The sequence below is a fragment of the Camelus bactrianus genome, chromosome 17, assembly GCF_048773025.1.
Source record: "Camelus bactrianus isolate YW-2024 breed Bactrian camel chromosome 17, ASM4877302v1, whole genome shotgun sequence".
NCBI classification, from domain to species: domain Eukaryota; kingdom Metazoa; phylum Chordata; class Mammalia; order Artiodactyla; family Camelidae; genus Camelus; species Camelus bactrianus.
The window spans coordinates 15578710-15867067 of record NC_133555.1 but is presented as its reverse complement, the minus strand read 5'-3'; the positions used below and the strand labels follow the sequence as shown (position 1 = coordinate 15867067).

Here is a 288358-nt window from a genome sequence, read left to right as displayed (position 1 = left end):
GTAATGAAGCTCCTGGAACATTATGTGTTGAGACTGAGCTAAATTCAGCCTCGGAGGTTCACAGACCCTTGCGGTGGAAGTCATGATGAGAAAGGAACGGGGAGTGGGGTGTGGAGTGAGTTCTAGGCCAGGGCTTTTCAAATTCTAAATGCATACGAATCAACCGGGGATCTTGTTAAAATGCAGATTCTGTTTCGATAGGTCTCAGGTTGGATTTGAGATTCTGCATTTTTACAAAGCTCCCAGGTGACACCAACGCTGCTGGCCTACAGATTATATTTTGAGTGGGAACAGTCTAGAATTAGGGACAGGAAAGTGGTCAAGAGATCTGTTCCCCACCCTTACCCCTACTCCAAGCTTTTGCCACAAAGTTACGTGGAAACTTCGGAGAAGTCACTTCAACCCTCAGATTCTTAGGTTGCTCATCCATAAAATGGGGCTGGGAGACTGGTCTCAATCGAAAATGGCAAATACTTAACCCATGTGACTGCTCTCCCAGATGCTGTGGAAAGACAGAAGACACTGGAGGCAGAATGCGCACGGTTTCCAGTCCTACCATCCAGAGAACACAGGTGGTATCTTCAGGAAGCACCCTAGTTAATTCTAAGTTGTCACATATCGCAAACTGTGACCCAGGAAAGCCAAGAGCCCCGTCCACAGAAAGATGCCCAGAGAGAAGGAGTCCAGCAGGAGATTGGCTGGGCACGCACAGGGCACAGGGCACGCACTTAACCCATTTCCTGATGTCCTGAGATGATCACCTGAAACCTTGGTCTTCCTAATATTCCAGCTTTAGCCCTCAAACCTGGCCTCCGACGAGAGAAGAGACCTCTCCAACCCAGCCCAAGCAGAAGAAAGGAGATCCCTATAGGCAGAGCCTATTCAGTTTCTCCCTCAGGACCCAGGTATCTTTTCAAGCCCTGACTGGTCCTGACTAGTGCTAGGAATGTACTTCTGGGACTTAGGTAGCGGAGAGCAGGGCACTCAGTCCCACTGCCTGGGGCTGTGCTCCAGCATCTCCTAATCGCATGAGGAGGTGGTTCTATGTCAATGAATAGAGATGCTGTTTAGCAGAAGCCATTCAGGGGCAAGATTTATCAATGCACTCCTCATGCAAAAGCTTCAGGGGTCATGTGGCTGGCACTGCTTTCAGATTTTCAACGTTAAAGGAGATATTCCCAGAAGGAAAACTATATACTCTCAGATACAGACAATATGCTGAGACACCACACTAGCAACTCTCACTTTTTTTCTCATTTAAGCAGCACAACACTGCAAAGCTAGTGTTCCTGTTCCCATTTCACAGATGAGGAAACTGAGGCTCAGAGAGGTCAACCAAACTCCCACAGCTCACACAGCTGCAATGTACATGACGTGGCATTTGATTTCCAGGTCTTCTGACTCCAAGTCTGGTGCCCATAATGCTGCATCTCACTGCCTCCCAGACACTAACTATACTTGGAGGGAGAAATCTTCAGAAGCTGATACTGAGATTGACGAAATGGAATCATTTTTGTTCCATCTGTCTAGTTGAGGACAGAAGAGGTGCATAATACATTGGAACATTTCCTGCAGTTCTCCAAATTAAAAAATGTAGAGCTGGCTCTTCTGTCTCCAACTGGTAACAACCTGACTTTGGGGGTCTGATGACAAATGGATGACATAGAGAAAGTGCCAGGGACTTTGCCCCCATGAATGAGGTCTCGTTCCTCCTAGATACAAAGTGTGGATGCTCTTAGCAACTCTCTTATGTATACCCCCACACCCTGCAGTCAGTTCGAACGTGTTTGGAGAACAACAGCCTGCGAGGCAGAGTGGCAGGTGCTGGGAGGTAGACGCAGGTGAACAAGGCAGACACAACCCCTTCTCCGGGGCTGACCTTCTGGTTGGGGGTGGGGCAAGGGAGCCGGTCACAAATAAGACAGTTCACGTGTAAGAAAAATGATGAAGCGGGGGCCTTGCAGTGCTCTGGGAGCACACAGGGGCTCGGTCTCTCAGTGGGCAGCAGAGGCCAAATGGATGGAATTAAACTGAATTAACCTTCCCCTGCCTGGAGGAACTTGAACCAAACCAGAGGGTGAGCCACTTGTGCTGCCTGGCGCCATGGCTGTCTTGCCTCTCATTCAAAAAACAAAACAAACAAACAAAAAAAAACTCTCTCTGCTAAGGTTGTAATAAATTCCCCACCAACCTGGCTAATTGCTGATGTGCCAAACCCGTGGTCTGGGCAGAGAAGCACCAGGCGTGTACACAGTGTGCACACAGGCACACACACTCGCACAGCCCACCGCACTCACGAAGCCTTATTTCACATCCTTCCTCCCCTCAGGCAAAGCCGAGTGGATGGGGTTTCCTTTGAGTCTGCCCTTGGAGATGCCGTTAATGTAATGTATTTTAAAACCGTTTCCTTTGTACTTAGGGGAATGCACTAAGATATTAACAGTGGTCGATCTGGGTGGTAGAATTATGGGGGAATGTCTTTTCTTCCTTCCTTCTTTTTTAAAAAAAATCATTCTTATTTCATAGCTTTTCCATAATGAGCATGGACCACCTATGATGTGATAAAAAAAAATTAAAAATAGAAATGAAATTTCTTTCACTCCACTACAACTGCCCTCCAGTTCACCTTTGCCCTGGAAGATAAGGATGCATGTGGTGTCTCCGAGGCTTGGTGGCAGCTGTGTGGTACGGGCACTGGACTAGGAGCTGTAACACACAAGTTCAGTTGCCAGGCTTCCTAACTTTGGGACACTGGGCAACGCAGCTTCTCTGAGCCTTCATTTTCTCATCTGCAGCATGGAGCAGTAATAGCTTCCAGAAGATGACACTCATGCACAAATGTCAAGTGAGATCATCGTCATAACTATTCATGTAACTGAAAATTGGCCAGTTTTACATTCATGTAGAAAGAAGAAACAACCAGTGGTTCTGTGAACGGTACCGCAGTCAGTTTCAGTTGGTCCCCTGGGTGGCCTCCAGTGCTTCTCACTGCCTGGCATTTATGCCCTCGGATACTCCCCACATCTAAGAGGGCCGACCTGCGGCACCAATAGGATATGGCAGCACTGACAAGAGTGTGACTTCTGAGACTAGGTCATAAAAGACATCGTGGCTCTGCCTTACTCCCTCTTGGATCACTCACTCTGGGCAAAGCCAGCTGCCATGTCATGAGGACACTCAAGTGTCTCTGTGGGGAGGTCCTTGGCGTGAGGAACTGAGGCCACCAGGCAGCACCAACTTGCCACCATGGAAGACAGCCATCTTAGAGGCAGATTCTCCCGCCCCCAACCTTCAGATGACTATGATACAGGGTAACATCTTGACTGCAAACTCTTGAGCAACCCCAAGCCACAACCACCCAGTGAAGCCACTCCCTATTTCCTGACCCACAGAAATTGTGTGAGAGAATAAGATTGTTATTCTAAGCTACTAAATTGTGGGTTGATCTGTTAGGCGACAAAAGATAATCAACCCTTCAGCTGGCAGCCATCTAGGAAGGTTAGGGACCCGCATGGCTTTGGGAAGGGCAATTTATTCCAAGTCAATTTAATTTCCTTTCATGATGAAGTGACCTGGCATGTGAACAGGGGAGGGGCGGGAGAGAGTAGTTAAGTGTATCTCTTCGAACTCAGGAGGGCTTTTAATTTGATACCACATGCCACTCTCATCAACATGCCTGGAGGCAGGGGCTTGGCGGTGGTTCATTGATTTGGCCCCAGGAGAATGGATGCAGGAGCTAATGGAGGACTCGAGGGAGGGGAAGGAATAAAGATACTGATGCCAATATCAATACCAATACTAACAGTAATACTCTTCACTGCTACTCATATTAATACTGCCAATACTCGTCATCTGGACACCTCCCCCTTGGAGAGCCCCATGTTCTTTGGAATTCAGTAATCACCATTTCCTTTAATAAATTAGGAAAATGGTTGCAACCTCCATGGTAGTGCTTTGACAAATCTTCAAAAACTCCACAGATTGCCAGAAAGATCAACCTTCTCTGGTCAGTGAGGGCTGCAGCCTTGGTCACTACTGTTCTCTGGTCTTTAGGCATCATCCATTGCTCTTGAGGCTGCCATCCCCCATCCCCCTTCTTTGTTACCCCGGAACCACCTCAATTCCTCCAGGTCCCAAAGCACCGTGAATGCAAGACTGGTACCCGAAAGCTTGTGGATAATGGGGGTTGAGGGCATGACAGTCCTAAACAGCAGATGTCTTTAGCAGCCTGGTCCTCGAGTTCCTTGGCTGTGGGGGTTTCTCTTGCTTTGCAGATACCCTGGCTGATCGCTGCTCTTTTGAGCTGCTTCTATTTCTCTCTGGACCCTCTGCTCTCAATCTTCCCCTTCCTCCCATCCCCAGGTCCCTCTCACTTCCTCTTCACTGGCTTGCATCCCCCAACTCCAAATTCTCATCACCTTCTTGCAGACAAGCTCCTTTTGTCTGTGTGTCACTTTTCCCACCAGGGAAACTGACAAAACTGACTTTCAGGGGAACTAGGTTTTGTTTACAGACCCAGGGTGAACAGGAAGGATCTGGGACAACCCCCAGGTCTCTTCCAGGCAGGAGGAGAACTAGGTTGGAGATTGCTGGTTGGGGGCACCTGCAGAGGCTAAATCGAGCCCGCCTGAAGCTTAGGAGGAAGGAAATGTGTGTAGAGTTGGTTCCTAGAGGACTTATAAATAGGACCATTGCTCATCTGTCCTGAAAAGTTGTGGGGCCGGCTTTCCCGAGGTAAGGGGAGGGGGTGGGGTCACATGTCCTCCTGAGGTCATTTCTTGCTCAATGATTCACAGGGCAAAATCCCAGCGTGGGTTCAGCCCCCCTGAATGTACTTTCATTTTACATTATGATTTGCCATTCAAGCTGATGTGAGCCCAAATTGATGTCATTTCCCTCCTAATAAGCTCTTGACCAGAAAACATCTATTTCTCCATCTAACTTGGGATTTTTTTTTTCACCCAGTTCCTACAAAAATCATGTTGCCGTTTGCCTCAAAATTTTTCTTCTCTTTTAAAGATAGCATTTGTCAGGGCTTCTCCTCTGGTCATAAAAGTAATGTACACACTCATTGCCAAAGAATCTGGAAAGCACAGAAAGCTGAAAGAGGAAAATAAAAATTATATATCATGTCACACCCATAGACAAACATTAAAATGGTAGTATGTTTTCTTTCTGTCTTTCCCCCATGTATATGAGAATTTTTTTTACCATAATTGGATCAAAAGCCTTTTTTAAGACTTCTATTTAGGAGTGGGAGGGAAGGATTATACATTCTGGCGTTAGTGAAAAATGAGTTTTAATAATAGCTACACTTACAGAGTACTGGTACCTTTCCAAGCACGTTACATGCATTGCCTTAATGAACATAAATCCTTTCTATGCATTGTGCTGTTCAATGCTCATCACAACCCATTGAGGAAGATGCTAATATTGTCCGTGCCCATTTTACAGATGAGGAAACTGAAGCTCTGAGAACACCAGTAACTTGCCCAAGGACAGCTAGTTCATAGCATATTTAGGATGGACTTGAATGAAGATCTTTTTGCCTCCACAGGCTAGGCTGAGCTTTATAATATATGTAGAGTCTACCTCTTTAGCAATAACGACCACAACTTGAAATACCTCAGTGGGAATACTGGTGTGCTTCTTGTTTAACTGGGAATGTTTTAATCAAACCATAATATATTCATGGAACAAAGACCTTACTCCATTTTGACCTTCTATTGCACTTCATTTGCAAAAAAAAAAAAAAAAAAAAAAAAAAAAAAAGAGAGAGAGAGAGAGAGAAAGAAAATCCAAGGGAAAGGTCATAAGTTGATTAGCTAGTGCTGCTGCAAGCTTGCACACGCTTTCCTATAAGCTGTTACTATTTTAGTGCTTGCTGGCCATCTAACATGTCCCCAGGCACAGGGGCAGCTGACAGATGCCAGGGGTCAGCGCAGATGCTGTAAAGTGACTGCTCATTCTTCCTTTGGTCATTCATCGAGCACCTACTGCATTTCTCTCAGGCACATTAGTAAGCATGGACTCCAAATGTGATCTGCATAAAGGCAGCACCCATGGGTTCAGCCTAAGTGGTAAAATTGCGAGCAACAGAAACAGACTCTGGCTGATCTAGGCAAAAGGGAGAATTTCTTGGAAGGATACTGGAGAGTACGTTAGAGCAAAGGGAAGGCTAAAGACTCAGGCTCACAGCCATCAGGCACCCAGCATCTCCAGAAGGTTCTTGGCAGCAAAAAATGCTCAAAAATCTCACTCAGCTGCCTTGGCTGGAATGAGAGCACTCCAACTGTTCTCTGTTTTGGACCTGAATCCATGATTCAGATTTCAGAGAGGGAGCCCCCACTGGCCTCGCTGGAGGTCATGTGCTGGGGAGGGGCGGGCCCCTGGCTAACCATTCCATCAGACAATACTGAAGAGCTATTAGCTGAAGAATATGGGCAGCTGACAATGAACATCCTTGCATTTCTCGAAAATGATGAGAGCCAAACACAGAGGCTGTCATAATGCTTATTTAAAAAAACAAACAAAAAAACCCCAACCCTTCCTCTTCTGTCCATTTCTCTCACATGCTGAAGCTGCTCCAAAGAATTTCTCTCTCCAGTTACTTGCAAGCCTCTCTGCCATCCAGTCCTTTGCACCCTTGCTATGAATGTGGTCTGAACACTTATGGCATCTGCGTCACCTGGGAGCTTGTTGGAAATGCAGAGTCTCAGGCTCCAGCCCAGAACGACTAAATCGGAATCTGCAGTTTGAGGAGATCCCTGGGTGGTTCCAATGCCGACGGTTTGAGAATTACTCCCTGATACACTTTCCTTCTCGCCTCCTCTCTCTGCTTCAACCTCAAAGAATCTCTCCTCTTCCGAGAGGGAGGAGATGGGTTGCCAACTACAAGGTTGCCTCTAATGGGGGAGACAGAAGCCATAAGAACATTTGCATGCTAATCATTTCCGTCCTGTAAACAAGGACTAAGTAGACACATTCTGTGACCTTGGAGAGCTCGTGTTCTAGAGGGAGGAGCGGGCCAGCCAGTCCAAATCATACTGAGGGCTTCCAAGGGGCATGGCACGGGTCCTCAGGGCTGAGCTGGCTCTGGCACGCCTGATCTGGTGAGGATCCAAGGGACAAAGGGACAGAATGGGAAATCGTTTTATTGGGCTCCTAGGACACATCTGGAGGGCCAGCGGTCCTTTAAATACCCTCCCGAATATACTCATGGTACAGCCAGGTACTCACGGCTGGTCTGTCCTCCACTCAAAGAGAAAAACAGGGAGCCGGTCCCAGAGGACGGCACAGAGGGGAGCGCAGCGCCTACAAAACGTAAAGTTGTGAATGCAGAGTTTTGAAAGCTTTGGTTCAGGTACACCACTCCGCTGGCCTCTCATCATATGGGTCTTCGCAACGTCCAAATAAAGCTGGCGTGAGATTTCCCCCACAGTTAGAGTCTCCTGTGACTCATTTCTCAGGAACTTGGTGGCAGCCACTTGGCTGAAGGCAGCTGTGAGGAGGAATGTCCAGGCGGGTGGTTTCAGCCAGGGGCGTGACCCGAGCAAGGGACAGTTGGGGGCGTGGTCGCAGCCATAGGCGGGGCTCTAGTGGAGGAGGGGGCGGGCTGTGGGCGTGGCTGTCAGCCTCAGCTCCAGTGGTTACTGACCCGCGGACTGGCCTTAGCTAAGTGACTGCACGGCGGGACTTGGAAATGTGCTCTGGGTCCACCCAAACAGGTAGAACATTCACAGAGTCCGGGTAGAAACTGAGACAATGGCGAAGACAAGCCCTAGGAAGCCTGGGGAAAGATCAGAGAAGCGGTCCCAGTCATAAACCTTGGTGCTTTTTGTCGCTGCTGGTGGCACTGAGGTCCGGAATGAGGGTGACTTGAAATGCCTTGGAACCCTTCTGTCTGGAAGGCCCACCTGGATTCAGGGGGCCCCGGCTGGCAGTGTCTGCTGCAGAGACATAAGAAGAGAGGAGGCCCCTCCCTGGCTCCCCTGGGGCTTGCAGGGGTATTCTGCAACTCGCCTGAACTCTCCTCTCATCATTCAGATCCCTCAGGCCACACGGAGGGACCAGGATCATCCCATCTCTTCCTCATCTTGCGTCCCTCGGGTCTCTCAATCCACCAAATACTGTCCTCCCTTCCACCAGCCAGAAATAAGCAAAGTGCCCCCCGCCCCCTAACCCCAATCCCTCATACCAACATTGTGTGCTTTCACCAGCTCAGTCCTTTCACAAACAGCAATGATCAGAATTCAGTTTGGGCTCAGCTAGAACACTCTGTGGTGGCGTCCAATGAGTTAATGGCTGCGAAAGCTCTTAGGAAAAGATAGACTCTCCAGCTTCTAGAAGAGGATGATTTACATTTCTTTGAAGTTCTCCAGTTTCAAAAGCCACTTGCCAATGCCAGTGCTTCTGAGTTTTACTTCTGATACTTGTACCTCCAATAAAAGGGGCACAAAAGCCTTTTAAACCATGAAGGGAGAACAGAAGATGCAAAAAGTAATGACGATGAAATAAATAAACATGCAGATCAGTGTGTGAAGTAGCCCCAGTTACAAGCCCACACCTTTCCAGCACCTTCTCATCAACAAGGGTGGCTAAGGTTCAGCCAGCACTTACTTGGTGACAGGTACTCTTCCAAGCACCTTACCTGTATCTCACATGATACTTACAGTAACTCTAAGCCAGTGCTATTCGAGCAGGGATTATTTTGCCCTTCCTGCCCCAGGGGATATTTGACAATATCCCGAAACATTTTTGGTTGTTATAGCTTGGTGTGGGGGAGGTAGTGATTGGTGCCTAGTAGGTAGAGGTCAGGGATGCTGCAAAACATCCTATGATGCTCAAGACTGCCCCTACAGTAAAGAGTTTCTGGTCCAAAATGTCAATCAATAGTGCTGAGGTTGAAAAACCCTGCTCTAAGAGATAAAGATTAACTTGCACCCCGTTTTACAGATGAGAAAACAGAAGTTCAGAGAGGTACTTCAAGAATCTTAGGTTTATGATCAAACATAATCAGCAAAAATGAATGCCAACACGAGATTGAGAAAAGTTTGCCAATATCTGAAATGAGCTAAGAGTAAAAGGAACATGGAAACCGTTAGCTCTGTGTCTGCCCTGTGATTCTCTGTGTTAAGATAACATGAATCTGTGGCTTCTACTGAAGTGACACGTTGGAATGGTTCCTGTGCTGGTGGTGCTGCGGAGACAGCACAGTGAGGGCAGAGACACTGTCTTCCAAACTCATTGCTCACTTTCCCTCTTTGCTATCACTCTGTTTTCCAATCTCACAGCCGCACATCTCATTCTGTTCTCAATTTGCAGCCTGTGCTTCCACCTTGTTAGGTCCACTTGTGAGAGCTCAGTCTGGTGGTGATGGAGAGAGGCAGATGCCCTCCAGATCCAGTGCTTCCTCAGTTTAGACAGACAGCCTGCCTCTGTCTGGGGGTGGACCAGGCAGGTGGTCAACTCTCTCCAGCCTCTCTGGGGAAAAACTTCTCAGAAACATCACAAAATGTTAGCTGATGGCTGTAGGAGGAGCGAAGCTAAAAGAAATTAAAAAGAGGCTGAGGCTTTTGCTTGTGGACTATCATGAAAAAATGCTCAGGGTATTTGGAGTGAAACAGCCAAGTACAAAATTGAATGTTCATTGATGACGACTTTTTAAAGACTTTGCACTTTGGCATGTTCTATTTTCTAAATGAACATGTATGATTTTTATCAGAAAACAACAATTATTTTAATAAGAACTTTTTTTTTTTAATCCCACATCAGGAGTGAAATGAGTGAGGTCCACAGAGAGGCATGAACAAAAATGCTCAGAGCAGTCTTTTTGTGCATGAGAACTAACATGGAAATGATCCAGATGAATCTGGAGGGCTAAATTGAGGATATTTTGCTACAACAGAATACTACCTAGCAATGAAACAAACAAACAAACAAACAAACAGATCACTGCCACTCGCAGCCACAGGGATAAGCGCCAGAGACATAATGTTAAGCAAAGGAAATCGGGACAGAACACAAAAAAAGTACATGCTATGTTATTATATTTATGTGAAGCTCAAGAACAGGCAAAATCTATCTATGGGGATGAGTACTGACCACGAAGAGGCACAAGTGAGCCTGGGAGGGATGGGGGTGGGGTGCCTCCCTCCCGTTCCTCACCTGGAGCCTCTCCTTTGGGCTGGCCCCACATTTGCATAAACCAAAACAAAAGCCCTGGAGGCAACAGGAGTCTGCTCCTTTAGAAGGCAGTCTAGCCACAAGGTATTGGGGCTCAAGGGTGCTGCTATGTTCAGGGCTCATCCACCACACCCAAACCCTTGCCCCCAATCCACTGCCAGAGGAGACCCCATCTCATTACAATCCTATCAGGGCTCCTATTTCCAGTGTTATGCCTGTGTGTTTTAGTTACCCACCTGAAACTATTTTCTTGCTGCTGCCCAGATCTAGGGCTGAGCCTGGAGGCTTCCTGCCTCAGGGAAAGAGAAAGATCTTTTCAAATAAAGAGGCCATTAATCAGCACTCGTGTCTAAGCGGAGGTTTTTGACCTCTGTAGGGGGACAGTGGCCTTGAAAGTCCGGCTCTTAGGAGGGGCAGGTATTTCTCTACTACTCAGTTCCTTTCTAGCAAAGTCAGATTGATAGCCCTAAGGAGGGCTTTCCAACCAGACTGCCTCCACATGCCCCTGGACGTTTGGTCCTCTCTGCTCTCCAAAGGGCCTGGAAGGATCTGGGCAGCTGGGGACCCCATTAGTCCTCCAGAGCAGCCATCTGGGGCTCCAGATCCCCTCCAGGACCTAGGGAGCCATACACATGCTATGTTCTATGTGATGTGTGCTGCCACATGGAAAAGGTGGGGAGGTCTCGCTCTTGATCACTGAGTTCTGTCATTCTCAGAGATGCCCTAGACCTGTTTATGCTGCCCTTGAGGGTGGTGGGAAGGAAGGGGAACCTGCAGACCACAGATAAAGTCACATGTCTCTAGGGAGAGGAGGTTTAGAAACATGCAGAAAATTATGGGGGAAGTGTGAGAACATTAAGGTAAATGGATCACACCCAGGGCACAGTGCAAGGAAGCTGGCCAGCCCCTAGGAGTAGGGACCTGCCTCTGGCTTAAAGCCATGTGTTCCTCAGGTGAGCAGGTGGTACCAGGAGGAGTGTGTACAGGGGTCTAAGAAAGATGCCCTGACCTTCTACGGCCTGTACAGGGCATGTAGGGGACCCAGAATCTCCCATGGGCCTAACATGGGACCAAGGAGGTGCCAAAGAACTTGGAACCAGCTCTGACCTCTGATCAGGACCAACAAGCTGCCACAAGCTAAGAATGCAGAGCCAAGAGCAAATAACCTGGACTCTGGGTGTCGGCCAGGGTCTGTACTGGCTGATGGAATGCCTTTGTGCAAACTGGAAAAAGCCTCATTCTTCTGACACACACACAGCCCCACGGGCTCGTGGGGTGCCTAGCAAAGCCCTGGCTAGATTTCAGCCCCTCTGTGGGCACACTTGGGCAAGGCATAATCCCCACACCTATTAGAGATGGCTTTAGTTCCAGAACATTGCTACAAAAAGCAAGATGGACAAAGAGCCTCTCCGTGGTCCCCTAATGCAGGTATAACCTCAGATCAATCATCCTTTCAAGGAGACCCTGATCCTTTTCCACTTGCTACTCATCCCCCATATGCCCAAGTAGTCACCTGAAGAGGAGGGCAGGGAGTCTGCAGGGATGGTGGTGGGGAGATGGGGCTCAGAACTCCAGCTGCCCTTCTCCCTCTCTGCTCAGCCATGTCATGACTGAACAATCACAGAGATTGTTTAAATTGCCAGGCTGGCATAAAATCGCATTTTCCCCCTTCACTATCTAGCTGGGTGGAGATATGCAAGGAAAAAGATCTGATATAGAAAAATAAAGAAGCTACTTTTTTTTTTGGCACATCCAAGCATTGGGTGAGTAAAACTGCAACTCTGCTAAACAATTTTTTCTCTCTTCTTTGCTACGTTTCTGGGGAAATAAGGTGTCTCTGATGGATTGAGTGACTGAATGTTGTTATTTGCCCTACAACTGTCATGGATTTTGCTGATTCCCAGGGTCATTATTAATAGCACACCCTTTAACTCTCAGAAGTGTCTCAGTATAGATGATAAATTATGTGGTCATCTACTAACAAAGACACAACAGATGTCAGACCTGGCTTTAGCTGTCTTTCCTTCTAGCTCTGGTTAATGCCAAATAAGAAGGACAAGCCTGGATCTGGTTTAGAGGAAGGAGAGAGCCCTCTGGGCTGGAGAATCCAGGCAAGAAGAGAGATTCGAATTAAGCCTTGAGGCAAAGAGCATTTGGACAGGAAAGGAGTAAGCCTTCTGGACAGGAGGGTGAATGTATTAATTACATTCTGCAGCAAAACACATTACTACAAACCTAGCAGCTTAAAACAAAAATAAGCACTATCTCACACAGTTTCTGTGGGTCAGGAATTCAAGAGTGGCTTGGCTGGAGGTCCTGGCTCAGGGTGTAATCAAAGTATTGGCTGGGAATGTCATCATCTGCAGACTCGACTGGGGCTAGAAGACTTGTTTCCAGGGCTAGAAGATCTGTTTCCACAATGGTTCACTCACATGCCCGTTGACAGGAATTCCTCACCCTGTGGACCTCTTCACAGATCTGCCTGAGGTTCTCCCAGCATGGCAGCTGACCTCGCTCAGAGCAAGGGATCCAAGAGAAAGCAGAGGAGAAACTGCCATGACTTTCAGGACTTAGCTTTGGAAGTTAGACTCCATCATTTCTACATTATCCTATTGTGATGACATCAGCCAGCCCTACACTGACAAGTGAATATAAGACATGAGGATCACTGGGGACCATCTTGGAGGCTGGCCACCACCCCAAGTGTGCACCAAGGCACAGAGGCAGAAACAGTGAGCACATGCCTGGAAAGCTAGTGACTGGCTGTTGTCTGGAACATTTACTGACTTCCCAGTATGCGCGACACCAAACAGCCCTCTCCAGTCAAAGTCCGGCCACCCAATATTGGAGAATATTGATTTACTGAGCATATTTGAAGAAATGGGGAACTGCAAGCCCTTATCCGATTGCTGAACCTTAGAGCAAAGTGCTAAGAAATATCTTAATTTTGCTAGCCTGAGAAACACACTGTATAGAAAATACATTGCTGCCTTATACAGGAGTTGAAGATGACCACTTTTTTAAAGTACACTCCAGGAAAAAAAATATATACATCATGAAAAAACAATCTTTGAAAATTCATTTCCTTTTTACTTATGGGCATTTTTTTTCTCATTTAAGAAAATGATGCACTGCTTGTGTAATTTTTAGATTAAAAAGCATTACAAAGTACACTCTGCTCAGAGCTAGCATTCTCTTCCAATACCTGACTCCTGTGAAATAAAAGAGGATGAGTTTCCAGGGGTCTGTGCTGAAGAATGAAACACGGCTAAGGTGGGGCCAAGGGGGGTCGCTATGGTTACCTGCAGCCCAGCTTCCGGCAGGGTCAGCATTTTAAGCAGGTTAGGGCAGGGTTTAGGCATTTGGGTTTTGGCGTCACAACTGATCTTTATCTTACTCTGTGACCTTGTAACACTAGCCCTTTTCTAGATTTTTCTCCATCCTCAGCTAATGTGTTATGTGCCTTATATCCTCGTTTTAAAATGTTTTAAAGTGTTACTGCTTGAATGTCCTTTTAGAGAAGAGTCCTTCCTTGGTCCACATTTATTTATTTAACACTTATTTCTTGGTACACGGCAGACACAGCCCTGCCCACGTGGACCTTCCATTCTGATGGGCAGGTAAAGGGAATACTGCTTTGAAATTCCATTTACAGTGGATCGACCTGAGAGAAAGCCTGTTATCTGTCTCTTAGGTGGCTTCAGAGTTAACCTGAAGGAAGACTGGATGAATATAACATTAACACAGAAACACCATAGAAGCGGACCGAGTAACCAAAGAGCCCCCAGAATCATTCAGGTCTTATATCTCTCTGGGATCACCCTTTTTCTTTTCTCCATTTCTGTAGCAAACATATGATGCTAGCTATTTGCACTATTAAGAATATATCATTTTCCATGTTAAAAAAAAAAAAGCCCACGTAGGTAGTGAGTGTCAGGCACAAGGCTGATGGCCTCACTTCTATTATCTCAATTAAATCACATAACAACTCTACCTATGAGGTTGGTCCTCTTTTTTATTCCCATTTCACAGATGAGGAAACTGCAGCTCTGAAAGGTCAGGCACATGTTTAAGGTCACCCCGCTGGTCAGTGGCAGAACAGACTCAAATCTCTGTGAGTTACACTCTGAGCCACCACCATGCTGGTGCCAGCCCTAACTTCTGGCTCTCAGTTCCTGTGGAGTCTGTTGTGACATCAGCCAGAACTGAAATTTAGTGGTGGCTCCCATGAACTGAAATAGCAAACTGAAAAAGAGGCAAGAAAACAGCTTGAAACCTGTTTCAGACCCTGCATGAGGCGAGGAATGGAGTCAGCGGAAATGAGAAGCCAGCTGGATTCTGCGAGTCCGCAAGTTAGGGGGTGCCGTGTGAACCAACTTAATTGGATGATTATTTCAATTATCTAATTAAGAAAGATTACAGCTGAACAAAGACGGAGTGGGCCTCCAAGGTGACAGGGAAAAAAAGAAGTTGATTAGCAAGGTTGGTCCTTGGCCGCACTGGGAGGTGGAAGGGACTTCCCATTGGAGACCGTGGCCCTTGGGACAATTAGCCACCGAGAGGCCCTCCTGCCCCTCCACGCCTGTTGAAAGCTGTCTTCCACCTTACTACTTGAGACTCAAGTTGTCAAGGGGCCAATTTTCTCCTCCCTCCCATCCTTCCTTCTTTCCTTTTTCCTTCCTTCCCACCTTCCCTTTTTTTCTCCCTATTTACTTTTGTGCTAGTTTAGCAAACAAAACCCAAAAGCCAGTGTAGGTTTCCCTCTACAGTTTAGGACAGAGTTTATAATCTGGTTATCACCACCTCCCATCTCTCCCCACCCCCAGGTCTGGCCCATATCCTTAAGAAAAATTATTCACCTTCCATATATATGTGTGTGTGTGTGTATCCATATCTATATCTATATCCATATCTGAATCGCTTTGCTGTACACCTGAAACTAACATTGTAAATCAACTACACTTCAAGAAATAATAAGAATTTTAAAAATTATTCACCAATATTTAAAAGTCAAGGATTCCACATAAAGTCCAGATCTCTGGCTTTATTTGCCAAATCAGACCTGACAACACTGGGTGCACCTTCTCAGAGGTTGGATTCAAAATGTTTAACACCGGGTATGTCTCCAGGTGGTCCCGTTAGGACAGGTGCCAACGCTACATCCATGCACGTGGGCAGGAGGGTGGGGCCTTGGCCCGTTAGGATGGAGCTCCCCAGGGCTCTGTCTGTCCTTTGGTTTCCTTGACGGTGAGGTGAAGGTCACCTGCCATTTATCATCACACGTGCTTGACCCACCAACAGTAAAGAGGGAAGAGATGGTTTTCTCAGGCTGGCCTCTGCTGTGTTAGGGCATCTGCCCTGTTCTGGTTGGCTTTAATCTTATGGTGCTTGTTTTAGAGAGTCCAGGCTTTTACTCTTTAACAAATACTGGTTGGGGGCTTTCATTTTGCAACATGGTGTAGCAGAGCTGCTAAGAACTAGGTTACAGAGCCAACAGTTCTGGATTCAAATCCTGCCTCAATTCCTTACAAGTTGTATGACCTTCCTCCATTTCCTGACTTCTAAATTTTTATTTTGTTTTGTTTTGTTTTTTTTTGGAGGAGGTAAATTAGGTTTATTTATTATTTTTTTTTTTATTTAATGGAGGTACTGAGGATTGAACCCATGACCTCATGCATGCTAAGCATGTGCTCTACCACTGAGCTATATACCCTGCCCCCCATTTCCTGATTTCCAAATGAGAAAACCTAGAAATTGTCTAAATACCTAAATTGTCATAATACCTGTTTCCCTAATAATATAGTTGTGAGTTTTATGGTGAGGATTCAATGAGAAAACATAATAAAGGACCCAGCACAGTGCTTGGTGCATGGTAAGCACTCCAATAAATGACAGTTTAGGGGAAAAGTACCAGCTTTCATTCTTGCACATGTACAATCTAACAGTAATATACACAGTGTAACTGTGCTGTGCACCCATGTGTTTTATTCCATCCAGTCCTCATGAGATCCCTATACAGTGAACAGCACTGTCCCCTTCTTACAAGAGTACACTGTCCCTAAGACATTGGATTCTGTCTTTAAGGACCCAAGTGTGATGGGAAAGATAGGATGTGCACACAAAAATATGTGAGAAGATTAAAAGACAGAAGTACTCTACCAAATGGTGGGAAGGGAGCAATAAACCGACATAAGAGATAAAAAGGAGAGATTACTTTTTTGCTGGGAAATAAGCTATGGTAGAACAGTGCTTCTCAAATTTTAACGGGCATGCAAATCACCTGGAGATCCTGTGAAAATGCAGATTCTGATTCAGAGAGTCTGGAGAGGGCCAAAATTTGGTATTTCAAACAAGCGCCGAGGTGATGCTTTCCTGCTGGTCCGTGGACCACACTTTGAAAAGCAAATTAGTCGTAAGTTAGCCAAGGCACTGGTAGCCAATCACAGTATCCCATTTCCCTCTCCACAGTGATTGGTTCAGGCACAAGTACAGGAACCAAACTTGTCCAATTAGTGTCTTCCTTGGATTTACATATGCATATTGGGGGAGAGAAGCCCTCTGTTTCTTTTAGGGCCATTAAGTGGGGATGAAGAAACCCTGGGTTGCCTCTAGCCAGGCCAACCCATGCTGTATAGAGGAAGTGCCTCTGTGGTAGGAGAGAATGAAGCCACTAGAGAGAAGCCAACAGAGAGATGACAAGACAAAGAATTCTGATGACATCCTTTGACTATCTGGCATCCCGGAAGCTATTCCACCTCAAGTCTTCCTGAAGACAAGAACAATAATAATTCTTTTTTTCCCCTCACTAGTCGAATTGGGTTTTTATCAACTCCAACTCAAAAAGTCCTGAGTCGACATTAGTATATTAAATTAAATATTAGTATTCGTTACCTTAGTGTATTCATTGTCTATCTCTGCTTAACAATTACCCCCAAACTTAGTGGCTTATGACACTAAACATGTCTTCTCTCCCACGGTTTCTGTGAGTCAGGAATTACAGAGCAGCTTAGCGATGGGGTTCTGGCCCAGGCTCCCTCCTGAGGCTGCAGTCAAAGTGTCAGCTAGGGGTACAACCCAGAGGCTCGACTGGGACTAGAAAAGGAGCTCTCACCGTGGCCCAGTCATATGGCAGGCAAGTTGCTACTGTTTGTTGGTGAGACGCCTCTGATCCTCCCGCATAGACCTCCCCCAAAGGCCTCATGAGGATACTCAAAACATGGCGCTTAGACCCAGAGAGAGAGAACCAGGAACAACTGTATTCTTCTTACGAGCCAACCTCAGAAGTTACATGGTGCCTCCTCCTCGCTTCCCATTCACTACAAGTGAGTCACTGAGGTCGGCCCATGTGCAAGGGAAAGGGAGCTACACTCTACCTTCCCAAGGGAGGAATATCAAAGAATCTGTGGACACACTTGCAGACATATTTTAAACCATCACACCTAGCATGTCACACAGCAGGTTAATTGCAGAACCAAGATCTGGATTCCTGTCCTGGCTTTGCTACCAATGGACGCATGGCCCTGGGCAGGTCACTCATATCTCTGAATCTTGGTTCCCTCATTTGCCAAATGAGGAGGCTGGATTTGACCTATTTAGCCTTAAATTTTTACAAATGTTTCTACCAAAAATTTTTAAGGTCACGTACATCAGTGCCCTTGTAGGAGCCTAATCGTCTTTGCCTTCTGCTGGGACTCCAGTCTCCCGAAAAATGACTTTTGGACATGAGGAACCAAGATGTTTTTCAACAGTGAATATATCTTGTCTCATAATGCAACCCACAATCTTATCAAGCAGGACTTGAATAGTCACTTCATTTAACAAATCCGACCATATATGAATCCAGAGGAACACATGTATTTTAACCAGAGCCGTTTGGGAACAACTGCCCCCATGCTGTTGCTCAGTCAAGCTTCAGACGGTGGAGATTTCAGGATGGGACAGAGGTTGAGTAGCCACATGACAACCCCATCAGTGAAATATGTGGACGGAAGGCGCACCTTAAATGTTATTCATCATGATAAAGATAATGCCTTTAATTGAGTGCTTATGGTTTGCGGTTCCTGTGCTAACCGTGTTTTTTATCTCTTTCTCCCCGTAACAATCTCGTAAAGAAGGTAATATTAGCACCATTTTATGGATGAGGAAATAAAGAGTAAGAGGAGCAGGATAAATTGTGCAAATTCAAAAGGTAAAAATGGGATTAAACATGAGTCCACAGGATTTACAAGACTTTACTCTCCATCACTGTACTAAACTGCCTATTTCTTATTTTTTTTAACTTTTTAAAAATGGAGGTACTGGGGATTGAACCCAGAACTTTGTACATGCTAAGCATGTGATCTACCACTGAGCTACACCCACCTCCAACTACACTGCCTATTTCTTGTATGTGGCCGAATAGACTCTCACAGTCCAGATAAGTCTTAAGACTAGATCTGATTTTATTGCCATTTTCAGTTTCCTTTTTATCAGAAATTTTGGCTTTCTATGTTTTAAAGCATGATTAAATTTTAAGAGTTACTCATCGTTATAAAACACTCATGAGGTCCCCACGGTGTGATCCTTTATTCAACAAAGATAATTAAATAGACTCAGCCTCAAGTGCATCTACGTAAAACACTCAATCAAGAGAAGTCCAAGATGGGACCGTGAATTGAGTAGGTGATGCCAAGGCAGTAAGTGGCCTTGGAAGAAGGAGAATTAATCAGAAAAGTCAAGGCCGGGTGGGGAGCCAGGAGGCTTATAGGGAGAGGAGGCACGGGCAAAGGCAATGTTGGCAAATGCCATAAAGTCCTGGATCAGAGCTTACTTGCAGAGTCAAGAGCTGGGTGAGTACCTGGACCCTGTGGTCCCTGAGTCAGCTGGCAACCCAGTAGAAGTCAGAGGATGAACAAGTGCCAGGGATCAGGGCAGGCAGAAATCAGACAGATGGATGGCAATCAGGAGGGCAGTAAGATCGAGAACGAGACAAGGCAGTGAGAAGGCACAGGCAAGTAGACAGGGACCTACCTAAAGAAAAAAGCAAGTGGTAAGGATCCTGGAGACACAGTTGAGGCAGTAGCAGAGAACCCGGTGACAGGACAAAGATAACTTCTGTTTCCGCTAATGGCGGGTTAGGTTAATTGGACCAATCCTCCTTCAGGAGACAGCTAAGCTTGCTGGATAAACGGAGCATCTCACAAGCACACAATAGTTAATTATATAGTAAGACACTATTGAAGGAAAAACAGGAACCGAAAGAGATAAGCAGAGCATGGTAGTCATTTTTGAACCAAGGGTGTTAGCTGATTCCAGCAATTTGAACTTTTGTTTTGATGGTCTTGTGGAGCAAGGGAGGCAGAAATCAAAAGGGCAGTTTAATTGGAGACCATCTCCAGAATAAGAGGGACCCCAAAGGTCTGCCCTCTGAGGGAAAAGGTGAGTCAGAAGTAACCCAGGCTTTGTGTACTGGGTTTGCAGCCAGGATTCACACTGTTGGGTGGTGCAGGCCACCTCAAACCTTGAATCTGGTTTAAGGTCCCCAGACCCCTGGCAAATGCAGGCACACATCTTTTCTGGAGGAAGGTACATCTATTCTATACCTCAAATTACTCCTACAAGTTATTTTTCAGGTACAATAAGCAGCATATAAAGACAACTATGAATAAAAAGAAATAAGGTACAATGAATAAGAACAAGCAGAAACAAAAGCCAGCAGAAAAAGTCCTGCCAAGACTTTAAATAATGGAATTACCAAACACAGGTTATAAACCATGCTCACTACGTTCATGAAAATAAAAGACAAGGTGGATGATATATACATGGACCAGGAAACTCTCAAGTCACCCAGCAGATTTAACAAAGAATCAAACAGAAATTCTAGTAATAAAAAATTCAAAGCAACATCAAAGAAAAAAACTTATTTTAGACACATACGTATATTCCACCAAGGAAACATCTTGGAAACAAGTCTAAGACATAGTAATAGGATGATCTGGGGTTGCAGGAAAAAATGTACCCAACTAAATGTGGCTCAAATGATAAAGACTATTTACTATCTTACATAATATAAACCTTAGTGTATTGGCTTTTGTTTTAGACTTGTCCCATCACGATTGCAAGATGGCTGCAGCAGCTCCAGCCATCATATCTTTATATTATCACATTCAAAGGGAGAAATAAAGGGAGCTTTCTCTTATGTCTCTCTCCTTTGTCAAGAAGGAAAATCTTTCCCAGAAGCCACTTAACAGACTTCCCTTCATGTCTAACTGGCCACAAATAGGTCACATACTCTAGCTGCAAGGCAATCTGGGAAGGTGAGTTGCATTTTCAGCCTCTAGAGTGGGAGCTGGAATCTGCAGCCAGAGAGAAGAGGGAGGGAACGGCTTCAGGGTCAGCAGCCCTGATTCTCCGTAGGAAAACCTGTAACGAGTATATGATAATAGAGGAAAAGGTAGAAAATTCTCAAATTGTAGCAGTCTGCCTTCAGGAGCACTATTTCCTTTTTCCATTTTCCCTCTTTTGGAACCATTGCCACATGTCACCCCGTTTTTTAATCATTTCTCCTAAGATACTGAAGCCCTTTTCTTTCTAATGAAAGAGGGTCTTAAAAGCAATTCATCCAACAGTTTGCGTTAATTGTCTGCATTTCCACTCAGAGAAGTACAAAGAGAACCCAAAGGAATGAATACAAGGGTGGTATTTCAGACATTCTTGGCTTGATGAGGGGCAGGGGGAAAGATAAGAAGAATGTGGGTGCAGTGAGGCTGAGGACATACCATTCAGTGTCTTGGGAATTATACACTTAATAAGCCTGTGAATGACCCGACTAGCCGGACAGAATGCACGTGGACTTGGACTCTGAAGCATGGGTGCCAGTCCCAACTTAGAAGCTGGATTGGCTTGGGAGAAGGCACTGCCTCTCTTGACTCCATTTTATTCATCCAGAAAACAATCAAGGTTGACTTTAAAGTCCCCTCTTGTTCTAAAAGTATAACAAAACTAAAATCAAAATAAAAAGTAATAATAGTTACAAAGGAGAATTCAAAAGAAACCAAAACAGTGCTGTTGGGACTCCCTCCCCCTCTGCTTAGGGTCTGCTTCTCTTTGTGTATTGGCTTTATTTTCTTTCTGCAGCAGGAGAAAGGAGGGAAGGAGAATGGCATGGAGAGGGGTGTGGAAGAAGGATTCGCAGGCATTGCTACCCAGCCCTCTAGACTTTTCGTCATTTTAGTTCTACAAAGGAAAGAAAGGGGGTCTCTTTCCCAGCATTTATATATAAAACCTTAAGATCTCATCTATTTCACATGTCCAGCCGTTATTGGTAAGCCCTGTAGAGGGCATGGCGGTGGTGGCTGGGTGGGTAGTGGCTCTTACTAGGATTGGCATCTCCACAGAGAAGAGGAGATGCTATGAGCGGAAAATGGAGTTTTTCTGGGCAGATAGAAAAAAAAAAAAGATGTCTGCATGGTATAATTTGCCCCATTTATAATGATAAAGAAATTGAGACACAGAGAAGTTAAGCAATTTACCCAAGATATACACAGCAAGTAACTGTCACAGTCAGATTCAATCTTAGGTCCACCTATCTCTGAGGCTCAGGTTCCTTTCACGTGCCTCAGTGCATCCTTGTAATCACAAAACCGCTTTCTTGGCTTTACTTTAAATGGCAATTCTTTGTCATCATTATCTTCTGAACTAGATCAGGAGATAAGTTTTATTCATTTTTAGGTCACCTTCTATTACTGGAAAGCTCTTCTAATGAACCAGTTACTGCTCAACAAGGCATGGGAGCAGGCGTGCACAGAGACAGGGCAGGGCAGTCACCAAGTGGGTATTGCCAACAGCATCACTTCATACCACGATTCTGAGAGGAGACAGGACAGGGAGGGAAATGGGGGCGTCTCCAACAGAGTCATCATGGTCTTCGGTTCCCATAAAGTGCCCCAGTTGTCCAGTAAGCAGAGAAATGTGAGAATGAATGGTGGGTTTTTAATGAAGACACTCCCTAAACCTGATGGATAGGTTGGGGGCACTTAAGTGTAATGAGTAGAAAATTTCTACTAATTGTGCTGAAGATATAGAACTTATCACCATCACAGGCGATGTCAGGAGCAGAGGGTACGTCCTGCCTGCTGCTTGTAACAGCAGTTCACCGGACAAGCACCCAAGTATCACCACCACCCTCATTATTGCTCAGCACCTATTCATCTCCAGTCTTGAAAGTTGCCTCCTGATTGTGTTCAGTGTTCCTGGCCCCCAGTCAGGGCCTCTTGCCTTTGTCAACAAAGCCTCAGCATTGGTCCTTTTTGGTAACAAGGGGCAAAATTTGAGCAAGGAGGAAAGAGCGGTGGCAGCACGGGTCTGGTGCCTGTTCTGGAAGCAGAAAGAGAATAGCCCTGGTTTTAGTCCACAGCGTCCTTTAGTTTGTCCACATTTAGTTGGGAAAAAAAGGGGGGGAGGGGACTGGAAGGGTTTTATTAACTAGATTGCTCCTGCAGCTCTGAGTGGACATGGGAAACTTTATCACATCTTAACCAGGAGTGGGAGGGTAAGACCTCAAGTGGCCTCCGAATTGCTGGTGTAAGCGTGTAGGTATGCATGTGTGGGTGTGCACATACACGTGGGTGGGCACGTGGTAGAGACCAGCATGTGGGCCAGACTTGATTTTTTCAGTAGCAATCAGAGCTATTAATAATTAAGCACCCATCCTAGCCAGATATTTCACAGGCAGTGTCTTACTGTCTCATTGAATCCTGCCTTAGTCTGGATTCCCTCAAAGCAGAGTCTGAGACAAGGACTTGGTTGCTGGGAGTTTCCTGGGGAGGTGATCTCTGGAAGCAAAAGAGAGGAAGTGAGAAGAATAAAATGGGGAAAGGGAGAAATGTCAGCATAAAGTGAGCTACTGGGGTCACCCCTCCTTTGTGGGCAATGGATGGCCGGGTTCCTCCAAGCCCTCCCAGGAAGATGCGGATGCTGCCTAGAACTGTCCTTCCCAAGGTCCAGGGCTGTTGTGGTGTTTATCATCCTGTTCCTGCTGCCTTTGGTTGGAGGTTCCTCCCACGGAGGGGCGCTCAGGGCATCACAGAAGGCCCCGTGCACCGTGCCCTGAGGGTGCCTGAACCTGGCTGCGGGGTATCCCCAGCCTGTCTCGGGGGAACTCAGGGCGCCTATTATGGGTCCTCGCCACAGGACAAGGAGAAATCGACTGTTATTCCCACCTTACACATAAGGAACTGGATCTGCCCAGGATCTCCCAGCTATAAAGTGGCAAAGCCAGAACAGCAATCTAGGTCAGGGCTGTCAGCCCTCCAGCGCTGACATTCCAGGACGCTCAGGATGGATCTCAAAGAACAACATTTCTCCAGACAAAGCAATTCCATTGCCCTCTATGACCCACACCTTGATCAGCCCTGAGGGGACCCCAAAGTGTAAAGGCGGTGGTCCTAACCCAGGGCCTCCAGAGCCATCCCCCATCACCCTTCTTTGTGTCATTCAAAGTCAAGTCCAAAACGCCACGGCTGGAACAGAAACCCAGCAGAGCTTCCAGAGCCTGCCAGGACAAGCCGGGCTGCCAGGACTGACAGGAGCTGTTCACTTCTCAGTCCCCTGTCATCCACCCGGGATCCCATCCACATCCCTGCCCTGTGGGCATCTGGCCTTCGCCGGTATGCTTCTCTCAGCGAGGAGCTCACTACCTCCAACCGATTTCCAGACAACTCCAACTGTATTTCCCTAAAGGGTTTTCTGCGACAAGCTAATCCCCAAAGATACCCTGGGGGCAAGAAATGACTGGTGGATAAATATGTTGGAAAAATCTGCTTGTGATAATATTTGCTTAGAGATTGATACCACAATAGTCACTTCCGGGCTCTAAGAAATACAGCCACTCAGAAACTTGTTTAACTTCACTTAACTGAGATTTATTCAACTACAGACCAAGACTGACCTACGAACCTCCCAAGAACCGTGTGTATCTTGGAAGCGCTGAGTCACCGAGTTTTCCTGGAGGTTGGAATCTCTCTTCCTGAAGGTTCTACTTACTGTCTTCCTTGATAAGACCTGAGGTGCAGAGACCAAGCCTGGCCCCTCCACCCATGGGGACAAGAAGACGTAACCCTTACTGCGCACGTGGGTGGAACCAGGCGCGGAGCGGAGCGCGTTTCTCCAGTTACCCCACGCCCCGGGATTAACAGACGAAGAAACGGAGGCTCCGAGGGGTTAAATGGTGTCACACAGCTCAACAGGGGCAGAGCTGGAAAGCAAACCCAGCTTTAAATGTGATACTTAGAAACGCATTAACGAGAGCATTCGGCACGTGGTACATGTTCAGTAAGTGTTTTCTGTGTTGTGCTGTTGCTGTTAGTGTTATTATCATTATCTGCCTTAAGACTAAGTGCTCTGAACCACTGGAATCTTCTGTTCTCTGGATTCAACATTCTTAACGTTTTCCCACGTTCACGTGACGTCTCTTTCCTCCCCGCTTCTCCACCCCGTACACACCAGGAAGCAGGGCTGCGTACTGGGGATGTCCAGTCTTGTCTAGTGGAAAGCTTTCTTCCATTTGTTGTGTCCACACATTTTCACCCTCTCTCCAAATCCTCAGAAATACGAGGGTAATGAATCTCTCAAAACGATCACTGAGGGAGAGAGGGCAGAGGGGCAGGGGAGAAGCCACGAGGAAGATGGTCCTCTCCCGGACCAGGGGTCAGCACACTACAGGCCACAGGCCAGACCTGGCTAGCCCACTAGTTTTTTTTTTTTTGGTAAATCAGGTTTTATTGGAGCACAGCTATGCTCACTTATACATGTATGACTTGTGGCTGCTTTTTGGATTGTAACAGCAGAGTTGAGCACTTGGGAAAGAGACTTAAAATATTTATTATGTGGCCCATTAGAGAGGTTTGCCAACTTCTCCTCTCGATAGGGGAGAGGAGAAAGGGAGGCTGGGGAGGTTTTGGATGAGACAGGTATGTGTCTTTCATTTTTTATTTATTTATTTATTTATTTATTTTTTGTATACTCTTGGTAAAGGCAGCTGAGAGCTGCTGGGGCCCTGACCAGGATGCCTTCTAAGAACTTGCAAGGAAGGAAGATGCAGCTCTCCGCTGAAGTTAAGCTTCAAATCTACTCAGGATGGTTCAGAGCTGGGATATGTGAAGTCAGCGGAAGGCCACCGCATCATTCATTCCGAGGCCTGGAAAATGTGACTGTCAGCAGATCAAAGTACTGGCCTATCTAAAGACAGACAGTCGGTAGCGTGAGGTTTGGTCAGACTTGTTCCCTTAGAGGAGAGAGGTTACTGTTGGCAAGGCTTCACCCTGGCACCGCTCCAGGTGAGGGGAGAGCTCCCAAGGATGGAGACTCCCACATGACAAGGCCCCTCTCGCCACACTGAAGGCGATCTCAGCCTGATGTCCTCGAACATGCAGTTTGCATAAATGCCCTAGTTGCAACTCCATGATCGCGAAGGCCACCTTCTGGGTGTGACTTGGCTGCTCCTCAGGAGTTCTGCCTACAGAAAGGGAGATTCTGCTCCCCAGATCCTGGATAGGTTTCAGGGTGACCAAGATTCTCCTGTAATAGTGTGCAAGATGTTGTGTGTGGGTGGGAATGCACATTGTTCTGAGGACGGGGACCGTCATGGTCATCAGAGTCTCAAAGGGCTCCATGAAACAGAAAGGGACTTGTTGTCTATCTCTGTGAATGTTTTGATTAGGGTTCCTCGCCCCCACGCCCCTGAATGAGGGCAGGAACTCTGCTGGCCTCACACACCACTGTTCCTCCAGCTCTCGGCCCATGCCTCGTTCATAAAACATGCTCACTAGGTATCTTTCAGAGCAGAAATAGGAGAAAGGGAGGAGGAGAGGCTAGGAAAATGGAGAAGGAGAAGAGGGAGGAAGGTTGGGGTGAGACAGGCAAACATGAGTGTTCTGGTCCCTGTGATAGTCAGCATTTTCACTGTAAATTAATAAACTGACCTTCTAGTTTTATGCAGGAATCTTATGGGCATGGTTAACAGATCTTCCCCGAGGTACAGATCTGTTCCTGGTGTGCTGCCTGAGAAGCTCATGGCCAGAGCCTGGACCTGGGTCACCTAAGTCAATTCACCTCGAGGGGCTCCTTGGAGGCAGACTGCTGGTTTTTCTCCCAAATGGAAGAGGAGGGTTTTAACTTTCCTGTAATTGTGTTTCTACTGCAACAATGGCATTTGCTCTCTTCCCGCTGTGCTAAGGACATTTAAATCCCATATTCCAGTGCCTAGGCCAGTGCTGGCATTCAGAAAGTGTTCAGCGAATACTTGTTAAACAAATGGATGCTGACAGTCTTAAGTAACTGACAAAATGTAGATGGTACAGTTATTTTTGCTATTAAATCTACAAACAAGACTAAATAACCGACAAGGTAAGGAGCTAGAGTCTGCAACTAGAGACTTTCTAAAGTAATAAGGCTAACAAGAATTCCAAAGAACAGTCACAGCTAGTTTTGAAGTACAGGGTCCATTAACATACACAAGAGCCCTGTACGACCTCAACCCACCATCTTGAGGGAGGGGTGTCCCCAGCCTTGCTTGCTGTAGTCTAGGTGGCAGCAGTTTACAGCTTGATAGGCAGCAGCCTCCACCCTTAAAAAACATCAATTTCAACCTCACATTTGGTTAAGGACTTCTAGGACTTTAGTGAAATCTCAGAAAGCTGGAAATTACTGCTCTGTGAGGATTGAAAGGTGGTCATGTCTGTCTTTGGTGACTTAAGTAGATTCCTATCTTATTCTTTCACCCTCCTTTCAACGCACGTGCGTGCGCGCACACACACACACCTTTATTTCTTTCGGAATAAAAAAGTAATACATGTATGGTGGTGTATTAGTTACCTATTGCTGTGTAACAAATTATCCCACAACTTAGCAATTTAAAACAACAAACATTGTCTCACACAGGTGCTGAAGGTCAGGAATCCAACAGCAGCTTAGGTGGGTGGTTCTGACTCTAGTTCTCATGAGGTATTGTGAGGGAGCAAAGTGTCAGCTAAGGATGCAGATTTATGAAGGCTCAACTAGGACTGGAGGGTCCGCTTCCAACCCACACATATAGCTATTGGCTGCCTCAGTTTCTCACTGGCTGTAGCTGGAGGCTCTAGCTCCTTGCTACACGGACTTCTCCATAAGGCTGCTCACACATTGTTGCTTGCTTCTCCAGAGCAAAGGAAATGGGGGCTGGGAGGAGAGAGAGAGAGAGACAGAGAGAGAGAGAGAGAAAGCAAGATAAATTACAGCTGCTTTTTATAACCTAACTTCAAAAGTGACATCCCATCTCTTCTCCATAAGCCATTGGTCACACAAAACAACTTTGATACAGTATAGGAGAGAAATATTGAAGTCATAAAACACCACAATCATAAAGCAGCATTGTGGCATCCACCTTTCTCTCTTGGACAGTCTCTCTGGGGGAAGACAGCCTCCATGTTGTGAAGACACCCAAGCAGCCCTATGGAGCAGCTCGCGTGAAAGGAACTGAGACCTCCTGCCAACAGCCAGCACAACTGGCCAACCACGTGAATAAGCCATCTTGAAAGTGAATCCTCTACCCCGAGTCAAGCCTTCAGATGACTACAGCCTTAGCCAACAACCCGACTGTGACCTCATGAGAGACCTTACTTCAGGATCACCCAGCTAAGCTATTCCCAAATTTTTGACCTACAGATAATGTGAGAAATAATACAATGTTTATTATTGTTTTAAGCTACCAAATTTGGAGGTAATTTATTATGCAGTAATAAATAATATAACATATTTATCAAATTACAGGGTTCTAGTTGCAAACAACAGAATCTACCCTAGTTGGTTTAAACAGAGGAGGAATATTAAAGGAACTGGGTAATTCACTGAATTCCTGGACTAAAGGATGAGGCTTGGAGCTACAAAACCAAGACACCTCTAGTGGGGGTCCTTCTGCTGCTACTGCTGGCCCAGACCCAGTATATTCTAGCAACAGGGTGCTGCCACTAGGACTGCTGCCATTTAGCCTCTGGGAGCTGGATGTCTCCATCACCACCCCTTTTGAAGGGTAGATTCCACATGGTATTTACTTCCAAACCAAAAGCTTGTGTAAAGATTAGGACATAAGTCTATGCCCGTTGTGATGGTTAATTATATGTTTCAACTTGGCTGGGCCACAATGCCCAGATATTTGGTTAACCACTATTCAGGACATTTCTGTGACCATGCTCTTGGATGAGATTAACATTCAAATTCGTGGAGTTTGATTAAACCTGATTGTCCTCCAAAATGTGGGTGGGCCTCATCCAATCAGCTGACGACTTTAACAGAACAAAGACTGACCTCCCTCAGTCATGAAAGAATTCTACCAGAAGATTGCTTTTAGATTTGAATCGTAACATCAACTCCTCCCCTGGGTCTTCATAACTGGGTGAGTCAATTCCTTAAAATAAATCTCCCCCCACCCCCTCACGTCTCTCAATCTCTCTCTCTCTTTCTCTACTATCCTACTGGTTCTGTTTCTCTGGAAAACTCTGATTAATACACCCAGGTATATCAGTCATCTGAGTTGCAAGGGAGGCTCAGGGAGTGAGTTTCTGGCTTAGACATATTCAGACCCGTAAGATGGGAAATTCTATAAATATAGGCAAGGGGTTCTAGTTGCTGGGTGGCCAAGGAGCCTAACCAGTATCCACTGTACTTATTATTTAAATAACCAAACATTACAGCAATCTTTTATATCAAGTTAAACTTATCCCTCAATAACCACATCTCTCCGCAATGCACAGAGAAAAGCCTAGATGATAATTTGGTGTATCTCCCTCAAGCTATTTTTTCCCCAAGTTGTAGACTTTAAATATGTGTTTGGGGCATGCACCTGGTGAGATCCCAGGGAATTCTACTTATATTTAAGCCTTTGCTCTACAGACACTAACATCTTTCTTCTGTATGTACCTCCTTCCTTTAATTATGTACATTTGTAAATAATGAATGACATTTCCCGCAAGAGATTTTCTAATTTTATCTGTTGATCCAAATTGAAGTCTGACCATAAATCCATCTCCAGGGAAGGAGGCTGTGTGCCTGGGAGTAAAGTTATAAGCATCTCAGTCTCCTGGGAGGAGGTGATGGTTCCTTTTTGGCTGGAAAATCCCAGGAAATCTCATTAATTCAGATTCCTTAAAGTTGGAATTGGTGACGATTCAACCTTCCCTAAGTTGGAGTTTGCCTTTTCATTTTCTCTAGACACAGTGATTAAATAAAAAAGCCAAAGAGCAAGAGGGATATTTCAGTAGCTATAGCTTTAGAAGGCTTTCATTCACAATACATTTGGGTTCAAATGTAACCTGCTACATAGAAGTAATTTTTTTTTTTAAGTCAGAAGGAGCATCGATGAAGACTGATTCTACCATCATCCAGAGTTTTCTAACAAGTGCCATAAAATTTTGTTCCTTACTTTAAACAATGGCAAAGCTGGAATCTACGTGGGGCTTTAGACTGTAAGAAGCAGCGTTAACCTAGGATTATAATTCCGGAGCAATCCATGATCTAACGGAAGTATCCAAGAGAAATGCGATCCCAAGGAGACTGCCTAGGTTGTCCTCTGAAAAGGAATCTACTAAATAGAGTGCAAGCAAAATTTAGGAACGATAGAGGAGTATTACGAGTTCCAGGAATATCTGAAAATCAAAATAAACACCTGTTACAATGCTAACCAACTTTCTGAACTTCAAGAGAGAAAGACACTTCCCTTGGCGGGAAGAAGAAATCAGGAATTGTGCATTTTCAATAGAAAGGGCCTCTGTCCTACACCCACGGCCAGCTGTTGCTCAGTGAATGGGTTCTGGGTAAAGAAACTGATCCCCTTGGCTCTTGGGACAACTGGTAGGTTCTGGGGCCGACAGAGTGCCTAGGAAACACATCCTGGCTTTGTGTGACCTCGATTCTTCAGGGAGGCATACAGCTCTTGTCTTCCACGGGAATAGCTGGGAGGCTCTGTGGGAAAGGCGGGGTGCGGGGGGCTTCTCTGTACCATTTTCATGGAAGCTGCTTTGAGTAATGGCCCTCTGATGCCTTACTGTGCGTGCTACAGGCATGTGGTTGAGGACCCAGTCCACGGCCATTCCACAGGCCTCTCTGTCCTCACCTTTCCAGATTTGTAGTTTTTTTAAATATTAAAAGGTCATACACGCTTGTTTTTAAATGCAAACTTTCCAGAAGCTGATAATTAAAAAGTGAAAGCCCCTTCTTCTCATCCCCGACTGTTAACTGTGTGAAGGGTTGGGTGTGTATCCTCCCTATTGTGTTCTCCGTGCGTGGACAAACACTAACTTTGATCTGTTCGATATCAAGCTATCTATCAACTACCTATTTGGTTGGTCATTTGCTTAACTACCTAAAATTTACTCATGCCCGCCAGCAGTGGAGGAGGCTCATATACCAGGCAGTGATTAGACTAAAAGCTGTACAAGGTAGGGTTCTTTCTGGTGCCAATTACATAAAATATGATGAAATTATCTTTTTAAAAAAAGAGAGAATGTATAGGCTCCCTCTGCACAGAAGTTTAGGGGCAGGTGTAATTTCCAGCACAGCATGATTCAGAGGCTCAAAGACATCGTCAGGACCCTATTCCTCCCCTCTCCCCTTCTTTCCCCAGGTTGGCTTCATTCTCAGGCTCCAGGGATGGGCAAGATGGCAGCCAGCAGTGGTCGGGCACACGCTCTTAAGTTCAAAGGCAGATGGAGGTCTGAGGAGACCCAACAGAAGTCCCTGTGCCTCTCTTTGGCTCTGGACAACCTCTAAAAAACCAGTCTATAGCCTGCCCCTTGTTGTTACTCTTATATCTCCCCTCCTCTGTTATATTTTTTTAAACACGTATTGCCAATGGAAATTATGCTTGTTTATTACCTGCCTGCCTCCACAGGAGAATAAGCTCCACCAGAGCATCATCCTCATCTGTCTTGAGGCCCGCTGAACATCCCAGCCCCTCTCGATAAATACGTGTTGAATGAGTGAAAGAGTGAGCCCCTGTTGCCAGGGAAAGAACTTGCACTGACTGGCCAGGCTCGAGTCACATGACCCCTCCAGCACCTGGAATGAGAGCTGGGGAGAAGATGGTACCCCAGAGGAAACAGGGTACCGTTAGCAGAAGAAAGGTGACTGGAATGGATGTGCTGAGCGGCAAAAACCACAGAGGTCCACTCCATCAGCTAAGCGTAGACGTGGATTTCCCAAATGTTAAGACCAATTACCATGGTGCTATATTTGAATATGGGGTTTGCCGCTTACTAGCTAAATGACTTTTTGCAAGTCACTTTGCTTCTCTCGGGCTTGGCTTCCCTCATGAGTAAAATAAACAGATCTAACTCTATTTATTTTACTTTTTTTTTTTCAGCGGAGGTACTAGGGTGAATGCAGGACGGCGTGCGTGCTAAGCATGCGCTTCACCACTGAGCTATGCAACCTCCCAGAGCCTCCCAAACAGACCTAACTCTTCATGTGACACTTGGAAGTAATATACCTAAAGTGGCCAATAGACAGTAGAGTCAGTAAATAGTAGCTTTTACTATTTTTGTGATGCTGGTTATCCATTCCTAGCGATCTTCTCCTTTTGATATTTTAAACAAAATCCTTTGCAGATACATTTCAAAAGCCCCAAATGTGAGGAAATTAGGGGTTAGTTAAATAGCTTCTCCACTCTTTTTTTTTTTTAAAGCAAAGCTATCAGACAATTTAACCCTAGTGTGGTGTGCTCTCTGACACTGGAGGCTGCCGGCAAACAATGATTTGAAGGAGATCCCTGGCCTGGGTGATTTTTAAAAATATCTAACACCTGGCCCAGCTGGATATTATGCAATCAGAATAATCAGCTGCATCAGTTACAATGGATGCTGGACTTAAATAACATGTCCAGTTATCCTAGGAGGCACGAGTTGGAGGCAGGTCTAGCCAGGAGTCACTTTTGGTCAAATCAGTCACCAGCACCTGGTCACAGAGCTTCGCATCAAGAATGCTCATGGCTGTGTTCATCCCCATCAGGTAAGATCGTTTCCACTCCGATTTGCAGCCGAGGGACAACTTGGCATTTGCGATGCTACAGATGACAGCGTCCAGCCCCTCCCCCTGCTTTCCCACAGTAAACCGGATATTTGGCTTTCCAACACGCCTGCCTAGCTAATCTCACCATCTCATCATTCACAGAGGAGCGTGCGCGTGCTTGGTGGCTTGGAGGAGCTGAGAACTGCCCACCAGTTCGGGTCAACACTGAGTCCTTAAACGCCGTGGGCAATGGCCACAATCCTGGTGGGTTATTGGAAACTGAGTGGATTTCACTGAAGTTGGGGTTGTAGACGCAGCATGTAATGAAAAGTCCGATCACTGGTAATGCCACTAATGACCGCTTCAACTTTTCCTTTAGCTCCTTTTCTTGGCATTGTTATAAAGTCACCCAGCTGGAAGTACCAAGCCTGATTTCCCCAGCAGACCTCTTCCTGAACCTTCAAACACAGAAAGCAAACTCTTAGCGCAGAAACGCCACATCGGGCCTTCATCACTAACCACTTTTAAGCACTATTAATCATACAGCCCAAAGACGTCTTTCAGTTACTTGAACTTTTTCCTGCTTTCCTGCAATCCATTTTAGCTTCTTTGCTTAAGATACATCCTTACTATTGCCAAATTTCATCCACTTGAAATTTAAGTCAGTCTTTAAAAAATTGTGGTCACATATACACAACATAAAATTTTACCGTTTAAACTATATTCAAGTTCAGCGGCATTACGTACATTCACATTGTGGTGGAACCATCACCATCACCCTCTAGAACTTTCTTCATCTTCTCAAACTGAAACTCTGGACCCATGAAACAGTAACTCCCTACTGCCCCCTCCCCTGGCAATGATCAATCTACTTTTTGTCTTCATGAATCTGATTACTCTAGGTCCCTCATATAAGTAAAATCTTACAGTATTTGCCCTTTGGTGACTGGCTTATTTCACTTAACACAATGCCCTCAAGGCTCATCCGGGCTGTAACACGTATTGGAGTTTCTTTTTAGTGCTAAATAATACCCCACTGCCACATTTTGTTTATCCATCCATTGACAGACATTTGGGTTGCTTCTCCCTTTTGCCAAAAATGCTGGAACGATCAGGGGTTAAGTCAGGGTTTAAGGTGGTTGTTTTTTTCCCCCAGAAACTTGTTAACCAGTTCCCATCCTGAATATCAGCGCTTGTATCTATGTTAAGTGGTTCTTACAATGCCCTCCTACCAGGGTTTAGTATCCCTGAGTTTGGACACGCTGTGTCAGGTGTCTTGCACAATGTAAGCCAAGTAAGATCCTAGGTGGCCTCTTTCAAACCCTTTCATACCGTCTGCCCATCACAGCCGGTGTTTGCTCGTGGTTCTTGTCTAGTCGGCGCTGGAAAGACAATCCTCACTTTTACCTGAAATTGGAACAGGTTTCATTTTGTCTGCAGTTGGTCGATAAGAGGGAAGATTTTAGAAACGGGTACCCAGTGGCCGGTATTCATTTTTGTTTTTTATACTCTTTGGTATACTCTACATTGTCTACGAGGGCCTTATATTACTTTCCTAGTTAAGAAAGAAAACAATTTTCTTTTTCTTTGTATTGGTTTTTAAAACAAAGTTGGGCATGACTAAGTCTCTTTCTGAAATAGAGGTCAGCACCCTTTTTCTGTCAAGAGCCAAACAGTAAATGTATTAGGTTTTGTGGTCCAAAACGTCTGTCTTTGTAATGAAAGCCATCACAGGCAAGATGTAAACAAATGGGTGTGGCTCTGGCCCAATAAAGCGTCACTGACACTAAAATTTGAATTTCTGCAATGGGCACTTTTTCAATCATTAGTAAAAACTATTCACAGCTTGAAAGCTGTACAAAAACATTTGTACCATTGCTCATAGCTTGCCAACGCCCCTCGAAAAATAGCATAGACGAGATAAAAAAATCCTCTTTAAATTTTGCACCAATTCCAGTCTTTTCCATGCTTTCTCTTGTTGATTGTTTGTTTATTACATTTTATTATGGAAAGTTTCAGATATACACAAAGGCAGAGAGAATAGCATAAGAATCCTCATTTACCCATCACCCAAGCCTCAACGATGATCAAATCGTGTCTAATCACCTGTTACCTATAGTGCCACTGACCCGCTCTGTGCTCCCTCTCATTATCTGAAGCAAATCTCAGACATATTTTATCCATAAATATTTTACACTTCTAAAGGATAATATTTCATCTTAAAAATATCATTATCACACCTAAAATAAATAACAATTTTAACTTTAGCTAAAGCAGAATTTCAAAAACCCCTCTAAGTAACAAAATATCATCAGTGACGTTCAGAAGTTCATTATAGTGCAGTGGTTTAAAGTCTGGGTTTTAAACCCGGACACCACTTAGGAGTGATGCGGTGTGAGAAAGGCATTCACCCTCTCTCTGCCATAGTTTCCTCATCTGTAATGGTGAGGATGTTAAAAGTAAATACCACCTAATGTTGCTGGGAGAATGAGCTGAGTTACGATGCAGAAAGTGCTTAGGACAGTGCCTGGCACGTAGCAAATGTTAGCTGGTGTTAACAGTGCTATTAACTTCTTGCTCCTGTTTATATTTTATTCTTGTTAGGGCTCTTACTGGAAACTATAGAAGCAGCCTGGACTCAAGGAAAAGGTGTGTTTAGGAGTTAGCATTAGTCTACAGGGATCTTCTAGGAGCTGAAAACAGAAATCCAAGGCCAGCCAGCCCAGTGGGGATGAACTGGAAAGTCGGGGCTAGCTGGGGGCTACACCTCCTTTCTCAGCCTTCTTCTCTCTCCTTTGTTCTCCTCCACCGGCCACTCCCTCATACCACTTGTCTGTCTGGTATTTTCCTTGTTCTTGGCCCAACATGGCCCACAGTCCCAACCTTCCCTTTGATCCTCTTTGTTGTGGCTTCTCCCATGGACTGCCATTTGTCTCTGTATCTCTCTTAGGTGTTCAAATTCTTGAGAAAGAATGGATGGGCTGGTCTTTTATCCAAGGTGAAGTGTGTGCTCTTTCCTTAGAGTTAGGTTAAGGGGCCAAGGTCATAAAGCATATCAAGTGACCATTTTCAGAGACCCTGGTGAGCAGCTTAATCATTCAGGGTAGGCTAGGCTATGCTGTGGCAACAAATAATCCCCAAATCTCAGTGGCTTGAAGCAATAGTGGTTTATTTCTTGTTCACAAACATGTCCATGAAGGGTTAGCTTGGGGTCTTACTCTGTCTGGAAGCCAGGCTGTTGAAGAAGCCACAACCTGAAACCATGGCAGAGGGGGAAGTAAATGTTTGGAGAGAAATCACCGGCTCTGAAAGCTTCTGTTTTAAAGCATCACTTCTGCTCACATGTCATTGGCCAAAGCAAGTCACATGGCTGTGCATATCTTCAAGCAGGCAGGGAAGTGCAGTCCTACCGAGTGCCCAGAGGAAAGAGAGAGCTGGCGTGTTTGTGGACACCGTCATGGGTACTACAGAGGTGATGACAGAAGGTTACATCTATGTCCCCTTCCTACCAGTCCAATCATGTATATAAAAGCATTCGGAGAGCGCTATGCCTCGTATCACTGCGAAAGTGTACCATCACCTTCTTCCTGGACCAAAATACCCATTCTGAGGGTAGTCAAGTCTTTTGGTAAAGCAAAAACAGCCCTAACTCTGTTAACTTTTTCACCTGGGACTCATTTTTCATCTTTTAAGTCACCGAGATTATTTTATTTGAGAACCTGTGTAGGTGCCTCCCATTTCTCTTAAGGTAAACAAGTGGAAATTAGTCAGAGTAGTTGGAACAGCCTTCGACCACTGCAGGGTGACTAATTGTGCACCTTTCTGAATTAGGCTGGTGTTTTCTCTGACAACTGTTGTGCTGCAGACTCCAATTCTGTCTGAGGCCTCTGGGAGCCCAGTGCTGCTCCCCCATTAGAAATGTCCACTCAGATTTTCCACGTCTTCTGAGTATTTTCCCCTACAACTCATCCTGTTTTTGATGTACCACCTCTTTAGTGTATGTCTTTTAAGCTGTTAGTATTTTAATACTAAGGCAACAACTGGTCTACCCCCTGAAAAAGCCTAAAAGCAGCCCTGAATCCTATTCTTCTTATTAGAAAGTCATAGGAGCAGGGTTAAAACTACACTCTTCAACTTAGATGTGCAAAGAATATGATTTTTAAAAACACCTTCCATTAACTGATCTCATTTAGCTCTAGAGTCCCCCTTGTCTCTGCAGACGGAGAGAATGTCAACTTGACAACTGGAGGTCGTTCTGGTTTTCTAGCTTAAAATGGTCTCTTTCAGGTTCAAATTCCCCGAGGGAACTGTTTCTTTCACCTCAGGAGGTTTCCATCCTTTGTCCTCTTTGTCCAGATGGCATCTACCAACCACTCAAGTGTCCTTCCACAGGAGGATGGCTAAATACATTATGACATCATCCTACAGTGGAATACCACCTTGCAATGGGGAAAAGTTGGACAGTTACTTGCAACAGCATGGATGAATTTCAGAGGCACACTACTGAACGAAGAAGGCCAGACAACAAAAACTATGCACAGTCTCATTCTATGTATGTCAGGTTCAAAAAAGTTAAAAGGTGGTTATCTTTGGCAGCAGGTACTGACTGGGAGGGACCTTCTAGGATGCAGACACCGCCTGTATCCCCCTGTGGGCTGTGGGTACCCAGGTGTGTGCAACCATCCGGCTGTATCCTTTGTATCCTTCTCTCTGAGTGTGTTATATCTCAATAAAACAAAAACAACCAAGATGGCATCTGGATATGGGGGAAAACTTAACTAGCTGTGGGTGGTGGGGAAGGACCAGCTCATCTATGAAAACTCACTGGCTTCCTGAAGAGGGTCTTTCCTCTCTGGTCGGGGAATGTCCTTCACCCCATCTGCGGAGGGGTGTTTGATTCCACCTGTCCTAGGAGACCCACTGCTCAGGTGTCCTCTGCCTCAGTCTCCTGTCAGGAGCACCTCATTTCAACCCCAGACCTCCCTCTCTGGCTCACTGTTCTCGGTGCAGTTCAGCCCCTTCTCCCCTCCAGGTAGGAAACCCCGAGGCCCTAAGGAAAGGGGCCCGACCGCAGGCCCACAGCCCTGGACGCCTGGCTCAGTTTTTCACTCCACTGGCTTGGCACCCACCCAAGTCGGAGCCTTCTAGAAGAGGGGCTGTGTCCCCGCTTCTACCCTTCCTGCCTGACAGCAACGGCCTGTGACATTTCCTCTCCGGGGCCAACTCCCTCCTGCTTCCTGGGATGATCATGGGAGGTGGGCAAGAGGTACGGAAACTGTACTGACACTCACAAAATTAAGGCACATTGGGAGGCGTTTAAAAACATATTATATACATTTACTCCCGATTTCTTTCACGCAGAGTCTGATTTCTTTTCATCGCATGATTTGGATGATTCAAATCAGTGTGGCTAGAGTAGAATCACAGTGTTTTAGCAATGAAGCGGTTCTTAATTATCATTCCAGACCCTAAGTGGGACAGTTTCTCATTGTGTGGTCCTAAGCATTGAATACATTTAGCATCTCTACTCTGCCCCCTGCAACACGTACATAAATGCGACTCATTAAGCAGTATGACCACCAAAAATACCACTCCCTGCCCCTGCCCCTGCCCCAACACACCCATAGTTCTGAATGCCCAAAGGAGGGTTTTAGTCTAAAACGTTTATTTCAAAGATAAGGAAATTGAAGCCTAAAGCAGAAAAATGACTTATCCAAGCCAGTGGCCAAACAGGGATTAGACCCTGATCTCCTGATCTCCAGTTCAGTGAGATTTTTATCACACCCCACTGGATTTCAGTTTAGGTTTGAGGAACTAAAACAAGGCATTGCCAGGGAACTTCTGTTTCTTACTGAATTTCTGCTTTCCCTTCTTGCAGTGGAAGCTGCCCCTTCATTTCCTACTCCCCCCGACCCCTGCCTTGAGAGTTAGCAGACACTGATTCCAGAGTTCGCTTCCCTCAGCCAGAGCAGCAAGGGGGACACGTCTGAGAACTTGCTGGCAGATACACCCAGAGGGACCTGCTCTGTTTATCTATACCCTCCACCATGACCAGTTTATACAGACAGGAAATACACAGCCATCCCTTCATCGCCCTCCACTTCCCACCAAAAATGGATTTTAAAAAAAAATGTGAACACACCGAAGTCTAATTTATTCTGCTACATAAGAGAGTGTTCGATCCTAACGCCTTGTGTCATTCAGCTACAAAGAGCATGAGGCTGACAGTGTGCAGAGCAAAGCAAGGAGGAGATTCAGCAGGGTTGCGGAGATTAGAGTTGGATTCTTCCTTTCATTCATTCATTCTTCATTCCAGTATTTACTGAACATTTACAATGACGGGGTCCATTCTGAGCACCAGGTAACACCCTGGCAAACCCAACTTTTCCCACCCTTGTGGATCTAACAGTCTATAGTGTCAGTCCAAAAGCTGGCCCGGCTGCTCACCAGCTGTGTGAGCTCGGGTGAGTTGCTTAATCTCTCTGAACTTCTACCTCTTTGTCAATAAGATGGAAGAGTGGAAATAGAGTTGTATGATTAAGTGTCAAAAAGGATGGGAAGGGACTAGCCTCGTTCCTGGCACACCCTAAGTGCTATGTAAGTGGCAGCTACTTGTATGACTAAAAAATTTAACTTCCATAAGAAGAAATCCCTAATTCCCCATATAGATAATCTGTACATAAAGTTGTGGCTAAGAACTCACCATTTTCCCCCAAATTGTGCATAAGAAACCTACTTTTTCCAAAGTTGTGTAGTTGCATATCGTAAACCAAAAATGTATAAATGCCATATCTATTTATATTTAAATGTCTGTATTCTAAGGTGAGGGCAGCAATGATTTTTATTTGTAGCACACTTTTAAAAGAGCCCTGGTAAGTAAAACATGATATGAAGCACGAGTTTTTAAATATTCTATTCTCTTCCGTGGGCCTCCACTCTTGACAAGACACGTTACCTTATTTAGCCTCTGCCGCCTTGTTTTGATACCTCTAAGTAGATTGGTTATTTCAAGCTGGCCAAACCCTCGAAATTATTTGCCAGCAGCCTTTCGGAAACATATCCCCTTACTAGGAGTAAGAGCAGCCAAAGAGATTTGCTCCCAGTCTCTTCCCTCTAAGCCTCTGCGTCAACTGCCCAGCCTGCACGAGGAACTAAGGGCCAAGGGAGGAGCCTGGCTTCAAAGTCATTGCCAAGTGTGTGACCCTCGGCAAGGGACAAAGATTTGAGAGTCTCAGTTTCTCCACTGGTGAAGCGGGGGAGGGCATTCATTTAACCGGAGAGTTATTGGGATAATTGACTAAGGTAATGATTACGAGAGTCACTCAGAAATGACAGATAACAATAGATAGAATTTCTCATTACAAGTCAGGGATTAGCCTAAAAAGCAAACTTCCTGGGAGGGGCGCTGGGCTTTACTGTCCCATGGTGGTGTGAGCACGTGACATCCCTGGGCATTTCTATGTGCCCTTCACATGGTGGGAAGGAGGCGAGAGAGGGCTTTTGCAACCTCTTGGGTGCGGGAAGGGCCCAGGACGGAGGGAACACGTGACCAGAACTGGCCAGAGCACCAAGGAATTGGTTAGAGCACTTCCACCACGGCAGGCCTGTCTCCCTCTGAGACTGGCAGGGTTCCTTAAAGCTCATCACAAATCAGCAGGGTTGGGTACCAGTCTAAAAAGATGCTTCTCTCAGCAAAGTTAAACATCTAGGTGCATCAGCTTGCTGACTTCAGCCAGCAGGCCTTTCACGTTGTTTCCCAGAAGGCCCAGAAACTGCCCGCACACACTCAGGGCTCTGTATACTTTGAAAAGACTTTCTTAGCATGTTCCTTTGAACAGTGTTCACTGAGTGTTTATTATGTTCCAGGCGCCATCTTTGGAGCTGGGATCCCAGCAGTGAACAGACTAGAATTATCCCTGCTAACCTGAGCTTGAACTCTTGGGAGGGGACGGGGGAGACAGCCCAGGGCACACGTATGGTAGATGGGAGGTCATGGTAAGCTCTGTAAAAGAATTCAAGCAGGGGTCTTGCTGAGTGTCGGGGGAGGCTCTCTGAGGAGGTGGCAAGTGAGCAGGGATCTGAATGAAGCAAGGGGGCAGACCATGCAGAGCCCTGGCAGGAGTATCTGGGCAGAGGGAATGGCAGTGCAAAGGCCCAGAGGCAGCAGTAGGTTATGATGCCCACTCTACATGTTAGGACACCGAGCTCCAGAAAATTAAGTGACTTGCCCAAGGCCATCCATCAGGTAAAAAGAAGACCTTGATCTTGAAACCCGTTGCTCACCAGTTATTTCTGAGCTCATACCACTCGTGTAACTGAATTACATTAACCCTTAGTTTCAGCTTTCCCCCAAACCAAGGGCTATCATTATTTGGATAATCATTATTATTAATGGCTAATATTTATCTAGTGCTTACCGCACACCAGGTGCTGCAATGAGAGTTTTACGAGCCTTATGTCATTTCAGCCTATCAAGAAACCCATGAGCAAGTACTATTAATATTCTCACTTTACAGACGAGGACACCGAGGCTTAGACAGGTTAAATTATTTGTCCAGGGACACACTGCTAGTGAGCAGTAGTGCAGGGGTATAAAGCCAAGCATCTGACCCTCAAATCACTAAATTTTTTTTTTTTAATTTAATGCTCAACAGAAAAAAGTTCTAGCCATAAATGAAGATATGGTTTCTCTAAACTGGCTCCTTGGAGGAGCACAGGCCTGGGCTCCAAGAAACCTTTGTGATGGCACCCAGGGTTGGGGCCAAAGTTGGCAGCAAGAGAGATGGGAAAGGATAATGTCCAGAAGGAGTACTGGGTGACCCTGGTGAGCTCACCAAGGCCAACTCAGAGAGTTGGGCAGGGAAGTAACACTGGGCATAAGGCTTTGGAAAGGTACTAGGGACCCAAGGATGGAGCAAGCCGTGGGGATGCAAAAACACACTGGGAGGCTGGGAGAGATCAGACTGCTGAGGGATCAGAGTGAGGCTTTGAGAGGATATGCAGCCTTACCTGGGGCCATGGAGAGTCGTGGCGGGGGGGATGCTGAGTCACCTGCCATTTATGGACATTTCCCATTTACCACAGGCTTTCCCTACGTGGTCGCCTCTGCTCTCTCCTTCCACCCTCAGAGGAAAGTTATCCTAAACACCAGCCTCCTTGGGAAGCAGGCTTTCAGAGGGACAGAGGGGAAAGTGATCTTTACTTACAAGGAGTCCAAGAAGCTAAGACAGTGAGACACGTTTTAAGTTTTGGTGAAACTTTTGGGCTCTGAGAGCTTGATAGAGCAGTAAAGGATGGGGCGTTGGAGTGACACAGATCCGGGTTTGAATTCCAGTTCTCCATGGAAGTCGCGGGGCCCTGAGCAAGACACTATTCTCTTAAAGCCTCCAGTTACTCTCCTGTAAAGTGGATGTTAAAAGCATCTACTTTACAGGATTATTAGGATTAAAGCAAGAAAGTTATTGTATGGGAAATTCTTGGTCCAGAGCAATTACTCAATAAATGAAAGGTATTACTGTGATAATGGAGGATGATGATGATGCAAATTTAAAAAGCATCTTCAGCAGTTTAGCAATTTTTTCAAAACTGAACACACTGTTACTATATAATCCAGCTATCATGTCCTTTGAGATTTCCTCAAATGAGTTGAAAACGTATGTCTACTCAAAAACCTGCATGCAAATGTTTAGGGCAGCTTTATTCATAATTGTCAAGACTTGGAAGCAATCAAGATATCCTTCCAAGGGTGAATGGATAAATAAATTGTGGTACATCCAGACAACGGAATATTATTTAGCACTGCAAAGAAATGAGCTAGCAAGCAATGAAAAGGCATGAAGGAAACTTAAATGTATGTTACTAAATGAAAGAAGCCAATCTGAAAAGGCTCCATACTGTATAATTCCAACTACACGACATTCTGGAAAAAACAAAACTATGGAGACAGTAAAAAGACCAGTGGATGCCAGGGGGTGGGGGTAGGGAGATCATAGGTGGAACACAGAGGAATTTTAGGGCAGTGAAAACACTCTTCTGATACTATGGTGATGGATACATGTCCTTATGCTTTTATTCAAACCCAAATGATGTAAAACACCAAGAGTGAACCCTAAAGTCAACTGTGGACTTTGGGTGATTATGATGTGTCAGTGTAGGTTCAGCAGCTGTAACACATGTGCCACTTTGGTGGGGGATGCTGATGGTGGGGGAGGCTGTGCACGTGTGGGGGCAGTGGTTATCTGAGAACTCTGCAATACAGTTTCCACCCAATTTTGGTGTGAATGTAAAACTGCTCCAAAAAATAAAGGTCTTATTTTGAAAAAAAAAAAACAAAAAAAACCCTCCAAAATAAAATTAAAAACAAGATAAAATAAAATAACCAAGGCCATGGTTCCAAATAATTTTTTAAAGTATCTTTTTTATGTCATCTTCTCCATGAATCCACTTCCAACCACCGTAACCAGATTATTAGAATATTATTTCCTTCTTTGGAATTCTCACTACACTGCAATTTGTCTAGCAATTACCATCTTGGTTACATTAAAATTATTGGAGGATTTATCTTACTTCCTTTACTGTAATATTTTGGGAAGTTCTTGCAGGAATGACAGTGTATTACTCAGTTCTCTGTCTTGCGGTGCCTCCACCATGCCTTGCATGGCTTAAAAAAGCGTAGCTGTGGAATTTAGATTCTGGATTTCCTGCGCTGTCTGATAAGGCATTTACTAGCCACATCTGACTATTTATATTCAAAATTAAATGAGTTTTAAAACATAAATTGAAAAATCAGTTCATCAGCTACAAAACAGAAACAGACTCACAGACACAGGAAACAATCTTATGGTTACCGGGGAAAGGCGGTGGGAAGGGATAAATTTGGGAGTTTGAGATTTATAAATGTTAGCCACTAAATATAAAATAGATTAAAAAAAAGTTTCTGCTGTATAGCACAGGGAACTATGTTCAATATCTTGCAAAAACCTTGAATGAAAAAGAATATGAAAACAAATATATGTATGTATATGCATGACTGGGACATTGTACTGTACACGAGAGATTCACACATTGTAACAGATGGTACTTCAGTATGAAAAAAAAAAAGAACTCATGATATTATATAAATAAATAATGAATAAATCAGAAAAAATAAATAAAATCAGTTCTTCCACTGCAATGGCCACATTCCAAACTCTGGTGTAGCTAGCGGCTACCGTAACAGGTAGCTCAGAGAAAGGATTATGGCCATCATCCCAGAAAGTTCTATTAGACAGTGCTATTCTGGAACATTCTTGTGCAAATTTTTCTTTTAGTCCTGCAATTAAAATTGTGTTTGCAGTGCTTCCACTTTATTTCCAAGTTAAAAACTGTTTGAATTGCCTAGATTCTGTTTTCTAAATACCATTTACCACTAAGAGAAATCAGGTGCTTTAGGGAAATTACTGATTCCAGGTCTAGGGCAAGAAATGTATAAGATAAGCCTGACCATCTAGTCATACGAGAAAGCAAGGAAGCTATCAGACACTGCCGGGGTCATGTCAACAGGATTCCGGAGTCAACTTACAGACGCTCTCACTGGCCAACAATAGGGTGTCTAGAGCTTTATCAGTAAGAAGAAGCACAGAGGACTGGATCACATCGTATATGTAAAAATTCATGAGTTCATAAACAGAAAAAGAAAAACAAATGAAAACTCTCACTCCTTTTGGAAGATGATGAGGAAATAATGCATTACTCTGAAAACTGGCCAATAAAGGGGAAAAGTCAAGCATTTATCCTGTGCTTCCAGTAGAACTCTTCCTCAGGGTAATAATCATAGAGCTGAGGAGGGAACACTGCCGTCTACAGAATGATTCCAGCTAGTAAATAAAGAATAAAAGAATTCGGAGAGCACGTTTTCAAGCTCCTATTGAAATCATGGATGGAGCAAATGATATGGTCCACGTCTGCTAATGTCACAGACAGACAATCAGGCATGATGTACCCCTGCTGTAAAAATGTACACTGGTGAAGCCAAATCTAACCTGAATGAGCCATGAGACCAAGCCTCAGGATCTAGCCCCGAGTCATCAGGAAATTCAGGGACCGAGGAACATGTGAAGTGATACTACTGGGATGAAGCCAGTGAATCCAGACTTTGGGAAACTTTACATTTTAAATGGGGGAAAAAGAGACGAAGTGGGAACCTGCAGATTAAAGGAAACTTAGAGACATCTAGACATATAGCAACCAATGCAGCAAGCAGCCCTTGTTTGGGTCCCGATGCAAACAAATAAATTGTAAACAGGGATGGAGAGGGGAGGAATTAAAGTTAACCACTGATGGCATATTTGCTTATGAAGGAATTATTGATTTTAAAGTGTGATTATGTATATGGTTATGTCTTTTGTAAAAGAGTTCTTATCTTTGAGAGATATGCACTGAAATATATAGATGAAATGATACAGTGCTGGGATTTACTCAGAATTATCCAGGGCTAAGTCAGGGAGTGGGTGAGATGTGCAGGTAAGATCGGCCAGGCATTGGTGATCGCTGCAGCTTGGTCTCTTGTTTACGTGTTAAAATGTTCATAGTAAGAAAGTTCATTTCTCTGATTCAGTCTCTGTCGTCCCCAGCTCCATCCTATGATCTTTTAAAATAAATTCTCCACTTCGGCAGTTTTCTGGTCTAATTTTGACAAGTAGAGGGGCTTAGGCATGAATGTTTTGAGGGGAAAACCAGGCTTTGAAAATATCCCAGGGCTGTTTCGTTAGAAATCTTAGCAGCAAGTTTTCCCCAAATGGCAACAGTTTAATAAAGCTTTACTATCTGCTGAGGTTTTTCTCCTTCTCAGGGTATTCTAATCCACTAGCCAGATTGTCATTCAAGTAATATGCAAATTGCATTACTCCAGAAATCTGCAGATCAGCCTAGAGGGGTTTTGAAGTGCAGGCAGAAGTGTCTCCCAGTCTCCCCCTTTTCCTCCCCCATTTCCTCCCCCTGCTCCCCGCTCCCCCCACCCTGCCCCTCTTCCTTCTTTTGCAAAAAATAGACAAACTCCTCTTTCAGTGAATGAACAACTGAAGCTACCCTCTGGGACAGTTACTTCTGGCCTCCCCCTCCTTCACCTTCGATGATAAGTCAGGAGCAGGAGCTGGAAGCTCAAACCTCCAGCAGGAAAGAAGCTGCTCAAATTGGTCAAACTCCCGGGTACAAGTGAGCACTGCTTTCTAAGGACGAATCTTTCAAAGGGGTTAAAAGTTCTCCGTGGAGCGGGGCGAGTTTCTATCTCCACGTTTTCTTCCAGGGAGCCTGAGCACCTCTTTTGATTCCTACTCAGTAAATTATCCTCACATCCCACACCTGCTCTGATTGCTCCCAGTGAGCCGGCTGGGGTTTCGGACATTCCGGCCCTCTCCAATTTCACATTTGCGGCCGGTCTCGTGATCTCTCTCAAAAATGGGGTGGTAGACGGCTTGTTGTCCCCTCCTAATCTAGCCTCTCCTCCTCTCAGTGTAAAGACTGCCCAGGGAAAGGCTACCCTTCCCAGCCTCCCTTGTAATTATTCTCTGTGGCCATGAGACTATGCAATGGGCTGCAAAGTGATGCTAGTACCCATTCTGAATCTTTAGAAAACAACAGGGGTGTGTTTCTGGTCCCTTTCCCTCTTCCTACTGGTTGGGAAGATGAGAAGTAGACTCACAAGCAGAAGCCATGTGGTGGGAACAGAGTGATCCAACTGGGCCCTGAATTGCCACCTCAGGACTGTGACAGGAGAGAGCCACCACAACTTGGGATCTCTGTTCAGTCGCTTACCCTGTTTCTTAACTAATGTAGACGGCTAACTATAACCACTGGGGACAAGTTTTACTTGGGCAACTCTAAGCACAGCTTCATTTCTAAGAACCTGAGGCAGCCTCTCCCCATCACTTTCTTGTCCCTACTTGATGTCCACAAATCCATGCAATGCAGTCACTCTGAGGATGTGTCTGTCCACAGCTATAGACGCAAGAATCAGGTTGTTGGGCAGAAACGTCTCAGTTGAGAAAAATCCTTTCTTAAAAGTCAAATGACATGAAGGGTTTGGAAACACCTAAGAGCATTGGGCTCTATTCCTGTTTTCCCAGGTCCCTAGAGTTTGCATCTTTATTCTTCCTTGGAAAGAGCATTTCCCACCAAGAGCCAACAGCTCGGCCCACAGCGGCAGACGTATTCCATTACCGCTAATGACAGGACTCAAGCACTTCAGAAGCTTTTACTAATTGAGCTGCTAAATATCCCTATGAAGTAGATAACTATTATCAGCCCCAATTACTGTCAAGGAGCTGAGCTGCAGAGACATTAAGCGGCTTGCCAGAACTGTGCAGTGGAGTCACAGGCAGAGTAAGTCCTCCAGCGGAGGCTGGAATTTCAGTCCCAAACGAGGAAACAAAAATTGGCCTGGAAGTCAGGAGACCTGTGTTCTGTCATTAACCACCAAGCAGAAGTCATTTCCTCTTTCTGTGCTCTGTGTGTGTGTGTGTGTGTGTGTGTGTGTGTGTGTGTGTGTGTTCTGAATAATCCGCCCACTCTCTGGGGTTTTTCCCACTGAGGGCGGAAGTGGAGTTTCCCCTGACAGAGTAAACATCCCACTGCTGATTCTCCCAGGAAGAAGTTCATCCTGAGACTAGCAATGAAGACTTAAGAGAAAATATTCTCTTTTCAGGGCCAAGACTTGTGTTAGGATAAAGTATGGTCCCCAGGGTGTCCAGGGGAATGGGAGATGGTCTGGGACACAGGTTGCGGTGGGCAGGGAATTCAGGGCTCCTCCCCCGGCCTGAAAAAGGTGACAATTGGAAGACCGCCCAGCCTGGCAGTGACTGCCTGATGCCAAGTTTATGGAGTGACAGGGCAAGGCCAGCAGCCTGGAGAGGGAAAGGTGGGGGACTGTGCCCAGGGAGGGGCAAAGCAGCGCCATGGGAAATGCTCACAGTCCACAGGAAACCGGGAGGAACAAATTTCCCTCCATGAACCCAGTGCGGGCTGTGCTGTAATAATTTGGGAACAAACAGAAGCTGCAGGCTGTGTGGCCTGGGACATACAGGTGCCTGTGAAAGGAGACAGTTTCAGGTGGCTCCCCTCTTAGATGCCTCCTCGCTGAGATGCATGAGCCAGGGTCCAGGGAATCCAGCCCCAAGAACCCTGGGCAAGTGTGACTGAGGATTTCATCCCCTACCATCCTGGGCATTGTCTACACTGGCCCCAGGTTGCAGGCGATTGACTAACGTTGGGCTTAGGGCAGAGGGCCATCGTTGTGGAGGGTCTGGCTAATTTCCAGATAGAGAAAATGAGGTGGGGGGGGTGGTCCTGTGATCTCTCCCTTCTATTCCCCATTTCTGTTTTAAATGAATTAAAATGAATTAAATTTTAGCTAATTCATTGCAAGGTATATGTCGATGCATATTTGACAGCTATCACCGCCATGCCAGTTGAGATCTAGAACGTTGCCATTCCCCTGGAAAGTTCCCTCAAGCCCCTTTCCAGTCAATCCCCCCCACCCTCCCACAAGCAAGCAATATTCTGATTTGTATCACCTCCGTTTAGTTTTGTCTGTTGTAGAACTTGCTATAAATAGAACCATACTGTATGTACTCTGTCTAGATCCATTTCTAACACGCAAATGATGTTTTCAACTACTCGCCATGAGTAAACATGTCACACCAAGTAGATCCAGTGCATTGATCTAGTGCCCATGCCTGGCCCCCAGCACAGAAAAGCGCACAGGCGTGAGTTTGCAGAGCTGAAACATGAACATCTGTCATTTGCTTAGCAGCGACCAGGCTCACCTCTCCCTTCCCCAGCTCTGAAGTCCTGAAACCTCAGGGCTTACATCCCCTTCTTTCCCCTCCACCAGCCCTAGCACAAGTGATCACTGTACCCTGAGGGTCCTGGCATCCTGAGAGGTTCTATTTTGGGCTAGAATAACAATCCCTCACGCAGGAATAGAGCTGTTACAGCTTAATAGCTAATAATATTAGCTACCATTTATTGAAGGCTCTCCAAGGCAGGCTTATGTTTGCATGCATTATCTCATGTAATTTTTACAGCCCCCTCCCTACCCCAGGCATTATCTGTATTTTACAAACCAGGAAGTTGAGGCTCAGAGATCTTAGAATGGGGCTTCCAAGATGGCAATGTGCAAACAATTCACCTAGAGTTCTGAGTAAAATGCAGATCCTTATTCAGGATGTTTGGGGCTGGCCTGAGAGTCTGCATCTTATAGTAAGCTCCCAATTGATGCTGACAGCCCTGGTTCATGGACCACATCTGGAGTAGCAAGAGGTGAGATTATCCTTCTAAGGTCAACCACCAGCAAAGGGAAAATCCAAGGTAAGAACTCAGAACACCTACTTCCAAAGCTGGTGCTCTTAACCGTTCAGCCTCTGTAGTAGGGAGAAGGGAAGAACTGGCTGAATTCCTTTTCCAGGAGACAAGTGTTTTTGTTCAGCAAAACTTCCTGATGAAACATTTAGATTGTAGAAAGCTATCCCTCTGGGCAAGGCAAGGTTGGGATAGGAATGAAACCAAGAGACCGCTAAAGAACACTGCAGGTGAATGAACAAGTGAGGCTGGAGGCTGGAAGCTGGGGAGGGGAGGGGAGGGATGGGGTAGCGAGAGGGTGGGCAGCCGGAGCCCAAATGGAGAAGAAAAACAGCGACCAGCCCCTGGAGGTAGGAATGATGTAAAGACTCTTACTAACGGTTTAAAGGTGTTTGCTCTGGCGTCCTGTAAGCCCTGATGTTGTCCTGATCCTTCAGCAGAGTCTGTCCTACACAGAGCCTTAAGCCTGAGTTGGTGGAAGTTTGGGGAGAGGAGGATTGGGGTGCGGCAGAGAGGGACAGGAGACAAAGATGATGTAAATCTAAACTGAAAGTCACAGCCAGAGGTGGTTACGGGAAAGAGTCCCCACCTCCGACACTGCCCCCAAATCTCCTGAGAGAAATGCTGTCTATGGTATTTTGTTAGGACAGCCTGAACAGACTAATACACATGTGTGTACAGATGACATAAAACAATGTCCCCAGGGATTTTCTCTGTGAGGAGGGTTACGGATGACTTCAATTTCTTCATATTATTTTTCTATGCTTTCCAGACTTTGTTATAACGAAAAAGTATTATTTTTATAAGCACATGAAGTCAATGCCATTTATATATGTCAATAATGATAACTGACAGATATTACGAAACTAATACATGTTCAGTGAAAAACTTGGTGGCTTAATATTCTTTTTGCTAATCTGTACTTTCTAAAATTTCTATAATGAATGTATATTAACTTCATTTTTAAAAATTTATTTTCAAAAAGATTTTTTCCCTTTCCACATTAAGTCATCCATAAGGGGTACCTGAGGCTTATTTGTGTGTGTGTGTGTGTGAGAGAGAGAGAGAGAGAGAGGAAAATCTCATATCTTAGGGTTCTTTCAACAAACTTCAGCTGACAACCCACTGCAGATCTGGTGCTGGACTGCATTTTTTTTTTCCTTTGGTGCCATAATATTTTTCTATTATTGTGCACCAATATTACCACAAATTTAGCAGCTTAAAACAACCCACATTTATTTGCTCCCAGTTATCTCGTGTCAGGAGTACTGGTGGGACTTAGCTGGGTCCTCCATCTAGGTCTCACCAGGGTGCAATCAAGATGTCAGCCAAGGCTACAGTCTCTTTAGAGGCTTGACTGGGGAAGGATCTGCTTTCAAGCTCCTTCAGGTTCTTGGCAGAAATCAGTTTCTTGTGGCTTAAGATTGATGGTTTCAGTTTCTTGCTAACTGTTGGCCAGAGGCCACTGGCAGCCCCTAGAGGACACCACATGGGGTGTCGTGGGGTGTCATTCCCACACTTGGTTCCCCAACCTGGATTCTTGCTTCCTCCAAGCCAATAAAGGATGCAGAGTCTGCAGCAACGTACATCTACATACTGGAATCATGTACCTGTCATCATGTGCATCCAGTCACCCTTCTGTGTTCTCCTGGTTCGAAGCCAGTCACAAGTTCTGCCCCCACTCAAGGGAGGGCATCACATAGGACAAAACCACAGGTGGATCACAGGGCATCTTAAGTGTCTGTCACAAATGCTGTATTTAATTTTGTCACATGTGCCATATTTAAAAAATGAAACAATGGACGATTGTTTTCATAGTCAATCCTAGAGACTCATCTCCACAGGGCTTTCATTCTCTCTCCTTTTTGTACTTTTTGAGAATCTCACACATATCCTATTTGTCTTACTATGTAAAATTTTTAATAAAATAGAAGCATACCTACAGAAAAGGGAACAAATCATAAATGTACACTGTTTGATGACTTTTCATAGAGTGATGGTACCCACATAACCAGCACCCAGATCAAGAATCAGCAGATTCCCAGCTGGGAAGCCCCTCCTGCTTCCTGGCAGCCACTGAGCTCCCCACTCCCTGAAGGTGCCCCCTCTCCCGGGAGGGTTGCAGTCACTTCCTCCTCTAACTGTTTCATGCCTGTCGACCCCACTTATGAAGTCATCCCAGAATAGGGCTTTTCAGGCTTAGGAACAAGACCCACTCGGCCAACCAGAACTAAAAAGAACCTCTGCTACAGACCCGATGCAGACAGGAATGACGCTCTGGCTCAAGCAGGACTGAGCTGCTGGAATTGGCAGGTTGATGGCATCCTCCCCACCAGAGAAAATGGAAGGGAAAAAACCCGTGTTGAAGGGACTCAAAGGCCGAGAGAGGAAAAGCTCCTGTCAGGTGCTCCTGTGCTCCTTGAAATGAATCTCTGCTTCCGGACTCAAGTGAATTACTCCCCAGGGAAGTGAAGACAACTTGCAGATGTGATTGGGAAGCTAAGAACCCTCCAAGGCAGCACTGTCCAACAGTAATACAATGCAGGCCACATCGTGTAATTTAAAATTTTCTGGTAGCTGCCTTATCCAAAGTAGGAGGAGATAAGCTTTAATCATTTTAATAATTAAATATTAAACAATAATTTAATTTAAATAATATTCTTCTTAAATATCATTATAACCTATAATCAATATAAAATTATGAATGAGATATGAATGAGATATTTAAATACAATGAGATAGCTTACACTTTTTCTTCATGCTAAGTCTCTGAAGTCTAGTGCTTGAAGTCTAGTGTTTTACATGTCAGTTCCGAGTAGCCACAGTCCCACTGCTCAGTAGCATGTGTGGCTGGTGGCTACCACGTTGGAAAGTGCAGTTCTAAGGAATCAGAAAGAGATGCCAAACAACAAGAATGTACTGTGTGGCACAGGGAACTATTTTCAATATCTTGTCATAAACTATAATGGAAAAGAATTGAAAAAAGGAATATAGATATATATGTATATATGTATAAATGAATCACTTCGCTGTATACCTGAAATATACAATATTGTAAATCAACTATAAAAAACAAAGAAAGAGAGCAAGAAGGAAAAAGAGAAAGACAGCAAGACAGCAAGCAAGCAAGCAAGCAAGCAAGAAATGCCAGTAAATAAGAAAAAAAAAAAAAAAGCCGACTTAAAAAAATGCTCCAAGAGTGAGTTGCAGTGAGACGCAGGAAACAAACATGCATTCATTCATTAAACCTTTTTGCATGCAGAGGAAAGAAAGAAGACCTCAAAGCTTCTGCCCTCAAGGACCTCATCATCCAGCAAAGGAGACAGAGCTGAATAGACTATTATAACATCAGGTGGCAGGTGCAGTGCCAGAGACAAGCACGAGGGAGCAGAGAGACGGGCCGTCCATGGAGGAGGGTGGCTGGAGGACGGCGCCCTAATAATACCATCCATTACAACTGGTTAAGGTCCCTGAAGTCCTCTTCATTCACGAAATTCTCATCCTTTCAGGAGTTCTGCATCATGCAAACAACCTGGTCAAAATGCAAATACCTGCTCAGGCAGGGAGAACTCCTAAACTCATGCATGCCCATTTACATGCATTATTTTTTGAAACCAGATTTATTTGTGTTATTTAGCAGAAAACAAAGCTGAGGGTAGGAGAGAAAGATCAAAGGCTTGACTGTGGAGCCCTCGGGCCCTAGAAGGATTCTAAGATGAAATAGCAAAAGAAGACAGGGAACAGCACAAGTGAAGATATAGGGGTCAGGCAGAGAGGCAAGGAAACTGCCCAACTCTGCACACTGAGAAACTAGTCCAGACCAATGTCTTTATCATAACATGTGACAGCCCTCAAAGTGTGGCCCTCAAACCTCCTGCAACAGATTCACCTGCATGTACTATTAAAAATGCATAGTCCTGGGCCCCAGTCAAGACGACGTGTGGTAGAAAGTATTACTGTTCCCAGTCATTTGCTCTTCTTTCCTGTAAGATGATTATTCACCTTTGATACAAGAGTGGCATGTCCCCTCTAGAGACTGTTCCTTCAGTCTATGTCCTTAAGTGAAGAAAGTATGGCAGACTGACTGATACAATAAAAATGTTATTGTTTCACATCACAGTCAATATGTAATGTGAGTGAGAAACAAACCTTTTCTTGTTATGAGCCACTGAGATGTGCGGAGTTATTTGTTACTGCAGCATAAACAAGCAAATGCTGACTGATACACCTACTGAATCAAAATTCCCAGAGGAGAGGGTGGGAATCTCATGAATCTGCACTTTAACTCACCCCCTGGGTGACCCTCATTCTCACTAATAACACCAGAGCAAAGAATCCTCTTTGAGAAATGAGCCTCCATCAGCCAGAGAGTTGAATGTTGGCCACAAATCACAAAGACACTTAGAGCTTTAAGTGTCAGTTGTGTAGTGTATGTACGAGTCTGACTTTCTCGGTCCATTGCAGACCTAGAGATTAAGGAAAAGTAAAGCAAGGTGGGGGCAGCCTCAGAAGCTCAACAAGCATTGTTTGAGTTCCTGCCTCATGCAAGGCACCCGGCCAGGTGCTGTAGGGGAGCTCCTGGCAGCAATCCTGAGAGTCCCCGACCCTCTGAGACTTGGAATCCATGGTGCCCTGACTGTGGGAGCTCTGCCTTTCAGAGCTGGGCAGAAATGGGCTTCCGTGATCCCTTGACCAAACGAGAGGCCTTGCTAGGAGGGTGAGGGCAATTCTACTGAGAAGGTCAGCTCCTGTTCCAGAGTGGGAGGCTGGCTTTGCCTGCCCAGAGCAACCGTCTACTTATAGACACGACAGCCCCCACGCTTCTTCTGAAATGCAAACCTGACAATGAAACCCCCTCAGCTCGACACCCTCCAGACTCCTCACTAGGGCAGAGAAGGCCCTTTGTGAAGTAAGCTTGGTTGACCTTTCTGGTCTCCTCCCCTCCATAACAGTGCCCAACCCTACCAAAGGTACTCCAGCCACTCAAACATTTTCACAGTGTCTCCCAGGCAGCCCCCTCTCTTTCACACCTCTGGGATTTTGCATATTGCTTCCCTGGCCTGCAATATGCTAGACCAGGTAGCTCTAGGGCTCAGCTTATGGGTCACGTCTTTCAGGAAGACTTCTCTACGACCCCCTGCCCCCCAAATGAAAACAAAACACAAAAAACTAGGCGAGGTGACCCTTTTACAGGCTCAGCCAGCATTCTGTACTCCCTCCCCCCTCCACTCGTCACAATGGGTGGAATCTGCCCACGTAAATGCACATCTCTGCTAGTCTGGAAGCACCAAGAGGAGGGCTTCTCTCTTGTCCATGACAGCGTCCCCTTTAGTGGTCACCTGGCCTGTCACATGGCAGGTACTCAGGAAATATGTGTAGAACTAACGGGGAATATGAAACACAACTTAACAGCTCCTTTTTGAAACTGCTTTGGGTTGGGATGCAGATGATCCTTAAGAAATTTCTCACCATCTTATGAATTTGTTGGTAACTTATCTCTTCTTTGCCCCACCCCTACCCCCTTTTCTCTTTCGTGGGCTCCTCAGGGTTCTGGGCCTGACCACCTGCTGAGCTCTCCCTCGGCTGAATGATGACCAGGGAAAGTCACTGGACTCATCCCCTGCTCACTGGGCACCTACTGTGTGCCAGGGCACCATACGCACATCTCAAAGAGTGCTCCCACGATCCTGGGAGGCCAATTTCATTACTTTTTAATCCTTTAATTTAATTTCTTAAGTTTTAAAAATTTTTATTTTTTCACCTTCATTGAGCCACTAGGGCTGCCATAACAAATCACTACAAACTTGGTGGCTTAAAACGACATTTATGCTCTCACGGTTTTGGAGGCTGGAAGTCTGAAATCAAGGTGTTCCCAGGGTTGGTTCCTTCTGGAGATTCTGAAGGAGAATTAGTTCCTGCTTTTCTCTCACTTTCTGGTGGCCATTGGCCATCCTGGGTGTTCTTTTAGAATGTGTTTTGGCTGCTAAACACATCTCTCCAATCCCTGCCCTGTCTTCACATGGCCTTTCCCTCTGGGTGCCAAATCTCCCTCCCCTTTCATTTATAAGGACACCAGCCATTGGACTGAGAGCCCACCCTAATCCCAGGATCATCTCATCTTTAGATCCTTAACTTAAATATGTCTGCAAAAATCATTTTTCCAAAAAAGATCCCATTTTGAGGTTCTGGGTGAGTATATATCTTTAACCCATTAAACTCTGTCTCCTTTTTCTACTTGCTTGTTTTCTTATTTCTACCCCCCCTTTCCCCTCCCCCTCCTTCCTTGGCCATCCCCCTCCTCTCTCTCTCCTCTGTACTGACCATAATCTCATGTGAATTTACAGAGCTGGCACCCAGCAACAGCTAGTCTAGAATTTTTAATTAAAAATTCTGGGAAGAAAGGATTTGACAGGGTCCAATCAGCTGTGGGCTGAGGGGCAAGGTTCCTTCCCCGGTGCCTAGTTACCAACTTAGTTACCAGGTGCGGGTGGGATGGCCTGGCCCCGTGGGAGGTTGTGATGCCCTGAACGGACCCACCTCTAAATGGATCCACTGTGTGTGTAATCAGGACTTGCTGCCCAGCGCCTGCAGGTCACGGGGAACCAGCAGAACTTCAGGGTCTCTTTCTCTTGCTTAGATTTAGTAAATCTGCTCTGCCTGGAAATCCACTCTTTCTGGGCCCGTATTCAGTGCCAGGAGGTAGTGCTTTTCTAACTTGCTTGATTGTGAGACTCATACGGGGGAGGAAGATGTTTTGCTAAAACGGTTGATTATCAGGCCCCTTCTGCAGAATCTGCATCTTAACACACACTCTAGAAGATTCTTACAGTCAGAAAAATGTGGAAAATATCACCATAGGTTACATTGTTTCTCCAACGTCAGAAATTCTATCTCTTGTTCCCGGTCTGTCCCCCAATCACAAATTTCTTTGAAGTTCAACCAACCTAGAGAGAAAACCCAGTGACATCGTGCAAAACCAGACCTAGGGGTGCAGCATCAGTGCGGCTAAGAACGTAGGCTCTCCGCACAGACCTCAGCCTTCTGGCCAGTGACCCGGGGCTCCGTGATTCTCTAAGCCTTGCAATCATCATAAAGTGGGGATGCTAATATTCTCATTGGCTTGTTGTAAAAATGAAAGACAGAGAGAGTGAACATAAGAGAGATTTTATGAGCCTTTCCTCTGTTGAATGTCCTCCCCGGGCCATCCCATGAAGCAGCCACTGAAGAAAATGAAGGGCTTCCTTCACTCCTGGGACTGGAGCCGCTGCCACACCTGGCCAGGTAGCCCGGTGAGCTCTGCTTGCACAGAACTGAGATTCTTTGAGGAAAGAGAGAGTCACAGGGGACGAATCCTGGGTTAGAAACAACCATGTCTGCCACATCTTCTTAGGGGCATTCTCAGCAATATTTTTGTTTAATTTTTATTATGGAACTTCTTTGAGGGGAAAACACAGAGATTTCTCTATAACTCCTACTCCTGCACACACAGCCTCCCCACCATCAACATGCCCCACCAACGTGGGGTACAATCAATGTGGGTACATGTGTACAATCGATGAAGCTACCTGAACACATCTTTATGACCCAGAGGCCAAAGTTCACATTAGGGTTCACTCTTTTGGGAGGAGGTAGTAATTAGGTTTATTTATGTATTTATTTAATTTTTTTAATGGAGGTACTGGGGATTGAACCCAGGACCTCGTACATGCTAAGCACATGCCCTACCACTGAGCTATACCCTCCCTGCAGGGTTCACTCTTAGCGTTGTACACTCTGTGGGTTTGAACAAATGTCTAATGACATATAACTAGTCCCCTTTTAAATGGCACAGGGTGTATTTCTGATGGATACCACCCACCATTACATTACGAGCCTCCTGACAGGGTGCAGGGGAAAGGACTGGGCATCGCCTACAAAGGAGTGTAGCCACAGATGACGGATAGGAACTGAGTCAAGTTCTGGAGTTTACAGGAACTCCAGGGAACGGCGGGGCATGTTCAAAATCACCGCGTGGAAACAATCAGTTAAATCTGTAAGGTGGCACGTTCTACAGGCCAGATAACCCAAGTTTTCTTTTTTAAACTAATGACTAGCATAAAAAAGGGAAGAAAAACTGTTAGAGATGAAAACAGACTAAAGAGACCTATTAACTGAATGCAGCGTGGGGATCGGGAGAGAAGTTTAGTTCTCGCCTGGAACAGTCCAACCATAAAAAGAGAGGGATGGGCGTTCAATGGGAATAGAGGATTACTGTCAGTTTGGTGGGTATTATAATGGCCTTATTGTCATTTAAGTTCTCATCAGCATTTCTTCTGACATCAACACGCAAGGGGGAGACTTGGGAGTGACTGCTCCGAGACCTTGAGCCCAGTATGGGGTCCATCAGTAAATCACTGGTTGTTGGGTGACTCACTCAGCATTGCTGGGCCTCAGTGTTCTCATCTGCAGAATGTGCATGTTGGAAGGGATTTCATCTGGAGCCCCCCACCTCCCATCCCCCCCACCATGATAATTTCCATTCCAGGGACATCTCTACCCTTCTCTATGCTGACACCCTCCTCAGATCCGAGAGGTCCAGTCCGATGATCTCACTGTTTTAGACAGACCAGGCTTCTATTTGTGTATCAGACTAACTTCATTGTTTCCAGAGACAACATTATTGATTCCCATTTAGCTTGTGGGCCACTCTGAGATTCTTATCTTCCCTCGCCTTAAGAGCCTGCCTCGGCTCAGCTTTGATCCACGGAACGACACTTCTATTAAATGCCTTTCTGGTTCCCGTCTCCTTACTTTTCTACTTTGTCAAGGTTATTGTAACTAATAAGCCCCATTTATTATTTATTATTCAAATAGCTGTGGACACTCTAACTCGAGAAGCGTAGATCCCAGACTGGCTCCGGTAACCACAGACTCACAATGATAAAAATGCCTTCCAAGTTCATAGACTGCTCAACCTTTTACAGCACATTTGGGTGGATTATGGTCTCCTATACTCATAGTCACCCTAGATTAGAGTTGACAAAAGAAGCATTCTTATTCCCATTTCACAGACTGAGTAATTGAGATTATGAGGAAGTGATATGAGAACTCAGTTAAGAGCCTGGCAACATCGCTAATTGTTAGAGAAATGCAAGTTAAAACTACAGTGAGGTATCAGCTCACACCAGTCAGAACGGCCATCATCAAAAAGTCTACAAATAATAAATGCTGGAGAGGATGTGGAGAAAAGGGAGCCCTCCTACACTGTTGGTGGGAATGTAAATTGGTGCAGCCACTATGGAGAACAGCATGTTGGTTCCTTAAAAAGCTAAAATTAGAGTTACCATCTGATCCAGCAATCCCACTCCTGAGCATACATCTTGAAAAGATAAGAACTCTAATTCGAAAAGATACACACACCCCAATGTTCATAGCAGCACTATTTACAATAGTAAAGAATGGAAGCAATCTAAATGTCCATCAGTAGGAAAAAGAATGAAATAATGCCATTTGCAGCAACATGGATGGACCTAGAGATTATCATACTAAATGAAGTAAGTCAAAGACAAATATCATAAGATGCCACTTGTAAGTGGAATCTACAGAAATGATACAAATGAACTTATTTACAAAACAGAAATAGACTCACAGTCATAGAAAACAAACTTATGGTTAAAAGGGGAAAAGGGGTCAGGCGGAGAGCTAAATTAGGAGTTTGGGATTAGCAGATACACATTACTATATATAAAATAGATAACCAACAAGGATCTACTGTACAGCACAGGGAACTATATTCAATATCTTGCAATAAGCTATAATGGAAAAGAATCTGAAAAAGAATATATGTAGGTATGTATATATACGTACAAATGAATCACTTTGCTGTACACTTGGAACTAACACAACATAAATCAACTATACTTCGATTTTAAAAAAGAGTCAGGAACCCGGATTCCAAGCCCACGATCTATCACTAATCACCTATGTGACCTTGGGCAGGGCTGGGTCCCACCACGCTACAGCTAAATTGACTACACATCGGATTTCCTTAGGATAACCCAAGTTTACATCTGCTGAACATGTGTCATTATCATCTGTGACCCTTTTCACTCTAAAATGTGTTCCAGCTTGGATGATAAATTATATAGTTCCCTGCCGAAAGCCCTAGAAGGTGAGGAGCATGGACTAAACCATTGGTTTTCAATTCTGGTTGTATAACCGAATCACTGGGGAAGATTATTTAAACTTGAAACCTCAGCTCCTGCCAGAACCAATTCAATCAGAATATTTGTGGGGAAGGGGATGGTGGGGGACCAGACACTGTATTTGGTGGGAGCGTCTCGGTGATTCTAACATGCAGCCAGGCTGAGACCAACCATGGACGCTCTCATCTCTCCACAGCGTCAGCATCGCCTGGGAGCTCGTTCCAGCGAAGATGCTCTGGTCCCATCTGAGACCTACCGACTTAATCAGAACCTGCATTTGGCCAAGATCCCCTGGAGATCCACCTGAACATTCGAGTTTGAGAAGCTGACTGTTTCTAAATAACTTGGCCAGTGAGAGCCTCAGCAGGGCAACTGGCTCTCAGCCTTGTGTCACCTCAGTAGGTCCCCATGGTGGATGTCTTTGCTAACAGTGAGGGCTAAAGCCTGGAGATACCATAATGGGGGTTGGAAGGGGGACCCAAGTGAAAAGGCTGTTTAACTCACTCTCCAGAAGGCACATGAAAAGAAGAGCAACGATGATCAACTTAACTGGTCTGACCATCTCTGGCAGCGTAGGGTGCAAATAATGTCACATCCATTCTTAATATTCACATCATTGGTTCCAAGCTCCAACCTCTCTAACTAGCAGCATGCCCATGGCTTCTTTATCTCTTTTGCCCTCCCTGTTCCCTGTTTTCCAAATCCCCAGGACCTTACCTCTTCAAAGAGATCAAGTCTGTGCCCAAGGATGGAGAAACTGATGGGTCTATGCAGCGTCCAGTCTGGGGTTGTTTTCTCTCGTAGGATTGATGTAGAAAGTCGGTCCTGCCCCATATGCTGCATCTCTGGCTGCTGCCATGGAGCTCTTGGCGAACCAGGTGCCCAGTCCAGCCTTCCAGACTCTTGAGCGGGATATCGCAGCCGCTAAGCAGGCACCCTTGGCCAGAGTGCCCCAAGCAGGGGTTCTGTGTTTACAGAGATGAACCTTAAACTCAGAGTGGCTGAAAAGAGAGCTCTTATCCCAAGGTGAGATCCCCTTGAGGGTCTTTGGTGTCTGTCCTGGTAGCTGACCTCAGGTGACACTGCTGCCATCGCATAGCAATCACTACTGCTCAGCCTCCAGAGGGTTCTCTGGTTCTGCCAAGAGGCTCCGTGGTCCTCATGCAAATTTGCCTACCCTGTCCCGGAGCTGAGTACACCGGGAAGCACTGAGGGGGGACACATGGACGTACTAGCCACACAAAGGCCTGGCACCTCTGGCGCGGCCAGGGGGCCCACACCTTCCATTTCTCAGAGGGCCCTTATTGTCTCCTTCTAGAATGATGCATTGCTGGCAACTTGAAAAATCACCCCCCGCTCCAAAACTAACTACGGAGCACTGATTCCGCACGCCAGCATCCTGCTGGTCCAACTGTGGGCTTTCTCTCTCTTCCCACAGCCTCCTGGACTGCTCATTTCATTCATAGGCCTATGGGTCCCCAAGCAAGCTATGGCCCCTTCCTCTCTACCTGCCTCTCCTGGGGCTCTCCCCCCAACGCCTGGCCCCACTCCACACCAGACACATGAGCTCCTCCAACACACCACACACATTCCAGTCTCAGGGTCTTTGCCCTGCCTGTTCCCCTGCCTGGGTGTTTTTTCCCCAGATACTTGCAAGGCTAACTCCCCACTGTGTAAAGGCTTACCTCAAGTATCATCTTCTCCTTAAGACCTATGGTAACAATTCTGTTTAAAATTGCAACCAGGACCCATGCTGTTATTATCCTGTTCTAATTTTTGCAACTGAATTTGCCTTCTACCACACCACGTACTTTTCCTCTTTATTCTCTCTGTTCTTTATGGTCTGTCTCCCTTTGGTAGAATGTCAGCTTCGTCATAAAACAGAGAATTTCCCCTGCATTGGCTCGCGGAGAGATCCCCAGTGCCTAGAACAACGCCTGGCCCACGGAGGCCCTCAGTAAATATGCACAAAATGAATGAATTTTCAAGATCCCTGGAGGTAGGTAGAATTATAATGCCCATTCTACCGACAAGAAAATTGATACACAGAGAGGTCAAGTGACTTGTAGGAGGTCATGGAGGAGCCAGTTACTAGCACCAGACCACACAGACTCCAGAGCCAGTCACTGGGCTTGTTCAAAGGATCCCCGTGCAAGCAAAATGTGGGTCCAGGGTAGAATAATCAAACTTTGTTTTATTTTTAGGAGAAAAAGTTGGAAGGAGTAGAGATGAAAAGGATGTAAGAGGACTTTGGTCACCTAAAAATTTGGGTACACTTTGCAATTCTGTCCTTAAACACAGATTTGGAGTCTTCACCCTAAACCATTGGAGAAGAAGGCCAGACGGACCCTCACCCTCTGGAGACTTCAAAGTATTAACCTATGTGTTGGATGGAGATAGTGTCACTTGAGGTCAGCTACCAGGAAAAATTCCAAGATGTACTGTAAGAAACCACCTTAACACATGGGGGTTTAAAACAATAAGCCTTTGTTACTGTTCTCCAGGCTGTTTGTCAAACTAGGTGTGTCCTCTGATCTGGGCCAGGCTCAGCTGATCTCCACCGGGCTCACGCAGGCGGCCACCGTCCATGGTGTTGCCGGGGGCTGACTAGTCTATGGCGGCCTCACTCACGTACCTGTGGAAGGGGCTGGGGTGTTGTCTCTCTCATCGTCCAGCAGGCTAGCTCCGGCTTGTTCACACGGCTGCAGCACAATTCCAGGAGAGGAGCCGAAGCACGCCGGGCTGCCCGAACTGATGCAAAGCCAGCCGAACTGGATCAGCTGCAGATTATCAGTCAGGAGGCCAGCACAGATTCAAAGGGTGGAGAACAAGATCCCACTCCTCGAGAGGATTTACTGCAAGGATGTAGCATGAGGAAAGGGAGATGGTGGTCATTTTTGGGAAACAATCTACTGCAGGTGAACTTAGGGTAACAGAGGCGCATGATATAAAGCAATAGAGTCAAGTAATAGATAAATAATGAGGCTTAGGGAGAGGGATTGGCAGAAGGAAGCATTTCTATGCAAGGAAACTAATTTATTTTTTCTTTTAACACATTGTCAGTGAGCATCTACTGCAGGCCAGGCGGTGTGCTGGTCCTGGGGATGGTATAAGTGATAGACCTGGAGACGATCCCCCTGGGGCTTGCATTTTGGAGCAGGAGACAGATAAGGACGCCTGCCTTTCCATTCACCATGGTCAGTGCTGTGTCAGGGGACCTGTGGACTGCTGTGGAAACTCACAGGAGGGGCACCTAATCAGTCTGTAGGGGAGAATGAACCTGGGATGCCTCAGGGAATAAACTTAGAGGCGAGATGCATGGTACTAACTATGCCATAGAGGGGCAGGGAAGAGAGAAGAGCACCAGAGACAGGAGAATTGTATGTGCAGAATCCCGGAGACAAGAGAGGACAAGACTTGTGGATTCAGTACAGCTGGAGGGAAGGAAGATGGGCATTGAGAGGGGCAGACGGAGATGGATGCAAGGGAAGCTGAGCAGCTGAAACTTAACGTGGAAAGATTTCTAAGTAGATTTGTAAGTAACAAGATCCAACTGGCGTTTACAAAGACCACTTGCCCTACTAGCATGAAAAGGGGACCTTTGTTTTTTGGTTGGGGGTGCAGTGAAGCAATAGGGTAAGACCAGATTCAGGAAGTCCAGTTGGGCGATTTGAGAAATCCAAGCCCGAAATAAGAGATGGACAGAGAGAGAGATTTCAAAAGGAAAAACCTTCAGGATGGGTAATTGCCACAAGGAAACAGAAAATTGGAGAATGTTGTCTGGGATTTCTGGCTTCAGCCAGATAGATGGATGGTGGTACTATTCAACAAGATAGAAAAACTTGGCTAAAGGAAGTCCCCTTAATTGAGCACAAAATTGGATTCTAAGCTTCCCAGCAGCAAAGGCAAAGAGAAACCAAGATAAATGAGCTCATCTCACCCTCCCCTGGTAGAAGCGAACCTGTGCAGAAGACCAAACTTCTTCATGAAGTGCACAAGGGGAATCTACTGAGGGAAACTCCATGGAAAGGACCATGAACCAAATACGAGAGAGGCAGAAATGTTCTTTGCAGGCCTGTTTTGTATCTTGACCGCTGCTAAGAGCCGGGAGTAAGCTATTAAGTCAGAGCTGCGTAGAGCCATTTGTGCGGGGAAGTCCATACGGTGGCCCCTGAGTATCTCACTTGCCGAAGAGGAAGGATTGGATGCAAACTTGCACTGATGAATACATTTTATTTTATAAACTTGAAATTAAGAGTTCATGACCTTACTGTGCAAATCAGGGCCTCAGGATAATTTTATAGGAGAAATACAATTTTATAGGAGAAAATTTGCCAGTTCCGGCAAATACCGTTAACAACACAATCATGTAACTTAGAGCTTCGTTTTTCAATGTTGAAGCAATTAGACTCCTTTGTGGGGTTTCTTTTAATTACATTCTCCTCCTGATTATTAAAGTAACTCAGATTTATAATAGAAAATTGAAAAAATTCAGAGAAGTAGGAACAAAAAACCAAAAATCAGCTCTAACCCCAGCAAAGATGACCAACCACTATTAATATTGTGGTGTATTTTTCTTTTCAGCTGTTTTTCTAGACCTATATATAAGTAAATATTTTTCTCTTAAAAAAGTTGGAATGAGGCTGAATCAATTGTTTATTATCCTGCTTTTTTTTCCACTCACATTTGCCAATGACAAATAGAAGCCTTTGTTTGAGAGGAATTTAGTGTTCCGATGCCCTGTCTTAATTTCTCAAAATGTGTATGTCTTTTGTCACTTGTGCAGACTTTGTGTAGCTGCTCTGCTTGTACTCAGTAGCTTCCTGAAAAAGAGAAGAGAGGTGGGTGAACTTGACTTTCTCTTGCCAAGGACTTAATTGTGTCATTTATAATAGACATCTTGGGGCTTGGCATTTGCGCACAGGGAGAAAGAAATATGCTTAACGCACTGTGCTTCTCAGAGAGAATAATTAGCTACCCCAAGGCCACTCCCATACAGGTAGTGGCCTTGCTGCCTCCTTTCCTGGGGAACTTTCCAAGGGGAAATTCTCCTTCGGTAACTACTCCACAGCAACGCAGCCTCCAACCTGCCTTTCTCTTTCCTGCAGTGTCACGATGGTGGATGGTAAAAATGGCCACAATACTTCATCGCTTCTCCCATCAAGAGATAAAATCAACTTTCTGACCCCTGGAATCAGGGTTTGTGATTTACTTTGATCAATGGAAGTGACAGGTGTGACACTATACCAGTTCTGAGCCTAGGACTTAAGAGGCCTTGCAGCTTCTACTCTTCTGTTCCCTTCAGTCAACATGCACGCAAGCCCGAGCGAGCCTGCTGGAAGATGAAAAACCACGTGGAGAGAGGCCCCATGCATTCCAACCAAGACCATTATAAACCAGCAGCTCCAGTAGACCGCAGTGAGCCTGGCTGAAATCAGCCCAGTCCAGCCCAGACTGGAAGAACTGAAATTGATGATGTAAAATTGAGAGCTAAATAAATAGTTTTTTCGAGTTAGAAAGCTTTGGGTTTGTTACAAAGAAAAAGCCAACTGATAAAGTCACTGAGCGTATCTGAAATAGATTTCAGCCCATGATTGTGTATAAGAATCTGAGAGTTCAGATGCCGTACTGATGAAACTGGATAAGCCCCACAACGGCAGGTACCACATCTGTTTCGATCACCATGGCAATGCCACATCTAGCACATGCTGGGCACATGAAAGGTGGTGCCTACATGATAATAATGGCATTTACTGAATGCTCACTAGGTACCCAGCACTATGCAACATGCTTTTTATGTTGATGATTTTGTGATAAAAAAAAAGATGACATCCCCTCAACACCCTCACCAAAAAGATGTCTGCATCCTAAACTTCAGAACCCATGGCTGTGTTACCTTACATGGCAAAAGGGACTTTGAAGGTATGATTGAGTTAAGGGTCTAGAGATGGAGGGATTATCCTGGATTATCTGGGTGGGTCCAGTGTAATCACAAGGACCTTAAAGTAAGAAAGCAAGTGGGTCAAAATCCAAGAAAGGAGGCATAACTATGGAACTAGAAGTTGGAGTGAAGCCCTCTGAAGATGAAGGAAGGGGTATGAACCAAGGCATGCAGGCAGCTTTTAGCAACTGGAAAAGGTGAGTAAATAGATTCTCCCCTGAAGCGTCCAGAAGGGATGGCAGCCCTGCAGAGACCTTCATCTCAGACTTCAGACCTCTAGAACTCTAAGAGAATGTGTGTTGTTTTAAGCCACTCATTTCGTGGTCATTTGTCCCAGCAGCAATAGGGAATTCATATAGATTTAATCCTTACAATGCCTTATAAAACAAGCGCTGTTGTCATCATTTTCATTTGACATGTGACAAAACTGAGGCTCAGATAGGTTAAGTAATTTGCCCAGCTACTAAGTGGCAGAACTGGATCAAACCTGGGCTCCCAAAATTGACCCCGTAGAGCCTCCCAGTGGGTCAGGGAAAGAGCACTGAATGTGGAGTCCGGATGGGAAACAGCTCTTTAAATGATGGGGATGAGTTGGATCAGATGACTTCAAACCACCCCCTGATTTTGTATGACTTTTAAATATTAAATTGTCATATTTCAGTACCAGGTTCACAAATCACAAGGGGACAGGGCAGGTGGAACTTGGAGGGGCTCATTTGTGCCTAGAGAAGGAATCAGAAGGAATCTCTGGAAATACGAGGACTTTTGAGTATTTCTGACATTCTCAAATATAAGGTTGTCAGAATTCTATTAGTAGACAGCGCCATAGCTCCCTTAAGTCCACAGAATGAGCACTGTGGCCTCCTCCCTAAACCACCATCCATCCACCCAGCCATGTGTTGTGGCAGCTTATGGATGTGATTGGCCCAACCCTTCAGGGTAATCTCATCTCCCCTGCCATGGTGATTGAGTGACTAATGTATGGAAGAAGGATAACTGAGACTTTTGTTAAGTGACTGGAGAAAGAAAATCTCTTTCTTATACTTGAGACTATAGTACACGGGCATGAGGCCTGGGACTGCTGTAGCCAATTTGCTACAATGATGAAGCCAGTCTGAGGACAAAGGCAACACCCAAAGAAAGGCAGAGCTGAGAAAAATGACAGAGAAACTGAGCAATGCCCTTGATTAAACTGTTCCTGAAGCTTAACCTACCTCTGGACTTTTAAGTTATAAAAGCCTAATAAACTCTCTTTATGGTTTAAGATAATTTTGAATGTCTTCTTTGTATTTTTGTGTGTTTTAAAGCAAAACTCTCCTAATAGATACCAATCAGTCACTTCCAAGATCACTGTGCAAAAAAGCAGTAACATCCAACTTGTATATAATTTAGCTTCCTAAGAGAATTATTTGGCTCCTGGTCATCTCTTTCCTCAAGCCTCTCACTACCCTATACTAACCAGGCCCAGCTCCCTGTGTCCTTAATACCTGGTTTGAGTCTAGTAAGTTCATTCTGGAGACAATTTTCCTACTTTATAACAGCACAAATTTCTTTGCTCTCTGATCTACCACTGATGTCCATTTTGTCTTGAATTTGTTCACCATGAATCCCAGGTGGCCTACCATGCCAATCTCAGCTCAGCCTCAAGCCTCACCTGAAACTTACATTTGTGGTCAGAACCTCCAGGTCCAACCTTTTCCTTGAAGGAGGTCTGGGAAGGCCTGAGATTCCCGCTATTTGAACCTTCTGAGAGAGGAAATGCCCCTAGAATTGAGGATACTGCTCAACTGTCCAAATTTGGATGAAGTGTCAAGCAGGCCAGCGTTGTGAGGTGAGGATTCTGCTTCCCTGGACATCACCAAGCAGAGACGAGACTGGCACAGATTCAAGATGCTTACGGGAGGCAGTCTGACCTAGGGAGGGAAGCAGGGATAGAACAGTAAAGAGATCTGGGTCCTAATCCCAGCTCTTCCGCCAAGGGCTGTGAGATCTTGGCCAGTTTGCTTAATGTCTCTGTTCCTCATTTGCCTCATCTATAAAATGGGTTTAAATTAGGTTAGGGATTTTGAAACTGGAATTCACAAAGGAATTTCAGGGGGCCAAAGTTTTCTAATGAGGATATCCATAGTTTTCATTTTTTATCAAAGGAGTATGTAACATCAAAAAATGTAAGAACTACAGGCCTAAATATCTTGAAGGTTCTTTCTAGCATTTGGCAATCTGTGATTCTAGATGAGTTAATACAGTGTAATCCCTCTTAAAATCACATTCAAATGCAAGTGCATAATATGCAAATCGAGGAAGTCAAAATCATCCCAAGCTCTTCAATAGTATATAAAATTGAGTTGTATGTAAATTCAGATTGCATATATTACCCCATACTAACATTGAGAACCACTGAGTTAGGCTTGAAAAGAAACAAAGAGAGATTCTATATGCAGGCACTGGGGTGCTCAAACTACTCTCCTTTAAAACAACTATTACCCAGACCCCCAAATCAAAACTTACACTGTAAAATAAAGTTTACATCACTTTTGGGGTGTACATACAAGATGCTGGTGGAGCAGAGGAGAAGCCCTGGGACCGTGTAGAAGGGACTCAGGGTAGCAGGGAAGGCTCCGGAGGAGGTGATATGAGGGCGAGGAAGGGTGTTCGAGGCGGAGGGGAGAGTGAGCAGAGACATACTGACATGGACGTTTGGGGTGCTGGAGGGACTGGGGAAGTCCACGTGGGAAGAGAGGCGACATGCTGGGGGTGAGAGTGGGGCTGAATGTTCAGGCTCTGTGAGCTTTGTTAAGGGCTTTACACCCACAATGGGAGGCGGGACACACAGTGTATCTACACAGGTGGGATGTCAATCAAAGCTCCTCTGGGCAAACAGCACAGGCCTCCTGGAGGGACCACAGCCTGGCTTGGTCTTAGGTGGGCTGGGGACAACCTGACTGCAGAGTCCCTCTGACTCTGCCCAGAGGAATGGCCGGAGGGAAATAAAGGCTTCCTCTTGGAGAAGTGAAGTTCACTCAGCCAGGAGTGGCTTACTGGCCTAATGGTGCAGCCCTGTGAGAAATCAATGGAAACGGTCTTTTTACTTACGCATTGGTTATCTATTGCTGCATAACAAATAACCCCTCAATTTAGAAGTTTCCAACAACAAATACTTGTTATCTCACAGTTTCTGTGGGTCAGGAACTTGGGAGCCGCTTAGCAGAGAGCTTCTGGTTCGGGTCTCTCAGGAGGTGGCAGTCAAGATGCTAACTGGGGTTGCATCCTCTGAAGGCTGGACGGGAGCCCCCTGATGGCTCAGTCATGTGGCTGTTGACAGGAGGCCTCGGTTCCTCACCCCATGGGCCTCTCCATGTAGGGCCACTTGAGTGACCTCACAACACTGCTGGCTCCTCTCAGAGCAGAGAACCATGGCTCCTAAATCCTAATCTTGTATGTCACATACTTTCACATCTGCCACATTCTGTCCACTGTAAGTGAGTCTCTATATTCAGCTCACACTTAGGGGCGGGGAATTAGGCTCCATCTTTTGAAGGGAGGGATATTAAAGCTTATTAGACATACTTTAAAACCACCATAATCAGATCTAGAATAGTGATTTTAGGGATTTTTTAGGTGGGACAGTCTAGGTAGGAACTATATCTCTAGGTTAATGATTCTCAGGTTTTGCTGTGAATATCATCTGGGGATTCCTTGTTAAGAGTAAAGATCCCTGTATCCACCTCCACGAGAGTCCACATTGGGAGCTGGGGACCAGAAATTGGCGTTTTTGAATAAGTCCCTCAGGATATTCTAATGCAGGTTATTGGGGTCCAGGAATCTGCATTTGACAAGTCCCCGAAGTTATTCTGATGCTGGTAATCTGTAAAAATAATGCTACTGGAATTGGCATAAATGCTAACTGGAACGGCAGTGTTGGAAATTTCAGTAACTGAGAGTAAACATGTGGACAGATGGGTCAGAGGCTGGAGGGGCACCTGGGCCCAACTCACCATGCATACACTCCCAACAGAGTGTCACAATCTGTTTCCCACTCTCCCAGACAGAGTCCCAGGAAGCTTCCCAACCCAGCAGTCCAGACGGCCACCTCCAGTCATACAGAGTTGGCCTGAGACTTGAAATCTACTTGCCATCCCTGATTCAAAGCCACAGGTCCAGGAATCTGCCTTGTTGAGAAAATCCTGGCAAGAAAGCGATTTGTCTAGCATGCCCAGAGAGGAGCAGAGCAGAGCTGTCACGTGTTGTGCAAATGAATGGGGACGATGGGTGGGAGGGGGATGGGACCTCCGTGGGCACTCAGCCCTGGGAACCTGTGGTCTGAGTCACACACTGGGCCACTCGGCACAGAGGCGATGCTCCCCTGATGAGGAGCAGGGTTCACGGGGTGGCCCAGGAGGTGGCCCTTTGTCTAACGCTGTCTGGTTCTTCATCCGTGCTGTCAGGAAACTTGCCGGGAGCCCCTGTGAGTTTCCAGCCATTGTCTGGGCCCCTCTTGCCCTCTTTTTATGGGATGGTTTATGTCTGCTCCTCGGCCCTGGGAGTTGCTAAGCAGCAGCTGGAGCCTTTCTGTTTTAAGCAGGGACACTATTGTCTCTCTCTTTCTCTCCCATAAGGAGCCATGACCCAGGTGGTTACAAAACTGCTGCCTGAGTCTGTAGCGTTATTGGTCCGTAAAAGGGCAAAGAACACACAGAGCCACCATACAGCATGAGGGGCAGGTGAGGGTGTCAGAGCCCCATCATTTACACAGAGGCAAAGCCTCCTGCAAGTTCACCTCCGCCCCTCTGGGATCTGACCGCCCTCGGGGTGGGCGTGGCTTCCCGGGCAAGAAGTCTGGCCTCAGACACATTTGCCCACAGGGTTTTGTGGTTTTCACGTGCTGGGTTTTACCCAAGCTTCAGAAGCAGGGAAACTGTTCCCAAAGAGGCCCAGCTTGACATGGCATTGGCTTGAACCCCTGGAAGGTCTTCTCTCCAAAACCTTCTTCCCTTCTGCCACTTTCCTTCAACCAAACAAACCATTTCTAAGACAACTGTAACTGTAATTTCCTCCACCTCTCACCCCACACTTAATCATGCTCTTTGTTTAAAAAAAAAAAAAGGTTAGAAAACAGAAGTATGGAGAAAAATTCACCCAAAGATAATGAATGTTACCATCTTGAAATATTCCTTCTCAACGCTTGCGTTCTCTGTGTGTGTGTGTGCGTGTGTGTGTGTACAGTTGACCCTTGAACAACACAGGGGTTAGGGACGCTGACCTCCTATGCAGGTGAAAATCCTCATACTGGTATCTCTGTCTCAGAAACAAAGGCATTGATAAATGACTCACCCAAGGGCAGACAGTTGAAACAGTTTGGACAGAATCAGAACTCAAACCCCAGTTCCTTTGATTCCACATATGGTGACCTCTAATCGAACATAAACTTTTCTCCACACTCAGTTCATTTAAAGATCTGAAAATGAAAGTACAGGTACTGTACTTATGACCCAAAAAATCCATGTATAGATGAACCCTCGTGTAAGTGGATTTTCGAAGTTCAAACATGTTATTCAAGGGTGAACTGCATATATTAAACTGTTGATACTTTGGGTAGGATGATTCTTTGTTGTGGGGCTGTCTTGTGCATTGTAAGATGTTTAGCAGCGTCCCTGGCCTCTACATTTGTGACAACCAAATATGTTTGTTGGCTTTGCCAAATGTCCCCTGAGGGGCAAAATCACCCTTAGTTTAAAATCACCCATTATACATACATGCACAAACACACACATTTACAAAATGGAATCCTATTGCAAATACAGTCTTATCTTTTTCTTTTTTTTTTTAATTTACTGTGGCATGAACTCGTCCCACGTCAGCTGTTAGAAATCTACTGTATTATCTGCAATGGCCACAGAGCTGTCCATCATCTGGACTCACATGTGAAGTAACCTAAAGCACCAATCTGTCACTACTGGACCTTGTGTGTAAAACTGAAATTATGCTGCACACACTGCATTATAAGCTGCTTTTAAAATTTCAGATGTCATGAACGTCCTTCCACGTCCATGTCTCTAAACCGCGCTTCCTCATCTGTACAATGGGGGTGCACTGTGAGTGAATGAATGACCAGAATGGGGGCCCATGCCCAGCACAGAGAACGCCCTCAACAGAGGACGAGGGCTGTATAGCTCAGGTCCTCGCTGTGATCACCACGTCCTGGCTGTTCACTGGCTTTTAGTGGCCATCTCTCCCACGGAGGCACCATGCATTCGTAAATTGCCCACAATGACGGACTTTTGGGTGGTTTCCGAATTTTCATGCTCATAAATGACCCTACCGTTAATATAATCATAGACAGTTTCTTCTGATGTTTTGAGAAACCGGTGAAAGAGAAGCAGCTAACCCACATGGGCTAACTCAGAACCAGTGAAGCAAAAGACTGATGGTTTATTTCACGGCCCAGTTCTAGAAGTGTCAGTCAATGTTAGGCCCCACCCACCCTGCCCCCTCAGGCCCTGCTAGTTCGTCTGGTCCTGAGTCAAGATGCTGACCCTGGGGCTCGGCTCCTGGGCTAAACGCTGGATTTTTTTTCTGCTTTAATGTCAAGCCCAAGCCCTCTTCGTCCTGCCTTGAGACCACCCCAGGGTGGTATTCAAACACTGCCAGATTCCCCCTCTATTCTTTTCTATTTGTTTTTAAGTTACAGGTGCGCAATATTTGATGTACACAAAGCTTGTGTGTGCGTGTGTGCGCGCGCGCGCGCAAGTGTACATGTGGGGGAAGTGAATTTGTACAGTTTAAAGAGCGATAACAAGATAAATATCCCTGTACCTACCACCCAGATCAAGAAACACAGACCCAGCCTCTCCTGCAGGGAGCTTGCCTAGGGGGTGTGGAGTGGATGGACAGGAGCCTCTGGGAACAGTGGAGTCAGCAAAACAGACCCCACCCGGGTTCTGGCCACTTGTCCCTGCGGCTCTGTGGCCCTGGGGGTTAGTTAACTCTGAGAGCTTCAGTCCCTCAACTTTGAAATGGAAGATTGTTTCATTGAATAAATGAGCTGCTCTTTCTGATAAACCCTGAGTCATGTCTGGTGTCTGAGGAGGTGCCCAAGCACAGAAGCTGTTGTATTTACCATGGTGGAGCGTTTCTGGATGGGGAATTCAGAAATGCAGTGCTGGCCTGGCCCCGCCAGTCCTGACTGTGTGACTCCAGGCACGCCAAGTCCTGCACATCGGTTTCCCCAGGTCGGGGAGTCGGGGGAAAGAGGGCAGCCTCTCCAGGAAGTGTCAAACCTCCTTTCTCTCCAGCCCTGGCCCTTTTGGAATTATGCTAATTATTAAGCCAAGGGAAATGGGTTAGAATGAAGCAAGAACTTCCTACGAGGGTCAGTAGGCAGTGCCCTTAGCTACATCCTAGAAAAAGAGAATGCGACTGGCCCAAGGTTACTGATGATGGCATTTTCAGCCCTTATGCTGGGGGCTCTGTGCTTGAGAAGCACGCTGACCCTGATGAATGGGGCGAGGACACTTGTGGGAGTCCTCGAGCTAAAGCCTGGGCATTGGGTAACTTTGAGTGATATCCCTGCCTCCTGCTCTTCTGCCCCCTTCCCTTCTGCTCACACCCTGGTCCTTGGTACCCCCGGGTCTTCCCAGGGCTGTCTGGTCTCTCAGAGTCAGAATTCGATGGTGAGTGTGACTCTTCTTCCTTAGGAGGGACTAGCTTCCTGCCGGGGCTCTGAGCTTGTCAAGCCTCTCGTGTGGTCACCGTGCGCTCACTCACTCATCAGCTCTGAACATATCTGCTTCCTCGCTCCTCTGGGCCTAACTACCCACCTTTCCTACAGTGCACTGGCTTTCAGAGGCAAACAACTCTGCCAGTGGCCAGAAAACAACACTGGTAAGACAGAGGCTCCAAAGGAAAAGACTCTGGGCCTGATAAGGTCTTTCTGTGGATCCAGTGATAACATCTGTTTATCCCCAGGCCTCTTTCTTCTGCAAACCCCTGAAGGCCTCCTCTTCTCTGTTCCAGACACAAATTCCTTCCAGTCTTGGGGAGAAGGACAACACATCAAAAATCTCCTGGCAAGAGGCAACAACCACAACACATCCCTGCAAAATCCCAGCTTGGCCCTGATTGCTGCTCTGAATAGTGGTGCTAATGCAGAGAGGAGGAGTGATTTTACACCCGAAGAAGGGCTATTTTTATTACCTCCCATGAAAAGAAGAACGAGGGCTCCACTCGCTGCTTCTGACAGTGTCTGGATCCGACAGACCAAAAAGGAAATGTTTCCTGTTGACAAGAATTTTCGAGTTACTCCCATTGGCCATGTTTACTTTTTTCTGACTTTTGTTGAAATCTCTGCTCTGGATCTCTCCCTGAGGAGAACAGGAGCTACGTGAACTCATGGTTACACCTCCGTGAGGCCACCAACCCTCCACAGGTGTGCTGTCAGACTCCGATTTGGCCATCATGTTTATTTTGGCTACCACCAAGGGTCTCTGCTTCATCCTCTTAGTTACACCCATAAGCCTGGGGTAGGGGTGGGGTTAATAAAGGCTGTAACAAGAAAGGAAGTCTTACTTAGCTGTGTCCATGTAGAGTCAGAGGAAGAGCAAAATGTTATTTATTTTTCCCAGCAAGTCATCCTTTGGCACTGGGAACCTCCTAGTGCTCTGGTCTCCCTGGCTCCCCACCTCCCACCGCCCTCCGTTCCCAGTCCTGCCAAGGTCTCCACACCACCCTCCCCCTGCTCTGCTCTTCTGGGAACTGTATCCGTGTGGAGAAGAAGAGAGTGGGGTGGGGGCAGAGAACCTTGTCTTCCCCCAATACTGCAGGTGCTGCTTCTGCGATGTTCCACGCAGCGTGCAGCTGAGAGTGGGGCATCACGGCAGGGGACAGGATGCAGCTTGCCCCGAAGACTGGGGAAGAGGAATGGTCTTACACCAAACCAGCACTAACAGCAGAGGCGGGTGACAATATTTAGGAGAGTTTTTGTCTGATAGGTATGAAAACGAGCAAGGTTAACGGTGGGAAATACGTGTCAGGCCTGTGTGTGCCATGAGGCGGCAGAGGGAGTGTGTGACAACGGCTGATGCGTTTATGAGAACTGTGGATGCTACGGGGACAGTCATGGCCGCCCAGCTGGGCGCTGAATTAAGCCATTTGGGTTTAATCCCACAAGATGTTCAAGCCTTTGGTCAATATTCACTACTTTTGGTGTAAACCTTCAAGCTCAAGAGTGCCTGCGCTTGGTTTAATGCTCTGTTGTCGCTGTCTGACATGCACAGTGATTTTTGAACAAGGGGCCTACATTTTCATTTTGTACTGGGCCCCGCAACTTCTGCAGCTGGTCCTGGACACCAGGGATAGTCACTGGATTTCCCAGACCTGGATTTGGGGTTACACTTTCTTTTCCTTCCAATTAAGACAAAACTTAAGAACTAGACTGACAGGGGCACACTTGGTGGACCCAGAGGGAGGAGTCCACCCTCCTGCTCCACTGCAGGGCTCTCAGGGAAAGGGGTCTGAAGGATAGGGGGCGCGGGGGGGGGGCAGCTGTGCACCTTCAGCTGTTTTACCCGGGAGCCCTCCAGCGCCCCGTACTCTGGTCACAATACTTATCCCTCTGCTAGAAGCACATGATGGAAACTTCCTCACCTCCTAGTCCTAAGGAGTCTATTCCATTGTGTTCATTCGGCATGAATTTAATGGCTATTCACTGTGTCCACAGGGCACTGTGGGCAGGGACCAGCAGGAGGGTGCAAAGACACACTGTCCTACACCTATAGAGGACATTACTGGGACAACTGGGGAAATGTGAGTCTAGACTGTAGAGTAGATAGCATTGTATCAGTGTTACTTCCCGGAGTGTGATCATGGAATTGCTGGTTACGTAGGAGAGGATCCCTTATTCTGGCAGACACGTGCTGAAGGATGTGAGGTGACATTTCATCAAGTCTGCAACTTACTTTCAGATGCGTCAGTAAAAAAATACATATGTAAATACATATTCACATAAAATGTATCAGAGCTTTCTAAGAGAAATGCATGTTTGCCTTATAAATGTCTCCTACTGAAGGGTCTAAATATACACCTATTTGTCCTGAATAGATTATAAAATATAATAAAGCAAAAAATATAGTTAAGTAATATACATTAGATTATATATATATTTTATAATTATAATATTTATAAAAATGCAAATGTATATATATTAAGAGAGATTTGAGAGAGAGGGAGAAGAAGAGATAAAGCAATTGTGGAAAAATGATATAGATTGGTGAAACTGGCTGAAAGGGTATATATTATTTCAATGTCTCTTTGGTTTGAAATTTTTCTAAATAATACGTTGCAAGGGGAAGTACACTGTCTCTCCCAGTGAGGTTATCATCACGGGGAGGCAAGATATCCATCTGTCATAGTTTGGGTTTCCCCAGAAACAGACCCTGAGATAAAGATCAAGTGTAATCGTTTATTTGGGGTGTGATCCTGGGAAACACCACTGGGGAAGTGAGACCAGGGGACGATGCCAATACAGAGAACACTTCCTGGCCAGCTTAAAGGGAGCTTCATCCCACCAGGGAACTCTGGAGTCGTGTAGAACATCCCGGAAGAGAGCTGGGGGATTTCTACACCAGTGCAGTCACAGGCTGGGAGCTACTCCCATGGGTGTTGGCGGGGAGGGCTGGGGCCGCCCGAGAAAGGCTCCCAGAGGCTCGGCAGTGGACTGGGCTCGGCCATGGTCAGCCTGGCTCCCCCTCCTCCGTCATCCATCCATTCACTCATCCACCCAATTCCTACCTAGTGTCCACCAGGGGCCAGGTCCTGCGTTAGGCTCTGGGGAATTATTCACATGTATTAAGACACATACAACCCCTGCAACCACAAGGGAATGAAAACAAGTGGGGGAAACAGAAAGCCAGGATATAGGAATTGACAAGAGTAGGGGAATTACAACCATCCATTCAGCTACTCCTCAAATGTTTACTAAGCACCTACCACGTGTTGGTCACAATTCTCGACATGGGGCACCCGTAGAGGAAACAAGAATTGTAGGTTCTCCAGCAATTGATTTTTTTTTAAAGAAAAATCTAATCAAAATCCTACTGCTGCAGATGAGTGATGAAGCACTGAAGTCCAATGGCAGAGACGTGGAATGGCCCCATCACTCGCATGTAGTTAGAGAAGGCTCCCTTCTCCCCTCCCACTACCCCACTGTGCCCAGAGCACTAACCCTGCCTGTGAAATGACCCAGAGGAATGTCCTTCCAAGAACTGAATTTGCTCCTGAAGCAGCTGCTGCAGAAGGGAGCATTCTGCCTTGGTTCTCAGGACCCGGCTCTTCTGGGTGGTGTGACACCTGTAAGGGCCCTGATGCACCCCAGGGGGAGGACAGGGGCCCGGGGTCCACCTCTAGACATCACACCACCTCCGTGCCTGCCCGGCAACCTCTGGTACTCCCAAATGTTGCCCCCAATCACATGGAAATAGAGACAAAACCAAAGCTGGTTCCATTCCCTTCTAAACGCCAGTTGAAATATTAGTACAAGATTCGTCATTTAACTGATGTCAGCAGAATGTTGTGTGATTTCAGCATCAAACACATCGCTCTTTGGTCACAGCGTCCCTCCGTCCATCAGAAAACAAAGACAGAGATAAGTGTATGGCACGAGCTGCAGACATCAAACCTGAGGATTTGGGGATTTGGGAGTTGCAGCTGTTGTTACGGGGAAAAAAAAGAGACAGGAGGTGCAGCTTTGAGGATTGCAAACCTATTGTTCTGAGTTGTTTTTTCCCAACGTGGTGTGGAATGAATCCTTTTCTTTCTGTCAAGCTTTTATTGCTTTGCTATAATTTGGATGAGGGGGGAAACCAGCACTTTTTAATAAGAAGCCTGAAAAAGCCATCCGTGTGGGCTCCATGCTGGTTTCTGAATGGTGCCTGGTGGGCTGGTGGTGGTGGGAAAGGCAGCAGTGGGAGGTGGGCTCCACCCCGCCCTTCACTGGCCCGGCTCTGGGCAGCCCAGCCCAACGGCTGTTCCAGGCTCAAAGGCCACCTCAAAGCTTCTCCTCTGTCTCATCTGCAAACATTCTGTCTCCAGGTCCTGTGGGCCTTGCATCTGTCTACCTAGGCCAGCACAGCCCCTAGCTGACCTTTGGCCTCATGCCATCCCCCACCTCCAGCCTCTCCGCACAGCAGGCTCGGGGAGCCTCCAACAGCGCACATCTGTTCCTGGAGGCATCCCAGCCCAGACCTCCTGTGCCCCTCAGGATGAAGCCCTCACTACTTGGCATGGCCCCGAAGCCCCCACGATGCTCCACCTCCCAGCCTCGCCTCTCCCTTCCTCCTTGACACCCAGGCACACCTGCTGCCTGCTCTGTTGGGAAGACACCAAGCCATGTACAGATGCTGTTCCCTCTACCTGGAAAGGACTTCTTCCTTCCAGTCCCTCTCATGGTCTCAGACCCTCTTTTCACTGAACCAATTTTTCCTCCTCTTTCTAGACTTGGCCTAGATGCCACTTCCTCCAGCTGGGCATCTCTGAGCCTTTACACTTGGGTGAGCTGCTCCTCCCATGTGCCTCTGCTGCCCCTGTCACAGCCTCGCCTCACCAGCAGGGCTTGCCTTCTCCCACGTCCACTCTGCAAATGAGTCGGCATTTGCAGGGAACACTTTTCCATTGGATGTCGTCAAAAAACTCTCAGAATCAAACAGTCCAGGCAATAAACAGCTCACCGAACAGTCTCCTGAACCCTGAGCCCCAAAAGGGAGAATAAATTGGAGTTATTAAGATCATCCTGTTCGCCTAACTGACCCAGACAGCCCCGTGTCACGGGGCCTACACCATCACAAGAGGTGTCCCTTTTCCCCATGCTGGAGACATGATTTTTAAATTTGTTTCCTCACTTTCCCCAAATCTGGCTTCCATTAGAGAACTATTTCCCAAATTAACCTCTGTGCCCTCTCAAGTAAAGAATGCGAGAGATTTCCACCGACTATTTTCTCCTGTTTCCAACATGCCACATGTGTTTAAAAGGAGGCAGTGATTTCCAGGCGAGAAGTGGTTTGGGAAGGGATCTTTTCAGCAACTGGTCTTTGAAAATCTGCACAGAATTTTTTTTTTAACAAGAGACACCCCTTTGCTCCCCAAATGGTCTCTCATGTTGCCATCCTGAGGCCAATGCTTAATTGATGCTGAGGAATTTCACATTAAATTACCTTCCAGGTGCTGAGCAAGTGGAAAAATGATGTCCTCGGAGCCAAGAGGCTAGGTGGTGGGGGACCAGGGTAACGGTTGAACTTTATCTGTGTTCGTGAGGAGAGATCAAATAAGTCACTGGTGGCCCCAGCAATGGTGAGTTATCATTCTCCACACTTGTTAAGAAAAAGGTCAGAACACAGGGTGGTGATCATGCATTCAAAGCCCACATTCATTCTCCCCAGAAATGATTTTCTTAGCCGTGGCCTCTGGAATCAGACCTACCGGGTTATTTTTTTGAAGGCAGCACTAAGCACATGTTCGTGGAAAAGTTTCAAGTCCAAAGTGTCACTTCAGAAACCATGAACTCAGTTTCTAACCCAGGCATCTAGATAAATGGACACAGACTACGAGCTTAGAATCAGAAGCACATCTCTTCTGGAAAGGAAGTGCCGCCAAATTCCCACTCCTCTAGCCACACTCCTCTGTACTAACTCGGGACTTGGCCATGAGATTCAATTTGAAAAGTGCTTGTGCCCTGGCACTTTGCCTCTCCTGCTGCTCTTTGAAACCCTGAGTCTTCGATCGGAACAAGCTGGGGCTCATCTATGGGAGGAGGAGAGGCCACACGGAGCAGAGAAGAACCAGTCCAGGTAAGTCCCTTCAGGACCAACTAGCCTGCTTGCTGCTGGGTATGTGAGTGAGGCCATGCTAGATCAGGAAGCCCCCAATGAGCCCCCAGCTGACCACAGAGGTAAGCCAGCAAGATGATGCACCACCCAACTGACCCACAGAATTATAAAAAATGAGTTTGTTGTTTTAAGCCAGTAAGGTGGTTTGCAAAACACATTCATTCATCCCTTTGTTCATTTCACAAGTATCTGCTGAGTACTCCAACCGGGTGGCTGTGACAGGCATAAAGGCAAGTGAGACTTACCCATGAGGCCCATGAAGCCAAAGATGTAGCTTATAAGTCTCTGTGTCCCAGGCCTAATACAGCCTGGCAAATAGGAGATACTCAAAAACTTTGTCTTGTAAACACATGATTTGGGATAAATCCCAAGGGAAGAATTATAGACCTCAAGCTTTGAATGCACATATTGCTTGACTCAGCAATTCTACTTGAAGGAAATATTTTCAGGATGTGTGCAAAAATTTAATTACAAGAATGTCCTATCATAGCCTTGTTTACAGTGGCTTCATGTGCTTTGGTTGAAAATCCATTGGTTGCAATGGTGGTTTGGTCTCTATGAGAGTGTGGTTGCAAAAAATAGTACCAGCTGTGGGTATGGTTAATTGTGGTCCATGGTGGGGTAGCTTTATGTCCTTTTTGTATCTTTAGACACAAAACATTTAAATATCTTTCAGAAATTTGTATTTTTTTTCTACTTTTGAAATTTCAGATTCCCTTTGAGTCCATTAAGTATGCTCTGGGCTGCTAAAAAGAAGCAGCAGCAGCAGAAAATGTTTTTTATGTCTATCAACAGGGAGTTGGTTGAGTGGCAACAGAAGCATAAAATGATGCTCAGCATTATATGGAATATGGTCAAGATAAGGTAGGTGTATATGTCTCTGTTTAAATCAAAAGATGGTCAGGATTGTCCAGAGAAACAGAAGACACAGAAGACAGAAGAGAAGGAGAGACAGAGAGAGAGATTTTTAAGAAATTGGCTCACATGATTTGTGGGGACTGCCAAATCTTCATTTGTAGGATCGGCTGGCAGGCTAGAAACTCAGATAGAAGTTGCTATTATAGTCTTGAATCTGAAATATGTAGGGCAGGCTGGAAACTGAGGCAAGATTTCTATGCTACAGCCTCAAGGCTGAATTCCTTCTTCTGTAGACATTTCAGCTTTTGATCTTAAGGCCCACCCAAATTATTAAGGGAAATTGCCTTTACTTAAAATCAAAGCCTAGAAGATGTGAGCCACAGCTACGAAATACCTTCCCAGCAGTGTCTAGATCAGTGTGTGGCCAAACCCCCGGGCACCGCAGTGTAGCCAAGTCAACATATAAAATGTAACAGCATTGTTGAGGTGTAAGTTTTTTTTTAAAAACCCAGTCACAAAACAGAATAGTCCTATTTGTAAAGATAAAAAGTAATAACATATATGTACAGAAATGAGAAAAGGTATACACCAACATGTTAATAATGGTTGTCTTTGGGAGGGTCGGACAATTGTGGGTCTCACTCCTCTCTGTTTGTCTGGTTTTTCTGTTTTGCCTGCAAAGAGAAGGCTTTGCTACTGAAAGAAAACAAATAAATAAAAGGGAACATTGAATTAAGGAAAAGAATCTTGCCAGCACCTTTCAGTCAAAGACCACCAGGAACAGGCTTGCCATCTAACAAGTGGGGTTTATTACTGTTGTAATGAGGGAGAAGGCACACCATGGATGTTAGAAACAATCCACTGACAAATCTGGGCTTCAGCTGGGGAGTCTGGGGGAAGGTCTAAGGAAGAAGGCTCACTCCACACTGGGTGCTGTCAGAAAGCTGCAATTCTATGATTAGGTAGCACAGTGAGTATGACCTACATGGAAAGTAGACTAAAGCTATAAAACAGCAACCATCTCTTCTGTTAGCTGAGAGGCGGAGAGGTTTGGTCTTCCGTGGGATGCACCGTGACCTTGACTGCAGAATGACCTTGTCTGATACTGATGTTCTGTGAGATTGTGTCTGAACAACAGGACACCAACACGGCTGTGAGTGTCAGACCATTTCCTGGATGTCAGAGGTTGCTTTTTTTCCCTTCTCACTCTGGATAGGGATAAAAGTAGGAACTTTATTTGCACTTAAAAAAGAAAAATCAGTTTTATTTTTGGTGACTGATTCTTTTCCCATTTACTTAACCATGTACTCCTGAAAGTTTTTATTTAGCAAACTGAACGAAGATTAATTTTTCAATCACTGGCGCACACATCATAAATTTTGAGTGCTCTGTATAAGGCAGGAAATGATCAACACTCAGGCTGTCTCCATCTTTTTAGGTGACGGTTGAATAGGCTGTTTCCTTCTTAATCCAATCACAAACAGAGCGTTGTTGATGGGAAATATGAAGACACTTAAAAGTAGAAAAGTAAAAAACAAAAGCTTTACATTAAAAAAAATAGATGATATTGCTGAAAGATGCATAAAAAGTTGCAAAATCATTTTAGGCAAAATTTCCCTTTTGCACACAAAAATCTCCTCTTTGAAAAAACATAGGGACTAAAAAATTTTCATTATCAATAAACTCAACATTGTAACCACACTGACAGGTTAATCAATTTGCTTTTGGCCAGACTGCTATTGACCAAATTGTCTGCTCTGATGTGTAACAGTAAAACATTGGAAATAACCTAAACGTCCGACAAGAAGGTTAATAAAGCGTGCTAAATAAATCACGGCTTGTCAATACAACGAAAGCCATGCATTCATTTAAAGCAATGTAAATACGCATTTATTGCAAAGGGAGTAAATGAATTCTTCTGAACATTTAAGAAAAGAGTTACAATTGAGTATAAATAAGCCCAATTTAGTTGGCCATGTGGCAAATTCTAGGAATTTAACCAACAGGGATGGACCCTCTTCTCTCTTTAAAAATCACCCGCGTTTCCACTGTTTATACAGTTTGTTAAACCTGGTATTTCCTAAATATTCTTTCCTTGCTATTTCATAACATAAGTACCAAGTGGTAAGCAAACCTACTCAGTTCCAAAATGGTAGGGGCGATTCCAAGGCTAAACCTCCCGGTCAAGACTCCAGGAAGAAGAGTCTGACGCGTCAGCTTGTGTCAATCCAGAAACAAAGTGCATTTCCCCTGAAAGAGATTTCAGTCTTTAACCAAGCCACGATGCCCTCCTTCTCCTTCACTTTGGCTTAAAAATTTTTTTCATTTGTAGGATGGGCTGGCAGGCTAGAAACTCAGAAGTTGCTAGAGGAGTGAGACCTACAATTATCCAACCCTCCCAAAGACAACCATTATTAACATACTGGTGTATACCTTTTCTCGTTTCTGTACATATATGATTGAGCTGTAACTGCACGTTGATGAGGTGGGATATATCTACACACCCATGGGACTAAAACCACAGTCAGGATAAGGAACACATCCATTCCCTCCAAAGCCTTCCTCCGGCCTCCCTCTTCCCAGCCTGTCCCAACCACCCCTTCAAACACCCACTGATCTGCTTTCTGTCACTGTAGATCTGTTGGCATTTTCTGGAGCTTTATATTGCTGCCATTGTTAGGAATCTATCCCTTTTGATTGTTGAATATTCTTCCATTGTATGGATGCAGTACATTTTTTTTTTTTACATATTCACTGGAGGATGGATACTTGGACTGTTTCCCGTTTGGGGTTGTTAGAAATAACGCTGCTATGAACATCTGTGCACTGGTCTTTGTAGGGATGTAGGCTTTTGTTTTTCATGGATGGATATGGTCAGCCCTCCGTACCTGTGGGCTCCACACCCCTGGATTCAACCAACCACAGATCGAAAATATTCAGGAAAAAAATCCCAGAGAGTTCTAGAAATCAGCACTTGAATTTGCTACAAGGTGGCAACTATTTATACAGCATTTACTTCGTATATACAACTATTTACAAAGCATTCATGTTGTATATACAACTATTTACAGAGCATTTACACTGTATTAGGTATTGTAAGTAAGCTGGAGATGACTTAAAGTATATGGGAAGATGTGCATAGGTTATATGCAAATACTTTGCCATTTTATATAAGGGACTTGAGCATCCATGGATTTTAGATCCGCAGGGAGTCCTGGAATAAGTGCCCTTCGGATACGGAGGGATGACTGTACCTAGGAGTGGAACAGCCAGATCATATGGTACGTTTAACTTTTTAAGAAGCTGCCAAACTTCTTTTTAAAGTGGTTGTACCATTTTGCATTCCCACGAGCACTGTGTGATGGTCTTAGCTTTGTTTTAAACCCAGATAGAAGCCTGTAGAAGGATTGCCCTCTACACGAGCATGTTTAAGAGGAGACGTGGGTGGAAACTGGGGCAGAACGACAATGCGGGAACCAGCAGTGGCGCACGAGGAAGTGGGGAGGGCCAGTCCGACGGGAGGCTGGTGGGCTCTGCGTCTATTCCCTGCTCTCTTTGTCCCTGCCTGGGAGTGGGTGTGGGAGAGGAGGGGGAAAGAATTCCAGTGAGCTGCTGTGACCTGACACAGTTTTGTTGGTGTCAATAAATATTTGTTAAATTAATAAATGGGTGTCAAGGGAGGCCAAAAGGAAGAGGCGTAGGGCTCGGTTCTGAAAGGGAGACGAAAGAGCTTGCTGAAGGGGAGGACAGTGGGAGAGCGTTGGCTGGGCTGATGTAAGACTTTCATTTTACAAAATGCCTAGAACTGGGATTACAGAGCCTTTTCAGGCTTTAAGGCTTGCGTTCTCAGTCCTGCAAAAACGAATCACTATTTTTAAATCTCATAGTTATTCGATGTCTCTCGAGCATGTGGCCAGGGGTTTTCTGATGAGAATCCCTGATGGCATAAAACACAAGATAAACCAAAGAAAGAGGCCACGTGACAGGCTAGCTTCCCACGGCCCACCTTCTTTCCTGGCCTACCTTCTAGACCCTTCTATGTCTGCAGTTTTATTTCACTCCATCCTCAGTTTCTCAGCCTCTCCCATTCACTGGAATCACTGGGATCACTCTGGGATCCCCACTGGCTTCCTAGCTGCCAAGTCCTTTCTCAGATTCATGCTCCTGGTCTCACGGCAGCATTTGGTGCTGCCGCCCACCTCCTCCTTCTGGATCTTTCCCAGGTCTGCAGGATACAATTCTCTTGCCTCGTTCTCCCCCTGCTGCAAGCTGACTTCCCTGCGAGGCTGACCATGGGATGCAGACGATTGGGGATGCCCTCAACATCAACGCCCATGGAAGGCAGGGGAGCAGGAGGAGTACGAGGGAGAAGCTGGGCTGCGATTCAGTCTCCGCCAAGTCCTCAGCCAGCCCCATGGGGAGCTGCGGAGCCGGCCCAGCCATTCAGAGCCCTGAGTTGGAGCAGAAGGGCCAGATCCTTATGGCCCCTGCAGTTCAACCACAGAGGGCTGCCCCTGGGATGGGGTGAGGGTTGGGTGAAGCAGTATTCTTCAGCCAAAGGCCATCCCCCCGGCACTCCCAGCAGTTGGGGGCATCAGTCCTTCCCTAAAAGGGGATGTTGGCAGCACATGACAGCAGGCACTCTACCTGCCTTCTCTCCAGCTGCTCCTTCCCATCACGGTTGGCCCCTTAGCCATGGCCTCAGGCTATGGCCTTCTGTTCTGATCTATTTACAACCTCCTTTTTGTAAAACCCTAGTAAAACAAAAAACCAAAAAGAGTAGCTAGCAGTCACTGGGTGCTTATTAAGACCATATGGTAGGCCCTGAGCTAAGCACTGCCAATGTATTATCTCACTTAATTTCACAGACTGCTATAAGTGGTATTAAAACTCCATTTTACAGCCAAGGAAAGTGCCAGAAGAATCTTCCTAAACAAAACAAAACAGATCAGGACAAAAAACTGTTTCTGCTGTGTCACCTCCTAGCTCAAATGCCTCCGAGGGCTCCCAGTTAGTCAGGATAAAAGCCCAGTCTCCTCAGTCAGCATCCAAAGCCTCCACAGTCTGCCCTGAGCCTGTTTTTATGGTTTTGCAGTATTTCCTTTCCATCCTGCCAAACTGGTCCCTGTGCCAGGGCCTTAGACTGGTCTGCTCCAACCTGCTTCCAGACTAGCTGGGGTTGGCTGACTGCATTTGTCCCTTCAGTCATCACTCATTCATGTCTTCGCTGGCATGCAAGGCCGTGCACCAGGCCTTGGGGACGTGGTGCTGACCAGACATGGCCTGTCCACTCCTTTGGAGTCTTATACTCTGACAAGAGATGTGAATGTTACTCAAATACTTGCCAAAACTTTGAGTAGTGCTAAGAGAGAGCCTCCAGGTGTGCTGAGACCTTGAGAGACATCTTATAAAGAAGTACTGGGGACCCACCACGAGCCAGCCACTCTATGACAGCCATGGATGTGGCCACATACTAATTGCCTCCTTCCTCCCATCTTCATATCCCACTTTCTTCCTGGGGCCCCATCTAAGCATTCCTGCCTTTGGGGCCCCCTACTTCCTCCTCTGAGCATCTAAACCACCCAGTCATATGCAGCCTTGCTTTCTTATTGTAAAGCACCATCTCTCTCAGAGATATTTTAAGAGTCTTCTTGATACTAGTTATCATTTATCTGAGGGCTCATCCTGTGCCAGGCATTCCACATGCACTGGCATGGCTCAGTCGTTACAGTAACCCCACGATAACCCTGCTTCTTCCCATCACTCCCATTGCTTTAGTTCCCCCAGAAGTCGACCCGGAGCAGGGACTCCAGTACAAGTAGTTCGTTCGGGAATTGAAAGTAATATGGGCAGGGTAGTGGGGAATGCAGTTAGTAAAAGGCATGGTGTCGACTGAGTTAGCCTCGTAGGGAACTGGAGCTTAATCCCGCTGGGGAAATTCTGGGAAATGATGTAGAAGGCACACACCTCAGTCACTGTACCCCATGAGGAGGGAGCTGGGGTATTTATTCACCAGTTCCATCAGACATGGGTGGAGAGCTGGGGTGGGGGCATTAATTCCTGGGCACTTCTGGCCCCTTCAAGGGCAGAGAAAATGGTCATGAGTAGCCAAAGTCTCTGGGTGAAGAAACACAGGGATTGGGGTGCACTGAAACGTTAAGGGCACAGAGCCCATTGCTCCCATATTACAGATAAGGAAACCAAGGCTTGGAGAAGCTGGCCTAAAGTCACAGGACCAGGAACTATCAGCACCAAGGGTATTCCTGGCTCTGAAACAACATAAAATGCGCCTGGAGAGGCATTATCTTGTATTACCCTTCAGTGACCCTTACAGTTTTCTGCACAAGCTGAGAACCCAGTGGAGATTCTACAATGGCTTCCTGATTGACGAGCCTTAACAAGGAGTTTATTAGAACCACAGAATAACACACTCTTAAATGTTCCTCCTTCCTTCCTGAGAGCAGGTTTTATGTCCTGGTGTCCGAATAAGCTCCTGAGCAGCTCAGATCCCCTGTCACTACGTCACTTCTGGGACCGTGCCGTGTGATAACAGGGAAACTGAGGCAGCCAGTCCTGGATGACTTCCTCTCCTGAGACGGAGGCCAGAGCTGGAGTGGCTACTCCCAGGCCTCCAACGAAATCCAAATACCCAACCAATCCTTTTTTTCCCTTCCATGAAATTCCCCTAACTCAATTAAAGAAAAAATCAATCAATTTACATGGTAACAGGAAAAGACAGGGTCATGTATAAAATATTCCCCCATCTGGACTGGAGGGCATGGCCTACAGGCTTCAAGAGCAGAGCCAAAGGCCCTGGGGATTTGTTTTTCTTTCCCTGACCGGAGGACTCTGATCTCTCACTTAACCTCTGACCTCTTCAATTCAGATAACCAGGGAACTGGCAGCTGGGGCTGGATAGGGGGGCCCAGAATGCCACCCTGCTCTGCCTCAGGCTCCTTCTGGCCGTGGAGACCGAACAAAAGGAGGCAGAGGTCCCCCACAAAACACTTCAGAGCCTGAGAAGCCAGCTCCCAGGACTGCGGCCAGTCCTGCAGGGACCCCTGCTCTGTGATCACTTCCCCACCAGGCCCCCCCAACCCCGGGCAGCACAGGGGGCTGTCTCATTACAGCTAATGCCATTTAGAGCCTGCTTTGTGCAGGGGAAAAAATAATCAAACAACACGAAGCCCTTGCTTTGACTCCATTTTAAAAAACTCAGACTGAAACAGGCTTCACCCGAGATCCATGACCTGCCCCCCACCCCCAATCCCAATAGGCCTTTTTTCCTTACCTCAGGCTTCATTTAAAACAGGGCCAGAGCCTGGATTTTTAACAGCAGCTACTTAGAGGTGGGTATGAGCCACTTGTTTGAAATTGAATCAGCCATTTTTATTAAACCATATATTTTCATTCTTGCCAGCAAAGCTGGGAGAGGGTTTTCGCCCTCTCTGGTGTCCTCCCCAGCACAGTTTCATAAGGAGAGTTGCAAATCCAGCCCTACAACCGCCAGCTGCCCCACTCCCATCCCACAGGGCGGGCGGGGCCTGCTGCATCTAACTCCTTGTTGAAACCCCAGAAACAATGCATCAATGCATTTCAAAGACCCCACCCACTAAAACTCATTTCTAAATGAGAGGCCCTTTGGCCCTTCTCCCCCACCCCCCACCTCACATCTAGTGCCCCCCTACCCCGGTTCCTAGCTCTGTGGCTGCTCCCCGAGGCGACTTGCTGGTGACTTGGCAGCTCAGCAGTGACCACTGAGGCTGGTCGCCCCCCAGGGCTGGATGACGACTTAATCTCTGCTCTGGCAAGAGGCTGGGTGCCACCCAGCTAGACAGTTAGACGTCAGTGACAGACATTTCTTTGGAGCTTCCACTTCCCAGGTGCATGTGGGCGGGCCTTTCATTCATTCACTTGCACATTCTTACTCATTTATCCGTTTGTCCTCTTAGAACAGGGTCTGGCACCTAAGGACAGCCTGTCTGTAATTGTCATTCGTATTCACAGCCAACATTTACCAGGGGCCTCCAAGTATGTGCCAGGGACTGGAGACGAAATAAATAAGACACAGGCCCTACCTTCATGGAGATCACACCATCAGAACGTGGTTTTCCACCCAGCTGGCTGGCACACTGGCATCACCTAGCGAGCTTTTAAGACACGCTGATGCTGGGCACCAGCCCAAGAGATTCTACTTTAATTGGTTGTGGCGGGCCCCAGGTCTGCATTGCAAAGGCCCCTCTTTGGTTCTAACGCACAGTTACAGCTGTGAACACCACTCTCAAGGACAGGGCAGGCAGCAAGCCGCTAAGGCCCAGGGTGAAGAGGGCGAGAGCACAGCTGGGCCAGAGTACTGGGAGAGGAGAAAGGGGAGAAGATTCTCGGAGTTGGGAACAGATTGAAGACAGGGACAGGCAGGGGCTGTCATCCACATAAGGGGTTTGAACTTTGCCCAAGAGCAATGGGGAGCAGAGGAAGGAAATAATTAAGTTTGCATTTTAGAGAGCTTTTTAGCTCTAGAGTGGATGAAGGGCATCCGGAAGGAACCCAGGTGAGAAATAACGGCGGCTAGAACCGGGGAGGTACCAGCTGACTTAGGTAACCACCCCCAGGAGCAGACCTTGAGAGAAAGCATAGGACAGACACCAGAGCTGTCCCACCTAAAGAAGTTGGGGGACACAGAGAACTGTATTCAATACCTTGTAATAGCCTATAATGCAAAAGAATATGAAAAGGAATGTGTATGTGTGTAACTGAACCATTGCTGTACACCAGAAATTAACACACTGTAAACTGCCTATACTTCAATTAAAAAAAAAAAAAGACAGGCATTGTGTTAACGACAAAATGACAAAGAAGTCGGGGTATTTGCCCACCAACTCCTGTCTGGTATTGGTCCAGGGTTGCTCCTGGGAGGGTTTAACCTCCCAGCATTCTGAAGCGCCTGCCCCCTGCCCCCAAGAATGCTCCTGGCCAAAGAAAGCTCCCAGGCACTAGTCTCAGGCCCAGGCAGTAGGAAGCCAGCCCTGTATGGGCGGGCAGTGAGTGCCAAGGCTGTGACTAGGTCTTTACCTGGTGATTGAGGGAATGAAGGATTGAGGCCAATTACTCCTGGGAGAGGCTGGTAAGTGTGGTGTGACTGATGGCTGGGGATGGGAATGAGGAGGCAAGGAGAGATGCCAGTGGGGAGAGGGCAACCTCGAGGATGCTACCTAGGGCACAGCCAATCAGAAGCAAAGATGGACACCCCAGGGTGAGATGAGCACAAACACAGGCAGGTGCCAACCAACAACACTGTGAGTGCCCACACAGGGCAGGACTGTGGGATTCTGGTTGTTTGGGCTTCTTGGGCTTTTGCTTTCAGGAGGGAGGAATCTACATTATTTGCAGCAGGTCAGGCAACAAGCTCAAGAGGAGGCTTAGCTGGCTATATGGAACCCAGCTTTAATTCTGGTTCACAATGGGGCCTCTTAGTTTAAGCCAATGTAAGTGAACTTCAGTTTTTTGTGTGTCTCAGTTGCTAATTCTCAGAGGAGAGTAAGCTGGCTGGTAAGTAACAGAAGACCCAACTCAAACTGGCTTCAGGAAAAAAGCAAGTCTATTGGCTCAAGTAACTTAAAGGTAAAGTAGGCTGCAGGCATAGCTGGATCCAGGTGATCAAGCTCTTTTATTGGGAACTCCAGCTCTCAGCACTGTTTTGCTCTGTGTTGGTTTCATTCTCAGGCAAGTTCCTTCTAGGTTTAGATCCTGCAGTTTAGTAGTCTCAGTAGAAAAAGGGCTTGTTTCTGCAGAAATTCCAATTGAATTCCTAGGGTTGACTCTCATTGAGCCAACCAGAATCACCACCTCATTACTGAACCAATCATTCTGTCCAGTGGCTGGAAATGCTGATTGGCCAAACCTGAGTAATATGCACACCCTGGCACCAAATGGACTAAGAATGGGAGGAGGATGTCTCCCCACGGGGAAATGAGAGGTGCTGGTATCAGGAGGAGGCGTGGGTATCAGCAGGCAGAAGTGTACCACTAACAGGGCCATGGAGTAACACCGCCCCTTCTGACTTCCCCTGAGGGCTCTGAACCAGGCAGTTTCCTTATGATGATGTGGGAACCAAAGCTCTCACCAAACCCTACTGCCACTTTACCTGAGCAATCTTTCTGAAATCTGTCTCAGTCTCTCCAAGGCCTAGGCACCTGCCAGGGCTGACCTGGTTGTACGTGCTCCTACAGCCATTAGCGTTGTGAAAATATTGCAGAATTGCTGTATCTGCTGGTAAGTATCCACTAGCCTGAGTCTTCAGCTCCCCACACTCCACCCAACACAGGCTACCCAGAGCCCTCTCCTGGAACCCCCAGATTGCGAGTCTAGCAACTAAAGCGTTAACGCTGAGCACAGTAGGGGCACCAAGATCCTGCTCCAACATCTTCTGATTGGTTGATCTCAGGACCTACCAGGAATCCCATTGCACTGGAGCCAGGAGTTAAATATTTCAAATATCACCTGGTTCTACCAACAGCTTTCTGCCCGTTCTCTATCTCTCCATTCTGTCCCTCAACCCCGCAGTCCACCCTTCACACAGCCACCAAAGAGCTTCCTACACCCTGATCTAAGCGCCCCACTGGCCTCCTTAGCATTCTCCAGTGTGTCCAGTCCTAACCCCTTGGCAGGCCTCGGCCTGCCCCTGGGGTTCTGGTCCCAAAGCTTTCTTGAGCCTCATCTTCCCATCCATCCCCACTCAACTGCTGGCCTTTCCATACATGCATGCTTCCTCATGCCTCGCTCTCCTCACCTGAGCAGCTTCCTCCATCTGATAGTCTTTACTCAACTATTTATTGAGGGCCCAGACAGGTCAGGCACAAGGGGTGGGAGACAGCAGCAAGAAGCAAAGAGAAACAGGACAGAGAGATGCTGTGAAATATAGGTAGAGCAGCTCAGCCCTGGGAGCAGCCTGAGGAGCTACCCAGAGGAAGAATCTTGGAGGATGAGTAGGAGGCTCGAAGGTCTGGGGCACGGGGATGACCTCAAGGAAGCCACCCTGCCATACTGTGATTCCGTGGATTCCAGGGCTCCGGAAATCAGCCCGGAGCACACCTCCCATTTACCAAGTGCTTTCCCCGAGCCTGCGGCATGGCCTGCGCTGACCCCTTCCTTGCATGATCTCACTCAGGCCTCCCCTCCGCCCTGAGAAGTGAGGCTGTGCAGAAACCGAAGCTCAGAGAGAAGACTCACCCAGCTTGTGAGCAGCAAAGCAGGCTCCCCTAGTGCTGCTCAGCACCCCGATCCCCTGCCCGCTGTTTTGAAAAGAGCACCTGCTCCACACCCATTGTTAGAAGAAAGAAGGATCTAAGAGGACGAAGAAGAGTAATCTGACTTCCCCATAAACATGCAGGGCCAGCAGCATGGCCCATCCTAGGGAGCCAGTGGCCACGGGGTGGCTGCAGCTTATACACAGATAAATACGGTAATTCTTTTCCTCCACCTCCCAGCAGTAGCAGCAGCAGCAGGAGCAGGGATATGAATTGATTGTCAGAAGCTGTTTAAGGGCCTGTGATTGAGATGATCTGAGATAAGCTGCTCCAGTGAAATAAAGGCCAACAGCTGCCTGCTCCCACGTCAGCCGCTGCACTTTTCTAAACGCACCACCCACCCCCATCCTCACACAACCCAGCCCCCAGGAGGCAGGGAGCTCTCTCCACACTTTCGGGGAAGGGAAATCCTATTTAGTGACAGATGAGATGTCGAGGGCTAAACCTGAGGGTGTCAGAAAGTTCAATAACTGGGGATAAATATGTCAGCTTCCTGTTCTTTGTGGGCAGAGTCTCAATTATGAATAAGAATTTCATGGAAATCTTGAGACTGGAAGGAAGAAGGGATTGGGGGAGGCTCAGCCCCACCCCAAGTCAAAGCATGCGAATTTCTTAGCTTCATATGAAGCCCTCTGCACAGAATCAGTTCTTTCCTCTCAAATGCCCATTCATCCACTACCCATCCACCCACTGACTCACTCATTCAACAAATACAAAATGCAGAAGAGCTTGGGTTTTGGCAGTTGACAGGTGGGTTCATTGGGTTTGGCCACTTACTAGCTATGACCTCAGGCAATTTACCTCATCTTTCTGAGCTTCTGGGTGCTAAGCCCTACCTCACAAGACTAGTTGAGGATTATTGAGATAACACCCACGGGGGCCTGAGCCCAGGGCCTAGCACGTACAAGTAGACAATGGCTGCAGTGTGCCAGGGGGGCCCAAGAGGTGCTCCAAGGATTTCAAGACGAAATCACAGAGTGCCTTAAGGAGCCCACAGTCTAGGACACAAATAACTATGCTGTAAAGGAGAGGGCGTTAATGTCATTAGGGCACAGATAAACTGGCATGGCAAGAGATTTCTTCCCACTGAAAGAATGAGAAAGACCCAAGGGGATTGGGAGTGACATTTGAGCTGAAAACTTTAAAGGCTGGGTTAGAGGAAAGGGTCTTCTCGGAAGAGGGGACAGTGAAAACAAAGGTACATTCTTAGGACCTTGATAGGCTAAGTATGGCTCATGGGCGAGCAGCACCTGAGAGCTTGTTTGAGGTGCGGACTCTCAGGTCTATCCCAGACCCACCGGATCAGAATCAGCACTTGAACAGCCAGGAGGTTTGTGCAGATCCAAGTTTGAGGTGTTCAGGGCAGACATCTCTGACCTCTGTGAAATGCCCTTCTGGCAAAGAAAGAGAGGAAGGAGACGACCCCCTGTATGTTTGGGCTGATGACAAGGGTATACAAATGTACCCACCCTGGGCCCTTGGTTGAGGTGTGTTTCCCAGAACCCGGGGTCCCCAGGTGTGTGGGGAGCAGAGCCCCCAGGCAGGAACCTGGCAGGTAGATGCTTTAGGCCAGAATGTTCTCTGGAGCTGCATTTGAGCCTGTTGCCTCGGGGACAAGGGGCAGTCCTGGCTACTCACTCATTCATTTCTTTCACAAGCATTTTGGGAGCATTTTATGGGCAGGACGCTGTGCCAGGTTCTGCCCTAGCGAAGGTGTCCACCCTCCGTCCCTTGCCCTCTTGCTCCTCAGTTTCTCCACTTGTCAAGTCTGGTGTGATGGACACGGTGAACACTTGCGTGGCCCTCCCTGTCTTCCCCAGCGCTTCCTTCTCTCCTCTGTGCTCCTCCCTGACCCTTCTTCACACTGGGGCCCATCCCCATAGCCTGGAAACTTCCCAGGGCTCTGTCTTAGACTGGCTTCCCAGTCTTAAGATCTCCCTAAATGAGGGTTCAGGTGAAAATGACTTAGGAAGTGGGGGAGTGGGAAACGAGACTGGGATAAAAGGGCTCCATCCTGCAGGGGAATTTGGAGACAGTGTGGATGGCACCTCAGAGGTGTCCCCGACCAGGACCACCAGGGCGAGGGAGCCAGGGGGGCCACAGATTCCCGAGGACTTCCAGCTCTGCGCTGGCACAGGCTAAGCTGACTCCAGCAGCCTGAGGACAGCCCGTGAGTGAGTCAGTGAGGGTTCAGGTGTGGGCTGCGGGGTTGAGAGCAGGTCGGGAGATGGTGTGCAGGAGGACTGCAGAGAGATTCAGGGGATGAGAGTGGAGCGCTGACGGCGTCCACTATGCTTTCTAAATAACTATAAACCAGGGTGAACTGAGGCTCTTCAGATGACATCATCATCACCATCATCACCATCATCACCATCACCATCATCATCACCATCATGTTAGACTAAACTCCTCCTTTATCTAGCACTTACTTTGTGCCAAGCACTGCCCTCCACATTGACTGCACAGCATCTCATTTCACCTAGGAAATGACTCTCTACAGGCTTTTCAACTTTCCTAAAGCCCACCCTACCCCCAGCCCACGCAAAGCCAGTACTGCTTTGATCTTTCCTATTATAAACAAAACGATTAACATGTATGGAGACTGGAGACGCAAACCACGAAACCGAATGGAGAAAAGTCTCATGCAAGCCAGAGCACTTGAGGAATCTTCACTCTCACCCCGCCTCCAGACCTCCACTCACTGCCAGGGTTTTGATAATTATCTGGAAGGCAGAATGATTTCACTTCCCAAACACTTGTACTCGGACTTTCCATTGGTCCTTTTGTGTGCCTGGAAAATTCTGTGCGGTGCTGTAGATACACAAAGGCGCACAGACTGAATTTTATGGTGATTTAAAGCATTTTTCAAGGGTATTTTGGACTATACATGACTTCCAGCTGACTTTAGAACCTAACCCTGTGTTAAAATGTAAGTTCCTGGTGCAGTCAGCATTTCATCACACAGATACGAGAACAGAGGCACAGAGAGGGGATATAACCTGCTCAGGGTCACACAGCTAATTGGGGAGGTGGTAGGATCATAAAGGGAGGCCATATAGGTACCAAGTGTGTGTTCCTGATCGCGGGGCCACATGGTGCCTGATGTGGAAGAAAGAGGAGCATGCAGTGCTTTCTGGAAACCATAAGGGGCCTGGTCACTGTGGACAGTGCTCTGAGCAGCCCTTGGCTCTGCCCCTCCTTGGCTCCGTAGAGAGGAGATAATCCCTCATCCATCTTTCACCCAGCCTCCTGTGGTCCCTATTGGCAGCAGCTGCCTGACACCACCTCTGAAAGATGCTTAAGACTCTGCCAACCCAGTATTTAATGCATGCAAAGCCTTTTCCAAAGAAGTCACTTAAAAAGATTACAGAGGACAGGATCACCCCTCCCGCCTCCAGCTTAGGGAGTCTTTGCAGCTGGCCTGGAGCTAAGCTAAGGAAGCAGAGTCTTTAGCAGCCTGAAAATAAAATGAGCCTTCATTTGAGAAATCACTCAGAGTACCAGCTGCAAGGGCTCCATTCATTGATTCATTCAGTAACTATTTGCTGCGCGTGTACGAAGTGTGGGCACTGCTCCGGGCACTGGGGATAGACTGGGGACACGGTCCCTGCCCTGCTGGAGTGTATGTTCTAAGAGAGAGTCCCCACTGGTAGAAAGCCCACCTTCCCCTATGCTTCCCCTTGGGGTGGGGGTTCTCTCTTCTGCTGTCCCCTGAGAACAGCTCAGATATCTCTTCTCTCCCACACCACTTGGGGGGAGCAGGTTAGGTTGAGTCAGACCCCAGGGAAGGAGCCATCTTGACTTCATTTTTTTTTCTCTTCAGCTTCTGCACCCTCCTCTTTCCTATCTGGATGGAGGAAGAGGGAAGAAGGGGAGAAGGAATAAACTGTTAGTGAGTAAACAGAAGAACGGAGGAAGAAAAACTGTTGAGGGGGAGAGGGGGGGATGAATGTGGAGCCTCAAAGTGCCTGGCTGTCCCCTCCCTTCTGCCAAAGCACTTCAGGCACTGGAAGGACCAGGAAAGGAGGAGAGGACTGATGCACAGGAGGAGGCTGAGGAGAAACATGACCTCACCTTTCCAGCTGCATTCCCCCAAGGTCACCAGTCTGCTCAGATATTTTAAAAATATGAAACAATTAATCATCTTTCCACATTCGCCAGTGCCCTAAGGCAAGAGGCAGCAAACTCCAGCCTGTGGGACACATCTCACCTGCTGACTGATTTTGTAAATAAAGTTTTATTGGGACCCAGCCTTGCTCATCTGTGTTATCATCTCTGGCGGCTTTCACGCTGCAACGGCAGGGCTGACTGGTCGTATTGGAGACTGAATGGTCCACAAAGCCTAAAATATTTACTAGCTGGCTGTTTGCAGAAAAAGTCTGCCAACCCCTGGGTGTTATTTCTAGGATCTCCAGCCTTCAGAGTTCTAAAATTGCTTATCAATTCTTCAGCACTTCCTTTAAATTCACTCATCAAATATTTATTACAGACTACTGTATTAGAATATTCTCTTTTGGTGGCAAGCGATGGAAAATTCAGCTCAGGAGGGCTTCAGCTATAATAGGGAGAGAGGATTGTCTCTTGTAACTGAAAAGCCCAGGGATTGGGGCATGTCAAGTGTGGCTGAGCCCAGAAGCTCAAACTACATTGTGCCAGTGGCTAGAAACAACTTGCTTCTAATCAACGGAACATGCAAAGGTGATAGGATGCCACCTCCACAATTAGGTTACAAGAGTCTGTACCCTCTGTCTTGCTAGCAGACTCTCTCTGTTGCCTTCTCTGCTTGCACACCTTGACAATGCAGGTGCCATACTGAAGAGCATATTTCTTTTTTTTCACATCACAAGAAAGTGAGGGCAGCCTCCAGCCAAGAGTCAGCAAGAAACTGAGACCCTCAACTAAACAGTACTTCAAGAAACTGAATTCTGCCAACAGAATTGTGAGCGTGGAAGTATATCCTTCCCCAGTCAAACCTTCAGTTGAGACCCCAGCCTTGGCTGACACCTTGGTGGCAGTCTGGTTCCGTAGGCTGACCCTGTGGCAAAGGACCCGGCTAGCCTTTCTCCTTACAGAGCTTTCCTGCCCTGTGGACAGCAAGGCCAGCCAGGCTTTCTCTCTAGAGAAAAGCTCTTAGAGGAGGAAGCCATCAAGTTTATGGTAATTTGTTATGCAGCAGTCGATGGCTAATACACTCCCTAATCCCTGAGGGAGGCTGAGAAGGTAGTTTCTAGCTTGACATGTTGCCATCACCAGCTAGACTGGGGTTCTCTTTTTTAAAAAGAGGAGAATGTATATTATTGAGAAAATAGCAGTTAGCCATAGGAGTCACTGAGGTATTCCTGGGAGGGGAGGCTGGGGTCCTAGATTAGGGCCGTGGCAGCAGGAATGAGGGGAGTGACTGGATTCCCAGTTCCTTACTTCTTTTAGAACTGACTTCCTTTCACTCAGTAACAATCACCTATTACCAATTTGTAAGGTCCCCTTTGCCCCTATTGTATAGGATCTGGTTCCCACACAAAGTTCCTGAACCAGAGCTCAGATCAGAAACACAGATGTAAACACAAGACTGGACACAAAACACAAGCCATTGGCTAATTCAAAAATCACACATTTCCTCTCCTTGCACGCGACTGATCTCGTTTCTTGTGGGATCTGGTGGCAAAGGAAAACCTATTTCCTGGGGAGTGTAGGATGTCTGTGATTCCAGATGCAGACATAAAACTCACCCTTGAAAGTGTCTGCAGAAATGAAAACAAACCCTGGGTCCTTTATAAGCGTCCTAAACATTAACAGTACAGATTTGGGGGTCTAGACATGAACTTCACGGTTAAAAATCCAGCTAGCCCAATCCTCCTGAGTCTTCACTTGGGGAGTTTGGAAAACGCATAATTTTAAGTGAGGCTGAATTTATGAGCATTGTAGTTATAGCAACAGACACTTCAGCTTCTGGGGGGCAGGTCTAGGAGGCTGTTACGTAACAGTCAACATCGTGGTGAAAAAACGCAGGAACACCAAGGCTGCTAAAAATATGTATATAACAGGACCCGGAGAAAAGGGAGATGGCGGGCAAGAGGGAGAAGCGGGAAAGCTGGAAAGGCTTTTTCAAAGAAGAGCAAGATGAATCTTTTCCTGAAGGGGCAGGAGCTTCATTCTGCAGGCTCGCTGCTGCCAGCTCAGGCATGGAGGAAGAAACTCATCAGACAAAGGAGCAGACAAAAATATAGATGCAGCACTCGGGGACCTGCCAAGTGGAGGATTAGGAAATGACAGAAAACACATGGATTGTGGAGGGAAGATCTCCAGATCTAGAGAAGGCTGAGAGGAAGGCACGGGTCATCGTCAGGGTGCTTTCAACCCCGTTTTCTTCTCTGATTTCCCTGATTCCGAGGCATTCCCCACAAGCCTGGTGAGCCTTTTCCTTGAAAGGAAAGAAAGGCAGGATTCAGAAATCACACTCCCTGCCATATGAGCCTGGTCTCCAAAATGGCATGAGATTGGAATTCCAGTGTTGTTAGCATGGACAGAACAGCCTTGAGAATCAAGTAAGAGAGTCTTGCCCCAACTGCTTACTTTAAAGAGCCCCTCTGGCTCTCCTGTGGCCTCGTGCCTCCCCACACAGAGACTAGGGGACCAAGGGGATGTGCCCATGTGGACTCCAGGCCCTGCTCCTCCTAGACTCCATGATTTCCTACCAAATGGCGTGATTCCGTCTCTGGGATGTGAGAGCACCCCTTCCCTTCTTTCTTCCCTGGGAGACCAAACCTCCCCACCAGTGTGCACACCCCAAACCTGAGAGGTGACTGTTTGCATGGAGGTGGGGACAGAGCATGGATATACAGCTGGGAGTGTCCACAGGCAAGAGAGCGAGCGAGGCCCCTTCACCACGCAGGATGGGGCCAGGCATGGAGTAGGAGACAAGTGGGCAGGAGGCTGGGGGCTGGCTCCCGCCAAATTCCATGTTCTGGCATGAAACACCGAGGCTCCTGAGAAATCTAAATTCAGTCCTGGCACTGTGGGGCATTAGGAAGGTATATTTGTCAAGGATGGAGGGAAGAATGTATTTTACATAACACTCTGCTAGTGAAATTTATCATTTTGAAATACTTAGACTCAATGTACACGGGCCCCCATCTGTACTGTTGGTCCAGGCTCTATAGTATTAGGGTTAGGGCAGGAGAAAGAAGAGAAATTGGGAGTGTCAAACCCTGTCCTACCATGAGGCCGGACACTAGAGGAGATTTCTGCAATATATAAAAACAAAAACAAAACAAAACTCCCACTGGACCCTTTGCTGGAGTAACCTCCAGTTCTCCAGCCAGCAGCCTTCATTGCACAAGAGACACGACGGCTGCAGAGTCATTATCCTGCTTCTGGCATGGCCCTCTGCCCCGTCGCCTTCAGTCAGGGGCCCCCCACACCCCCCTGCCCCTGGCCTTCCTCTGAGCTGGCTCACACAGCAGAGGCAGAAAGCAGTCTCTAGTCTCAGGGTCAGACCCTAGCAAGAAAATTCAATAGCAGTTTGGCCCCTGGCCGGCCTCACGTCACTCGGAAGAAGCCAGTCTTGTGTACGCCACCTACCAGATGAAGCCAGAGCCCTGGAGGCTTCGGAGGAAGCCCAAATCCTCTTCTTGAGGGATCCCGGCAGGGCCTGATTTCCCACCTCAGGGACCTGCTTTGGCCCTAGGTGCCCCAGCCAGGCTGAGTCTCCAGCCTGAAGTATGGACAACCCAGCCCTGCCTTCAGGTGTCAGTGGGTGTGGCTGTGACCCTGGCTTGAGCCCCAGGCTGGTCTGGGCATGCTTGGTAAATCAAGGGGAGGGGCCTCTGGAAGTCTGTTTGCACGTGGGCTCTGAGAGCCTCTGAGAGAGGACCCAACCTCAGGGACAACAGAGCTGGACCCCTAAGTTTGGCTCCTTAACAAAGCTTCGATTGTTCAGGAGAGCACATAGACCATGGGGTCTTTTCTTAAGTTTTATATTCCAGCCTGGCGTCCCATGGACTTGTGTTAGCACAAGGTTAGGAGGGAGGAGGGGGTGAAGACTGCAGGGAGAGAAACAAGGTTTTATGAAACCGCCTAAGGCCTTTCTGCGGGGGGATTATTTTTAAGCCTCCTTTCTCATACCTACTTCCCTCAGGAAGACAAATGAATAACCACTTTCAGTCAGGGTTTATGTTGCATCAGACTCTGAGCTAAGAATTTAGTTCCATTTTCCCATTTGCCTTTTATTACTACAACCTTATGAAATAGTACCTTTTCATCAACTACATTTTGTGGAGGAAGAAACCGAGGCACAGAGAGTGTCGCACAGAGAGTATCACCCAGAGAGGAGGTAAGGAGGCCAGACCAGGGCTGAAGCTGGGCAGTCTGACCACAGCGTCTAGCTCTTAACCTCTGAGCCATCCCGCTCTGACTGGTCTGTTCCAGAATCGGCTTGGATCAGGTCTGCAGTAGAGTGGGGCTAGGACGCATCAGAAGATCAGGACATGACTATAATTCCTATCTTCCTTTCCTTCCATGTAGACAGGGTGCAAAAAATAGCAGACTTGGGTACCAGCAAGTTGTGAGGAAATTCTAGGGAGCAGAGCTCACCAGTTGTTCTGGTCGAAGACCTTAACATTTGAAACCTAAATAGTATCGCCTGCAAAGTCCACCTAGAACCTAAGAATGTGAACTTATTTGGAAGTAGGGTCTTGGCAGATGTAATGAGTTAACGTGAGATCACAGTGGATTAGGGTGGGCCCTAAACACCGTGAGGGCTGTCCTTATGAGAGGAAAGGACATTCAGAGGAACAGACAGGGGAGAAGCCCTCGAGAAGACAGGGGCAGGGGTTGAAGCGACGCAGCCTCAGGCCAAGGAACACTAAGGACTGCCAGCAACTTCAGAGACTGGGAGCGAGCAGAAAGGCAAGGAAGGACCCTGCCCTTGAGCCCGCAGAGGTAGCGTGCCCTGCCAGTGCTGTGATTTCAGCCTTCTGCCTTTAGAACTATGAGGGGACAACTTCTGCTGTTTTAAGCCACCTGGTTTGTGGCCACTTTTAAAATGGAAGCTCTAGGGACTAATATACCATTCTAGGGAAAAGAAGGTATTCTACATGCTCCAGTTGAGCTCCTAGAGTTGTCTGTGTTGCAGTTTGGCACCCAGCTAACCAAAAAGTGTGACTTTGCTTCTGATTAGCCATCATTCCATGTGCACAGATCTCTGTTAGACTGGCGAACAGTCATCATTTTTTTACTGTCCAGGATCCATCTTCCATTCCAGACACATCCAGATTTCTTCGGGGGGAATTATGTTTTTCCTTGATCCAGGGAAATTCCTGGTGACCACCTCCTACTACACAACTCAAAGGAACAGGCACCCCCTCTCCCTCCCCTAAGGTGGCCAGAGAACAGGCCCACCCACTGTGTAAGCTCAGTCAACTGGATTTCCTTTCCTGGACCACTGTGTAGTGAAGGACCAAGAGCGAGGCCGTTTGACACAGAGTGGCGTGCTAACACAATTCCTGCTTGGAGACTGCTTCTGTCATTCATGCCGCCAGCCTCTTAAGTTGCCTTGGTTCCTGCCCATGTCCAAGTCTTATCCTTTGGCCCAGAATCCACTTTCTATTCTAACAACATCCAGATTTCCTTTTGGAGAATTAACTCCATCATTCTGTGAGCATCTCCTATACGTTAGCTAGAGTTGACTTTTAGTGCTTGCAACCAAAAACTCTTAACTGATATAAGCAAGAGGCTGGTGGAGAGGGGTAGCTTAGTCTAAGGCAGAATTTAGATATTTGGGGGTCCCCGGACAGAAACAAAAAAATGCCCTAATACTGTACACATTCTTCCAAATTCCTACACCACTGAGGGGAGCAAAAAATTGGTATAATCACTTTGCAAGCCTTGTTAAACTTAGTAGTTACTTAGTAGATACTAAGTTTAGATACTGGCGCTGAATATATGCAAAGTCTATGAGCCCAGAAATTCCACTCATTCACACACACACACACACACACACACACAAGAAATGCATATGTTTGCATATATATGTTCACCAGAAAACATGAATATCACAGCAAACCCGTTCACAATGGTCCAAAGTTGGAAGCTGTCCAAATATCCATCGTCAGTAGAATGGATAACTAAATTGAGTTAGTCATATAACAGCATACTACACACAAATGAGAATGATACACTACCTACACTCATTAATATAAATATCTCACAAATACAATATTGAGCAAAAGAAAGCAGAGCTTCAAAAGTCTATATTCTATGGCTCCTATTTATATCAAGTTCAAAAATCAGGCAACAACACGAATCTATAGCATTAGAAGTCAGGATAGTGGTTACCCTTACAGGGAGGGTACCTTTATTAGCTACTGGAAGGGGACACAAGGAAGATTCTACGGTGCTGGGGAGGTTCTGTTTCTTGATCTCATTGCTGGTTATATGGTGGGTTCATTTTATGAAAAATTCATGGAGACGAACACTTACGATTTGTGTACATTTCTGTGCGCACGCTATGCTTTAGTAAAGTTCCCCTTCCATTTGGCCCTTTGAGGACTCCCGAAAACACAGCAGGTTCAGAGAGCATCAGCAAATCAGGTACAGGAAATGAGAGGGGGCTCCGTCTGACACAACTCACCCAGAGGAAGTAGTAATGGTACCTTGTAGGCTGAGCATGTCCAGGAAAGGGGACCAGAGCAGAAGAGGGGACATAAAATGGCTTATGCCCTGAGTTACTCACTGGTTATATTCATGAGCACATGGTGACTTCTGTGAATGCTTGTTAGCAGAGGATTCTGTGAGAAGTCAGGGTCTTGACATATAAGTGAGGTCCAGAGCTGGTAACACTCGGGTACATGGCACTGGTGCTGGTCTGGCAGCTCAAGGCAGACAAGAGCATCGGAGGTCTCTGGCGATGTCATCCCACCTAAGTTAAAGATGATGACAATAAAGAAAAAGAGTTCAGTGCAAATAAAACCCATAGCTTCCAGTGGGCCCATCCCTGCATGCAGGGCAGTGTCTAAGGTCTTCATGCATTCTCCCAACATCCCTATGAGACAGCTATATACTAGGCTGAGACAAGATCGCATCATTAAGTGGCAGGGTATCACATTAATTTTAGGAACACATATACTGAAATTATACAGCACTGAGTTCAAATTCTGACTCTGTTACTTACCAGTCACATGGTCTTGAATTTGCCCCTTAATTTCATTGAGCTTCAATTTCCTCATCTTTAACATGGAACAATAATATTACTTACCTTGTTGGATTGATTGTGAACATTATACAAGATAACGCATATAAAATACTTAGGAGAGTGCCTGACACACTGAAAATGACAGCTTCATTTTCTTATTATTATTACTGATAACTTTATTATTTCCTCTAAAGAGAAACTGCATAACATTAAGAATGGTACTGTTTGCCTTCTGTACACTTTAAAATACAGTCTGCTAAGTATGATTCTCTGTGGTGAATTTTCTGAACATGCTTCTGCTCTCAGGTAACTCGTCAGAGTCAACGGAGATGCAATTTCACACATGCCTAGGACATGGTGTTTTTAAAGTCTGGCCACCTAGCCCCACTGGCTCACAGCCGCTAGATCCAAATCGCTTCTTTCTGTTAGACTCCCAGCTGGGCATTAACCCCCAGAGCAAGGTGGGAGGGGAAGGGAGTAGCTCTTTTCCCATAGGTGTCATTGGTGACAAAGAATGAAGACCCCTAAAAGATTCCTATCTGGGAGGTCACAGGAGCACTGGGGATGCAATGGAAAAGTGATTAAAGACACTGTGGGGAAATGGGTGAGATCTCATTCGTTTTTCTCTTAAAAATACGTAAAATCCAGCAAATTCTGCATTTGTTTTGAAATAAAACCGCTAAGAGAATAGAATATATCAAGAAAGGGCAACTGGATGGTTCGATCAACCATGTGACCCCATTTAATTAGGTTTTTTTTTCCCTTTGCTAACATCCCTAACTCTGATGACCCATTTCCAAAGAATAAACAGAAGGTGCAATTACACAGGTATGATACACTTCTTAATATTTCTAAGATGCAGTGGTTCTCACTACCTGCCCTGCAGAAGTGACTCAGCAAAATGCTTTCTGAAAACAGGCTTCTAGGATGAAATAAGTGTGAGGGCACTGAATACTATTATCGGGGACTTTTTCTGTTGTCTCCCCAGCAACAGTTCCCGACCTGCCCCCTGCTCCCCACCCCCTTCTGATTGGGAACCATCCTCCCCTACTCTCCCACCATGGAGTTTGGCTATGGTGTCATCTCTTCTCCTGGAGTGGAACTTGTGGTCCAGGCCTCAGCCAATCAGCAAGCCATATTTCCCTTATTACAGTGATTGAGTCAGAGGTGAGCATGTGACACAATTTGAACCAATGAGATATAACGAGGTTTTTGCTAGGCAGATGCTCTTTCCCATTGATTTATGCAATGAGATGTGATAAGGGAGCAGCAGCAGCCATCTTTCTACCACTAGGGGAATGTCTGCCTGAGCACAGAACCAGCACAGAAACAGCAAAATGAAAAAACAAACAAACAAAAGACAGAGGGAAAGCCTGTGGCAGCTATGAAAGTGCTCCACTCAGATCTCCCGCTATGAGGAGAGCAATTGACTGATGAATCTGCCACCATTTTGTGACCAAGACCACTCTTCCCGTGGCTGCTCCCAGCCAGTGGCCAGCGTGGTTGGGAGACTAGTGTGGGCGCATTTCTGTGGGAGACCAGCCCGTTGCCACACTAAACTGCAAGGGAGCTGTGCCCAGCTTAAGATTTTGAGCTTTTATACACTAAGGAAGAAGGAGCAAAAGGATGCTATGGACAACTAGGAATCTCTGCCACTGTTATCTGGTGCTTCCAAATTTTTGGAGCGTTTTCCAGGAAATGATGTAGAAGGCTCCTCCGGCTGCTTCTCACTCTACCTACATCTAATCACTCCTGGGCACTTTTCAATGTCCCTTACTACCCCCCTCTATGCTACCACCCAAGTTCAAACTGAGTTATCCTTCTCCAACTGTTGTAAAAATAGCCTCTTGCCCCATCCTTCTCTGTGGTGAATTCATCCTGGTTTAGCCAGAAGAAACTTCTTAAACATCACTTTGTACACATTTATTCCCATTTAAGCCATGTCTGTGGGGAAAAGGAAAACCTTTTTGGTCTTGCTTGCCCTGTGGGTTCCCCATGATCCAGAATTTTCCAAACCATCTGAAGCTCATTCTCACTGTGACCTGGCAAATGGGCCACTTCTCTTCGTCAGTACACAACTCCTGAGGGCTCCTCTTTTCAGGTCTACGACACGTTGTTTGCCCCCACATCCTCTCTCCTTGACCCTCTCCTGGACTGTTGGTCTTTTGAAGACAAAGAACTTGACTATGTCATGTCATGGGAGGTGAGGAGTGAATTGCAAAGACATATATAGCACCTTGGCAGACAGGGATCTTAAGAGAACCCAAGAAAGGTGAACTGTTCGGCCTCACGGAGATTGGAATGAACTTTGGGATTTGGCAAAAACAAGATGGCTTCTTGGTAAATTGTGGAATTTGAAGTCCAACAGGTTCAGTCTGAGACCTGATTCTTCCTCTTACTAGTTGTGCAAGCTTGAGCAAATGAATTCAGTTTCCTTTCCACATGTTGGAAATAGGATAAACATAAAACCAACGCTGTAAGTCTGTCGGGAGGCTGAATGAGATGATGTATATAAGCCACTTAGTCTTGTACCTAGAAAATAGAAGGCACTCAGGAAATGAGAGTCTAGGATTTGACGTTCTTCCAAGAACCAGATCCTTCGGCCCCGCCCACAGTGAGAGTTGGGGGATCCTCAGTCCATTTCATCGTTCCCACAACTCTGTTATTCTGTCTCCATCTCTCTGTGTCTTCTTTGATTTCTTCTCTTACTATCTACTGATTCTCTTGTATTTTTCCTTCAAGTCCTTTGGATTGGCCACTGCTCACGGTAGCACCTCGTGGACAGCACTTCCTGCCCCTAGCAGCTCCTATTGGCTGTCCCTGGTCAAGGATGCAGTCCGGTCCAATCAGCTGTGGCACACAGGACAGAAGTGCTGTGGTATGTGGCACTGCCATGCCCTTCCAGCAGGGTGGGGAGGGTACAGGCGCCTGTGGGCATGAAAAGATTGAGGTGCTGGGTACGTGTCGTGTCATAAATGCCTGCCCTGCACTTCTTCCTAAAGCACAGATGGAAGGAAATGAACCCTGTCTAAGTTCTACGCTCTACCAGATTCTGGGCATTCACATCACACTTATCCACTCAGGGCTGCACCAGAACTCTCGTGAGTCATTCCTCCATTTAAAAAAAAAATGCTAAAAATTATACTTTATGACTACATTGGTAGCAGGATGAATATAATTGAGGCTGGATTCATTATTAGGTATTTACTATTATTTAGTTTTTTCTTCTGTTTTAAAAAGCCGTTAAAGTCATGACATTATCATGAGCCCCTAGGCGCCGTCTCTATTGGGTCTAATGGAGAGGTCGGTCCTGCACCCATTTAATAACTCTTTACTGAGCATCTATTGTGGGCCAGATGCTGCTCTAAGCTCAGATTACACAATGGTCAGGAAAACAGGGTCTCTGTCCTATTGGACTTATTTTCCAGTGTGAGCTCCGGATCATTCTTCAAAACCTCCGAACAAGGAATGGAGTTTTCTGAGGGTTTGTCCTCCTAGTGATTATGGGGAATTGGGATTAAAATCATCCTCCCTTCATTTCTTTAACAATTGGATTTAGGAGGAAGAGCAAAACCAGTTGATCTCTGTCTCAGAGAGCCGTGAGGCACTTCTGTCCTGCACTGGGACGGACTCTTTGGGGGAGGCGTGCGGGGCACTGGTTAGCCAGCAGGTGCTGGAGCCTTCAGATTCCAGCCGGGGCCCTTCCTGGCTGCGTAGCTTCAGGCAAGTTACTGTCCCTGCAAATGTAAAGTGTTCCCAGTGTGCAGGATTTTTATGAGCATTAAAGGAAGAACTCATTTGTAGCACAGTGAGATCTCAAGTAATGTTAGTAATTAATTAATATTCGAGGCTGCCAGAGACTGAGGGGCCATCTGCACACTGAGGCAGAGAGGGACTCAGTCCATTAACGATGTTGGCCACGGACAGCTCATCTGTTCTGTACCTGCCACCCCAAGAGCGGACTCGGGGTAAGACCAGGGCACCGAGGCGAGGGTGAGACTGAAGATAACCTGCACTGGCTGAGTGTGCCCTGCGGGTAGGTTCCGGGCTGCTTACTTGACTCAGTACTTCACTTAATTCTCTCAGGTCAGTGGTGAGGTTATTGTTCCCATTCTGCTGTGGAGCAGTTGGAGGCTTGAGTAGGTAGGTAGATGGGGTGGTACAGGGGAAGCCGCAGCTGTGTGGGGACAGTCCTCATCCTCTTTTGGCAGATTTGGAGGTAGAAGTGGACAGAAGTGAGAGACATCCCCAGACTTCTGGGAAAACCTGGTGTGGTGTAAGGCTAAATTAAATTACACATTTTTCAACTTTGGTGGACAGGTAGGTACTTTATGGCTACATCACCAGTTTCAGGGCAGTGTCTTCTGGCTGCTGCCGAAATGGAATCTAGGACTTCTCCTGCCTGTAGCATTTCTTAGACTTGGGAAGAGCAGTTGAAGAGCTCTGAACAGTGCTTAACCCTTTCCCCTCTTCCTTTCAGCCAACAAGGCCATTGAGCCCTTGCTCTTACCAAGCCTTTGGAGTGGTCCTTGTTGCAGCTGCCAAGGACAATAACAGCACCAGCCGTGGAGAGATTTCTGGAGGGAATGTTCACGTCTCTACCTCTCAAACTTGTAAATGAAACACAGCTCCCACAAGCCATACGGAGTGTCATGTAGAACCCTTTGCACTGAATCTCTGACTCCAGCCCCCGCCCACCTCGCCGGGCTCCTCTCCCACATCTCCCTGCCTGGCCTTTTGCTCTCTCTGAATATTTAACTGCTCCTAATTCCTCAACAGCTCATTCTGTTTTTTTCCTTCTTAAATGGTTTTTCAAGATGCCCCTCTCCAGGGATGCCATCCCCGTCCTGCAACCTGCTCTCCAGTTCCCTGCTCAGGGTTCCTTTCTCCAAGATCCTCTTCTCTTTCGCTAGCCTACCATTGTGTAATAAGCCACCCCAAACTTCACAGCTTAGAGCCACGATTTATTATTATTGCTCATAGTTACTCAAGGTGCTGTGGGCTGCCTGAGCTCAGCTGAGTGGTTCTCGCTTGGGGTCTCTTACGCAGTTGCAGTGCGATGACTGGGGCCAGGGTCATCTGAAGGTTCCACTGGTCTGAGAACCCGAGATGGCTCCTTCACCCCCTCTCCATTGCTTGGCTGAGATGGATGGGATGACTGGCTGCTGGGCGGGTATCTTTCTGTCCGTCTGCTTGTGCTGCCTTCACAAGGTTATGCTGGGCTTCCTCACGGCATGGTGGCTCAACATAGACTTTCTTTTCTACATAGCACCTGGTTTCTCCCAGAGCATGTGTCTCAAGAGATCAAGGCAGAAGCTACAAGGTTTTTCGGTTTTTTTTACAGACCAGCCTCAGAAGTTACAAGGGCCACTTCCACTCACGTCTGTTGGTTACATAGGCCAGCCAGATTCAGTATGGAGAGAGTCATCCACAAGGGCGTGGATGCCAGGAAGTGCAGCTCATTGGGAGGTCAACTCGGAAGGCTGGCTACCACATTTTCCTGTCTTTCCCCTTCTCTGTGCTCAGGATCCACGTCCACCCCCACCTCAGCACATCTCTCAGAGCACTACACTCGCTTCTTTTCCTATCTCCCTGCCCCACTGTGGGCGCCTTTGTGTGGCTGGTTATTTTGGAGCCTTCTGTGCCTGGTCTAGTGTTTGGCCCTCACGAAACACAACTTCCCTTCCTGGAACTGAGCTAAGCTGTGACTCAGAGCTCCCTTCACCCCGCCTGCCACCCACCTCAGATCTACTCAAGGCGCTAGTCGAATGGTTCCCTCACCTCCAAACTAAGGAGGGTCACCCAGAAACCCAGACACAGGCCAGGCCAGTTACCTTCCAGACAACATGGAACCAAGCATTTCTCTTTTTTTCCCTCTTTGATGACAAGTTAATTCGGTTCTTGAAAAAGACACCAACTGACAGCCCTGCAGCTTAAGGAACATATGTTTTCCTCCAGAGCAGCCCCTGTGCAGAGAGCAGCATGGGTAGATTCTGAAGAGGGCAGCTGAGGGTGGGCACACGCGGAGACCCAGCCTCGGACCTGGACTCCCAGGGACCAAGCCCACCCCTAGAGAAAGAGCCAAGTAGGGAGGATGTTTCTTTAACAAAGACATCACCTCCGGGCACAGTCTGACAACCTGACAACCTGCCTGGCTTCAGGCTTCAGTTCTGCCTGAGTTCTTTCGTCTTTACTAGATTTAGGGTGGATTGGAGTGGGAAGAAAAGTGAAGAGAAAATCTATCCTGATAGTGGAGACCGAGGGGAGGATTATGAGATGAAGCGGGAGAGAAGTAAAGGGAGAGGAAACGTCTTCCTTCAACAGGCTTTACGGGAAATAAATGAATGCGAGTTCCTGCCCGTACAAACCACACTCACTACCTTCCTCCAAATCATGACCCAAAGCTTCTTCATTAACAATAATAAATAAAACAAGAACTACCATTTAACGGGCACTCGCTACAGGCCAGAAAATGTGTCAAGCACTTTAGATATGTGACCTGGTTGAACTGCACCATTCTGGGCAGTGCTTGCCCTTCCCCCTGCCCCCAGTTTATGGAAGACAATAAGAGATCTTCAGAGAGATGGAGGAATTTGGCAAAGATCACAGAGCTCGTAAGTGGCAGGACCAAGATTCTCACCCTGGACTGCCTGCCTCAAAAGCCTTGATGCTCAAAATCGGTCTGGTAGCATCAGCATCAACTGGGAATTAACTGGAAATGCAGATGCTCAGGCCCCACATAAGACTTATCAGGTCAGAATTTGTGTTTGAACCTGGCCAGGTGATTCTTTCACAGAGTGGAGTTCGAGGGCTCTCCGCCTCTCTCCTCTAGGTGGAAGCAGTCCTGAGGCCACTGGCTCGACTCACCAGCGTTGACTGAGCCTGGGTGACGAGTGACCGTTACCCAACACGTGTGAGCAGGAGCTGTCTCCAAATGGGCTGAGAACACCACGCTGCTACTATCAAGCTGTTCTTACCAGGCATGGGCCTTGGGATGGCTCATTCTGCAGTCCCTCAAAACAGCCCTGCCCGTGGAAAGGAGCTCGCCTTTTTCTTTTTAAGCAGTTTTCTATTAATGTGTAATTTACACACAGCTAAGCACCCAAGTCTTACTTGTGTAACTACCACCTGGATAAAGATATCAAACATTTCCAGGACCCTCAATGGCTCCTTCACACCCTCTCCCAGTCAACACCTTCTTAATACTCACTACTCTGCGCTTTACCATCATAGGTTCACTTAACCTGTCTTTAAACTTCAAATAAATAGAATGACACAGGACATTTTCTCTTGTGTCCATGTGGCCATGAGTTTCAGCCATGTTGTTGTGTATTGCGGTACCTGAGTCTTTTTCATCGCCCAGTATAACTCCACGAGTGACTACACCACAGTTTATTGATCCATTCTAGTGCTGATGGACATTTGGGTTGTTTCCTTTTTCTAGCTTTTATTATGTAAGCTGCTGTGAATACTTGTGTACATGTGTTGAGGTGGACAAGTGTACTCATTTCTCTTAGATAAACGCACAAGCATCAGATTGCTTTTATTCAGCATGAAGGAGTCTTTGTTAGCTACTGCTGGTTTCCCAAAGTGGTAGTACCAATTTAAACTTTCGCCAAAAGCATGTGAATGTGAGGGTTCCTCTTAAATTCTGCTCCTATAGATAGCCGGGATTCCATTAACTCTGCACTGAGTCATTCTCCTTTGAAAATGGGAAAGAAAGATTTGCTCCTAATTTCCTATCTAGGAGATGATGGTGCTACACGTCATCCAAAATCAACAGATTGTTGGTGCACCTTCGTTTGACATCAGATATCACAGGCAGAGCGCTCCCCTGGCGCACTAGACAAGACACTTAATCCCAATGAGCTGTGACAACTGAAACTTTACAGCATCAGCTCACATTAGAAAAAGGTCCCAAAGATGTAATCAACCTTTACAAACATATGGGGCAAATCTGAGGGCAGTGCATGGGGAATTCAGGGCACAGATCACAGTAATGATAACCTGTAATAATAGGAGCTCCGTGGGTAACTCCTGGGCGGCAAGCAGAAATTACACCCCTGAGGTCTTCTCCACAGCAGAGGCCAGATGTTAACACACACTACCCTCTTGGGACCCTCCAGTTCACTAGAAAGAACCATGACTTGGGTCTCAGAAGTAAGGGTTAGGGGCTCAAAGTTCACGCTAATTGCTCACTGACCCTCGACCAACCATTTAGCCTTTTCACGCCTCAACGCCCCTTTCAATAAACCAGCAGCTGAACATCCCGACTTATCTCTCCCCTCCCTGACTCTTAGCCTACACTTTCTTTTTCTCCACTTGTTTAAAAATAAAATCTTTCTATTTCAAAATCATTTGAATATTACAGAAGAATCACAAAAACAAAGAAGAAACTCCCTTAAAACCTCTTTTAAGTAAATAGAAATTTTCTAAAAATAAATAGAAATTTTCGGCTAAATAGAAATTTTCCCTGAAACATTTGAGGGTTCATTGTAGACACCACACCCTTTTACCCCTAATATGTCAGCCTAAATTTCCTAAAAACAAGGACAACTTCTTATATAAGAGAAATTAGGATTTTATTTAATATCAGTACAAGACTGTTACTTAATATGCAGCCCCTGCTGGAAGTCAGCAGTTGTCTGAGGAATGCTTTCACAGGCTCCTGCTTCCCTGCAGTCGGCACCAGGTCAGGATGTGCGGAGCGTTTAGTTGTCATGCCTGTTACAGTCTCTTTTAATCAGAGACAGTATTTGAGCCTTTCTTTCTCTCTTTCATAATATTGACATTCTGAGGAGTGCAGACCAGTAGTTTTATAGAATGCCCCTGAACTTGTCACTCTACACTCTCAGCACACGCAGATCTACAAATCCACAGAAATGAAGTGTTTTCTCTCCACCAGGCTTTTGTTTGAGCCAGCCCCTCCACCTGGAACTCCCTTCTCTGTCTCTTTCCCCTGGGGCATCCTCATTCAACCTTCTCTGAATGACCCCCCTAAAGCTTGGATAAAAGCCTTTCCCATTGCACCCCTGTCTTAGCCCCTCTGAGCATCTTCCAAGCTGCACTGTGTCGTCTGTGTGGTGAGGCATCGATGACCGCCACTCCACTCAGGGCTCTCACATCCGCCCTGTTCAGGCTCCCCCAAAAAGTACAGGTATGAAGGCTTTGCACATGAGCCCTCTTCCTCCACATCGCCCTCTGTGTGCCCAGGGCCCCCTCTTTGGCTCACGAGTAACAGGGACATTGTAGGGTAGAGCTCTCCTGGTTCTGTCAGAGGTGGCCCCGCCAGTATGACCAGCTAATTGGGAGGAAGCCCTCTGTGGATGGAGCAGAGAGCTGCAGGTCAGCTGGGTGCTGGGCTAACAATAACAACAACAGCAGCAATTTTAACAGCAAACACAGAGCACTTAGTCTGTGCTATGTCTAAATTATTTACGGATATTAAATCATTTACTGCCATGACGTAGACATTTTGGTAGTGTGTTGGAGGTGGCCTGTACTGGCTCATGAGAGCCAATTGTTAAATATTTAGGAATTTCACCATCTGGTTTTTAAACCATTGATTGCTTAAAATTGACCACTGTGGGAGAATTTATAGCACAGAAATCAGCAAATGCTAAAAATCATGGCTTTTTTGGGGGGTGGGGGTGGGGAGCTGATTTACCATCTCACTGGAAATTGTTATCAGCCCAATTTTATAAATGAGGAAACAAAGCAAAGAGAAGTTATGTAACTTGCTTGAGGTCATGTAGCTAGGACATTAGCTATCTACCGCTGCATAACAAATTGCCCCCAGACTTGCTAAAACAACAATAATAATTTATTATCTTTCATGGTTTCTGTTGGTCAGAAGATCAGACAAGGCCCAGCAGGGATGGCTGATCTCTGCTCCATGCAGTCTGGGCCTCAGAAGCCTAGAAAGCTGGGACCTGGAATAATCTGAAGGCTTGTTCACTCATGTTCCTGGAGGTTGATGCTGGCTGTTGCCTGGGGACCTAGCAAGGGCTGTCAGCTGAAATGCCCGCCCGGATAGAGCATCCTGGTGTGGCCTCAGCTTCCTGACATCATGGTCGCTGGGTTCCAAGAGAGACTGCCAGAGGGGAACAAGATCCTTTTTATGACTTAGCCCTGGAAGTCATACAGTGTTCCTTCTGCCCATTCCTGGGTCAGTGCAGTCACAGCCCTGTTTGTATTCAAGGTGAGGGAGCACGTACCCCTCTCGGCAGGAGGAGTGCCGGTCACTTTGTGGAAGATAGAATTAGTAAGTGGTGCCATGGAGATCTGAGCCCACAGTCAGGCTCTGGAGTCCATGCTCTTAACCAGGCAGCCTGTTTGCTCCACAGAAACTGGGCAGTTGGCTGGTGAGGGCTGCAGGCTGACAAAGCACTGAGCATGGGACCAGCACCCCTCACAGGGCTTCATCTCATGTCCACCCAGCACAGTCTGGGCCCCTTTCTTCAGGGACATCCATCCCATGGCCCCAGGCCCTACTCCAGTCCATTTCAGCCCCTCTCTTTTATACATATCCTCATCCTTTTCTCTTCCCTCCCAATAGACCTTGGGAGTCATTAAACCTAGTGCCCAAATCATTAGTTATCAAAAACCCGCCTCTGCTTTCCTTCTTTTATCCACTCTTATATTAAGATGACATATCTGCCTGGGCTTAATCGTGAGTGGCTTCCTGGAGGAGGACTCACTTTCCTACCTAAAATAGACCGAATTATTTTAATTTAGGGAAGAGAAGGAAAACATAAAATTGTGGTTTCCTGGAGGCAGCTTGAAAAACCGTATCCTAAATTATCTCCCTCACTGGACACTTTGGGGCTTACTTAGTCACCCTGTTGCCTCAGAACTTATCATGAGGTAGATGCTTTACTGATTTTATGAATCAATTGATGATAAAACCAAATACATTTTGAAGGGTTACTCTGTGCCAGGTACCACCCTAAGTGCTTCACAGGTATTAGCTCATTTTCTCCTCGCAAAAACTCCATGAGGCAGGATAATAATAATCCTATCATTACCTCCATGGTACAGGTGGGAAAACAGACACGGACAGAATAAGTAATTTGTCCAAGATCGTCAAGCCAGCAACTGGTAGAGTCAACTATACTACCCTCCTTGACAAGAGGGAAGGAAGGAAGGGAGGGAGGGAGCTGGGGGTGGGGGTGGGGTGGGGGAGGAAAGCACTGTAATCCTTCATCCCAGGCCAAGGCATCCCCCTGCCAAAATGTGACTGTTGCTATTTGGAGAGTCACTAAAAACTTTTCCTGCCACGGTGCCTGAGATCCCCACATTTACATTCATGTCTTCAGATTAAGGTCCCCAGATTACAAATGTCGTTCGACAAGAACTCTTCTTCAAGACCCTGGCAAGCACTCATGTATTAGCTCAAATCAACGTTCGTGTTAAAGGACTTTGGCAGGGTTCTGAGACTTTGGACCTTCAAAATGGCACATTTGGGGAGGCAGAAAGGCAAGTTAGAGAATATGGACCGTGTTTTGCCCTACTGGGCCTCGTCTGATCTCCTGACCAACAGAAACCATTGTTTCCCCCCAGATCTCTCTGCTTGGATGAGATACCACCTCAGAGGGCAGTCTAATAACAAAACTCTCTTTCCAGGGAGGATGACAAGAAAAAGCTGGGCTTTCAAAGCAGGGTCAAGAGAACCCCCAAACAAACCTTTCACCCACATCACAGGGCGGCCTGGGGCCTCCTGCTTCCAGCCTGAGGCCGAGTAAAGATATCTTGATGAGGAAAGCCCCGAGAGGAGACAGCAGAACTGTGAGAGAGGGTTAACTCAGGGACCAAGTGACAAGAGGAAGAACCAGGATTAGCCACTGGTGACAAGCCGACCTTAGCTTGTCTAGCAGAAATCTGGCAGCAAAAGGATGAGAAACCTGGAGGCCAAAGGTTGAGTTGCCAAACCCAGGAGGCACAGCCAAACAGGCCTAAGTGAATCCGCAGAGCCTTGACCTCTGAGCACCCGACGTCAGGCAAGAGACTAGGTTCCCGAAGAGAGGTGGTAAGTCAATCTCCGGGAAAGGGAGGCATGTTCTAACCCAAAGCTGGTGGTCGGTGGGTTGGTGCGGGTCTCTGAGGAGCAGCCCCCAGGACGAGGATTCAAGCACAGGTGGCTTTTTGGGAGGCAAAGGAGAAACGGGTAGGGAAGCGGAGGAATGAAACAGTCGAGGGCAGGCAGTTAATAAAGGGCGAGGGACCCGTCAGCAAACACTGCAGGCCACTGAAGCTGAGTCCCAGAGGGCTTTATGCAGGTGCTGGATGCCTGGAAAAACCCTCCTCAATGTCCAACAATTGGGGCTTATGCCAATAAATCATAGGCTATGCTCTCAACAGAAAGTTACAGAGACAGAGAGGAAGGAGAGGATTTAACAGGAATTACTTACAAGTAATCGTTCACGGCAACCCAAACATTCACTTATCTGTTCTTCCTCAGATTTTTCCATAATGAACAGATAACTTGTTATAAAAAAATGACAGACATTCCGAAAGAAAGAAAAAGTACAAGTCTTAAATATGATAGGAAATTTGGCAGGTCAAAAAATTCGAAAGCAAATCCTTCTGAAAAACAAAGGCCCCCCGCCTCCAGTAAGGTCAGCATGGTTCCCTAGTTTATCTCTGGGACAAAACTACAGTTTTAAAGGGAAGAGGGGTATTTTCATACAGACAGTGGGCTCACAGGCAGATCCACCTCCACCTATTCCCTGAAACAGTCTGAGATTTGCTGGATTCTACAGGACACACATCTCTGGTCCAAGTGGCTCTCCAGGCCACTTCTTGTCATCCCACGACGATATAACACCAGTGTACCCTAGCCTATGCATTGCAGGTATCTGAAGAGTCAGGCTGGGGCCATCTTGCCCTAACTTTCCCATCAGGCCCACAGTCCAGGGCCCAGCCTGGCAAGTCTGAGCCTGTATGCCAAGGCCTGTTCACCAAAGCCTGTTTGAGTGGAAGCCCCAAGGCTGAGTGATGGTGGCAGAGCCTGTTGGGCAGGACCAACAGAACGGGCAACCTGCTCAGTGTAATGCAGGCGCACAGTCTCCTCCCTGAGAAACTGAAGCTCTACTCCCAGGGAAGTGTAAGAACATCCCAGCTCCTCCATCACCCAGGGCATAGAGTTCCTTCCTGCTGGATGGTGGCCACAGGGGCTTTGAATATTTTTGGACAGCCAGGAGTGGAGGTAGCAGGGGCTCGAATCATTTGAGGATCACAATTGGGTAAGCAAGAGGATGTATTATGATGCACATAGAAACATGTCCCAGGTACAAAGACCCTTGGCTCCACAAACAGCAGGAAAGCAGGTCCAGTGCCTCTTGGCTCTTCTCCCACCAGCCTAAAGGGTCTCTTACTTCATCCAGACACTAAACTTCTTGCTCCCTGTTCCCCTTCCCTCCCTCTCCCCCAATCAGTGGCCAGCCCAAGCCTATCCCTGCTTTCCTCTTCACATAATATACATGATCACTCCTTCCTCTTCAAAACTTTCCATCTAACTTCACATTTTCTCAGTGCTTAAGATATTCATGGAAGAAGCATCTATTCAACCAGTTCATACAAAGTATTAATGAATAAGAACATTTTAATGTATTCAGCCAAAGGAATGAATCTCTAACAGCTGAATTCTACCATTTGGTGGCAGACCATTAGGCAGAGGTTTGTTTTGTTTTGATTACCTTCCTAGAAAAAATTCCTAGACCAGAGCACCTTGCAACTGGGTCTTCAATAAAAGTATTAAAATGGCACTGCCTGCTTGAATCTCACAGATGTATAATCTATTCAAACTTTAAGGGAACTTGGAAACTACATAATAATAATAGTAAACATATATTGAGTAATTTTTATGCTACATAAATTGTGTTATTCAACCCACACATCAACTTTATGAAGTAGGTACTGCTATTTTCATTCCCATTTTACGGATGAAGAGATTGTGCTTGGAGAGGATAAGTAGTTTTCCTAAGGCTATGCTGCAGCTAAGGAAGCTGGGGTTTGAACACTGAAAGTCTGGCTTCACGGTCAGGACTCTTCCACTTCTTGACTGTCTTCCATCAACGTTGCATGCACTAGGAAAATAAGATTGCAGGGAAACTGGGCGTGGCAAGAATAATGAGTGAATGGCCAAGGTCAAAGTCTTCCTTCTTCTTGGCACTAGTTTTCTGCTTCATCCAAAAGAAGGAAGTGCAATTCTATGAGTCACAGAGGGCAGGAGGCAGCGGAGATCCTGACAATTACTTCCAACAAACTGGTATTCAAACGTCTTTTCACCATGACAACTTTTGTTCTAATGAGTTGCTATTTGGAAGTCCAGTATATCTTGCAGATAAAAATGAGTTATGCTGGTTGAAGGTGGGAGGGGACAACCCAAACTCAAACCTTGACCCGATGGGGTCCCCTGAGGCTCTCCCACGAAGGCACTAGGCTTGCAGAGCACATTTGGAAAATCATTCCCTGTTGTAGATTACAAAAAATGGCCAAAATTCTTTGTAGGCCTTCCCATCAAGAGTTGGGGTCCCTTTCTCTATTCCTAGCATTTGACATAGACTCCTGACTTGCTTTGGTCCCTAGAATGGAGTGGAGGTGTTGTGCCTGCTTTGAGCCTAGGCCTCAAGAGGTTTCTGTGCTTGCTCTTGGAATCCTTCTGCTACCAAGGCGAGCAAGTTCAGGCTAGCCTGCTGGGTGATGTGAGCCCACATGGCCCCAGCCATCCCAGCCGAGATCGTCATAATTGAACTCACCAGCTGATGATGCCCATCTAAGATCAGCCAATTCCAGCCCAGACCAGAAGCTGACTGCAAAATTATGCTGATGTGCAAAATTATGAGCTAAGAAAATGATGTTGCTTTAAGCTACTAAGTTTTGGAGTGGCTGGTTTTGCAGCAATAACTAAACGATACAGTTCCCTGATAGAAGAATCTCAAAGGGATGGCACGGCCTTCCCTCCGGGTCTCAAAATGTGGGGGAATGGCACAGCAAGAAGTCTGTGCCTAGAGTAGACCCTATCCCCAGTCCTAACCACAGCCCTCCCTATCCACCTGTGCCTCCGGATGTGATTGGCAGAGGAGAGACATGTCCCCTTCTGCCCTAACTTCAAACAGAATCACAATCACAGAGGAGAAAAAAGACTCTTTATCGCTTGGCCTCAACAGAGCCAAACATCCACCTAGAGAATTTCATTCAGAATCCACGTGTGCAGAGAAAGGGCACATCCCAGGTTCTCCACAGATGCCTCCAGGCTCATGGCATTCTTGAAGACTGGGGCGGGGGAAGAAGCCGCAGAGAGAAGGAGAGAAGGTCTTGAAGCTTAAACCTAGCATGTTACCGCTGCTCAGAAAATGCCACAAAATGTAAATGAAAATTTTCAGCCGCACTGGGAGAAATCAAGGCCCAAGGCCCCGGGTTAATCTTTCAGACTGTCGGACACACTGCGAAGCTGTCTCCATTTATTTACTTCTAATTGAAAGCTGGCGTGCTGAGGGTTACTCCACCCAGGCGTGAAGCACAGCCATCCGTGAAAGATTTCCCAAGACCTCTCTCTTTGCAGAAGCATCCTTCATGTGCTTGAAAGGGAAAATGTCACGGGGACACTAAATTAAAACTCAGTTTTGTCTTTGAAAAATAGATTCAATCCTCAATAGGATGTGGTTGGAGAGATACCAGCATTAGCATAATTCCTTAGTACACTTTATAGACCAATCGGAAAAAAAAAAAAGGATGTTCAGAAATCCACTAGAATAAAAGGTCTCATGGGTGCCACACATGCTAATTTTCACAGACAGAGACTCCTGGGACCCACAGTTGACAATGGATGGTTTTCTCAGGGCGACTACCTCTTACAGGGGTGGTGTCAACACAGTTGGTTAGCTGATGGGAAACCATCCAGGAAAAAGAAGTTGACTTGTTTTCAAGATTGTTAGCTATGTACAAATTCCTTAGTTCACTCACTCACTCCTTCATTGATTCAACAGATGCTTACTGAGTCCCAACAGTGGGCGAGCCACTATGTTGGTTACTGGGCAGACAACTGGGCAGGCCCTCTAAAAGCTCACAGTCTATCAGGAAAGAGAGACAGGCAAACAAGTTAAGACAGTCCTCCATTTACATAAAGGCTCCCTTTGGAAAACTTTCTGTGAATCAGTTTCGGACATAAACCAGAATCACTGAAAACTCTGGACCCATTAGTCAGGTATCCACACAATAGTGGAGACATCTGAGCATGCACAGGGCTGCCTGGGTAGGCGCCTGACTTTCTTCTTAGATAAACTCTGTCATTAGTGTAAAGAAGTAAAAAATATGGGCACTGGAGTTGGCTCCTGCAAGTGTTGGCTCTGTCTTACCATCAGTGAAGTCTTTGGCAAGATCCCTGTTTCTCAGAGTCTCAGTTTCCTTGTTAGCAAAATGAGGATAATGTCATTGAGGGCTGCAGTGAGCACAGGTAAAAGACTACCCTGACCAGCCTCCCTTGCAGCTATGTGTGTCCATGGCAGAAATCTCGTGCCCATGAGATGTAAGTGGAAGTTGCTGGGTAGGATTTCTGGGAAAGTGAGCTCATAAAACAAGCTGGCACTTTAAAAAGTATCTTTTGGCTTTCCTCTTTTTCCTCATTGTCAAGGATGTAAATGTAAAGGCAGAAGCTACAGCAGCCATATTGGACTATGAGGTAACCTTGAAGATGGAACTCCTGAACTAAGAAAGATAGAAGGAGCCTGAGATTCTGATGATCATGGAGCTACTATTAAGCCCATGGCTGCCAAGTTTCAGGCTTATTTTATGTGTGAGAAAAATTAAGCATCTCTTAAAATCACTTTTATTTTTGGTCTTTTTCTAGATACTGAGGACAACTCCTAATACAAATAGCCATGAAAATTGAATGAGGCCTTTCATGTTGAGTGTTTGAACCAGTGTCTGGCCCACAGTGAACTCTCAGGGCAGAAGAGTTCACAATGACATGATTCATATGAAATATTTACATTGTCTTAGCTCAGATCGCTAGAACAAAATACTATACACTGGGAGGCTTATATAAATGAAATTTATTTCTCAGTTTTGGAGGCTGGAAGTCCAAGATCAAGGTGCTGGCCAATTTGATTCTTGGTAGGGGTCCTCTTCCTGGCTTACAGATGACTGCTTTCTCACCGCATCTTCATGTGGCAGAAAGAGAGGAAAAGCTCTGATCCTTCTCCTCTTATAAGGACACTAATATCCTCATGGGGGCCCCACCCTCATGACCTCATCTTAAACTACTTCCCAAAGGCGTTCCTTCCAAATACCATCACACTGGGGGCTAGGGCTTCAATATATGAATTTGTGGGGCATCAGTCTACAACAAGTTTTAAATGCAGTTAGTTGGCTTAAGTTAGATGGGCATAAGCAGGAAGCTGCCTAGATAATACCAGAAAGCCCTGAGGGCTATGATAAAGGGATGCCAGGAAACTGGAGGACTGGAAGGCCGATGTGATCACCGGGGATGGGAGACTGTGTCTCTATGCCGTTCTTCCTGGCAGTCCGAAGATGGGAGGGCCAGTCATTCTTCAAGGCCACTCCTAACTCCTGAGAGTAAAACCACATCATCTGATTAAGAAAACCTCAAACAATGAAGTCCATGGTCAAACCACACATCCATCTTATGTTTCATTCTTGGCTTCGTGGATGACACAACAACATCCTCAGTAGACTCCGGGGAGGATCTGCTGTGTGCCGGGCTCTGGCCTCGCGCTTGCCTCCGGGCAAATCAGTCCGAGCCAGCAGAAGCAGAGGGTGCCCTCCAGTGAGGGATGCTGAGGAGAGTTTAATAGAAAGATCTTTTGCAAAGATGTGGGCAGGATGTAGAGAAACCTCAGGGAGAGTGCAGCAGTGGGGATGAGGGTGGGCGTTCCCCACCTCTCCCGGCCCCTGGGCCTGAAGCCCTGAGGGGAACAGACAGCTAGCAGAGCCTGCAGAGAGGGCTGCCCAGTGGGAGGCAGGGCTGTGATGGCAGGACCCAGCCAGCTCACAGACCGCACAGCAGTGAGCCTGGCCTCACCGCCCTCCCACTTTACCCTCACGTTTCCCATGAACTGAACCTTCCAGAAACCAGAGAGCAGTGGGGCCTGGGACCACAGCCCATTCAGTTCAGCCTCCTAGACACAAAGCAGGGTGGACAGTGAATGTGGAAGGGCCGTGGGCCTCATTCTTTCCGTCTTCAACAACTATCCCTGGAGGCAGAGATGATTATTCCCTTCATTAGACAGATGAGGAAACGGAGGCCCAAAGAGAAACCACTGACACATTTAAAACATAATTTTGTAAAGATGGACAACTAGGATTCTCTAGAATGAGATGGTGAACTCCCGCTCCTTAAGCAATTTAAAACAAGGTAGGATTTCTATTAAAATGGATTCAGGTCTTTGTCAGAACTTAACAGACGTGACAGTTCATGCCCCTATGGGACGCACACTCTGATCTCTGTTTTACTGTTGAAGAAACAGAGGCTTAGTGAGGTTGAACCAGGTGACCTCTAGGATCCTTTAAAATCAAAATAGTCTCTCATTCCATGACTACTTAAACCATCACTTGTAATCTGTACAAACAAAACCACAAAAAGTCCCCACCACCACCAACAAAAATTCGTGCTGAAATGATAAAACTCTTTCCATTGAAATACGCCACGTCAGTAAATCCTTCCATTCAGGGACACAAAAGTGGTTGACATTAGTGAGAATAGCACAGATAACTTAAAATCAGGGACAAACATGTTCTGCCCCTCCTAATTGCATTCCCGGCCAGGATGCCCCAAATTCTTTCTAGTATCCCTCCTTTGTATCCCAAGGCCAAAGTTCCTTGGGAAAAAAGAAAAGGGTTTGCTGGAGCCATTACATTTCATAGTGAGTGTTACTGGACATAGTATTAGCTGGGATTCTGTTGGTACAAGCTACAGGAAATCCAGCTCAAACTGGCTAATGTTAAAAAGAAAAGCTATTGGCTCATGACCTAGAATAATGCCGGCTTCAGGTGTTGATTGATTCAGGGCGCAAAGGATGTCACCAGGAGCTAGCTCCCTTCTCTGTGTCTTGACTCTGCTCCTTGGTGCTGGCTTCATGTAGCTGCAAAGTGGCTACCAACAGTTCCTCAGACCACTCCCCTTCCAGCATCAAATCCAGCAGGAAAGCAGAATTCCATTTCTTCAATAATTCAAATGAAAAGATTAGAACTGAACCTCCCCAGCCCTGATTGGCATGGCATAGATCATATGGTCACCATGGCCAAGGAAATGTTGCATCCCAATTGGCCAGGGTGGGGTGGACCCCTTCTATGACATGTGGCCTGAGGCTGGACAAAGGATGATCCCAGAGAAGCATCAGGGCTGCCGATCAAAGAATAGGGCAAGGATGGGGGTGGGGATGGTGGTAACAGCCCCTGTCTACCACAGTCAGCAGTACCATTGCCAGAAAGATGGACCAGGGAACTTCTAGGGAGCCAGCACAGTGAACCCCGTTGCAAACACTCCTCTGGTCCACTGGGTTCCTGAGTTTGGAAGGGGAGGAGGACCCAAAACCCTGGTCAGCATAGCTTCCTTGTTTTCTTTCCCCACCTTGGCTCCTCCAACTTCCTCTCCACTCAGCACCCAGAGTGATGGTGCAAACATGGCATCAGGTCCCAGCCTGTCCTGCCTGAACTCCAGAGCTTCTCCCGCGGCCCAAGAAGCCCTGGGTGCCTGACTCACCTTCCTCCCCGGCCACTCACCATTTCTTCCAGCCTGCCACTCCAGAGTGTGGGCCATCTCTCTGCTCCCAGATGTGCAAAGGTGTTCCCATTCTGGGACCTTGCCCCATCCTTCCTTCCACAGGGCATCCCTGTTCCCAGATCTTTGCAGCTGAATCCTTGCCATCCCTCTGATCTCTGCTCAGGCCTTCCCTGACCACCCCTGCAAGTCCAACAGGACTAGAGTCCTTTGGCCACCTATATTTGCTTTTCTTCGTCACCTGGATTACTACTTGAAACCATCTTATTAGCTCGCTTAATTGCATCCCAACTGAAGTGTGTGCTCCACAAACACAGGGATGTGGTTGGTCTCATTTGCCCCGGGGTCTCCAGACCCTAGAAGAGTACCTGACCCATAATAAATGCTCAGAAAATACTGGATGGATGAAAGAATGAGTGAAAGGAAGAAGGAAAGAAGGGAAGGAGGTAGGAAGCACATCCCTCAAAGGAAGATTCTAGAAACTCAACTAGAGAAATTCTCCTAAACCACTTAGCACAGCACCTAGCACTCAGGAACTACTCAATACATCAGAACTACTATTTCGTTACTAGGACAGAGTAGTGGGCAACACACATACACACGAGTAAGAAAAGCAAGAGCAAGAAGAGTTCCCCCACTTTGCCTGGCTTCACCTGGCTTCTGAAGAGAGTATCTAAGGCCCCTGACTAAGCAACGTCCCCCTGGGCTCCCCCGGAATGAGTGCTTGAACCGAGTTCAGATCCCAAGAGTTTGGAGTTCATTTTCTTTTGGCAAACTGTCGGCCCTTCTCTTCTAAGGGAAAAAGTAAAATAAAAAAAGACACTCGCATAACATCTTGGAGATCAAATGGCTCTTGGAAAACTACATTTTGATGAGTGAAGGAATCAAAACCATATGAATGAAATTCTCCCCAGATCTCCTGGGGGGAGATGGGAGCGGGAGCAGGGGAAGGGCAGGGACGGCGGGAAAATTCAGCATTGATTTTTCTGAACACGAAGACATCCATGAAGGATGGTCTGAAATGTCTCTGGTCCTTGAAAACAGTTTGTTGACTATATGCCAGCCGACTCAAAAGAGAAGGAAACGTCAAAGTGTTTTTTTTTTTTTAATCACCCCGGTTTCTTTTCTTCTGATTTCCCCTCCTCCACGGAGCTGACTTTGAGGTCTTGCTAGTGACTGGATAAGGTAGTGGGTGGACATTGAGTGTGGATAATTTATCCCAGAAAGCAACTTCCAAGTCTCTCCCTGAGGAAAAGGCCTGAGATATATGCTGAAGCCAAATATTTTAATCAGGTACTTAGATGAGCATCTTTTTTTTTTTTTTTTTTTTAATGGTTGTGTTTCTATCTGCATTTTGCTGATGCGGGCGAGTTGCAGAAGGCAGACTTGAAAGAGACTTCACGTAGAGTGTGACTCACGCTGTCACTTGCTGCAAGAGGAACGATCGCTTCCACTTTTTTTTTACCTCAAGCACAGAGAAGCTGTTTCCTCTGCTCTTATCCTAACCTCTTGAGAGCCAGTGACCCTGCTGACCACCATCCTGGGTGGGGGACTGAACCCAGTAACAGTGACTGGCCATTTACACCGTACAAAGCCCTGAGCATCATCTTGTTTCAGCCTCCCAAACTACTCTGAGGAAGCTCCACTTACTGTTCTCATTTTACAGATGAGGAGACTGATGCACAGAGAAGTTAAGCAACTTAACCAAGGTCACACAGCGAGTAAATAGCAGAGCTGGGGTCTAAACCAAGGTTTTGCCCTTGCTAGAGTCTATCCTCCCAAATGTTATTTCCCTCCAAATATTCTGAGTTTCTGGAATTTGTCTTTGCTTTTGCTGTTCCATCCACCCAAAAAGCCTTTCTCACTGTTCCTCCCTTTTCTCCCAGCCACCTGACAAGAATCTTCCCCATCCTCCAATCTGTGTCTCATGTATCCATGAAAGCTTTTGGGAAGCCCCCAGATTGGTTGGGACTCCTCCCACCTCTGAAGTCCAGGACACTTGGTGCCTCTCTGGTGCTGTCCAGCCCATTCCATGTCATAAAACCAGCCTAACATGCTGGTTAGGCGACTCGGCTTTAAATGAGACACGCCTGCATTTAATCCCCGGTTGGGACACTGTGAATTTACAAACCACTGCAAGACTCAGATTCCTTATCTAGAAAAGGGGGGAAATGAGCTGAGGGGTGTAAGCAAGCAGCCAGCTCATACATGCAAGGCACAGAGCAAGTTTGCCATCCACCTCAGCTACTGGCTTTCAGTTCCTTGGCCGCTTGTTTGCGCTCTCCCACCTGACTGTAAATGCGCTGAGCAAATGTAATATTCACTGATTTAGGCAGTGATTGGAAGAGGCATTTCACTAACTGAGTTTCAAGAAGGAGGCAGGAGCGGGGGCTGGTGGGGGCAGCAGATGGAAATGCAGCTCAGAGGCAGTTAAGAGCAGCCTGGTGGATGGAGTGCCTGCTGTGTGACAGGGTGTCCAGGATGAATTCATTTAATCCTCACAACAGCCTTGGCAGGTAAGGGCTGTTATTATCCCCACTTCACAGATGAGGAAACTGAGGCCCAAGGAGGTTGAATGTCTTGCCCTAAGGCATGCATGTATTTGCTAAGTGCAGAGTCAGGATTCAGACCCCGACATTCTGGGTCCAGAGTTCAGCTCTAAACATCCACTACCCCACAAACCAAGCAATCTCACAACATAGGACATACTCAAGAGAAATAAATGTACGTGTCCACCAAAAGACAACTCCAAACATGCTTATCGAAGTTTTACTGATTAGCCCCAAACAGGTAGTAACCCAAATACCCATCAAGTCTAGAAAAGCAAAATAATGTGTGGGGAGCCTCATACAATGGAATAGTACATCTTTATGGAAAGGGACACATCGCTGCTACATGCCACCACATGGATGATAACCCAGACTTCATGATGAGGAAAAGAAGCCTACAGAGAAGAGTGGACGTTTGTCTGGGTCCAAAAGGAGATGCCAAGATTAAGTGTCCAAGAGATGATTAAGGGAAACACCACTGGAAAAATGGGAGGGAGCCTGGAGAGGCTGGGAACCATCAAACTATGATGCAGGTCTGCTCCTTGTGGAGAAAGTAGAGGAAGGGAGGGAGGGAGGGAAGGAAGGAATGAAGGAAGGAAAGAAAGGAGGGACACAGGGAGGGAAGAAAGAAGTTTGGTTAGATGGGAACGTCTCAGATCACTTTGCAGTTCTAAGAAAACACAGCAAAACCAATGAGCCAAAATTGCCAGTCAAAGGAGTTCCCCATCCCCCACGAATAGCCTGCATTAATGCCCCTGCCACACCCAGTCAAAGGCAGGAGCAGCCTATGGGAAGTTTGTCCATCCACAAACATGGTGATAGATTTCAGAGCCCAGCAGAACTGGTTGTAGGGGCATCCCAACAGACAGAGATCTGAGAGATGCATTTTCATGGCCACAACATTGAACAATTCCATAGATGAAGGTCAAGAGCAGGCAAAAATCAATGTTCAGTGATACAAGTCAGAATAGTGGTTTACTTCTGGAGTGAGTAGGGCTGTGGGTGTGGCTGAGAGAGGGCATCAGGGAACTGGGAATGAAAGTTCATTATCCTGATGGCAGGTGGGGATTGCATGGGTAAAAATCCTTTGAAATATCACTTAGGATTTGTGCATTTTGTAGAAAAAATGAAGTTCTTCATGAGAGACTGCGTTCTGTAAAATGCTCAGCCCTGGGCACAGAGGGGCGACTAAAGCAGACAGGGGTGCCGGCCCCGAGGCATGTAGTGAGGAGCGTGGTCTGGAACACAAGACTGGGGCAGGGAGGCCCGTTAGGAAGCCTTGCAGGATGGTCATGGCAGTGAGCCCTGGGCATTCGAGACTGTCTACAAAGAGTCAAACCCAAGAAGCATTTTATCAAAGACTCTTGAAAAGAGAGAGTAAAGCAAAATGACTGACTTGCAAGAAACGGGAACTAGAGATAAGAAAGCAGGTCAGGAATCATCGTAACTGCTTACGGAGGAAAATGCTTCCAGAGAGATCAATGGCAGGAAAATTCGATGTGACTTCACTGCTGGGACCTCACGAGGTAGAGCCCTGGGACTTGCATCTTTCCTGGAGTCAGGCTCATCTCCCTGTGCCCAGCCATCAGGTTCATTCGGTTTACAGGGATCCACTGGGAAATTATGTCTGATATTTCTCAACTCCAGCAAATGATTTCACACCTTTGTGAGGACTGCTGGGAGGCAGGTAAAAGAATGTGGCCTCTGAGGGAAAGAGGTGCCAATTAGGGCCAATTAGAACTAAATTGACCTGTCATTTGGCGGAGATGCCTCATGGACCTCACCCTGTTCTGGAAAACTGAGGATTTTGCCTGTGGGATCATTTGCTCAGAAAGTTTTCTATGGAATTGTGCCTGTATCAATCATTCCTTAATATTTTTTATCTGCAGTACATTGTATATATGTATTTACATGCAATATAATGTATACGTGCAGTCGAAGTGTAATAATTCTACCTAATAAAACTGAAAAAGAAAAAAATTATCATCATCATAAAAACAAATGCCCAAGTATAATTGGTTACCCAATTAAAAAATAGAATATTACCTTTAAGGCCCACTCAAATGCCTTTTCATCACCTCTAAGGTATATTTCTGCTTTGCATTATTTTCTGATTATATATTTTGTTTAAGTTTATTAAAAGGAATTTTTAAAATACTGCATAATATAAAGAATAAAATGAGCAACTTTGTAATTCCAACACCTAGTAAGGCGCGCCCTTAACCTCTCATGCACTTCCAATGTTTAGTATATGTGCATATGATTATGTGTTTACAAAATATAATCATACTCTTTTCACTTGAGATAAAAAAATTGGTAAATGTAAAAAAAAAAAGGAAGCATTTTTAAAAAAGCAAACTCATCCCAATGACTCTTGTATTTTCCATCACTTCTATTAACAGTTCTTAATGTCCAACCATTTTCAGCTTGAGATGGTGATGCTGCCTGTCAGGCTCTGAAACCAAACACGTAAATGTCTATATATTTCAAACTAGCACGCCCTCACAATCTGAACTCGCCACAGTTTTCCAGAAGGAAGAACTGTAAATAGAATATGTTACACTTGTCTAACTTTTCCTAGGCTTTTTTTTAACTGTCCTATCTTTCTGGTCTGTGATAAATGCAAAAAAAAAATGAGAGAGAGAGTATTTATCCAATAATTTACTCTGTGGAGACAGGAGCATAATTGAGTCACCCAAGTCAAGCACTTTAGGAAAATTTCTATCAGGTGCCAGCCATCCTGTTCTCAGCCTAAGCTTTATTTAAACTTGCTGGATCAATTTGAATCAATTTGACATGTACACACTTCAGGGCATGGTTAGTTTCAAATCAATTAAGCTCCTTATGACTTTATGATTAAGAACTCAAGGTTATAAAACATTAATATAAAAAATCACAAATTATAAAGTGAAAAGTAAAATCTCCACCTACGGTTTCATAAAAATCACCAGGATCATTATGTAAGCGTCATTAAAACAAACAAGGTAAGAGTAATTAGGTGGTAAATTGAGCACAGTGGTTTCAAAAGGCTTTAACTGGGACGGACCAAACAGTTTAATGAAAATTAGGAAGTCAGAGTCCAGGGCAGCCTTTGGCAGGTTCAGATCTGAAAGGACCTCCACAGAGGTCTGGTGGCCCTTGCAGCAGCTCAAGCTTCCTGTGAAAAGCAGAGTGGGCTCTAGACCGTCCCTGAACTTGACCAGCCTGCCCTTCATCCCGGACACAAGATTACGACCTACTCTTGGCTGGAGCCAGCAAGCAACCACGTGAAAGCATTTTAGGGATCACAATGAAATGTGATTCCCACTTTCTAGAGTTACATGGAATTTTTCTCTCCCGATTTTTGGAGCTCAGGAAAAGGAAGTAAGGAGGAGAGAGCCAATTCGAGTTTACATTAGAATAATAAGGAAGGCTTCCCAAGTTGCCAGGCCCCTCGATAAGCTGGATCATTGTCATTTGTCTTTACAACTCCCCATGGGGCTGATGTGGGTTCTCTTAATTCTCATCCTCTTTTAGAGACTGAAGCACAGAGAAGGTAGGTAACCTCCCCGATGGCCACACAGCAAGGAAGGGGCAAAACCCAGGCCTGTGTGATTCCAAAGGATGGGCTCTTCACCTCCACAGAACGGAGAGGCCGCTTCTATTCATTTATTCAACAGGTACTGACTCGGGGCTTTTGCCTCCTCTGTGTTCTAGGAGCTAAAGATACAGTGTGACTCAATCAGCCAGGACCCTGCCCTCATGGGACTTCCACTGCAGTGCAAAGAGACAAGTGAAAAGTAAATCATTAAACAAATAACAAAGTCAGAGAGTGATAATTCTCTGCAAAGAATGTTCAAAGGGTAATGTGACAGTGACTGGTGGCTTCTTTTATTGGATGGTCACCTCTCAAGAGATGGCATGAGAGCTGATGGACAAGAAGGTGCCAGCTGTCTCGAGATCAGGGAGAAGGACAGGCCACACAGAGGGGAGGGCAGGAGCAGAGGCCCCAAAGGATGAATGAGCTGGCCATGTGCAGATGCCAGGAAGAAGGTCAGGGCTATGGATTAAGGATGGCTACAAATTCTTTGTCTATTTTCCTCCCTTTGAATCTGGGTGCAGCTTGTGATTTGCTTTGACTAGCAGAATATGAATGAAGTGGCAGTGTTTTGGTTCTGGGCTTAGTATTCTGACAATTTCTTATTTCACTCTCTTGGAGCCCTGAGCCAACAGGCATAGGGATCCAGCTACATTGCTGGAGAGAAATACATGCTTAGCTGGCCCCCAGCGGAGGATCCTGTCATGTGAGAGGAGTTTCAGCCCCAGCCAAAGCCCCAGCCAAATGCAGCCACATGAGGAAGCCCGACTGACACCATAGTGGAAGCGAGACGAGCCTCCCAGCTGAGCCCAGCTAATCCACAGAATTGCGAGAATAACCCAAGATTGCTGTTTCAAGCCACTAAGCTTCAGGGTGGTTTGTTTCGCAGCAATAGATGATTATAGCAGCCCAAGTGACTGCAGTTCAGTGGAGCAAAGGGGATGGTAGAGAAGAAAGCTGGAGGTCAGTCTCCAGCAAGGGCTAGATCCGGGCAGGGCCTGTAAACTAGGATAAGCAGTCAGGATTTCATTCAAAGTGTGATCGGGAACCAGCTGAAGAGGCATGACATAATCTGATGACATATATATATATATATATATATATATATATATGTATATATATATATGTATATATATATATTATGCTTATTCTGGCTGTTGTATGATGAATGCATTGTGGGGTGGGGAGAGCAAGAGAAAAAGCAAGGAGCTATCAGTTATGTGGCTACTGTGGGAATACCAGCAAGAGACGATGGCAAACTGGACCAAGGTAGGGGCGGTGGAAGTTCAGTGAGCTTATTTATGTTGTGTTTTGGAGACAAAGATGTTGCTAGATGAAGTGTACTGGGACTGTTGAGGAAAACTGCTTGATCTTTGGCTTGAAGAATTTAGTTGATGGGTGCACTATGCTCTAGGATGGAGAAGACTTGGGAATAGGAGCAGGTTTGGAGAAAAGAGAACAAGAGTTGCCTTAACCATGCTAAATTTGCGGCATCAATACGATACCCAAGTGGAAATGTCAAGTGGACAGTTGACTACAAGGCCGTGGCGTTCTAAGGCAAGGTGGCTCCTGGAGGGCTTTGGAAGTCCTGGGAAAAGCATGGTATCTGAGAATGTGTATATAGATAAGAAAAGGGGGCTCTGGACTGAGCCCCAGGGTGCTCTGACATTTGGAGATGAGAGGAGGAGGGGGATTTAGCCACAGAGGCAAGGAAGGAACAGCTAGTGAGGTGGGAGGAAAACCCAGAATCTATGAGATCACAGAAGTCAGGAGAATAAAGTTGTTAAAGGAAGGAACAATCAAATAAAGTCAAATAAGATAAAAACCGACATGACCACTGGTTCATGGAACCAATGGAAGTCACTGGTGATCCATGAAGTCATTGGTGATTCATAAAGAACCACCCAGAAGGACTGTACATTTCAGAGGGTAATGGCATAGAACAGAAATTGGTTCCCACTTCTCCTTAATCAATGTCATGATAGTCTTTAAATCTCTAAATCTTTGGTCAAAATAGAGGAGGAAACAGAATAAAACAATCCTGAAATGACTGAGTTTAAATTTTTAAAGAATTTTCCCACAGATGTCGTTAGGAAGGATGAAGGCTCAAGGGAGAAGGTATAGAAATGAGTTCCAGGAACACGGAATAGAAATATAAAGTGAGTTAAACTTGAACACATTGCTCAAAATCCTTGTGCCTGCTCTGTCAGTACCCAGCCCCTCCCAGGAGAAGGATCAGCCTTGGCTTTGGTCTACAGTAGCGGTGCTTAGCTGGGGGTGATCCCCTTAAGGGACATTCGGTGATGTCTAGAGACATGTGGGGCTGTCAAAACTGAGGATGCTACTGGCATCTGGTAAGCAGAGGCCAGGGAAGCTGCTCACCATCTCACAAGGCACAGGAAGGCCCCACAACAGAATCATCAGGCCCCACCTGTCAATCATGCTGAAGTTGAGAAACTGATGCATAGGAAGTCCCGGTTATATAGAAAGAAAAGTAACCTATCATAAGCCACCAGTGAAGAAAATCAGGAAGTTGAATTCCCTCCTCATCTAGCTAACCACCTCCCACCTGCTTCACCCTGTTGACCAGAGTGTGGAGTTAAGGAGGCCAGGGATCTTGGTTCAGTCTCTTTTTGATCATTTACCTGTGCTCTCTCTGGGACCATAGCCTGTACCCCAAGCTTAACTGACCTCTCACCTAGCATAAGAAGAGATTATGACCCTATTTCTAGTACCTCTTTTAAAATGATTGTGAAAGGATTATTTTCATTGGTAGCACTATGCCTAACATAGCAAGATCATGTTAATGGTTGGTGGAATTTTTTCTGCTGTTATGAAATTTCTTCTTAGTCCCAAAGCTAAGGACAAAAGATATTAATGTCTACCTTCCAAGTTCAGAGGTCTGACCTTTGAGAGCCAAAAGGACCAGCCACCTCCTCTAGGACTTTCTTTGGGGCAACTCTTCAGGAAAATCATCATCTCCATTATTTCCACCAATAACCTTCACCATCATCATCTCTACTACCTCCTCCACCACCACATCCTCTACCAACACCACTGTCATCACCATCACCACATCATCACCACCTCTACCATCACTTCCATCCCTGCCACCACCATCACTCCCATCACCATCACCACTACCACCACTGTGGAGAGGGGAAGGCACCTTCTGGGGCAGTGAAGTATTTGTGAAAACAGGCCCTTTCCTTTTCTTTTGTTCCCTTTGTGAGGAAGTGTGTTCCCACGTCTAAAAGCCAGGAAAGGGAGTTGGAGAGAGACTACCTCCAGGTGACTGGGAGTACTTGCAGGCAAAAGAGACTGCAATTCCAGTTTCTAATTGGAGGACATGCTGACGTCCCTTTGTGTGACCAGGAGGAGGAGGACAGAACGGGAGTAGGAAGGTCTGGTGGAGTCCACGAGGAAGAGAGCGGCCAGAGCACCCCACTCTAAGTCTCTAGTTCTTGAGAGGTACAGGAGCTGAACCTCATATGTGCCCAGGGGCCCTAAAGTTGGCCACAGAAGGCAGATGAGCAAGGACCCTACACTGTGGGGACCAAGAGGTCCCCATGCAGAGGATTACAGTGGGGTCAGCTAGGAAGTGTGGCCAGATCCAGGAAGGGAGCAACAGCACCCAGGGAGGTGCTAGGAAACAAGCCCCTCGCAAAGCCAACACTGGCAGCCTATAGAACCCTGGGGCAACGACAGCGCTGGCCCTTGGAGCGAAGTCAGCGAGCTCACCAGTAAAGGCAAGAGGCACTGCCATGCTTTCTCTTCTCCCGGCCACCCCTCCCCTGCTGCAAGAGCCAATGCAAGGAGGGGTGGGGAGGGCAGAGGGCAGAGGGGATGAGTCTCCCTCCCCCTCCAGACCCTTCAGGCCTGACCCAGGGCAAGAGCTGGAAAAGGGCTTTCCATCCAAAAATGAGATCCAAGTTTTAAAATGAATAGGACAGGGCCTAAAGACGCAAAAGTGGTCCTTGAAAGAAAAAAGCCATTTCTTATTTATCTTGCCAGTGAGTGGAGACACCTGACAAAAATAGCTTAGGACAGACGGAAGAGCAGCCCTGTGCCGGGCCCTTCGTGGGGCAGTCTGCAGGTTTTGTGTGTGTCATCCTTACACACCCCACGCAGTGGGCGTGGTTAGTAGGGGCAGAATGCTCAGTGCTGCTGCCTTGGTTAGAACGTTAGTATTCTCATGTCTGTTTTGCTGATAAGAAATCGAGATTCACACCAACGACACATAACAACTACATGACAGGGTTAAGGTTCAAGCCCAGGGTAGTGTGCCCTGAAAACCTAATATTTTAACTGGGACCCTGATTCCTTCAGAATACCTTATTTAATCACAACAGCAGAAACCAGACCACACTGGTTCTATGTATGTACAATCATAGGCGGCACTCTCAAACTCGGAGGAATATTTCTCCTTTTTTTTTTTTTTTTTGGACAACCAAAGTTAATTTCTTTGTCAGGTCTTCAATACTGGAAGTGGCAGAAACAAAATCACTGTCATTTAGGAATTTCTCTTAATCTCCACCAGGCTGAGTCTGAGCTCTGGGGCCCTCAAAAGGGCCAAGACGTAGGAGGTGGGGGTGGGGACAGCCTCCAGGAGGCTCTCCCTGTCACATGCTCTCCCTGTCACACTGAGACTTTCTCAGGCCCTTTCTATGTAAACTCCCTGATCAACCATCGCCAGCCAACTGATCCCATGCTAAGCTGGACATGGGAACCCTGGGGTCTCCCCTCATCCATCCAGGGAATAGCTAGGGACCCAGGCTCTGGAGTCAGATTAGTTGTGTGACTCTGGGCAAGTTACTTAACTGGTTTGTGCTTCAGTTTCCCTTTCTGTAAAATCAATCGTCTCACAGGGTTGTTACAGGATTAAAAAAAGAATACTTAGGAACAGTGCTTGGCACATCATAAATGATCAACTAAAGTTACTGTCCCTATTTGGGGGTGGGAAGAGGGAAAACAATGACTCTCACTAATCAAGTTGTTTTTTCATTCTTGGACAGTAGCTTGGGAAATTATTCCCTGATTCTGTAGCATCCCCTTTCCCCAGGCAATATAGGCAAATTGTATGGCTTCCTCCAAATTTGAGAGTTTGGGGGTTGGATGTGGTCAATATCTCAAAATTCCACCCTGCCTAGTCACAGGTAGACAGTTCTGTTTGAAACCCTATGAGCCGCCCCGCGATAACCCTGCAATTCCCACCCACCCTCCCAGGGCACCATCACCTCCCCCAACACGGCTCTCTACAGGAGAGAATTCTCTGGCATCTAACTCTCCTACGACAACTCGTAGTTTATCCTGCAGCCCCTTCCATTCTCTGGAGCCTTATCATGACCTTTAAAAATAAGGAAAAGCAGATTCCATTCTCAGCTACAATCCTTTAAAAAAAAAACCTTTTTTTTTTTTTTTTTGTGTTGTGGACAATTTCAAACATACACAAAAGTGGATGAACAGGACTTTCTCTGAACACCCAGGCATACATATACATCGTCCTCAACTCATGGCCGGTCTGGCCTTGTCCATCCCAACCCATAGTTTGAAGCAAATCTCAGAGATCGTATCATTTCACCTATAAATTTCAGTATGTGTTTCTAAAGGTTCGGAACGGTTTTTTAAAAACACAGTACCATTATCACAACTTAAAAAAAAAAAAAACAACTAATGGTGATTTTTTTAATCATCAAAAAGCCAGCTAGTGCTCAAATTTTTCGCAGCATCCAACATGGTACATCAGGATTGGGGTTTGCACCTCGCAAGTTGTTTTAGGAAACAGCCTGAGGCCATCCGGAAGAATAATTCCATCCCTCTGTTTCCTCCACAGACAGAAATGTCATAGCCAAACCCAGCGCTGGTTGTGCCAAGAACTCCAAAAGACAACCACGTGTCAAATAACCATGGAGACACGGGTGACAGAAGGAATGAATTCCTAGCTCCCTTGTTTAGAAAGAGCAATCGAAGAGCTGCTGAGTGCTGAGGGGGCAGGCAAGCGCCGCTTGCGGCTGCACACACCTGATGACTCGCACAGGGCTCTCCCGCCGCGGCAGAAGGGCCAGCACGGGCTGGTCCAGCAGCTGTCTGCACCCGGGATCGGCACGTGCCTGCGGGAGCCGGGCGGACTTAAGCGCTGGAAGAATTGGCATCACCAGGCTGCCTCTGTTACTTTCTTCTAATGGTTCAGCAGCAGTTTTGAGCTGAATCCAGCGAAGAACTCATCTGAGGTGTTTTATTTGTTATTTATTATTATTTCATCTGGCTCTAATGCTGGTCATTTACATGACAAGCCTTGTGATATCATTTACTGATGGGTAGTTCCAACCCTGATCCCTTGAACCGACTGCAGTATTAAACGTGCAGCCTTCTAATGGTTTTCCTTTTAGAAATCAAGATGCTGGTTAATCAAGAAGGGAGTGACCCTATTTTTATGTTTAGAAAATACCTGCACAGCAGTATTCCCATGGCTACTGCTCTGATTCTCTGCCTCTGCTCCCCGGCCTTGCTGCTCCTGTGTCTCTCTGCCCAGGCTTTTCCTGGGCTGCAGGAGGTGGTCAGGCCTGGAGTCAAGAGAGCTGACACCTTCAGTGTCCACGAGTAACGGACCCATGTTGGTGGATAAAGGTTGGGCAGGTGGGTTGAATCTGAGGGGTGTTGTGCAGTTCTCTCCAGAGGTCCCGAACACGCCCAAGTCCAGCTGTCCCCAGGGCTAACCTCCCTTCCTGTCATGTCCCCACTCCTCTATCAGTGCTTCCTGGCATCCCTCCATTACGGGGTGACCATTCTAGAGAAACCCCCAGTCCCAGACAAAGCTGGACAGTTAGTCACCTTACCTCCCAAATAAATCACTTACACTCAAATCCTAGTCTCAGGCATGGTTTCTGTGGTCCTCAACCCAAGGCAATACATGTGCAGAGAAGAGTCTGGAATGAGTCATGCATCTTAACTGGGTGTCTTTTGTGCCCAGAGCCCTCTGGAGTTGGGCAGGGGGCCAGTGCTGGGCTCCTTGGGTAACTGGGGATGGGTGTGAATGAGGATGGGTTTTTTGCCAAATCTGTATTTGATTTTTTTTTTTTTACAAAGAACATATAACATGTGTGTTTTTAAAAATATATAATAAAAACTCAGGTTTTTAAAAACAAGTAGCAAATATTTGCTTTATCATTTTTAAAGGGTCATTTTCATTTAAATTTTTTTAAAAAGAAGGCAAGGAACTAGGGTTTAAAAAAATTTTATGATGAGCAGCACTATTTACAATAGCCAAAACATGGAAACAGCCTAAATGTCCATCAACAGGTGACTGGATAAAGAAGATGTGGTATATTTATACAATGGAATACTACTCAGCCATAAAAACCGACAACATAATGCCATTTGCAGCAACATGGATGCTCCTGGAGAATGTCATTCTAAGTGAAGTAAGCCAGAAAGAGAAAGAAAAATACCATATGAGATCGCTCATATGTGGAATCTAAAAAACAAAAACAAAAACAAACAAACAAACAAAAACAAAGCGTAAATAAAGGACAGAAATAGACTCACAGACAGAGAATACAGACTTGTGGTTACCAGGGGGGTGGAGGGTGGGAAGGGATAGACTGGGATTTCAAAATTGTAGACTAGATTACACTGTATAGCACAGGGAACTATACACAAAATGTTATGATAACTCACAGAGAAAAAAATGTGACAATGAGTGTGTATATGTCCATGAATAACTGAAAAATTGTGCTGAACACTGGAATTTGACACAACATTGTAAAATGATTATAAATCAATAAAAAAATGTTAAAAAAAAATTTATGATGACTTAGGGCAGTAGTTTTCAATTTTTTTTTAAGCCCCCAGATCTGTTTGTGATGGAATCCCAACCAGGTACAAGTGGAGCTGCTGTGACTAAAACAGGGTTCTGGGGCCCCCTCACCAGCCCCCGCACCTCTTCCCCCATCAGATAATCACTAGGCATTTCCTAAGAAACCTGAGATTTTTTTGCTGGACCCTGTGTGAAAACCACAGCTGTAGAAGGTTATTTAAGGGCATGAAAAAATATTAACTATTTTTTTAAAATGGAGATACTGGGGATTGAATCAGGGACCTCACGCATGCTCTACCACTGAGCTATTACCTTCCCCTGAAAATTATCAGTAACTTTTTACTTTAAAACATGTTCTGAAGTGAAAAGAAAACAAACTCATACAGTGCTATCTTGATTTTGTGCAAATAAAACAAAAAAACAAAAACAAAAAAAAACCCAAGCCACCTGTATTCACGTACATTGGGAAAAGAGCAGAAGGAAATACACTAGGAATATTCATGGTGGTCATCTCAGGGAGGTCAGCTCCCCAGTATCTTTTTACTCTTGTTTCTGTGTCAATGTTATATTACCTCCCTTTTCTACAGTGAATATGAATACTTTCTTAGGCAAATAAAAGCACAGCACACGATTTTACGGAGATGGGAGAGTAGGAAAAATGGTCCCAAAGTCACACGCAGACAGTAGCAACATCCGGACTAGATTTTCATTGTTTTCAGACACTGATCTGAAGAGCAGGGCCACGGGCTGAGAGCATTTAGGCACTGAAGGCTGCGTACATCAAGTTACAGCCTGTCGATCCCATGCTCAGCCAAGTCTTTGAAGTTTCTGATAATGGTATACGAGCACTGTCTGTAAAACAAGCAAGACAAGGGGTAACTCTCCTGCCCCCATTGCTGGGGAGAGGCTCAGGCAGTGAAGTCAGCAGTGCCTCCCACAAATGTGGGTGCGGTCCGGTCAGACTCATGGCCAGGGAGCCTTGGAAGGGAGACGGAAGCTTTGCCAAAACTGAAGCTAAGGTGGAGAGTTAGGGCGTTTCCGTCAGTCCCCCAGCCTGGCAGCCCTGGTTCCCAGCCCCACCCACTGACCCTCTGCTTCAGGAGGGCTGGACTGCACTTCTCATCCTCACCTGCATTTTTAACAGTCATGCTGGGGCGGGGGGGGGGGGTTCCCCTGAGACGACTTCCTGACGTTCAGCATCACTGCTGGGCTGTGGCTGTTTGTGGCCGTAACCTGGATACCGTCAGCACAGACCCTGCCGCTCTGTAAATACTCAGGGAGGCAACTTTTTAATGAAGGCCCACTCTGTGACCCGCCCGTACCTTGCCAAGTGTTTCAAGTCGCTCTGCTTTAATTATCACTCAGGAGAAAGTATTCTTGTATCCATTTTGTAGATGATGAAGCAGATTCAGATTGGTTAAGAAACTCACCCAGAAATCACTTAGAAAGAGAGATGGCATTCGAATCCCAGTCTGAGGTCCAGACTCTAGCTCATCCCATTCAGCTGCGTCACTATAGAAGGTTCCATGATGTTTCCTTTCTTTGCCTGGGAGAAAAATGGTACCAGAGTTCTCCACTCACTTTCCTCATCTCCTGTCTTCTACCTGCTCCTCTGCTCATTTACACACTCACACACACACAAACACCTTCTAAGTTTGCCCTGCATCTAAAACAGCACCAGAATTCCACCCCAGGACATGCTATACAGAGCTTTAGTCTCACGATTTTCTGACTTCTTGTCATAACACGTCTTTCCTAAGTTAGAGGAAACCAGTTATTCCTTGATTCCACTGTAATACTCTTACTTATTTGAAAGCAATTATTGCAAAGTACTCGAAGCAATTGGATTATTTAGATTGTAAACTGTTTGATGATACCTTCCCCATCCCCCCAAAGTTAGAAATCCGTGAAGGCTACAGGTTTCCTCCCTGGACCCCCTAACCAGATGGTATGATACAGAGAGAGCCCACCACACACCGAATTCCGCCACCAAGAAAACGGTTACTAGCAAGCAGATACATACACGTCCACTCAACCCGTTCTGTGAGCCTGGGGACACATCAGCGATCTGTCCTTTCAGACACTTGGACAGCCTCTTTCATGAAGTTCATTCGAGGCAGATGTGACAATGCTGTCAGTGCAGTACTTAGCTAACCCACTCAGACAGGTGATAAAAATCAACCCTTTCATCTCTAGACCCAGGACTGACTGGACTTCCGAGCTCAAAGCCTTTCCAAGAGAATAAGCAAGTGGTCTCGCTCAATTAATTTGCAAAGTTCAGAGACAAGACAGGCTCACCATGAAATGTTTCTAGCCATCTACCTTTCTCAAACACCATTATTTTCATCAATGGAAAACCATTTTAGAAATCCATTATGCTAATTAACACATCCGTGGGTGCTGAGCTAAGACAGATAATTGAAGCACTTAGGATAACTTCCTCTGGAGTGTGGGGCTGTGATCTTTCAAATGTTAGATAGCTGCCCCTACCGTGTAGATGAAAAGTGCGCACACGCGCACCCGTACACACACAGGCACACGCGGCATATTATCTATGCTTTAGCTGTAGAAGTAAATTACAGACAACACAGCATAACAGCCACCATTTAATGAGAACGTACTGGATGCCAGGGACTGTGCTAAATATTTGAGAAGAAACTTGATCTCATTTAATCCTCACTAGGAAACTGTGGCCCCAGGAAACCCAGCTAGGAGGGACGAGCTGGACTCACACTCTGGCTGACTTGAAAGCTCTAAATCTTAACCAGTTGAGGAGACTGGTTGCCCATGAGTTTTTCTGGGCCTCTTGGGAACTCCCCAGTCATCATCAACAATAATTTTTCATACTTGGCTCCAAACTTTGAACAATAAATAAAACCCCAGTCCCTGGAAACTATTCCATAGCATGACTTCTGAGCACATTTGGTCCTGAAGCCAGCTTGGGAACTCCTCTGGGATGACAACTGTGTTCTACCTGGAAACAGAGCAGCCGGCTCTGACAGCTCCCAAGGCCAGGGTGGCCAGAGTTTGAATGTCCCCAGCTCCCTGTTAGGGCCCTGCATGGATGGCCCTCTTCTACCATCCTCTGCTTTGTTTCTGTGTTTGAATATATCAGCCTGCCTGGTACATACAGAAGCCAAAGAGGAGGACGGCCAATCACAGCCCAGGGGCACCCTCCCCTCCTGCCCGCCTCCCCTATAATAGACTACAAAGGCATCAGGGAGTTTACGAAAGGAGAAGGGACAGGATAGTGTGGAGGGGGAAACGTGGCCAAAGTCTGGCTACACTAAGAAGGGAGAGCAGAAAGAATTTGCTGATGGATTGATGTAGGGTCTACAAGAAAAAGAGGAGTCAAGGCTGACTGTAAGATTTTGGGCCTGAGCCAAGAAGTGAGTCGTCATGAACCAGATGGGGTAGACTAAGAGGAGGAGTTTGGGGGGATAGCTGAACATGCTAGGTTTGAGACCCCTATCAGGTGTCCACAGTGTACTCGTGTTCCATTGCCATGGAACAAATTACCACACATTTAGCAGCTTGAAGCAACACCCATCAGCCCAGTCCTACAGGTCGCAGGCCAGGTGGATTCAGCGGGCTGCTCTGCTCAGGTATCAGAAAGCTGAGGTCCAGGTGCTTGCTGGGCTGGGTTCTCACCTGCGGCTTTAAGGAAGAATTTAATTCCAAGGCCCTTTTCCTTGTTGGGAGGATTCAGTTCTGTGTAGTTGCAGACCAGAGGTCCCTGCCTCCTTGCTGGCTGCCAGCTCAGGGCCACTCTTAGCTTCTAGAAGCTGCTGGCATTCCTTGCCAAAGGGCTTCCTTCACCTTTATGCCACAAAGGCTGGGTCACGCCCACTGCTCACTTGCTCTTCCGCCACCAGCCAGAGAACACTCTGCCTTTAAAACCTAATCACAAGATTAGGTCAGGCCTGCATGGACAATCTCCCTTTCTTATGGTCAGTGGGCATGGTGTATCATAAACTAATCATGGGGGTAAAAGCCATCGTATTCTCAGCCCCAGTAGTGTGCTGGGAGTGCACACTGGGGTGGGGATGGGGGCAGAAAATCTTGGGGGCTTGCTTAGCATCCTGCCTACCACCCACGTGGAAATGTGAAGGAGGTAGTCTCCTTTAGAAAATTCCAGGGCTGCAGGATGAAGCAGGAGGGGCAGGGGACAGCCCCATCTGGATCTCTTTAGCCTCTGGACCCTGAAGCACTCAGGGAAGAAGCCTGGCCCTTTGAAGCCGTCCCATGGACCCATGTCTCCGGACCCCACCATGGGCCCGCCTGCCAATCCTCCCGCACAGGCCCTGAGGCGTCTTGGCTGCAGCATCCCTGTGTCTGGCAGGTGAGTCAACATTTGGCTTCTCTCCTGAGCTTTCTTGGAAAGGGCTACGTTCCAGGTTGGCAGCTGTGCTGGCTGGGAAGGAGGAAAGGGAAGAGCCAAGTTCTGGGGGCCTTGCTGCCAGGCAGGACACCTGGGCCTTCTCCCTGCTCAGCCCCTGAAAATGATGAGAGGAAATTTTACTATCCCTCCGTGGAAGCTGCAGTGACAGTAAAGTGGGGTGGTGAACCCCAGGGCAACTGAGTCAGATAGGTAACCTCACCTCTCAATTTTCCCCATCCCCAAAATGGGAAGAGTCATTAGTAGCTACTCCACTGGGGCTGCGACAATGAACAGCATGGCATCTGTAAATCATTTAGCACAGAGGCTGGCATATAGAACATACCGAGAAAGCCCACACAGTGAATGCTATTAACTGAAGGAGAAAGAACTGGCAAATAGAGGTTGTTCAACCAGATGGGATAGATGGGATTAAAAAGGAGGAAGGGATCAGGTAAAGACGTCAAGGGGATGGCCAACTCCCTCTACAAGAAACTCTCATAATATTGGAATGCAAGTTGGTTGTTTCTATAAAGAGCTTTGAATACACAAAGGACAATTGCTAGACTTTAAGGCATGATGGATTTTGGTTGGGCAATGCAGTAAATCTGGATATGATGTTTCCAAGACTCCTGGGTAGCCAGCTAGGGTTTCTACTTCCTGTAGAAATTCAGGAGGGAAGGGAGGGACAAGCCAGGGGCCAATTATTGTGTCAGTATGTTGATGCTACATTTCGTTGCAAGGAGTAGAAATCCACCCAAGCTAGCGGGATGGAGTAACATGTGAGGCATTAACAGTGGGTTCACCCACTCCTTCTGTATTCACCAGATTTCTCTGCTGCATCCTAAAGATTTCAGTCCCCATCTCCACCCCCAATCTCAACTCAGTAAGAAGTGAGTCAGTTACTCCATGGGGAAACAAAGCAAAGACCGCTTATACTCAGGGCAGCACACTGGGAAGATAAAGAGCATCGCCTTTCCCAGCGACGCTGGGCGGTCCTTGAGTTCACATCAAGGCTTCTCTTACTTGGCAAGGCCCACCAAACCCCATCAGTTGTCCAGTTTGCAGTGATGTGTACCATGGATAACCTCCTTCCCTCATCCAATGGCCAAGACAAAAGCCTCAGGACAGGGGCCCATGGAGACCACTGGAATCACTGAGAGCAGGCAGTGTCATAAAAGTAAGATCTTACTCCAGACCACACTGGATAAGCTGGGACCAGTTTGGAATCCTCACTGAGTGGAAACTTGGAACAAGCTTATTCTAAGGATGCACTAGGCAATCGCGTGGACACCCAGCAATAGGAAATCAAGGAAGCCAGGCCCTGCCACTGCTTGACTGTCAGCTCATTCCCCATTTTTCTTTACAGACTGGCATGTGCTCTCTCTCTCTCTCTCTCTCTCTGCCTTTTAAAGAGAGTGTGCATGACAATAGTCACTGCTGCAACCTGGCTCTGCAGAATCTCTCAGTGCAAGTGCAGAGCGCTGCCTGACTGGAGTTGGTCTCTTAGTTCACGTTGGAGAGGCAGAAGCTGGCAGAAGCTACAGATTGATACCTGGGTCAGGAGTTTACCTTTGATCCAGTGGTGAGGGCTGGGATGTGGGGGTCCCCTGGCAGAGGCATGGCTGCTCAGACCCACCTCTTTCTTCCAGCAGGGCTGTGGGGGACTAGATTCTCAGAGGAGAGACAGGGCTTGGCAGGCACCTCAAACATATCCACCACAAACCACCCCCAACCCAATTCAGATTTCACAAGTTCTCTCTGACACATCATTACAGAGTTCTTGGGATCGAATCTATTCCAGAACATTCCCAGATGGACCAGGAGGGAGCTGACGCATCTTTGTATGCCCCTTTTCTTCCAGAATCAAATTTCCAGTGTTATTTTGAAGCCAGCTATCCAGAATTACAATTTTGCAAAACAAAGTCTCTTGTGGTTGAATCATTATCTCCCATTTATCTTTTCCACAAGTCTCGGTTTTCATAGAGTGGGCTTATTTAATGTGGGGTCCACCCATATGGGCATTTCTGGGGCAACAGTGTATCACAGATCAAGTCAATTAATGACAGGGGCGTTAATGGCCTTGTCCAGGTTGACAGTAAGGCCAAGTGCCACTTGCTGAGTCTCCAGCTCTTCATTAACTCAAATCCCAGCTGTAACTTTCCACTAGGCCTGGGAGTTCTGACTTTCCTTAATCCACCAGATAGAAGCAGAGCCTTAGCAGAGGCTGTAAATACCCTGTCAGGGCATGAAGAATAGCAACAATAAGGCATTCATATTAGGAGAGGAGATTCATTCATCACGGTTTGTTTACCTTCTCAACAACCCAGCAGATTTGACGTCGCTGTCTCTGGGGAAGCAGCTGGCGTGAGGAAATCAGATTGCAGTGAAAAGAGTGTGAGCTTTGCAGTCACAGGGGCCTCATTTCAAATCCTGGCAAAGGCCCTTCAACGTCTCTGATGGGACCAACCTGTATGGCAGCTCTGATTGGTCAGTGCCCAAACCCTAACCCTATTAGATAGCTTGACTGTCCACATGTTTCTCTGGTCCTCAGTGTTTCTTCTGGAAAATGGAGGACATAATAATAATAATACTCCATGGGATAATTGTCACGACGATACGAGATCACATACCCGAAAGTACCTCGTGTCTAGTTGGTGTTCGTTCCATTTACTTCTTTCCCGTTGTAACTGACTTTTTCCAGGCTAATCTGAGATGGCTTTTGAAAGCTTTTTCCTATTAAAGCTTCAGGACTGAACAATGTAAAACAAAGAGACCTAATGAGACTTTTTTTCATTCTCATGAGAAAAAAAATCTTTCTCAGGTAGGTCCTTCTCTTTTCCAGACCCTTCCTTCACTGTGGCAATGGCTTATCACTGTCCCCTAATATCAGCCCTTCCCTAATTCTATAATAATAGAATTTCTAGACACACACACCACATTTAAGCTGAATGTATGACCAATGAGAGAGAAAGAAAGAGAGACTACATTTCCCAGCATCCCTTGAAGCTAGACACAAACCATGTGACTAAATTCTCACCAATGGGATGTGAGAGCAAGTGAACTGTGCAATTACCAGTTACTGGGACTGATGGAGCTTTTCTTTACCTTTTCCTACTAACTGTAATGTGGACAAGGGACTAGTGAGCCAGCCTTGACCACATGGATGAAGACAACACTCTGAGCAACAAGACAGATGGAACCTGGGCCCCTGGGCAACCTCAGGCAGCAGAGCTGTCCTGAACCATCCACCTACCTCCAGCCTTTATATGAGAAAGAAACACATTTCTGTCTGGTTACCGACACTGTACTAGGGGCTGGTTGGGGGAGGGTGTCTCTTTATTACCCCAATTCAGTCTACTCCCTAACTAATACATCCACCTTCCCTCATCAGAATTCATCTTTGGAGCTTGCCAAGAATGGTCTGGAGCCAAGACCAGCCGTCGGGATGGATCAGATTTCATAATCTGGCTGCTTGTAAACCAGATCCTGCCCACAGATGCTTTATGAGCTTCGACAGTGTATTTTTTTAGATTTTAAACTTGTCAACATTTACAAATTGAGAAATTTCACATAAAAATCTAAATGTCCAGCTTTTTCTTGGGAAATCAGAAGGCCTGGCAACCCTGGCCCCTATTCTTGCTCGGCAAAATTCAGCAGCAAGCATGCTTCTGTTCACTGTGGCCAATGTCTGTAGTAGATGCTGTGGCACCTTCAGGTCTTCCTACTTTGGGGTCCAGTGGCCTGACTTCCAACCCTCAGAACCTGTGTTCCTTTGCCTTAGGGCTTTCTCTGGCCCCCTGGAGCTTGCTCAGCTAGAAGGGCCAGAGAATTAAAGCTCTACCAGCTCCCAAAGCCCCTCACCAACGACTGATGGCAGTCGAGGTATAAATACCCCAGCTCCCCAGTTCTTGGATGGGGTAGCTGAACGGCATCTTTTACACTTGCTTCCAGAGCTTGAGTCCCAGCTGCCCACAGTGGTAACTCACTCCACAGTGCACCCTGTATCGACAGGCTGCCTTCCCTTCCCTTCCCTGTCCTGATTCCCAGTTCCCGTTCAGCGTTTCCCAGGATCACCTTCCAAATAAACTAACAGCATCAAATCCTCTGAGTCTGTTTCTGGGGCAGCCTAAGTCACCCGTCGCCTTAATTTTCTGTTTATCACCATGCCGCGCTATGGTTTTTCTCCTGGTAGAGAAATATTTATCTGTATTTGATCTTTATTAAAAGTGAAAAGAAAAGAGGAAAGAAAGTTCCAGAAGACGATGTGATTTAGAAAAAAAAAATAGGTGAGAGTATCTCTTTGTGGGAGTAAAGAATATCCCTGCATGTTTAATGTGCAAATACTGGCTTGCTTAGCTCACTGACGTTATCTGCCTGACCCTCAGCTGTTCATGCTTGTGATCCCTGGCTTACAGCACCGAAAACTCTTGTTAAAATTCAGGAGTCATTAACCCCCGACTTTGAATGAGGCTCTGAGATTAGCTAGGCAGCCATCCGGGAGCGCACAGACAGATGAGGGAGGAAGACATGGAAGTTTCAATGGGAGGAAGAACCAAAGGAAATCTTAGCACTTGGGCCAAGCAGGGGAGCTCAAGGTGGCCTCAGGGTAAGGGGCCGGAAGAGAGGTGAGGGAGGTCTTCTCCTGATCCTGTGAAAATCTCTTCCCCCACAGCATCCAGGGGTCTGTGTCCACACCCGCCAGTGGAACTTAACTCTCTGTGTACCAACACACCTTCTGGGTTTGCCTCTCCTGGCTGGACAGGAATTCCTACAGGGTAGAAGCTACCTATTCTCCTCACATCCCCGGGGCCTGACACAGGGCTTGACATGTAGTGAGTGCCTAATAAAGGTTTGTGTTAAAATTCTGCAGGCCAACTAGACCTTAGAGTGATGGGCCAGAATTGCTATGTAAGCCAGGGGGCGCTGTGGTTCAATGTTCATTTCTCAGCTGGGGCATTGGCAAGTGTATTTAGCTGTACACTGCAATGATTAAGAAGGCACCAGCTGGTCTCATGCCATTAAAAGCCAGGAGCATGGGCTTTTTGGAAAACTAGCCGTCTCTTACCTGGCTTACAATCAACAGGTTTAAGAATATGTGCTCTGGAGTCAGACTACCCAGGTTCAAATCCCATCCCCCAAGCTCCCCCACTTCCTAGCTGTGTGACCTTGGGCAAGTCACTTAACCTCTCTGTGCTGCCATAAAAAAATTAAATGAGCAAATGCATGTAGAATCCTTTGCACTGTGCCATGTCAGCTATTATTGGCCCTGAATGGGGACAACAGGATCCTGATGAAAAAGAAGGCCAGAGTAGAAAATTATCTAGAGGGATATGCTAGTCCTAGCCTCAAAGCCCCAAAACTAGACATGAGACACAAAGACCCTACATGTTCCAGAGCAGGGCTTCTAACCTGTCCTGTGTTGGCATCTAGTGAAGTGATGGATCCCTTTTCAGCACACTGATTTCAAATGCATAAAATAAAATATTATTTCTTTCACTTAGAGATTGACAAATACAAAAATAGTTCTCCTACCCAAGCCAGAAACCTCTTTCCTAAGGGAGCCACAAAGAGGCCACAAAGGTATTCGGTCAGATTAAGAGATCCCCAAATTGACCCAACCACCATTCCTTTCTTCCTTCCTTCTTTTCCTCCCTCCCTCCAACCTGTACAGACACTGGGGATCTGAGCAGGGCTGTGACTTCTCGGGGAGAAGATGAGTCTCCTTCGTTGAGACAAGGGAGGCACGCTCCAGGAGAGTCGCTTAGACACTGACGGGCTCACACGGGGAGCAAAGCATCTTGTTTCCTGGTTGGACTCCCATGAACAGGCATTTCACACCTATTCTAGAAGGGTCAGGAGAGACTTGGAGAAAGGCTACAGTCAATCCTCCCACCACTAAAAGGGGTGAGGCAGGGAGTCTCTCTCAGGCAGAAAGGACCCCTTAGGCTTCAGTCTCAACCAGGAATGTGGCCCCCAGGTGAGAAGGCCCCAGGAGTCAGTGGCTGGGGGGATTCTGCTGAGGGGGCATCCAAAGAGGTCAAGCAGGAATGGTTCTCCCACATCAGAGACCTGTGCATCGAGGGAAAGTTCCCCACATCCCACTCTGCCCACACACACACAAACACACTCAGAAAAAGTCACAAACAGACCCACTTGGAGCTCATCACACAGAGGGATATGCAGACGAGCCAGTGTTGGCTGAGTGAGGACCCCTGCAGTTCCCGCTGAGTCAGAACAAACATGTTCCCTTTCTCCAGTCCCCTCTCCGTGTCCCAGCACCGGCAAACTCCAGGGAACGGCTGTTTACTTTGTTTTGTTGTTTTCTGTGAGAAGGCTGTCCTAGGGCTGTGCCTCAACGTCATTGGTGCTCCTGGGGTCCCTGAGGAGAGGGGAGGAAGGAGGGAGAGGGGGAGGGGAGGGATTTTTCCAGCAGACAGAGTTCCCTCCTCACCCAATCCCTCAGGCTGAGTCAAACCTGAGCAGGGCAGAGGGAGGAGATGGGACTAGAATTTTAAAGTGGACCTTTGTACATCTGAAGTGAACAGAAACCTCTGGGCTCCATCCAGGGTGTCATTAAGGGACAAGAAAAGGAGACAGACCAACTGGAGAAAGATGATCTAATTGGTGTTTGCATCTCATCATCTTCAGTCAGTACATGAAATGTTCCTTGTATTCTTTTGCAATGAGGACCTCTCCCTCCCAAGATGAGGCCATGGGCTTCTGAAGTCACTGGGAGTCATGGGGAGTCACAGGGAGTCACATTCCCTCGTCTTATTTGGGAACATCCACACCTTCCTCTCGATAGACCAATCCTCAGAAAAAGCAACATAGAACTACCTGGCTGAATGTCTCTTTTTCTCTGGGGACCCAGAAGCCCTCTGGTAGAGGCATGAAATGGCTGGAGCCGGCCCCAAAGGCAGTAGCCAAATGCCTTTATAATCAGAGGCTTAAAAAGAAGACAAAGAAATGAAGGAGTTCACAGCCCAAGAGACAGTCTCAACTCCAGGGAGTCACGGATGTGTAACTGGCCATAGCTAATGTCTGTTTGCACAAGTCACATGAGCGCTGATGGAACTTTCCACGGATATTTCCCAAATCCCACCTCTAGCACTAGTTATGTTTTCTCCAGATCCAGGAGCGGCTGCTTGGTTGCAGAGGCACAGTTAGAAGGGCAGGAAAGTTCATTTTCCCAGGGACACCCTCCCAACCCTGGGGGTGGCAGCCAGTGGATAAATGCCAAGCCTCCCCACTCTCCAGTGGGACAAGGCAAGGGCCCATTCCATTTCTCTGGTTCCCTGCCTGTTACCCAGTGGTTACCCAGAAAATAAGGCACTGGGCTGGGCCCTTCTCCCTTCCCTTCCTCACTCTCCATCACTCCTGCTCCCTGGACCACTTCCCAGATCAACTACTGCACCCATGCCCTTCTCTCAGGACATGCTTTTGGAGGAACTCAAATTAGGACAGTGATTGTCCCCATAGCTGAATAAATCGGGCTTCCTTAGAGGGTTCCGCACACCTGCGTGGCCGCAGTGCCCTGCGAAGGAAGCCGGGGAGTGGTGGTGGAGAAGAATCATGGCAGGCAATGAAAATCATTAGGAAATTATAAAATTAAGTAGCTTTTAAAAAGCTGAAACCTGGTTGGGAAATCACGGGAAGAGCACAAATTGAAAAATGTGCCCGTGACAGATGAGAATCCATCAACTGACAGGAGAGGGCTTTGCGGAGAAAACGAAACAGAGCCCAGTGTCAGGCAGACAGATTGGCCCAATTAAGGCCGCGGGAGGCTGGGGAAGAGGAGTGAGTTATCTGGTGGCGGGATGGACAGGTCCGGACGGGAGGTGGGCGAGCATCTCTGGGGTGTTTGTGTGCTCCGGCCCCAACGTCCGTCCAGTGACCCTAAAGGAGAAGGGATGAGAAGCCGAATCTCAAAGGATGAAGAGAAGGGGAAAGGACCCTGCAGGGGGCTGTGTGTATAACCACCCCCTCCCTGTGAAGGCAGGACTTCACGGAGGGGAGACTGGCCCTTTCTAAACGTGCGCTCTGTGGACCACTCTGAGAGTCTCTGGGAAAAAGTAGGTAGGGTGAGTGTTCTGTGGGAAGCCCCTCTTGGAGATCCTTTCCCTCAACAAGTGTTCATCCAGCCTGTTCTGGGCATGGCGCTGGGTACCCGCATCACAGCAGTGATGTCCCTGCCCCAGGACATCCTTTCGGGGAAAGGAGCATTACGGTACATCAGCTATCACCCAGTGCATGGCGAGCACTAGCCTAGATGCTCTGCACATACTGCCTCGTCCAGTCCCCACAACAACCCATGAAGTCAGAACTACAAGATCATTATTTCAGAGATGAGGAAACAGAGGCACAGAAAGGGTAGGTAACTGAACCAAGGTGACAACACTGGTGAGGTGTGACCCAAACGCAGAAAGTCCAGCTCTGACCCAATACAGCTTAGCATCTTTTTTGTTAAAGGCTCTGACAAGCTCCATAAGCAGGACCCAGTGCAGAGGGAGAAAGCACAGCCCTGGCTGGTGATGGGGAAGCTGGCCCCCAATTCCCACAGATGCTCCAACTCACAGCAGATGGGTGACCCCCAAGGGATTACAGCCTCCTTGGCACCTGGGTCAGAGACAGGCAAGAGGCCCCCACCAAACTGCCTCCCAGATGTGCCATGGTGCTGCCAGTCCAGTGTTGGGATAGTGCCACCTTGTCTTGCTCTGCGACATTGTGGGATAGGCACTGGACCCCAGCCCTCCCCTCACAAGCACCCAGCCCCATGCAGGTGGCAGAGGGTGACAGCAGTCTCCCCCTGCCCCTCAACGTGAACCAGTCTCTGTCCTGAGCTCTGTGATCTGGGGTCCCTGGGCAGGACAAGGAAGGGGGAGCCGGTGGGTGCTAGGAGAGAAATGAAGGCAGTCACAAGCCCACCTTAAGGAGATGGTGAGGAGGGGACTCCTGAGAGTCAGGACACCAGGTGCCCAGCACATGTTCAATCGTCCATCAAACGTTACTTACAAAATACAACTTCAAAGATAAAATTACTAAGAATTTCAAGACAGTAACAGCAAGGCAGGACATGAAACCCAAGAGCAGGGCCCTGCTGAGCACGGGCCCTGTGGGGTTGCCCTGGCAACACGTCCATGAAGCTGGCCCTGCCCGCACTCAGGGAAGGTGAGAAATGGTTGGAATTTGCTTAACACAGGAATCTGCCCTCACTTCAGCACAGAGCACCTTTTGGGGTTAACAGTCCATGGTGCTAGCGTCCTATGGACCCCCTCTTAGAAATGCTACACCAGCTCATTCCAACCTAATAACTCCCCTGTGAGTCAGGGAAGACCAGGGTTATCACCACTTTTCCCAGAGGGAGGAACTGAGGCACAGAGAGGAAAGTGCTCCCCTCAAAATGCGATGGTGGGTAAGAGGCAGGGCCAGATCTCAAATCCAAACAACCACCTCCAGGGCCAGCACTCTGCCCTGCGAGGTACCAACCTTCCCAGGCCTCTGAGATGCTTCACACATCCCTGTTTGTCACTCAGGAGAGAGCCGTAATGCTGGCAGGTTGCCAGCCTGAAGCTAGTATTTATTAGGAAATCTCCAGACATGCCAGGAAATTACAGACCAGCAAATTAGTTTAGTCATTTCACTAGTTTATTTAAGGAGCTCTTTGCAAGCTCAAAAAAAAAAAAAAAAAAAAAAAAAGAGAGAACCTCTTTCAAGCACAAGTTGTTGGAAGGGCTATTTTTCGGTGCCTCAAAGATGCCATGCTATCCTGAGCATTCAAAGGCCTCCCTGGCAAAGAAAATTCCCATCAGACTAAGAAGAAACTTTGGTGAAACTCAAGAATACCACTGTTCCCCTTACAAGTGTGGCAGCCAACCTCTAAGATGGCTCTGATGACCCCTGACTCCTGGTACTCACACCCTTGTGTATCCCCCTCCTAAATAGGGCTGAAGTGTACAGTCAGTAGAATACTGCAGAAATGATGTCTGTGACTTCCAAAATTAGGTTATAAAAGATATTGCAGCTTCCATCGTCCTGCTCCTTGGATCACTCACTGGGGGAAGCCAGCTGCCATGTCCTGAGGATACACAAGCTGCTCTGTGGACAGGTTTATGTGGCCAGGACCTAAAGTCTTCTTCCAACAGCCCTATGAATGTACCATTTTGGAAGTGGATCCTCCAGCCCCAGTCAAGCCTTCAGATGACAGTAGTCCTGACCAATGTCTTCACTTCAGCCCCTTGAGAGATCTTGAGCTAAAACTATGCAGCAAAGCTGTTGCTGCATCCCTGACCCATAGAAGACATGTGATAATAAATCTCTGGTTGTTTTAAGCTACTAAGTTTTGGGCTTATTTGTTATACAGCAATAGCTAACTAATGCACTCTGTAAAAAAAGATACTTGGAACTCAGCTGCTGTGGAGTACGAGGGAGCTAAAATTGGATCTAAACACAAGGTCACTGTGTTCTGTTTCTGCCACTGTCACTTCAGGAGAGCCCCAGGGAACACAGGAGTCACATATTTTGGAGGGAGATGCGGAGGTAGGGAAGGGGAACTTGAGTCCTTATCTGAGGCTTTTACACACGATTGATAAGAGGGTGTAGAGCCCCTTGTGGGGTAATATGAGACCACACAGCAGAGGTGAGAAGCAGCACACACTCCAGTTATGTACTCTACAGCTGTGAATTTTCACCTAAACAATACCCCTGGCTGGTGATTACTGAGCACTCTATATGCTGAGCACTTTGCATTTGCTTTTGGTCCTTTACCCAAATTAGCCCTCACAATAACCCAATGACATGGTTCATTGGTCAGAACACATCCATTGTGAGTGACAAAACCCAACTCAAATTGGCTTAAGTCTGAATGGGCACTGACGGGATCATTAGCTGAGAAGTGCAAGGGGTGCTCTGGGCTTCAGGAACTGTTGCATCCAGGATCTCAAAGTTCTCTCTCTCCCTCTCTTTTTCTTTCTTCCTCTCTATTCTTTCTTTCTTTCTTCCTTCTTTCCCTCCCCTACTCATCTCCCTGATTTTTTTTCCAAGAAAATTGTACACCAGTAGGTCAAGTTTATGGTCATATAGCTCATAATCTAAAACCAAGATAGACCCTTTCTTCCCACAGTCCCACACCAGATCCCACAGAGGTACTCTGATTGGCCTTGCTGGGGCCCCTCCCTTAGACCAACCCTGGGAACAGGGAGATGGCGCACAGTAGTTGACTGGGACTGGCTGATGTGTCGGCAGGCCGGTGGGGCCGAGTGATCACCAGTCCTATCAGGACAATGTGCAGTGGTAATTTCCTAATTGGGAAGGGGATGATAGGCAGACAAAAAGAACACATTTACTACTATTATTATTTTCATGTTATGGATCAGGAAACAGGCTCAGAGAAGCTGCAGACCTGCCTGGGGTCTCCTGGATGGTAAAGAGCAAAGCCAGATCTCTCTGACTCTAGGATCTATCCATAGTCAGTGATGATCCTTCCACCTTCCTGACTTGTAGGATCCTCTGACCCACACAGGAGGTCTACAGGTAGGATGATCTCCCTTTCAAAAAGCCAGAACAGTCACTTGACCTCAATCCAGACCCTCGGACCAGTGCTGTATCCAACCTAGACCCAATCTGCTCCTTCCCAGCCTACCCAGTTCACCTGAGGCTAGAAAGGCTCTCCTAAAAGAACCTCCCATCCTGCCCGACTGCACCAACAGCCAAACCATCACACGCAGCTCCACCTCCAGGTGAAACTCTTCCATGGCATCCTCTTGTTTTTGGAGTGAAGACTCGAACTCTTAGCTCAAGTACGAGCCCTGAACATCTGACCCCTGCCAACCTCTGCCTGATTTTTTTCCACTCTCTGTCCCAGCCACACTGTCCTGTGAAAGTGCTGTGTTTCCTCTCTCCCCAGGACATTTGCACATTCTGTTCCCTCTGCTTTGAGTGCTCGTTCCTCTTCTCTCTCACTTAGAAAACTCATCCTTCCTCAAGGAAGCCTCCACACTCCACAGTCACGGTTAGTTCCTCTGTTCAGATCCTCATGGAAATTCAGAGCTTTCACGGAGGTCATGGGAATACATTAATGTGTGATTTATGGTGAAAATCTCTCTCTCCCACTAGACTATGAGCTCATCAGAGTGGGGATCGTGTCCATGTTTCCATTCACTATGCCTAGCACTTAGCCCAGGGCCTGGCCCAGAATAGACCCTCAAAGAAGGAGTGAAGGAAGGGAGGGAGGGAGAAGAGAGTGAGGGAGGGATGGACAGAGGGAGGGGGGAGGGACGGAGGGGACGGAGAGGGGGGGAAGGAGGGATGGAGAGGAGAAGGAGGGAGGGAGGAAATGGGGGGAGAGAGGGAGGGAGGGACTTTCTGTGCCTTGAATTAAGGCTCCGTGGAATAAATCACAAGTATTTTGAAGATGTTGATTAAACTCTTAGACTAAGATGAACACGGAGAAAATGAAACTATTACAAGCATTAGAGGATTTGTTGGCTGAGCCTGGCTGCTTTGCAGTATTATTCCCTTCGTTCTCAGTTCACTGGAACCACAGGGTGAAAGTCCTGGGAGCAGGGACAGTGGAGGAAAAGAAAAAGAAACAAAGAAGGAAAGAGAGACGGAAAGACAGACAGGTAGGAAGGGTAAAGGGAGGGAGGGAGAGGGGATGAGGGGGGAGAAAGAGAGGTAAAGATGAGGGCCCAAGAGAAGAAGAGGGAGGAAGGGAAAGGGAGGAGGGAGAAGGAGATGGAGGGAGGCAGGGGGAAGGAAAGGAGAGAGGGAGGGAGGGAGGAAGAAAGGGAGGGAGACAAAAAAGGAGGAGGGGGAGGAGGACCCCACCTAAGCTTGCTAGTTCTAAATGGAGAGGGATAGGAGATAACAGAGGATGCTGCTGACAAGCCCAGCTCAGAAATACGTGAGCCCCATCATACTCAGGAGATGCAGGGCTATGGGTCCCTGTCCGTAACAGGCCATCAGACAGGAAGCTGGACAGAAAATAGGATCCATGGAATTGAAGCTTGAGGGAGGAGGCATGCATGCTCCAAAGCAAAAAGAAGAAAACTGAGATCAGAGCTGAAATGGGGAAGAAGGTGGAATGAAAAAGGAATGTGTCACTCCTTTCCTCTGCCGGGGGTGACCCACAGTCCCCTCAGCACGTCAGAGGCTTCTGGACCTCTCTTTTCCCCTCCGGTTGTGTTGACAGGATGAAGGGATGTTTACTGCTAGCACAGCAAAATGTGGTCCAGCAGTGGGAGTCTCCCTGGGATGATTAATTCATATACTGAACAAACGAACAAGTCTCTGCCCTGTGGGAGGGGTTGCTGTACACATGGGGAGGTGGGGCCAGAGGGTGGGGGATCTGGAATCCGGCACTGGCTGTCAGCCAGTCACTGGAGGCACAGGCACCGCACACTGGTTGGGTCCCTGCAACGTTCCACCTCCGAGCCTGGGTTCCGGGAGCCTTTACCGTTAAAAATAATAAGCATGGGCATTACCTCTGGGAGTGAGAGAGGGCCTCCAGCACAGCATCATGCATCTCGGGTAACGTTTTTGAGCAAGGACAGGTTCAAAAAAAAGGTAGGAACACAAGAGGAAACAATAAAAGCGATGCCTACAAAAAGGAGGAGGAAATTCCTAAAGCAGAAGCACCTTGGCAAGTGACTGTCCAGTGAAATGAACCTCCTCCACCAACCCCACCCCTGGGCCCCCACGTCTTGGCAGTTTGCTCCTGTTGGGACCAGTCATTCAGCACTAGAACTCACACAGCCTGACAGGCAAAAATGGGGAATTTATTGGTTTACGTAACTGAAAAATCCAGGGATTAAGTACCTTCAGGCACGGCTGGATCCAGGAGTTCAAGAACTGTCATCAAGACTGTTTTTCTCTTTCTTTCTCTGGATCTGCTTTTCTCTGTGCTGGCAGCCCGTCTCCATGTGGCAGCCACACCTGCCTAAAGAACACTTCTCTTTCACAATAGTTTCCAAAAATCTCAGGCCTGAGTCTTATTGGCCAGGCTTGGGACATGTGCCACCCTTGGAACCAGGAGTAAGGGAACAGTCCCACCCAAATCAGGATGCTTTTAGCCAAATCATGATGAATGGCCATTGTGCAGACAAAAACAACAGATGTGGCCACAGAGCTGTGTTGATAGCCACAAGATGACAGCATCCCTTCCCCTTGAATTTCAATACAAATGCTGGTTGCTAGGGAGGGGTGCTGAGGGCAGCCCACACATCGGTCATTTTCTAGGACAGAGAGCTGGGTGGAAAAGATCCCTCCTAACTGGTTTTCTGTGGGACTTTACTTGGCAAATATATCCTAGTGTCTCCATAATTACCAGAACCTGGAAGGACGCATGTACAGACTTTACTGGGATGCTGTTCAATCAATCATTCATTCATTCATTCATCCATTCGTCACTCACCTCCCCTTTATCCCTCAGCTTTCTGCCATCTGGCTTCTTCCTGTGCCTCTCTGGGGAGCTTGTCCTTGTGAAAGTTGCCAATGATTTCTTTTGTTCAGTCCTGTGGACAATGTCGCTCCTTGCCTCAATTGCCCAGACGATCCGGTACTCCTGACTGCCTCTCTTGAAACCTGCCTGCTTTCTCTGTGGCACTGGCCCCATGGTGCTCATCCTCCAGCTGTGAGCACGCCCACACCTGTGGCTTCAGTTTCCATCTCTTTAACGGTCCCTAGTCCAGATTCACAGCCCAGACCACTCTGCTAAGTTTCCATTTTATGAATCCAAGTGCCTCCTAGAACCTCTGCTTCAGCATCCCCTTGGCATCTCAGATTCAACATGTCGCCAAAACTGAACTCCTCACAGCCCCACTCCAAGCTTACTCCTTCCCTAGCATTCCCTGGCTCGGGGACTGGGGCCACCATCCACCCACTTGCCAAAAGCAGAGACCAAGTACCGGCCCAGACTCCCTCTCACCCCCACATCCATTCAACCATCGGCCTCCTTGGAAATATCCACCTCCTTCTTGTCATCCCCACTGCCTTCTACTGCAGCTCTGTCCCCCATCGTCTCACACCACGATTTCTGCCACCAATGTCCCAACTGGCCTCCCACCTTGTCCCGCTCCAATCCATCACCTACCCTGAAGTCAGGTTCTTCTAAACACGTATCAGATTGGGTGGCTTCCTTAGGGGCCTCTCAGGACCCTTAGGAATAAGCTGGATTTCTTGAGGTGGCATTGAAGGCCCAGCTACAATCCAGGCCCTGCTTGCCCTTCCAGCCTCACTTATCTTTTGTCACTTTTCTCTTAAACTCTATGCATCTGCCACACTAAACTTCCTATCTCAGTCTTTGCCTAGGCTGTTCCCTCTGCCTGGAATGCCCTTCCTTCTGCCTCTTCAGTTAAGCTTCCTCCTGCCCATCCTCCAGGTCTCCTCTTGTATCTATCACTCACCCCGGGGCAACTTCTCTGACCACCCAAGACTAAGTTAACTACCCCTTCCACGTGCCCCAAAATGTGAATGGATGAATGAATGAATCAATGAATCAATCAACTCTCTAGGGAAGATGGTGGTGATGTTCAAGTTCTTGGTGAAAAGGAAAGGTCACAAGAGGAGAAGGGAAATCTATGAGTCTATATGAGTCTATTTTTGGCCAATGAAGACTTTCTTTTTGACACTCATTTTCCAAACAATAATGTATTTAGTTCTTACCCTGAGTCAGTTGCAGCTCTGCTGGACAGAGATATACCAGCAAACAAGCCAGATACATATCTTACCCTTTAGGAAATGATAATCTAGCACAAAAGACAGATATTAAATAAACAATTCAGCAACATTTAATGTGTACTAGCCCCAACCCTCTGGTAGTAGAGTATATTTTCCAAAGACGGCTGCACCAATATAATTCCCATTCGACATGCTCTCTCACAATGTGACACTCCTCCGTTGAGATGTGGAGTCTGTGTTCCCTCCTCTGGAAGCGAAGTGGATTTTGTAACTGCTTTGACCAAAAGAATGTTGTAGAAGCAACACTGTGTGGCTTTCAGGTTCATAAAGGTAATGTGGTTTCCACCAATCTCTCTCCCCTTTACTTTCTCTCTCCTTCTCCCTCTCTCAACTCTTCCCTTTGGAACCCAGCCCACCCTGTTTGTGAGGAAGCCACACGAGACCACACGAGAGGACCCACGTGGATATTCCAGCCAGCAACTCTGGCTAGTGTCTCAGAAGACAGACAGCATCAACCCCTACTCACGGGAATGAACAGGGTTTCAAATGAACCCAGCTCAGAGTCTGGCTCTTCCAGCTGAGTCCCTAGACATCATGGAGCAGGAATACGTCATTGTCACTGTTCTCTGTCAAACTCGCAGTCCACAGAATCCATGAGCATCGTAAGTGGTTGTTCTATGCCACTAGGTTTCAGAGCAATTTGTTCTGCAGCCATGGCAACCATATGCTTACTTGGAGAAAAGAACACTGGCCTTGAAAGAAAGAGTGTGAATATACTGCCGTCTCTGACTTTTAATAGCTGTTGGTACTCACGGGCTGTGTGAACTTGGGCACATCATTTCCCATCTCTGGGTTCTGAGCTTTCCCACGTATAAAATAAGGGGATGGGGCTGGATGGTTTCTAGGAAGCCTGAAAATTCTACCAATGGAGACTCATTCATGGGATAACCCAACCAAAACCATGTCAGTTGATACGGCAAGAGGTGAAATTTTGAACTGAAATTCCTGATTATTTTTTAAAATCTTTCTAGGAGATGAACTCAGCTAAAGCCATTAGGAAAACAAAAGGATTCCTCTAATGCATAATTCATGAAAGGAGAGTGGGTTTGACCCAGCAGGTCATTTGGAATAAAAATGCCATAAAAATAAAATACGTTTCTCTCCCCTTCTGCCTCCCCCACCCCTTACACTAGCTAATGGAGGGGGAAGAGTGAATTAAACCGGAGTTCAGGTCAAAGGTTTAGCTGATTCATTCCAGAATGGTCATTCCCTCCAGCCACTGTTCCAGCAACGACAGACACTACAGATGTTCAGGCTGGTTTTGTCCCCACCCCAGGGCCCCTCGTCCTTCCCTGGGGAGATGACCTCACCCCCTAATGGCCCTCCCAATTAGGAGGCACAGGAGCCTGGTGAGAAGGCACCCTGTCCGCCTCAAAAGCTTTGGGGAAATTCCCCCGGGGGCCAACCTGTTTCACCGAGGCAGAGGGGAAAAGCAGACAGCCTGTAATTAGTATAATAACCTGTTCAGACTCCACCTGCCTGTGATTTCCCCAGCTTGTTCATCCATTCATGTATTCATTCACTCAGGCAACAAATGTTTACAGAGCAGCTGTGATGTGCAAGCCCTGGTGACGCGACAGGTCCCCCAGAAGGAGCTAACGATTTGTGTGCAAGCGATTGATTAAGGAAGTGCTCCCAGGGGCGTCTGGTGGGGAGCTGGGGGAGGTGGAGCAGGGCAGGGAAGGAGAAGACACAAGGCAAAGGTTGATTTTAAGCAAGTCCAAGCATCAGCTTGATACTGCAAGGAGCTCGGAATTTGTCCCAATTCAAAGCAAAGGAGCTGAGCTTTCACACCTCTGCACCAGTCACTAGCAAGTGCCGCTCAGTGGAAGGGTAAATCCCAGGCACTCTTGTGCCCTGCACATGCAGACAAAGTGGCTTCAGCGGCCACTCTGTAGAAGTGAAACAGCACCAAGGCCAGGGGCAGACATTTTTCCACTCTGCCATCCCCAGTGTATCAGCTCTGTCTCATCTCATGGTTGCAAGATGACTGCAGCATCTCCAAACATCCTACCCTCTCACAAAAATATCCAAAGGAAAAAAAGGCCAGGAAGGGAGCTAGTACCTCCTACAGATCTGATTTGTCAGGGAGGAAAATTTCTCCCAGAAACCTCCAGCACACTTTGCTTCATGTCCTATTTGCCAGAAGTGGGCCAGTGCGCACTTTTAAACCAATCCTCACCAAAAGGTGACAGGATGACCATGAATGGCTTCCTGGATTGAGGAGGGTTCACCTTCCTTGAGCATCCTGCCCACCAGCTTGACCCCTCAGATGATGGATTCTTGTTGGCAAAGAATAAGAAGAAATGGCTTTTGAGGGGCAATGGTCTGTGTGTGCTACACTGGCAAATCAGAAAGCACCAAGCTCTCTGGGCTACAGTGATTGGTTCAGGGGTGGGCACATTACTCAAGCTAAACCAATCAGAGTTAATCCTGAGAATTTTGCTTTAATCACCAGAAAGAGGCACCTACTCCTTCCTGAAAGCATCTTAGGTGAGAGTTGTGGCAGCCATCTTAGCATTATGAGGAGCCTGAAAATAAAGCCAACACCAGGAAGAAAATGAAGTGGAACCAAGAGTGGTAGAGAGATCAAATCTGGATGACTTATTCAGAACCCCTGAATCCAGGCCTGTCCAAAGCCAATTCAACACTTGGGCAGAAAAAAGTCCCTTTTTACCTAATCCAGCTTAGGTTGGGTTTTCTGCTCCTTGCAACCAAAAGATTCCCAAGTGATACAAGTGGTGAACAAGGCAGGCTCAGCCTCTGCTTTTATAGAGTTCACAGTCAAATGGGAGAGGCAGGTGGTGAGCAAAGAATTACGAGCAGAATCTGGGTTACAAAGATCAAGTGCAAGGACTCACGGACAACTCACAGACCACAGAGGGGCCAGCCTGGTCTACGGTCTAAGAAGGCTCCTTGGGGAGGAGTGGTCTAAGCTGAGATGGGAAGGGAAATGGTTATTTTCCAACATTAGACTCCAGCATGACCCCTTGACTTCCCAGACACAGTAAGCACTCACTTGGGGACCCCACGAATTCCATCTCTCTCTCTCTGATAGACCCTTCACTCTTTTATCCATTCTTCCAACACTCCAATTTGTTCAAAAGCTGCCAAGAAGAATCAGATTTTTTTCCCCTACACTCCTGTGAAAGCCTTTTGCTCTGGAGAAAGACTGTGATGTCTTTCATGGTCAAGAGTTTTCGTCTTCATTCCTTCATTCCCTGCATAAATCAGAGCCAGCAAATCAGGTCTTGGGGTAGCAGAGGCATACAAAGAACTCCCAGCCGAGTGCAGGTCATCACTGCAGCTGAGAGGAGCTGGAAGTTGGGAAGCCCTCCAGGAAATGCAGAAGTTACGCCTCCCCAGATAGAAGAACCACTCACCACTCTCTCCTATTCTGGCCCAGGGATGTTTTTTCCTCTGGCATCATGCACTGACTCAGAAGAGAGAAAAACTCTAGGTTTAAATGTCCTGGTGCCACTGTCTCTCCCTAGTGATGTGGTCTCACACTGCACAGCTATGAGCCCCCACTCAGAGTTTCAGGGGGCACCAAAGCTGATCTTAGTGGTGAACATGTATGCTCCACCGTTGTCACCTTCTCTGGTCCCCAAGCAGAGGACACAAGCCTCCCAGTTCTCCTCTTCTGCTGACCACACCACCCACCAGGGGCCCGATCTTGTGTCCAGCACTGCAGCTTCCATGGTAGGCCCTGGATGAACATAACTAATTAGAAGTGTCATTTTGTGGTTCGCCACCTTGGGATAGGAAGACATGTGTTTAAGGGCCATCGTGTCCACTGCTTGAGGCTGTCCAATCGGGGTCTAATTTGGCGACCAGGACCTTCACCTTGATTCCAAAATGGAAGAGCTGGGGCAGGTCCTTGGCACTTCAGCATCCACTTTGTAATGTACACGAGTCACCCCCGAAGCCTAGTTCTGTTCGTGTTATGTGGACAGGGCCCCTGGAATTGTGCCACTCAGTTTGGGGTTGATACTTGGACACAGCAACACTGCCCGGCTTTGTAATCACCACTGGGGCCAGTGGGCATCTTAACGCATCGGGACAACCTTAGAAGCAGCACCAGGCTAGTTTTCCAAGGTAGGAGTCAGGAGACAGTCTGGGTGCCCGAGGACAATCTTGCTTCTGCTCCTCAACCATCCCAGGCTTTCCAAATGGTATTTCCAAGGTTGTTTCAGCATCCCCAGAAGAAGGGGGCTTTCTGGGGGCCTCTGCACCCTGCATACACAGCACCCCCATTTCCCACCTTCAGAGAGAGCAGCCCAAGTCATGAACATTTTAGAAGTGGGTTTCTGAATAAGAATGTGTTTGAGAGAAGGGAAAGAAGGAAGGAAGAGGGGCTGACAATTAGGTTGGTGCTTGTCAAAGCCCATCTACTCTTCACGTTTGATGACTCGCCTACAGCCAGGAATCTCTGATCGACATTTTTGTTCTAATGACTTCAAGGAGACCAGTCCTTTCACAGCTGATGTGGAATAAACGGATCAGCTGTTTCTTAATCGAAAACAATGCGAGCGGCTCTGAGATAAAAGATTCTTTACAGCGGCAGGACTTATCTCAATGTGCTCCTGGACCCCCGGGAGCTTGTTAAAGATCCAGATCCCCACGTCCCCACACTTTGAGGGGAGTGACTGCAAGTTTGGGCTTGGAGCCAAGACCAGGGGACTGGCATTCCCTCCACCACCCAGCAGCTCTGTCACTTGGAGCGCGCTGGCGAACCTCGGGCTTTCTCATCTGGGAAGTGGGTGTGATCATGCACACGCCCTAGGGTGTGAGCTGTCCTAAGGTCAGGATGCAGCCCCGGAGGCTGCAGTTTCACAAGCAGCCCCAGGTGATTCAGCTGCGGAAGATCCCTGGACCCCTCTTCGGGGACCTCGGCTCTACAGGTACACAGACCAGCCTTCAGCACCTGCGGGCGACTCCTTTCCCTTTTGTGAAAAACAAGGAGTCAGGTGCTTTGGGACCACCAAGCCATCTGTGTGTCTGGAGAGGCAGCAGTGATTTTCCCCTCAAAGGGAAATAGCTTCTTATTCCAATTAGACATGTAATACATGCTAATTTCCATCCCCAAATCAGAAAGGTCAGAGAGATGGAAAGAAAAAAAAACTATCTATAAATAATCCCCAAACCTGGAGAAAACAACTAATAATTTATTGTTTCTATACCTATACACACACACACACACACACACACACACAAACACACACACACACACACGGAGTTTTTTTCTTTTACCATAATCACTCTTTTCCCTTTCATAATGCGATGGGAACATCTTGCTATGTCAGTATGCATAGTCCTGTAACATTCATTTCAATGCTACTCAGTATTCCTAACTATGGACATCACATTGTTTAGCCAAACCCTAATTGTCAGATATTTCCTTCTGGCCGGGCTGATCACCAGCTACTGCAGGAATATCTGAGGTGCAGGTTCCCGGGGCGCCCTGCCCTTTTCTTTTAGTAACAATGAACATGTATAGATTTTGCTCACTGCCGGGCTCACCTGAGATGCTGAAAGCTCTAAAAATAAACAGTTACAAGTTTACGTTCTTCTGTCAAACCCTGCTCCACTGACAATTAGTTCTGGACTCTGGGCAGCCAATTAACCTCCAAAATCAGGCTTCGGTTTCTTGTCTATGAAATGGGGACAGGGTTGAGGGCATCCCAGGGGCTCGCCCTGAGCAGTTCTATGGGATAATGCATTCAAGGTCTTAGCAGGGCCCTGGCACCTGTTAAATCTCAGTCATTTACCAGGCTCTTCCCAAACACTTAGTGAACTGAAATATCACTGAAGAGTTTGCACTTTAGTCAAAACTAAGGTCAGAAGGGCTACATTTTTTTAAAGACAATTCACACTATCAAATTGCCCTCCACAAACACTGCACCACCCACAAAACATAAGAATTCTGGCTTCTCCTCAATCCTCACAAATGCAGCTAGGCATGTTCTGTGTTAATGTGTCTTCCTCTTGTGTTGGGAGGGATGGCCTGGAGCTGGCAGGGAAGTTTCTCAAGGCCAGAGAGGTGAGGCCTCCTGAGTCCAGTCCCTCTAAGGAAGAGTGAGATGACCAGTGTCCTCGGGGGCAGGGAAGCAACCACCCCCCTCACTGTGACTAAATCACATTAGACTTGCATGGACCTTGGAGTCACATCTGCCAATGTGTATCAGCCCAACACTTAGCACCTCTATCCTGGACCCTGCCCCCCAGCTTGGCCTGTGTCTAGTGGGCAAGAAAAACGCCTGGAACCAGCTCCAGCCCTTCACAGCCAGGACTGAGGACCAGCATGGATGATTCTCTGGGTCTCCCAGCCACCCGGAGTCCAGGCCTTCCTCTTCTCCCAGCTGTGACCAGCTGGGTCTGTTTCCAGCTGCCAATGGCTAATTCCAGGATTACACGTTGTAAGTTGATGAAATGTAATATCCAGAGTGTAAAAGCAGTAGACTTGATCCCAGCAATGAAGCCTGGGGCATTTCTCGAGGGGCTGAAGATCGCATTTAGACCCCGGTGGAGCATGGGCACCCCCACCCCCCGCTACTAAACCCTTTCATGACGCACGGTCCCAAGATGCTGAGGGAAATTGCAGGCCAGGAGGTATCAACTTGATCACAACATGTTTTCAATTCCTGAGGAATTGAAAAATCAGCTCTCAGTCACGTTTGTGAAATGTGTGGAGAAAGGACGGGGGGAAATTTCTTCTAGGTGGTGCGACATTCTCTCTCCCAAGTTTCACACTCAGAGTGCATTTAGGAAAGGGATTTTGAGGATTATAGAAAGAACAGGAGTATTTTCCAAACAGCAGACTATTTTTCATTTTTTGCGGTGATTAGACACCTATCACAAAATAACTTCAAGCCACAGAAAAGCCTTTTTTTAGGGCTGATTTGTTTTAAAATTTTTTTCTCACCTGAAGAATAATTATATTTTCCCCAGATTTTTTTTGTAATTAGGCGTTCAGAGAAATTTAACTCTAAGAAAAAGAAAGTATTGGTAACAAAAGTGCACGAGAATCGTAGCAGCCACCATTTATGAAGAACCTAACATGTTTCAGGTATTTCACTAGAATGTTCACATGCATTAAATCTCCATATAACAACAGCCTTGAAGACGAAGAAATATCCATTTTTTTTTTATAAATAAGGAAATCAAACTTAAAGAAGCAAAAGCAATGTGATCAAGGCTGGCTAACGTGTTTCTAACCTTTTATTAAAGTACACATCCGAAAAATATACACATTATAAGTAACCAGCTGGACAGATTCCACCAAGTGAACACCTCCATGTAACCAGCATCTCAATCAAAATACAGAACACCTTAACCAGCCCCCCAGGACTCCCCTCCTATTCCTCTCACTCACTATTCCCCAAAGGCAACCACCACTCCAATTGACACCAAAAACTAATTTTGCCTGTTCTAAAATGCGCATTCATAGAATTGTGCAGTTGTCCCTCCTGTCCACAACTTCCTGCGACATCCCGGCAGTGAGAGTCACCCGTGTGCATTCTCCCTGCAGGGTGACACTCCATGGTGTGTATTTCCTTTCCGTAATTGACAAGTTTTTGGGTTGTTGCCTGTGGGTGGCTCTTACAAATTCTGCAGCTATGCACACTCCAGAAGGTGTCTTCTGGTGTCATAGGTATGCTTCTGTCAGCCTGCACTTCAGAGTGAAAGGTCCAGCTTTGGTAGAGTCAGCTTTCCAAAATGTTTGGACCCATCCACCAGCAGTGTAGAATTCCAGTTGCTTTATTGTTTCATTAAGGTTTGGGGTTGCCTCTAATTTTGTTCGAGCAGTTCTGCTGGGTGTCAGATAACTTTGGGTGGGTGAGTTGAGCATCGGACACAAAGGTTTCTAGGACAGTGTCTTGCCTGGTGCCTGGTACCTGGGGTGCTCATGGGGTATTTGTTGAATGAATGAATGAATGAATGGCCCCAATGCTCACAGTGTTTTTCTACAGTGTTCTACATTATTGCCATACCTCATTCCCAGAATCCTGCATATCACAGGTACCAACTTGTCCTCTGAAACCACACGGTTTCACACATCAGGCAAAACAGCCTGGTGTCACACTGTTGGTCTCTGAGACTTAGAGTCACTAGTGAAAGGAAGACAGGGAAAGCCATGAGTTGATGCAGAAGCCATGGCTATGAGAAGCAGGCATGGTCTTGGGTGGTGAGGTCCTGGGCTACAGACGAAGGCCAACATCCCAGGTGCCCACCTGGAGCCAGAAGGTCAGTAAAGACTGTTACCTTCAAAGAAAAGTTGCTGCAGCAAAGGCAGGAAGAAAAACAAGAAGATGGCTGTGCCGACAGCGCCAGGCATGAGCACTAACTCATCACGCAGGAGACAGGAGGTGGGGCTTTATGTGACCTCAGGACAGGGAAGAGCGTCTTAATTCCTTTGCAAGCTACACGGCTTCATTAGGGCAGCTCTTTCAGAGAAATCAAATAAATGGTGGTTCCAATTTTAAACACCCTCCTGAGAACAGGATTAAGTATGATTAAGACAATTCTATTCATTGGGAAAAGCACGCTGCCCTCAAAGGCACATGGTCTGAGAGCTTTCTTCCTTTCGCTCCTTCTTCGTCATCCTGCCAGCAAAACTGGGGAAAGGAATAATAACAGGAATAGCATTTTGGAGAGCTTCCTACGTACTAGGCACTGCCCCAAGCACTTGGCTGGAGTCACCTCATTTAATCTTCACTGAGACCCTGCCAGGCAGGGACTGTTCCCATCCCCATGTAAAGGTAGGAGACCGAAGTGATCAAGGAGGGCCTCGAACCCTGGTGCTCCACTCATGTACTGCTGTGCAGTAAATTACACCAATACTTAACAGCTTAAAACGACAGCCATTCAGGCAGGGAGCCACTCCATGTGGAGTTGGCTAGGGTCACTCTGTGGTATTCAGCCAGCGGACGGGCTCGTCTGGAGGGGATGAGACAGATTCTTTCATGTGACTGGCGCCTTGGCAGGGAGGCTGGATGGCTCAGTTGGGGCCATCACCTGGAGGGAACAGGCGTGACCCCTCCAGCACAGCTCTCTCAGGGTTACTGCATGTAGACATGGCAGCTCGGGGCTTGCAGAGGGAGTTCTGAGGGAGCCAACAGAAGCTACCTGAGGCCTGGGACAGCCTTGCTCCAAGGCTGTCGGAGAGCCCAGCCAGATTCAGGGGAGGGGACACTGACTCTCAGGGGCAGGCTACCACACTTCGTCCTTGCTGAATTCGAGCCCTCAGCCACACCGTGGACTTAAACTGCCTCACTATTGTGGACTTTCTCTTCTGCGCCAGGCATTTTACACATATCCTGTTTTACTTACTCATAAAAGAACAAAGAAGATGAGGGGTGGATAAGAAGGAGGAGGAGAAGGGGAAGAAGTGGGGAAGGGGGAGGGGAGAGGGAGGGAGAGGGGCAGACAGGAAACGTAGGAGCCCAACATTTCTCTCATTTGATAGATGAGGAAACTGCAGTTCGGAGAAGTGAAGCTCCTTGTCCAAGGTCATGTGCCTAGTAAGTCAGGACAGGAAACCCCTGTTTTTCCATCCCTCACGTTTCCTTCCTTCTGGGTCCATGAGCCCTTCACCCTAGTAAGTCTGCAGCCATACTTTTGCCTGTTCCCAAATACCAACCTATTTGTAAGAGTTAAGGGTATCCTTTGCCCCTCACCCTTGCTTAAAGAACCCCCAGTTTCCCAAACAGGCTCCCCCGAGAGTTTCCTTCCCTGAGCAGCAGCTTTGGTTTGTTCAAAGGGAGGAGAGTGGTTACAGGGATCAGCTCCAACGGTAGAGATTTTCCTCCAACTGTCCACCCTTCAGGCCCAATTTCCTCAAAAACGCTCTGTGGGGATAGATAATGAAACTAGAGATGTCATTCGGGGACAAAATAATATATTTATCCCAGTGGATCTCCAGTGCGGTGGCAGTGTTGGGGGCTGTGTAAGGAGTACCCAGAAAACGGCCAATGAAACCAAGGAGGTTTCTGCACGAGATCTCCCCCTTCGCGCCCCGACAAAACACAGGAGCCGCTGCCTTTCCTGCGCTGTTTATTGCTGCGATGTGTCAGTGTGGGTAACAGAAAGCAGGCGAGGAAGGCTTAATTATAAAAAGGAATCTTTTCAAGACACTTTAATTCCCTCATTTTTTTTTCCCTGACAAGAACTCACACATATATACAAAAACGTGAACCTAGCTTAATTTGGGGCTCTCGAAATTATGGCTAATGTGATATCTTAATACCCCTCGGTTCAGTCTTAGAATTTCAAAAATTTCTGGCTAATCCTTTCTGTTGCTGGAGGCAACGGAGCAAGGGGATTGAAAGTGTGGGTTCTAGAGACAGTCTCTGAGTTCTGCCCTCATCCCCCAGCAGCTGAGGGGTTTTTGACAATTCAGGCCGAAGCCTCCGTCTCCTCATGTCTGAAATGGGACAGAGCAGCAGCCTTGCTGTAAGGTTAGAGGAGGCAACTCTGAAAAGAGCTTAACACAGTCCCTGGCACTTATCTACTAAGTGTTTATGTTTATTAAATGTCAACTATTTCATATCATTATTATTAAGTAGCCCAAAGAGGTCAAATATCTAAAAAGTCACATACATCATGTGGATACATGTGTGTTTTGATGTGAAATGCCCAAGTATACTCTGTCGCTCTCTCCCAAACATTCGCATTATTATCAAAGTAATTTGTTTACTGTGGAAAATGTTTTGAATACAGAAAAATAGAAAGAAAAAATAATCATCACCTATTATCCAACTACCTACAGGGAAACATTTTTTAACATTTTGGCCCTTGTATTTCTAGTTCTTTTTAGTATGCATAAATACATTTAAAATTTTCTCATAAGCTACTTGCTTTTTTATAACTTGCTCTATTCACTACTCATCTATCAAAAATATAGTCACGTCATTAAATATTCCTAGAGAGCATCATGTTAAACAGCTGTATAGTCTTCCATCTCCTGAATATACCACTATTCATTTAACTGATCCCCTGTGGCTGGACATTTAGGTTGCTTCCAACATTTTTACAACATTAGAAACAACACTGAAATGAAGTCTTAGAAATAAACTATGGTGCACTTCCATGGTCTATCCCCTTAAGATAAAGTCCTAGAAATAGAACTTTCAGGTCAAAATTTCTGCACATCTTTAAGGTTGTATATATAGGGCCATAGCATCAGGAAGGGTGCATCACTCCCCCCAGTGGTAAATGAACATTTCTTTCCCTTATATTTACTGCCCCTGAGCATTGCTTGCTCAATTCTTTCAACAATTTCTTATTGAGCTCCCACTGTTTTCCAGCACTGCTGGAGATGTCTAGAATAGGATCTCATTCTGGCAACTTCATCTCTCGACTTTTCCGTCGGAGAAGTAGGACTGTCTGATAAGTGCAGTAGGGTTGGAAACGGGGCTTCAGTCTCTGAGACTATAAAGGGTTCATTCTTTCTGTCCCTTGGCCAGGAATGTATCAGTCCTAATGCCCCTTCATTATTACTTTTGTGTCCTTTTGTGTGGGCCTTGATCTGCTTTTTTGGTCCAAGTTTTCTCCCTAAATGTGTGGCAAGAGCTTATAACACAGCCAGGAAGAGGGTGTCAGTGCAAACATCAACTCTAGTGGGTTATAACCTGGATCTCTGATTGAAAAGGATTCTGAGGCCATATCTGAACTCAATTGGAAGAGTGCTGTGATTGATTAGTGATTTCTGCCACAAACATAGGAATGGGAAATAGTTGTATGTTTACTTATAGACTCTATTATTTGCTCAGTTTCCAGGCTCTGTAGGACAGAAACTTGTAGATTCATGTGCCGTTTTCCTGTCCTGATTTCTTTCGCTCCTGTCTTCTTTATACTCTCCCCAGCTCACTTTCACCTTCTTTTTTCCGTTTGTTTGTTTCTGTACTTCATACACATTTCTAATTGCTATAAGTCTTGTGTTTCCTATAGATGACACCCTCATTGAGTTAAGCTTGCCAGGAAAGTTTATGGTTGCACTCTCTCTCGCCCCCTTGATCTCTCTTTCTCTGCCTCTCTGCTTTTACAGACCATTCACTCAATTTCTCCTCTCTGTGTTACCAGAAGCTGTCAATGGCAAATGCTAGTCCAGCAATTCATTCTTGCTGGACGGACCACAGGAGGGTTTCAGGAAGCCCCACTGTTCAGTCAGGAGAGGCCCGACGCCCCGATAGAGTCACCAGGAATCCACCCCCACAGGAAACAAAGCACATCATTTACGGTGCCTCGTTCAAGTTACAGCATCCGCTGACTGCTTCACGAGCTCCTGGAGACTGGTAAAATGTCACTTGTAGAACAACTCCATGCTGGCCCAGGCTGGCGGATAGCATGGAAACAGCTAGCTACGGGGTTAACGGTCTTTGGGTTTAGTATCACATTTCCCATAAACAGCCTCTCCTTGCTGAGCTCTGACGATAGATCAGACGTCGTGCAAAGGGTTTGCACGCCTTATCTCACTGAATCTTCCCACTCATCTGGAAGTCAGTTATCATCATTGGACCATTTTATAGGTAAGAAAACTGAGGCTTAGGGAGTCTAAGTAACTTTACCACAATTACTCTGCTAGGGAGTTGAGGGGCCTCCAACTGGTCTGTGCAGCTCTACACCATACATTCGTCAATATGACACACTGCTCCTTGTGTGGGAGCATGAGGCCCCACCTACCCATCCTGTACAAAAGAGCTTGGAAATAAGAAAGACAGAATTGCTATCTTGGCGTTAAACCACATAGTCAGCCCACAATGGATCAGGTCAGCAAACTGCAAGGTGGTTTTTAAGAGATAGGCTGGCTCCCAGGTCTGTAAGAATGAAGATATTAGCATATTTAAAGAAAACACTTGTATCCCTTTGAAGGAGGTTTGGATACTACCAGCAGTCACCCTCAAAAAGGGGATTTAAAGGATGCCCATCAAGCATAACCCAGGAGAGAGTGGGTACACCAAGTCTGCTCTGTTAGGCTATCCATTCATTAAACTGTCATGTATAGAGCACCTGCTGTGTGCTGGCCACTGCCCTGGGCAATGCCCTGGCACTCAGGGCACCTAAGTCTTTGTCAGAAGGCCGACTGATCGTGAAATCTGAGCACTGGGGCCCTCATCTGCCTGGTCCCCTTTCGAGAGCCCTAACAGTGTGCTCATGTGGTCACATGTTATTGCAAAATTTGCCAGCGTAAGATCCTTCAGTGGCCATCAGTTAAGGCCATTGTCTCCACTTTTATTTCTTCTCTGTGTTTATAATAAATATTCACTTTTATGCTGACTTAATTTGGTTCCCGTGGAAGCAGCCCCTGGGACAAGGATGGGAATACAGTTGGTTTATTTGAGAGGCGTATTGGCAGGCATGTGGGGAAATGAGATCGGGAAGGGCGGTCAGCCAACAAAGGCTGCATTATCAAGCCAGCTCCCACTGTGGGTGTCTGGAGCTTAATCTCATGTGGGCCTTTGGGGAACAGAATGTTTTAAAATATGGGTTTTATTATTATTTAGCAAAGGCAAGGCCAACGGATCAGGAGGAGACTGCCATCGAAAAGATAGCTTTTTGCTCACTGTTCCCAAGAGGAGGGGACACGGCACAGGGGAGCCACATGGAGAAGCACCAGGGCCAGTCAGCTGGTGAGGGGGACAGAGGGGCCCAACTATGAAGAGCCTTTACTGTGGTTTCTGCAGGAAAGAATGGGCGAGGCAGAGAAAGTATGCTAATGGTTGGCTATCTTGGCTAAGCTCCATGGGCTCTGGGCACAGCACTATTCCTAGCTGGCTGGCATCTGGCCCTGGGGTGGTTAGCAACAGGGGATACTGGCCTTGAGTGTGACAGCCCAATAGATAAAGAAGGTGCTTGGGGGTGTGGGCTCCAGACTGGTTGGTCTGCATTTGAAAGATACACTCAAGGGTGCATTTTCCACTCTCTCTAGTAATTAGCTAACCCTGGGAGAGAGCAGTCCCCCCAGGGTCAGCAAGACCCCAGATGTCAAAACAATAGCGATACAGAAAATGAAGATATGGTTAATGCCCAGAACACACACCTCAGAGCAGTCCCACCCCAAGGGCGAGGGAGTCACTGGCTGGGGGCTTCTGTGTTGCTGAAACATGGCCTCCATACCCCACTTACCAAACTGAGACTTGATAGAGTTTTGGATGAAGTATAACAGGCAGTTTAATTTCTTTGCTAGGCAAAGGAGGTCACAGTGGGCTAATGTCTCTAAGACTGTGACTCTTCTGGGGGTATGCAGGGAGTTTTATAGTAAAAGTTCAAGAGTTCAAAGGGCAGGGCTAGTTTCCAAAGAGATTATTTACAGGATTACAAATTATTACAAAGTTATTCTTGTTTTTGCAGATGTAGTGGTCCCCTTCCCTCTGCTGGGTTCACCTCTGGCTTTGGGACTCTTTTAATATTCTTGCTCCTAGAACAAAGGATGCATAGGAAAGGGCTCTGTGGAAAAGAGCTCTAGAGAAAAACTTGTGCAGTTTAAAGTCAGGTTGACAAATACTTTTAGCCTTTTAAGCAGGCTGAGGCCTGGGACCTCCTGCTGCAGGCTGAGGTCTGCAGCTCGAACAACAGGATACAGGGAAACCACAAGGGGTCAAAAACAACTGCAGACACGCACAGTTGGGACAAGTTATGAACAACAAGATGCACAAAACATCCAACTGCTGTTTCTGAAGTGTCAGAGTCAAGAGCAGGGCACAGGGGTCAAGAGGAGGGCACTGAGCATGATCCCTGCACACAGCACCATGAGGGGGTTGGGCAGACACCCAAGCCTCCCTCCTCTCCAGCCTAACCCTGGTCAGGTAGAGCATGAGAAGAGCCCCTTAATCCACTGTACAGGCAGTTACAAACACCACTGCTGATATCAGATAGTCACTGATGACAATAAGGTCCTGCTCAGTTATAGTGGTAAGAGTTAATTCCCCAGCACTCCCAGTGGGCAAAGGCCTTTGGAGAATACTGGGGTGCTGACAGCTGAAGTGGCATGAGCACAGTGCAGGGCCAGAGCCTGTGGGACATGGCCAGGGCACCAACAGCTCTGCTCCTGGCACTGAATTCTACCTTACTATTGTAGATTCTTTTTTTTTTTTTTTTTTAAATCAAGAAGGCTTCCAACATTGTATAAGCTTCAGACTCTACAAAAGTGGGTCTACCCCTATGCAGAGACAATCAATACCTGATTGTTATGGGCTGAATTGTGTCCCCTCCCAAATTTGCATACTGAAGTCCTAACCTCCAGTACCTCAGAAAGTGACTGTATTCTGAGAGAGGGTCTTTAAAGAGGTCATCAAATTAAAATGAGGGCATTAGGGTGAGTCCTAATCCAATATGACTGGTGTCTTCATAAGAGGTTAGAACACAGACTCAGAGTGAAGACACAGGGAGAAGGCAGCCATCTGTACACCGAGCAGAGGCCTCAGAAGAGACCAACCCCGCTGATATCTTGACCTTGGACTTTTAGCCTCCAGAACTGTGAGAAAGTAAATTTCTGTTGTTTGAACAACCCAGTGTGTGGTACTGTGTTACGGCAGCTTTAGCAAACTAACACACAGAGGAAGTTCTAACAGGCTGGTCCCTTAACCCACTGGTGCCCAAAAGCTTCCTTGGCCGGGCCCAGCCTCCCCCCGCAGCACTGGGGCCTTCTAATTTCCCATGGAGCAGCCCCCAGGCCTAGTGGGGGCTACTCCAGGGGCTCCTGTTCTTTCTAGAGATGGCAGTTGTCCTCAGCTCCAACCGACTATTCCCAGATCTTCTGGTTTCCCAAGAGGAGCCAGAAATCTGCGTTCTATATGAAAACTCCCGATTTTTAAGAGGTGGTAATAAATTCAAACATTGAAAAAGCAAGAATACTCTTCAGACCAAACTAAACAACGTTGGGAGAAAGATTAGACTATAGCTCACAGTTTGCAACTTCCAGCTGTATCTCTTCCTTACAGGAAGCTACAAAGTTCCCATCCACCAGACACTCCTATTTCTTGTTGTCAATGAATCACTTGGCATTGACTTGGGACCCTGAGCAAGCTGGGTTAAAAATCCCAGCTCCACTGCTTACTCCTGCCGGAGCTTCACCAGCTCACTTAACTTCTTGTGCCTCGGTTTCCTCATCTGGAAAATGGGCATCAGGAGGACTGATGATCTGTGTAGGTAAGAGGCAGGGCCTGCAAAGGGCTGAAGGCACAGCAGTCATCCAGAAAATGACAGCTCTTTACAAACCCTCATCTGTTCGCTTTACTGGCTGATGTTGGCCTCCCAGGAACGTTGCAACAGGCAGTTTCTCAGCCCATGTAGGGCCTGTGATAACTGAATCACAAGGTAAATATCGCCTGGTCATGACCTTGTCAGGCTGCTGTCCTCTCCTGGGGATAGCCTGACCTTGAGACACTCTCCTTTCCAATGACTACACGCTGGAATGAATCACTGTTGGTTTGTCTTTAGAGGGTCCACAAGGCTGAGGGTTAAAAGCTGGAGATTTTTCCCTGAGAAAAATCACTCTTCAAAATGCACACCCTGACATTCGCCTCCCAGGCACCAGATCACAATGTCAAGGAGCCCCAGAAGGAGGTCAGCTCCAAAGGTATCCCAGGTTCTGCCGCTGGATTCACTGCATCACACACATTCGTTTTTAATTCCCATTCAGCCGCATAAAGACAGGAAGACACTGCCAAATATCGATCCTGGGAAATGAGACATAAATCAAGCTAATTCCATCCACCCAGGCCCCGTTCCCACAGGCAGGCTGGAAAGGCTGACATAGCCTGCATCTTTCTCTTTTTTGTATTTTTCATAAATTAAACCCGACTCTCGGCCCATGGATCAATCAGAGAACATAGAAAACAGCACAGATACAATGGGCAAGTTTTTCTACGGATCTGGGAAATATTTTTATGCATGTTTTGTTTGCTAGAAGAGAGACCACAGAGCCAGGTTGTGGAAACAAGTGTCTTAACCCTAGCTTGATTATTTCCTCCCTTCCTTGGGAGGACTTTGAGCAGGCTACTTACTTCTCTGAGCCTCAGTTTTCTTATCTGTGAAATGGGTAAGCAGTAATGCCTACCTCACTGAGAAGGTAAGAGGAATAAATGGTGAAATGCTTAGCCCAAGGCTGCCCTTAGTTGCTAAAACGTGCCCTCCCAGAGCTCAACACTTCACACGGGTTAACTAATTTAATCCTCCCAACACCTTATGCCTCATTTTACCACTGAGGAAATAAAGGCACAGACAGGTGATGAAGGTCACACAGCAGCCAGGATTTGCACCCCGGGGTCTGGCCTTAGCTTGTACTCTCAACCATGCAGGAAGGTTTTGTTTTCATACATTTCCACAGACTGTTTATTTGTTCAGCAGATATTAAAATAAATAATTAGAAGTGTGGTGAAATTTTTTTTTTAATGTTTAAGTACTAGACGTGCTGAGTCGGTAGAACAAAGAGACCGGAATAAGGCCTGGGGGTAGACAGCGGGTGGTGGGGAGGGTAGTGGTGCAGGAAAGACCTTTCTGATCATGTGACAGCCAAGCTGAGATGAGAATCCGAGAGAGGCTGAGCTAGGACCCTGCTTCCACTCTCTCATGCACCAGAATCCACCCGAGGGCTTGTTAAACCCCCGGCTGGGCCCCAGCCCCAGAGACTGGGACTCAACAGAGCTGGGCTGGGGTCTGTGCACCTGCCTCTCTCCCTCTGCCCCCAACAAGCTGCTGCTGCCCGTGGTCTGGGGAGCAAGCTCTGCGCACAGGGAGCGAAGACGTGGAATTAAGCGGTTGAGGCTCAGGAGAGGAAGCTGTGAGGCCAGAGGCCTCCTTTCATAGTCACCCTGACGCCTGAAGTCGGTGACCGTGTGACACATGAGAAGACAGGCTCAGAGCAATGAGTTAACCTGTCACAAAACCTTGCAGTGGCTGAGGCAGGAGGCAAAGCCGGGTTCCAGACTAACACAGAATGGCCCCCATCAGTCCCCAGGGGATCAGTCATGGTGAAGGAGGGCTGTGTGCTCTGGACCCCTGGGACTCCACAGGACAAACAGCTTCACCCACTTCACACGTCCCCAGGGGAGGCGGGGCCAGTGGGCGGGCTGACAGGAACCGCTCTGTCCAGGCAGCCATCCCTCTGCTCCTCCGCCTCCGGGAGAAGCAGCAGCCCTGCTCTTTCTGGGGGTTCTCCCTGGAGGTGGTGTTGGGAAGGAGGCTGCTCTGCCTCTCTGGGACTGTTTTTCTCCCTCTCTCTGGCTGACGAGGTGCTGTGGAGGAAGCCAGGCATCTCTGTGCTTTTGCTCTAGAATTGCTGCTTCAGTTTCATCAGGAATTTTTTTTAGAGCAGGACAGATCCACGGGGCAGTGTTTCAGGAGAAACTAAAATTTGGGAGGACAGTCGGGGCAACGGACAATATCACCCTTTGATCCTTGCAGCCTAATTCTAAGCTTCCACAGAGAAGCCTGGTCTTTCTACAATCATTACAACAATTCAAAGATTTCAAGCCCCTTCAATTAAAAAATGATATAAACAAGATAAAACATTACAGCACAGACACTAATGGCTCGTTTGGGGGTTCACAGTCAATAGTGGGGATTCAGTCAATAATATCAGTTACTGGCTCCAGGCGTTTCCTAGATGCTGTACTCAGTATTTTTTCTTCATCATGTTTCTTAAACCTCCTGACAGTTCTCAGGGGTGGACACTTTGTTATCGCCATTTCACAGACAGAGAAATTGAGACTCCATGAGACTGGGTAATTTGTCACAGACACAACTCACAGTGGCAGAGCCAGGCTTCAGAGACCTGTGGACCTGATGTCAAGTCCTTGTTCTAATTACCCGAAGCTGCAGAATCTTCCAAAGTTGCTATTGTTTTATATCACATTCCTCTTGTTTCTCGTCTTCTCTAGGACTAAATGGCTAAAAGAGTGGGTAAAGTAGAATTGGACTTGGGTTTGAACCCCAGCTCCTTGGGCACATATTAGCTGTGTGAGCTTAAATACATATTTCTGGATTGAACAGAAAAGGGAATTTACTGGTAGTATAACTGGAGAATCTAGGGATAAACTAGCTTCAGGTCTGGGTTGATCCAGGGGCTTAAATCTATTTTCTCTTTCTCCATCTCTTACAGCTCTACTTCCAGACTGTTGGGTCCATTCTAGATGGGTTTTCCCCTCGTGGAGGCAACATGGCTGCCACACCTCCTGCCCATTCTCCCAGATTCCTGTCCATTAGGAGAGAACTTTAGTTCTAAGAGTCCCAGTAGAAACTGTGTTATGTTTTAGTGGCTCTAATGGGGTTGTAACACAGCCCTAAGCCAATCCTTGGGGTCAGAGGATCATGATGAGCTGACTGGGCCAAGTCATGAGCTTTAAGTCAGAGCTGGTGATAAAACCACCTCCTAAGCACACTGGCTGACAGCAGAGAGGGTGGTGGTTTCTCAGGGAAATTAAAAAATAGTTATCAGAAGTTTGAATAGATCCTAGTCATGCTTAAGAAAAAGAGCAATTCCTTCATGCCTCCATGCCCCCTTCTGGAAGGGGGGATCACAGTAGTGTCTTAATCATCTCAGGCCGCCATAATAAAATACCACTGACTGGGCGGCTTAAACCACTGAAATGTATTTTCACACAGGTCTGAACGCTGGGTGTCCAAGATCAGGGTGTCCGTATGGCTGGGTTCTGGTGACAGCTCTCTTCCTGGCTTGCAGAAGACCACCTTCTCACTCTATCCTCACATGGCCTCTCCTCTGTACAGGCACATGGAGAAAAAAAAACTCATTTTTCTTCTTTTTCTTGGAAGGCCACTAATCTCATCAGGAAGGCCTCACTCTCATGACCTAATTGAACCCTAATTACACTCCACAGGCCCCCATCTCCAAATGCCATCACATTATGGATTAGGGCTTAAACATATGAATTTGGGGGGGGGGGGACACAGTTCAGTCCATAGCCACTAGCATCGACCATATTCAGTTAATGTGAGAATTAAAAGAGATAATACTATAAAATTCTGGTAGTATTTGATCCTTACTAAGTACCAGTTAATAAATAGCAGCTTATAGATGATACATTTTGATTTTTTGTTGTTTTTTTTTTAACTGAAGTCCAATAAAATTCACCTATTTCAGCACAGAGTTTGATGAATTTTGGTAATCCTGTACATTGGTGTAGTCACCACCACCACCAAGACAGAGCAACACCTTCCCCACAGAAGTTCCTGTAAGTCTCTGTGGTTGAGCTCCTCCCATGACCTCCAGCCCCAGGCAACTGCTAATCTGCTTTGTGTCACTATGTTTTTGCCTTTTTTTAGAATTGCATATACATGGAGTTATATAGCATCTTTTGCCTTTTGTGTTTGACTTCCTGCACTGAGCATAATGATTTTGAAATCCATCTATGTTGTTATTGTGTATTAATATTTTTGTTCCTTTACATTGCTGAGCAATATTCCATTGCATGGACATACCACAGTCTGCTTAACCATTCACAGTTGATGAGATATTTCTAGTTTTGGGTTATTATGAATAAGCAGCTATGAACAATTGTGTGCAATTTCTTATGTGAACATATATTTTCCAGACAGTAGGATTTTTATGGTAAGTTCTCTGGTTTATCTTATAGAGTTCAGCAGATGTTTAAAAATTGGGAAAAAAATGTTGTTGTGGCAACACATGCTACTACATGGACAAGCCTTGAAAATATGCTAAGTGAAAGAAGGCAGTCACAAGAAAACACATATTGCATGATACTATGTAAATGAAATGTCCAGAACAGGCAAATCCATAGAGACAGAAAGTAGACCAATGATTGCCTAGGGCTGGGAGGTTTTGGGGGAAAAGGAAAATGACTGGTAATGGATATGGTGTTTCTTTTCAGGGCAATGAAATGTTCTAAAATTGATTATGGTGATGGTTTCAGAACTCTATGAACATGCTAAAAAATCACTGCATTGTACACATTAAATGAATGAACTGTATGTGATGTGAATTATTTTTCAATAAAACTGTTACAAATTATTTGTTAAATGAATGAATGATTTAATACTTGGATGATTCCATGTATAAATAAATTTTCTTGTTTCCTGGCTATTTAATCATTTCAGTACACTTTGGTATTTATCTGTAATTAAACACACTTACTGGGCTTCAGTTAAGTGCCAGATACGGTGCTAGGGGTTGGGGATTCAAAGACAGAGGAGACACAGGATCCATCTTCCCAAAGACACACTTGAGAAAGGGAAACAGACTGTAACTGCAGCTGTAATACATAACACTGACAAATCACTTACAAAGAGCCAGGCATTCATACCTATCTATATTCTAATCATAAATATAAAATATATATGTGTTTTCATTTAATCTCCATAGCAACCCTTGAGGAAGGTACCAGCAAACTTGCAGTCTTTAGATAAGAACACTGATGCACAGAGAGGGTCAATAACTTGCCTAAGGTCACCCAGCTAGTAAATGGTCAGCTGGGACTTGAAGCCCAGAAAGCCTGGCTCTGTGCCCATGGCCCATCCACAGTGACACTGCTCCAACAGTGAGGAGAGGGGCCTAGCTATGGCGGGGGTGTGAGCCAAGGGCACTGTCACGCTTCCCGTTGGGCTTAGGCTCTCAGCCCTGCACAATCTGTCTGTACACTTCCCCTTGCCCACTCTTCTCTCCACCTGGCTGGTCCCTGGCCCTGGCCACACTCTGGAGACCACAGAAAAGGACCCCCAGCACCACCTTGTCACCTCTCTTTTTTTCTTCCTCTCCTGCAGCTGAGCAGAAACACCACACTGCTTGTTATGGACTGAATAGTGTGCCCCTCAAATCCATCTGTGGATGCCCTAAACTCCACTGTGACTGTGTTTGGACATGGAGCCTTTATGGAGGTAATTAAGGCTCAATGAGGCCACAGGGATGGGGACAGCCACCAGGAGTGTGGTGCACAGAGAAAAGGCCACGTGAGGACACAGTGACAAGGTGGCCATTGGCAAGCCAGGAGGAGAGGCCTCACCAGAACAATGCTGCCGGCACCATAATCTTGGACTTCGGGCCTCCAGAACTGTGAGAAAATGAATGTCTGCTGGTTAAGCCACCCATCCTCAGGTATTCGTGACGACAGACTGAGCAGACTAATGCATCACTCTACACCTGCTCCTCTCAGAGCAGAAGCAGGCCTGGCCCTAGCTGGGAGGGACAGTGACTCGAGAGAGGGAGGGTCTGAAACACTGGTCCTTCTTGGAAATTTCGCCTAGCCAGGGACACTAGGCTAGACTCATCAAACCACTGTCTTGCTGCGACCGGCTCCTGCCCTCCTGAGAGCTGACTCTAAAATTTTCAAGAATTTTCCAAGCTGTTTATCAAACACAGCCATAATTAAAAACTAAATTATATGAACTTTTATTAAATAAATTGCATTAAAAATAAAGGCCATAAATACTCAAAACCACCTCTTCTTAAGTATTTTACTACATTTTACTATTTTGTGTACTTTTGGGGTCATATATATATCTACTGAATCTGTATAGTGAGTACATCATATGATGGCACACACAAGCACACATCTCCTCCCAAATCCAGTCAGTGACATCATACATCATACGGATAGCTTAATGAAGGTCAAGGTGAGCGTCTTTACACCACAGACATTGGCCAATGCTACGCATCAGAGCTTGATCTATTGTTTTGTTCATTTCTAAGAAATCAACTTAAGAAAGTAGTGGCAAAAAGGTCAATAACTAAGTGCATCATATATATAGTTGTTATACTGTGAATAGTGCAAAAATCAAGGAAATATTCTTCCAGTATTCAAACAGCATTATCCAATTCAGCTAAGTCACTCATGACGCTGATGAACGTCTAATGTTCTGATATAATGTCTCTGTTGTTTCACTTTCATCTCCTCTTTAACTTAAACAAAAATATCAACCAATTTTCGTGTCAGAACCACATTCGTCAGTTGCAGTTGTTGGTTGGATACGGACAGCAGAGTTGGGCAAAAATCAACAAAAGCATTTTGTGAAACTCAGTTGGCTCTGTGGGATGTATAATAGGGTCGTCCATGTTTTGTTATTTTAAATTGTATACAACACTAATGTTAGTAAGCTTTATAATAAGTATATGTACACATGCAAATATGTATACATGTACATATATACACACGTATACACATACATGTACTTCTTTTGGAGAAGTATTTATTAAGCAAAGCATTAAACATTCACCGACACATTGCTGCATCAAATCATCCGCATGTGAGGAGACGAGTCCAGGGAGCAGGGCACACCTGCTCCAAGTAACACAGGCAGTCTGCTGACCAGCACCCCCATCCACGTCACAGCCGCTCCTACACAGGGTTGTTGAAGGACAACCCAGTAAGACAGGAAAAGTCCCCAGGACTCCATCATTGATATTTGTTCTTGAATTCCTCTCAGTGCCATGCAAATAGCTAAGCCATAAATCCTAAGGGGTGCATAATTTCATTATTCTTATTATGCTTAATTAAAATAACACTGAGCCTGGGTTAGTGATTAACTCTCTCTCCACCTCCCTCAGTCTCCCATTAGGGTAATTTGTTTCCCAACCCTCCTAACTAACGTGGGCCAGGATGGTGTTTTTCCTCCGGGTATTTTGGTTATTTTTCATGATTATTTTCTTACCCCTGGAGGGTAGTATTCCTCAAGATGGACCTTACTTGGGAAAATGGAAAGGAATGAAGCGCAGGGAGATCCTGGTTCAGAATGGCTCTGAGACACTGTTAAGGAAATGAAAAGATGGGCCACACACTAGGGGAACAAAATCACATTACATAATGTAAATGTGTAAAGGTGTACACAACCTGTAAATGTACAAATGTGTAAAAAACAGTGTACATAAAGAATTCTTTAATCTCGGTAATAATAGGACAAACAACCCAATTAAAAATGGGCAAAAGATGTGAATAAACATTTCACCAAGAGGATAAACTACTGGCCAACAAGCACAGGAAAAGCCACCAACATCATTAGTCCTTTGGGAAATGAAAAGTGAAGTCTCACCGATGCTGAAAGTTAAAAACACTGACCACACTTCATGTTGATGAGGATGTGGAACAGCTGGCACTCTCATAGGCTGTTGGTGGGAATACAAAGTGGTACAAACACTTTGGGAAAGTGGCCACTTCTTTTAAAGTTACAAATAGAGTGGCCATACAATGCAGAAGTCCACCCCTAGGCATCTACCCAAGAGAAATGACAAAAGCTGTCCACGCAAAACTTGTACATGAATGTTCACAGTGGCTTATCTTGAATAGACACAAACCAGAAACAATCCAAATGTCCATCAGCAGGCAAACAGATATAGAAATTGTGGTCTACCCATACAACAGAACCCTACCCAGCACTGAAAAAGGAACGAACCGCTGATTCACAGAGCACCATGGATGAGTCGCCAGTAGCTACCCTGAGCCAAAGAGCCAGGCGTAAATGAGTACTCGCTATATGATGTCCTGGTCATGTTCTAGAGAAGGCCAATGTATAAGGACAGAAAGCAAAGTAGGGTGACCAGGGGCTGAAGGATATGGACTGCAAAGTAGCACATCGGAGTTGTTGTGGCAACAGAAAGGCTCCACATCTCACTCGGGTGACAGTCACATGGGCGTATCCACTTGTCAAGTGTACACTGCACGTGGATGCTGTGTGTGATATGAAATCTGCACCTCAACAAGACTGATTTTTAAAGTAGCTTTTAAAAGTGTAACCTTGGGCATGCTATTCTTCTTTTCTGGACCTTAGTTTCCTCATCTGTAAAATGGTGATAATAACAGTTGCTATGTTATGAGAATTGAAGGAGAGACTATTGCAAACACTTAGAATCTGGGTGTGCACAGTAAGATTGGTTAGTCTGCCTCGTTGCTTTTCATTAAACTATAAAAAGCCACAGAACAGGTATCCATTCACTCATTCATGCAACAAATTTTTATCAAACACCTATGACATTCCAGGTGTCATTCAAAGCACATGAAATACACCAGCAAACAACAAAGACAGAGATTCTGGCCTGCTGTCCCAGCACTGTCCCCCTGGCTCGCCAATCAGCATGTGCAATTTCAACATCTCTCCGACTAGATGATGTTAAATTCATATTCAATAATTAATGGAAATGGATGCCCTTTTTTTTCCCCCAAAGCACCTTAAAGAGATCGCCCAATCTTCTGACACTTGACACAGTCAATGAGCAATCTGGCCAGTGGCTGAGTGTTTCCACTTTTGTGGGAGCCAGGCCTCCTGGGGAGACCCAGGAGAAAAGAGAGCTTTCTAAAACATCTTAATTGTAAGTGGAGTTCATTAGTTTAGATCCCATTACAATAAATTATTATCCACGGCTTTAGATCTTAACAAAATGGACACTGCAATGATTAGAGTCTCCTGTGTTTGTGGAAAGACCCTATAATAAACCTACACTTGATGATAACAACAGTAGATTGGTCCTCAACCAAACCAGTTATTTGTCCCAAGAGGGAAAGCCCCCCCCTCCATTTGATGGTCAAAATAGAAGCCTGGCTCTCTTATTCTCAGAAGAACATTAACATTGCATCCACAGACAAATTTGATCATGGCGGTGTCTGCTTAAAACCCTCCACAGTTTCTCATCATGCTTAGGAGAAAGTTCTGTCAAAAAATAATGTTCAGAAGATAAAAAGCCAACTCTTTTCTCTCCCTGGTATTACTGAGACATAACAGACATACAACATTGTATTAGTTTAAGTTATACAATATAGTGATTTGACATTTGTATATATTGCAAAATGATCACCACAGTGAGTCTAGCTAACATCTATCACCTCATATCGCTACAGTTTGTGTGTGTGTGTGTGTGTGTGTGTGTGTATGTGTGATGAGAACATTTAAGATCTACTCTTAGGAATTTTCAAACATACAACAATATCATCAACTACAGTTGCTGTGCTGTATGTTACATCCCTGGGACTTATTTATTTTATAACTGGAAGTTTGTACCCTTTGACCCCCTATATCCATTCTGCCCACACTCGACACACCATCTCTGGCAACCACCAATCTATTTCCTGAATCTTTATGAGTTCAGTTTATTATTTTTTTTAGGTTCCACATATAAATGGGATGACACGGTGTTTGTCTTTCTCTGTCTGACCTCTTTTACCTAGCAGAACGCCCTTAACTTCATCCATGCTGTCACAAATGGCAGTATCTCCTTCTTCTTTATGACTAAATAATATTCCATTTTTATATACACCCCGTTTTCTTGATCCATTCATCTGTCATTAGACACTTCAGTTGTTTCCATGTCTTGGCTGTGGTGAATAATGCTTTAGTGAACAAGAGGGTGCAGATAGCTCTCTGACATAGTCATTTCTGAAAACCCAGCTCTTATACTGATACAGAATAAAAATGTGTCAGATGTTTATTTAACTCCTTAATGAGACAACCAGTAGTATGGAAGAGCCGGTTCAAAAAGCATTTGATGACAGGGTTTTAATCAACCCCTCAGGAAAGATGTAAGGCAGTAAGTTTTCATTTCTTTGTTCATTTTTTAATTAGAAACAAAACTGACTAAAGTCCTTCAGGGCGATAAAGGGATAATCTCTGGGGTTATCTTCCCTACCAGATAGAAAGCACTGGCTCCTCCTACAGAAGGACAGCTGTCTACAAATGTACACGTCACTCCAGAGAGCTCAAGTCCAATCAGTAAACAGCAAACTCAAACAAAGCTACACTCTCAAGGAGAATTAGGTCATCCCTGGGTGGATTTGGTAGAGAATGCTCTAGTTCGACATCGAAAGACTCTGTAGTCTTCCTTTCTGCCCTCTTTCTAGGTTTTGGATCGCTTTTCTTAAGAATGCTACATCTTCAACAAGACCGACACCACCAGCTCCTCCCTCTGCCACAGCCCCATCCAGTAACGCTGCCCTCCCGTGACAAGTCCCTTCCCATCGCTGGGCCAACACCGCTGCTTCCTTTGCCCTTCCCCTTCCCTACTCCTATTCTCTTTAAGATCTCAGCTGAAGTCGTGTTCTCAAGGGAACTTTCCTGACCCCCTGGACTAAGTCACATCCCCTGTGAGCCCCCTGAGGCAGCAGCCTTCCGTCCGCCTCCATCTTGGCACCTCTCACAACTCTGGCTCACTACCCCACTGTGTGGTCAGCTGTTGAAAGTCTGGCTCCTGACTGGAACATAAGCCCTCAGAGAGCAGGGTGGGTCTGTTTCACTCATCACTGGACACCCGGGGCCTAGTGCAGAGCCTGAAACAGGGAGAGTGAGGGAGGGTGGCGGCTCCCCACAGGACCCAGAGTCTGCGCACCCAGGGGTCTCGCTGTGCCCAGTTCTGGCCCAGAGCCTGACTGAGCCATCTGTGTTTTTGGAGGTTCACGCGAGGGCGAGTTAACAGGTCACAGGGACACGGAGGCTGCACACGCCTGACTGCGGCCACATTCACCCTCAGCCCCATTTTGCTCGGCGCTTGGAAAGTTTTCAGATTTAAATTAGTTGTCAACATTCAAGTTTTAACAAGCTGGAATTTCCAGCTCCTCCTGGAAAATCATTAGGCCCAAGAGGCCACACTTGGCCAGAGCTGAGGAGCAGAGATTTCCTGTGGTCTCTTGCTGACTGAGCTGGATTGCCACTGACTGTGATGCGGGCACCCAGCCCACATCCCACGCATCTCCCTGGCCTGTAGGCTTTAGAGTTTTCAACCCCTGTGCTGAAGTCTCCAAGAACCAGTGAGGTCATCAGAAAGAAACACAATGGGATATATCGCTTTGGCTCCCCCTGAACGTATCCTGCCCGCCCCACTGCTGAGATTCCGTGATGTCCCCTCTACTTACTTAAAACTCACCAGGAGGGAAGCTCTACACACTCTGAAAAACTAATCATCTGAGAAATTTAAATTAAATATTTGCTGATGGACCTTCCATTGTATTTCTCTGTCCCCCTTCCACAGAGAACCTTCCATATAGAACCAAGAATGTCCTCTTACCTTTAGTGGAAGAAACCCTTTTCTCTCCTCATGATCTGCTCCATCTTGTTTTATGAGCAGATGAGAACTTGGAAGCCCATTCGTGTTTCTTTTTTAGCTTTGGCTACCAGGAAGCTCAGAGTTCAATTCTGAGCCTGCTTCCAGCTACATTCTTTAGTTTCTGGTTTTCTGGCAACTGGGACACTGCTTACTCTGCCCCACACTCTCACTTCCCTTTTGGAGAATTATTCCCCCTGCCCCGACCCCCATCCTTACTCAGAAGCAAACAGAATGTCAAGTGTGACTCTGCCCCATTCTGGCCATGGCTGATTGGTCCAGGAATGGGACTCCTGGCTCAAGCCAGCCCCTACATGTTCTTAGCTGAGGCATTCTGAAACTGAGAGACACGCTGCCCTTGAGATGCTGGGTGGTGGAAGTCAAGTTCATATACCAGAGGAGCCATTGGCAGCCATGTTCTCCTATGTAGATCGGAGTCCAGAAAGTACAGAGAAAACCCACCAGTGGGGTGGAGAACTCACCCTCCAGTGTTCAAGGTCAGCCCACAGTCTTTTAATAAATTCTTCCTTTTGTTAAAGCTACCTTGAATTGGGTTTCTAAAATGGTAAAGGAGACTATGCCATTTGTCTGCTTCAAGCCCCCAAAGTCCTTAAAATAAAAGTTGAATACTTTATTACATCTGACAAGGCCCCACACGATCTGGCCTCATTTGACCTCTACAAACTGGTCTACTTCCTTCATTTGGCTCCAGCCACAACAGCCTTCTTGCCATTCTCCCAACTCTCCAAGTTCCCATGTACCTCAGGGCCTTTGCACCTGTTGATCCCCCTCTGTGGAACATTCTCCCTCCAGAGCTTCATGTGGCTGGTTCTTGTCACATCACCTTCTTGGGAAGGCCTTTCCTGACCACCCAACTTAAATTTGCCCTCTGCCCTACTCTGCCCTTTCATTCCACCCTGTTTACTTTCTTCATTGTCTTTATCACTCTGCAATTATCTTATTTATTTGCTTGTTTACTTCAGCTTGGTACAAGTAACACTCAAATGTAAGCTCCACAATGTCACTGCTACAAGCCTGGTGATGAGTATGCTGCCTGGTAGGCAGTGGGTGCTCAGCCAATGGTTTCTGGGTGAGTAAGTGTTCCTCGCAGCCCAAAGATCCTACTTAATCCATCAGACGACCTCCCTCTCTCCTTACCCCTTTCCTTGCGTGCTTCTTGAGTTCCTCAGTCTTCGTTTTGCTGGTCTTTGTGTGTCTTCCTGGTGCATCCCTCAGAACCTTTCTGGAGTGGATAGAAAAAAATAAGAGAACTTACTTATCTGGCAAATACTATGTGCCAGGTATGTTGCTAAGCACTTTACAAATATTAACTCATTTAACCCTCCAACCGACCATATGAGGGTTGTACCATTATTATCATCCCATGTTATAGATGAACAAACTGAGGCACCAAGGGAGGAGTCATTTTTCCAAGGAAACCAGCCTAGAAGGCGCAAAGCGTGGACTTATGCCCAAGGAGTCTGAGCCCTCAGCCAGTCTGCCTCCCAGGGGAAGGGGAGGAAGGCGTCCTCACTCCTGAGAGGCAGTCCTGTCCTACCTCCTTGGGCCCACCTCTCATTCTCACATCTGGGCTCTTGAGCAGAATCCAGGAAAGCGTGTATTCATCCCAGCACAAAGCCAGGGTGAAGCTTGTCCGATTAGGACTATGACAGATTGCAACGAGACACAGCGGGATGATTGAGGGCTTCCTCTAATCACACCAATTGATATAAATTACTCTGTCGGCCGCCCCGAGCGGCATCTGTGGGATTTACACCTCATTAGATCGGCGGTGCCAAATGAAGCAACAGGGTCCAGCCGTCCCCTCCTCTGGAGCGCTTTCTGGGCTAGGCAAAGATCGTGAAGGGCAACCGGAAAGTAGGATCAGAACCCTCCAGGGAAAAACGGCACCCAAGCTGGAGGAAACAGAAACTGAAACAGTCACAATTTTGTGTTTGGGGGTTTCTGATTTGAATCAACTCTTCACACTTCTGCCAAACTCCCACTTCAGATCTTCCTGAAGTTGGCAATTTAGCCTGAGAACAAACAAAACCGCAGAACCAGGTGGTCCGGGGAGAGTGTTGGGAGGGGCAGAGGGTTCTGAGGTCTGGGGATTCAGCAAAGGCAAGAACTCAGCTTTGCTGGGGGTGATGCCAAGGGTTCATGGAGCCTCCTTGAAGTTTCCACTGGCCGCCACCCTCATTAAATAAACAGTGTAAGAGAAAGCAACACACATAGCTTCAAGACGAGGCCCCCTCGCAAGCCCCACCCCTGAGCCTTGTGCAGTCTCTCCGGGCAGCCACCTCCCGTTCCTGCCAACCCCCGCCGGAGGTCCACAGGATGAAAACAGGAAGGCGGGAAGCCAGGAAGCCTGGATTTCCTTATTGGCTTCCGAAGGTCGAGGGGAGGAAGGGAAAGAGGCAGAAAATGAAGAAAGGGCACATCAGAGCCAAGAACAGATACCAGACTTGATTACAAAGCTGGGAGGCTTTATATCATGATGATGTTTTAGCAGCCATGGGCTTTTTTTTTTTTCCAGAAACAATCCCCATTGAGACCGTGGGAGGACAACGTCACAGATGCTACATGTGCCTGTATTCATACCGCAGTTGACAAATGGGGTTAGGGGAACAGAGACAATCACCTGAGCCCATGTGCTCCGGCAGAACAGAAGTCCTGGACATGGCGCCAGGCTCACCTAGAGGATGCCCAGGAGGATGCCGGCCCCACCCTGCCCACATGGCCTCCACACACACCCGCGACTAGGACAGCTTATCAGGAACCACCGTGACCCAGCCAGAGGCTTTCTGCCACCCCGGGAGCACAGCTTGTGTGCAGGGCAAGTGGAGGAGCCGCAGGAAGCAGCCCTCAGAGATTGCTGATGGGGCACTGGGATGACTTCAGGGGCAATGGTTTCCTAGGACCATTCCTAGGAACACAGGGCACGAGCAGGTGAAGAAACAGAGCGGGGTTTGAGTGTGACTGCTCTGAATTTGAATCCTACCTCTGCCACTTGCTAGCTGTGTCACTTTGGGTAGATCATCTTAACTGTTGCTCCCACTGCCTCAGCGGAGACAGGGCCCACAATTGCTTGAGGTATAAAGTTAGGAAGAAAATCATGGGTGCAGGGCCTGGCAGTTAGAAGGTGCCCCCTTTAGTGCTTGTCCCTCTGCAATCCTCCTGCACCCCTGTCCCCACATAGCCAGCAGGGCTCACTGAGTGGTCAGTGCCAGACTGGGACCCATGCGCATGTGTCTCCAAGGCCCCCAGACAATCAGAACCGGGTCAACGCCATGCTGTGTTGAATGCTTGCTGCTGTCAATGCCAGGATATAAAATGCCAATGAAAAGAGGCCACAGATCAGGTGATGGTGACAAAGCTCCCGTTCCATCTGTTCTTCACCTCCCTCTGCTTCGGGCTGGCATGAAAACAACTCCTCCACTGTGCCTCTGCTGGGTGAAGTGGTGCAGGAAAAACACACACCCTCAAGAGACCCCATGCCGGGCGAGGGCACCAGCCTTCCCTCTTTATTTCGTGACTCTTGTGCCGTGAGGGTAACAGCCATGGCTGTTGCTGGATTTCTTAGCCAGTCCTACTGGGCTTGGCACTGCCCCAAAGCCCACCTCACCTGGAGGTGCCAACTGACTGTGAATCTCAGGCCTCCTCCTCACCGAAGCACGAACCCTGCCAAGCTAATTGTTTCAATCAAGGGAAACAGCCAGTAAGACTTGCAGAAATAAGACTCCGGAAGCCCAGAGACCCCGACAGCATCTCCTCTGGGCTCCCCATCAACCCACCCCTGGCCAGGAAAGTCTGTTTTATCCACTAGGACACGGACACGGACACACACACACCCCCTATGTTGCAGGTTTCACAAACATGCTGGAGACCAGGAAAAAATAAGAGGTACCAGCTTCAAATATTTAAAGAAAAATATGCAAAATAAATGTCTAATTCAATGTTTACAAATATTAGGTCTGTTTCATTCATTGTCACATTTAATTTTCGTAAAGATTTTATTGCATATGAAGACAGTTTGTGAGGTGGTTACCTTGCTTTGCAAGAACTCTTGAGGATGCATGATGATTGCTTAGAGAGCACAGCCAATAGCAAATTAAATGTTACTATTCACAGCCAAATGCAAAAGCAAAATTCTAAAGCTTCTTTAAAATATAATAAGTAAATAAATATATATATACATACAATATGGGTACATTATAATAGATAATATATGTAGTATATATGACATATTATATGTATATAGTATATATAAAATATAATATATAAATAATATATAAAATTATATATATTATATATAATATATAAATACATATGAAATAGTTGCAATATACTGTTTGATACAATATGTAATGCACAGTGAGGTTATAAAGGTAAGAGTAACTAGAGCAAATAAACACCTTTAAAGGCCTGCTATAAGGCAAAAGGCACAACTGTTACTTATTTTTGGGGAACTCCTCGGAAAAGCCCCTATTTTTTTCCCCTGGAGACCCTGATTTGAAAGTCAGTCACTGGCCAAAAAAGATGCACACAAATAATTCCTGCCTTATTATTTCAACACAGGAAAATGGCCATTTTGTCCCTTCCATTTAAGAGACTTCATGACCAGTAACCCATATATATGCCTCCCTCTGCCTCTTATCCTACAGATTTGCTGGCGCACCTGTTACCTCCAGAAATTTCTGGAAGTTGGTTGGGTTCACAGGCAACTTAACCTTTTTTAAACCCCTGAAATCTTACTGCCTTCTCCCGGGGAGCCAGTGGGGCTCACCCCAGCCCTCCCTGTATGGCCACTGAGAATGTGCAAACCATCAAGCCACCCACATCTTCTAGCCCTGGTTCTCAGATGCTGTGCCCCATGAAGGCCTCAGAGAGCTGTAGAAAGCCACCCCGACCCCTCACTGCTTCTGCCAACCTCTTGGGAGCAAAGGTGCGAGGAGGCTGTTCTCACAGGTCAGCAGCAGAGCCTGGGCTGGGGTGGCGCCAGAGTAACCCCTTCACTGTGGGCACCCCTCCGCCTTCTGTTTTCATGCCACTTCAAGGAGCAAATGGATTTTTAAATACGCACATTAGAGCCTCCTGTTCGCCACATCATCTCTCCCATTAAGGCAAAAGGCTCAGGGCAGCACGTCTCCACACTAAGGAAACCATGGGAAGGTCTGAGCAGGGGTGCCCTGGGCAGCTCCGGACCCAGAGAGGTGCCAGCAGCACTGACTGAAGACAGATGGGGGCCGGGCTTGTCCATGAATAATTCACACACTTGGAGAGCCCTGCTGATACTTGGCATCAAAGAAAGTTTCTTTCTGAGCCAGGCTGCTGTGCCGACAGGTGGGGGCTCCCAGGCAGAGGCCAGGACAAGCCTGGGGGAAGGAAGAGAGAGGCCAGGGTGGAGCTGCATCCACTGACCACTTTTAGGACACTCATCCGGCATCCCCAGCAACTCCTAAATTGCCCTCTGAGGCTGGGCGGCCGGGGCTGAGTCCTTGGCAACATTTCAAGCCACTGGGCCTGGCTGTTGAAGGAAATGAGACTGATCTTTCCCCTCCTCCTTGCAAAGCTTTGCTCCTGGATCCCTCTCTGCCTCCTGGTCCCCACCAGCCCTTGGGAAGCCACTGCGAGTCCCAGTAACAAAATCGTAGACTCACAGAAAGAGAGATCTCAACTCAGGAAACATGTCCTGACTGCCTGTGATTGCTGAGCTCTGTTCTGGCACAGGTGATGCAGCATAAATAAAGTTACTAAAATCCAATTCTCATGGAGCTTAAATTCCTTTGGACGGACTCCCTGGAAACCACTATGATCGAGTGTCCTCAGGCAGAAGAAAAAGGCAAAGGAATTGAGCTCCGACTGTGGCCCGAACATGCACCAGGAGCTTTACATTTCTCATTTCATCCTCTCCCTCAACCACCCTGAAAGATACAATGATCACCTCAAGTCTACAGATGAAGAAACTGAGGCCCAGGCAAGTTTACTGAGACATTTAAGGGCCCAGAGCTAGTGGGCGGTAAATCCTGATCTGTCTTCAAAGCAGGTGATGTGCGTCCTTCACGAAGCCTCCTCATTTCTCTAGCCCATATTATCAGTCTCCCTTTAAAATAAAAACTAGTTGCCAATGCCAGTATTTGATAACTTTGTGCACTTGGGCAAGGGTCTCAGTTTTCTCATCTGTAAAGTGGGACTGATGGCACCCATCTCCCTGGGTTCTAGTGAGGATTAGAGGCCATCAAGCCTGTTAAGCCCTTTGTCCAGAGCCTGGTGCTGGTAAGTGTTCAACAGATGTAAGCTGTCATTATTATGAGTAGTAGTATTTTAATATTTGATGTGAACAATCTCATTTAAGGAGAAAATTATAAATTACACCTAGCAAATCACCCCTAATAAAAGAATAAAAACTAAGTCAAAAAGACTTTTATACTAAAAGTACAAGTGTACTAAATCAGGTCTGTAGAAGAACATGGTGCTGTGAGCATTAGGAATACAGTGGGTGTTCAGTGTGTGGCTAACTTCTGACTCTTACCGTCGTAGCTCTGGGACATGACTGAAAGGAATTCTAAATCTGTATCTGACCATCTCATACTAAAAACAAGTCTGTGCTGGCCGTGATGACTGCAGTGAACGCTGCCCAGAATGGCTGTCAGGGGGCAGTGCCAGGCACGGTGCCTACCAGGGTGGCTCTGTTCAGAATTCAGTGACAGGGGCTCCAGGCTTAGTACAGACATATCTCATTTAACTTCAATTTGCTTTAGTGTCATGGGTCCACTCCTGTGGTGGGACTAGAGTGTAGTGTCAGCCTTTCATTCTCAGCTGACAGGCTGTACAGAAACAGGTGATGGGATGGGTTTTGGCCCCTGTTTGTAGACTCCTGCAATACAGCCACCTAAGGAGGAAGGAGCCACAAGGTGAGCAGAATTTATATCAAAGGGAAGATGTGTGGAGTAGGATCAAAATCACAGCCACAAAGGGAGAAGGAGAGAGAAAGGAAGAAAACTATGGGGGCAGAGGCTGAAAGAGTTAGGCAAGTCTGGAGGGGAAAGGTGACTCTTCGTTTGGGGTGGGCAGTGGTTAAAATAAAAGAGTGATGGAGACCAAGAGAATGAGAATGAAAGAGAGGAAGGGAGACTATTTACAATACTTGCTGCACCTTACAATGAAATTCACCAGGGACTATAAAATTCAATTGCTTTTCAGTTATTGTGTATACTGGATTTTCTTTCTCCCTTTCTTTTTTAATGTAACACAAAGCTCAGTCTGGACCCACAAGTGGATGTGACTTTCTAAAAGTTGCTTCCCAATCCAGGGGGCTGGCTAACCCTCTCCTCTTCTGTCCAAGCCATCAGAGCAATCTGTTTGCCTCATCTATCACACCCCTCCACCTGGGACACGCTCTTCTCATCCCAGCCTCCACCTCCATAACCAGTTCCGGTTCATCCTTTCTTTCGCGATCTTCCTTGACTCCCACAGCCTGAGTCTTCGGCTCCGCTGGGCATTCCACCCTCCCAACCCCCCTACCCCCGATTCCTCGATTTGAAATGGGCCCACCGCTGCCCGGCCCCGTTGAAAATCAGGCAATGGAGAAGCCACTTTGCAAACTGTGAAGATCGTATTAGCATTTGGTTACAAAGGCAGCCTACTTTTAATCGTCTTCTCTGTGCCCTCCTCTACAGGGCCCCTAGATCCAGGTCTTCACAGACACAAAAATAATGTTATTGGAGAGAGATGAAATATGTTTGTGATTTAAGGCTCTGCTTCTCGCCAAACAACAATTTAGTCAGCCTGGGGATGGGAGTGCGCGCTCTGCCTTCTCTATTAAAGCCTCTTGGTGTTCCAGGTGATTACTTTTACATATCAGGAAATTCTGAGAGCGCCATCCCCAATTTAAGACGCAGATGTCTACCCTCCCTGGCAATTCCCAGCCTGCTACCTTCTCGAGCTAGGCTCAGAACTCCATCTGACCCTGCTTCCTATAATTCTTAACTAAAACAGCCCCCTCCGCCGACTTTAATTAAACATATACTCAGCCGCGGCGAGTCTGGCATCTGCACCTGCCGCTGGGATCCCCTTTCTCCAGGCACCTGCGCTGGGTGGCTCTCCCGCCCCACCCACGCCCGCGCGCACGCGCAGTCGCGCAGCCCCGCCCGCGCCCCACTCCCCGGCCCGCGCCCTCTCCCCCCCGCCCGCCTCCAGTCGGCGCCGGAGGAACAGATGGAGCGATCATCCTCTTCATTCCGCCAGAAGGGCCTCGCTGCTCTGGGGGGAGTTCTGCGGTTGTAAGACACATAATTAGACACGTCAGTGGACAATGCGGCGGATTAGAGGGGGTGGGCTCGCGCAACGGAGGACAGGCATCCTCATTGATGTGCGGCACGCCGAACCGCGGCGCTCACAGCCCTGCGCAGCCCGGAGGGAGCAGGGGCCACGCGAGCGCATCCCGGGTGGCGGGCCGCCTGCCTGCTGCCGCGCTTTGAACTCTCGGCCCTCTCTAGCAACATCTGACTGCTTTCTTTTTAAACACGGTGCCAGGATGAGTTATGCATAAAGGATGGCATGCATATTGACGGCTCACCGGTCAAGTCCCCTTGCTCCACGTGGCGGTGGGTTCCCCTCCACGCGCAGTAGACAGAGATGATCACCGACAGCCCGCGTCCCACAGGTGTGAACAACTCAGAAAAAGCCCATTGGAGTGGACACACGCTGGGACTCACACTTTCCTCCCCCTAGGAGTCACCTTGGGTGACTCAGGCCACCTCACCAGGCTCCACGAGGACAGCACCTAAGGCTGTAAAGAGCACGGGCTGCAGAGAGGGGAAGATCCGGTTTGGAATCCAAGGCTGTCCCTTGCTGCCTGGATGACATCAGGCAATTTACCCAGCCTGGAACCCTGGTCTCTTCTTTGTAGTAACAGGGATAGTCTCTACCCCTCAGCCACTTGTGGGCTACAGTATCTTTGAACTGAGCTCCTTTGTAAAATCAGAGGTTTACTCAGATAACCAGAGAGTACCAGTTGAGTCCCGTGGGAAGAAGCAGAAGCCAAGACAGAATTAGACAAGCATCTTCTGTGAAGGATAAAGAGGAGAGGAAACAGGAGTAGGAGGAAAGGGCCTCAGGCAGAAAGAGGACTGAGACACCTGAAGGGAAGCAGGGAAGGCAGGCTTGGTAGGAGAGCCCCACTGAGTCGACATCCTGAGAGTCTCAGCTGCCAGAGCAAAAGCTGCCTGTGAGTGGAGTCCCGGGGCTGGGCAAGAGCAAGCACCTGGGAGCAGCCTGGGGAAAGTGTGGTCCCAGAGTGAACACTGCAGTGGATCAGGTGTGGCAGCCTGAAGCTGGCAGCTCCCCACACCCACCTGCAGGTTCTCCCTGGAGGGAGAGCTGAGCTGACACTCCCCTGGCTGTCCTGCTCCAGGCATGGCCCCTTGACTGAGAAAAAGCCAGCTAGCACATTTCATTTCACTGGCCAGAGTGAATGATTCAGAGTTCTCCTAAACAGATCCAATCAGAGTGACTCTGAAGCCAGTTGCTGGGGAGGCTGGAAGAGAAATACTCCCTTTGTGGATGGATGTTAACAAGGAAGTAGGTAGTTGCAGGGGCTGCTGGCAGCCACCTTGGGACAGCATGAGAGGTGTCCAAATTGGGATGTAGTCAACACTGAGGACAGTAGCGCAGACAAACCACAAGAAACAGGGCTTTGGTCAGATGGTGAGCAGCTGGGTTAGGCTTCTCCTGAAATCCATTCTATTGGATTCTATCATAAAAAAATAAACTCTCTTTACAGTGTGAAGCAGTTGTGTCAGGTTTCCTATTACTTTAAGAAAGGCCCCTGATTTGACCAGCAATAAGAGAAATGGGTGTCCTCTGATCTCCAAGAGTCAGCACAGGCACAGGGTCAAGCCTAATGAAACTGGAATTGGGGAAAGCGTGGTGCAGGGATCCAAGGCTGAGCTGCCTCCAACGGTGAGTCTGTGCCTATAGAAGGACTGAAGTGGAGACAGGCCCCGCCTGACATGCTGAGGACAAGACAAGCCTAGCACAGAGCTGGACACCTTGCAGTGGCTCCACAGTGATGACTGTTACTAAAAATCCTGTCTCTTCTCTAATTCAAGGGTATTGTTTCTATGAAACACGCCAGGCAGCAGTAGTACAACTGAGGAAAAGCTGCCAAGGAAGCACCTAGAGAATCTAGGCACCCATGCTTGGCAGATAACACTACATGGCATGAAAATTCCGATTAATCCAGTTTACATCTGAGAGTAATTTCTTCCACTGCAGTAACACTATATCAGTGCAGCGATGGGAAGCCTTATTTGGGGAGCTTATTCAGTGACTTGTGAAAATACTCGTGACCTAGTGTGATGAGAGAAAAATGGATATGAAGTTTATGTAGTCATGATTCTTAATTTTTTTTAATGTGGGTCTAGATCTGTATATAAATATATAGAAAAAAGACTGGAACTAGAGACACTGAATAATTAACTGTGACTCCCAGGTGAGAGAGTTTTTCTTGAAGCTAAATGTGTTCAATTTAGAGGACTGACTCTTACCCTGAAATATCCTTTTACACTTGTGGTGACAACATCCTTTTATGGAAGCATGGCTCAGTAGAATGCTGGCAAAATGAGCGCTGGCAGCCTTATGCTCCTCCCTACCTCACCCTAGTTTCCGGGTTTCTTTCTAATTTTAATTATACAGAAGTCTGAATACAGAACTCTGGAACCTACTGCTCTAGAGGTAGCCAGGTAGGAATCTCTTTCCTCCTCCTATCCCTTTGGCCTTCTTCAGATTCCAGGCTCTTCCAGAAGAACCTGGCCCCAACTTAGCGGGAGTTCAGAGGAGGGAAATAATTTCCAGCCAGGAAGAATGTAGGGTGACCTCCTGCAGGAGGTGGCATTTGCACGGGGCCTTGAAGGATGGGTGAACTCATAGGGAGAAGAGAAAGCAGCACCCGAGTAAGGATGTCGAGGTGGAAAAACGCAGCCTGTATGGAAACGTCCAGACAATAAATACGGAACCACGTTCTGTGGGCAAGGCTCTGGGTTGTACTAGGGATCCTGTTTTCAGGGGGGTCCCTGAGCTGGTGGTCAGACTGCTGGAGCTTCAGGCCAGATGGACTGGAAGCAGGGCTCTCAAGTCGCTCAGCTGTTGCTGCTGCTGCCGCCCGTGAATGCTGACTCTGGCAAGAGCAGTGCGGAATGGGCCCCTGGAAAGAGCTGGAGAGACAGCAGCCTACCACTTTGAGTACTTCAAGTACCGGAGGCAGAGCCTTGAGCACATGGCCCCAGCCAGGACTGAGGCTTGTGTGGCCAAGTCACTCCTTCTGGCATGTGGGAGGGGACAGGAGGGCAGATCCATGAAGCAGGATTCTTCTTGAAGGTACATCCTTTGTTTTTTTCCCAAGTGTTTAGGCATCAGATTCCACATTCATCCTTTTCCTCTCGCTTATCTTTTCACGACTTTGGAGAGCAGTCTTCCTTATCTAGGAAACAAATGGCCTCCACGGAGAGCTCAAAACAGCCAAGTCATTTATCTGTTTGACATGTGTTTCCCTGTTTGTTCTCTCCAGCCTTGAGACAAGAGTTGTGTCAACTGTGGATGGCTGTGCCCCAGTCACTTGAGAGTCATGAATCAATTTCCAGCTGCATTTATCACTTGCTGCCTTAAATCAAGTCTAATCAATGCTTCCTTCATTTGGTATGGATTGAAACTATATATAACACGCTCGGAAATCGGGCGGGGAAGGGAGCTGCAGATCACAAACAAAAATTCCGTCGGGGATTTAGATGGAATGATGTTAAGGAAACATTTGCAATCTTTGATTTGCTTTAATGGAGACACTTGACCAGTCACACAGATTTGTGTTTCTGAAGTTTTAACTTCAATCTACATGACATGCAATGACATTACATGACAGATCATTTTATACAGGAGGATGTCTGCATCTTCAAAGATTTTATAATTAATACATTCTGAAGCATTGGTATATTTTTAATAGAGGAACAACTCTAAAGGTGCCTAGAGTTTCTTCCTATATTCTCTTTAATTCATTTCCATTTCTCTTAGAGATGTCTCTTTTGCCACCATCGACTACGTGGGTTAATTTCTAGTTACGAGATAGAAAATAAAAATCTCCTTATAACAAAATAGATATCCAGGAGCCCCCTCTGATGTAAAAGAATCTTCTAAAGTCTTAATGGCTGAGAAAACTTGACCCTTTCTCTCTTATGCTCAAGTCTTGGTAATAGAATTTGATCCATGCAACCAAAATGGATTTTTCACTAACAGGTGTGAAACCCCCCCGCCCCCAGCTGTTCAACCGATTTAGACTGTGGTAGCAGGCAGTCCTATCTCATTTGTAAATTAATCCTGTTTGAGGGAAAGATGAGACCAGCACAGTCACTGGCACCTAAAACCGATCATGCCCACAGCAAGGCCCTGAGTCCTTCTTCAAGGCTAACAGAAGAGAGACAGAACACAGAAAAACAGGTCAATGATGATGCCAGCCCAGAATATGAGGCAGTGTGGTGATTCACTGACATAATTAATATTTCTATCTAATCTGCTGAACTGTGTAGACTTGCACCATGAGCATGCCTCAGGAGCGATTAACAGCGCCCTTATTTTCAAAGGACTGGCTCTCCCAGCGACCTGTGGTCAGGTAGCTGAAAAGAGCCCTGTGCAGTTCTGGGAAGCCAGACAATAATAATAAACCCTCACACTGATTTAATACTTTCCAGTTTATAAAATGTTTTGAACATACACCCTGTAAGATAAGCAAGAAAGGGAGTTCTAGTCCCATTTCCAAGGTGAAGGGCGAGGTTCGGAGGCTGGCGTACTCCGACGGCCTGGTCGCACCTGAGCTGTGGGCCTGGAGCTCAATGCCTCGTCTCTCCAGCCCCAAAGCCTTGGTTCTTCCCACTGAGCTGCGGCTAGGCAGTTGCTAAGCCCTCCTCCCTGTGCTTTCCTTATTTTTTCTACTATTTTTTTCTTCTATTACCAAGGGATCTTGGGAAACGCACATGGTTACAAGAGATCCTTAGAGTTGCCTGGCAGGTTGTCTAGTTAAAAAAAAATAAATAAAAGTCAGCACCAGTGTTTTAAAGTCATCTTAAACAGAGACAGAGTACTATAGTATATCAAAGTTTTAACCATCTGTGAATAGAGGGTAAAAGAAACGCCACATACATGGAATTTAAAATTAAGGCGCTCGCTCACTCACGTTGTCTTTAAAACTCATGAGAGTTGTTCAGTGGGTTCCTTGGCTTTGAGGATGGCCAGGAAGGATCATGTTTGCCTATTCTTTGAGAAAAGGGGTAACAGGTTTTTCCACCCAAGACAAGTCTCACTGAAGAAGATCCTGTTTAGATTCCTATGTAAGGACAGAAGCTGATGGAAGGAAAATTTTCCACTACTTTAAACTTTCAGACAAGAGTGGGTTTGCTCAATCTCACGTTAGGAGAAGTAAGTGAGGGGAGTAACAGATAATGCATTTTCAAACTGGCTTCAGGCCATGTGCTACTGAGGAGAAATGCATTTTCAATGGTCACAGGGATTTTGAAGCTCTCCAGGGAGCCTGAGAAAAGTCTCGAACACATTGTAACAAAGCTGTTATAGTGTTCAGGAGTTAACATGCGTGTCAAATGGCACAGTCACTCCAACTCTTCTGTTAATACAACTGGAATTTAGAGTGGAAATACAAATTCTCAAAACCTATGTATTATACCCAGAGTAAAAGGGATCATAGCCTTTCCTGAAATAAAAATGCTACTGAGATGAATACGTATCAGATTTCATTTCATTTCCTCCCCAAAGCAAACTGGTTTATTCAATTTGTTTATTCATTCAACAAATATTTATGGAGTGCTGAGAACACGGGCGCTGATGACTCAGGGGTAACAAGACACGACACAGACACCTCCCTGAGAGCGTACACTCAAGTGGGAAAATTCACATTTAAAATATTGATGGAGACTTGCGTTTCCAATCAAGATGGAGTAACAGGAACCAGATCTACTCTCCCTCCTGATGTAACCAAAAAAGAAAAACAGATATCATACGTGAAACAATGGTTTTCACAACACTGGACATCAGGCAGTGGAAGACAGTGACCCCGAGGGATGGAAGACAAACTCGAGAGCAGTGTGACGGCCTCACCTACTGCCTTGGAAGACTGTCCAGATGCACAGGGAGGGCAACCCAGGCAGAACCCAAGGGACTTTGGAGTTCAGGACACAGAGCTGGGGCCTTGGGGAGATCAAGGCACCTAGAGTTTGCAGGACAGCATCCAGGAGAGGAAAGAGCTGCAGAGAACCTCAGGTATCTGGAGAGGGTAGAGAACTTACTGAGAAAAGCATGAAAATGAAGCCAGGACAGAACCACGTGAAAGGATTAGAGGGCACAGAGCTCAGCACTCACACAGGTGCCTATTTCCATCAGCCAGACTGGAAAACTCATAATCCAGGGGGCAAGGGAAAATCTCCCCTGAGGACTGGCAAACAGTTTTGTCCTAGACTCAGCACTGTTTGAGGCCTGCAAGACCCACAAGGATCAAACTATTTCCAAGTAACTTAACTGCATTCCCCCAAAAGCTAAAAAATACTTAATAAGAGTACATATTCAGCACCCAACAAGGTAAAATTCACAAAGTTTGGCACCCAATCAAAGATTATCAGGCATGCAAAGATGACTCATCTGAGGAATAGTATCTAGAATTTATAAAGAACTCTTCAAACTCAAGAATAAGAACAGCAGCCCAGCAAATTGGCAAGAGATTTGAACAGACACTTCACCAAAGAAATGTGGATGACAAGTATGCATATGAAAAGATGCTCAACATTAGAAGTCTTAAAAATGCAAATTAAAACCACAATGAGATACCACATCACACCTATTAAAATGGTAAAATGTACCAAGCGATGACAAGCATGCGAAATAACAGAGACTCTCACACGGGGCTGGTGGGAGTGTAAAATGGTACAGCCACTTTGGAAAACAGTTTGGTGGTTTCTTAAACTGTTAAACATACACCTACCATACGGCTCCATCATTCCACTCCTAGATGTTTACCTAAGAGAAACGAAAGCATATGTCCACACAAAGACTTGCACACAAATGTTCGTAACAGCTTTATTTGTAACAGCCAAAAGCTGGAAACAACCCAAATGTCCATTTAATGAAATATTGCTCAGATATGGTAAAGAAACAAACAAACAAAAAAAGAACAAAAAACCCTGATATATGCCACATTGATGAATCTCAAAATAATTATACCGAATGAAATAAATCTGATAAAGAAGAGTACATTTTATATGATTCAATTTACATTAAATTGTAGGAAATGCAAACTAATGTACAGTGACAGAGAGCAGATGGGTGATGCTTGCCTTGGGGAATGGGGGGTGACAGGTGGGGGCTGGGGGTGGGAGGGGGTAGCGAAGAGGCAGGAGGACACTTGGAGATGGCAGATGATGGGCAGGCAGGGCATTCTGACGGCAGGTTTCACTTGGTGTACGCACCAGTCAACACACACCACGCTGTACACTTTAGACAGATGCAGTTTATTGTATATCTAACTTATCTCCATAAAGCTATTAAAAATATTAATGGGCTTTACATTCTAGAGATTCTGGCAGAAATATTATTTTCACTTTCAAATATTAATTACACTTGAATAAAAAAACACTTCAGAACTTTGTTTTTAAAAGTGCAACAAGAAAACCAACAGTTATCAAAATTATACATGACAACCAATGCTGTATCCACTAAGGAAAAGTACAGGTGAAAAGGAAGAATTCTGACCCAGTAAACAAAACCAAATCTGTCCTAATTCGGAACAACGGATGAGACCACTCAAAGTCAATCCTCTGGCGTCTGCCGGCCGTCTCTCCCCCGCACACCACCCTGCTTTCCAGCAGCGGAGCCCTTGGGCTCGGAAACGTGGACTGTCGTCTCCAGTTGCTCTCCGAGCTCCTGGATCAGAGGCCCAGATGCTCCAGGAGCCCAGGAAGGGGCAAGCGGCTTCCCCTGGCCAACATCAGAGCCCGGGAGGGCCAAGGCTGTACCCCCAACACCAGCATCCCAGAGCAGGGCAGCACCGCTCTTCTCAGCAAAGGGACCAAGCAAGGCATTTCCTGCCTCGGGTTCACTGCCTCTGGGCTCCTCCTGCTCAGAGTCTGAGTCTTCAGTCTCAGATGATGCGGTGCTGTCTGATTCCTCTGAATCGCTGGTCTCAGAACTGGAGGCAGGTGTCTGCTGCCTGGAAATGGAATGGGCCGCTGCTTTTGATGCAGTTTCTTCCTCCTGGACCAGAAGTGCTGCTGCTTCCAGTTCCTCTAGCTCTAATCCCAGCTGGGCCTTGGTCAGGGATGCTTCCTTTAGGGCTTCTGCAAGAGCTGCCAACTTTTTGGACCTTGAAAACCATTTCAAGAAGAAATGTCAGGACCATTTTAATTGGCCTGAGGCAACAGGGTACAAAGTTTAAAGAAATAACCAAATAAAGCTGGATCCACACCTCACATGGTACACCAGGATAAATCCCCAAACAGACCAAGGACATAAATGTCAAAAATGAACCAAGTATTACAGGGAGACGCAGGAGATTTCCTTTATGACCCTAGAATAAGGAAGGCCTTCCTGACTATGGCTCAAAATCCAGAAACCACAAAGGAAAGGTAAAGATTGATAAATTCGCCTAATAAAAAGCAACAATTCTGTAGGGAAAAAGAAACACATAAGAAAAGTCAAAAGGTAATGCAAAATTGAAAAAAAAAATTGCAATTCATATCACAAAGCAAGGCCTAATTCTCCTAAGAGAGTTGTTAAAAATGGAGATAACAATCCATCGGAAAAATGCGCAGAAGACACAGGCAGCCAATTCTCACAAAAAGAAATACAAATAACTCTTAAATATGTCAAGAGATGTTGAACAAAATAAGAGAAACACAAATTAAAGTCATCCCAAGATATATTTCTCATTTATCAGATTGGCAAAAATCTGAACATTTGGTAACCCTGCTAGCAAGGCTGTGGAGGAAAGGCACTTTCATACACTGCTGGTGAGAGTAAACAAGCCCGATGCTGGAAAATCCAGCAATAACTTTCAAAACTGAAAACGTCCACACCCTTGACCCAGCAACACCACATCTGGAAATTAAACACATATGCTACATGACACAGGTTCCAGATTATTTGCTGTGGCGTTGTTTTTAATACTCCAAAGTAAGAAACAACCAAATGACCATCACCATGGTACTGGTTAGGCTGGTGGTGTCCACACGAAGGAAAAGTCTACAGCAATGTAGCCGACGGAGCTCTCCATGGGCGCACCCAGATAGACAACAACAACAAAAGGCCTGCCAGGTGTACATGCTGCATTCTATGTTAAACAAACAAAAGAGTGAAGAAATAAAAGCACACTTGTATTTGCTTGGACACTTACCCGTGAACTCTGGAGAGCTACAGAAAACACTCATTTATGTGGCGGGAGCACAACAGGAACTGGAAAGGTGGAGGACGGTGGTGAGAGGGAGACTTTTCACCGCATATTGTTTAAGAAAGAAGAGCAACGTTAGGGAGCAGCATGGAGTGCTTTTTATTTTGGGCAGAAAACCACCTCATGGTACTTGAGAGGATATTTTTCCCTGAATTTGTAACATGACATTAAACTGAATAAACTTTTTCATTAACTTGGATGTATTTTCGTTTGGTTTTTGAAGCAACATAAAGCTTACGGCAGTTCTCCAAAAACGCTGTCTTTGCTGTTCTATAGAGGAAGATCTGGTGCGGCAACTGGAAAAAAGTGGCAGAGTGAGAATGGCACACGTGTTGACCTGGCTTCTGTGTTTCCCTAACTCCAAAAATAAATGAGTGGCTTGAGACAAACTAGATGAGCCGAGTTCACAGGATAAATTCATCCATCAAAGCATAATCCATCCCATAATATTGAGGAAGTGAGGCTTCATTTCAACAGAGCTGAAGTGCTGGATGGTGATTTTCATCTAAATGCCTGGATGTACCTGAGACCCTTCTGTCTCAAAATGTTTAGCGTAATAGTGACTTTGTACAGGGATGCTTCCCTCACCCCTACCCCACCCCCAGGTCTCTCCACAAGAGTAATCAGGCCCCAGAAGCCCCAGTGCAGTCAGTGTCCGAGGGTGGGTTGGACAAAGACAATGGCCATCATGGATGGGCAACTTTCTCTTAAGCAAGGAAAGCCCTATGTTTCGGTGCTGGAATTGCCAGAGCTTAGAAAAGGAAAGATGGTCCAGGGTAAAGAGGAAAACTCAGGTGAGATCTGCTGGAGTTGGTTAATGATTCACCAAAGGGCTGTTAACTCTGGGTGAACTCTGGTCAGTTTAAGACATCTTTAAGAGCACAGTTCTTAAGATGGCTGCAATATAACCTGCATCCATGTCCAAAACAGCTATAGATGATGCCACCATATATTCTGAAGCTGTGGCTACCAGTGGTCAAGGATCTGGTCAGAGCTCATGGACCAGTTTAAAACCTCTTTGCCCCAAGGTCCTGCCAGCATCTAAGAACTAGTTCACTGCCGTCTTTTTCAATGAAAAAGGTCCTCCTCTCTGGGTGACACATAGCTTTAAGAGATAAAGAGCAAGGAACTTGGGAGAGAAGACAATGCCTCTTATTAAATTATAATGTGAAAATAATATTTCAAAATAAAAGCTTTGACAGTTCAGTGACCCACATCTTACATTTTTTAACAGCCACAATAAATACTTCCAACAATTTGCGAAGGATGATACTCCACAAACATCACTGCACTGGCTCCTGCAGACAACAACCCCATGAATCAGCTTCATTTTCATCCCCACGTGACAGATGACAAGAAAGAAGCTTGGAGAGGTTAGGAGACCTGCTGAACTTCAAGTTCACCCAGTGGATGGGGCAGTCGGGACAGAAAGCCCACACCTCTGAGCTCCAGGGCTCTGTATCTACTGCCACAGGGCCCCCCAGGAATACCCAGGCTCTGAAAAGGTTTCCTTCTTAAGACCACATTCTTGACTCCTTCCCAATTTGAACTTCACTCAACACCTTCTGAAGGAGCAAGTTCAAACCTGCACAAGGCCCAGAATTCTCCAAAGAAATTGTGACTGGTCTCCTTAGCTCAGCGATCTTAAATGAAGTATACGTCTAAGCTTTAACTACAATTGTAGAATCGGAGGGAAAAACTGAATTATTTTTGTGCATGTTAATGAATACAGGAGATATATCTACTCAAGTTAAAATTATCTGGATCTTTGTTATTGTCTAAAAGTATCCCATTTAACCGCCATTTATAATAGTGTTAAGTTTGGAATTTCAAAGCCCCTCATCTGAAATCTTGGCTCTTTTCAGAAAACATACCTCACATAGGCTGGGACTAAAAAAAAGTGTCAACTCTAACAGGCAGGAAAGGGGTGAGGATGAGCCACGTGACCCAAAGAGAAACTCCTGTCTGTTACCAGCTGAGGTGAATTTTTATCCTTCAGGGAAAAGGTTTTTTTTCCCTCACTTTTGGCACATGTTTAAAGTGACCCATTTATATAATGTTTAAAAAGTGGATTATATGTTGATTTTTCCCCCTTACACCCCAATTCATCCTTATTTCTTATTATCCCACTTTTACCACCTCAAATTGGCTAGTTTCCTAAACTGATATTCAAGTTCTGACAGAAACTTTACAGAAGCAGCATTCTGAACTCTGAAAGAATGCTAGGATAAAAAGGGATTACATTTTTCAAAAAGTCATTAATGTAGAATAGGACCCAAGAGTCTGAGGAATGGACACTGCATTTGTTTTTATTCAATTATTTTACACAGATAACTTAGCAATCACTGCTCGCAGAAAAGGAAATTATTCCTTTGGAGAAAAAAATGAAGCCGGGAAAGAGTAGCCTTTTTGTTCTTTCCAACACTGGCACAATTAGAGTTGGTTCTAAGTCTGCCACTCCTTGTAAATTCTAGAATCTAACTCTGTAATGGCCTTTCCATTTCAGAAAGCACCTCGTTTAATGCAGTTAGTGGTTTTTCACTGTCACACTCGAAACAGACCAGTCTAGTTCATGTCAAAGAGCCTTGTCAAATGACATTATTAGTTAAGCAGAACGCTTACAAAAACCAGGGACATGTGGATATACTCAATGAACACATAGCCTGAGTTACTAGTTGCACCTGTGGTATGTATTTTGTATCTAAGTGAAGAGCTCCTACCTGCTAAGATGTGTTTATTACCAAGCGGAGAGATTCAGCATTTAAAAGACACATAATAGATCATACTAACGTCATACTTCAATAAAATTATATTCAACATAGGTTTTTCCTAGAAAATTTTTGGAAATGTAATTCTGCCATGTAACTTTAAAAAAAATCCATTCTGTTTATATATGTGAAATAATATTCTTTTGGAGGATTTTTTTTAATGTAAAGACTGTTTTTTGACAAGTTACAGTAGATCCAGTTCCCATGGAAGAGTAACAGTTAACAGCCGAGTGTGTATACCTTTACCATAGCTAAGCTGATATAAAATTTCCTCAGTTATTTTATATTTGGTGACTGAGTTTAAGAAAAAAAAAAAAAAAGGGAACCACAGCCTTATGAAACAGCCAAAACAAAGTGAAAAAGGAGCCCTGAAATGTAGGAAAAAGAAAACTGGGTATAAATAGAAAGCATACATCCTGTTTCTTGCTGTAGAGTTTTGTCTCAAACTATCAATCAACTTTTCACCACTTCCTGCAATAGCAGGTCTACTATAAATCTCGTAGTAACTGACTAGGTTTCATTTCCTCTGCCAAAACCTGCTAACCTGCCAGGCGTGACATTCTGACACTGGAGCCAGCAACTGATCATGCAGGACAAGACTCCAGTGAGGCCACTCCTGACACACTTCATACTGGATAATGGAACACACTGACTTGGCCTTTTAATTTCAAAGGATACACACACACACAGAATCTCAGGTTCTTTGGGGGAGTAAACAATTTGCTTTTTAGAGGGCACTGACGATAATGACATATAATCATAATTCCTCTCTTTTGAAAAGAACCAGTTCCAAACGTCAAACTCTCCTGCCCCAAACACATTTATGCAGCCTGATCTACAAGGTACTGCATTAACTTTAGATAGAACTTGCTAGTCAAACTCTTCTCTGAAAAATGCCACGGAGGACAAATACCAACTGACATACAAAGGAACACAGAACTGTCGGCCCTTATTCTCTACCAGTGAAAAACATTCCCAGTTCAATCATTATTAGCAGAAACAACTGATCTCTTTGAACAAGAAACTACTCATTTAATACAGACAATACTGTAAGATAAAAGTTATTTAGGCTATACTGAGTTTGGGCCAATGAAATAACTTTTTTGTCCTGTTTTCATCTTGACTTAATACCATTCTTTGGGCCTAGGTTTTGAAAAATAACACCTAGTCCATGGATCAGTAGAATCATTTTCCGAAAACTCCCTGTATTAGCTTCCCGTGGCCACCATAACAAACTACCTACCACCTACCGGGTGGCTTAAAACAACAGAGATTTATCCTCTCCCAGTTCTAGAGGCTAGAAGTCCAAAATCAAGGTGTTGACAGGGGTTGTTCCTTCTGGGGCCTCCGGAGGGGACAATCTGTTTCATGCCTTCTCTTAGCTCCTGGTGTTACTGGCAATCCTTGGCACTCCTTGAAGGCCTATAGACACATCACTCTGAGCTCTGCTTCTGTCACCACATGGCCTTCTCTCTGTGTGTCTGCTTCCTCACGTGGTTGTCTTCGCCTGGTCTCTTCCCTCCTTATAAGGATACCAGTCATGCTGGATTATAGGGCCATCCTACTCCAGCCTGACCTCATCTTAACAATCAATTGCACCTGCAGCAACCCTATTTCCAAATAAGGTCACATTCTAAGGTTTTGGGAAGGACATGAATTTCAAAAGGATGCTCTCCAAGATAGTCCGCCTCCTACAGCTGTGACAGATAGTGGCGATGCTCATTAACGGAGAATAACCGAGACCAAAAAAGATCACTTAAAGTAGATAAACATAAAATGGAAGCCAAAATTTAATAGTAAACAGTGATTTAGAAAAGGTTAAGATTTCACTTTGAGACAAAATTACAAAATACACAAGTACGTTTAGAAAATATTTAACAATGTTAATATGTAGGTCATAAGAGCGACTGTGCACTCAAAAGAAACAAAGAATGAACCAAACATTAATTGTGTTTGTAACTGTTCTAACAAAATTATGTTACAGTGCTATACGACAGTCCTCACTTCAGAGTGGTCTTTTAGAGCAGAATCATAAAGTAATTTTTACAAAACATCATCAAGGCATCATCAGCTAATGGGCCCCTCAATCATGTGATACTCAAATCAATGCTTTCTTTGATAGTCAAAATAAAGACTTTCCACTCCTGTCACTTTGATCATAGAGTTTTCTTCTTCGACTGTTAGTAATCCCGCAGATCCAAGCCTCACTGTCAGCGGCTGTGTGTGCGGTTCAAGCACAGCGCCTCTATTACTTCCACTGCCTTTGTGAAATCCTTGACCTTTTGCTCAGTCTGCAATTTATCTGCACTGCACAATATCAACGATCATCAAGAGGTCAAAGAACAGGAATATCGGCAGGGTGCGTGGGGAAGATGCTAGGAAGGAAGACGATATGCTAGGATGCGGACCAAAGTCATGAATTTGATCATTAGTAAGTATTTTTGTGTTCTGACTATCATCAATTCTCTCTGTAACTTTCTAAGTGCAGAAACTCGAATTATGAATGTTCAGAAATAAGGACTCCCCCTGCATGACACATATGTGGCTAAACTACACACACACACTTTTAGAGCAAAGTAAGAGTTCATATATAAAAAAAAAAACCGCTATGGCAATTCTACATACTGAAGATTATGCCCCAAGTCAGTGAATAAAGGTTTATCCAAACCAGAGACACTATCATTGGCTTCACCACTGGCCTCCATCTGAGAGGTGGAATGGTGAGAGTGAGAAACAGATTAAGAAGGGCACCATACTCATAAAGGACTGTTTGACAGAAATGCACTCCATCCTGTCCTTGAACTTGTTTTGCATTTATGTCAGACCAGATCATATGAGCAGAGATGGAAATCTGAGTCTCAGAAATTTGCCACACTTCCCTCGAAGCCCCACCTCCCCGCCCCCAGCAGAACTGCTTTTGCTGGAATGTGCTCCACTGTAATCCCCAAAGCTAGTGTTCGAAGCCAATTTCAAAATTGGCCCCATGAAACTACCGGAACTGTGTGACTCAAAAAGTCTCCCTTCCCACCCTGGCAGTTATGAGAGTCCCATCTGTGACCCACCTGTAGCTCCTTCTCACCTCCCTTTTCATTTTGTTCCTACCTTTTTTCCCTTTCACCCCCACCTTTAACTCTGTCATCTTGTTTTATATACATAGAGAGATGCTTTAAAATTTTTCTGGTACAAGGCAGGAAATAAATATGTAATTTATGAGTGAAATCAAATCACTGGTTAACCAAAACCCACAACAACAACAACAGAAGAAAAGGGGTAGAAAAGGGTGTGAGAAAATGTGGACTACAGGTCCAAGGCTGAGACAAACAGATCTCTTCAATCCATGTGCTTCTCTAAAATTATTCCATGAAGGCACGACATTTGAGATATGTTGGATTTGAACAATTCTGACAATATTTCTACCTTTCATCTATGTGAAAAGGGCAGACCATGCTGTTTAACAATAGAGGGACAGTATTTTGACCTATCAGCTGCTCAGATGAAATGGCTGTTTGGATTCCATTAAACTAAGCAGAGGTCAGTCAACACAATGGAGGAGGCATTGCTATAAAGGCGACAGCAGAAGGAAGGTGTTACAGGTTGAAATGTGTCCCCTACAAAGACGTGTTCAAGCCCTAACCCCCAAAACCTGTCAGTATGACCTCAGCTGGGGAAATGGGGTCTTGACTGGTGTGATCAAGTCAAGATGAGATCATACTGGGTTAGGGTGGGCCCTAAATCCAAAGACTTAAGGGGGACTGGTCTCCCTACAAGAACACAAGTGAAGACACAAGGACACAGAGAAGACCATGTGATACTGGTGGCAGGGACTGCAGTGCTATGTCAACAAGCCAAGGGTTGCCAGCAACCACCAGAAGCTAGGGGGAGAGGCATGGGACAGATTCTCCCTCAAGCCTCCAGAAAGAACCAACCCTGCTAACACCTTGATTCTGGGCTCCTGGCCTCCAAAACTCGGAGAGAAGAAACTTCTGTTGTTTTAAGGCATCTAGTTTGTGCTCATTAGTTAGTACAGCCCTAGGAGGCTAATAAAGAGGCATAGACAGAGATCAAGATCTTTAGGGCCAAAAAGCAATTAGAAGCCATTTCATACAAGTTCCTTATTTTACAAATAAAAAAAAAAAATGACACCACCAAAAATATCAACAGCAGCAAGGCACAGAAAAGCTTCCTTCATACAATAAAATGCAGAGAGCGGACCAGTCTGTCTCTAGTTTCTCTCTCAGTCCAAAACACTATGCTTTCACACTTCTACATCATGATCATGATGTTCCTCTGTTTAAAACCTGCAGTGGCTCCATTGTACCCTCAGAGTAGAATCCAAGCATCCCTGATGAGGACGAGGCCCCCAAAGACCTGGCCCCGGGGCCCATCGGCCTCTCAGCGGGGCCACCCGCCATCTGTGGCCAGGTCACTGTGCTCTGGCTCCACTCACCACACTCTCTCCACCCCGAGGACACAATGATGCATTCTTGCCTCAAGGCCTTTGCACGTGCTCCCTCTTTCTGGAACAGTCTTCCCCCAAGTCTTCCCAGTGGATCCTACTCATTCGGTACTCGGCTGAAATGCCATCCTCAGAGTCTTCCAAGAACTGTCTAAAGCAATGCTTTCCAAGCTGTTTCATGCCCTGGGACACACAGAAAACGGGCTTCACCCGGCACAGCACAAAAGTCACCTGTCAGGGCTGGCCACGTCCCACCTGCCATCCTGAAGGCTGATGGGCCATTACCTCCATCCCCCTGAAACCCACCAGTGGTGCCACGGACGCTCTGCCCCTTGTTCTCCACTTTCTTACACTGAGACTCACTACTATGAACCTGGCATTCTAGGATAGTTCTGAGTTCTGAGGTCTATACAGGTGGAAGTTATGGCTAAATTTTCAAACATGTCCTTTTTGTCTCCACTTTCCCATCTTGAAAGCAGCATGAAAATGACTGCTCCCGAACTTCCTGGCACACTCTGAGGAAGAAAGACTGGGGCAAGTGATTTAATGTGTTTACTTCTTTGTAAGCTTGCTCAAAATGCTAAAAATTTCCCTGGTTACAAAATATGAAGTTTGTGCGCTGCGTTGTTTTCACAATACTGAGACAGGAAAATGCTCGAGCGCGGGAATGTTCACCACATGCAGCCTGCGCCGCTCCAGATTATGATGGAAGTTGGGAACTGTGAAAATTCAGTATATTTACCCACTTGCTGGCATGATGCACGATGAAATGTCTTCTCCAATGCGTACTGCAATGGCACGAATCAGTTAAAACAGAACCATTCTGTGGTTTCTTAATGACAATCTTGTTCTACAGAACAGATGACAGCTATGTACTGCCTGCTCCCTGGTGTGGGTTTTCTGGAATTATTAAATGTCTGACATTATCACAAAAGCTCTGCTTCTCCCCAGTCACTCTGAACCATCATTAATACGCTCTCTCAAGAAAGCTAGGCACCTCTGCTTCCCTAGGGATAAGATAGGGACAACATGATCGGACACACGCATGGAACAGACAGCTCCTCACAGGGGCCGGTCACAATGCTAAGTGTCCACTTCCAGGGACAGGCCTGCAGGACCTTCCTATTTTCATTCTCATGCAGAATGACTCCACGTTACGCCACTTGGTACAGCTCACTGACATAAGCAGGGCAGCTACTCAACTCATCTCCTTCTGTGGGGAAGACAGACCCAGGAGCAGCATTCAGCACTGAGATGCTCCCTAGATGTAAGTCACTGGGTTTGTTCCTTGTCGGACCAGGGAGGGCTATGTCCCAGCAGGGAGTCTGGCTGGCAGCCATGCAGCAGGACTAGTCAGCAAAGGCAGAGAGGCAAGTGCTCTGAAAATATGCCGGCCTGTGATTGACTCAACATCCAGCCTCCGCACTTTCCAGCCTCGTACTCCTTACAGAGCTATAATTACTAGCTGGGGTCCTTTTTCAGATTTAATGCCCTCAGACCAATCTGCCAGGAGATCTTGTTAAAGGTGCCCAAAAAAGACGTTTAAAAATTGATGCTGACTTAGACTCATCACCAAAATCACATGGAATAAATGACGCCACATGCAGAAGAGTAAGCGCCGCATCATTTCAGTTATACAAAGTTCTAAAGCAGGCAAAGACAGCGATGCTGGCAGACGTGAGGGTGCGAGGGGCTTCTGGGGGCCTCTATGGCCCAGTTCTTGATTTGGGTGATAGTTACACAGGTGTTTTGCTTTATCAAAATTCATTATTTGTATACTTGTCATCTGTGTGTACTTCAACAACAATTAGCTTAAATAAACAAGCAAGCAAACGGACAAACACGAGTTCTGGAAAAGAAGTCTCGGCTCCTGATTATTAGCTCAGCAAAGGGGATGGTGCCAGAGGGCCGAGGAACGCATCCTAAGGCTGCCCAGGATCTCAGGGATGGCTCTGGTTTCCGCTGGGCAAGCGTCAGGACTGCCAGCATAACACTCCTCATCGCAAACTGCTTTTAAAACGCGTGGCACATTCTACCAACCACAAAGAGAATCTCAAATAGGCCCAGAGAGAGATCCATTAGTCATGTCTTCAACGTGCACACTCTACACAGAAAGTTGTTCTTTTCAGAAGTGCATAGTTCACTGCTATGGAGGGGATTCCAGTTGTTGGTTTGGTTAAAACACCGTCAGTCATTTCAGATTTCATTTTTAAAGGTACTTCTGCCCTCCCACCGCCCCAGGACATTTTATCTACAGACCAACCTTAGTGTTTTCTGAAGTAAGAATAAAATAAGAACTTCTATTACTTTTCCTTTTAGTCCTATTTCCAAGCCTCCAATATGTTTTTCTCTCCATCAAAACCCTGAAAACTAGCCACCAGGAATCTTTATATCACTTGCGTGAATCTTTTCCTCAAAGTGAGTAATTTTACCTAATTTGTGTACCACAGAATGAAGCTTACTTTCTCAAAACAGATAGGTTTTTTTAAAAATGAGCATAAAAGGTTTATAAGATCCCAGGCTAGATTTGCAATTCCAATTAAAATTTACACAGTGACCAAAAAAAAAAATCCTTCCCTCAACGGGCAGAAACAAGACAACTAGCTTAAGTTCTCAGGTGCTTCGTTCTGCTTCTCATCTTCATTATTATTATTATTATTATTATTATTATTATTATTATTATTATTATTATTATTATTATTATTATTATTATTACTATTACTACTATTATTACTACTACTACTACTACTATTAGTGAAAGAGAACTCGATGGGAAATTTCTTTTTGGCAGACCTCAGTCACTTGAGGTTCTTTTCCTTTGATCTTGATACTTTTTTTTTTTTTTAACATGAGAGTATGTTTTACCAACACATTTCTCTGGGAAATGAGAGTTGATTTGGACATTATGATCAGCCTTTTCAAATAAGTTCTGCAATTCAAGGGATCTCGTTCTCTAATAAACTCCACCCAGCTGATACATGCACATACATATAATACTCACTTGTAAAAATATTTATGATAGTCTTAAGATTAATCAACTCCTTTGCTTTTAGGATTTAAACTTCCTATTTACAAAAAGAACTATTCTCATCACTCTTCAAACCCACCCTGGGGCTTTACACACTGTTCCCTCAGGAGTTATACCATCAGATTATACCACTTGCCTCCCATCAGCCAGAGACCATAATCATTTATGCCTCTGGCTAATTTGCTTCTAAACAGTCAGTTTCTTCAAATAAAATTTGGTCAGAAAATCCCTAAATCTACTACAGGGGAACAATGCCTCATCTGAAACTCTTGGACCTAGATGAGTTTCCAAATTCCAATTTGTTTGTTTGTCTTGCAGCCCCAGCAGCAACCTGTAATCAAATACATTAATATTTCTACAGCAAAATGTACGGTTAGTCACTTCAAGTGGGATAAATACAGGCTGTAAGTGGCCTCATGTCACCGGATGAATTTAGGTCAGTCAGGTTTTGCTCTCAACGGCCCTGAAAATACTTTTGCTTTCAGAACTTTCTGAGTTTTGGAATTGTGGTCAAAGGGTGGGGGACGAGGACCAGAGGCCAGCAGACTGGTCTGCAGCTTTTCAGCTCAAGCGTCCAAGCCCACAGTCAGTCTTTTGACAAATACTTATTGACCACCTACAATGTGCCAGGTTTCATGGCCGTAAGGATGAATACAAAACTCAGTCTTTGCTCTGAAGATCAGACCATCTTAATCTGTAGTTGGCAAGGAAGGGTCATCCTACCAGGTGAAGGGGAAGCATCAGCCTCTGGGGCCCTGGGCACGTCTGGCTTCACTCTGGGACCTCGGGCATGGAGGAGACAGTCTCCTCCCACATATGATTCTATCTGAAAACCATTCTGTACCTTAAGATGAGGGCAAGAAGTCCACCAAAGTCCCAATTCTGCCCACGTTGACTACCTCAGTGCTCTTCTTAAAATGTCAAATATCAAAATCTTTGAGGGAAGAAACACATTTTTTCTTCTCTGCTGGTCCACACACCAGTGTTTAGTCTATCTATAAGGTACAGACAAGCCTTATTATTCATAAATTCCATATTGGTAAATCTGCCTACTCATGAAAAAATTTTTTTTCCATCTGTTTTTGGATTTGGGTTTTTTCACCCCAGGAGGTTAATTCGGTTTATTTATTTAAACGGAGGTCCTGGGATTGAACCCAGGACCCTGTGCATGCTAAGCACACACTCTACCACTGAGCTATATTCTCCTGCCAAAATTCTCCTGTTACATTAAAATCAATCCTCAGTGCAATGTGGTCATTCAGGGACTCACACACAGCAGTGAAAATCTTCAGGCCCCCAACGTGCACGTTCCCCGCTGAGGTGTAACAGGACAGACTCTGCCTTCTTGCTTCAGTTTTCATACTATAAAAAAGCATCCTTTTTCATGGTCAGTTTAGTGCCATGTTTTATACACTCGGGGGCTTTTGTTGATAACTTCCCTGAATAAAATGGCCTCCCAGCTTAGTGCTGAATTGCTGCCTGTTGCTCTTAAGTGCATGACGGCCAGAATGTGTCTTATGGAGAAAATCCATGTGTTGGATAAGCTTTGTTGAGGCATGAGTTACTGGGCTGTTGGCCACGAGTTCACTGTTCGTGAATCAACAATGTATGTTAAATAAGGAGTCTTTAAACAGAAACACTAATAAAACAAGGTTATGCACTGATGTGTTGATGAAACTGTTGTGACCAGAGGCTCGTAAGAACCTAACTCTGTATTCGGATGGCTGAAAAGTTTGCTAATCTAGTGTTTGCAGCAAATTTACAGAACACCACAATGTGAATAATACTAGCCACGAGACCACAGAGGAGGGGCAACCACTTCAGGTTCAGAATGGTGAGGACAAGGGGAAGACGGCAGAGAAGGTACCCTATTATGAAAAGAGTATCTAAACTGAAACGCTCTCAAGGACTATGAGGACGCCTCCAGGGGAGAAAAGCGGGAAGAAGGTTTCAGCAACATGGGGATCTTCAAATCACAGTACAAGGCCAAAAGCACCATTAGGTCCAGGGCTTCATCCCTGGGCCACAGGACAGGCTGAGTACATTCCACGAGGACTAAACATTCTATCTTGGAATGCGGCAGGAAGGAGAGATGCACTAAGATCGTCTGTTTATAAGACCCTGACTCTCAGAACACAAATTCTAAAAATGTCCATGGTTTCAGACCCTCCTTTACCCCCCCCCCCCCCGTTAAGTCTTCCAGGACAGTAATGTTTGTAAAGGCCTGCAGAGCGGGTCAGGCGCGGGCAGCTTCTCCGCACCGCAAGAACAGACTTCTCCTAAGCCTGATCCAAGTGCTGTCTAGACCAGCTTGATCAGTGGCTCGGCACACACACACACCCTATCGGGCACAGCCGCCTCTCGCATGTAAGGAATAGGCACAAAAGTCCGCTCAGGCTTGGCGTATTCAGTGACTGCCTTAGGAAACTTTGGATTTGAAAGCCAGACTGGACAACAGTGCTGACAAGCGTTCATCTACAGAAAATCAAAACTGGAAAAGGCTGATTTTCTCACTGCTTGCTTATGTGCTCTCAAAAACTAGTTCAACTAAAGTGAAAGCACTGGTCGATCAGGACATCCTCAAGCTACAGTTCCTAGCCTATCCAAGGGGAATTTCACAACAGCTTTAATAAAGGCAATCGATATCAATGACTCATGTTTAGTTTCTCTCCTTAATAAAGCTTTGCTACTTAAAATGTAGTCCCTAGACCAGCAGCAGCAGGACCAGCCCAGAACTCGTTAAAACTGCAAAATCCCAGGCCCTACCCCAGACCCTCGAACTAAAATTTGCATTGTAACAATATCCCCAGGGGATCTGTATGCACAATGAAGCCTGAGAAGCCCAGCTTCAGACAGCTCTGACTGCGCCGGAGTGATGATCAATGCCACCGTACACTTTACGGCTCTCAACATCACTGCTCAATCTGACCAAACATGTGGGAGGGATGGGAGCAGTGTGCGGCTCTCCCCAACTCCTGGGTCAGCTCTTGAGGGCTAAGCACTTGCTATCCCTTCACACATTCTATAAAGGGCGGCCTGACTCTGCCCCAGCCCCCTCTCACCCAGAGCATAACCTGGAACCTTCAGCCTGCATCCACTCCTCAACTGTGGCTCCAGGTCAAAGGTACAAAGAGCCCTTCTCTAACGGTCCTTTGTCTCAGAAGTTCTCTCCTTGGCTTTTCTTCTAGGCAAGCTTGATCCTGAGGCTCATCCTCAGAAACATCCTATCTCTTAGTGCTGATTCTACAAAGCTGGGGTCAGCTGTTTTCTTGTACAAAATCTTCAACTTCTGTAGGGACCTCTTCAGAAGCCAGGTTCTAGAAGTCTGCCCTGACCTGGTGGCACACTTCATTCTCCTTTAAGGATTGAGAGCTACCCTCTTGAAGCCTATACAACCTCAGGTTGGAAGAAACCTGATACATAACTGAGCCCAGGGTTGCCCAGCAGAGCTTTACATAATGATGGGGATGCCCTCATCTGCGCTCTCCAACACGGCAGCCACCAGCCACATGTGGTAACTGAACACATGAAGTGTCGTCAGCATGACTGAGGAACTGAATCTCGAGTTTTATTTTCCTTTAATTAATTTCCATTAAAATAGCCTCATGTGGCTATGAATATAAAATCGGACCACACAGATCAAACCAAAAGTCCTAATTTTCTGTGACAAAGATGAGGCCTAGACAAAGCTAAGACCACAGAGCAACCACAGCCTGGCGCACTGACATTCCACACAGCCACCAAGCTGGAGGGTTTTCAAACTGCTCTCATATGCACGAGTCTGAGCCTTTCCTCAGCCACACGAGCTAAGCAGGTAGATACGACTCCACACTTCACCAGCGCTCAGAGGCCAGAGGGTCAATCTGGGGGACAGCCAGGGCTTCTAACATACAGACCTGCTCTGTGCTGGCTCCCACAGAAGCAGTGACCTCATCTGAGTAATCAGAGAGCTTATTAACTCCTTGAAACAAGATGCTTGGAAGTCTGCACTGGCCAGGACAATCACTGAAGAGTCTTTCCAGTGTTGAGGGATCCGATCCTTGACAAACACTTACGCAATTAAGTCTATTAGGATAGTTTTATCAGGATGGGTACAATTTATTTTCTGTTTTAAGACAGTGACCATGACTTTCAAAAACTAGGACTCAACCTGTTTGTGGACATCTCTTTACAATCCTATGTTCACTTTATCATCAAGATAGGCCAAAACTCTGCTATAATTAGAACCGAAGAGTTGCCAGAATGTCCAATCAGACCCAAATGACCATCTAAGAAAATGACTGATTATTAAAAATAAGAATGAAAAAGTGGTTCCAATATATCATTTGACTAAATATAGAAAAACACAGTACAACCGAAACCTCCAGTTAGACGGCCGTTAGAACCAAATCTGTTGGCTGAAAGGCATTTTGAGTTCCTACAAGAACTGGACGCAAAAGACTAATTACGGTTTGATTCAAACAGTGTTATCAAAACACTGCCCGTGTGAGGGGAGACATGTAAATGCCTTTCTCCTTTCATTCCTCCTCGGTCATCCAGGTGGGTTTTCTCTGGGAGCCATCTCACTCCAGAGAGACGAATCCAGCCCCACAAGGAGCACTTGACAAAAAGGCAGGGACAGCTGTGGGCGGGAGCAAGGGGCTCAGCTTTGATCACAGCTGCAGCTCCTACCTGCTTCAAAAGGCAGCCGCAGCGACACAGCGCTTCATTCCCCTGCTCGAAAACACAAGAAACCGGCAGAGATAAGCTGGAGGGGAAGACATTACACAAATCACTGGCCCTGCTGCAGGCGGAGAAGAGCTGCCTCTGGTCGGCTTTGATTTTCCAGGGCCGAGCCTACGGGGAGAGGAGGTTGGACTTTCTTCTTTCTCAGGGCTCCCAGGGACAAGGTGCATCAGACAGTCTGGGGGACGAATACCAAGTGTGGAAGAAAGGGAAGTAAAGAAATAAACAAAACAGGAGCCTGGGCTAAACCATGGGGGAGAGCTGCCATCAGCAGCCAGCAGAAAAGATCAAATCCTGAGTTAAAAGCAACTACGGTTTTACAGGGTTTTGCAAAACCACGTGGACCTGGGAGCTCCGGCTGTGATCGCTGTCCTGCTGTTGTCCTGCTGAGTGAGGCAAATAAGTAAGTGTCCTAAGTCTTCTTTATACATGTTCTACTCCTATTGTGTAGTGCGTGTCCGAAGGAAACAAGAGCTGACCTACCCGTCTGGGGGCGGAGCTGGAAACAGAGCAACACACAACCAGCTGTTTTCCCCTTGACACACACAAAGACCGTTTTCTACTTCATAAGTGGTCTGTTTGCTGCCGAATGGTCATCCCCAGCTGGTCTTCTTAAAAACCTGGTTTAAAATGAGCCGCCAGGTCAACTGGTATGTGCCTCATCTATGTTCTCCTAAGCATACTGGAGGCTGCCTGTAGCTTCCGAAACGGAGTCCACTACAATGTGGTCACTGCTGCCATCCAGGTGCACAATGACTGAGTGCCCGAGATCGCCAGGCATTTCCTGGCCTGAGCAGCAGAGCAGTGCACAAGCACAGCGTGGCTCCTGCCCACATGGACCTCACAGTTTGGCGGGAAGAAAGGACAGGGTCCCCAGATCCAGGATCAGAGCCTCAATCCATTAGGCCAAGGTCATAAACTCTGCTTCCTGCACAAGCCATGCAGATGGAGTCAAGTGGAAGGGGTGGGGGATCTGTGACCAAAAGGAGTGCACTTGCCCCACAGAATGGAGACAGCTGGCCTTAGCTCAAGCCAGTCATCACCATGTGGGCGCATGGGCTCAGCAACAGCCAGAACTTCCGTCAGTTCAAGAGCAGCTGTAAATCCAGACTTTTACATACAATCTTCCAATTTTTCAGTGCTGACAGCCAGTTCAAAGTTTTAAAAAACTCACTGAGAACCGAATGTGACCCAAGGGCCACCAGTTTGCAACTCTTACATTCTGCAGACTTAGCTTCATCCCCTCAGCCCTCTAACATATTCTGTATACCTCCAACACATCGGTGCAACCAGCTTATCACTGCTCGCATGGCCAGCACAACTGCTCTAACTCTGCAGGTTTGCCTCAAGTTGTGTCCCTGCCTAGTATGCCTCCCTCTTTCTCTCTGTGCCTGGTCATGATCCCACCCATCTCTAGCTCCCAGTTCAAGTCCTACTCCACTAAGCCCTGAGGACCACCCCAAGGTCCCCCTTCTCTCAATCAATATCCTTCTTACGATTGTATCACTGGCAACGAGGCAGGGATTCACTCTTCAATCTTCTAATTCAGCCATCTGCTGATCACAGGAAAAATAACTGGAGAGGGTATCAGAACAATGTTTCTAGTCTCCAACATCCACAGAGAAGAGGCAAATGTATCTTACTTAACTTTCAAAATGTGAAGGAGAGTGATGACACCATAGACGGTAAACTCAAAATGCATGTACTGTGAGCGTTAAAAGCTGAAGTGGTGACCCCCAGCAGGTGGCCTGACACCATCCTTTGAACTGGCCTGTGCCTGGGAGCCCTGTGCGAAGACTGCGCTTGGGTTTTAAGAAGGCTTATGACAGTCTCCTGTGGCTTCTTTGTGGGTGAAATATAGGACACGGTGTTTATGATTATAAAGCTGAATCTTTACAGGTTGACCTGTACATTTGACCTTACAGGTAAGATCAATTTCAACCTGAATTATAACAATCGTCACTAGAACAAGCGATGCCTTCGAGTCTCACAATGGAGAGGTGACTTTGTTGGGGTCATTGGAGGAAACTTCAGGCAAAACGTTACATTTCTGGTAGAGGAAATGGAATGTACAAAGGCAAGGAAGAACTGAAGCTTACGGCAAATTTAGGACATGGTGAGTGAATCTGTTTGGCAGGAGAGAGGGAAAAAGTATAAAGGATGAGCATGAGGACACAGAGGGTCCTGTACCCAGTTCAGGTAGTTATTTAGGCTTTCATCCTTGGCGAGGGGGAAATTATGGAGAACTGCTGAGCAGGGCAGCCAAGATTAAAATGGCATTTCAGGGTGATTGGACTGGCCTTGTTGTTGGAAAAAAACAAGATGGGGAGTGACTGCGGGGGCAAGGGAAACAGGGAGGAAACTCTGGCAGGAAACGAGAAAATACACACCTAAATTAAAGGAAAGCTAGTGAGACCAAAAAAGAGGAATTTAAGTGAAAGAAGTTATATAGGAAGAATTAAAAGGAACTTTTGGACTGACACAGGGTGAAGTGGGGAGTCAGAGACAGACACACTTGAACCAGGGAACCCAGACACGTCAACCCACCCAAATAGCAGGACTCCAAATCCCCAAACATCTGAAGCCACAACTGGCTCCCAAACTGCTGATCCATCACACCTTTAGATTGTATATCCAGTATTTTTCACATACAAAAAAAAAAAAAAAAAAAGTAAGATTTTGTAGTTGTCTTTGAATCTGAAACCAGTCACCAAGTTTACTGAAATAAGGTTCATAATATTAACCCCTCCAAGAAAGAAAGAAAATATGCCAAATACTAACCAAAAGAAAGCTGGGATCTCCACATTAGTATCAGACCAAATAGACTATAAGGCAAAAAGCAGTATCAGTGATAAAAGAAGACCATTACATAATAAGCATTGCAATTTGCCAAGGAGAGATAACTGGGAGACATAATGTTAGTTATTATAAACTCATATTATAAACTCAAATTATAAATTAAAAATTGACTACAGGTGGACAGGAAGAAATTGACAAGATCACCAATACATATCAAGGCATAACCTTGATAACAAGTGTAGAAAAAGATGGTACAAGAATGGAAAATCATAAGCCAACCTTCTTCCTTTCCCTCCTTTCTCCCTACCCTTCCCCTTCCTCTGTCTCTCTTGGTCTCTGTTTCTCTCTCTTGCATGTACCCTCCAACACACACAAACACAGTTAGCAAAACCAAGTTCAGCATCATTATTTAAATAATACATCACAATCAAAATAGATTTATCCCAGGAATGCAAGGCCTAATTTAAGTTAAAAATTTTATAAATGACATTTGTTATATTAATAGATTAAAGGAGAAAACCCTTAAGATCATTTCAAAAGATGAGGGAAAATATGCAATAAAATTTGATGACCACATGGGATCAAAACTCTTGGCAAACTAAGAATAACGGGAACCTTTCTTAACTTGACACAGGCTATCTACAAAAGCCGGCAACAGACATATTTAATGGTGAACTGTTGAAAGCTTTTTGTAAAAAATAAAGTGCAAGATAAGGAAGTACCATATCTGTTCAGCATTCTATTGGAGGGTCTAATCAGTACAATATGAAGAAGAAGAAGAAGAAGAAACAAGAAAGAAAAGATATAAAGATTGGAAAAGAAGAGGGTCAACTAATCTTCGACAAAGGAGGCAAGAACATACAATGGAATAAAGACAGTCTCTTCAGCAAAGAGTTGGGTTGGGAAAACTGGACAGCAGCATGTAAATCAATGAAGCTAGAACACTCCCTTACACCATACACAAAAATAAACTCAAAATGGATCAAAGCCTTAAACATAAGACAAGATACAATAAACCTCCTAGAAGAAAATATAGGCAAAACATTGTCTGACATACATCTCAAAAATGTTCCCCTAGGGAAGCCTACCCAAGCAATAGAAATAAAAACAAGAATAAACAAATGGGACCTAATTAAACTTACGAGCTTCTGCACAGCAAAGGAAATCATAAGTAAAACAAAACGACAACCTACAGAATGGGAGAAAATATTTGCAAATGTTGAAACCGACAAAGGCTTGATCTCCAGAATATATAAGCAGCTCATATGACTTAATAAGAAAAAAACGAACAATCCAATCCAAAAATGGGCAAAAGACCTAAACAAGCAATTCTTCAAGGAAGAAATACAAATGATCAATAGGCACATGAAAAAATGCTCAATATCACTAATTATCAGAGAAATGCAAATCAAAACTACAATGAGGTATCACCTCACACCAGCCAGAATGGCCATCATTCAGAAGTCCACAAATGACAAATGCTGGAGAGGCTGTGGAGAAAAGGGAACCCTCCTACACTGCTGGTGGGAATGCAGTTTGGTGCAGCCACTGTGGAAAACAGTATGGAGATTCCTCAAAAGACTAGGAATAGACTTACCAGACGACCCAGTAATCCCGCTCCTGGGCATATATCCAGAAGGAACCCTACTTCAAAAAGACACCTGCACCCCAATGTTCACAGCAGCACTATTTACAATAGCCAAGACATGGAAACAGACTAAATGTCCATCAACAGATGACTGGATAAAGAAGATGTGGTATATTTATACAATGGACTACTACTACTCAGCCATAAAAAACAACAACATAACGCCATTTGCAGCAACATGGATGTCCCTGGAGAATGTCATGAAGTAAGCCAGAAAAGAAAGAAAAATATCATATGAGATCGCTTATATGTGGAATCTAAAAAAAAAAAAAAAAAAAGAACATAAATACAGGCTCAGACATAGAATACCAACTTGTGGTTGCCAAGCAGGAGGAGAGTGGGAAGGGATAGACTGGGAGTTCAAAATTTGTAGATATTGACAGGCGTATGTAGAACAGATAAACAAGATTATACTGTATAGCACAGGGAAATATATACAAGATCTTGTGGTAGCTCACAGCAAAAAAAAATGTGACAATGAATATATGCATGTTCATGTATAACTGAAAAATTGTGCTCTATACTGGAATTTGACACAACATTGTAAAATGACTATAACTCAATTAAAAAATGTTAAAAAGAAAAAGATTGGAAAAAAAGAAACCAAACTGTTATTTGCATTGCCATTATTGCCTATGCAGAAGACTGGGGAGAATCTGTATGTAATAACAGAGTTTAGCAAGGTAGCTGGATACAAATATCAATATAAAAATGTGAACTACATTTCTATATACCTTAAAAAAATTTTTTTTTTAGAAAATACCATTTATAATAGCAACACAAAAAGAATAAAGTAAAAGGTCTAGCAAAAGATGCATAAAGTTTTTATGGAGAATATCATACAATTTTATTAAAAGACATTAAAGAAAACTTAGAAAGTCACATCATGTTACTGGAAAGAGGCTAAATGTTTTAGTCTCCCCAAACTGATCAACAGATTCAAGGCAATTTCAATCAGACTGTTATGCATGGAACTTGACAAGCTGATGCTAACTAAGACACAAGGCTGCAGTCATTAAGAAAGTATAGTATCGGCACATGATAGACCAGCAAATCGGTGGAACTGAAGAGACGACCCAGAAACAGATTCCTGTATGTATGTAAACGTGATGTATGACAGCGTGAGCCCTGCAGGAGGCGTGGGGAGAGGATGGACTATTTAATAAATGAAGCTGGGATAAGGTTATCCATATGGGAAAAAAATGAAACTGGATCCTCTATCTCATAAAATGCCCCCAAATCAGTTCCAGGTGGACTAAAGACTTAGATGCTAAACGCAAAAGAATAAAAACTTTAGAAGATACTACACGAGAATATCTTTATGACATTCAAATCAAAAACCTTTCTAAAGCAAGAAACAAAAAGCATACCCATAAAGGAACCTATTGATAAATTCTACAACAGTAAAATTAAAAACTTCTGTTTATATAGACACTACAAGGGGATTGAGAGATAAACTACAAACTGGAGGGAAATGTTTGCAACATATTTAACTAATAAAGAACTGGTATCCAGAATAGCAGAGAAACCTAAAAATCAAAAGGAAAAAGCCCTAATAAAAAGTAGGCAACACAACAAACAGACACTTCACAGAAGAGACGTGACTGGCTCAGAAGTGCAGGGAAGGATACTCAGCTTCATTAGTTATGCAAGAAAAATGGAAATGAAAATTATAAAAGAAACTCTTTCACACCCCTGGAGAATGTCAAATTTTAAAATGTGAATAATCCAAGTGCCGGTAGGAAGGGTGAGCCAGGGCAATTTTCACAGTTGGCTGGTGGGAGAGTAAGCTGAAACAAATCAATACAGCCACTTCGGGAAACAGTTTGGCATTACCCAGTAGAGTCCAACTGGCTTAAGACCATCCCCTAAATCCTGGCAATTCCACTGCTGGGTACAGGGCTTACTCAAAAAGTTGCGCAAGTGCACCACAAAGTGTGAACCAAGATGAAAGATGTTCAGAGCAGTATTTTCCTAATAATCCAAAACGGGAACCATTCATCAATACAATCTATGTCACAATAGGTAAACTGTAGCAGATTCAGACAGCAGGAAAATAAATTAAAAAACAAACTACACTGCTGTGCATCACCAAGATAAAACTAAAAAAAAAAAAAAAAAAGTAGAAGCAAAAGAAAAACATTACCTGAAAGAAGAATACATACAGTATGATTCCATTTACATACAGTTCAGAAGCAAGTAAAACGAAAACTAAACTTGGGATAAATACGCAAGATGGCAAAACCATGAGGAAAGGCAATATAATGATTAACACAAAATTCAGGGTTATACCAGAGGGAGGAGGGAAATACGGCTGCGACTGGTCCCATTATGGAGCCTCTAGCAAACTAGTAATATTCTTTATTTTTTTAAGACAAGTGGTAAATACATGCATGTTCACTTTTTAAAAATTATTCTTTAAACTATACATATATATTCTATATTATTGTAGTATATTTCATAAGAAAATAAGAAAATAATCAAACTCTATAAACATACAAAAAAAAGGCAAACACTAGAAGTAACCTTCAATAGAGAACTGAGCCCAATAGTTCCTTTAAACAACTAAAAAAAGAGAGACAACAAAAGGAAACTAGCCATTACCCAGAGTTATGAACTGAAGCGCCAATCACCCAGAAAGAGGCCAAGTTCCACAAACAGAAAAATTTCTCTAACAAAAGCCAACAGCCACGAATTATTTTTCCCAAACGAGGTCTCATCATTCATTCAGCTGTGCAAGCCACAAACGCAGGCATCCTCCTCTGTGAGGCCTTCTCCCTCTCTCCCCAAATCCATTCTACTTCCTAAATCCTGCTTTCCCGGTCAGGTTGCACTCATCCCTCACAAGGACCTTTCTAACTGGCCCAACGTGCAATTCACACTACCACCCCAGTGATCTCCTCACATCATGCACCTAAAATCCTTTACCAGCTTCCAGTTGCTCTTCAGATCAAGAGAAAAATTCTTAACATTACGTAGAAGGTGCTGTACAGTCTAGGTCTTGAGTGAATCACCAGCTACATCTTGACCTCACCCCCTGCCCCCAACATACATACCTTTTAGGGTTCAGCCACCCTGGCTGAATATTCTATGTTCCTTCAATTTCTTAAACACATACAAAATTCCCTCCTGCCACAGGGCCTCTGCAAATAGCGGACCTACTGCATTTTGTGAAATCCACCACCTCTCTTAAGTTAACCCCTGCAGTACTTTGGTACTCAAGGCAAACATCTCCCCAGGGAAGTGTCCCCTGCTATTACCTGCCCCCTCCTCCTATCCCCCAGCCAGACTAGGTCAGAGATCACGTGCTTTCACAGCAGCATCAACCTTTTCTCTTGCAGCACTTTTCAAGGTTGTGCTTTTACTTTTTGTATATGGGATCAATTGATAACTTATCTCTTCCCTTAGACTCTTAAGTCCCACAGGACAGCAGTGTGGATTTCTGGGTTTTGCTTATGACTGTAGGCTCAGAACCTTAGAACAGAATGCTGCACATAGTACGAACTCATAATATCTGTTAAGTGAAAGGATGGACAGAAGGACAGATAGTCCAGCCTAAAGCAGTCACAGCTTAAAAACCACCGTGACCACCTCTAGATAACAAGACCCTAAAAGATGGGAAACAAAGTAGGTATGTGGCCTCATCTCTCACTCCCAAGCCTCCAGGGGAGAGCCCACCTTCTACCAGCAGGTGATCTTGGAAAAAGTAGGACCCATGGAAACGTTACCATGTTCTGTAAGTTGATGGCAGGATCTGTGTTTAAAAACAAAACCAAAAATGTTCTCACACAAACCTGGAACACGACTGGATCACTCTGACAAAAAAGTAAGATAAATCTAATATTTACCTCCTAAACATTCTAGATTTGAAATTTCCATCTGAAATCATGGATTACAATAACATTTCTTAATTACGAGTAGTGCAAATGTGCTCAGAATACAAGCTTCATACTTCTTGAATTTTGAAAGCTTGTATTTTACAATTAATCCAGTATTTAGTAAAGTGGGGATCCTTCACCAAAAGTTTTCTGCAGATGCAGCTTAAGTGAAATTCTTTTAACTGCTGTATCTGTTAAAACAAGTATATAGGACATATGCTGACAACCGTCATTTTAAACATGAAGTTAAAAATGAAGGGAATTTCTTTCAGTAAGAACTAAACCCTTATTTTCTTGAAGCTTTAGGATATTCTAAGGATAGAAATAAAATCTAAATTGGCTGGCAAGCTTACTTGGAATGGCCAAGGGTACTTAATACTAGATATGAGAAGGTGTTTCATTTATTCTTTGTTCAAAGAAAGAATCTTTGGGTTCTAGTAAGGTATCAAAAATGACAGTGCCAAAGAACAATGCTGGTGTGTACGGACAAGAAAGAGCCTGAAGAAAACAAGATCATCAAACAGACATCACTTTTCACATTTTACTCTGCCATTTAAAGTACACCACGTAATTATAAATCTGTGATGTAAAGTGGTATTTCCTCCATCATAAGGCTAACAGCAGTTCAACTACACAAAGGACAAATATGCTGTGATATCAGAGTATATTCTACCACTGGATGTGTTGTTGTAAAACTGAGAACACATGCAGAGTAGACATCCAACGGCTGGTACCTTTTCTTCTGCTCTATAATTGTATATAAAATACAATAAAATGGTACACCCAACAAGGAGAGAAACTCCACATTTGAAAATAATGTCAAATTACTACTCAACTTAAGTTCTTATTTGAGAAATCTCAAGCCAGCACAGATGGATTATCTAATTATTACGTCTGCTTCATTTCATTCAGGGCACAAGGGTGTTCTTTTTTCATTTGTTTGCTGATTTAGCTGGGCCTTAAGTGCAGACCACCACAATTTCTACTCTATCCAGTTCAATAATATTCTGTTACACTGGATGGAAAAAAAAAATAACAAGCATTTATATCACCCCTGTAATTTCTTAAAATACATATCAGGGAAAAAACAAAATACATGTTCACTGTAAAACATACCCAAAAAGTAAGTATAGAAAAGCCATCCATAAATCCATAAGCTAGAGATAACTTTTATCAACATGAATGTGCTTCTTTCTAGGGTTTTTGTTCCGTGAATAGATATTTCTTAATGTGATTGAGCGTCTTCAGGATATAAAGCTTAAATATGTGGCTTTTTCCATTCAACTTTCCAGTTTTAATTTTTCATTAGAGTGTAGGATCATTAACCCTTCCAGACAGTGAGCTCCTTGATGAAGAAATGTGGACCCTGATCTAACCTCCAGCACTGAGTACCATGCCGGTCACAGCAGATACTCGATAAATTCTGGATTCAGACTCTGAACTCATTTAAACAAATGAACCATAAAGAATGGAAATACTTATAATTACAAATGAGTTTAATAATTAAACATGTATCATTAATGCAGTATTAATTATTAATAAGCCATCATAAATATTTCAGATAAACATGGCTTGCTCTAAGAAACTGTCATACATAGGCATCTCCTTTTTGGAAAGAGAATTGAATGGAATGGCTATACAAGCTACCCTTCAGCTACACAGCAGATCACCTGATCTGTCTCCTGCTCAGGTGCATAATGTGGAGATGACGATCTGGGGCATGTCCTGGACTTGAAGGTTGGAGAACCTTCTTCCTTCTCAACTGGATAGTACTCTCTGGGCACAGGGACAGTACGTCTATATGGGTCCCATGATGGTCAATTCTTGCACCTGACTTGTCGGGGAAGTTGGAGGGCAGTCCCAACACCATCCTCTGGGCCAATACTGCTCAACAATAAGCAGGTGACATGGAAGTGATCTAAACATCCATCCACCCAGCCATCCAAACACCCCTACACTCCTCTCTCTCCCTGCCTCTCTCTCATACACCTCCAACACGTTTTGACTTTCTCAAACCTAAGTAAAAAGGCATTCGCAAGAAGTTATGTTTCCTTTGCCATTCATCTGGATACCTAGCATCCGTAGGTAAGTGCCTGTATCCCTATTTTATGACTAGGATATGAAGATGAGGACATACACTGAAGGTCCCAGAGAGAGATCTGGTCTTGTGTAAAGAGAGAGTAAAACTGCTACTTTTCATAGAAGCTTTTTCCTAAATGAGAAAGAAAATTTTCAGTTCAATGAGCATTTATTAAAAAGTGACAGGCATTTTGCTAGGTGACAGGCATTTTGCTGAGATGAATAAGTTCTTGGCCCTTTAGGACATTCACAGTCCAGATTTCTTTGGGCTCCTTTCCTCTGGATCAGTAACAAACAATGAAATCACAAAATCATTCCTCATGGAATCATACATCTTGAAACTGAACTTCTATCACACCCCACTCCCAGACTATACGATCCTCCATTTCAAATTTCACTCTTTTGTTCTCATAATGATAGTTGGCTTTTTGTTCTTTAAGGTTTTAAGTTAATACCTAAGAATCCCAAAAGCAAAGACAAGGTTTCACAGGCAAGAAGACCCCATCTCGGTGTAATTCAGGCTTTGAGAATAAATGTACTACGTGCTTCCCTTCCAAAATAAGGATGGTTGTTCCAATAAACTTCTGACCAAGTATCCGATACATCATTAAAAAAGTTGGAAACCCACAAAACATGATTTTTGCCATTGATCCATATGCTAAATATTAGTAAAGCTTAATTTTTTTCTTAAACAACAAAGACCTATTATAGTCTTCCTGCACTCTAAAAAGTTTGTTTTATGTACTTCGTGGGATAAGTGCACCTCACTTTGGAGGCCACTGCAGTACAAGATCTGGAGAATAAATGTCTAAATCAAAACTGCAATTTTACAATATTAGAAAACTATCCAGAAAAAGGAGATAAGAGAAATATAATATAAAAATAGAAAACAGTCTGCTTTATGAAAGCACTAATTCATCATTTTAACAAAAGCAGAAGTTTCTATGAGGAAAAGACAACACAGGCATGTAATAGCTGACATTTTCTTTAGTTTGAACCTTTGAAAGGGTGATACTAAGTGAAAACATCTAAAAATGGATCAGAAATTCACTGATATCCATCCATTTCAAATATAATCTGTCAAATTCTTTTAATACTCTGTTACTATCTTTATTTTTATAAGATAAAAACTATTTCTTGGAAAGCTGTTTAAACTGAGAACAGCAAAGAAATAATCAACTACAAAAGTATTTACAATACACATTACACATCACACATCACATACAACCTAGGAATACACCTCAGAGAGGCCCCTTCCCAACATCGCTCCCCACCTCATGCACACCAGCTCTCTTTATTATTTTCCCAGCTTCTATTTATTCAGGAAAGTAGTCAGAGCAGGAAATGGGACCAGTCAAATGATCACAATCAATCTCATCACCTTCACAACACGCTGTGAATGTAATTAATCCTCTGTTTATTTAGGGGACTTCACACCCCTTACATTAAGGCAGCAACTCCCTGCTGGCTCGGGTTGAGATAATTATGTTATAACAAGGATTGGGTTTCAATCATATTTGGCAGAAGAAAAAGGAAATCGTACTTGAAGTTATCGGTTTTTTGAAAAAGCTTTCTTGTGACTCCATTCAAAGGATGCTCTTGACAAAGCTCTCCTTAAACAGAGCACTTTCTAAGGATGATAACCACACATACGCCACATTAATCAATGTAAGCCTCTTCTATGAATGAGACGTGAAGACTATCCAAGCATGGGGAAAATTCTATCTGAAGCAGAGAACAATGGTTTACAAATCCTGACAAAATCAATCCCCACCTGAACTCACTTGATCCTGCGGGTCTCCTCCACCGAGAATCCTCCAAAGACCTTTGACGTGCAAAAATACATTAGAACAAGAAGGTGAAGAAAAATACCAATTTGCTCACACAGTAGCTAATTATACACTGTAAAAAGCCAGGGCTCTAGCCAGCCAAAACCAAGGATTTGAGAAGTCTGGAGCCAAGTATCCGGAACTAAAACAAGTAAGGACAGAGACAAACCCGAACAGGGCCACCCAGCCACAGCCCTCAAATTGCCCGTCACATTCCAGCCTCCGCGAACCAATAAATGCAGGCACTTTCCAGTCTGGGAGCTGCCTAGTCACCCCTGAAGTTTGTATCTTTTTCATGAGAACTTGTATTCAGTTTCTCCTCTAACCTCCTCCACTGTCAGAAAATTAATATCAAAACGTAAAGCCTCATCCACTTTATTTTTACATACCTGCCCTATTTTTATTAATATAGCATAATCTCAATGCCCATGGTATATGGAAAAGTAAAAATGGTAAGTGACTTGTTTCCAAGTTTCTAAAAATTCTCCATTCTGCCAAACCTATTTTTCTCAAGTCTGGATTTGAATGTTTGTATATATTAAGACTCGCAGTATCTTAATATATCTCAGTAATATTTCATTACCTTTCAATAGCATTTAAGCTCTTGGATAATCAAAATGTGTAGGACACTGAACTTTACTGATTTGAGTTCCCAAATCTTAGTGAAAAAACAAAACAAAATGTGGCATCCTGAATTAGGAAAAAGACATCAGGTAAAAACTAGGAAAATCTGGGGTGGGGGAGGATAGCTCAAGTGGTAGAGCACATGCTTAGCATGCACGAGGTCCTGGATTCAAACCCCAGTACCTTCTCCAAATATTAAAAAAAAAAAAAAAAAAAACTAGGAAAATCTAAATAAACCTATGGACTTTAGCTAATAATAATGTATCAGTAATGGTTCATTAATTGTGACAAATTACCATACCAAGGTAAGCTGTTAATAACAGTGGAAACTGAGAAACTGAGTGGGGTACTTGGGAACTCTTTGTACCATTTTCACAATTTTTCTGTAAATCTAAAACTATTCTAAAATAAAAGGTTTACCTTCAAAAAAAAAAGAGTATAGAAATTACAAAATTTTTTTAGAAAAAAAAAAAGCAACAAAAAAACTCCACAAAACTTTAACATTCAGATAAGGAATTCTTTGGCTAGTTTTCTTGATGCGTATAGTTACAAGAAGCATTCATATTGTTACAGAGGGTTACTTTCGCTTGAAATCTTTAGGAACGTTCATAATCCCCTGATTTATTGGCACATTTCTTGTTAGAGAAGTCTAATGAGGAGCAGCAGTCCCCAGTGGGCACTGCTGAACCACTGGTGATAAGGTGAAGAACCACTAAGTAAATCTTTCCTATATGAAACCACACTGAAGGGCTACAAGCGAATGGATATTGGCATGTACTAATCTTTTCTTATGGAGATAAAACCCACTCCCAACCAGGATGAATTTGTGGATTTAATTAAAAATAAATAGTAAAACTAAAGAGCAACTTGACAGGTCAGGATAAGTACCTTACCAAGAATGATTTCAACTCAAGGGAGGTTTAACTTGCTTGAAATTCTGTACAATTGTTTCTTGAAATTTCTACATGCTAATCATTAGCAGCTAATGTAACACTTAACGTTGTACCATTTGTCAGAGGAGTAACTTCCCCTGCAGAAGTGAAACCACCCAGAGTGTCTGATTATCATGTGGTATGCCTAAGGTTAATAGATCTCTGAAATCAGCCTCAGCCTGTATTTTTATTAGGAGTATCAGTGGGGGTGTCAGGGATCTCCCTCAGTGCTGGCTCAGAACAGTGTCAAGGAATTACAGCAGAGTCCTTTTAAGGTGTCTGCAGGCCCCACATGCACCCTTCTTAGAGAAATGCCCCTCACTAGTGACAAAGTGGGCCCTGAGACAGGACCATGTGTGGACCACTTTAGTGGTCACCCCTCCACCCCAAGCCCACTGTGACCAAGGCAACTCGACCAGGAAAAACCACTGACCCATGCTGGGCCAACCACATTCTCCCTCCCTTGGAATCACTAACAAGGGACTCCAGTCCATCTCTACTGAAACTAGGCACGTGTAAACTCAGAGCTGTGGGACAGCCATTCTCCTCCGAGTGCATCAAGAGACAAGAGCGTCAGTAACTTGCAGAAAAAAGCAACAGGAGGGACCACATGTCACCAGAGAGTAAGCCAAAGGTCGCACTTGGTAACTCGAGCTCGAGTGGATTTCTCTTATGTAACCAAGTGATTTCTAAGTCAAGAACATTGCCACCGGCTCCAGCACACAGAATGGATAAGTAAGGGCTTCATATCTGTCCCCTTTATAAAACATCGTGACCCCAGGCTAAGTGTAGCATCTCACATTCAGTAACAGAGGGATACCACAGGGACAGACAAAACTGTCATCCAAATACAAAAAAGCCTCACATCCATTCTCGCCCTTCCAAAAGAGCAAAGTTACAACCAGGAAATTGGTCTCCTTGTCGCTTGCATGTTTGACTTGTCTACTCCTCCGCATGACGCTACTTTCCCAGCCTGGAATGCATCCACTCCTGATTATTATTATATTCATCATTGTCACAGTACTGTGCAACCAGATACCATTTTTCATGTTCTGCTATTAATTCATTTCCCTTCTTTGTCCACCTCTTCTCCAGCTGCGATCCAAATGTTCCTGACTCTTTTGTTATGGATACTCCTCAGAGACCTCAAATCAACATTGCTACAACTGAACTCCTTGTCTTCCCTCTCACGTCTCTTCCAACACTCTCCAATATTATTTAATTCCAGCAAACGCACTGCCAATGGCCCAGTTAAGTGGCTGAGCCAAAATCTGGATCTCATACCTCTGACTCCTTCCCTCCTCACTCTCCCCTGAGATCCAATCCTTACTGAGTTCTGCCTCGTCCAGCCCTTAAACCTGACCATCAGTCCCCTTCCCTACTTCCACTGCCCTACCTCAGGCTACAACTGCCTTTTGCCTGGATCATCCGCCTAGTCTGAGCCCTGCCTCTACCCTAATCCCTTCCCCACAGCGTGAGCCGATGGATCCTTCCTGGTCCACATCTCACCATGTCGCTCACACAGACGGTCCAGAGCGTAAAATCTTCAGTGGCTCCATGCTCTCCCAGGACAAACTCCAAACATCTTTATGTGGCCAAGGCTCTACACGAACTCACTGGCCTCATTTCTTTCCTCCCACTCCTGTACCTAGATCCAACCATCCCGAGCTTTTGAGCTCTTTAAAAGGTCCACATCCTTCTGTCCCTGTTGTCTGCAATACTCTCCACCCCTGCTTCCCCAACTGCATCTGACCAACCCCTACTGATCTTCCAGCTCTCAGCTTCAACTCTTTCTTCCAGAAGCTGTTTCCTAGCCCCCAAGGCTAGGCATGACTAGGCATGTGGCCTCCCAGGTGCTTCCATAGCACCCATCCTTCCCCACCGTAACCACTCTCAGGCCACAGCACAATATTTGCCTTACATCTGTACTCCCCACTGGAAGGTCAGCTTTCAGATGGCACGGCTCCTGCTCACCAGAGTATCCTTCCCGCCACCTGTCTCAGTACCTGGCACATAGGAGGGCTCAATAATCAGTGGCTGAAAAAAAATAACTGCATTTTTACATCCAGTGCTGGTATCTTACCCCTGCATGTGAGTTACCCCCACTCCCATGGCTTTCGGCAGATAAACCAGAAACAAAAGAAAGCCAAAAGGAACAGAGCTATGCTGTTCTCAGGAACACAACCCTATGCCCTATCAAAGCACATACATAGAGGAAGGAATGGAAGCACTAGGAACCAAGGGTAAGGTCCTAAGTTTTCTAGAATTTTAAGATTTCAGTGCAGAAATGGCTTGGGTTTATTCACAATTGAGGAAACTGAGGTCCAGGATTTATCAAATGAAATAAAACTATTTAGTGATGGAGTTGTTTCCCTCTACAAATTTTGTAAATTAGTGTCCAAAGGGTTGCAAAAGATTTCATGGGGGTGGGGGCGGAGAAGGCTAAAAAGCAGTGAAAAAAAATAAATGCACTAAGAGTATTAATTAGGGTAAATAATTTATTGGTTCGACGCAGAGGTTCAGCTTTTCAAAGACATCTATTTTCTTCACCCACAACTACTTACCTTAAAAAACTATTCTAGAGGGAAAAACAAAGATTTAAAACCTTCGCAACAAGCTCAGACTTGTACTGAAGTTAGTCGGGATTTAAGATTTCAATTTCTTTTTTTAAAAAAAGAAACAACCAAAATTTTTCCATGCAGAAAAACAAACTAATACCATACTCTATCCCCTGTCATTTCAAAATACAACATGCATGAAAACCATAAAGTATCCAATTTTCTTCAGTGGGCACCTCTTTTATAATAAGGAACCAATTACTTATTTTTTTCAAAATACTATACTACATACATTATGCTGCAAAAGAAAATAATATATAAGGTACTATTATAAGTATTAAACAAGTTAAAAAATGATATGTGCTGTGTTATTTCCACTGGCTTAAAATGCACTGGAAAATAACTAGAGAAAATATTAATATTTTTAGTAATATTAAATTATTATTATACTGGCTGCACGAGATGAAGTGATGGAGTGACTTGCTAAGGTATTCTGGTCATTGAGAGGCAGAGCTGGAACATATTTTATGGTGCAAGCTTTTCCACCCTAGTTTACATCAAACGGTGTAAAATACTAAACTTGCAGTGGGTCAGAACCGTCAGTGCTACTGGTACGTGCAGCCCAACAGGAAGGAAACAAGGAGAAGGGTGAAATCTTACACTGAACGTAGCTAAAAATTTCAACAAAAGTAAGTTAGAGCTGATTGACAGTTTGCTTCTTTTTAAAAAACAATGAGAAACACTCCTTCAACTGCCTCTACTAGGTACCATTCAAAATTCCACTAAAATTTGCTGTGCTCCCAAGGGACTGTGATGGGCCCAGGTAGGTGCTCATTCACATGGACTTTAAAAACTCAGAGGGAGAAAGAGATAGGCACCCAAATTGCTACAATGCAGGCAGGACATGTGCCCAAATGATCTCCAAACCAAGTACTGTGGGAACGTCCCGCAGAAGACAGACGAATCCTTAATCCCTCTTCCTACAGGAAGAGCTCTCTGAAGGGAGGGCTTTGAGGGCTACCCCCACCAACTCCCCTACCAACCACGGGTAAAGGCAACTGGCTGCCTAGGCAGATATCTGGAAAAAGCTGGAGCCAGAAGACCTAACACTATCACAGGCCTACTCCTTATAAGCTATATGACCTCAAGCAAACCACTTCCACTTCCTCGTGCTGCCACCCAGGGCGTATTTGCAGCAGCGACCGCCGCACTCGGAACTTCCACTGAAGCTGACAGGGAAGGATGGCAGGGAGTCTTCCTTTTCAGATAAATAATTTGCAGAGTCTGTAGCTCAGAACAAAATTACAGGAGCTTCGGGTTTTAAGATGTGCAGATGTGCTCTACAAGACACAGATACCACACGGAAAACCAACCACACAGCACCAAAGCAAAACTCATGATGACTGTTCCCCTAACTTCCTTAATTCAGTGTAAGAATGACTTTGCTACCCACATTCCAGTAAGTTTTTGCCAAAGTAAATGTCTGACTGTAAAAATGGAATGCTAGTCAGAATTTAGCACTTGTCTGGTATTTCAAATAAAAGTTTAAAGTCTTTATTATTGTAATCAAAAACATTAAATAGAGACTAAGGAAAATGCAGAACTATTTTAAAACATAAAAATAAGGTGCTAGATTTCACTAATAAACTGTATGGGAAAGAAATGAAAGAGAAGGTAAAAAGTAAAAAAGAAATTAATTATGAAAATTATGGACATTCACTGCAGCATTAGTAATTCAGAGCCAAGAAAGTTCACACTAAAGACGATACTAGAAAGTTCAATTATGTTGTGCTTCAAAAATTAAGAATGAAATTAGAAAATTTAATTAAAATTAGATTATCTTATTTCAAGGGGGAGACAAAATAGCTGGAGTAGACTAGTTAGAATTTAACACCCAAAGTGAAAACAACACAGCCTATTTAGGGAGAGGAAAGTTACAGTCAAATTGGTAAAGCTGAAAATTTTTTTTCCAAAGTATTCTGAAGAGTTCCTGCTGGTTTCTCTCTTCTATCTCACTCCCCAATACATTAATCTCTTTTTTTTTTTTGATTGCTATTATCATAACAATTACTAGGAACCTAAAAATTTTTCATTTCGTTTCCTATAACTTAAAACCAAGGGAAAAAATTTTTAAGTAAAAGAAGGTCCTATTAATCCTCACATCAACTTAAGGGCATATACCCTTCTACTTCCATGAAATACGATCTTCTCTCTAGTCAATAAAAAAATGTCACAGAGAAAGGAGACACTCAGAAATGGGATCCTAGCACAAACCTCAATGCTCATTACATGCTTATAAAATCCTCACCCTGAAAGAAAAAAGAAAAACCTAAACTCTCACAAATAGACTATTTCAATTTAATTTTATTATGAAAACAACAGGAAACGGCAGCAGGGTATTTGATAAGCTCAATTAGCAGGAGGATCAAATGAAGTGATGACATACCATTATGACCTCAGGGGTTAAGGATGCAATTTTCCATCTGGCAAAATATAGATTTCCAACACGAACGCCGACACCACCTGCTGTATGTTATTAGGCGTTATCTCGCACAGTCCCTAAGCATTTTGCTTACAACAGGTATAGCCTCAGGTTTTTCATTTCACTCTGCAATATAATTGCTTCCCCGTGAACAGAAATCAAAAATAAATTCTATATAATGGCTCACTCAAAACAGGCATTAAAAGCCATCCTAAAGCATTCATGTGTCAGTCATAGTAATAATAAAAATATCATGATCATTCTTCCAAGTCACCATCATTTTCTATAGCACTGAAGAATTATTCCAATCAAGGGTTCTCTTTGCACGTTCTCAATCAATAGTCTCTTACTACTGAAACAGTAAGTAGTAAAATCCACTGCATTTTTAAACTTGATATACTTCCTTGAGTAAGGCAATAGTAAACACCTTTAAAAATTTTTGCATGCCAAGTTCATGGAGCCCATTTGTGAGTTTTCAGACCCTCAGATAGTTTTATTAGGGCTGAAGGTTAGACTCTGAATAATGGGTTCCACAGGCCAGTGGTTAACAATGAGGGCACAGTTCTCACTGTGATGAGGTTGAATAAGGCTGGTGTCCTGTGATGTTTACACATATGCTCGCACACACTCACATCCACACCCTACTGTGAGTAAACCAAGGATACAGGTTCAGATGCCCAGTCTTGAGATTCGTAGAACAAAGTCAACAGAGCAACAATGAAGAGTCACAACCATCTGTTTTAACACTTATTTACTAGGTTGTACCAATTTTTTTCTAGTAAAATTAACTTTTGGTCATCTCCTCCCTAAACAACTTTGCCAAGCTCCCCCTTCGATCCAGTACTTCTTAAGTGTTTGGTGGCTGTATGGGTTTCTCCCTCATTAAAACTTACCTCCAGGTTATTTCATTTTCTTCATCCTGGGGAAGTAGGTGTCCTGCAAATGGCAACATGTAAAATAAATGCATAACTCAAGACTTACTTGGCTTTCTGAATCCACACACAGTAGTCTGAGATGTAGAGGTCATTGAGAATGTAAGCTGGGTCATTTTCCTGAAAAATTTTGTGAATGTCCAGTAGACACTTTAAAACTGCACTTTTACCTGAAGGAGATTGAAAAAAATCAAATCATCCTTAAGAAAAAAAATTTGCCTTTTTTTTTTAGCTGAGAAATTCACATACTGAGGAAGTAACATATTTATGAAAAAAATCAAATCATCCTTAAGAAAAAAAATTTGCCTTTTTTTTTTAGCTGAGAAATTCACATACTGAGGGGGTAATATATTTATAGTAATTTGAGTTTTAATCATTTTTTGGGAATATTTTTCTTATTCTTTTATTGCAGGAAATCATATCAGTACTATTAAGTCCAAATCCCTTTAATTCTTTACTTAAGTATTCTGAAAACTCTTTATTGTTATTGCTGATTAATTGTGGTTACCATAAAAACACCATAAAACAAAACTAGGTACATTAAATAAAAGGGAGAGAAGTTTTCCTAAATAAATGAATATTAAATGCATCATAACTTTAATTAGATAATGTTCTTTTAATTCAAGCTTGCAAAATACCATGGAAAATTATATTTTAGTTTCCAAACTTCTCCATTTCTTACATCAACATTTTTTGTCAAGGAGTTATCTAGTATGAACCTAAAATTTTTCACCTTAAAGAACTGAAGAAAACTCAGACTGGAAACTAAAATATCAGAGCACTACTTCAAAAATAAGCCAACAAAATCACGTGGAAAAAAAGCCATCAAGCACTAAAGTCTTGTTCAATCTAATTACTTCCTCCTGGTTGTCAAATGAACCTAATTTTCATTCAAACCAAAGCCTACAAAAGGAAACTTTCAGAACTCAACAATTCCCTAGGTGTTCCAAACTTCAAGACAGTCCGGGAAATTTACTAACTAGAAGGCAAATTACTAAATCTATAGTAGCACCACTTTCTCTGATCTGTGAAATACAGCATTTTCAGTGTAACTGTTTTATTCTTACCTTTATAATTCTAAAACGTGAAAATATTCTATGTTGATTTCATGAAGATCTGGATGTGCTTTCATTGACATTTCCCACCCGACTTTCAGGTATGATAAAAGAGTCATGACCTACATAATGACAATCTCAAGATGCCAAAATTGCTGCCACTAAATTTTTAACACAATTAACACTAGAAAGTAAGCTTCAAAAGAGCAGGGACTTCAGTTTTACTTAGTGATTAATCACCAATACCTGGAACAGAACCCTGTAGCACCAGGTTTTCGACTGGAGGATTTTTAGAATGAATGAATGGCACAGTAATCGCCTGCTTTATTAACCCTTGCAAGTTCGCTTATCCCACAGCCTCACACACCAGCCCTAATGATTCGTCTTTGGAAATGCCTCGTGTAGCTGTTCTTTCTGCACCACTCCCTGACTACCTATCCTCGCTCAGGCCTAAATTATAAATTCCTCGTCCCTCGGATTCCAGACTCTTCCCCTCAAGCCCTCTGACCCACATTTTTTAGGCACTGCTTTCGTCACATGCCCTCCTGCATGTGCTTTCAGGGCTCTATGGACTTGTCCAAGGCCTTTTGCTCAACTGGTTCCCCAAACCTGGAGTGCCTTTTCTTCTCCATTCGACCTAGCGGAATCTTAGCCTGTCTTCAAGGCCTAGCTCAAGTCTTCACCCTTCAGAAGCCTGGAATGATTTCTCTAGGCATCACAACTCTTTACTAAATCCTGCAAAGGAAAGAAGCAGAAAGGAAACTCAGCTGATTCTCCCCATGACTTCCCTTGCTCATTTCAGAGGAGCAACTGAGTGAGGCTCAAGGATGGTAAGATACAGTGCCAGCAAGTTGAGGGCTCAGGATCCAAATTCTGATCTTACTGACTCCAAAAGCTATGCGCTGTGTTATGCTACCCATATGTTCGTGGCCCATTCAGTCTACATCACATTTTTATTATTCAAGAGTTAAGTAGGTAGTTAGTTCAAAACAGGGGCTATGTCTTTTTCAAAAATTTTCCCTATTTGTGTGGCTTCCTGATACACAGAGCGGAAGAATATAGATAAAAGCTCCACTGCTCCATTGGTTAAGAGAAGTAACTACTGGGGGGAGGGTACAGCTCAGTGGTAGAGCACATGCTTGGCATGCGGGAGGTCTTGGGTTCAAGCCCTGGTAACTCCATTAAATAAATAAGTAAATAAACCTAATTATTCCCCTCAAAAATAAAAAAATAATTTTTTTCAAGAGAGAAGTAAATACTCAGAAGGCCTAAAATTACACTTGGTTAAGTCAGGGTCTCTGTGACTTACCAAAGTGACCCAGATTAACTCTGTCTAATGAGGAGTGAGGATCTCCCCAACACAGGCCTATTTTAATTACAAAGTAGGTAGTCTTGAAGGCAGAGTTTGAGGACAGGAGAAGCGGATACAACCAAAACTCACACAACTGATGAAACCAAGTTAGTCACTGTCCAAAGTTATCCAAATTAAAAAAAAAAAAAAATCAAAGGAGAACTAACTGAACTCCGAGAATTTTTTGAACAGTGTAAACTGCAATAGAAAAAAAGATGTCAGGACAAGCACACCAATTTCTTACTCTTTTTCAGGGGAGAGGAACAGGGAAGGAGTTTAGTTTTATGACAGCTACTAACTTAAAGTCTTAAAAGTCAACCATAAGTCTTTACCTCAAAAATAAACTATTCACTTGAAACTTGTACAAGGTCCTCTACAGGGTGACACCTAGAATACGGCCTCTGGAGATGACCTGGCTTACCAACGTAAGCAGATTAATAGAAAATGCAGGATTTGGAGCCAGGCCCCACAGCAAGTAATTCAGCCAGTGAAGAAACAGGACAGGTATGCCAGTTTGGAGGATGATGTGAAAAGGAATAGAGGTGGGACTTCAAATGGGGTGGGGCGGGGGGAACAGCAAAAGAGACTATTTAGACAGAGCACATGGTTCAAGCAGGGAAACGGAGCAAACAGGAGAGGCTGGCAGAAGAGCCGGTGACTGGGGCAGATGAAGCCAGTGACACAGGAGCAGCGAGACAGCCTAGAGGCAGGTGCGTGCGGTAGGGATAAAAGACCCTTACGCCAGAGGTTTTTATGAAAAAGAGTATGGAATTAAGGTTGCATATTTAAGGAGATACCTAATGAAATTATGGGAGCTCTTTTCTACTTGCTAGGTGGGATGCTTCCTGACTCATGAATCGTTGAAAAAAGCCAATTAAATCTTTAAATTAAAAAAAAAATTCCTACCATCATTTAACAGACACACCTGAAGTGAGGCTGCCCCTTACTAAGGGCCACAGGCAAATTCAAATCTACCCGTTATCACAAAAGAGTAATGATAATAATAATAAAAGCAATGTCCAAAGGCAGTGATTTTTTTTTAATTTAAAGTGAAACTACTTTGTACTTGCACGTTTTGATCTCTTTTTTCTTAAAAAAAAAGTACACATGAAAAAATCCTTAAACATAAATACACCCAAATGATACTAACAGTATTTGTCTCTACTGTCACTGAACAAATCTGTGAGTGCCTGATGTATGCCCGGTACTGTTCTACGCACGGGATTATAGGTGTTTATTCTTCATTACACCTTCCTCTATTTTCAAAATTCTCCACAATAAACATTCATTTATTTAACAATAAGTTAGACATACCTGACTACAAAGCCAACCTTTGAACTACTGACAAAGAATGTTAAAAATTTTAACATATATTTAAATTTTCTTTACCTTGTTTTTTTTGAGCAACTGAGAAACAATATTTAGAACAGGTGATTTTAGGACGTCACATGCAAGGCAGTTTTGAAAGGGAAAGTTACGCACTCTTCAAAAGCTTGTGTTTTCATCGTAAGTCTTATTCAAGCTATTTCGCAGTGTGCTATATGACAAATAAAGTAAAAGATAACTGGGCTACTGGCAGTCGACAACCTAGAACAAAATGTACCTTAAAACCATTCTGCTCCCAACAATGTGTATTGTTACTCCAAGGCCATACTTAATCTCGTCTGTTCCCACTAAATCACCACAGATGATTCCAGCATCACAGCCAAGAGACTCATGAAGCATGCAGTTTGTTTAGTTTTTTTTTTTTTTTTTCTTTTCATGTCTCTCTTACTGACTGCTCTTTCAGGTTGCCAACCACTTACCCAATAGCTATCAGCAAGGTTAAGAACTGGACTTCCTCCAGGCTGTCACACAGCCAGGGGCTAGAAGAGGACTAAACGTACTTGCCTCCTGTGGGGCTGGATCCAGTCATGGGCTTGTTACACATCACATAGGCATAAAAAAAAAAAAAAAAAAAAAAAAACTGCTCAGCCCTAAATCCAAGAGAATTCTCTCTGCTGAAAGGCACAGCAGGAAAGTGAACATTCTCTGCCAGTTCACTGCCTGGTCCAGAGCAGGAAAAAGTAGGTACCTTGCACAGTAACCACGGCAACAGTTTTCACTGCATCAATGCACTGACAGGCCTCTCCAAAGTGTTAGGGATTCTCTGTGCTCAGCCTGGTCCTCACTTAAGCCAACCCTCTCCACGGAAGAAAGGTTTCTGACACCAGGATCTCTTCAAGAGAGTTTAAAACCAGTGAAGGCAGTTTAAAACTAGTCTCCTGGTATATAAATGACAAGTGCCAAGAATGTTTTTCCTCAGGGAAAATGACTGAGTGATAACAACACAGAAACATAATGACAACATAGAAAAAAACACAGGGATGACAGTAACAAGCAGGTGAGCAGTAAATAGTATTTAACACACTTTCCAGCCTTCCTTTAAAGGGGAAGTACACGAAGAACAATGCGCTTTCCTGGTCTGGACAGATGCGGCGTCTCAGGTTAATATGTCTTAAAACAGAGACAAGATTGAGTTGCTCTAAATCAGAGTCCATCAGCTATTTGAAATCTTCCTATTAGCTGACTGGGTGTGGCAATGATCGCTCAATGACAGACCAGCTCATGGTTGAAGGCGCTTAAGAAATGGCTCCCATCTCTAAAAGATTATGAGAAGAGTGGATTTTTTCCCTGGCTAAAAGCCAGCATGGAAAAAATAATGTAAACTGCTGACTCTATACAGTGAGAGCTAAATTTCTTTTCAACTACTGGCACATTATAGCTATGACATGGCTGTGGTTTCCTGCATATCTAGTTCTGTCCTTTAAAAGTTTTGAGCTACACAAGACAAGAAGCCAAAAAAGAGTAAAGGAAAAAGAGGTGGTTATTTAAAATACCTGGAAAATAGCACTGCTTGGTTTCCATTTGTAAAATCATCTCAAAATAAAAGCCAAAATTGCTATCATCTTCAAATGCATAACTTAGTAGACACCTGGCTAGAATTCTGGGATTCTGATGAGACATTATCAGGAGGGATAATTTATTATTTTTAACAAATTTTCATAGATCGTTTGACCATAAAAAGGGATGACAGAAGAACTGTTTCAAATTAATCAAAATTAAGAGAATCAAAATGTGGTAATTTGCTTCAATATCACGCCCTGTTAGTAAGCAGCAGAAAGACAAGTCCCCAACAATGAACACAAACATGCGTTAAATTTAACTTTATGAACGCTTCTCAGTCTAATACTTTTATCTTCAACTTCCTCAGATGCCATTTAAGCTCTTACATTTTTGAGTCATAGTAAGAAACACAAACTGGAAGCAACAATAGTTATTATTTTTAGCACAAATTCACAATCCTGTATCAATTTTTAGATTTTTGTTATTAAAATTACATGTTATCAGTATAGCCACAAACAAACTTAACACGAAGCAAATGCATACTCTGTAAATGTTCCCTTTGCCTGGAATGTGCAGCCCTCAACCTGACTCTAATGCACCATCTAGTCTCAAAATGGGCGCTACTTCCTTAGGAACTGACTTGTAACTGCCCCACCACCACCCAAACTGGTTTAGGTTCTTTCAAAATGCTTAGCACATTGTCTTTTACTCTAGTTAATAGCTACCCACTTCCGCTGCACCAAGTACTTTCTATACACTGCATCATTTAACCCTACTAGTTAGGTGCTTTCTTATTCATTTCATAAGTGAGGAAACTGAGGCACAAGGTAATGAAGGAGATGGCCACGATCACAGTAAGGAAGCCAGGATGAAAACAGGTATGTCAGCCTCCCAGCCGTAACGTAATACAGTGTCAGTATTATCACCTTGTGCAACAATCTCCTTGATGGGAAAGAACATGGCTTCTCATCTGTCTTCCCTGATCTAGAACAACGTCTGGCAAACTGTAGGATCCTGTTCAATAAAAGCTGTTTGTTAAAGCAGCCTGGAGTACTTAGAACCTACATTTAGAAACACCTGCTCAAACTGCCCAGTCAACATGTACCAGTTTTAACACCTTCGTGATCTGCACATTTAAGCTATGGTGTCATGACAAACGTGGGGTACACAACTTGTTTGCCTTCACTTTTTATTTCTATTCCCTGGCAAGAAAATAATGTGGCTGTGCCAACTTTCTTACATCACCACACCATCAAAAGTTCAAATGCTGATTTTAACCTAAGGCTGCTTTTTGCCTTTTCTGCTCTAACAATCCCTGCTATACTCGCTGGTTTGAAAGGACAGCCCTGACATTCACTCTGTGCTCCTCCTTAAGTCACCTGCCAAAGCAGTGGTTGTTGTCAGTTTAGAAATACATGGCTAGATGTCATCAAAATTACATAACGGCAGCATGACTAATTTCCATTTCTTTAAACAGTTAAGAGTGAGGCATCCAAGTTCAAGGTAGAACACTAAAAAAAAAAATCTCACCTATACAGTTAAGTACAAAAGTAGAAAGGTTAAGAAATTGAACATGCATGGAAAAAAGCTCTTGGAACAGTTGCAATCTAGACCTGAATTTAAAAAAAAAATCCATAAGCATCTAAACCTTCCTAATTCTGTGAATAAAATTTTATTTCAACTATTCCACCTTATGAATACAGTACGTATCCTCAATGCCTGGTAGCTCAATTTGAAAGAAATTTTGTGTTGTTGCTTTAATTAAGACTATTATAGTTCATTTTCCCAGTAGCTACTATTTAATATGAAAAGTTCTAACTTATTTTTTAGAATTAGCTTAGTTTCAAGTTGGGAAAACTAAGACTGTGCATGAAATCAGAAAGAAGAAATATACAGAAAGAAAGACAATTGGCTTCCTCAAATAGCTCATAAAAGGGAAAAACAAATCCAGTCAAACCAGACTTATGAGTCCCTTTTGGTGATCTGAAATACTGATCAGTATGTCACGGTAAGAGGAAAGAAATCAAACTCTTACGACACCCTCACTGGATTACAGTGAGACTGTCCACTTATGGCTAAATGGTTTACATACTGGTAGAACTGAGTAATGCTTTACATTGTAGTCAGTATACAGTAAATATAATCTAGTAAAGATGATTACGTATCTATATATACCTGCAAGTTTAATTGATATTAGACAGATGAAAATGCTGATTAGGAAATTAAGTTCTCAGAATTCTAACCCCCAAATTCTAAAAGGCTTAGGAAAGATCACTAAAAAGCTACACATAAACAATCTTGTGTAGTTCTTAGCTAATTTTCCAACAAAGTAAACATGATAATGATTATAATTGTGGCACTGTGGAACAGTTGTGCAGCTCAGAATCTGCTTGCTCCTGGTGTCATTTCTTAGCTGTGCAGTACTTAATCTGAATCTGTTTTCACCTGTGTAAATTGACAGGGGAAATTCTTCAGAACTGTCATAGGAATTAAATGAGACAAGGAAATGTAAGCACTTTACAGATGATAAGGGAAGGAGGACATCAGGTCATGTGGGATCAAGGGTCTCGGGACTCCTTTTACTAGTTCCCACCCTCCCACCTGCAAAGCATATGCCCATGTACTCCTTCCTCCTCCACACCATTGCTAGCACCGCAGTCCAGACTAGAGTACCTGTCCCCAAATTACTCAGCTTCCAGCAGGAATAGAGGTCTCCTCTCTTCTCTAGGCCACTAATCTCACCCTCTTTAATGACTCTACCCTTGGTGTTCCTGCCAGATGAATCTGACTTCATGAACCTGTCACAGACTCCAACACCAAACTCTCCAGTGCTCCCTTACTGAATAAGACCCAGTCTCCTCAGAGAAAGACAAACACAGTGTGATATCACTTGCATGTGGAATCTAAAAAATACAGAAAACTAGTGAATACAACAAAAAAGATGCAGACTCATAGATACAGAGAACAAACTAGTGGTTACCAGTGAGGAGAAGGAAGCGAGGAGGGGCAATATAGAGGTAGGGGGGTAAGACATACAACTATTAGGTATAAAATAAGGTACAAGGATGTATTGTGCAACACAGGGAATATAGCCAATATTTTGTAATAACTGTAAACAGAGTGTAACCTTTAAGAGTGGTATAAAAATATTTTTTAATTAAAAAAAATAAGACCCAGTCTCCTTAGAAGTACTGCAAGCTCCCCACGGTCCCGCCCCAACACACTGTCCCCACCTTCTCCCTACACTGCTCCTTCCCAGCCCACACCTCCAAAGTGGAATCTCTGTCATTTCTTGAACATGTAACTCTTTCATTTTCCTCTCCGTGATCTTCTTAACTTTCTACTTTCCCAAGGAATACCTTCTTTTCTCAATCCCCCACTTTCTTTAAGTAATAAGGACTACTACACCGCACCCCCATCAGGCCTCTGCTGTTCACTTCTTCCTGGTCTGGCCCCTCCCCTCCCCCATACCAAAAGCACCCTCTGGAGTCAGAGGGAATCCCATGACTCATTCACTCACATGGACCTCATTACTCATGAGTTTCTTAAACTCTGCCATCCTGATTCATTCACCCGCTTGGCCAAGGGGGCATCTGAGTTTGTTTCTCCTAATGTTGATGGACATATTCTAATGGGAACCAACTAGACCAGCCCACCTCATCCTGTGGGGAGGAGAGACAAACAGCTGACACCATCCTCTTCAATATTGGCCACTACCTGGGATGGAAGGTAGCCAAAGACCTCAGCTCACTTCAAGAGGGCTCCCCTCCAAACCCATACACGGATGACCCCTGAACAGGGAGGGGGTTAATCCACATGTAACTTATAGTCGGCCTCCGTATCTGCAGTCCCACCCCATCCTCACATTCAACCAACCACAGGCTGTGTAGCACTGCAGTATTTATTACTGAAAAATATCCACCTACAAGTTGACCTGCCCATGTTGTTCAAGGGTCAACTTCGTACATACCTATAGTGAGGGGAGGCACATTTTTTCCTGTAAAGAGCCAGAGAGTAAATATTTTGGCTTTGCAGGCCACATAATCTATTGCAACTACTCAACTCTGCCACTATATCACAAAGGTAGCCATAAACAATACGTAAGTGAATGAGCATGAATGTATTCCAATAAACCTTTATTTATGGGCACTAAGATCTGAAGTTTATATAATTTACATGTATCATGAAATACTGTTTTCTTTTTGATTTTTTCCTTTGACATTTGAAGATGTAAAAAAACATTTTTAACTCACAAGCTGCACAGGATTGATTTGGCCTGTGGGTAGGAGGTAAGGTATTTTCTTAAGGAACTTTCTCTTTTGTACATTGTAAATATATTCTGTATTTTATCTTTGTCTTATCATTCCTGTTACATAATAAACTCAACAGTCAAGATCAAGTCATATATAGCCTCATAACTCTTCGCTGATTGTTATAATGCCATACACAGAGAAGGGATTTGATTTGTGTCTATTGAGTAAATATCTGCTTACTTGTTATTTTTCAGCATTAATCTCTATTTAAAGGAACTCTAAATTGCAAAAATATAATCCTTCCATGTTTTCCAGATAACATATAAAGCATTATTCAATTTACTTTATATAAGTCTCAATATTACTGTGCAATAGGACCTTCACTCATTAGGGTCAGATTAAGTATTTTCTCTTTCTTCTTCCAAATTTGTCATATATATGTGCGTGCCTTTATCTTCTTATTTTAAAAAAGTAAACTTACAGTAGTTTCCTTAAAAGTTGAGATCAATAAAAACAATCTCAAAACTGACTCTAAATGTATTAGAAGAGGCACTAACTATAGAATGTTTTCTCAAGCCATAATATCAACCATGTGACTAACTTCCTGGGGATTTTTTATATCACTCAGCTAAGAAACTGCAGAAATTAACAAAACATCTTAAATAGTACAGGAAATACAATATAGATTTAAATTGGGTATACATATGTAAATATTTAAGAGATCAGATTTGGAGCCATCACCCACCAGTAAGATACTTTAAGTGACTTTTTTTTTTTGGTAGCAGAATATAAGCTCTTAATCATCTGTGGCAATTAAAAGGTAATTTATTATTTGTAAACTATACAGGAAATGCTGCCCCCTACAGAGTATTTTAAGAGAATAAAGAATGTTTCATACAAATGTAACCCAGCAATTACGAGAACAATCTAAAACAATTTTAGAGATTAACGGTATTTAATGATTAACAGGATTATAAGAGGGAAAAAGAATCTATGGAGTTGACAGGAATTTGATTTTCCTCCTTTTAATGTTTATGCTCATACACAACATCCTTTGGTACAAAAGTGTACCCATAAACCCCAAATGCTCTGACGAAAAGTAAAACAGAGAACAAGAACGTACCAATTTAAGACACTGGGAACACGGATTTGGGCTCTGAGGAAGAGATGAGAGTAAAAGGAATTTGCTTTGCCTGGTGGAAGGAGCATCCAGGGAGAGAGAGGTGGAGGGCCGGCTCCCTCACAACCTCCCAGCAGAGTCCTACTCCCTCTCCCCAACATTTCAGCGGCAGCTTGCACCCTCCGGGGCTCTGAAGCCCCTTCCTTAGGTGACGTGGCACATAAGTAAGTGGTCATTAGAAACAGGTACAAACAGTACTTCAATATTTGATCTGTGTTCCATGCTATTTAAACTTCCTGAAAACATTACAGTTGTTCCATTCTTAGAAACATGTTATCTGTGATGGGGAATTGACTAGGAAACAGAAAGTTCATGAACAATTTAGAATGAAGAAGGAAACAGAAAGAACCATCATCTCCTGGCTGGGGAGCAGGGAATTAAGTGATAACAGTACAGAAGTAGAGAAATCAATTCTGGAGACCAGTTAACTCAGGTAGAAAAAGAACTCTCAACTAGTTTTAGAGGGCTGTGGGGCACAACTCACGGTCAGACAGCTTATCAACTCCAAAGTTTCACTGAAGAAACGATGCTAGTCTATGAACTGCCTCGTGCCCCTCACTCACAATATTTAGAACACATCCCTCCACCCATCTATGTCCAATACCACTCATCCTCCAAGTCCCAATTCAATTCTCACATCCTAAATGAAGCTTTCTCTGATGCCCAATGAAACATCACCTCTCCCACTACTTAGTCCTCCTTTCGTGCAAGGTGTTTATCACGGTCTACTATGTATTTTACGTTTGCAACTGACTCAAGCACATGCTCCCCACATACAGTACGTGAATCTAACTCATCCTTCTGCTGCAAGGTACTTTGCACATAACAAACAGCTTTTTAGTAGGTACTGACAAAACACCTACTGAATGAAAAAATTAATAGATGAGGTCATCCACCAATTAACAAGTACTTAAGAGCAACAGGAAACTGAGTTGGAGCTGAGAATTGGGAGTCAAATAAGGCAGAAGCTCCCGTCTGTAGGAGGTAACGTGTCTTAAATGATTTACGATAAGCCAGGATTCCTGGCTTTATATTTTCACCCACTATATTTCTCCTTTGAGCTACTTACTATGAATGCAATTTTTGAAAAACCCTGGTAGTTGTGTAATTCCACACCCCCTCCATTAGAATTTTAAACTCTCAGGTCGAGTCGCATCCCTCCAGCTGGTGACTGTATCTCCAGACCCAGTTCAGCAACTTGATGTGGCAAGTGCTCAACAAATACTTCTTGAATGACTCTCAAAATCATTTTACACAATGTACTTAAGGAGTAAAAATTAAATGGCCTAACAATTCTTTATAATGTCCATAATCAAGAACCCACAAAAATTAAATAAAGATAAACATCAACACTGAAAAATCCTAGTGATTTCACTTCTTAGTTTTCAAGTTCAGGGTAAGCCTTATAATTCAATAAAAAGAAGTGTTTGGACTTTAGACTAAATAGAATTCAAACGCTAAAAACAAACTCATCTTCCAGGTGGCATTAGGACTCAGAGCCCACACTATATACCTACCATATCCCAGTTTCTTGAACAATCATTTTTCTTAAAGAAAAAGATCGGCCCCAAGCCCTCTGTGGTGGTTCTTTTCTTTCACATTGATCGTACTACCACATCGATCTACAGAGGAGGTTAGTAAAGGCAACTTTTCTGAAAAACTGATTACTGAGCCCAGTAAGACTAACATGGAAGGCCTATTAATTATATGAAGTAACGATAGCTTTTACTTGGCAACAATAACTAGTTTCCTGAAGGCTGTTTCTTAGGTTATAGTCTGCCACATAGCTTCTAGTCATCAGACCTCAAATGTTCATAGAAAGGTAGGTTTTTGTTTACCCCTAAAAACACAACAGAACCAAAAATAATAATAACTTCAAATGCATATTTTATTAGCCAAAAATTTTATACAGCTGTCTAAACAAAAATGGTAATTTCCCATAAAAAGTTTCTATAAAATTTCAATTTAGATTTAAAACACTGACAGGCAAGGGTTCAGAGTCCAGGTTTAAAAAAAAAAACAAAAAAACTTCTTATAGCAGAAGATCACACCATGTACAAAAAGAGACCCCAGGGTGGTGAACTCCCAAGTACCCATCACCCAGCTTCAGCTAGCACCACCTCATGGCTCAACTAGCTTCCTCTGCACCCTGCCCACTCCCCCCAACCCACTCTGGATAATTGTCAGGGAAATCCAGGCTTCATACAGTTTCATTTACTTTAACTATTTCAATACATCAAAAGGCGTAGACTTTGAGTCAGACAAACCTGGCATCAAATCCAGGCTCTACCAACTCCTATCTGGGTGACCCTGGGCAAGCTCACTGAACTTCCTTGAGCCTGTCTTTTACCTGCAAAATGGAGACAGAAATCCCTACTTCCCAGGATGACAGTGTGGATGAAATGAGAGAAGGTATCTAAGGCAGTGAGCCTGGTGCTGGCACTTGGGAAGGAGCCAATACGGCACGGTGGCTACAGTTACTACTGCACCAGCACACGAAGGCCAGACACTTTCTGACTCATTTCCAGCAAGGCTCACAAGAGGTAAAATAGATATCCAGTATTCCCAGATTTTTAAAAGAGATGCTAAATCCTCTGTGCTAAACTTGTAGAGAGACTAACAAAAAACTCATTTGGGACCCCTCAGACCAATATTCACCTCCAGGAATTTAAGAGCAAAGAGGTCCAGAAAATCTCTTTGGATGGGGTAGCTAGAGTGCCGTGGGGCTTCTACCACCACTCTTGGGAAAGGGGAGGAGATACTTTCCTGTAGCCTCAAACCAAGAGAAAGGGGGTTTTAAGAGGGGACCCTGGAAAGTGTAATCTACCTGCCCTGGAAATTGTGGGGTGCAAAGACTGGTGTCTGATCCAAACCTGATCAACGGCCCCTGGAGAAGCAGGGCGAAGCAGCCTGCGGCAGAGTGGAGGGCTGCTCGGGAGGTGAGCGGGACTTTCTGCAGCAGGGAAAGGGGCTCCCATCCACTGCTGCCTTCCCAACCTGAGGTAGGCCCGAGCTGGGGCAGGGAGGATTTATTTTTTTAATCAAGTTCAAAAGGAACATTTTAAGCACTGAAATGAGACTCCTCGTACAACCTAAAGCAAAAGTTATAGAATATTTATCATATATCATAGGATATATGTGTGTGATGTGGTATTTATAGGATAGATATTCCAACCAGAAACAATACAAGGAAGAATTCACAGAATGAGCTCAAAGGGAGAACCAGGAGAAAAAATTAAGTATTTTCCCTTCTACTCATGATGTTGAGCCATTTCAATACAACAGTGACAATAGCAGCACAAGGGTATAGAAAGAGAGTGAAGGATGCCTTTAGAAAGATCAAAGACAGACAGTAGTAAAGACAGTGAGTTGTATAAACAATGTATAATCATAACCTAAACTATGTCAATTCTTAACAGAATAAAATTTCTGAGACACTTAGAAAAGCTGCTTTTGATTCCTTTTTTCACTGATTTTCAGTGAGTAACAGCAGCTATGTCGTGCTTCCATGAAGAGCTATTCCCACTCTTTCCAAAAGAATGGAACAGAAAGAGGAAGTGAAGACTCCTGAAGAGACAGGGAGAGAGGGAGAAAATGGGGATGATCATGGGCCCCAAGATTACTGACTCAGGGAGAGCAACTCCACGGGCAAGGCCTTGTGTGAAGCACTAAAATAACACTTAAAGGGACAAAGCAGGTTTTCTGCCCTTGCAGAAGCACTGAGAGATGAATGTACAGTCTTCCGGGGATGGGAAAGGTATAGAGAAAGAATGCAAAATTGAAAACAGAAAAGGACCAAGTAGAGAATCCTTGTAAAGGTTCCTGTAAAGTCAGGCAGAGCAATTTCATGGCTCTTTATAAACTCAGCTCTTAGTTGTATCTTCTGCAGATTCTAAAACCAGCCTTCCTTCACTTTAAAATCAGTATTTCTTCTGAGGGAAAGAGTTATTTATCACCTTCAACTATGGAAGCACTATACTGACCTTTATAATAAAAGTGTGGTCGATTTTTTGAATTATAAGTAGGCATGAATTCATTCTTGGAAAACATTAAATGCCAAACCAGAGCTACCTGCACTCAAATTACGGGGTGTCCAAACAACTAAGATTCTTCGATGGCATTAATGGCATCCCAGTGTCACCCTGTGTGTGAACACAGGTTTCAGTCCTAATCCAGAGCTTGTCATCCCCCTAGCTTACAGAGACCATCCAGCTGTCTGTTTCAGGGCTAACAAGCCACAACCCAAATCAGCCACAGAACACACTGCGCATGGCTTATAGAGGGCTGGGATTCATTTTCAGCATGCTACCTCAAGTTTTCTGTTGCTATCACAACACAGCTGATAAGCCTATTTCTTGGCAGATTGATAATGATGGAAAGTTAAGTCTAAATTTCAATTCTGACCTACTGAAACTGTTTGAGTAACTGACTACAGTGTAAATCAAAGCAATCAAAAATTTATTTTTGGTTATGCAATCACAGAACTGATTACTTTAGAAATAAAAATCCAGAGAACTAGATTATTCCCCAGAATAAAAAGTAACAAGTAATGGGGGGTGTGGGGTGTGCGTGTGAGTGTGTCCACGCCCACACGGGGGTTTTGCCAGCTCTCCATCTGGAAGCCATGATATAACAAGATAGCTGCAAACTGCAACCTCACTGTTTAAATCTATGAATAATGTGCAGCTAATCTAGCATGACTTAAACAAGAAATTAACTGTGATGTGTCACTCAAGTTCAAAAATCAGTCATTTACAGTAGATTGATTTTTCAAGATAGTTTTTGCAATTCAAAAAATATCTGGGACAGAGGCAAGAAGAAATAATATGCCCCCCCCCCAAAAAAAGCAGTTTGTTTCCCACTGTTAAAGAAGACAGATTCCTCAAAGGTAGTAGCTCTGCTGTCCTGTAATCAACAATCCTTTAAAATAAAATGCACTCAGTCTAAACCAACTGGATGAATAAAAAAGCACCTTTCATTTAACTATGGCTCATTGTTACAATTATTGTCTACTTTGAAAGAATCTACTTCAAACATGACTTTTCCCCCAGAGCAAGAAGAGGTCAAGGCAAAACCTAGATAAACCTCTAGAAGGGACAAAACATTAGAGATATGATTCCTCCCAGTAAGCCAATCAAGCCACCTGGATGTAAAGGAAAGAGGAACTTCTTCCTTTCTTCCTCCTTCTTAACCTCAAGTCTGAAAACTAAGCCCTCAGAATCACTTTTATCTAAGGACAAAGGAATGATGAGACTCCCCAAGGAAGAATAAAAGAAGTGACCATAAAGTACAGAAAGTCACTTTTAAATAAATGTGCCAGAATTCATACACACAAATGGATGTTGCCCCCTTCAAAGTCACTACCTTGGAAACTACAGACTTAACCCAATGATGCTGTCAGGGGCACTTTGGAATTTGTTTTAGAGCTTAGAATTTTCCACATCATTAAAACTAGCAAATATTTGTCTTTTCAGGTTGGGTTTAGCAATAGTTAAAAGTCATCAGAGTAGGTGTGCTTTCTTTGGAAAGCCTTTCCTGGTCTCCCAAGTCTAGATTCCGTGCCCCTCCTTTGATCACTGTCCTTCTCCCAGCAGAGAATTTTTCACTCAGTTTTGGAATTGCTTACTTTCTTACCATCTGTTACCCTGGCAAAACTGTAAACTTCATAGGAGCAGGGAATTTATCTTATTTATTATTATACCCACTATCGTAGAACAATGCCTACAAAATTATAGGTGCCCGAGAAGTGCCGAATGATACAATCTACCATGATGCAAAAGGTTTGGAACACCGTCTGTATTTACCCTCCCTACTCCTCTCCAGAAAGAGCACCACATCTCTGTGTGATTACACATCTGTATAGAGAGAGAGACTATGACTTTATATACCTGAGAGGAAAAGTGGTTGGATTGGATGATTTTCATCCCTAATATATGTATAGAAGGAAAAAAAAAAAAGGCAAAAATCATGACTACATCCTCACAGACTGAAAACATGTAAGGTTTCACTCTCAAATTTTCAAGCATAATAATATCTTACCTAGTTGCAATATCTTTATAGTATCTCTGCAGGTTTTCGTCACCAGCTTGAAATGGCGGTAAAGGGGATAGCACAAAACTCTTCTTCCGAAAGACACCAGGATCTCATGAACATTAGTCCAAGTCTGTGAAGTATCATTTAAACAAGTAATCGTTTCCATATTACACAAAGCAAAAGCACACAATGAAATGTAAGACTATCCTCAATTAAAATCTAAGTTTGGCTAATCACGAAGCCAAGTGGAAGACAAACAGAAAGCCGTGAAATGAGACTCTTTCACCTGACAATAAAATGTTTTATCTTAGTCTTTGTAATTTTTCATACTTTATCAACATATCACAAATACTCCTTATAAATCACATATGTAGCAAGAAAGTTTTAAAAAGTCTTTTAAGAATTACCAATATGAATCTAAAACACATGGCACTAACAAAATACAGCTGCACATAAAAGACATTTCTACATGATATATGTTTCATATTTTTGTCTTTTAGAACAATTCAAGATAATGGAGATGAAAAACATAGAGCTCTTTAGTGAAGTGTGTTCGTAGCACTCCGCCTACTCCACACCCCACCCCCGCCTTTTTTCTTTTTTGCTTTGGGCATGAGTACAACAGGGTATTTACTTCAGTGATTTGTTTTCACTTATCAAAGAGAAAACTATTCATTTCTGGAGAAAAGGCTTTATCTTGAATGGTATCAGACTGATACCATTAGCAATGCAAAACTTATTGAAAACACTTGACAAAGGCAATTGTCTACAAAATTGTTTTTAATTGGGTTTTGATTAAAGATGTATAAAAAATATAACCCACATATAAAACTAAAAATGTAAAATTAAAGCCAAAAGAGTAACATTATTTTCATGTGTATTCATCCTTAACAAATGAGTGATCTGATTATGAATACTGAGTATCTAACAAAGAACAGTCTATATCTAAAAAAGAATTACGAACTTCTAAAAAATTCTGGCAAAAAAACTAAATACTTATAAAAGTGTGACAGAGCTATTAACTTGTCTGGCAATTCTAAGTTATCTCAAAAATAAAGATTTTTTAAAAATCATAAATAGGTAAATTTCTTCATGCAGATCTTAATAACTAAACTATGAAATTATTTAGTCACCAACTACATTGTTTTCAATGAAGTTAATTAATTAGTAAGTAATTAGTGCAATTATTACGAGAGTCAGTTTCTCCATTATATGCTGATCATGGAATATGTAGAAACCAAGTGAAGTCCAGAGAAAAGAACTTCTTTATTGTAAATATGTATAAGAATTCCTGGCAATCTTGCTACAGATTCTAATTCAAAGGGTCTGGATTGGGACTCTGTCTTTCTAACAAGCTCCCGGCAGAGGCTATTGGTTGAACTGTTGGTTCATAGACATTCTTGGACTAGTAAGATTCTCTAATAAAGTTAAGTGTTTCAGTTCCGGTTTACATCTTATCTATTACTTGAACAAAATGATACCATGAAACAACTTTGATTTTCCAACTTAAAATGTACACTATATGGATTTAGGCTGGGAAAAAAAAAAGAAATCAGAAACAAAACTACTTGCCTGAATAGATATGTAACCATTAATTGTTTCAATAAACACTTTTTTAAAGCTTCTGTTTTTAATTACTGTTTTGATATACAACAGTGTGTTCAAATCTAGTAAATTTAAAGCTACCATCTTTTGATATTTTTGGTGATACCTACACAACTATTTTCTCCAAAATAGATACAAAGACAATTATTACCATACTAGAAGAGTTATCAGATCTAAACATACTAATTGTAGCACCTAGGATAAGTTATTTAAGCTATATGATCTAAGTTTCTCTATCTGTAAAATACCAATAACACTTAATCTCACAGATTATTGAAAGGTGATGTCATAAATATAAAAGGCTTAGCAGAGCCCCTGGTGGTAAGAGGCAAATAGTATTACCACCTAGGTCTGTTTCCCATCTTTGAGCTCTGCGCCCCAACATATGCCAACTTACATATATGCCTCAAATTCTACCCCACATCCTCCCCCAACAGACCCTGTCCCCACTCCTTCCCTAAAGTGTGTTCTCCCTCTCCCAATTTCCATAATAACCCTACCCGGCTCATTCGTGTAGTATGATTAGGATAAGAGTAACAAAATGGAATCAATATTTCAAAAAAAGATGGGGGAAAAGAAAACTTGTACAATAAAGCTACCACTTTTTAAAAGTCAAGGAATTGCTGGAATTACCCAAAATTAATTAATTACAACAAAAAATAACTATCTGAACACACAAAATCTAAACAATTGCAACTAAAAATCGTACCTCAAACCAGCACAGTGTTGGACTCAGTTTTCTGATATTCCATGCAGATTCGACCTGTATTTGTTTTGGAGTGAAAATACATTAGGGGTGAAGTCATTCAAAAATAAAATAAAGCAAATATATCCATTTATTCAACTAGTATCTGATTAGTACTGAGATATGAAAGAACCAAGAAATGTCTGTGACTGTGGAAAAATAATGGCTTTACTGATGTAGAGGTGATCAAAAGCCAAGTTTCTGTCTACTCTGCTTGGAATTTTATAAAGTAAAGCTTTTGCATGGATAAGAATACCAGAACACAAGAGCACATAAGCAAGGGCTTTGAAACTAAAGCAAAGCAATGCGTGCTCAACTTCTGTCCTTCTCAACTAAGTTACTTGTCTCCCAAATATTCTATAAATAATCTACCGAAGGACTCAGAGATAATGTTGAAGACTTCTCTGTGGCACTTACAAAGCTGCTCAAGAATCTGACCTCTCAGAGAGCGTTTGTGAGAATAAGTACATTCTAGAAAAGATCTTGAACTTGCAGGACTTCGTCACTGCGAACACATGAATACAAGAATCAAAAGTGCTTTGTCTTATTGAGCATAACTAAACACTCTGACTCATCTTCTCAAGCAATATGAGGCACTTTGTTGGTCAAAGAAAACATTTTCTCCAATTATAATATCCTAAAAAGATAAGTGGAAACAAAACCCATTTTCAATCTTAGTCTGCTCTTGATGCGCTCATTAATATTCATTCTGGAGTCAAATGCAAATCTCAAGAGTCACCTTTGAAATTTTCAGAATCATAAAAGCAAAAAATGTGGCACATATCAAATCCTAATCCTAACGCTATGCTAATACTATAATGTTGAGTGAGAAAAGCAGGTTAAATAACAGTAAATACATTATGATCCAAAGTAAATAAACATGCGTACATGTACATAAGAAGCCTGGAGGAGAAACAGCACCTTGTAACAGTGGCTGTTTCTGATAGCTGACATGACGGGAAATTTTGATCGTTTTTTTCCTGTATGTATTTTCCTTCACAGTGATATGAATTATTTGTGTAATTTAAAAAGAGGGAGGGGGAGGGGCACGACAGAGGTATGAGATTAAGAGGTACAAACTACTATGCATAAAATAAATAAGCTACAAGGATAACAGTGTGCAGCACAGGGAAATAGAGCCAATACTTTATACTAACTTTAAATGGCGTATAATGTATAAAAATATTGAATCACTATGTTGTACACCTGAAACTAACATTGTAAATCAACTTAACTTCAAAAAAAAAATTTTAACAAATAAATGAAAAAGAGGGAAGCATATGCACAGATCAAAAATAACTCCTTGAGCAACAACTATCAGAAACAGATGCAGGAACACGTTAACTGGAAAAAAAATTTTCTTTTTGGTTTTCCAGTCTTTTTTTATGTATACAATTAGTAATATAGGTGAGAAAGAAGTTTAGCTCTTCATTCACAAAATCAAGTGTGGTTTAAGAAGAACCACAATACAATCTGTATTTTTAAAAAAAGATTATTTAAGAAACAACATCAGTTTTCTTCACAAAAAGATTTACTTTTACTATAGGATTTCACTGAAGAGCAAAAGGATACAATTCAGGTTTTTTAACTCTGGTTTGCAAACAATTTTTCAGAAGTACACATACGATTTAAAATTGAGGGACACCTGCAGATAACTGCTCAGATTCCTTTATTTATAAAATACTAAACATTACATCTGTTAATGAATAGCTCATAGAAAGACTATAAACGCTGAGTGAGAAAAGCAGGTTAAATAATAGTATATACATTATGACCCAATGAAAACACACATGTGTACATGTGCACAATGAAAGAAGCCCAGAAGATAAACAGCACCTTGTAACAGTGGCTATTTTTCATGGCTGAGATGACAGGAAATGAGTATGCTAAAGTTTACCCCTTGCCAATATTAAGTGTCATGTGACAACAGCCCTCTCATTTGGTCAACTCATCTCCTAAAAGAGATGAGAGCTCAGGGTATCCTTCTCTTCCCTCAGCTTCACTTCCCCACTCTGCTATTTGGTAGAGACTAACGCCACGAAAGATTGAAAAAAGACCAAATAAAAGCACTATGCTTTCACACTGGCACCCACCACCAACACACCTGTGCACCTCTGCCCGGAGCATCCCTAAATAACTAACCATGACTGGTCTTACCTGTGACCTTAACACGGTTTACTCGTAGTGGGGAGGATACAGCTTAGTGGTAGAGTATGTGCTTAGCATGCACAAGGTCCTGGGTTCAATCCCAGAACCTCTACTAAAAAAAATAACGACAATAATAATTTAAAAATACATAAATAAATCTAATTACCTCCCCCGCCCAAAAAAAAAATACAGTTTACTCATACAACAGTCTATGCTAACACACAGACACTCGTGCACTTACGTTCTTCTCTCCTTCAGTGACACGAGTTTCGTAGCAATAGGCCAGAAGGATATCAATCAAACTGTAGTACACTTGACGATGGGCTCTCTTGTCCAGCAGGTAAGATTTATTGACAAATTTTCGTAACTGATACTTCTCTTCTTCAGAAAAAGACACTAGAAGAAAAAGCATTTAAAAATTAGATGCTCCATTCCGTTTTCAAAAACCCCCACTGTAGAAGATTAGTCAAAATTAGAACTTTGATTATAGAAACTGAAATAAATTATTTAGCTCTGGACATAGGAACAACTTTTTAACTAGACATCGCAGCTTTATTATTCGCTCAAATCCTAGGAGGGCTAAATAAAGAAAAAAAGTCTAAATAATATCTATTCCTTATTTCCAGAACCCCTGACCCCTGCTCTTTTTTTTTTTTTTTTTTTGCTACACTGTTCTGTATTCAAGGCAGCTAAATGACAGTTACTGACTTTAAGATAATTACATTTTGACAATAGAAAACCTAATAGCTAAATGAAGCACTCTGTAAATATTCTTCATGCACTTTGAAAGTTCTATACAAAGAAACAGAAATATTTCCATACATTAGTCAATTTTAAGGGCACAGGGTTTTTTAAAATATTACTTACACACAGACACAAAGTTTTACATAAATACACAAATGTGACCGTACCACACACAATGGACTTGCAGGAAGAGGATGTTTCCTCTTCTCCTTTTGCTTGGCACCCTCTTTCCATCTTCATCAATAGCCTCTCCCATGTGAAAAACCCTGTACACATCACTTCATATTTTTCTTTACAAACATACAGATACAGAAAAATATATATATAAGGGAGTGGATACTTTTTGTCCTCCCAGAGAACTAGATTAATTTTTTTCCATCTAGCCTATCTCATTCAACCATATCTCTAGCAAATTCCTCCACGTCACTTGGTACTTAGCTAATTTCTATGGAGGAGTGGAATATTCCATGGTGTAGCATGCTCTATCCAACCACTCCCCCTACTGATGGACATTTCATTTTGCTTCCAGTTTTCTGACACAGCTAATGATGCTACAATAAATGTCGGCATCGTATGTCACTGAATACTGAAGGCTTTATTTCCATAAAATAGATTCCCAAGAGTAGGTTTACTAGGTCAAAGAGTTTATCTAGTTTTAAAAGATACTTCAAGGGCTGCAAGTCTCCTTTCTAATAGTCATGGACAGAAGTTCCCTTTCTTACACATATTTCTTGCCTGCTCCCAGCAATAAATGCTTTTTAAAAAAATCATTTCCAGCTTAATGGATATGAAGTGACTGTGAAAAGAAAAATTCTAAAATGACCCCCACAGTGAGTCACATCATTTGAGTGTGGGGAGGATCTGTGACTTGCTTCTATTCAAAAGTATATGGGAATGGTGATAGGACAGTCACTGTTTGGATTATGATGATTATATTCCATTATTAGCAGACTGGAGCCAGAGACTTGCCTGCTAACTTTGAACTAATAAGACGCCATGTTATGAGGAGCTACGAGACAGGAAACTGTGGGGGCCCCTAAGATCTGAAAGTGACCCCCGACTGAAAGCCAGCAAGAACATGGGGACTTCAGTTCTGCAGCCACAGGAACGGAATTCTGCCAACTAGCATGTGACCGTGGATAAGGATCCCGAGTTCCAGAAAGGAACGTAGCTGCCAATACTTATTAGAAAAGAAAAAGAATGGAAAAAGAAACAGATGGCCGTATTTGTCTACAGCCTTGCAAAACCCTGAGCAGAGGACCCAGCTAAGCCATGCCTGACTCCTGACCCAAAGAAACTGAGTCAGATTAGAACTCTGACTTGTAGTAACTTGTCATGCAGCAAAAGGAAATTAATACAGTGACATATCATTGTTACTTCAGTTAGTGTTTCTCTAACTGCTAAACTGTGAACATTATTTCATAGGTTTGTTGGCAATTTGTATTTGCTCTCTTGTAAACTACCCATGTGACTGTTTTGCCCAGTTTTTCTCTGGATGGCTTGCCTTGTCAAATATTTAAAGAACTCATCCATTACAGATACGAACCCTAGTCATCTCTCCAAATCTACTGCATCTCTACTGACTTTGTTTAGGGGATCTTTTCCCACTGAATTATTTATTTTTGTGTGCAGCCCAGTATGTGTATCTTTTTTTTTTTAACAGACTGTGAATTTATAGACTTCGATAAGGTTTCCCCAACCCCTGAATTGTACATGAAGTCTCTCAGTTTTTCTTTAAGATTTACTGTTTCCTTTTTTAAATTTAAGTCTTTAATCCATCTGGAAGTTATTTTTTCATGTTTTAAGATTTCAGTTAATTCCAGATGAATAGTTAATTGTGCCAGCACAGTTTGTTCAGTAATTCATCTTTTCCCACTGTATTGAACCACCAACTTTATCAAATAGATCTGCTGCTTTTCTTGCTAAAAATTACTTCCAAGTATTTTCAGTTTTTGTCACTTGCAAATACAATATTTTTCCCCATTCCCAACAAGTTACTGACTGAAGAGAGAGAAGCTATTTCTTTTTGTGTATCAGTCACCTTAACAAATGCTGGCTACCCAGACCAAAAAAACCTAAAATACTTAATAAATGCTAGTGATTAAAAAAGCCTTATTTTGTACTGGGAAGGCAAGCAAGTAAAAGACTATAGTTCTGTCCAAGATTCCCTTGAGGTCTACAATTTAGGCAAGCTACCATAAAGTATGCATCTTCTCACATTAACAAAACATGCGCATTATCAGTTCCTCACTACTAGACATACAATGTAAAATGTCTTGATGACTGGATACAGAAGCCGTGGTATATTTATACAATGGAATACTACTCAGCCATAAAAAATAATAAAATAATGCCATTTGCAGCACCAAGAATGGACCTGGAGATCGTCATTCTAAGTGAAGTAATCAAGAAAGAGAAAGAAAAATGCCACATAATACCGCTTATATGTGGAATTTAAAATTAAAAGACAAATGAACTTATTTACAAAACAGAAACAAACTCACAGACATAGAAAACAAACTTATGGTTACCAGAGGGGGAAGAGGGTGGGAAGGGATAAATTGGGAGTTCAAGATTTGTAGATACTAACTAATATGCATAAAATAGATAAACAACAAGTTCACACTGTATAGGACAGGAATATTGAACTATATTCAATATCTTGTAGTAACTTATAGTGAAAAAGAATAGGAAAATGAATATATGTATGTTTATATATGACTGAAGCATTATGCCAGAAATTGACACATTGTAAAATGACTATACTTCAATATAAAATATATATATACAAAAAAAATAAAAATCTTGTCTTAGAGCAAGATTTACTGAGAGAGTAACAGCTCTTTCATAGAAGTGCTGAGTTCCCAGCCAGTATAAAATACAGCCTATTACCTTCTTAAAGCAATTTTTAAAGAAACTTAGGCATCTAGATACATTGTTACTTCTAAAGAAGAGAGGTACCAATCTCTTACCTTGCAAAGTAATTCTTAATTTTCCTATCAATCACTTTCAAATTCACTTTACAAGTTTGTGAGCCCAGTAAAGAGCACTCAGTTTCCAGTTCCAATGATTCATATCAAAGTAACACCAAAATAACTCGGAAGCCTTTTCCTCCAGGTTTTAGAATTGTCCATTCCATCTAGGTAAGGACAGGCGGAACTGCTGTAATAAACAGACCCAAAATACAGTAGCTTCAGTGACACAGAAGTTTCTCCCTCACTCTACCACCCTGAGCGAACTGTCCAGGACTGGTGGGCATCAGTGTCTCCACCATATGACTTCCATCTATGGGCCCAAGATGCTGCTCCAGGTTTTTAACATTTTCTAACCAATGGGAAAGCAGAAGAAGAGGAGGATGACAAACACCTCCTTTCTAAAGATGTGACCCAGAAAGAGCGCACAGCACTCCCACTGACTCCCCATCATCCAGGACTCGGCCTCTTGACCACACCCGGTGGCAAGGAAGGAAAGGCAGGCAATGGGGCCGCTGGCTGAGCAGGCATGGGCCCCACTCTAACTCAGGAAGCCTCCTCTTAAGGCAGCAGGATTAATAAAAGACACCTGGCTGTCTCCAACGCCCTCTCAGAGACCAAAAATTATTAAACTGCCTTTCTAATATTCCTAAACCACTCTCTTAATGGCTAGTCAAGTCCCAGTCCCTTTCTGTCTCAGTTCCACAAAAGACTGCCCCTCTGCTCTTCACAACTGGGCAAAAGCCAAGAGGAAGAGTCTGATCACTCCCACACAAGGGCCCCTGTTCACAGATCGCTTTCCAAACTCACTTCCGAGCTCTCCTAGGAGCCTGAAGTACAACGTGGCTTCTTTTTGTTTTAAGGCTTCCTTCCAGCAGGTTTTTGCATCCTGTCCTCTAGGGGGGAAAAAATCTTACACACAATTACTTGAAATTACTAGAAGCAATATCCCTTCATTCACTAAAATACACTTAGTATAAAAAAAAAACCCACATTTTTATATAAAACATAATTACTATTTCAACCATGTTAAAAATCCTATGTTTAAAATTTTTTTCAAATGTATTTGTACAAACATTGCTTACATAAACAACAAATAACTGTGAGACCACATTTATTTAATCTGTTGGTCAGCAACATAAAGAAATGCGTGTATCTTTAAACTCAATGCAGGCAAGTGTCAGGTGAAGCATTCTTTAAAGACTGACATTTAAAAATGAAATTCATATGACCAATAAACTGGGTTTTGATTGTCCCACTAAAGGGCTTATAGGAAGATTTCTTAATTTAAATAGAAACTCTTAATTCACTTAAAGAAGTCTGATCTAAGGAAACGGTAAGAAGGAACATTTATTTCTTCATTGCATGAAGAAAGCGTACCTGACAAAATATTTTAAGACCCCTAGTACTAGCAAGGTTTGAGGCAGTATTCCCTTAGGTACAGTTTTTGAGCCGTTCATTAATTTAGCTAATAGGAAAGCGCCAGGTGTTCACGATGACAGTCTCTCACCAGAGAAAAGCCTTTGTATCCTAGTTGGCTAATAAAGACTTCTGCTTCCATGTAATTCTGAATCACAAGGTAAGTGTGCCCAGAGCCGTTTAACAACACATCAGCTCATCCATATGTTTATTCCTGACTCTTAAGTCATCACACATGTATATGCTCAATGATTTCTAAAGGCTGATCTGGGAACTATAGGTTCTGATGTTACGTTACCTGCAAGTAAGTGCTGCCACCTGTGACACACAGGTCACTTTCCAAGACTGTCTACGCAGGGAAAGCTGACTTGAACGTACTCTTCTAAATTCTTGAATGCTGGGTGCCCCTAGCCTTCCCTTAAGATGCCACCACCTTTTTCTCAGTGTTCTTGAGTTCCATTTTGGCCTAAGTGGCTCATTAACAATACATAGAAGTATTTAAATTCTGAAATTCGAGCAAAGAAACCAGAGATAATAAATAACAATAACAGACCAGGAGAGCAACCACTAGAGAAACCAAAAAGCCTGAGCTCCCCAAGGCCTTTTCTATTAGAGCTGTAAATCATATTATCCGAAGGGGAACTTGGGGAGGTCTGCACACAATTGGGTCTAACCAAGCAGCAGCACTGGAAATAACCACGGATGCGGTGCCAGCAGTACTTGGATGAGTGCCACCACGAGGAACATTTGTCAAGCATTTGTATGACTTTGCTCTACAACAAAGCAGCTTTGCTATATAGTTCACAACATTCTGGTTAATTATACTTCTATAAATAATCTACAGTCAAACAAAAGCCAGCTGAAAGCTCAGTTCGTTTGGGGAAGAAACTGGTGCCCTGACATTGAAGCAAATGGCCCAAGACCACCCCCAACATTAAAAACTCCTTGATACCTTTGAGGACTGCCAAGAGGCTCCCATCACAATGGAAAGTGACCTTGTCACTTCATTTAGAACATGGTCTAGTTTTGTAACTTTTAAATCTCCCCTTCTGTCTAACCCCTGCTCCCAAACATCCCTGTCTTCTGTGGGTCAACAATTAAATCATCCCTGATCTGGCTCCTCAAGAAAGAATGTAAGCCTATTACAGGGTACACTTTCTGAAAGCAAATCAAGGGAATCAGGAAAAAATGTGCTGCATTCAAACCCCTGGCTTAAACGAGTAGCCCCACCTTACTGCAGCCTTCAGAACTGACACTGACAGCTCTGCAAACACTGGTGCCAAACAGGATGTCCCTGCTAGGAAGTTCACTGACTATAAACATTATGTGGTGTCATAACAAGCCATCATGTGCCAAGATCCCTGGGCCGAGATTAACCACGGAGAGACAACATGGGGAACGTGTAAGTCCATCCTCGTGAAACCAGAGCTCAGTGGGAGCAGAGCATTTAACACTTCCATTTACAAGCCTTTGGGGAGGAGGATCGGATCATTACAAAATTGAAGACATCAAATAAAGTCTCTGTGCTGTAACTCAGGGCCACACTGAAAAGAACAAGAATCATAACTAAGGCAAAGGCAGGGGGCAAAGTTCACCACCTAAGGCTTATCTGGAAAGCAAAACAATCCAGATTAATATTTTATGATCAGGTGAAGTCAAAGGTGCACCCCCTCACCTGCACTGCTGTATCTGCCTGGCAATGTCCCACTGCAGTGACAGAGAGGAAGGAGGCCTGGGAGGCAAAGAAGAAATAAGAGGAAGGAGAGGGAGGGGGAAACTGCAGCAGCAGCAGGCTGCTTGAGTGAGCTGAGGACTTTAAGGTTTATTTTTTTGGTTTATTTCTTTTCTCCCATATTTGATCCTGGTTCAACACATTTCAATTTATGCCTCCAATTCTAAGTGTCTCAAATATTTGAACAAGAAAAAAAAATTGAAAGAGGAATCATGTTAACAAAGAACTTCTCCTTAAAGCTGTGTAAACGTACAAAAATTGTAATTTCAAAGGGAAGCCACTCAATTCCTGGCTCTCCTGCCACTGATTTAATCAATAAGGATAATTTCTAACATTTACAATATGCTAAGGATTTTCAACACATCCTCTCGTTCAATCCTCATGACAACTCTGCAAGGTAGATACAGGATTTCCACAGCAACACAGAGAAGCTGCAAAGCCACACAGCTGGAGACACAAGGCGTTGAGCCCCATATTTACCTTCTAACCTATGCATCACCCCCTACTTGGCTCATTTACAGGAGGTACTTTCTGCACAACACAGAATTCAAGTTGTTCTACCTTTATCAAGTGCTTCTGCTATTTTTAAAGGTGATTTTTAGAATGAACAGCTTAGCAGACTATGACCGTGCCTGAAGCACCATTCTGGATATACACCACGGGTCAGATAAAGACGAAGGGTCAGGAGGGCCACAGGTTAAAAGCACGGACAGGCTTAACTTTTTGTTAAAATTATACAGAGAGAACCAACTCAAAGCACGGCTGACACAGAAAACAGGACCTGAAACAAGCTACAACTGATCAAAGCAGAGCAAGTTAAAATTTTAAATCAAAGGTGATGCCTTGTCTCGATTTTTAGGGCAACTAGCTCACCCTTGTGGACAGAAAACTTAACTACACAATCACCACTTGCTTCCCAGACCACTTCATTAAAATACTGCACCCAAACTGGGGAAACCGATTCAGTTGAGTAGAGCCCTGATGCAAGTGTGAGCAAACCTTCTGGGCAGATCTACAGAGCATATAGTTAACTATCTAAATCGTGGTAGCAATCCCACACCTGAAAATCTGCCTATACGATGTGGGAAATCTTAAATCAAATATGAAACCAAGAACTTGCTGAAAACAATGTAACAAGAGTCATTACTTATGAGTTTCTGTTGTGCAGTCGAGTCAATTCTAAAGAATTACAGTGGCAATTTGTCAGCCTGACAGAGATCACCTAAACTCTAACAAAACCGAACTACAAAAATACTTGCTGCAATTTTTATTTGTTCTATAAATATTTACTGAGTACCTGTTATATAATACAGACTCCACTAGACACTCGAAATAGAGCAAACAGAAAGTTATTGCCTTACTATACAGAGAGTCAAGATATCGGGAGGCAACAGAGACCCTCCAGCTCCTTCGGAATGAATGGTCATAGAAGAAGACCACCGCAGAACCCTGCAAATAACCTGAACACCCATCAGTAGTAAACAGTCCAAATGTCCACCAGTCATGACACAAACATACAACCAAATACTAGGCAGGCATTACAAGCTTCGGGTAGAATTGTAAGTGCTGATGGAAGACGTGCAACATACACTACAAACTGGAGAGAGCAACGTTAAGAAGAGAGTGTATATGAATCTGGGTGTATACATTTCTTACAGCAAACATTTAGATGTGGGTATTTGCATTAAAAATACCTCAAATTGTTAACAGTGATGACTTTCAGGAAGAGGAATTTGGAGTGGGGAGATTCTATATTCCATTTAATGTGTGTGTGTGTGTGTGTGTATGTGTGTGTGTATTCCTTTCATTTCAACAGTGAAAAATTTTTTGAAAGTAAAATTGGTCATTCTCAAATAATGCATAGGGTGAATACTTTTTATTTTAATACACATGTTTTATTATATAATTTGCAGGTGACAGCATTAAAATTCAACATCTGTGTATACTACAAAGTGATCACCATATCACAAGTCTAGTTGTGATATTTCTAATACATAAATAAAAGCCAAATTAGTATAACAGAAAACACTGGCCCACTATTCCTGATCTACCTGAAATGGTTATAATTCTAATGCACAGACTTAGCATAGCACCCTCCCACTTAGAGAAGTGGTCATAAAAGGCCCATGTAAGAAACGACTGTGTGTATAACATTTGGCTTAATGTTGAATAAGGCGCAGTCATCCCTTGTGGCCCATAGAACTCCCCAGCTTGGTCTTCACTGGTAAAAACTGGCCCGCCTGCTCTCTCTAAGGTACAGAAGAGAAGATAACTATTCCTGTTTCCACACAGAACCACTTGTGAAAACACTGGGGAGAACATATCAAATTCACTCAACAGACAAAGGGATTGAAAGCTGGGTCTTTCATCACCACTACTAATACTCAAATGCCCTTACCACAGAGGAACACTCAGATCTCCCCAGCAGATTATCCAGCAACTACAAATGTCCTGTGTTAATGTCTCTAAATTCGATAAAAACATAAAAAATAAAAAAATTTAAAAGGACCCCAATGATGCAAAAGTAAAACACACTTCAAAAGAATTTTCCAGGACAAATATTGCATGGCACTTCCCAGCCTGGGATGAAGACCAGATTTCCAAAATTGGCAAACCAAAATATTATCTTCACTCTCTGAGGTAATTATAATTGTGTCCGTAGGAAAGGTGGTAAACAAAGAAGCCTGCCTTTGAGTTTCTTACCTAATGCAGCAAGGTTTTCTTGCTCCTGACTCTTTTCCAAAGAGGCCATCATTTTCGAATATGTATCAGTCCACCAAGGATCATACTCCAAAACCTGTTTAATGGCCTCATCTTCAAAAAAGTCAGCTCTGGGGAAAGAAAAATATTGAAGGGGCTGGTTACATAGAAATGGGCTGGTTTTCACTTTTTAAAATTTTACCTTACCTCATCACACTTGCACTAGAAATACAGACTAATTCAAAGTACATTTCGAGGAAAGACTAAGCACTCTATTTACTTTCTTTGTGGTTACTAATTGTCATAAAGTGAAAAGTAATCATCAGATTAAAGGGCTGTTTGACTTCGGGGTCTCTTTGGACAGAAGGTACGGGGAAGACCTGTCATACCCTCAAGTTTCATGCCCTCTACCGCAGCCATGCGGGGTGAAGAGAACCTGAGCACAAAACGGACTGAAGCCTGGCACTTGTGCAAGATTTGCAAACATCCCAGATCTGGGTTAGACTACTGATAAGGAAAGAACCTTTTAACTTCACCAACAAAAAAAAACACACACACATGAGGAGAATGTTTAAGCTACTACATATCCACAGAGGTCTCACACTCACACACACACACACACACACACACACACACACAAGTACATACCTTACTTTTTAGCCTCTGCACTCATGTCTCCTACCACGATGCAATCTATTTTATTTAGCTATGATAAACTTAATAGTACCTTAATTTAAAACTACTGCAAAAGATAAAAAGCATCCTTTGTAGGGACAGAAAATTAAATTTTCCTGTACTTTATCAGTTTTAACTAAGAAAAAATAACTGTTACATTCAAAATATACTCTTGGGGGACACTTATTTCAGAAACTATACTATCTTGCATTCAACACTTGAAATTGGTATTCTTGGGAGAAAAATGACCAAAAAGTATAACTCATGGTGGAAATTTTATTTATACTTCAGTTAACTAGAACCTCAAGGCAGTGGTTGTTTTGACAAATTGGATTTTCTATCTGACAGTTTTATGACCTTAAATATTTTTTTCTTTCAACTGAGATATTGATATCTTTTTAAAATTAGAAAGATCATAGATAACTTAGTTCTTCTGATGTACCAAGCACTGCATTAAGTGCTTTTCATCCATTATTTCCTTGAATCCTCACACCACCTCCACAGGCAGGGGGTGGTATTAATACTCCCCTTTACATAGGTGGAAACTGAGGGTCAGAAAAGTGGTATACTGTGGCTAAGGTCAAAGAACCAGTAAGAAGTGTGGCCAAGATTTATACTTACTTAAGTTTTAGCATGAATCCAAGCTATTAACCGATAAAAACATTCTATTTTTATGACTGAGGAAATAAAGTACATATTGAACAAAACTAAACAGCAATTATCTTTAAATAGTAATTCTCAATATCAATATTTGTCACTGTCAGGCGGCTGCCCCAGATTCTGGCCTTGACAGTTTGGTAAACGATAGTGCCCTTTGCAAAGACAGGAGTACGGGATGTTAACAGACATGAGTGGAGAGGGAGTGGCTTCTGCTTGGGACAGGTTGCTTGAGGTGCCCTTGGAGGACATACAGAGACCTGTCCACCAGGCAGTCAGAGATGCAAATCTGATGCTCAAGAGAGAGACATGGGAGTCACAAGCATTTAGACAGCTACTGAGGCCAAAAAGGACAGAATCGCCCAGGGAGAACCCGCCAGAGTGCAAGAAAAGGGGGTCGAATGCTGGAGCACCGAGGACATTTAAGTCAAGGGTAGAAGGAAGCAAAGTCCATCTGAAAAGATGCTGCTTTCTCCCCTAGGAGACAAATTGTGGGGGGGAAATGGTTTTGTAAAAGAGTATCGCTACCAGTATCTTCATGCCCCCTACCAAAAAATTTCAAAATGTTTTAAGTGATTATTTGGAGCAAAATCTCACTAATACAGTCCCTAATCTAAACAGTGATGGTTTATTCTTTATACCACCCAAGATCTGAAGTTGACGGATGTTCTACTTTCCAGAATAAATTATTTTCAAGTTTTTAAATGCCATTAATTCAACATTCACCGAGTGCCTTCTACGTGCAGCGTCAGGAAGGTGAAGACCAGGAAGACAAACTCCCTGCCCTTCCAGACTCCAGAACCTAATGGGAACCGCAGACACAAACACAGAATGTCATAAAACGATGCGGTAAAAACAAGATGAGCTATAACACACGAGCACGTCCTAGGCCAAGCTGGAAGGAAGGCTGCTGGGGGTGAGCCCAGCCTTAAAGGATAAGTAAAAGTTATTCAGGGAAAGCAGGACAGGGGAAGAAAACAGCCGGCAAAAGGATACCAGGAGTAAAAAGGGTGTGAAAAGCAGAACAGTACAGGTGGGGAACTGCACACATTCATTACTGCTGTAGAGTGACACGTGGGCAGGGGACAGGAAAAGAGCCGCTACAAAGGCAGGCAGGGTTCAGATCACAGAGAACTTTCTACTCTATGTTAAGAAGTTAGGAGCTTACGCTTTAAGCAAAGGAGAACCCAGTAAGGGTTTAAGTAGATTTTCACATCTAATACCTAAGACATCACGCAGGTGGCTTTATGGTTGATGGACCTGCAGAAGTGCAGGCTGCAGTGAGAGAGACCAGCGGGGCGGCTGCAATAAGCCAGACACAGATGAGGGTCAGGAACAGACAGAGTGAAGGAAAGAATAAAGAGATAAAAGACAATTTCAGGATTAACTGGAAGTACGGGATAAGAAAGAAGTCAAAGATGAATCCCAGGTTTCTTACCTGGGTGACTGGGATGAAAAACAGAGCACCTCACCAAGCAGAAAATTCAGGGAAGGCTTTACAGGTAAAATGACGAGTTAGATTTTGAATATGCTGAAATAGAGGGGTCGGTGACACGCCCAGTCACTCTCTAAACCCTTAACCTGGCTTTTCTTCAGAGCACTTAACACAATCAAAATACCATCTCCTTCCCCACTAAAGTAAGGCCCATGAAGGGACTTAACACTGCCCGGCACGTAAGTCACCCAAACAAGTATCTGTTGAACATGTAAATGCATAAATGAAAGACTGAATAAACGACATTTTATTCCAGGGCTTTTTTTCTAAGCCTGATATTTTGAATAAAACCCCACCTTGGAAGTAGGTGATCCTCTTCTCAGCCTTATAATTACTACTTGTCATTTTGAAATCTCCTCAGTAAACCCAGAAGCCTGATCAGTATACCAACTTCTTTAATAAATATATAGCACTGTAAATTACAGTTTAATATAGCACCCGGATCAAGAGGTACAAACTACTATGTATAAAATAAATAAGCTACAAAGATATACTGTATAGCATAGGGAATATAGCCAATATTTCATAATGACTTTAAATGGAATATAACCCATAAAAATTTTGAATCACTATGTTGCACACCTGAAACTAACATAATATTGTAAGTCAATTATACCTCAATAAAAAATAAATAAAAGAGGGCCTTCTCTTATTCCAAAAAAAGAACCCCCAAATGCTATGCTATCTTGTCCCTTTTCTCATCTCATAGATATTTTGAATGTTGGCTAAATTATTTTTCTCCTAAAGAAGGAAATAAGTGAGAGTTTATGAACTGGTTGAAATAAAAAATATGCCGACAATTAAAAAACAATTTCCTGGGAAAGAAAAAAACACCACATTCATCATGAGAAATATGAAAACTTAGCTATAATAAGCAAAAGAGGAAGGACTATTAAGAATTGTTTCAAGATGTCATCAATGTATTTTATTGTAAAAATAATATTCGAAAGGAATTATAAATGGCAAGAAATGGATAATTAAAAAATAACTGTTTATGGATCATCTACATGCCCAGCACTCTGCTGGGCTGCAAAACAAAGTGGGGGAAAGGCACACACTGGCATCCAGATTCTACAACAAACGATTTTAAAAATAATAATAATCTCAGGTCCATCTATATGTGCCTTTGAAACATACAAATTTTTGTATATAATCAATTTACCTCACTATGTTGTGCTTTAGGGTGAAATTAAAATTAGTCTTTCTCAAGCTCCTGAAAAACCTGACAACATGAAGACACATGACTTTGAAGGACAAGACAAACAACTTGAAAAGGTCATATATTACACTAACATAATAGCTAATGTGTTATGTATTGCACATGCATATCACACATGCATATTACATGCACATATACAAATGTGTAATATAATACATGCAATGCATTTTCTGCATAGCAGATAAGAGTTTAAAGTAAACCTTTTCTTCTACCGTATTAACCGTTAAGAACAACAAAAAAAGCACTGAGCTAAAAAATTTTAACTGAAAATTTGAAAGTATTTTACTCGCCCTTCATTTAATATAATACATTTAGGTGAGTCAGTCAGCTCCTATAAATAATGAGTAACACAAAAATTACAATTAGCCAAAGTCTTATCCCTACCAGGAAAGTCACAAAGAACTTTCCCCTCAGGACTCCCACTCTCCAACTTGCTCGTGACCAAATTTAAACCACCGGTTTAAGAACAACTCTTCCTTTAGAAGTGCAATGAGTATTTCATGCATACTACGAAAAGAAGTGTGCTTCTAGGTAAAGAAACAGAAGACAGAGAAAAATACGGGCTGCTTATAATATCACACTGCTAACTATAAATTTCAATTTCTTAATTCTCTCAGGCCATATAGCTATTCTTCTAGTTTAGAAGAGATAGGCAGTTGTGCTAACTAAGCTCCCTCCCACTTGAAATTTCAGTCTTGTAAAGCTCATTCTGTTTTCATGCTTGTCCAGGAAATCTGCTGACAATGAAATTTCCACTTTAAATATTCAGCATGATTTTAAATAGGTTTCTTCAAATTATTCTTCAGTGGACCTTCAAAATCACAGTTGGAGAGATAAAGGTAATTAGAAATGGCAATGTCAATGGAGTGGAATCTCTCAGATGTCCTCCAAAATGTAACATACCCAGTCTTACCCAGTTTCCCTTAGGGTGCTGAACAGTCCCCACCATTCATCACTACACATCACTCAGTGCATCTGCACATCACAAGATACATTTCTGCCATTCCAATTAGTCTCCCACTGTGTCACAGGAGATAGACTGCTAATCACAAGAGCAACAGCAGTTAAACTGAAATGCTGTACATGAAAAGCAAACACAAAATGACAAATGGAAAGACTTTTCAAGTACTGGCCAAGCCACTCAGTAGTGGTGTGACCTTGGGCAAGTCCCTTAACCTCCTTTCCTCAGCTGTTGTGAAAACTGAATTAAATAATCCTTTGAGAGCACTTGGAAAGCTGAAACCAGTATACGAACCTAAGAGAGTATGATGATTACAGCTGTATATATAACAGTTCAAAAACTGTTGGCCCAGAGCTTGGGAAGAATGATAATTGAGGTCTACATCAAAACACCACTCACATCCTCAGAAAGGCAAACACCCAAGAGGCCTGGGGACAATCACGTCTTTGGAAGAAGAGCTGTTGTCATAGCCAATGAGAGACATCAAAATTCCCCCTCAAGTGATTATTTCCCTGTCCATTAATCAGATTTGTTCCATAGGCAAATATAAGCCTGCCAGAGATGCGTGATGGCTAAAGACACAATCAATGCAGGTGGGAAACATAGAAAAACTTAAAATTGGATTTTATTATTCCCTAACCCAGTGAATAATTATTGGATATTTTGAAACAGATCCTTAATTACAGGTGCTACTGGACAAAAATGTTGGGAAAACCCTGCAATGGCCAAGAAACACGGGACATTTGGATTCATATTCTTAAAGAAATTGAGAGACATTTTCATTTATTTATACCATCATTCACAACAGAGAGTATTCTGAAAAGAATGGTACATAGTCTCATGAATGCAGTGCTCTATTTTTAAGCCTGGTGAGAAGGAAACTCAAAGAAGTATATGAAGAGACTTCTCTGGTGCTGGAATGAGATTCTGAGAAATAATATCTTATGAAGACCATACACGTATAACAACTGTAGGTTAACTCAAACGTCATTTAAGGTTTTGAGCCATCACTAGTTTCTAGAATTCAAAAAGCACATGCCTTAAAAAAAAAAAAAAGGTGCATCCTAACATAGGTAAAAAGACACTCAAAATTCTGTTGAATACTAAATGTCAAGTAAATTATTTCATCCTCAAACAACCTCAATACTTGGGCGGAGGGTATAGCTCAAAGTGGTAGAGCGCATGCTCAGCATGCACAAGGTCCTGGGTTCAACCCCCAGTACCTCCTCTAAAAAAAGTAAGTAAATAAATAAACCTAATTACCTCCACCCCCCTGCAAAAAAACAAAAACAAAAACAAAAACCCTCAATACTCACAGATAATGATCAGGGTCAAACTTGGCCAGCTCAGCAGCCAGGCGTTTCTGCCTTCGTTCAGCTGCAGGAGTGAAATCTGGATCCTTAATATCGATAACATCATTCAATTCATCCTAAGAACACTCAGGCAAGAAAGAATAATTGTTATCTCCTATTTCAGCCATGAAAAATCTAATTGTGTACAAAATGCCAAAACATAGGAAGAAACTGATCAGCAAGCTGTGATACCACCTATGACATTCAGTCACTCCAGCAAACGTTTGCTAAACACCTACTACTTGCTGTCCCTATTAATTTTCACATAGATTATCTCACTTAATCCTTAGAACAAACAAACTGATTAACATATATTAAGGCTATAAAAGTTTACCATGAAAAACATAACAGAATAAACCCTTGCAAGCAAACAGAAACATTTAATTCTCCACCCATTCCCCATTTACTCCTTGAGATTTGGAAGTTGTGAAAGGCAAGCTGAAATAAATTTCTAGACCCAAGATGGAGCTGCTCCTGCCAGGGCTGCCACATCAGCAAACCAAACGTTAAATAACTTTTGTGTCCCTGTAAATACTCCCCTTGAACACAAATCCAGTATTTCCAGTCAATCCCCTAAGGCCAAGCCAACTCTGGGCTCTATATTTATGTCCTTGTTTCTTCTCACCCCTAACAAGAATTTTTAAGGGCAATTTTGACATATATGACTTTCCATTTGAAAATTTAAAAATCTAATCCTAGGTAATAATTCAACTTTACTGTAATCATCTTCACTTAGATGTATACATAGTGACACACAGTGTATTTCCTGAGCCTAGCCCTAGAGAAACAGGTGCATTAGTAAAACGGCCTAGGATACCACATGGTCTTTCTTCTTTTGATGCAAATTACGAAAGAAAGAAACCTTGTACAAAGCAAAATATTCCTAAAGCTCTTTTTTTCTTTCTTCAGCCTTCCCATTCCTACTACCAATCGCAAGGGACAAGTAAACAAACTGGAAGCAGCTTGAAGAATACGAGCTGAAAAGAAATAAAGGGCAACAACTTGGTGAAGAGCTGCGGAGGGAGACTGTTAAAGCAGGCTTGTAAACGGCAGCCTCAACTTAGGGAGCGTGATTCCTCCAGCTCCATTCTTCTTTCTCAAGACAGTTTTAGCTATTCAGGGTCTTTTGTGTTTTCACACAAATTTTATAATGCTTTGGTTCCAGTTCTGTGAAAAATGCCGCTGGTACTTTGACAGGGATTGCACTGAATCTGCAGGCTGTTTTGGGTAGTATGGTCATTTTCACAATATTGCTTCTTCCCATCCAAGAATACAGTACATCTTTTCATCTGTTTGTGTCATCTTCAATTTCTTTCATCTTACAGTTTTCAGAATACAGCTCTTTTGCTTCCTTAGGTAGGTTTATTCCTAGGTATTTTATTCTTCTTGAAGCAATGATAAATGGGATTATTTCCTTAATTTCTCCTTCTGATATTTCAATGTTGTATAGAAATGCAACAGATTTCTGTGTATTAATTTTGTATCCTGCAACTTTACCGAATTTGTTAATGAGCTCTAACAGTTTTCTGGTGGCATCTTTAGGATTTTCTATGTATAGTATCATGTCATCAGCAATCAGTGAAAGTTTTACTTAAGAGTCGACAGCTGCAGTTCAGCAAAATCACTACAATAAAACAAACTATACAGAATCAGCCAGGGAGAGACCAGAATACAGAACTGCCCCCAACATCAAAATTTCTGCATTAAAAAAAAAACAAACTCTCATTCCTACCACAGTCCATTCAGCTCAAGTAATACCAACAACATTTAACCTAATAAGCACATTCTAGAACAATGAAAGGGCCCAGAGAACTTTTTGGAAGTTACATTCAGAACATTTTAATACTTTTAAGTATAAACATTCTAGGCAAAAACCAGATTATAGGCTGTCCCCAAACTTGGAAAAAAATTGCATTCCAAAAGCTCTTCTACAATTTACTTTTGGGAGACTTAGAATGTATTTTCCTATGGACATACTATTATAAGTAGTAGTTAGATTCTCGGGGCAGCCCACAAGTTTATTCAACTCACAATAAACTGGAAACAGAGCACTCACAATACAAAGAGTTTATAAGCAGAGCTTCCATGGGAAAGTGCTTGCAGAGTTCTGGCATAATCCATCAGAAACATCTCCTCCCGGGCAGTACCACCTGGACTCCTCCTCACCTCCTCACCTGCCTGAAATCAGCACCAAGCCCCAAAGCTGCGAGGGGCATTAAGGGAGGTATTGCGGGAGAGGACTGGCTGGATCCACAGGACTCCCCTCAGCCAGATGAGTACTGAGACCCCCTTCCTACCCATGGACCCCAAGCCCCCCTCCCCAGCATCCTTCAGTCCCCTAATTTCTTCCTTCTAGCCCCAAGGAGTTCCCTGCCCCCCACACAGCCTTCTCCTCATCCCCCTCACTTCTGAAAACAGCCTGATGAAATAGGAAAAATGTGAATTTGAAGTTAGACAAAATAGTCTAATTGTGCATCCTCTCTGAGCCTCGACTGCCTCACTGTGAATGAGCCAGAGACATGTCTGCCACGGGGCTGGGCACGAGCTTCCTCTTGCTGCTGTAACAAACTGCCATAAACGCAGTGGCTTAACACATCACACATGGAGTTCTAGAGGTCGCAAGTCCCAAGTCAGTCTCACTGGACTAAAATGAATGTGACAGCAGGGCTGGTTCTTTCTGGAGGTTCTGGGGGACAATCAGTCTCTTTGCCATTTTTCCACCTTAGAGGCTGGCTGTCCTCACTCCTGGGCTGAGAGCCCCTGATCACCACGCCTTCTCCCTGGGTACCATCATCAAACGCCTTCTCTTTTTTCACTTTGACTCTCTTACCTCCCTAAGGCCCCTTAGGACCCTGAGTTTAGATAGGTCCCAACTGGCTAATCCAGGCTACTCTCCCCATCACGAGATCCTCAACTTAATCATGTATAACGTAACATATTCACATGTTCTTGGGATTAGCACATGGCCATCTGGGGTGCGGAGGACATCATTCCGTCCCCATAGGCTGTTACAAGGATTAAATGAAATAATATGGAGAAGGTATAAGTACAGGGCTTGATCATTTCATAGTGTCAGCTGCCTTTCTCTCTGACTCCCTGCTCCATTGCTGTTCCCTGTTGCTCACTGGCTGACTTCCTACTGAGAGCCCTACCCCTCCCCTTCACCTTCCTCACTTGCAAGTAGCAATAAAGACAAAAGTGGGGGCAGATTAAAATGTCTCGCTTCATTATTTCACCTGGACCAGATATAAGGTCACCAACGGGGTGTAATCTTTCAGACTCACATTTCAGAGGGTAACTGGACTGAAGTAACCACAAACATTTCAAAACACTAATTGCCTCAAGAATAAACCCAGACCTCTCACTGCAGCTCAAAGTTCTGCATAATCTAGCCTGTCTTGTATTTCAATCAGATCTCCTACCCACCTTTTCTGGGTTCAAATATGCCCAAGCTATACATCAGACTTCTTGCTGTTCCTGGAACTCTGGATCTTTGTGTTTTCAGTACCTTTCTCATGATTCAGGACTCAGAGCAAATGTCGCCTCCTCAAAAGGGCCTTCTTGGGACCTCCTAGCCAAAGTTGTACCCCTATCTCCCACATCACCTCCCCTTTTCCTTCACTTGTCACCATCTGAAATTATCTTCTTTATCTGTGCTTTACATGATTACTTTGTATCTCCCCACTAGAATATTCCCTGAGGGCAGGGATCTGGTCCTCTTTCTTTCTCACTGTACCCCCAGCACTGGGCCTGGTGTTCAAATCACTCATTCAGCAAACAGTGGGCCTGTTCTGAGCTAGACGCTGTTCTGGGTGCTGGAGGCCCGGAAATAAACACACAGATGAGGTCCCTGCTCTCCTCCTCTCCCTCCTCTCCAGACTCAGCTCGTACCCTGCAGACCATGGACACCCACAGCAGTGCAAGCCCCGCACAGGCCTGTCCTTTGCACGAGCATCTGCAGAGGCCCTGTGCAAACTGGACCCTCAAGAGAAACTGGAACTAACTAAAAAGTTTAAAGTTAGCTTAAGGTAGTGAAACCTGTCTAAGGCATCAGTCAACCAAAGGGAAGGCAGAAAAGAGGATGGGAAATGTTACACCGCAGCAGGGTGAATGTGATTCTCTCTCCTTTGTTTTTAAAGCATTACTATGGTCACCGCTATTAGAGCTATTGAAAGACAGACTCTGCCAAGAAAAGGTCATACGGGATTTAAATCAGGCTAATGTAAATTCAGCAGAGCGAAGGCAGAGACTTTCCAGAAAGAAAGTGAGAAACTGTGTGCCCATCAGGCCAGTAGGTCTCCTGGCAACAGCAGCCTCAGGTTCCCAGTGTAGCTGAGGGAAGGAAAGGGCCAGCAAAGGGCCAGCGAGCCAGCGTCCTGCGGCTGCTGGCAGCGGTGGTCCCGGGAGCTTGCTGGGTTGGCGCCCAGAAACTCTAGGATTGTTGCTGCTGGCAGCCACCGCCGCCAGGAGCCTGTTGTGAAGTCCTGACTTGCTGACTTGGAGCAGCCAGGGCAGTATTCCAAAGGCGCCCTGTGGCTGGCAGCGATTTGAGAAAGGAAAAAAGACTGTGTGTGTGTGCACGCGCGTGCACGGGTGTGTGTATGGAGGGGTGACAAAGAATTTGTTTCAGCAAAAAATATTTTTACTTTCTTCTCAGTACCAGTATAAAATATAAAAGTTCACAAGCAAACTCTCTGTAAATGGCTGGGGGGAAGAAATAAAAACTGTACCCCCTCCCCCGCAATATAAAGGTTAAATTATTCAATTCAGGGAAGATACCTGGGTATTGGAATTATGGATGATGTTTTATGTTCTTTGTTATATTGTATTTTCATAATGAATATATATTGCTTTTATCATCAGGGAAAAATGAAGCTATATTTCATTTAATGAGGGGAAAAAAGAGACTGTAGAAATACTAGTAAAATTCAAGTAGACAACAAAACTTTATGGATAGTTTCTCATCCAAAGATAGAACTAGAGGAACTATAAACTTATGAGAAAAACATCTTCTCACTACTTGAGAAAATGGTGGTTTCTTAAATACTTCATTTTGAAACAGAAGAAGTCTGGGGCAGCACCCTGTACTCAAAGCTCTTATTTATGCAGTAAGGGTCTCACCTCCCTCCAGCTGTTTTACTTGTAGAAAAAGATCTTACATGGTACTCTTACATGATCACTCAGCTTTTAACCACGTGATAGGAATGTCACAAATAGAACTGCCACAGAACTCTGCAGGGAATACCAACTATGTAGGATTTTTGTGGCACTATCTCATGAAACACATCTACATTGACAACTCAGAGCGAGTGTCCTTCAATTACTGGCATCTTGGTTCACATATGAGTTTCAAAAGTTCTGATATTTCTTCATTGTCAGGAAGGACACCAGAGACCACATATTTAATTCATATGAGAAAGCACAAGGGTCTTTAACGACTACATTGGTTTGTCTGCTGTAAAATGCACATGCAAAAGTGGTGAGGCCCTGATGGAATACCAACATGGAGCTGATTCCCAAGGGCCCAGCAGCTGTTAGCTGCCACTGCACAGTCACTGAAGGTCCATGTGGGTCACTCAAGGCCCCTGGAGAGAAGTGAGCTTTGGGATTCAGATTTTGAAAAGTTCAGAAAAGTAACATGGTGTACACACATACCACATTTTCTTTAACCCCCTGTAAGAAGTCTGGGGCAGCACCCTGTACTCAAATTCATTACTCTTTCTACAGCAAAATCTTTGAAAATGCACACTAAGTGGGATCAAAAAACACCCCCGTAAAACCATTTAAAGACTCACATCAGTTCAGATCAGGTTTTGTCATCAAACTCAATATGAAAAACTTTTAGCTTCAGAACTTTCTGTGATCCCTGTACGGCACATGTGGGGTTATACACCTGTACTGTTAGCAGTATTACTATTTATATTATCTTTTAGAATTTTCTCAAGTGCACACTTTGTTTTCCCCTACACTGAGGAAAATACACATTCAAACGGTTTGGAACAACAATGTTCATTCAATTAAAATTTGAAGAACAGCTTAATGATTTTAGACAATGTAGCTAAATGTTCGGGAATAATAAACATTAAATTCAATGGTTTCTTTCTCAGGGGAAAACAGACAGGTGCAGTCAGGAAGAGATACACAGGGCTCCAAAACACGAGTATGGTTTTATTTTTTAAACTGGGTAACAGGAATCTAGAGATTTGGTGCATTAGTTAAGACATTCAAAAAGATTTAAAAAAAAATTTCTTAGTAACTTTTTTCTTAAACCAACTTAACAATTTCAATAGATACAAGAACTTCTGACTTCACAGGGACTTGGCCTAGGCTCACATCATGGCATCCCTGCATCTTCTCGGCAACATGGCAGAAGCCCCTCCTCAACAGCAGCAGCAATTAAGAAACCAAGTTCCCTGGCCTCAGGAAGCACTTTCAATCCGAACTTACAATCTGTCCTCAGCCTGTGACTTTTCTCTCATTCATTTATAGCTTCAGATGGGCAAGCCCAAAACAGACTGACCACAAACGAGCTCTGCCAAACAACTGAGGTCCATTTGCTGTCGTTTCTCCTGTAGAAAAAACTGACTCTATTCTTGTCTACGTCTACCTCAGAGACCACCAGGAAATGTGATGAGGGAGAGAGAATGTGGAGAAACCATAATTCAGCAGAAAAGCATGTAAGGTTTTTGAAGTAAGTATCTCATCAGCATTATTTGCTTGTAAGTAAATTCCAATTTTGTTCCCTTTAAGGAGCCTTGAGAGCATTTTACATTTCTCAAGGGCAGAGGTTTTTCTAGCATCCTATTCTTTTTTTCAGAGTTTTCACAATGTAGCATCTCCTTCAATTTTCTAAATGGCCTTATAAAGTAGGTGAGCAAATTTAATCACTATTTTACAGAGGAGATGAAACTTATTTGTGGTCAAATAATTGGCCTGCACCTCAAATCTAACCAGAGGTAGAAGTGGGCCTAAAATACAGGTCCTTGACTTTTCCTCAGCAGACTCAAATATGTCTTACTATAATAAACTACATTCTAAGCAGGCTTAACATCCTCTACCCAGACAGGGATGACGTAAAAACAACAACAACAACAACAACAACAACAACAACAACAACAAATCTGTTCACCAATGCTTCCTTCATTTAAAAAAAAACAAAAAACATAAGACCCCAAATTAGCAGTTCACAAACATTTTCATCATGTAACATTCTAGGTATACGTTTTCCATAACGTTAACAACGTTAAGTACAAAATCATCCAAAATCTCTCCTCTCCATTTTATTAATGAAGTAGAATTTCTGACATTGTCTGAGGAAGAGAAAGAGCGATGTCATTTAGCCTAACCAATAAATGATCAGATTTCAACAAGAGATTACATTCAACTCCCATGAAAGTAAATGGACAAGAGTGCCTACCAAGTATATCAAGAAATAAACAGTTTGAGCAAAAGACTCAAATCCATTCTCACCAGGAATAGTCTGGCCCATTTAAATAAAAGAACAGAAGAGACATCATGCCGTACGTAGTACATGATTTTCATTTTTTAGAAGTATCAAACATAAAGCTTTTCAGGAAGTATGAGGAGAGAGGGGTTTGGTTCTGTTTTGTATTCTGGAAACTTCATGCCCAGAATAACGAATGACATGGAGAAAAAAGAAAGGACCAGGACATCTTCCACCTGCAAGGGCAGTTAAGACTGGGCAGCACAGCCAGCGCAACGGCAGGGAGTGAACATCTGTGTAATGACTATATCCCAGGAGCTGAGCTTTGTGCTCTAAATACATCACCTTCTACAATTGTTATAAAAAAAACCCCAAGTATGAGCAGAACTGAAGTTAAAATATGCAAATCGTAAAACCCTATACACTAAGGTCTTTTAGAAAAACATACCTGCAACCGCTGAAACACTCCCGATCGTAAGTTCCCAAAACCATAGCGGCACTCCGGATTCAAAGCACTCTCCGGTACCTCCTCATAGGGGGACTGTTCAACTTCCCAATCGAACTCTTCATCATCGTCATCTTCTACTCCTTCCTCAGAAACCTCAGAAGCACCTAAATGTGTGAAATTCTAATTTGTTAAAGCACTGGATTTCCTAGGCACAACCTGGGGAAGGAAAAGTATAGGGGGAAAAAATGCCTGTTCATGTACCCCAAAAGACACACACAAGAATATGCGTAGCCCTGCTATCCTTTTTTTTTATACTGAGCTATAGTTAATGTACAAGATTATGTTCAAGTGTACTACATAATGGTCTGACATTTGCAAACATAATGAAACGATCACCATGGTAAGTCTAGTAACCACCTGTCCCCACGTAGCGTTATTACACTACTCTTGACCATGTTCCTCATGCTGTATATTACATTCCCATGACCTACTTATTATATAACTAGAGGTTTGTACATCTCAGTTCGTTTCACCTATTTCACCCACTCCTAGCCTCACTATTCTTATTAGCCAAAGAAAAAAAAACTGGAACCGACCCAATGTTTCATCAGTAGCAGGATAAATAAATAATAAGTGCAATGAGAGCAAACAGACCTCAGCTATATATGAATAAATCTCACCAAAATCTTAAGTGAAAGAAGCCAGACAAAAAAAACAAAAAAACAAAAAACAAAAAAACAGCTACTGTATGAATTACATACACAAGTCAAAAAGTGGCAAAACAGAGGCAGTGGTTACTGCAGAGAGTAAGAAAGGAGAAGTAGCCAGGAGGAGACACAGGGGAGGATTCCAGGGTGTTGGAAATGTGCCATTTCTTGACCAACGTGCTGTTTGCTTTACGTTGACACTGAATTGTACACTTCTGATTTTAGCTCAAGAGGCCAATATTGTGCTAAATACAGAAATGTTGTTTCAGTTGGTCACAAAACATGACTGACCTACTGGTTCAACAGAGTTGTTTAATGTCTTTAAATTATGTGTCACCAAATGAGCTATTTTCACATGCTGTCACACAACCTCCTTATCTTGTCACCTCAAGTATTTACTCCAACTTCCTATTTGCCATATCCTTCTTCCTCTAGAAACACATAGCATTCTGAATATTCTGTTTATCTGTACTTCCTCCCAACTGCAATAAGCATACCTATTTCTTCCACAAGTGGTTTCGCAGTCCTGGATTTTCTTGGCGCCAGTAAAGCAGTTAACATGTTCAGTCCTTCAAAATGCTGGCCAGGAGTTTCTTTGGGCAACCGAATGGTAAAAATTCCTTAAAGACAAATTTGTTTCCTGCTTAGCTAGATTAAAAAATTCAAAGATTTCACAAATATACCCAAGAAATGGATATCTTGGTAAACTATAAATCTATTTCACAGAGCTCCAAAATTATGCCCTTATTATATAGTGAATGAATAAAACTCAACATGGAAAAAAGCTCAAACAAGGTTTTTCTAAACCACTGATTCAGCTGTCATGTCTACGAGAAATTAATCTGTTAAAGCCACAGAATGTTTCAGTCATACCCAATACCACCTTCACCTCTTGATAATACTAAAAGTTCAAGTCCCAAACTCAACTGAAAAGGCAATAGCTTAGAATCAGCCAGCAGCTACTCTTAAAATTTATTTCTGGACTAGGGGGTTAAAAAAATCAGGATATCTAATCCAATGAAGAATAGCAGTAGTTTCAAAAATACACAAAATCTTTCAAAAGGCAATGATGCCTTGATGCAGTTCTTCGATATCTCAAGAGATATATCCCTAAAGTCTGTCTAACACAGACACAAATTCCACGTATGTGCTTCTTTCCTCTCTTTGACTGGGTTCATCAGCTTCATCTAGATTCTCCCATGAATGGATTACATTATTCACTACCCTTACATTTTAAAACATTTTAGCTCTTTCAGTGTACTTAACCGTATTCTAATATATCAAATACAACTAAGCCTAAATATTTCCACATAGACAACCTTCCTAAAACCCTGTGTACTTTCAAAAGTGAACAACTTTGCTTCAGTATGCAACATATCTGCAATTAAAAGCAGATTTACTACCTAGATAGGCAGCTTCATTATATTTCATTATCACATTAGTTGTACTGTGTTATGGGTTAAAACTTTGTCATTTAACTCTTTCATTCCAACTTTCCTCCCTTACCCTAGTTCACTGAGGTCAATGAATATTCACTGAATAAATCGCACAAGAGTACACTTATTATTACACAAATGAGAGTATTCTTATTTCAGATCCAGTGACAAAGGAAAATCCAGTGACTTCTATATAAGGAAAATAAACAGTTTCAAGGCAAGCTGAAATGAAGGGCTTATGAATTAAGAGATGAAAATTCAATCAGCCTTTAAATGCCCCCTATGGAAAGTTCTCTCTCTCCTACACGTAATTAAATTTTAAGTTTGAAAACTGTACAAGAAAAATTTGATTCACAGCTTACAAAAATCATCCATATCTTTTCTGACAGGCCACCTCCCATAACCTAACTTTAACTTTTAAACAGTTACTAAATGGAGGAAGGAGTAGAAAACAAAACTTCTAGAAAACAGAGCCAGAGTATTTAACAAATTTAACTCTGAAGAATATTGTGAAGTACTTTAAAGGACTGAGGAAACAGTAATTGCTAAGAAATCCATGAATTATAGGCTCTGGACATTAAGAAACAATAAAGAGTGACAGGGACAGATAGCACCTGCCACACACCCAAAGGTCCCTACAGTATCTGGAGATTATTATGTAACTACTCTAACACGAAGAATCCAAAGGAAAAAACTAACAAAAATTCCAAAGGCAGTACCTTTATCTGCATCATAGGATCCCTGCTCACTTCCATTTTCTACAATTCTTCCAGGAAGGGTTAATCTGCAGATTTAATAAAAGGTCTCATGAAGTCCTTAAATTATAAAGTATCATAAGTGGCCATCAGTGATAGCATACATCTACCAGTGAAATCTGTTAACCATTTTAAAAGGAAATTCCTTGGCTTTTAAATTTTACAAAGTAAGTAACTTAGATGTCTTCACTAGCTAAGAAAAAAGAAAACAGAAATGACTCATCTTTCTGTTTGAATACTCACTAGTTACTCATAAAATAGATACTTGAAAACAAAAGCCACAATAAATATAAGTTACCACTACATGATAGTACTTTCCCCTTCCTAATGAGAGTTATTTATATACCTGTTGCCTGACACAGCAGGGGCTGAATAAAAGAGTACAAACTGGTTTCCAAAAAAAAAAAAAGAACCAAAAATGAGAAAGAATAAGAACCAACAGAAGTAATTGTTTACACTGGGCAAATTACCACTTAGAAAAAAAAAAAGCAGAAAGCAAAAGTGTTTTTCTCAAATCTCATTATTACTATATAGGGATTTCCCCCTTTTCTACTAAAGGACATGAACTGATTTCCCTGTTCGCAGTTTTATCCTGGGTCAGTCAGTCTTCCACTGAGGCCCCCAAAAGAATTTTTCTAAAACAGAAAGCTGATTGTCCCTTTTCTATGGAAAAAGCTTCTATGGCTGCTTGACACCGACTAAATAACTTAAACTCATCAGTACTACGTATCAGGCCAGCTCCTTTTCATTCCAAACTTAAAATATGAACCTCCTTTACTCCCATATCCTCCTTCCCTTGTTTCCTATTCCAACACCAACATCATCATCATCATCATCGAAGCTGGCAGACCCCAAAAGGGCCAGGGCTTTACAACCTAGTTACCTTTGATCTCAATGTTTCCTGGAGGTACGACATTTTCTGAACAAAACATCCCTTCTAAACCCAGCGTAAGAATTCAGTTACGAATAAACTGGTTAGTTATAATGGGTACAAACACTGACTTTACTATCAGAATCTGAATTGAGTCCCAGTTCTGCCATTTAACAGTTCTGTAACCTTCTTTGTACAAGTTAATTCACTTCAAGGCTCATATTCCTCATCAATAGAAAGGGGGAAATAACAGAATCTGTCCTACACTTACCGTGAGAAACAAATAATGCCAAATGCCTTGTGACAGGTACAGTAGGCAAGCACCCAGAAAACGTAAGGTATTATTATCAACTCCCTTCTCCTAAACTCTCTGCAAGTGTAGAGTTAAATTCCTAATGCATGATGGAGAGATCATATTTGTTCACAGATCAGCTTCCCTGCTACATTCTCAATTCTTCAAGGAGAGCAGTGACATTTTGCCTTTAGCATTCTGCAGCAAACTGTATTTTCAAAGATGACCCACCTCACATCACTCCTCCCAATAGTGAATCTATGTCTGCTCCCCTTAAAATTGAGTGAGATTCTGGAACTGTTTTAACCAATGCAATATAGCAGAAGTGACAGTGTAATTTCGGAGGTTAGGTTATTACAGGTGATACGGATTCTCCCTGGAACATGTGCACTTAAACTTCCAGCTATTACAGTAGTGGTCCAGCTCCATGAAGGAATCACAAACCAGACCATGAAAAGAGATCACATAGGGAGGTCCTGAGACTACAAGAAAAGAGATTCCCTCCTCTGCCCATCTTATCAGTCACCAGCTACTTTGGCCCTTCCTGTCCCAGGTCCAGCTACCATGCGACTATAACTAAATTGAAGACCTCCAGCCAGGACAGCCCAAACAAGCTCTTACCAAATTCTTAATGCAGAAAAACCAGGAGAGGGAGTTAAATGATTGTTTTACATCATTGGGTTTGATCAATTATTTGGCAACAGGTTAACTGCAACAGTAGGTCCCATTAATAAATAATAATACCTACTATTTATTGAACACATAGTTAATTACCAGGCATGGTAATAAGGACTACGCAGGCATTATCTCAATTTTCACATCAACTCTTCAAGAGCACTAGTATTAGTCCCATTTTACAGATTAGGAAGCTGAGACTGAATAATGTGCCAAAAGTCAAAGAATTTTAAGTGTGCTGAGACCCACATGTGCCCAACTCCCAAGCCTCTGCTGCCCAAGGAATGGATGAATTTGTATAGAGTATTCTTTACATTGCTTCACACATAGCCTCTTATTTTGTCTTCATCAAAACTCCCAAACTTAAGCAAGTGGCTTTTATACTCAAATTTTTATTTTACTATATTTGCTTTATTTTATGATCCTATCTCATTTAAGATCTTTTCTCTGAGCCTCTGATCCCTCATTTCTAACACAGGTAAACAACAGAGCCTACTTTACAGGACTATCCTAAAATCACATGATATAATTCACATAAAGCACTAACCTGGAGTAAAACTTCAATAAATATTTGCTAACACCATCATCATCATCATCCTATTCTTCATGTTTTGGCTTAAATATCACCTCTTCAGAAAGGCTTTCCCTAGCCACTTTATATAAACCCAGGCTCCCATTTACTCTCTATTAGGGCACTTTATTTTCCTTCAGGGAAATTACCACAATTCGTAGTTACATGCTTACTTGTTCATTTATTGTTTTTCTCTCCCCCTTAGACCGTAAACTACAAAAGACACTAGTACATCCCCAATACTGAAAACAGAACCTGGAACATAACATTAGCTTGATAAATCAAGCAAAGAAGTGAATGAGTGAAGAAAGAGGGCTATGCAGGTATTCAAGCAGGTGGATTAAGTTAAAGCCTAATGGATATCAGAGTAAAACTGCAAAGGAACCAGCTTGACTCAAGAGGAATGTCTGTATTCTGAAAGTACTTGGGCAGGGAAGACAGGCTAGAACCACACTTGAATGAGAAAGATGAGAATGGATTCTCCCTCTGCAGAAAAGAGAGAACAAGGTATTGACAATGTTGAGGAAGAATAATCTGGTAGTGTCTTTAGTAAAATGGGGCTAATAATAATGTCTATCTCCAAGGATCGCTGTGCAGGCAGAATGATAATGCGCAGAAGCAATTAACCCCCCCCCCCCCACTGAAACCCACTGCTTGCGCGCCATCCAGAAGGGGGGTACTAAGTGTTAGCTGTTACCACTGCTGTTATGGTTCTGCAAGGAGAAAAATGCAAACTGACAGGTGGTGAAGGCCCCTCACTGAGGCTTGGTGGACGACAACCACAAAGAAGGGGCAAAATTAGATAAATAGAAAAGGAGCAGACAACGAGGAGGTAGGAGAGACTACTCTGGCGTCAACGGAGCCAAGGAGGGCAAAAATTTCAGATAGCAGGGAGCAGTCAGCCAAGGGGTCTGGAAACAGAACGTGGACTGAGAAAAATCAAACGGACCGGTCAGGTAGGAAGTCAGAAGGCGCTGTCCCAGGGCAAGAACTAACACAGAGCTAAAAGAAAAATGAAAAGGAGGCAAAAACTAGGGAGACAGGACAGACACTGTAAGGTGATATGGTCCCAAACTCCACGTTTTAAAGTGGCTCCGCAATCTCTTCCATGGGGGGGGGGGGGGGGCTGTAAGAATGCTCAAGAAGGGTATGAACTTCTGCAGCATCCAGAGCAGACGCCTCGAACGGTTCGCTTCCTAGGCACCTGCTGCGGAGACCTCAAAAAGGCAGTAATGACGCCGAGAAGTGCTCCCTTGTCCTTTCAGCCTCCCTCGATAGGCAGTTATTCAATGAGTGAAGGAATGAATGAATGCCCAAAACACGCTCTTCCCAGGGCCAGACACCCAGAACTCGCCTGAGAAAGTACGGCTTGGCGTAGAACTTGAAGTCGACCCCCTCGAAGTAGACGTCGAACTCAGAGACCCGGGCGTAGGGCACGCGGATAGCGATAGTCAGGAAGTTGGAGTCCTGGCTGAGGTCGAACGCCGGGGTAAGCATCGCCGCACCAGACTCGGGTGCCCAAACTGCTCACTCTCGCAGCCGCCACGGTCCCGCCACTCAAACTCTCCAACTCCGCGCGCTGAAGTACCAGATCTGCTAGGTACGGCGCTTCCGGCGCGAGACGGAAGTGCTCGTGCGTGAGAGGAAGTCCCGCCCCACGCCGATCTCCATGGAGACGGGACTCGGTTAGTCGGGAGGGGGACCTGGTGAGTAAGGCTTTGTGAGTAGAAACTGAACCCAGGGCATACTTGGAAGAACTTCGACAGGAGTTCGCCTTAGACCCACCAAGCCTCTTTGGAGGTTCTTACGGATGATTTTAACAGCTTTGGCTTTGCAGGCAGTAAGACCTGCGTTTGAATCCTGTCTCGCCAATTCCCAGCTGTAAGACCTTGGAAAACATAGAAAACCTCTCCAAGCTTCAGATAGCTCTTCTATAAAATGAGAATAGAACCTAGCGGCACAGACGTGATGTGAGGATAGCATGAAATTATGTACAACGTACGTAACAACGTACCTGGCAAGTTGTCAATGCCCGGTGTGTTAGAGCAGTCACCGCAGTAGCCACAG

General features: G+C 44.6%; 1 protein-coding gene and 1 long non-coding RNA gene across 3 annotated transcripts; both read right to left on the bottom strand.

Annotated features, from left to right (window-relative positions):
- Nucleotides 1-61750: 61750 nt before the first annotated feature.
- On the bottom strand, nt 61751-184922 carry LOC141573704 (uncharacterized). 2 transcript variants are annotated; one of them, XR_012499725.1, is made up of 4 exons: nt 184834-184922; nt 101427-101612; nt 72853-72933; nt 61751-66572 (listed from the first exon to the last, which is right to left on the bottom strand). It is a non-coding gene; the product is annotated as an uncharacterized LOC141573704 (long non-coding RNA). The 2 variants fall into 2 exon arrangements; XR_012499726.1 differs by having other exon boundaries at nt 61751-63541.
- Nucleotides 184923-199217: 14295 nt separating this feature from the next.
- On the bottom strand, nt 199218-287927 carry SHQ1 (SHQ1, H/ACA ribonucleoprotein assembly factor). The gene is made up of 11 exons (XM_010970593.3): nt 287646-287927; nt 283847-283911; nt 282189-282311; nt 280985-281148; nt 273057-273169; nt 266737-266864; nt 257408-257562; nt 254983-255036; nt 252675-252798; nt 235960-236080; nt 199218-200089 (listed from the first exon to the last, which is right to left on the bottom strand). Exons 1-11 carry the CDS (start codon nt 287786-287788, stop codon nt 199537-199539), a joined length of 1743 nt encoding a protein of 580 aa, XP_010968895.2. The 5' UTR covers nt 287789-287927; the 3' UTR covers nt 199218-199536.
- Between the last annotated feature and the right edge of the window lie 431 nt (nt 287928-288358).

Coding starts and splice junctions, on each gene's coding strand:
- SHQ1 (XM_010970593.3), bottom strand. CDS start 287,788: ATGCTTACCCCGGCGTTCGACCTCAGCCAGGACTCCAACTTCCTGACT. Junction 266,865..273,056: donor TTTGACCCTGATCATTATCT/GTGAGTATTGAG, acceptor TTCTTTCCCCAG/AGCTGACTTTTTTGAAGATG. Junction 257,563..266,736: donor AGAAAACCTTGCTGCATTAG/GTAAGAAACTCA, acceptor TTTTTCTTCTAG/TGTCTTTTTCTGAAGAAGAG.